This window comes from Erythrolamprus reginae, chromosome 2 (genome assembly GCF_031021105.1).
Source record: "Erythrolamprus reginae isolate rEryReg1 chromosome 2, rEryReg1.hap1, whole genome shotgun sequence".
NCBI lineage: Eukaryota > Metazoa > Chordata > Lepidosauria > Squamata > Dipsadidae > Erythrolamprus > Erythrolamprus reginae.
Genome location: NC_091951.1, coordinates 296,110,376 through 296,398,733, shown reverse-complemented (window position 1 = coordinate 296,398,733; position 288,358 = coordinate 296,110,376). Strand labels below are relative to the sequence as shown.

The window sequence follows — 288,358 nt, the reverse complement described above, 5'->3', positions numbered from 1 at the left end:
TGTGTACGCTGTGTTGTATTATATGTATTGTAGTTGTGTGGTTTTATATTTATATTTAATAAACTTTATATTAAAAAAAAAAAGATACAGCCGTATTACTCCAATGCTACATGAGCTGCACTGGCTACCAGTCAATCTCCGGACGCAATTCAAAATGTTGGTTATCACCTTTAAAGACCTACATGGTTCAAGGCCAGACTACTTACAGGACCGTCTCCTGCATCATACCTCTTAACAGCCAATAAGGTCCACAGGACTGGCCTTCTCAAGGTCCCATCCCACCAAACAGGGCCGCGGGGAAGGGCCTTCTCAGTGGCAGCTCCGAAACTTTGGAATCAACTGCCTCCAGACATCTGTACTATTCCCACCCTACTGGTCTTCCAGAAAGCCATTAAGACTTGGCTTTTCCAACAAGCCTGGAAGTAGGAATGATTGAGCTTTTGAATAGAATAGAATAGAACAGAATTATTTTATTGGCCAAGTGTGATTGGACACACAAGGAATTTGTCTTTGCTGCATATGCTCTCAGGTTACATAAAAAAAATATTGTCAAGAATCATGAGGTACAAAACTTAATGATTGTCATAGGGATCAAATAAGCAATGAAGAAAGAATCATTGATAAAAATCTTAAGGATACAAGCAATAGGAAATAGTATATGGGCAGACTAGATGGACCATGAGGTCTTTTTCTGCCGTCAATCTTCTATGTTTCGATGCCCCCATCTTGGCGCGGCAAGATGAAGGAGAGCAGTCATGCTCTCACTATCCCCCAAGGGTGCAGTAGGAGAACAAAACAAGCGGAGGAGAGGAGAGGAGAGGGAAGGCTGCGTACTTATTAAGACACCTTCCTAAGTGGGAAAGATCGCGTCAATCATTGCAGCATCTTAACAGACCCATCTTGTCCCTGGGCCCGTGGCCTGGAGAAAGGAGGGAGAAAGGCTTCGGAGCCGAGCCAAAGCCACATCTGCTAGCAATCCAAAGAAACGTCCCCTCCAAGGCGAGGCTGGTCCTCCAGAAAAGCCTCCATTCCTCTCCTCTCCCACCACCTACCACCATTAGAGACCTTCGAGGGCCGAATCCCTCCCGCAAGGCCGGCTGGGGAAACGGCGGATGACAAGCGCCAACAACTCACCGAGGGCGACGTAGGACCTGTTAACTCCGGTCTTGCTCTCGATTTTAGCCAGCACATCGGTCAGGCAGTTCTTCTCGTGCAGGAACTTGTCGAACCTCTCCCTCATGGACGCCGTCATTGCCGAAGATTCCCCCTTTGGCGCGGCTGTGGCTCTGGACTCCGGACTCGAGAGCTGATTTTTCCGGCCGGGTCGGGGCTTTTTTTTATGGCTTCGCCTTTCTTAAGCCAAGAGGCCGGCCTCTCTCGTCCGTCTTGTGAGGTGGAAGGCAGAGCGCGAGAGAGAAAGGCAGGAGGGCAACGTCACCGCCCGGGATCCGCGTGCGATGGCGTCAGCGCCGACACACGACCAGCCTAGCCGCCCCCTCCTGCCTCGGAGCTGCGATTTATGCCACACCCGGCAAATAATGCCCTTGCGCAAAAGACCGGCAAGCGGCCGTAAGGGGAACGCCGGGCGAAGCAGCGGCGTCCCTGGCCTGACTGAGGTTTTTGCCTTTTCTTTGCAGGCGCCGTCAGAAATGCCCGCGAGCTTTAGCCTCAGACGCACTCACGCCCTCGGGGGCTCCGGTGTTATGAGGGAGGCTCCTCAGGGCACGGAGGGGCTGGGGCAAAGTTGCTTTTTGTCGATGGAAAACGAGTCGGGTGTGTGTGTATGTGTGTTTACATAAGAACATAAGAAGAGCCATGCTGAATCAGGCCAAAGCCCATCGAGTCCAGCATTCTGTGTCACACAGTTGCCCCACCAATTGTCCATGAGGATCTTGAGGAGAAAGAGAAGGCAAAACCCTCCCTTTCCCTTGACCCCCTCCCCCGCAAGGAAATCCTGCCTGCCTCAACCAACAGAGGGGGCACTTGGACATCCCTTTCATACACTTGGCATCCATGAATCTGTCTAATCCTGCCTTGAAGGCTGACAGCTGTCACGACTTCTTCTGGAAGTGAATTCCATAAAGCAATGACCCTCTGGGTCAGGAGTAGGCAAAGTTGGCTCTTCTATGATATGTAGACTTCAACTCCCAGAATTCCTGAGCCAGCATGATTGGCTCAGGGATTCTGGAAGTTGAAGTCCACAAGTCATAGAGGAGCCAACTTTGCCTATCCCTGCTCTGGGCGAAGAGATATTTCCCTTGATTTGTCCTCGCTTTCTTACCTACGAGCTTTAGGGAGTGCCCCCTCGTCCTAGAATTGTGTGATAGAGAAAATAATTTTTCTCTATACACCTTTTCTATCCCATGCATGATTTTATACACTTCGATCAAATCACTCCTTAAGCGCCATCTTTCAAGGCTGAAGAGACCAAGGCGTTGCAACCTGGTTTCATAAGGTGGGTGCTCCATTTCTTTTATCATTCTTGTTCCCCTTTTTTGCACCTTTTCCAGATTCATTATATCCTTCTTGAGGTGCGGTGACCAGAACTGTACACAGGACTCCAAGGGTGTTTTGTGTATGTGTGTGTGTGAACCTCATTCATACTGTTGGAGAGGCTGGAGCAAAGTTGCTTTTTTTGATAGTAAAAGAATTGTGTGTTTGTGTGTGTGTGTGTGTGAACCTTCTCATTCGTACCATAGGGGCGTGGATCGAAATGTTATCTATCTCTTATTTATTAATTTAATTTATATGCCGCCCAACTCCTGAAGGACTCTGGGCGGCTTACAACAGGAAGCAACATCTAAGAAGGAACAGTTTAAAAACAATTAAAACCCCATTAATAAAATCATGCATCTCTTTTGTGGCTGGATCTAGATGATATCTAGTTTGGTCAATGGCCCCAGGCCTGCCAGCAAAGCCAGGTTTTACACAGCCTTCTGGAAGGGTCTTTTAACACCAGAGTGCAGCACTCTGACATCAGAGTTAATCATTTTTTAAACATCATTTTAACATCATCATCATCATCATTTTAATTCAATTCAATTTATTAGATTTGTATGCCGCCCCTCTCCAAAGACTCAGGGCGGCTCACAACAGTAATAAAACAATATTATAGCGAAACAAATCTAATATTAAAAGAAGCATATAAAACCGTATCATATTAAAAAGCAAACAGCACATACATACCAAACATAAATATAAAAATATTAAAAAGCCTGGGGGAAAAGGTGTCTCAACTCCCCCATGCCTGGCGGTATAGATGGGTCTTGAGTAATTTACGGAAGACAAGAAGGGTGGGGGCAGTTCTAATCTTCACGGGGAGTTGATTCCAGAGGGCCGGGGCCGCCACAGAGAAGGCGCTTCCCCTGGGACCCGCCAAACAACATTGTTTAGTCGACGGGACCCAGAGAAAGCCAACTCTGTGGGACCTTATTGGTCACTGGGATTCGTGCGGTAGCAGGCGGTTCCGAAGGTACTCTGGTACATTTAAAATCAGAGTGTACCAGAGTGCCTTCCGTCCCGTCCTAATATATCTCTTTTACTAGTATCATGTATATAAATAGTGTTATATCTTTGTATATATGTACCAATATGTACTTGACAAAACAAACACATAAATAAAACAAACAAATAAAATAAGGTCAGTATGGTGGGGGCTGTAGCTGGTTTCACAGAGCCAGTGTAGCCATAGAGAAGGCCCTCTCCTGTCGTCCTGCCAACCGACACTGCTTAGCTGACAGAACCGGAGAAGGCCAACCCTGTGGTCCCTTATCGGTCATTGGGAGCTATGTGGTAGATCCTGTCTCTCCTGTATAAAATTCACGCAAGAAAGAATGCAGAAGCAAAACATGTTTGTTGTTGATTTTCAGCAGGGAGCCGTTTTTATTTGGACATTCAAAGGTAGTGGAGGGACCGTTTTCCTTCATCTTTAATTCCACAACATTATCAGAGTCAGCAGATCTAATTTTTCCTTGGGGAGAGGCTATTCAGGGTGCAAAGTACCTTTACCTCCACCCACTTGCTTTTATTTATGTTTATACCCTACCTAATATCTTGTACACATTTTGACAAGTAAGCAAGCAAGTAAAGACTACCTTTTGAAGTAAGCCTATACACAAGACACAAATATTGGAATTGAGCTCTAGCACTGAGTTCTGTTGATCTGTATAGAGACTAAATCACTCTGAACAAGAATAGCAGAGTAAATTATTGCAGAAAGCTGGGCCCTGATGGAAACCTTCTGTTTTGTTACTACAATAGTTGATTCCTAAGAAAGCACCAGAGCATTTGTGCAAAACAGTTTTGAAACAATGAGAGCTGCTACCTGTGTGCTGCCCGCTACCCCTGCGGTGAGAGATGACACCAGAATCTTTATGTCTTGTGCATAGACCTGTTTACTTACTTGTCAATAAAGAACAGGGCAAACAGAGCACCAGCAAACAGCCCCATGTTAGAATTTACCTTGTGACAATAAGGGTGTGTATGAAACATAATTACGTCTAAAAGTAATTATTCCATAAAATAAATAGTAAAGTGCAACACAATCAGTAATAATTATTTACCTAATCTATGAGAATGCTAATGTTTTTAAAGGGCCACATTGTTTGCACATCCTTTCCCCCACTAGTTATAAGAATTAAAAACTTAAGGAGTTAATCAACAATAGAAATATTCAAACAAAAGAGCCGGGGTGGCGCAGCAGGTAGAGTGCTGTACTGCAGGCCACTGAAGCTGACTGTAGATCTGAAGGTCAGTGGTTCAAATCTCATCACCGGCTCAGGGTTGACTCAGCTTTCCATCCTTCCGAGGTGGCTAAAATGAGGACTTGTTAGGATGTGCTGGGGGGGGGGGATCTGATGAGATTGGGGAAGGCTCTGCTCCCCGCGCATGCGTGGCAGAGACCCGAAGACGAGCTGGTTGGTGGGAGGTGCTCGTGCATGCATGGTGGACTGGGCTGGGATGATGGCTGATGTGCCTGCAGACAGGGCTCTGCCTGCCACCTGTGGCACGCATTTCATAGGTTTGCTATCACACATCCAGACTGCTCTAACTTCTTAGAGATTCGAAACTTTAATCAGAGGCTTGAAAAGTTTTTATTTATTTTGTCCAATACACAATGAGGGTTTTAGTGGATGTATATCTATATACACATAGTAAAATACATGATGAAGGTTATAGAGGAGATACTCATAGTAAAATATATTTAAGAGATAATAGAAAAGAAGATATAGTAATAGAACATATCAATGTCTGCGGAGAGGGGCAGCATATAAATCCAATAAATCTAAATCTAATCTAATCAATTAAAGAATAGAAGAGATATAGGAATAGAAGTCTTAAACTTCATTCCTTTTCATTCTAAGCCTAACAATTTTTGCCAGAATACTCTATCCAATTTTAAAAGCTTCAATCTATTTTTATCCCTATTCCATACTTTGTCATATACCAACATTACTGTTGTCAGGATGCATATTCTTTGTCAAGCTGGTAGCCTGCTGTACTGTGAATGTCTCTGGAGCAGGCACATTCACAAGTGTTCAATTGCTGAATTGTGCCAAACTATTTGCAACCCCATGGACCATAGCACGCCAGACTCTTCTTGTCTTCCACTGCCCTCAAAATTTATGTTCATTGCCCTCAGTAACACCATCTAAATGTCCTCTGCTCTCCCCTTCTTTTGCTTTCAATCTTTCCCAATATCAGGGACTTTTCCAATGAGTCCTCCCTCATTAGGTAGCCAAAGTATTTGAACCTCAGCTTGAGTATCTATTCTTCCAGAGTCAGGGTTGATTTCCTTTAGGATTGACTGAACTCCCGGCAGTCCAATGGATTGCATTTGAATTGTGGTCCTAGAGAAGACTCTTGAATCTTCTCTAGGACCACAATTCAAATGTATCTATTTTTCAATGCTCAGCTTTCCTTATGACCAAATTCTAACAGCCGTATACACTGCTCAAAAAATAAAGGGAACACTTAAACAACACAATATAACTCCAAATAAATCAAACTCCTGTGAAATCCAACTGTTCACTTAGGAAGCAACACTGATTGACAATCAATTTCATATTTATTTATTTATTTATTTATTTATTTATTATTTATTCATTTGTCCAATACACAAATACATAGGAAGAAAAATAGACATGTAGTAATATACAGTATATAAGGGTAAAGTGAACTTAGAGGAGAGGATATATGAAAGAAAGAAAATATATATGATAAGTGAGAGAAAGGAAAGACAATTGGACAGGGGACGAAAGGCACACCAGTGCACTTATGTACGCCCCTTACTGGCCTCTTAGGAACCTGGAGAGGTCAATCGTGGAGATTCTAAGGGAGAAATGTTGTGGGTTAGGGGTTGACACAATTGAGTCCGGCAATGAGTTCCACGCTTCGATAACTCGACTTTACACAAAGTATTCAATGAGAATATTTCATTTATTCAGATCTGGGATGTGTTTTAAAGATTTAATGGAAGCCTTTATGGCACAATTATAGTTAGACAACCTATCCTTATATCTATAATGTGCACAAACATCAGGGAGTAATTATTAGTTAACATTTCCAGACACTGGCTGATACAAAATTGTCTTGCTTGGCTTCCCATTTTTGAATTGAATTATGCAAAAGTAAAACTTCAAATTAATGACAGCATGGTTCTCAGACACAGAGGATTCAGTTTTGTTTGCAATTTACGAATTGTTAAACAGATGCTTAAATGTGAGAACACAAAAGCAATTTATATTTATATAAGGGACAGAATTATGAGCAGATAGTATACATATACATGGCCACAGTTCCTGACAGGTAAATACCAAGGACAGGACAGATGACAACAGTTCACCAACTAGTTCTTTTAAGTTTTTTCTCTTTATTGAGTGATTATATGTCTAATTATATTACCCACATGCATCTTTTTTCTGCTTTATTCACTTTAATGTAATAAACAGAATAGCAAAACAGAAACAGTAACAACAGTAAACTTATTGGACCAAACAATAAGAAATAAAATATTAATACAAGAGGGGAAAAAGTAAAATTTTCCCATAGCAAAATTTAATAAATAACAATGCCAAGGGGATTAAAGTTAAGGTTGAATTATTTATAGTGACTATTTTACATAAAATACTACGTAATACTATATTGTAATCAGATAGGGGGAAAAAAGAAAACTAATATCTAGTGCCACTCTATTATTGCAAAATATCGTAACATCTTTCCCAAAGATATATTGTTGCTTTACTATTCTAAAGTTCTAAAAACAGAGATGCATGAATCATGGTTCAAATAAGCATAATCACCCACGAAGTTCATGGGACCTTATTTTCTCGTAAATGGATCTAGAATTTCCATTTTAGATTGCAAATCTATTTGCACCTATCTTGTTTCCACTGAACAGGACAGGACTCAGTGATACATTTACAATTTGTACAGTCCTTTTCTGAAAATCCCATATGATTACTCATCCAATTAGTGACATGTGGAACAAGTTTCTAACCTCTTAAAGTAGCTCAAAGGTAGAAACTCCTTTGTGTAGCTAATAAAAAAACCTACTGGTAGCAGATATATTTTTATTGCCTAATGCATATACATAGTTTATTAAAAAGAGCTAGAGAAACTATAATTATAAATAAAAGAATAAGAACCGGGGTGGTGCAGTGGTTAGAGTGCAGCACTGCAGGCTACTTTAGCTAACTCCTAGCTGTAGTTCAGCAGTTCAAATCTCCCAAGCTCTGCGTTCTATCCTTTCAACCTTCCGAGGTGGATAAAATGTGGACCCAGATGGGGTGCGTGTGTGTGTATGTAATACAGTGTTCCCTCGATTTTCGCAGGGGATGCGTTCCAAGACTGCCTTACAGAAAGTCGAATTTCCGCAAAGTAGAGATGCGGAAGTAAATACACCATTTTTGGCTATGAACATCACAAGCTATCCCTTACCACTTTAAACCCCTAAATTACCATTGCCCATTCCCTTAACAACCATTTACTCACCATTATTACTGGTACTCACATTGAATAAGACACTTAGTGATCCTGATATTTATAAACATAATTATTTATTAACAATAATTTTTTTTTTGTTATTTATTTGGAAAAATTATTAGTTTGGCGATGACATATGATGTCATCGGGTAGGAAAAACCATGGTATAGGAAAAAAACGCAAAGTATTTTTTAATTAATATTTTTTGAAAAAAACGTGGTATAGGCTATTCGCGAAGTTCGGACCCGCAAAAATCGAGGGAACACTGTATGCTGATTCTGTAAGCCACTTAGAAAGGGCTGTAAAAGCACCATGAAGCAGTATATAAATCTAAATGCTATTGTTAAATTATATTTATATAAATTAGATTAAAAAATTAAATTATAAATTCTATAAATTAAATCATAATTCAGCATCCTTTCTCATCCTAGAATGGGCCAGCGCTTGGATCAGCTATGCCCATTGACTAGTTTCAGGGGAGACGCCAAACTAGAAATAAGCCAACCACGTTGTAGCCAAGTGTCCAGAAACCTGGATTAAGCATGGGTGTTTTATAATGAACACAATCACTGAAAAGAATCAGCAGGATCACTTTGAAGCCGGGACCTCATGAATCCATCTTTAAATCACAATCTACAGTACTAGGGAATTAACTGGCTAACCAGGAATCTTTCTGGCTTTGCTGCAGCCTAGGGTGCAAAGCATGCGCAAAGCCGGTGGCCAGACCACGGGGAAAGAACTGCGCCGTAAAAACTGCAAGAGGTTTTAATCCGTAATATTTTCTTTAAGGACGCGGGATCGCGCGTCCAACACCCCCGTCCCCTCTAGAAAGGCTCCTTCTCAATCGCTTCCTCACGGCAGCGCCGCTTGCGGCAATGAACCGCCTTCCCTCCCGGATCGCTTGTTTCATAGCAGAGAGCGTTTTCTCGGTTGCGTCACGGTGATTGGTCGCAATTTCCTGTCGACCCGCCCCCTTCGAACGTCGGAAGATCCGATTGGATCTTCCCGAAAGACCCCCTCTTTCCTATGGGATGGCGTCGGCGAGGTCCCTCCTTCTTTCTTTTCGCCCGGTTTGGTTTTGCCCCTCCGGCCTGTGTCTTGCGCTCTTTGGGCCTCGCTGCGTCGGGATGAGCTGCGCTCTTTCTCCATGGAGACCAAGCGCCCTGAGATTCCCGGCAGCGTCTTGGACGACCTGTGCAGGTAAACGCTTCCGCCCAGAACCCCCCCCCCCCAGCGGGACTGCCCCCTGCCGTCCTCCCCCCGCCAAAAAAAAATGCCTGCCGCCCCCTCCTCCTCGGTGTAGTAGCAAGCGGTCCTCCACAGCGCCTCTGTTTCAGTGAAATGGTTTTAAATTAAAGTGCTAGGACGGAGAGGTGTTCGGTATTGATCATCCCCTGTGGTGAGATCCATCCATTAGCTGTGATTCGGGAATTATTAAAGAAACTTCAGTTGGACTGGTATTTCCACGCCAGGTTAAGCTTATAAACCATGGTTTGTCTGTAACAATGACTGGGTGCCTGCAACCCGTTATAAACCAAAGATATTGTGGCTTTGTGCAGTCTCAACTTCCAATAAAACCCACGGATCTAAGTCTGTAAAATGAGTTTTGGTCTTTAATTCCTCCCCCTATCAAAACATTTTTGCAGTTCAATTGAGTTGTTCAGATTTATTTATTTTTATTTATTTGTTTGTTTTGTCAAGTACATATTGGAAGTATGTAAAGATATAATAATATTCATATACATGATATTAGTAACAAGAAAAAATAAGAAGAAACATTAGATATATTAATATTCATATGCATGATGCTAGTAAAAAGATAAAAGAAATATTAGGATGCGAGGGAAGGCACGCTGGTGCATTAATTTAATTCTGAAATTGTTTTAAAAAGTGTCAGTTAACACCCCCCCCCCCAATAGAATAGAATAGAATTTTTTTTTATTGGCCAAATTGTGATTGGACACACAAGGAATTTGTCTTTGGTGCATATGCTCTCAGTGTACATAAAAATCTATTTAAAAAGTTACGTTCTTGTAAAAATGGGAAACATTCTAAACACCAACTTTAATTAAGAAACTGATCAAAAGCATTCACATTTATTGTGGAAGAGAACCAACAGAGGTGAAATACCCATTAAACTTATGTATCTTAAATGCAGGATAAAACAATAAAAGGCCTGAGGCTGGATTGGATATTTTGGCTCAATTCTGACTTAACTGATTATAAAAATATTGATTGGATTTAAGTAGTGGCCAGAATAAGCTCCCAGCTCTTTGTAATTAATTATGTGAGTACAAAGCTTTTAGTAAGTGGATATTCACAATTATATATAGTGTGCTGTTAACAGCTACCAGACTTTAGATACTTAAGTTATTTAATTAAACTGAGCCACATTTCACAAGACCAACTTGTAATAAAACTCCAAGAAAAGGCAACTGTTTTGCTTTAGTTGGGCAGGATGTTTCTTTAAAACTCAGGGATGGAAAATGTAAAATAGCCTTTGTCAAAGTTAAATGTTATTAAATAAGTGTGATAGATTGGATTGCAAATTTATTAAAGTCAGTATTGCTAGCTGGTAGCCATCATTGCTTTATGGAATTGCTTTATGATAGAGAAAAGTTGAGATGCCTCTTGGGCTGGTCTTACTCAGATACAAATATATAATCTACAAATAAATTAAGTCTCCATTAAATAATTGCTTGTAAAAATGTAATTATAGAAAATCCATTTAATTAATGAAGCTGTAATCAAAAAAGGTAACAGCCCATTTAGAACTGTTTCAAGAGTTTTTTTTTTAAAAAAACCTGGGGGACTCTAGGAGATTTAGTGAGATATAAATGGAATACATACATGCCCTAATTTCACATAATTGTGACTGAATGTCTAGTTAACTGTTGGTTACAATGAAAATGGCTCCTGACTGGTAATAACTTTTTTAAAAACTATATTATAATTATAAGCAGTACAGTGATACCTCGTCTTACAAACGCCTCGTCATACAAGCTTTTCAAGATACAAACCCAGGGTTTAAGATTTTTTTGCCTCTTCTTACAAACTATTTTCACCTTACAAACCCACCACCGCCGCTGGGATGCCCTGCCTCTGGACTTCCATTGCCAGTGAAGCACCCATTTTTGCGCTGCTGGGATTCCCCTGAGGCTCCCCTCGATGGGAAACACCACCTCCGGATTTCCGTGTTTTTGTGATGCTGCAGGGGAATACCAGCATGGGAATACCAGCAGCGCAAAAATGGGCACTTCGCTGGCAACAAAAGTCTGGAGCTGGGGTTTTCCTGCGAGGGGAGCTTCAGTGAAATCGCAGCATCGCAAAAACACAGAGGTCCAGAGGTGGGGTTTCGAGGACTTCTGTGTTTTTGCGATGCTGCAATTTCACTGATGCTCCCTTCACTGGGAAACCCCACCTCCAAACTTCCATTGCCAGCAAAGCGCTCATTTTTGTGATGCTGGGATTCCCCTGCTGGGATTTCCCTGCAGCATCACAAAAACATGGAAGTCCGGAGGTGGGGTTTCCCATGGAGGGGAGCCTCAGGGGAATCCCAGCAGAGCAAAAACGGGTGCTTTGGCTGGTAAAAGGGGTGAATTTTGGGCTTGCACGCATTAATCACTTTTCCATTGATTCCTATGGGAAACATTGTTTCGTCTTACAAACTTTTCACCTTAAGAACCTCGTCCCAAATTAAGTTTGTAAGACGAGGTATCACTGTATTGTGCAGACTACAGATATGAATTGTTAGTAAACTCCTGAATTTTTCCCAGTTGATGGAATATGCAATATATTAATTTGATTATTTGTTCTGATAGTTTAACAATTACATTCATATTGGTCATTCTGTAGTTACAGTGATAATTTTATAAATATTACACAACATTATGAATGTTAAGCTCAAAGATAGCCTGTTACAGTAAATTATTCAAAATGTTGTTACAACATATCCTTATTGAAGAGTTATATTATTTGTCCAATGGAAAACACTTGTATGGGCCACATCCCAGTAAGTACCATAGGTGAGGCAAGGCAAAGTAAAATTCTGAAGCAGTGTAGCTTTAACTTAATTTTTAAAATTAAAATTACATATTAAAATAAGGAGCCAGTGCGGTACAGAAGTTAAAGTGCTGGCCTGGAAATCAGAAGATTGTAAACTTTAGACTTCCCTCAAAAGGCTCTGAAGATATGTGTTTGTTAGTGGCCTGGGAACCCAGGTTGATATGGAGTGTATCACTTAGCTGGTTTGATTATTATTGCCAAGGGATTATTGGGGTTTATAGTTGGTGTTTTATTTTTCTAAGCCACCTGGAATCGCAATGAGTTAGATGACCATATAAAATGGATGGATGGATGAAAGCTAGGTGACTTTGAAGCAGTTACACTCTCTTGGCTCAACCCATCTCTCAGGGGTTTTTTTGTGGGGTAAATAGAAGGCAGTACTGTAGTATTAAAAATGTTGGTTTGAATTGACTAGGTATAGGTGTGTGGAGATGGAATGAAGAAATATAATAATATAAATTTAATTAATAGGAAAGTGAACACAAGAACAAGGGGACACAATCTGAAGTTAGTTGGGGGAAAGATCAAAGGCAACATGAGAAAATATTATTTTACTGAAAGAGTAGTAGATCCTTGGAACAAACTTCCAGCAGACGTGGTTGGTAAATCCACAGTAACTGAATTTAAACATGCCTGGGATAAACATATATCCATTGTAATATAAAATACAGGAAATAGTATAAGGACAGACTAGATGGACCATGAGGTCTTTTTCTGCCGTCAGTCTTCTATGTTTCTATAACAGTTATTTTATTTTCCTCCGATGTCACTTTGTGCCCCTGGATTTAAGGGTCTTATAGGATATACCAAAGAACATGTGGAGCTGCAGGTTGTGTACTATTGTCCTAAAGAAATTGAATCTTCAGATTTCATCTTGGTGTTAGTGATGTATTAATTCTTATACCATTCAAATTTTGGAATGCCTCACGAATAGATCTTAGTCTCTCAGCCATTGCCATTTGTCCAGAATTAGTATAGTCTCCAGATGCCTCAAACTTGTTTTAAAATCTTTTTGCAGCTTGAACTTGTTTCATAAAAGTATTGAATTCATTTATGTTATATTTTAACCACAGGAATAACAATATACTTATTTCTTACATTTATGTTTTACTTTTGACAGTCGATTTATTTTGCACATCCCAAGCGAAGAACGAGACAATGCAATTCGAGTCTGTTTTCAGATTGAGCTTGCCCATTGGTTTTACCTGGATTTCTACATGCAGAACACACCAGGATTACCTCAGTGTGGGATAAGAGATTTTGCTAAAGCTGATATCCTTTCATGTGTTTGTTTAACATACAAATGATATTCAAACATAGGTAGGAAAAAGGTTGCATTGGAAAATATATGGAAATCACCCAGAATAGCTGGGAATCACTCAGTTTATAAATTTAACACTAACAACAATAACAATAAATTATACTTGCACTACAGAAATAGAAGCAGGGGCTTACACCAAGATAAATAAATGGTTAAGGAAGAAAAACAAGCATTAGCTGATTATGTAAAAAGTAGCCAATAACAAATTAAAAATTGGAACTTAATGTACAGGAAACAAAATATCAAAATAATTTCATAAAAACATGAACTGAATGCTGGCAAAGAAAAATATTACATGGCCAATTTCTACAAAAGATCAAGGAGAAAGTGGATAAAGATAAAAACAGATGTCTTACAAATTTAACATTTAAAAAAGAAACCGAAGGCTTGATTTTTGGCTGCTCAAAAGCAATCTATCAAATCAAGACCAGAATTGAAAAATCACCAAATGATTTAAAGTGCAGAGTGTGCAAAGAAGTAGAAAAATAGTAAGTCAGGTATTCTGCTCCTGCAAGAAAGTTGCACAAACTACTATATTTTTCAGAGTATAAGATGTAGCTTTCCCTCCCAAAAAAGAGGGTAAAAAACTGGGCGCATCTTATACCCTGAATGTAGCCCCACCCACATGCTGTATTTTCGGATGGTTCCAGGCAGCGGGGATCCTCATTTCAACGTGGAGCCTATTCCCAAAGCGTTCTGAGAAAGAGTGTTGAAAGCCGGGTTTTCTCTCAGAAAGGTCCGAAAGAGAGGCAGCACATCAGTCCTCTGGATCTGCCATTTCGTAAGCATGCTACCTGGCCCTCCAGCAAGTCCCTGCATATTTGCTATCTCAGTCAGAGCCTGACTCCCGAAGCAGCCCAGAGAACTGCATTGAAAGCCTTTTAAACTAAAGGTGGCAGATCCCCCCCCCCCCCCCTGATTGCAAAAAGGGTGCCTGAAATGCAGGGATCGTAGAGGAAAGAGTTTCCAGCTGGCAGATTCCCTTCTGTTTTTTGGAAACCTTGATAGCAGTTACATATGCCCCATCTATTAACCAGTATTTTTCAATAACCTTCACAAAAAACTAATAGAAATACAATGGGGAAAGCTATTAATAATAGGGGACGTTAACACTATCGTTGATAGAAAAAAAGATTATAAAGGTGCCACAAAAGAAAAAGCAAGAAAATTTTTACTGACAACTTTTGATTGGATGACAACAGAATTTAACCTAAGAGATAGGTGGCGGTATTATAATCATAATGCTACGCAATATACCTTTTTTCATTTCCAGACAGATCATGGTCAAGGATCGATACGGTCTGGACAAATGTAGATTTTGTGAACGACTTGATTGATATTGAAATTCTACCAAATGGCTGGGCCGATCATAATCCTCTTTGGTTAAAATAGAAGGAACCAATTATTAAAATAAAATCAAGATGGGTGTTAAACCAAATAATAATTAAGGAAAAAGACTATATCAAATTAACGGACAAAGAATTGGATATCTTTCTCCAAATTAATAATAACGAAAATACTACCTTAAGAAACTTATAGGACACCATGAAGGCATATATAAGAAGACTATGGCTTATTTGGCCAAACATAATAAACAAAGGAAAACGAAATATTAACAACAGAATTGCATAACTTAGAAAACCTTTACAAAAAGACCCCAAGGATTCTAAAATATTAGGAGATTTAAACAAAATTAGGCACAAAATAAATTTCATAACACAGGAGGAATTGGCTAGAAAATTAATAATTGCTAAACAGAATTATTTTGAATTGGCTAACAAACTAGGGAGGTGGCTTGCCCATAAATTGGCAAAGGAAAAAGCAGATAGAGCTATAGAAGCTCTACAAGACCAAAAGGGAGAAATACAGACAAAGATTATAGGAAAAATATATAATTCAAACTTTCTATATGGAACTTTACAAATAGGGAGAACTAAAACAAGAAGTAATCAAAGAATATCATAATGGAATTAATTCGCCAGTTGTCCCAGAGGAGGACAGGGGAATGGTAAATGGTAAAATAACACTAATTGAACTGAGAAATGTCATAGGAAAACAAAAGAATAATAAAACTCCAGGACCGGATGGTATCCCGTTTGAAATTTATAAAAATTTACAAGGCCCTCTAGAATCAATAATGTTCAATCTATTTAATGAAATACTAGAAAAACGGTCCTGGAAAGAAGCTTATATAACTCTGATTCCCAAGAAGATTCAAATAGACAGCAAATCCAAAACGATAGACCAGTTTCCCTTCTTAAACACTGATTACAAAATATATGCAATGATTATGGCTGAAATCTTTAAAAAAATTTCAATCAGGTCATTCACTCAGATCAAAATGGTTTTCTGCCTCATAGAAACATAAGAAATAACAGTAGTATAATATTGAATATACTAGAATATTACGACACACACATAAACAATTAGCATTAATCTTCATCGATGCCCAAAAAGCTTTCGACAATCTCTATTGGCAATATTCCATAATACAATTAAAAATTATGCAGTTCGATGGAAAATTCATAGGAATAATCAGCTATATATCATGAGCAAACCGCAAAAATAATAATAAGCAATGACATGACAGAAAATAGACATACAGAAAGGAGTATGCCAGGGTTGCCCATTAGTCCCTATAATTTTTATATTAGCCCTGAAAAGCCTCCTTAGAAAAATAAGAAGTATACAGGAAATAAAGGGATTGAAAACCAGGAAGAAGGAATACAAACTCCAAGCTTTCACGGATGATATGTTATTTATCCTTGAAGATACATTAGACATTGGTCCGATTCTAATCAAGAAAGTCGAGGAATTTGAAAATGAAGCAGGGCTAAAAATCAATCAGGAAAAAAACAAAAATAATGACACTGAAAGAAAATACTCGATTAGAGGAACTAGTAGGTATGAAGATTATTAAAAAAAAATAAGATACTGTATTTAGGGTTGTTTGTCTTTTTTATGTATATAAAGACTTAAAAAAAAATCAGTGGAAGGGAGGACCCCACTAATCGTGATGGTGGTAGAATTCTACCTCTCGGGGCAGAGGTAGAATTCTTTTTTTCTTGTTTTCCTTCCCCAAAATTAAGGTGCGTCTTATATTCCGGTGTATTTTATACTCCGAAAAATATGGTAACTATAAACAGTGGCAATATAGTCATCAAAATGATTCACTGGAACATCTGTAAAAATTATGTGCTGGGTATGAAAAATTGCTGAGAATATATAGTTGTAAAAGTAGTTAAAAATGAGCAGATGAAAATATTGTGGGATTTCCAAATGCAAATTGATTAATTCTTGATGTATATTACGTCAGATTTAGCTATGGTTGAAATAAAACTGAATAATTGCTGTGGAAATTCCAGGGGATTAGTAGAATAGAAGACAGTTGGGAAGATCACAAAGAATCAGGGTCTGAAAATTGAAGTTGAAAGATTATGCCATAAACTGGCAATAATTGACACACTGAATGCCATTCCAAAAAGCCTTGGACAACACTTAGAAAATCTGCCATTGATTTATTTTCCATCTATGAATTACAAAATGCTATACTGATTGGATCTGCACTAAAACCAGCCTAATACATTAAACATCCTGGGTTCTTGAGAAGAACACTATGAAAGCCAACACCAGCTAAAGAACTGTCAACTGTGATTTCACTTTGTTGTATATATACACGGTAATAATAATAATAATAGCAACTCCCTTCAGGTATAGAGCAGCTATAAACAAAGTGTGACCTCCAGGCTGAAAGTAATTACTCATTCCTGCCATAAATTATGGATCAACATTTCAAAAGGCTGAGTTTATATATCAAAATAAACAATCACAGTATATTGAACTGAACTATTGTTAAAGAAGATAGATTGCCTCGTCACTGAACTGAATCTGGAAATTTATTTTGTGGAAGCTTCAAGTGTATGTTAAAGCTCTGGATTAAATGTACTTGTAACTAATTGTGGTCAATTTCTCTTACATATCTGAATTAGAGAATGCTAATTAGACAATAATGTGTTTTTGGCTTCTTTGCAATTTAAAATTACGTAAGTCATGTTTCTAACTTCCCTGACCATAGGGTTGGACTTCATCTTGTTGCACATCAGTTTTCAGACAGATTTATCTGTATAATAATTTATTTGCAGTAATATTTGGAAATATAAAATAGAATGAAAGGTATTTGCAGATATCTAACATCCAGATAATATAAATTGAAAGAAGTAAATCAGATTCAAGACAATCAACACTCTAAAGCTTTGGCATGAAATGTAATGACTTTTTGAAGGGAAAGGAGATGAGTATGTATCCCAAGGCTACTGAAAACCTGTTATCCTGCTAAGTGTTAAATTAATGCTTTACATAGCACAGTGTTATCTTGCTGGAAGAAAGAAAAGAAATCTTTCCTGAATTCTTAAAATGTAGTTGTCTTATAACTTGAAAATTCAGAAACTGCATATTAATTTGAGGTCAAGCTAATAGTCAATACATATGTTTTAGGGCAGAATTCTTCAACCTTTTTGGCTTTGTGGATTAGTGAGGGGGGGGAAAGGGGATGGTTCTCCATGTGCGGTGGGGCAAGTCTGCCACATGAATCCCACAGAGTTGGCCTTCTCCGGGTCCCGTCGACTAAACAATGTCGTTTGGCGGGACCCAGGGGAAGAGCCTTCTCTGTGGCATCCCCGACCCTCTGGAACCAGCTCTCCCCGGAGATTAGAACTGCCCCCACCCTCCTTGCCTTTTGTAAACTCTTTAAAATCCACCTCTGCCGTCAGGCATGGGGGAATTGAGACATCCCCCCGGGCCTATACAGTTTATGCATGGTATGTTTGTGTGTCTGTTTGCTTTTAATAATGGGGTTTTTAGTGTTTTTAAATTATTAGATTTGTCATACATTGTTTTATTGTTGCTGTGAGCCGCCCCGAGTCTACTGAGAGGGACGGCATACAAATCTAATAAATAAATAAATAAATAAATAAAATAAAATAAAATAAAATAAAATGTGTCTCTGCAACTCCATTTGATCCCCTCAAAGGTTGGGGAACATTTGAGTGGGGATGTGCATGCCTATTTGCCCACCAGTTCTGCAGCCCTGTTTGAAAAGGCTCAAGGCCTGGTAGTGGGCCATGGGTCATGGGGATATACAATTCCATCAAACTTTTCTGTGACCTGGTCTCTTACATTTATTTCCCCTTGGAATACATTTCAAAATGAGAGAAACTGCAGTTGTAATTATTGTAAAGTGGCTGCTATGAGATAGGCCAGTGATGGCGAACCTTTTTCTGCTTGGGTGGCAAAACGTTGCACGCACACGTGATGGTCCGTGCCCACGCCTATAATGCAATGGCCTCCCCTCATGCATGCAAACAGCCCTCCCCTTCACTGCTCCCATGTTTCTGAACTTCCGTTGGCCTGTTGGGCCATTTTTTGCCATCCACAGGCTCCAGAAACTTTCCTGAAGCCTGGGGAGGGCAAAAAACAGCCCAACGGGTGAAAATGGCCTCCCCCTACCCTCCAGAATACCAAAAATCAACTGGCAAGCATGCACAAGTACACTGGAGTTGACATAGGACAAAACGTCCTGTGCCTTCAGATATGGTTCCACCCGTGCCATAGGTTCATCATCACTGAGATAGGCTGTTAAAAAAATGTGTCCCCACACTGTAGGAGAATCCAGTCATTTCGTGCTCTCTTAAAGAAATTTTGAAGAAAAAAATCATGTAGAGTTCTTTAAAAAAAAAAAAAAGAATAGAAAGAGAACAGAAATTACAGTTGCGGTAAACTCAGTAAACTGAATAAAAGGGCTGATAAATGCAAGGGGCTTCTGAGGATGTAGCTGGAAGTATTTGGGCCATGGGCAATAATAAGGAAGTAAGACGTAAAGGAAATTGCAACTTGTGCTAGGGCAATTGACTCCACAGCCAGACAGATTTCCTAAATTGTTTTTAATTATCATAGACATTAAATCCTAGCCAGTAAACGACTCAGCAAAAAAGTATCATTCATTCATTCATTCATTCATTCATTCATTTATTGGATTTGTATGCCGCCCCTCTCTGAAGACTCGGGGCGGCTAACAGCAACAATAAAACAGTGTACAATAGTAATCTAATACTAAAAACGATTAAAAACCCATTAATATAAAAACCAAACATACATACATACATACATACCATCCATAGAATTGTAAAGGCCTAGGGGGAAAGAGGATCTCAATATCTCAATTATCTCAATATTTTCATTATTATTTTCATTATTATTTTCATTATTATTATTATTATTATTATTATTAATTTTACTAAAGTCAGGGTGCTAACAGGAAGAAAAAAGCAATAGAAATGTGGTTTAAGTTTTGAGATGTGTTTTGGTCAATGAGTTTCCTTGACTCCAGGTACTTTTCAGCCATTGCCCTTTTTTACTTCCTCAAGGCGAAGATGTGCAGAAGGTTTTAGACGAATGGAAAGAGTACAAAATGGGTGTGCCAACTTATGGTGCTATCATTCTTGATGAGACCCTTGAAAATGTAAGGCGTTTTCCTTTTAGCTTTGTTGAATCTGTAAACGCAGATCTTCCATATATATTTCCCTACTGTAATAGAAATAGTATGTATCTTATTGGTTTTGTTTTTTATTTTTTTTACCTTAAATCAGGTTTTAGTATCTAACTCTTGTGTATTTTAAGCTGTGTGTCTATTTACCATGAGTTGATTTTTTCCTCTCTTGCAATCTTTTAATTATGATTGAATATTTATGTTTTGCAGGTGCTACTAGTTCAGGGTTATTTAGCAAAATCTGGCTGGGGTTTTCCAAAAGGAAAAGTGAATAAAGAAGAAGCTCCACATGACTGCGCCGCCAGAGAGGTGATTCTGTTTATTACATTGTTTGACATATTCCTGTCAGAGGATTGGAAATGGATAAGAACTTATCCAGACAAACATGCATTATTATTCTCCAAATTGAATCTTTATAAATACCGGTAATAACAACATACATATAGAGATGTACACAATAGTTTGTTAGCTTCACAAACATACAGTTCCTTGCAGTTCCTCATCTATTTCGCCTGTCCGTTCCCTTATTCATATACTTAATAATTCCTTTATTATAGCAATAGCATTTAGACTTATATGCTGCTTCACAGTACTTTACAGCCCTCTCTAAGCGGTTTACAGAATCAGCATATTGCCCCTAATAATCTGGGTACTCATTTTACCGACCACGGAAAGATGGAAGGGTGAGTCAACCTTGAACCGATGGTGAGATTGGAACTGATGAACTACAGTTAGTAGTTAGCTGAAGTAGCCTGCAGTGCTGCACTCTAAGCATTGCGCCACCCTGGCTCTTACATTGAGTCTTTTGTCATATGTCTTATTTTGACTCTTTTTCACATCTCAAACAGGGCTTTTACTTTTACTGCTTAGCTTTTTCTACAGCATATTGGAGGTACAGTGATCCCTCGATTAGCACGGTCTCGATTAGCGCGAAACGCTGCAACGCGGTTTTTCAAAAAATATTAATTAAAAAATAAGTCTGCGCTAGTTCTCTCTCTCTTTCTCTCCCTGTTGCCGGCGTGGTATATGAGAGAGAAAGAGAGAGGCAGAGGTCGGGCGCATTACCGGGAGGTGGAGGCGGCGTGGGGACGCTGGGTGCCGGGGACACCGAGGAGGGGGTGGACGTGGCCTCTCAGCTGCAGAGCCGAACAAGGGCGGAGGCAACGGCGGAGTCCGGCGCTGGGGCCATGCGGGGCCGCTCATCCAGGGGGGCGTGGACTGGCAAGTCGCCCTCCTTTCTCTTTCTTTCTCTCTCTTATACCACACCGGTAACAGGGAGAGAAAGAGAGAGAGCGGAGGGCACCTTGCCGGTCCACGCCCCCCTAGATGAGCGGCTCCGCATGGCCCCAGCGCCGCCCAGGCAAAGGGGAAACCCCAAGATCGCTTGCCGCTTGCTGTATTGCAGCGAAGGAGGCGAAGCAAGGCTCCAAGCTGCAATACGGCAAGCGGCAAGCGATCTTGGGGTTTCCCCTTTGCCTGGGCGGCGGGAAGACCAAGGGAAGGTTCCTTCAGCCGCCCAACACCTGATCCGCTCCGCAGCGCGGCAGCAGCGAGGAGTCGAAGATGGGGTTTCCCCTTTGCCTTTACCCCATCTTCGGCTCCGCGCTGCGGAGCAGATCAGCTGTTGGGCGGCTGAAGGAACCTTCCCTTGGTCTTCCCCGCCGCCCACACGCAAACTCCACCATCTGCGCATGTGCGGCCATGAAAAAAATGGCGCGCATGCGTAGATGGTGTTTTTTACTTCCGCACCACTATAACGCGGAAATCGATTAGCGCGGGAGGTCTTGGAACGTAACCCCCGCGCTAATCGAGAGATCACTGTATAAAGAGGGGAAAATAACTTGAACCTCTTGGAAGGCAGCTCCTTTAGTCACCATTATCTGCACTAATCCTTGGTCTGTCTTTTCCCATTCATCTTCAGTCCTTTTTGCCAGCCAATCAGCTTTATGGATCTCACTGATTCTGCAGGCATCTCTTGGACCCTCAATTCTACATTCCCCACTTTCTCCAAGGATCCTTTCTCCAACACTCTACCTTTCCTCCAGCAGCTTCAGTTCTTGCTTCTTAATACACATGGTCCCACACAACCACACTAACCAACAAACCAACCAACAATCTCCTTTCTTAGCAGCTCTGCCCCTTATAAATTTTCACTGGAAGGCAAGCATATGTGCTTATGCATGTCTCCATTAGTCTGAGAATATTCTTGCTGTCTGTGTGGTTCTTGTTATGTAATTGACCAACTAGCAAAACTTCAGCCTTGGGGCCAAGTTACAACTCAGTTTCAGTCTTGGCAATTCATCCTGCTAATATCCAAGCATTTTTAATTGAAAATATTTTTAGAATACATATAAAATATCAAGTTGAGGTTGTCTTAGAAAGCACATGAATACTGTATATTTTCTTAGGAATAGAACATGCATATTGTATATTTACATGCAAGATACTTACAGTAGAACCCCGACTTACGAGACTAATTGGTTCCGGAAGGAGGCTCGTAAGTCAGAACGCTCGTATGACGAAACATTGTTTCCCATAGGAAACAATGTAAAGTCAATTAATCCGTGCAACAACAAAAAAACCCGCTGCCACCGAACGCGGAAGTTAGCGTTCAGAGACAGCTGCAAAGCGGTGCGCGTGTTTTAAAACGTCAGAGCCGGCCTGGGGGGCTCGGGGGGAAGCCCCCAAGCCCCCCAGGCCGGCTCTGACGTTTTAAAACACGCGCGCTGCTTCGCAGCTCTCTGCTGAATCCGGAACGCTAACTTCCGCGTTCGGATTCAGCAGACAGCTGCAAAGCGGCGCGCGTGTTTTAAAACGTCAGAGCCGGCCTGGGCGGCTCGGGGGCTTCCCTCCGAGCCCCCCAGGCCGGCTCTGACGTTTTAAAACACGCGCGCTGCTTCGCAGCTCTCTGCTGAATCCGGAACGCTAACTTCCGCGTTCGGATTCAGCAGAGAGCTGCGAAGCAGCGCGCGTGTTTTAAAACGTCAGAGCCGGCCTGGGCGGCTCGGGGGCTTCCCTCCGAGCCCCCCAGGCCGGCTCTGACGTTTTAAAACACGCGCACCGCTTTGCAGCTGTCTCTGAACGCTTCAGAAGACAGCTGCGAAGTGGCGCGCGTGTTTTAAAACGTCAGAGCCGGCCTGGGGGGCTCGGGGGGAAGCCCCCAAACCCCCCAGGCCGGCTCTGACGTTTTAAAACACGCGCGCTGCTTCGCAGCTGTCTGCTGAATCCGAACGCGGAAGTTAGCGTTCCGGATTCAGCAGAGAGCTGCGAAGCGGCGCGCGTGTTTTAAAAGGTTGCAGCCGGCCTGGGGGGCTTGCCAGCACCCCCCCAGCCCCCCAGGCCGGCTGCAACCTTTTAAAACACGCGGGATACGAGCGCCAAGGAGCTGTCTCCTGAAGCCGAAAGCGGAAGTTAGTGTTCGGCTTCAGGAGACAGCTCCTTGGCGCTCGTATCCCGAATGTGAGCTTGGGAGGCGAACAAAAATGTCGCTCCCCTCCCAGCTCTTATCTCGAGTAGCTCGTAAGTAGAGCTGCTCGTATGTCGAGGTTCCACTGTACTGTGTACAATTTTCTACATTGAATAGATACTGGTGCCTTTATTTGAGTTGTGATTTATCTGTGTTTCAAATTTCATTATTGCAAGTGATTTCCAAACTTACCAAGACTTTTAGGATATTTGTTTATTACAGTTATCCCATTCTAGTTAATTAAAATTTCCTGAGCATACTATATGTTAAGTCCATGTAGGGTTAAGCAATATGAATGAGTGAGTGGTAGTGCATAATCAGAGGCAGTGGTATTTCCCTTCTCTAGAAGCCATCACTGAACACGAGAGTTTGGACAAAGTGGTAGTTCTGCATATACAGTATCGTTTTTGCTTTCTTAAAGCTGTAGGAAAGAGTTAAAATTTTAGTCAGATAACGTCATAATCAAGCCAGATTTTTATAGCAAAAGTCTGAATCAGATTTCTTATTTTTTCAACCTATAAAATAATAGGTTGCTTTATTCCTATCCTGTGTGCATAATTTTTATTCTCACCTTATCCTTTTTCAGGTATTTGAAGAAACTGGTTTCGATATAAAAGATTTTATTAATAAAGATGATTATATTGAATTAAAAATCAATGATCAGCTTGCACGATTGTATATCATCCCAGGCATTCCAAAGGACACAAAATTTAATCCTAAAACAAGAAGAGAGATTCGGGTAAATCTTACCTTTCAACTATAATTGAATTCTCAGATACTAAGAAGTTAATGATATTGTAAGATTATTGATGAATGTCATGAATTTTGATATAAGCGTTCATGATATTTCCTTTATATTAGGTCTGCTAAAACTAAGCTGTAGAAATCTGGATGACCATTAGATGCCAGCAAAGAGTTGTGGTAGTCAGAGTTTTTACAATCTAAGTTTTTCCCTATGTAAAATTATTCTTTCCTTAGGCAGAAGACTACAAGGTGAACTGTTTCCAAAGCCCTGCTACCCACAAGTAACTAGAGCAGGAGATAAGAAAGATTAGCCTTGTTTTTAATCTTTGTCCTTGCTATTTTCTTTTCTTTTTGTCACATTGTTACCTTTGGGAGAGAACTGAAATCTGCTAACTTTAAACTAGAGTAATGAAATGTGCTGATTTGGGAGTGTGCTAGTAGACCAAAGAATCATATCTTTGATCTATTCCTGATATAATTAAACTGCCTCTGTCATCAACAAAGGATACCACTACCAGTATTTTATATCCATGGAGCTTCCTAAAGTATATTAAGATGGTCCTTGATGAATATAGTGGCAATGCTTTCCACTTATGAGACTTGCGTCTCATCCAATTCCAAGATTCACTGAAATAAATCTTTACTTGTTTATCCGGTGCAATATTTATTTATTAAACAAATTGGTATAGCTATCCATGTCAGCCAAAGCAATTCTGGGTGGCAATTGAGTAAAACAACACATTTATTTTTTTAACATGGAATTTTATATATATGCAAACCTTGGATAGAGAATGGCCAACTCAACAATGCAGCCATCAAATCATTTCTCTGGGTTCCCTGGGAGCCCCAAGCCTGATAACAGTTCCAGACCTTGAGGGACTTCCAAAGTGTCAAAATGGATGGAGCTAATCCAATTTTGCGGGGGGGGGGGGGGGTGTTCCATGGCAGAGAAGGCACTTCTCCTGGGACCCACCCAATGTAAGTCCCTAGCTGATGCCCACGCCTCTGCATTCTGCATTAGCTGAAGCCTCTGGATATTCTTCTAAGGCAAATCCATGTAGAATGCATTTCAACATTCCAGTCTGGAGGTGACCATTCCTTTATGTTCATAAAGCCAAGGCTTATTAGAGAAAGAAAATTGTTGTAGCAGCACCCATCTTATTTTGTAAACAGTAGCTAAGAGAACATCAGGAAGAGACGAGAATGCTTGAATTCTAGATGTTTGTGAAATCATTTTGTAGTAGCCTTTTATTTACATTACAGGTAGTCCTTGTTCAGTGACCCCTCAAAGTTACAATAGTGCTGAACGAGGAAACTTACAACTAGTCCTGAAAGTTGTAGCTCTCACAGTGTCCCCGTGATCATATGATTATGATTCAGGTGCTTGGCAACTGTTGCACAATTATGATGGTCAGTGTCCCTTGGTCACATGCCTGCCATTTGCAGTCTTTAACTGCTGGCTTCTGATAATCACAGTCAGTGGGAAAGCTGTGAGGAAGTCACCAGTTGAAGTCACATTATGTGTTTAATAATGATGCATGATTCGCTTAACAGCTGCAACTGAAACCGACTTCTCTCGTAACTTGGTGTGGCCATGTGATTTTTTTTCACTTTATAACCGCATTGCTTAGTAATGGAGTTGCCATTCCCAGTTATCAGTTGTTAACGGAAGACTACCTGTATTTACAATACTTGCACTTTTAGTATAAAGAATTCAAAATACTTTTTGGTGATAGGAAAACTTCCTAAAGATATGCTTCATTTCTTGGTTAGAAGGTTAATGGGAGTTACTATTTCTATCTTATTGTATCTGTAAAATGTTAAGTAATCTTTTTTCTGCGTTTCAGAACATTGAGTGGTTTTCCATTGATAAATTGCCTTGCCACAGAAATGACATGACACCGAAGTCAAAACTAGGTTTGGCACCTAACAAGTTTTTTATGACCATTCCCTTCATCAGGTTTGTTCAAAATGAGAGAAGAAAATAAACCTGTTATGTTCCATTTTTGTACTGAAGATTTTAAGGGTGGGATTTTGAAACCCTACTTCAAAAACCTGAATATTGCTGTTCTAATGTTAACCCTTTACAGACCCTTAAGAGACTGGCTTTCTCGACGGTATGGAGATTCTTCAGATAGTGACAATGGGTTCTCATCCACCAGTAGCAGCACACCACCTAAATCCAGTATAGAAAAACAGAAGTAAGTGATTGTAAAACTTGCTAATTGCTTTCAAATCAAGTATTTTTTTCCCTGTAAATCAAATGAATATTAATAGTTTAAGACATGATTTACCTGATGAGTTCTTCCAGTAGAGGTGATGACAGCTGTCAGCCTGGATAGATTCAAAGGCAGGATTAGACAGATTCATGGATGCCAAGTGTATCTGTGGTTATTGAAACGGATGTCCATGTGCCGCCTCTATGTTGGTTGAGGCAGGCAGGATTCCCTTGAGTACCATTTGTTGGGGGGCAAGGGAAAGGGAGGGCTTTGCCTTCTCTTTCTGCTTAAGATAGAGTCACTTTGAGAAAGGTGGCATAGAAATCCAATAGACAGACAGACAGACAAATAAATAAATATATTTGGCCCGATTCAGCATGTCTCTTCTTATGATCTTATGTCATTTATCAGCTTTCCCAATGCAGATGCCTTTTGGATATGTTGCATTTTCAGATTGCTATAATTGATCATGCTTACCAAATACTGTTAATAATAATAATCAAGATTCCCTCACGTGGCATATTTACTATGCTGATGAGAAATTTGTGGAGTTTCTCTAACAACATTAGAAAGTATTATCATTCCTATTCCATTCTTAAATTAAGGATAGAAAAATTGGATGGATGGAAGTCCACAAATTTATCTAATTCTATTATTTATCAGCATCTTTTAATACTCAAGCCAATGTCAATGAAAGGTTAACTAAGCATTTATAATGTCAAGATTTATTCTTTTGGCTAATGTGCTGAAGTATGTATGTATTACTATATTACAGCATGTAAAATAATAATGATCTGGTAGAATAGGTCAAAATGAAAGAGCTTTTGGATTAATTCAGATTTGGCTGATTGACCATATTTGGATAATAATAAAATTTATATTCAGTTGGAAAATTCAACTCAATTCAGTTCAATTATTTATTGTTACTGCACAACATATGTGCAATGAGATTGGCTGAGTTCCCTCAATGCATCTTCCCAACACAATACAACTTACAGTGAAGACAGAAAATCCCTTACCCAATAACACATATTAACAATACCCAGTCCTATTGCACCAGTGTGAACATGCTACATGTTACGCCGGCCCTACAAGTACAAGTACACTATCAAGTATAATAAAATAAAAATAATATTAGTAAAATATAAATAAAAAGTATAATATAAGTATCACAGTCTTATCACCTAAAAGTTCAATTACTGCAATGCTCTCTACCTGGGGTTGCCTTCGAAGAGTGTTCAGAGACTGCAAATTGTGCAGAATGCAGCCGCGTGAGCTATTGTGGGGCTCCCAAGATCTTCCCACATCTCAACATCACTCAGTGAGCTGCGCTGGTTGCCAATTGGTCTCCGGACACAATTCAAAGTGCTGGTTGGTGTTGTGGCTGGCTCTGGGTCAGCTCCTGCTCTGAGGACCGTGGATGTTGGTTTGGGAGAATCCTCAAGTTCTCAGAGACTGGTTTTACTGCCAACAGCTTCGGACAGTGAAGATTCTGTGTCAAGGGGAGACTCTGGGAGTGAAGCAGAATCAGATGGTCAGGTAGATGCAGGCAGCCCATTAGCTAATGACCCCATAAGTGAGTCATCATCATCAGACTCAGAGAAAGATGGATTAATAGATTCTTGCAGGTGCAGGTTTATGATGAGAAGGGAACAACTGCGCAAGTATTTTAGAAGATAAGGGAGAACACCTGTGGCTGGGGCAATTAGGCTAATTGGGTTGCTGATAAATTGCCAGCGTCGCTGAGAACATGCATGGGAGATTATCTGTTTGGAGAAGGATGAGTGTTGTTTGATTTGGACTGTTCCAGGATTTACAAAGACTTTTTGGATATAAGGCAGTTAAATACATTTTGTGGACTCTTGAAGGGGGGTGGCTGTGATGCCTTCACAGCTGCCTTTATCTGCTCTGTATTGTTTTTGTTTTTCGCAGCATTCAAGGCTTGTGGTTTGTGGGAGAGCACTTTGGCTGTTTAATGTGTGCGTACAATACTTTTGTTTTGATAAACTGACTCTCTGTTTACTTTACAACAGCGTGTGTGTTTGAATTAACATTTCTCACTTAATTGGGGATCGTAACGTGAAGCCCGGCATAACAAAGCCCTACATGGCTTAGGGCCAGATTACCTACGGGACTATCTCCTGCCTCATGCATTCCAGCAACTGGTTAGGTCCCACAGAGTTGGCCTTCTCCAGGTCCTGTTGGCCAGACAATGTCATCTGGCGGGGCCTAGGGGAAGAGCCTTCTTTGTGGTGACCTCGGCCTTCTGGAACAAACTCCCTCCGAAGATAGAGGGCATGGGGGCCATGAGAGACGAGATTGTCTCCGCCCAATGTTGTGAATGATAGAATTGAACAAACGGGAATGGCTGCATGCGGGGGGGTTTATGATATTTTTTAATAATAGTTAGATTTCTTTGTATATATTTTTCATTATGTTGTACGCCATCCCGAGTCACTTTGAGAAGGGTGGCATAAAAATCTAACAAAAAAACAAACAAGCAAACAAACAAATATAATTGCAAGTACAAGTACACTATCAAGTAGAAAGCCTCAGAACAATGTGTTGGGTCCTTGCTGTTCAGCATTGTTCTTAATTACCTGGTTGGAGTCATTGAGAGAAAGATCATCAAGCTATAGCTCATACAAAGCTAGGAGCAGCTACTTCTTTAGAAAAGAAATAGAAGATTCAAAAACACATATGTTGTAAAGTGCGCCAAAAAGAACGATGAAATTTTAACAAGGAAAAAGGCATCTAGAAAGAAAAATCGAAAGGCATTAGTATAGGCCAGTGATGGCGAACCTATAGCACGGGTGCCACAGGTGGCACACGAAGCCATATCTGCTAGCATGCGAGCCGTTGCCCTAGCTCAGCTCCAACGTGCATGTGTGTTCCAGCCAGCTGATTTTTGGCTCACACAGAGGCTCTGGGAGGGGGTTTTTGGCTTCCAGAGAGCCACCAAGGGGATGGAGGAGAGCGTTTCTACCCTCCCAGGATCCAGGGAAGCTTTTGGAGCCTGGGAAGGGTGAAACACGAGCCTACTGGGCCCACCAAAAGTTGGGAAACAGGCTGTTTCTGGTCTCCAGGGGGTGGAGGAAGCTGCTTTCCCCAGGCATTGAATTATGGGTGTGGGTACTTGTGCATGCACAATAGCACAGGCCCACGCTCTTTTGGCACCTGAGGGAAAAAAGGTTTGCCATCACTGGTATAGGCTCTGGGACACTTGACTTGCAGTAGTACACGTGAAAAGGATTTTGGTGTTTTAGTAGATTATGAGTTGAGTATGAGCCAGCAATGTGACATAGCTGCTAAGAAAGCAAATATCATTTTGAAACATATCAAGAAGCACAGAGTCTAGATTTTGGAAAATTATTTTCTCAATCTAGTCTATTATGGTCAGCTCTCACTTGGAATACATACTGTGTCTGGATATTGGCTGTTTTCCAATTTTTCACTACCTTTGGGACAAAGCAATAATGCCCTAAAAAGAAATTTAACACACTGTTAAATAACTATTTGATAGAATACTCTGATTAACGCAGTTGTGTTGCATGATTATAATTGTCACCTGAACTTTTGTAAAAAGATTTTTTCTTTTTATGAATCAGATCCAAACTCCATTATAGTCAGCAGGCGTTTACAGATACACCCGTGGGAGACCAATCAACAAGGCAGAGGCAATTACAGCAACAAAAGCCATATAACAATCATTTGGATATGCCTGAAGCTTTAAAACTAAAAGTGAGTTTCTATTAAAAATTGTTATTATTAGGTCAGGTTTGATGAAAATTGAATTCTTTGTTTTAAACATACACGGGGTGGACACAAAAATGGAAACAGCTTGCAGCTCTTCTGTGGAATCCAGATTTGTGAAGCTCCCTTCGAACAGTTTTTATGGAAAGTGGATTCTGTACGTGTCTATTGAGTTCTGCAGTGATTTTAGGAGCTGCGGTCTTGCGATCCACTCTAACAATTCGCTTTAGAGTCTGATGGTCCCTCTCGGACAACTTCGACTTTCGACCAGACCTGTGCTTGGCTGAGGATGTTTTCCCTTCTCTTTCAAAAGCAGTCATTACTTTTGAGACATGATCTCTTGAAACGCAAAACATTCGGGCATTTTCTGTTACACTAGCGCCTGCCATTCGAGCACCAATAATTTGGCCTCTTTGAAAGTCTGAGAGGTTTGCCATTTCTAGAAGGTTATAACCAATTTCCTTAAATTTCTGTAAAAAAAAAAAGGTTGTTTAAAAATACATATCAAATAACAAAATTTTAAAAAAACATTAAAATGTGTCAAGTTTTGATTGATTTGAACTCAGATCTGTCATTGCTACCCCCCTGACTGATTTGTTTAACCAATCCCTGTTAACAGGAGATGTTCCTGAGGATTGGAGAATGGCCAGTGTTGTGCCTATTCACAAGAAGGGCAGTAGAGAAGAAGCTGGAAACTACAGGCCAGTTAGCTTGACATCAGTTGTAGTTAAAATGATGGAGACTCTACTCAAAAAGAGGATAAATCAGCATCTAAAAAACAATAACTTATTGGACCCAAATCAGCATGGCTTTACTGAAGGCAAATCGTGTCAGACTAATCTCATAGAGTTCTTTGACTATGTCACAAAGGTGTTGGATCAAGGTGGTGCCGTGGATATTGCCTATCTGGACTTCAGCAAAGCCTTTGATACGGTTCCACATAAAGAGCTGATAGATAAATTAGTGAAGATTGGACTTAATCCCTGGATAGTTCAGTGGATTTCAAGCTGGCTGAAGCATAGACATCAGAGAGTTATTGTTAATGGCGAGTATTCTGAGCAGAGACAGGTTACAAGCGGTGTGCCACAAGGGTCTGTTCTGGGTCCTATTCTTTTTAATATGTTTGTGAGTGACATAGGGGAAGGTTTGGTAGGGAAGGTTTGCCTATTTGCCGATGACTCTAAAGTGTGCAATAGGGTTGATATTCCTGGAGGGGTCTGTAATATGGTAAATGATTTAGCGTTACTAGATAAATGGTCAAAGCAATGGAAACTGCAGTTTAATGTTTCCAAATGTAAAATAATGCACTTGGGGAAAAGGAATCCTAAATCTGAGTATTGCATTGGCAGTTCTGTGTTAGCAAAAACTTCAGAAGAGAAGGATTTAGGGGTAGTGATTTCTGACAGTCTCAAAATGGGTGAGCAGTGTGGTCGGGCAGTAGGAAAGGCAAGTAGGATGCTTGGCTGCATAGCTAGAGGTATAACAAGCAGGAAGAGGGAGATTGTGATCCCCTTATATAGAGCGCTGGTGAGACCACATTTGGAGTACTGTGTTCAGTTCTGGAGACCTCACCTACAAAAAGATATTGACAAAATTGAACGGGTCCAAAGACGGGCTACAAGAATGGTGGAAGGTCTGAAGTATAAAACGTATCAGGAAAGACTTAATGAACTCAATCTGTATAGTCTGGAGGACAGAAGGAAAAGGGGGGACATGATCGAAACATTTAAATATGTTAAAGGGTTAAATAGGGTTCAGGAGGGAAGTGTTTTTAACAGGAAAGTGAACACAAGAACAAGGGGACACAATCTGAAGTTAGTTGGGGGAAAGATCAAAGGCAACATGAGAAAGTATTATTTTACTGAAAGAGTAGTAGATCCTTGGAACAAACTTCCAGCAGACGTGGTTGGTAAATCCACAGTAACCGAATTTAAACATGCCTGGGATAAACATATATCCATTGTAAGATAAAATACAGGAAATAGTAAAAGGGCAGACTAGATGGACCATGGGGTCTTTTTCTGCCGTCAGTCTTCTATGTTTCTATGTTTCTATGTTTCTAACATGTTCAAACATGATGCCAAAAAGTCAAGTGTTTCCATTTTTTTGTCCACCCCCTGTACTTTTTTAACTTCTTGAACTTCTCAGATCATTGCCTTTTAAATGGAGCAAGATACTTTTACAATAAACTAAACACATTCATTGGTGAACAACTGACAACACTTGGGCTAGACGGGTTGCTGCCCCGTTTATTGGTTGTCAATTTTGGGTGGGATGTTTTGGGGTTTACTGGGCTTATCATCTTGCCTTTTTGTCCAAGTTTGATTCTGTTATTTCCCGATGTCTGTTATACTGTTTTGGTGTATTGTTAGCTGCTCAGGCTCATTTAGAGTTGGGCAGCATCAAATCATTTAATGAAAGTAAATAAATACACTTTGTTAAATTAGATGTATTTTGTTATAAATATAAAGATATTTTAAAATTAAATGCTTTCAATTGAATGCTATCCTTAGTTCATTTGTTGTTGTGGTTGCACTATTTGCTTAGAATGCACGCGGCAATGGCAAAAAGCAGTATCAAGATATTCCTAATCAAAAAAAGAGAACAAATGGAGTTCAGAATCAGCCAGCCAAACAGAACCAAACTTTGGTAAGATGTACAAAGGTAAATGTAAATGGGAAAGCACTTTAAATAGGAATTTGGAATAATTTTTGTGTTAAGCGGTGGCTCTGGAAATGTTTTTTTCAGTGCTTTACTGAGATGGCTTATGACCTAACAAACCTGTGTATTCAGCTCTTTATGTGTGCAAACGAGTTTTTTTGCGCTCAAGAAGCAGCTTTTGGGTATTTCTACTCTTGAGGACTACCCCACCTTTTATCTGGGATTTATAGGAAAAATGGGAAATGTGCTCTGTCAATATTATCTGGCTAGTGTCCTTAGTCTGGTCAGCTTCAGCACATTATTTTATCCCCTGGTTAAGGGCTTAATTTTTTTTTTTATTCTGAGAGAGTAACAAGTAACAAGCAACAAGCTTGCAAGCCAGTAAGAGCTGGGAACATCATTAGCACCTGGGAAAGAAATAGTTTGAGCAAGTAGAGCAATGGAAAAAACCCTCCAAAGACTTAGGGCTTAGAAAACATTCTTCTTTGCAGAGAGTAACAGTGAAAGAGCTTGCAAGCCAGTAAGAGCTGTGAACATTGTTAGCATCTGGTTAGGGCTGGAAAGAAACTTACTCAGAGCAAGTAAGAGCAATGAAAAAAACCCTGCAAAGACTTAGGGCTTGGAAAATATTCTTTGCAGAGAGAAACAATGAAAGAGCCTGCAAGGTAAGAACTGGGAAGATTGTTAGCAGCTAGTTAGGGCTGAAAAAAAAGTTACATTCAGAGTATAAGACACACCCAAATTATCAACCTCTTAGGGAGGAAAAAGGTGCGTTTTATACACTGAAAAATACGGTAATTGAGAGAGAGACTGGCCCAAAGTCATACAGCTGACTTTCATGGCTAAAGTAGGACATGAATTTTCTGCTTTCTAGCCTGGTGCCTTAACCACTAGACAAAACTAGCTCCTTTTTTTCTTTCTTAGTTTTATCTGTTTAAAAGCACTTTGTTAGAAGGTGCATAATATAGAGAATTTGGAGATATGGATAATAAAGTGTATAATCCAGTTAAATTTAAGCAAATGCTTCATTTTTAAAAAATGATCCCCTATTTATGAATGAAAATGTTTATATTTTTTGGTTGGGTCACAAAATTTCAGTTTCCCCAAAAATGTTTAATGTGATTATCTTCTTAACTAGAAATGTGAAAAGAAGCATCCAAGGAAGCTTCAAGATAATTTTGAAACAGGTATGTGTGATTATTTTACTTTAGGCAATATAAAATGTAAAAATAAAAGTATTTAGCATTTATATTTCAATAATACTTATTTGTTAATCAGTAAATAACTTTGTACTTTAGTTTAAATGTCTGAAATTAGAGCTCTATAATTTACGGTGCCCAACCTAGCAAAATCATTGTTGAGTCAGAGTTTCCTATTACAATTGAATAGGTAAAACTAAATCTCTCCTCTCATCAACATTATAGTCATATATTAATTTCCTAAAGGAAGATTGAACAACAGTTTAAACAATTTTGTTATGAGAGCACTAAAGCCGAGTACGAAAAGTATGTGAAGGGCCATGGTTTGTTTTTAAAGTACATTATAGTACCAAACCCAATTTTATTAGCTGGAAGTGGTTTTTGAATAAAGTACTGTATTTCAGTACAGTAGTACCTCATGATACGAACCCCTTGTCATACTAACTTTTCGAGATACAAACCCAGGGTTTGGAATTTTTTTGCCTCTTCTTATGAACTTTTTTCGCCTTACGAACCCGCTGCCGCCACTGGGATGCCCCACTTCCATTGCAAGCAAAGTGCCCGTTTTTGCGATCCTGGGATTCCCCTGAGGCTCCCCTCCATGGGAAACCCCACCTCCCAGGATCGCAAAAATGGGCGCTCCACTGGGCGCCGCCGCCCAGCTGTCACCTTCCGAAACAGCCATGGTGCTTCTCGGCGTTCTCATGAACGGCAAACCCAGAAGTTCGGGAAAAGTTCGGGTTCAGGAGAACGCTGAGAAGCACCGCCGCCCGTCTGTCACCTTCCGAAACAGTCAAGGGGCTTCTTGGTGTTCTCCCGAATGCTGAACCCGGAGGTTCGGCAAAAGTTCGGGTTCGGGAGAACGCTGAGAAGTGTCGCCGCACGACTGTCACCTTCGCAGAAGAGCCGTGGAGTTGTTGGCCAGTCGGGAGGCTCAAACGGAGGTGGGGAATCCCAATAGGGAATTCCAGGGACAGAGCTTTGACGTCACAAAGACGTCCTTCCTGGAGTCCACGTTTTGGCCGGCCAGGAAGGATGTCTCCATGACGTCAAAGCTCCACCCCTGGAATTCCCTATTGGGATTCCCAACCTCTTTTTGAGCCTTCCGACCGGCCGACAGCTCCACGGCTCTTCTGCGAAGGTGACAGCCTGGCGGTGGTGCTTCTTGGCGTTCTCCTGAACGCCGAACCCGAACTTTTGCCAAACTTCTGGGTTTGGCATTCAGGAGAACGCCGAGAAGCCCCCTGTCTGTTTCGGAAGGTGACAGATGGGCATCGGCGCATCTCGGGGTTCTCCCGAACCCGAACTTTTGCTGAACTTCCGGGTTCGGCGTTCAGGAGAACGCCGAGAAGTGCCCCGGCTGTTTCGGAAGGTGACAGCCGGGTGGCGGCACCCAGCGGAGCGCCGTTTTTGCGATTTTTTGGGGGGGGACTTACACGCATTAATCGGTTTTCCATTGTTTCCTATGGGAAACATTGTTTTGTCTTACGAACTTTTCACCTTACAAACCTCCTCCTGGAACCTATTAAGTTCGTAAGACAAGGTATCACTGTATTATAATTTCTTTTTAAAAACAATTTATAGCTTTCCAAAGTAAAAATTCCAAGGAAAGCTGTAAAGTTTAACATTATTTTAGTGGTGCTTGTGTTCCTTTATTCTGCAAGCTACTATTATGAGAAAATGACTGTTGTAGCAGTGTACTTTAAATGTTATTGATCAAAGTCTTACTAAAGATGTTGCAAACCTATAGTGGTGTCATAAGTGTTAAGTTGGAAGATATGGATTTAAAGGAGGTACAAGATATAATCTTGGGACAAAGGCCATTGTCATTTAGAACAAATTTGTTTTATTAGTTTATAAAACTATATAACTATAATTGAATTATAATTCTCATGCTGTCTAATTTTTAAATAAGCAAATGTCTACGAAATATGTACTGCATATTTGAAGTTTTCTTAAAGTGTTGTATGAGATTATTTTGATTCTTATTTGTCACTCACTGCTAAATTCTTTATTTTTTTAATGTAGAAACAGCATGCGATTTGTGCTGTCTCAGCGAAGACCAGCAACTAGAACGTGGACAATCAGCGTCATGCAATGGTCATTGCAAATTCTCTTTCTCCTCACGTGCTTTTCTGAGCTTCAAGTTTGACCATGATGCGATCATGAAAAATTTTGATCTCTGAAGCTTGGTTATTTGCACAAGCTGGCTAGAGTCCTGGCATATAGCAATTGAGTGGGTTTTTAAAATCCAACTTTTACATTTTCTCAGGTTTTAAAGCAATGCAGGGACCTAATGATGGACTGGAAGGTTTTGTTCTCATTGTAATATGGGAGTAGCACCATATAGTGTTGCACTTTAAATGCAGTCTAGCTTTTACCTGCAAAAATGCTTTCCAGTATATCATTTAGTAGTTCCTAGCTATGCATTAGTGGGCATTTTTAACTCACATGTTGTCTGTCTAGATTTTGGAGGGGTATTTTACCCTTGTCCGTGTTAATCTTTGACACATTTAAATTGCTCTGATGTATGATAATGGTTTTATTTGTGATACTTTGCGGTGCAGCTCCTGAAAACACACATTTTCTGCCGAGAACAATATTCTGTACTGAGCAAGGTACTAGGTATTTTATGATTCAGAATGTTGAAAAGCAACCTTTTGTTCTGAGAGAATCGTTCTGCCTGGGATCTTATATCATTTAAATCAATTTATTTTCTACATCTTCATTGTTGCACTGTATTGGAATTTTTTGAAAATATAGGCATGATTTAAAATTGTATTACTAGTGTGATATTTTTATCTTACTTTCTGTTCATTAGTTCCGTTGTTTCAGTTCCAGTGAGAAGATGGTGATGTTGGAATGTGTCTAATATAACTTTTACTGTTCCCCTTGTGTGAAATGTCTGAACTGTTTCCAACCAGAATTACAGGTATTTTGTAAAATAAAATATGAAAATGTATGTTTAGGGAGATAATTGTAGCAGATAGAATAAATTAGTTTTGGGAGTAGTACAAAGAAAAAAAAACCATTATATGTAAGTAGCTATATGGCTAATAGCTTCCTTGGGATCCAAACTAAGGAAAAAATACTCTAGCTCAAGTTTGTCAAACTCGCCGGATGCGACTTGTGGGGTACTTAGGGTCAAACACAATCCTGATGCGGCCTTCAATGAAATTGAGTTTAACACTTCCACTGTAGCCGAACTCAAAGCCCTTTTAGTTATGCTGCCTATGGCAGAAGTTTCATGGAAGGTCTGAGGAGGCTTTCTAATCTAATGGAGATATAGAGTTTAAAATCTCCTCCTAAAAGTAGTATGAGAGATAATTAACTATACCAGCTTCAGATTGGCGGAAGAGCCAACCTGAATCAAGAAAATGGAGCATCATTGAATCCATTTTATCCAAAGCTGGTTCTCCCCCTTCCCCCCCAAACACCATATGTTGAGACTGTGCCATTTATTGCTTGCAAAAACACCAGCAGTTGGCTTAGAAGGGTTTCCATAGTAAAGGAATTGTTGGCAAAAGGACACCTCCACCCAGGGCTAATCTCGTTCTTAAAACAGTAAGGGCTTTTTTTGTGTACTGGTCACTAGGTTTCTATCATTTTATTTCAGTATTTTGGTCTGACTTAAAATTGAGTTTGATATCAGAGTAGTAGCTCAAAAATGCTTTGTGCTACTTCAGTGAAAATATGGAAGGGAATAGCAACAGGCAATAAAACCTGAACTTATAGCCCTAGCCCAAAATGCACTGATGGAAGGTGTGTACATACAGATTATATAAAAATGGCTACTGAATTTTGTTTCTTCAGTGCTCTAGCCTTACTGTGACAATTTGGATTCACAGTATTTACTGAGGTTTCTGAAATTTAACTAGCATAGGCTTGAAAGTTAAGCATAGTCCATTTGCTTGCAAAATTCCTGCAATATAGTTTCCTTTGTTAAAGGATCATACAGTGAAATTGACATATAACTCTCCTATCGTAAGCCTCTTCATAACAGCAAAATAGATGCAGATTAATTCCCAAGTAAGTTCAGTTTTCTTTATTGATCATTTTGCAAAAAATTGAATTACAGACTAACCTAGTGGCTATATGCCTGCTTACTGCATCTAGCATTCAGAACATGGAGTTAATTGGATTTGCGTATCTGCTTAAAAGTAAGATAATTGAAGAACTGGTGACGAAGAGGCCATATTCTTTTGTTTAATCTTAATCTGTGAATATCTTTTTTTGGTCAGTATTCAATGCAGGTTGACTCTTGTAATAAAAGTGCCTAACTTCTCAATCACTGAAAATTGGATTTTCAGGCTGCTAGTGCCAATATATTTCTGATGTGTACCTTGACTTCCAGGAATGTTACTGTTTTATGCTGCTTCCTTTGTGTGATGCCATTAATAAGGAACTTTGGCACAGTTACATGTATTTTGAATATGAAGTGCTTAAGTGAAATACTAGCAATGTGAGATTAATTTTCCTAGTAAAGTAATTTATAGGGCACACATTCTTTCCTTTTGAATACAGAAAATGTTTTCTGTTTTGCAGAGAATAATTTCTTAAGAAAATCCAGTGTCTGACTACTACTTTATTGAGGGCTTCCCAGGGACTCTTAAGACTAATTTTGTTTATTAACCTAGCCTTAATACAAGTGGTAAATTAACATACATGTGCAATAATTATCACTTTTACCAGATATTGTGCATGGCTGTATTCCTTAATTTGACCTTATCATGTCTTAAAGTATGGAAAAGAATATATAATAGTTTCTGGGTGCCCTGCACTGTGAACCTTTCAGATTGTTTACCTCTTCAGTTTAGCAATTATGTTTTTATTTTCTGCAAAGAGCTTAAATATTATACTCACATATTCTAAAATGCAGGCATAGGGTTTTCTTAGGTTTCTATATATCAATGAGGAAAAGAATTCATTGGCGGTACCTGATTCTTGTTTCTTTAATGGGGCATTTTAAAGGATGAAAAACAAATGATCTGTGAATGAATCTGAACTCATCTCCATTAAGAAAAAAATACTATTTGACTTGGATTCTGCACTGCTGTTTAGCAGAGGGCATGGCAATTAAGTAATTTTCCTTACTTAATTGAATTATTAAGTATGTCCACTTGAATCTCTTAAGATCAAGTTAAGTCTGCTATAAAAACATAGACTGTAAAACCATCTTTGGGGAGTGTTTCTATGTGTATTCTTAGTAAAGGTTTTGTTTTGTTTTTAACCTTTATTCTGTATGGGATATATTTTGTGTGGCATGAAGTTTCATATCTGTCTTTAGATGCTTTTGAAATGTTCAGAGAAAACAGATTGAAATAAATATTCCAGTTTCAATTGTTCTTCTTTCCCCATTCCCTGGATTTATAGGTTGAATTTAAGCAGAATTTTAATAGATTTGTTTTACAATTGTGCGTGTTTGTTTCAGTTTAAACTTAGATTTTGTTTCCAAGGCTGTACAATATATAATGTATGTATCACAGTCAAGCGATGTATTACTATAACCTTTTACCCAGTTTTTGGTTATTATCACAAAGTAGCAAGTGCCGAATGAGTTAATGAATATAAAGCAGCTTTTGACATTTTTAATCTAGAGGTGATGCTTAGCGTAAGTGCTTCTCTTGTTTTATCATTGCTGCCTGCCTGAAATTGATCAATGGCGTTCTTTCTGTCTGGTAGCAGTGTTGCCTCAGATGCTATTTCAGATCAAACATTTTGTGAGCTTTTCCTGCTTAGATGTGTAGACTTTTGATTTTCCTATGCTAGATCAAGTATGTGGAACACGGATATTTTTGTAGCTATTAGTCATGAAGCACTCAGTTCAGGTGTTCTGCCCCTGCTTTCTTATATTTGAATTCTTATATGTTCTTATATAATCATGTGCACTGTGAAGGCTTCCTTATAGGAGAGCTGCCTATTACTAAAATTGAAATGGGGTATTCTTTTTCAAGAAGCAGGAATTTCACTTACTGCTACTGCATGCTGAAAACACTGATGGATGCAAAATGTCCCCAATGCTTATATTCAGTATACATTTCATTTGTTCTTCAAAGTATGTTTGTCAGAAACAATGCAAGATCCCATTTTTCTTACCTGGTTCTTTTAAAAAATCTGGTTTTTTATGGGTTTTGAAGTACACCTTCAGCTTTTAGTATCACCAGAGAATCCGTCCTTTGTTTCTGAGATCAGAATTCATCAATCAAACTTGTTCCATTTGTTCAAGAAGAGTTTGGACTTTCCTTAAGCAACAGTATTGCATATTAGATGGCAGCATTTTTTTTTTTTAAAAACCAAGGGATGTTTCCAAAGTAATTTTGTATGTGAAAAAAAGTTTCTAATGCAGTTTTGTATGTCTTGGGGTGGGGTGGGAGTGGAGGTAGATGAAAATACCGCTGGACACATACAAGCTTTTTGGGTGTGATAAAAGTAATTATAATTTGATTAAGAAATATCATAAATATTAGAAAACTAAAATGAACCTGTACTTTTAGAAAAATAAACTGCATTTTGGGGTCCTGTTTTGAAATGAGTTTTTCTGAAGTTGTGTTGTTAATGTAATTTAATGTTTTGTAAAAAAATAGCTATGGATATGTAAACATGATTTTCTGACCAAAGCTGTTCCAAAATAACAAGAAATCTCTCTGGGTTGAGAAGAACCCTCTATGTTCAGAAGCCTCCTCTCAGTCAGCTCATGTTTATTTTTATAGCAAACTTCTTCTGTACACAATTACAAAGATTGACTTACCCCAAAGATAACTAACCAGTAACAAGTTAATATCTAAGGAAACCTCTGATTTATTCAGACAGACATGTCAAATATATAAGTGAGTGTCAAATATATTGTTGAGCACCTGATTGCTAGTTTAATCTTTTCCTTAAATGGAACAGAGACCCGAATAAATAATCTTCACCTTAAACAGGACAGAGAGCTGAGTAAATAATCTTTACATTAAGCAGAATGGTTCAGTCAATACAGTAGTACCTCTAGATACGAGCTGCTCCACATGCGAGTATTCCAAGTTACAAGCCGCGATGCGAGCGAAATTTCTGTTCGACACCCGAGCTCAAATTCGGGATACGAGCCGAGCTTCCACTAGGTGGCGCAAGAATCTCCTTGCTTCCAGTTATCTTTGCGCGAAAAACAAAGTCTAAAGGCATTCATTCGAGATACGAGTTGATCGACTTACGAGCTCGGGTCTGGAACGAATTAAACTCGTATGTCGAGATACCACTGTATTAACCAAGACAGGCATTCCACACCCTTGGCAATGATTGATGATAACCTACATTTTACTCTCCTGTTTTATTTAAGGTAATATCCTCAAATTCAGATTGATAATCATTTAATTGCTCATATTGTTATAGTTGTTGATATAATACATGAGCCTGAGTTATATGTATAGTTTTTCACTTACAATAAGAAATAATGGAAGGGAAACATTGCATAAAACAGCAAAAGCAAATAAGTATAACAAAAATACCAAGAGCATACTGAATAACAACTCCATCCAGTTGGAAGCCAGGACCATAAACCATCCCACCAAGAAGGTAATATATCCTCTTGAATCTTAGAAGCCAATTCTTTCAAGGTATCTAATTGATGTTTTACAATCTGAGATTTATTAGAAATATCAGAACAACATATATTTTTTACAGATTCACAACCCAAGTATTGTATTAACAGTAAAAAAATCTATAGCAGATCAATTGTCCAGAATTGCATGTCGAACTTCAAACTGTTCTTGATTTAATGCTGCAATAGCTAAAAATATAGCACTGATAGTTTTGGCAATGTGGTGAGCAATTTGTTGATTGAGAATTGCTAAAGCATGCACACCAACTATGGATACAGTGGGGGAAATGTACTCAGCCTTATTGAGAAGACGGGTTACCTGACCAAAATTGTACTACTGGTTCTGCATACCTGACCATACCTGTAGGAGCCCATCACTACCCCACTACCCCCAAAAGAAATCCAGGTTTTGTTTTGTTTTTACAAAAAACAGCAAAGGACATGAAGGTAAACTGTAAGAAAGAAGATTGAATGCCTTTTCAGAATTAATTTTTTATTCAGAATATAAGAACATTTATAAAAGTGTTATAAATGTCTCTGTATAAATAACTACAGTTTGTACAATTCTGTATCAGACACAAATGGCTATTTTACAGCATCTAAAAAAACATGATGAGAAAAACCAATGTTATGGTGGTTTTTCAACAAAAATTGACAATATAAACAGGAACAATACTGAAATTTAATTGAAAAATGTGCTTGCTCTGTTTTGTAAATAATACATTCAAGCTGGTGTAAAAATCATGCCTTGAAAAAGTAACAACATTCTGCACAATATGTCAGATGCATCAATTTCTAGAAGCCCGTTTTAACAGAGTAACATATCATGAAACAAACTTTTGCTTAATAGACGGAATGGATATTAACTGTATTATGATGGTGAATCTATCCTAGCGTGTCTGCCAGCTTTAGCAAAACCAAGATACTGGATACATCTGAAAGATTTTGCTCAGGTAACACCACTGATGGAATGCTGGAGAAGGTGCAGATTTCACTTATCTCATTTTGGCAACTGCAGGAAGAAAATGGCAAGATTGCTGCTTTCTTTTCATTTGGCATGATGCTCTGCTGTCTTTAGAGCCATCAATTCAAGGAATCCAATTTGAATAAATTTAAATTAGGGCTCTCCTGTCCACCTAGCAGGTCAAAAGCATGCAAATGTGAGTAGATTAATAGGTACCACTTTGGTGGGAAAGTAACAGCGTTCCGTATGTCTTTGGTGTATAGCCATACTGGCCACAAGACCACAGAAAATGTCTTAGGACAACACTGGCTTTCTTGGCCAAGAAGTGGAGGTGAGCCCCGCGCCCTAGAATTGGACATGACTGCACAGAGAAACTACCTTTAGCGTAGGGCTACCATATCTCTAGCAAAAATCCAGACAACTAGATGGCAGTTAAGCTTTCTGTATCTCAGTTAGTCATGTGGATTGTTCCAATCTAGATGCAATGCTTCCAGTTGATCCAACTTGTGATTATTATTTTTTTTAAAAAATACTAAATATAATTCAGTTATTTCTTACTCAGAGCCAATAACATGATCATACCAAGTATGTCAAAGCACTGAATCTATAGACTGGGTAGATAACTCAAAAGCCTTTTTATGCTTGTTGAATCAATGCTGCCATAGCCAAATTTGGAATGAAATACCATGAAGGCTTGTAGTGAACTTTTAAATTAACATTCTTTCATAACTCTACAGGGATATGGAGTAACAGTTTTATTTTATATGTGCTGACAATCACTTGCCTGTAGGGACAGAGAGGCTAGTCAGTATATTATATCTATGTATGTCCTGATCAAATGATTTGTCAGCAACATAAGGCTGACTGGTTTTCTGAGCAAGACTAAGGAAACTAATGCCAAATTAGATTAGGATAATTCATGCCATTGGCCTTTATGTTATCATTTCCAAATTAATCAGCATTCTTCTATAAACCTACAGCATTCCTCTATAATCTTTGCATGTACATTATCTTCTATAATGTACATGCAAACTAAAACTAGTTTGTTTTACTGACATTCTCATATTTGGTTACTATAGACTTTTTTTTGTAATAGCCACCCAGATTCTATTCTGAAATGAAAATTGTAAAAAAAAAATGTAGCCAAAGATCTAATGCAGGAACTATATGTAATGAACTATATTTTCTCACCTGAGTAGGTTCACCTAAAAATATTTTTTGGGGTACTAAATCTATTAATTTATCTTGGGCTAAAAATGATTGGTTTGTTTAAGGATGTTGTCTCTTGAAGTTGCGAATGCATATTTTGCATTTATGCTGGCTGCACTAAAAAATGCAAAGTGGTTTCTTACGCTTAATGATTAGCGGGGGTCATCAATCCTTGGCATGTAATATTTAAAACAAGATTATGCACCCCTTCAGTCAATCTACATCAGGGATCCCCAAACGTGGCAAGTTTAAGACTTGTAGACTTCAACTCCGAGAATTCTCCAGCCAGCATAGATCTACATAACGTGGTCTATCCAGCTAGCAAGAGAACAGAGAAAAAGCAGTTAGCTCTTGTAGCAGATGTTGGAATCAAAAGAATCTGACACCAACAACTCTGGATTTTAAAAAAAGCTAGATAAGGCGGTTAGAAAAATGCTACAACTGGTATCAAAAGCAGGAAATTCCAGAAGAACCTGCCAGAGCATTCTATTATCCATGTCAAAGGATGACAATAGCCCTACAGCAGAGAAGGCCATTAGAGAGAGAAAAATAAATGCATGCCCGCGCAAGAAATGAACAACACAATAAAAAAGAGAGTCTGCTGGAAGATGTTATTGGTATACGAAAGCGCTCTAATATCTACAGGAGCTCTCAGTGGTTAACGTTCAAACATGCAATTATAGCTATGCTGATCAAGGACTAGCTTCCTGACTAATTTGCTTAGTTTGGCAGAAAGTTTTGAAGCGGTAACGTTGGGAAATGAAGGCCACATCAGTTGATCGGTATATTCCTGTTATTCTGATAGTGCATTTGCTGTAAAGCTTTGCTGAGATTCATCTGAACTCCAATAGAATCCCAAAGGACCTTGTATAGATCTTCTAGTCCAACCCCGTGCTAAAACACAGTAAGCTGAACATAGGAATGTACATAAAATTCATTTCTCTCATCCTATATTCATGTTTCTACCTAGTTCTTCACATATTCATTAGGAAAATGTGCAGGATTTCAAATACTGAATTGTATTAATTGCATTGAAGGCAGATGTAGGGAAGCTCTAAGGCAGTGATGGCGAACCTATGTCACGCTTGTCACAAGTGGCATGCAGAGCCATATTGGTGGGCACGTTGAGTTCAGGCCAGTTGATTTTTGGGCCTTCTGTGCCCACTGGGAGTCGGGAAACCGGCTGTTTCCAACCTCCAGAGTGGGTGTGGCACATTTTTTGCTCTCCTCAGGCTTCAGAGCCTTTCTAGGAGCCTGAGGAGGTGAAAATGCCTTTTCCTATCTCCCAGAGGCCCTCTGGAGGTCCAAAATGGCCCATTTCAAGTAAGGAAACGGGCTATTTCTGGCCTCCGGGAGGTGGGGTCGAGGTCGAGGAAGGCCGTTTTTGCCCATCCCAATTTCCTAGAAAGACTATGAAGCCTGGGGAGAGCAAAAAAAAAAAAAGGCCCTTCCAATCTAAACGGAACTTGGCAAATGGACTGTTTCCAGCCTCCAAAGGACCTCTGGAGGGGTGGGGAAGGCAGTTTTCACCGTCCCCAGATTCCTAGAAAGGTTCTGAAGCCTAGGGGGAGTGAAAAGCGGGTGTGCCATTGCAAGCTGCAAGCAGTGGGGGGGGGGGGTGTATGCGCAGGTGAGACACATGGAATTATGGGTGTGGGCACACTTGCGCACAAACCCATGTTCCCCCCTTTGGCATGCTAACCAAAAAATGAAGAGTTATGTGCAGGCCAAGACATTCCAATCATTATTTATTTGCAATCAGTTTGTTATTTCTTCTTAGCTGACATACATGCAAACTGTTTCCAAGCTTGTCTACATTACTGTAGTGTTTAGTGTGCTTGGCAATATCGAGGACAGAAAGGGTAAAGGATTCTGTGAAGTTGGATAACTAAAGCTCCTTTTGTTTCTCTTTCATTGGCTGAAAAATTACTTAATGATTTCTAAAGAATGGAAGTGAAAAAGTACCAAGTTACACATTTACTCCTTTTTCATAGATGAAGCTGACTTGATGTGAGCTGTAGCTATTATTTGTCTTCAATTTAAACATTATACTCAACATACAAATTCAGCTTCCTTAAATATAGTTTGATGTGGTACACAAGCTGAAAATAGAGAATTTTGAAAAAAAAATATTTTGAAAGGCTTGATGTATGTCTCTCGCTGCTTTGTGGTTCATCTTTTGTGAATTTGTTACTTCACGGGTTTTCAAAGGGGGCTTAAATCCATTAAAAATTTTAAATCCATTAAAAATTCATAAAATTCTTCTACAGTACTACTGTACTCTATTAAAGAAACTGGTAGGATATCACATGTAGTTCCAGCTGAGAAACATGATAGAATGACTGTTTAATGCAAAGGGTGGGTTTTAAAAGTCCAAATACTCGTTAAATACATTAAAAAAATATCCTCTACTTCACGGAAATTCATTTTTCACGGGTGGTCTTGGAATGCATCCCCCACGAAAAACGAGGGATCACTGTATTTAGTATCCATTTCTACAGGTTTACATGATTAAGCTGCATCAAGCCATTCTCCATAGTGGCAGTAGAACCCTCAGATTTCAGATTTGTATTGCCTTGTTACAAGTCTCGCATTTTAAAAAGTGTTTTGAACCATACCTTATGGAAAAAACAGCTGAATATGGGCATGTCAGTTAAAATAGGTTAAGAATTATAAGTAAAATATGGAATGTATAATGTAGTTCACAGTACAATTCTGAAGATTTCTAATGGTAGAAAGAAAAAAAGAGTGAATCAAATAACTTCCTTCCATGTACCAGAAGTAGGTATTCTTCAAATTAGCAATAAACCTTTACATGATTCTTATTTTGGACAACTTCAAGTTAAGATAATTTAATGTTTCTAAGGAATCTTAATAAAACAATGCAGGTTAGATCAAGCTAACTTGGTTCATTTGAAAACATGGTTAGGTGAACCGTTGAACTTACCTGAATGCTCTTCTCGATGCACTGCAAGGAAGAGTCCAACATGGGTAATACTTCAGCCTTATTGGCAGGGACTGAGTTAAAAATTAGCATATAAAACAGGTCCCGCCCCCTTAGCTGCCCCCAGAGGGCCAGTCAATAAAAAACGAAGGGGTAGTGTAATGAACAAAGAATAATTTATTAACCACAAGTATGCAAGGCAAAAAATTGAACTGCAGAAATAGAAAAATAGAAACAAACCAATACCCTGCACCCCTGAGCCTCAAGAAACAGCCGGGCAGGTTTGGATTCTCCTTGCAGTGCATAGAGAAGACAGTTCAGGTAAGTTCAACGATTCTTCTCCATTGCACTGCTGTGGAGAGTCCAACATGGGATATACCCAAGCACATTAAACTAGGGCGGGAGAAGGCTGTACCAGGGGCGCAGAATTAACACACAACCTTTGCAGCACTCTACGTCTGAAGGCGGCTTCAGCCAAAGCGTAAGAGTCAAGCCCGTAATGTTTTATGAAAGTGGTAGGGGTGGCCCAAGTGGCTGCACGACAAATTTCTTCAAGAGGGGCCTGTGTAGCCCATGCAGCCGTGGTGGCCCTGCTCCTGGTGGTGTGAGCTGTGACCCCCCCAGGTAGGGGGGTAGACTGACTCATATGCTGTAACTATGCAGCAGCGAATCCATCTGGTAATAGTCTTGGATGAAACTTTGGACCCCAGAGATGAAGGGAGGAAAGAAACAAACAGATTCCGTTGTCCTGAATGGCTTTATACCGTGGACATACACCTTTAGGGCTCTATGTTTGTGCCATCTCAACTCCGAAGGATAGGATCCATGAGTACAAAAGTCCAGTAAGATTATTTCTTGGGCACAATGAAAAGTCGTATTAACGTTAGTCAGAAAGATTGGATCACCCTGTCAGGGTGGAAGACACATGGGTCAGGTCTCATGGATAAGGCAGAGAGCTCAGATACTCTCTTGGCCGATGTGATGACCACTAAGAAGGCCATTTTAAAGAACAGGAGCCTTAGAGAAATATGGCATAATGGCTTGAATGGCGGGCTTGTAAGTGCCTGTAGAACTAACTTCCCAGGTAGGAAAACGATGGATGGTAGGAGGACGGAGGTTAGATGCTCCTCTGAGAAAGTCCTTGACCCATGGGTGATGGGAGATAGGTTGAAGGTTATAGCTGCAACCTGCCTGTGCAGTGTATACAGCGCCAATCCCTTGTCTAGGCCAGCTTCTAGGAAGGATAGTAGGTGGGCTACCGAAGAAGACTGAGGGTCAAAGTTTTGTGTTTTGCAGAAGGAGCAATAAGCTGCCCAGGTGGCCTGATAGATGCGTGTCATAGACGGTCTGCACGACGCTTGGATCGTGGAAATGACCTTATCTGGTAAGTGTTCTCTTCTCATGCAGTCCCCCTCAAGTGCCACACAGCAAGTTTCCACCACTGGGAGTCTGGATGTAGTATGGGCCCCTGGCTGAGGGAGACCTGGTGGCCAGGAATCCGCCATGGACTCGATACCGACAGGTCCATGAGGTCAGTGAACCAAGGGTGTCTGGGCTAATAAGGGGCCACCAGTAAGACTTCTGCTCGTTCCCTCAGGATCTTGGTTACCACTCTGGGAATGAGGCATGTCCAAATGGAAGGCATACAGGAGGCCCTCCGGCCAAGGGGAGTATAGTGCGTTGATTTGCTCTCCTCCCGGAGATGGGAAGTGAGAGAAGAATCTCGGTAGTTGGTTGTTGAGGTGTGTCATGAACAGGTCCACCTCCGGTGTTCTGAATTTGGAGACAATGTCCTGGAATAATTCTGGATTCAGATTCCACTCTGCTGGCTCCAGTGTTGTACAGCTTAGCCAGTCTGCCTGCACGTTGGACACGCCCGAGATATGCTCGGCTTGATTAGAAATTAGACGAGGTTCTGCCCATTTGAATAGACTCTGGGCTTCCTGCACCAATCTGCTGACCTCGTTCGTCCCTGGTAGTTGATGTGGGAATGAGTGGCCACATTGTTGGTCAGGATGAGGACGTGGCGGCCCTCCACAAGGAGTTCTAGTAGTTTGATGTTGACCTCCAAGAGGTCCTCTGGTGTCCAGAGCCCTTGGGCCACTTGAGAATCTGTGTGTGCACCCCCTCCAAGAAGGCTCGCATCGGTGATGATTGTCACCCCCGTTGTGTAGTAGAAAGGAGGAACCTTGTTGCAGGGTCCCGGATCTCCACCAGGGGAGGGAATGCCTGACTTCTGTGGTGATCAGGACGGTCACCACAGTGGTCTAATGTGCAGCCGGGCCCAGGGGATGATGTCTATACCAGAGACATCCTTGTTGAAGGAGTCCTGGGAAGATTGTGTAGGAGGTGGGGCTGCCCACATATCTCTGCGCTCTGGTTTGAATGGGGTGGGCATAGCATATTGCTGTACCCCAGCAGCAATGCCTTGCGACTAGGCTGTGGCTATCATCTGAATGGCTGGAGACATACTGTAGCTTGCCAGGCCTCCTGAGGGGTGCATAAGCCCGCTGCCGTGGGGGTGAAAGTGGCAGACGGTACCCTGGATCTCTGGGTGGCTTGAGGTTGAGGCCAGGTCTGGGCAGGCAGGCCTAGGTCAGCTCTTGGTACGTCAGCATGAGGTGGCAGGATGTCCTGTTTTTCAGGTGACCAGTCTCTATCACGTGCAGGTGTGGTTACTTCTGGAATGACTGGTGAAGCCGTTGAAGATAAAAGGCCCAAATGCTGCCCTGAGGAGAGGTTAATTGGGAAGGGGACTGAGGCCTGTTTTTGTGCGGCTTTCAGTTGTCCCTCCAGGGCTTTGATTCTTTTTTCTGTCTCTTTGAGGGCTAAGGAAAATGAGGAGCCCTTACATTTGGCTCCCTGACTTTTGTCTTTGGCTTTAGACCTCGTTGTATTGGAGGAAGCTCCCTACCCAGAACTGGTTTGAGGCTGATCAGCCATGATAATATATAGTACTCAAACACCACAGAAATTATCAGGCTGCTTAGCCAGATCATCACGGTAAATTGCAGCAGAAAAAAAATGGTGGTCGTGAGTGCGCCCTTGAACGTGTCTTTGCTCTTGTCCAATGAGGTTTCTGCAAATACAGGAAGAGGCCCTGGCCTATTGGGTGTCATATCCTGCCCAGAAATGGCGGGCGTTCTGTCACCCCGCCCCAAAATGTCAGGCGGGACTCTCTAGGAGGAGAAGAAACCAGTGAGAGCAAGAAAACAAAGGCCTGAACGGCATCTAGCCTGCACTTCACCCCATCGGATTCCTTGTTCCAAGAACAATTATGTGTCATTAGTAGTTCAGCTGTTCAGTGCTCGGCTTTTCCTGCTCCTTTGGCTCTCCCGCTGTGACTTAAAACTGTCGATCTGGGAGGAGGGGGGGCGGCGATGAGGCACGCGTCGCACCGTGGAGGCCTAGGGAAGAGCTCATTTCTCCTTCAATGGTCTTTCCAGGTGTGCCCCGCAGGGCAGACCCCAGACGATTTCCTGGCCTCAGGGCGATGCTCCAGAGAGCAGAGGCCCCCAACAGAAAGGCAGCCATTTTCCAGGTAAGCAGGAGGGAGTGGAGGGGGGGAGGAGGCGATGCCCCGCAGGGTACAGGCCCCAGAGAAACCCCACTTACTTCCACTCCTTGCAGTAACTTCATTCTGTGAGAGAAGGAGACCAAAAGGAGATAAACAGGTTTATTATATTACAGAAATTAAGGAGAGAAGAACTCAGCATCCCTACACTACGACTGAGTTTTTAAGACTGGCCCACTGGGGCAGCTAAGGGAGAGGGAATTGTTTTATATGCTAATTTATAACTCAGTCTCTGCCAATAAGGCTAAAGTATTACCCATGTTGGACTCTCCATAGCAGTGCAGTGGAGAAGCTGGTCTTCACTATGAAAGAGAGAAGAAAAAGAAAAATTTCAGTTGATTGCCTACAAAGATTAAATGTAAAAGAACACTCAAAAGACTAAAAAGAGATTGATAGGACTTGTTCTTAGTGTAGTCTTTCCAAGAATCAGTACAAGGAGAAACCATTCTAAAAGGAAGGCACATCTCCCACGACTGAGGATTACTCTTAAAAGATTAATGTCTAATGACATCTATACAGCAGACTAAAGAAAAAAGAATTATTGCTGCGCTCATGCTATATCACAAAAGAAAAATAGAATATAAAGACATTTCAATTTTAAAAGGTTTAAAATTTAAGGGACATAATGCATTTTCTAATTCTAATTGATACAGTTTACTGAGCTAAGAGGACAATATTTGCATCATAACTGATCACCTCTGGAAATGAATGCTCCCAAAACATTTCTTTAGAAGTACATTTACATTAATTTACTCAGGCACATTCCTTAACATTTTATGCTGGTTTCAAACAGAAAATAAAAAAGTAAAATGAGCAAATATTTTGCAACACCCATGTAATTTATATACAGAGTGCGAAGGATTAGATATTGTCCAGCAATATACTACTTCGTCTCTCTTATAAATGCCTAACTGCTACAAACCACCTCTTATTTGTGATGGATAGCAGCAGTGAAATACCACATTTTTCAGAGGATAAGACTCACCGTAATTTTTGGGGAGGAAAATAGGGAAAAGAATCTGCTTACCAGACATTCATCTGGCTAGCATCCTTAGTCTGGTCAGCTTCAGCACATTATTTTATCCCCTGGTTAGGGTTTAAAAAAACCTTTTTCGGAGAGAGTAACAATGAAAGAGCTTGCATGCCAGTCAGAGCTGGGAACATCATTAGTACCTGGTTAGGGCTGGAAAGAAACATTCGGAGCAAGTAGAGCAATGAAAAAAACCTGCAAAGACTTAGGGCTTGGAAAACATTCTTCCCAGAGAGTAACAATGAAAGAACCTGCAAGGGAGCTGGGAAGATTGTTAGTACCTAGTTAGGGCAGAGAAAAAAAGCTTTGAAAAAAGCTGCAGAGTATAAGGTGCACCCAAATTTTCAGCCTCTTTTAGGGGCAAAAAAGCTGTGTCTTATACTCTGAAAAATATGGTAGCTTATCTTTAGATGATAGTGCTTGCCAAACTGATGAATTCTGGGAGATGAAGTCCATGCATTTTACAATTGCCATATTTGAAAAATACTGTACTAGAGGGTTAGTCTCAGTATTATCGTGGATTCTATTCCCATGATTGACTGATAGAGCAGACTGCAGGTTTACCAAATAATGCAGCAGGATAATTCTGGGGTATTTTCAGTGGGCACATCTTAAACATTGCTCTATAGCAGTGTTTTTCAACCAGTGTGCCGCGGCACACTAGTGTGCCGTGAGACATGGTCAGGTGTGCCGCGAAGCTCAGAGGGAAAGAAGGCAAGAGAGAGAGAAAGCAAGAGAGAGAAAGAGAACAAGAGAGAGAGAGAAAGAGAATAAGAGAAAGAGAGAAAGAGAGAGAGCGAGAGAAAGAAAGCAAGAGAGAGAGAAAGAGAGGGAGGGAAGGAGAGAGAAAGACATAGAGGGAGGAAGGGAGAGAAAGTGGGAGGGAGAAAGAAATAGAGCGAAGGGGAGGAATAGAAAGAGAGATAATTTTTTTGTCCAAACTTTTTTTAGCCCCCCCCCCCCCCGGCTCAATGTGCCCCAGGGTTTCGTAAATGTAAAAAATGTGCCGCGGCTCAAAAAAGGTTGAAAATCACTGCTCTATAGTATCAGATCGAAAAATAGTTTTAGAGTGAAAGAAGTTATTTCAGTTGGTTTGACATAAAAATTCTTCCATTGCCCATATTCTTACTGCTATTTAATGAGAAGCAAAAAAACTAGAACTAATTTATTCTTCAAAAGCCCAATTTAAAATCACCTTTCCACTACATCTTCCTTTTGATTTGAGTTACAATAACTATTTAGCAACTTACACCTTCATCACTGCAATAACTATATATGTGCATTAGTCATTGTGATTTCCCTTCACTTGAAAAAACAAGAGTAAAGTCCAGTTGTCCGCTAAGGCTTGATCTGCTGTGTGCCTAGAGGCTGGCTATGGATACCTGCTTCACATTGTAAGGGGGAATGCAGAATGAACGACAAAAGAAAAAGGGGAAAAGAAATGCTATTATCCAAATGATAGCTATGAGTGCACTGGTATTCCAGCATGGCTTCACCGTTACGGTAGACTCCAAAGAGAGCGTTCAACAATTAAGAGCAGAGGAATATACTGTACTCATACAAATTTGAAATTTATAAGAGAATCTGTAATAATATCAGTAAAACTATTACACTGGAAATGTGATAAACTGATACATTTACCATCAGGCACTGAGTATGCTCAATTATATAAAAAACATTAGTTTGGGGGCTCCTGCCCATGGCTGTGTATTGTTGAAGTTACAATCTCACTATGAGGTATTGATCTCCAACTTTGCCTGGTTTGTATCAATTCACAACTCTACTGTCTCAATGAGTCTTGTAAAGAATCTTTTTTTTTTGTAATGGCACATTGATTTAAAGAAAACTAATCTCTCTTAAAGGGATGTTTCATTGGTATGGGGCCTTGAGTTCTCTTCTTCCAACAAAGCAATTCTTTGTTTGAGCATCCTGACTTGAGTCTCATGTCTTTCCACCATTGCCATCATCTGGGATTCCAGTTTCTTCAGCTTGTTTTGGTGCTTCTTCTTTGCTTTCTCATAGGCAGCCACAAGGTTACTATGAAAACACACAGAAAACATGGGTCAAGGTAGTCATACCTACACATCCATTCTGATCGGCAGCATCTTAAATGGTTATTGACTTGTTGATATACTGGGTCGAATCCTCACACCAATCCCAGCTGGCTACACAGCTCTGCTCTGCCCTGTATTTTAAGTCCAACACATTGCTAATGCATTTATGGCCATATATGTAACAAAAATGTGAATTTAGCTCAGCATACAGTATGTTGCCATTGACTGGAAAAAAATGTTACCTGTTTGCTCTTTTCAAGTCATTAACAAACTCTGCAGATTGCTGATGCCGAATTTCGCTGCTCTTAGTTAGTCTTTCCAAGGCACTCACCAACTCCTGCACTCTGCCTTTCATCTTCTTTTCTCTGGAAAGTACAAAGCAAATGATGTACTCAGGGCAAATAAGTTGAACAAAATCTTATTTATCATCTGCAACCTGAGTGACATGGATTATTCTGACAGCATGAAAGCCACAGCAACACTGATGGTGTTCTTATGTCAATTACCTTATTGACTAAGGTTTGCAGATGCATAAAGAGGTGACAGCATGAACCATTTTCCTGTGATGCAGATCTTAATACTATTATATAGCAACAATAATATTGTTGCAAATGACTATACTGCTGGAGGGTTGCCTATACTGAGTCCAACTGATATTTGCAAGCAGGACTCTAATGAGTCACTCCAAGGCTGTTTCAGTATGGAAGATGCTACTGCTATTACATACTATTACTAATTGCCAACACAACTGCTTTTCTATTAACTAGTAAAACTGGCTGTAAAAGTATGCCCTTATTTTAGAAAAATTAATAAGGTTTATCTGTATGTGGCTGCCCACGTATGTAGCACAGTTTATAAACAATTCATGTAAAAGCCAGCAACCCCCCAAAGCAATACAACTCTCACATCCAACAAACAATCTTTCTTGGCTCAGACCACACAATACCCCAAAGGCTTGTGGAAGAATCCAGGTCTACAAGGCTTTTCAGAAGACTAGTGGAGAGGAAGGCACCTGCTGAATATCAGAAGTGGGGGATCTAAATATATTTTGTATTTATGTATTCAATTTATGTATCATCTTTTTATTCAAGAGCTCAAGATGGACAGTGTTGTACATACTCTTGATCAGTTGGAGGATGGTGAAGATATTGAGGACTCAGATTCAGATAGTGTTTATGAAGTAGTGGGGGGTCCGGGGTTACAGGTTGTAGAACAGGTGGGAGGCCAGCCACAGGATGGGGCTATGAGTTCAGGATATAGCGAGGGAGAATCAGCCGCGCGCTGGGTTAACCCTAAATTCAGAAGGATTCAGAAACGTAGAGAGCAAAGGTCTGGAAGAAGATATTAAGGAGAGGAATGGGTTAAATATTGTAGTGAGGTATTTGGCACATCAGGGGGCTAGTGGAGAAGAAGGGTGGAGTTTCAACGTTGCTGAACAGAAATATGGAGGGGTTTTTCGCCACGCTAAATTAAGCCAAAGTATTTTATATTGTATTTAGTCAGTGCTGCTGTTTTTTATAGCTATGTAGTTAGGAAAATCTTGTCTAAGTGAAGCAGGAAAAGGAAAGTGAGGAATGCGGCTAGAAGAGAGATAACGGACCGATTGATGTCTGAAATGTGTTGAAGTACAAGAGAGCAGAGAAATAAATGGAATTGCTTTATTCATGAAATGATGCATTTAATGAGAGTTATTTGTAATTACTAAACTTTTACCAGAAATCAGAACAGACAGCCCTGTGAGCCAAATTGGGCTAGGAGAGAATGACTTACCTAAAGGCAATGAATGGGCTACTGGGATAAAGGTAGCATTTATCTCACTGCCAGTTCTGCATCTTAACCCGTACATCACACTGGCTCTCAATGCCTTATATTATGGCGTTTGTTGAACAGCAATTCCAAAATGGCCAACCATTTCTTATGAAACTGTAAGCAAGTCAGTCTTGATCAGTACATATCTAGTTTTCCATCTCTTGCTAAGAGGTGCTTCACAAAGTGCGGGAGGGCAAGCAGGCCCCTCTTTAAAGCAATTGCATTTTGCATTTGACTTCCATACAGATCTGAAAAATGACATGGCTTTCGGCAGTCCTGGGGACCATGAACTTTACATCTTTCATGGCCAAATTGTATTGAATGGTATGTATGTGTTGGTTGGATTGTTGAGTCGTGGGTTTTAACTGGGGTTATTGTTTTAATTTATATTTGACTTCTTTTTGTTGTAAATTGTATTTTTATATTGTTGTAAGCCTCCCTGAGTCCTCCGGGATTGGGCAGCATAGAAGTTGAAAATAATAATAATAATAATAATAATAATGATGATGATGATGATGATGATGATGATGCAATGACTCTGGCATAAGCCAGTGAAAGTGGTCTCAGTGGTCCTTGGCACGCTGGGCGCAAAGGATCTCAGCGGACATTTGAAAACCATCAGAATTGACAAAATCTCCATCTATCAATTGCAAAAGGCCGCTTTACTGGGATCGGCATACATAATTCGCTGCTACATCACGCAGCCCTAGGTGCTTGGGAAGCACCCGCCTGGTGATGAAATATGAAATCCAGCATAGTGATCTCGTTTGCTGTGTTGTATTGATGATGATGATGATGATAATAATAATAATAATAATAATAATAATACAGAGAAGTTGGCCTGTCTTCTGTCACACGCTAATAATTGTATCTGAATCATCAACAGCCACAGTACAAATGCCAGCATGGAGTTAGAAGTTCTACTCCAGTTCTGAAGAGTTTCAAATATATTCCTTGTTCAAGATGTATACAAATCCTTGCCCTAAAAATACCTCTTGTGAAAGGTGAAAATGGCCATTAAGAATAACAACACTGTCCAGTTTCCATGAAAATGCCAAAAAATATAGCTTCTTTGTCAAAATAAATAAAAGTTTGATGCTAACTTATTAAAAGGTAGCATTCATATTACTTTCTTACTGTCATCTTTTTTGTTCTTTGATAACTTTGATCTGTAGCAATGAATGGCTACAACAGACAGCAGAGCAACAATTCTGGGGGGGGAATCAATGAACCCCCCATTACTTTCAAAGAGCCAATACAATTTACTGTTTGTACAATATTATCCGTTATTTTTTTTATTTACAACTGTAGCCTTAGTCTGGCCTCCGGGTGGCACTGTCTACAATGCAAAAAACCAAGCATGCTGCCCTTTCTAATAAATTTCAGTTGAGCAATAGATACTTTGAAGGAATGCTTCTTCAACAATGTTGTCCTCACTAGTCAACCAGTAAAGCAAGTTTTGAACCTCTATTAAGGAAATTAGAGAGAACGAGGCAGACTAAAAACACTCTCTATCTTATCTGAGTCAGACTGACCTAATTTAACTGACGGGCAGGGTTTAATCCATGGCTCAATAGCACATATGGCAGATTTGGAAGAATAGCAGGAGAGCTACTTCTAAGGAGTGGCTTTTGTCCATATTACTAAAGGATATAATGCTTTCAAGAATCCAACAAAGAGGATGAAGGATTCTGTGCTTGGATGGATCAAAACCAAATACAGTGGTACCTCGTGATACGAACCCCTCGTGATACGAACCCGGGATTCGGAAATTTTTTGCCTCTTACGAACTTTTTTCGGCTTACGAACCCACCGCAGATCGCAAAATGGTGCTCCGTTGGGGGGCGCCGCCTGGCTGTCACCTTTTAAAACAGCCGGGGGGCTTCTCGGCGTTCTCCCAAACCCGAACCTGAACTTTTCGGGTTCGGGAGGCCGCCGAGAAGTGCCGCAGCCCGGCTGTCACCTTCTGAAACTTTGCGATCGGCGGCGGCGTTTTCGGCCGATCAGGAGGCTGGAAAGGAGGTGGAGAATCCCAATAGGGAATTCCATGGGCGGAGCTTTGACGTCACGAAGACGTCAAAGCGATTAATGCGTGCAAAAAGAAAAAAAATTGCAAAATGGTGCTCCGCTGGGCGCCGCCGCCCGGCTGTCACCTTTTAAAACAGCCGGGAGCTTCTCGGCGGCATCTGGAACCCGAACCCAAGCCTGAACTTCCGGGTTCGGCGTTCAGGAGAACGCCGAGAAGCCCCCCCGGCTGTTTCAGAAGGTGACAACTGGGTGGTGGCACTTCTCGGCAGCCTCCCGAACTCAAAAAGTTCGGGTTTGGGAGAACGCCAAGAAGCCCCCCGGCTGTTTTAAAAGGTGACAGCTGGGCGACGGCACCCAGCAGAGCGCCATTTTGCAATTTTTTGTCTTTTTGCACGCATTAATCGCTTTTACATTGTTTACTATGGGAAACAATGTTTCGTCTTACGAACTTTTCGCCTTACGAACCTACTTCCGGAACCAATTAAGTTTGTAAGACGAGGTATTACTGTACAGTATTAATGGAATCTGGTACCTTGCTTCATTCGGCAAGAAATGCCAAGACCTTTTAGGACTATTCAAGCCAACATAAATACAGTGGTACATCTCTCTACAAATGCCTCTACTTACAAACTTTTCTAGATAAGAATTGGGTGTTCAATATTTTTTTGACTCTTCCCAAGAACCATTTTCCATTTACAAACTCGACCATCTGAAACTGTAACCGGAAAAGGCAGGGAGAAGCCTCCGTGGGTCCTCTCTAGGAATCTCCTGTGAGGAAACAGAGCCGGAAAAGGCGGGGAATAGCCTCTGTAGGGCCTCTTTAGGAATCTCCTGGAAAGAAACAGGGCGGGAAAAGGTGGGGAGAAGCCTCTGTGGGGCCCCTCTAGGAATCTCCTGCGAGGAAACAGGACCTCCACCCTCTCTGTGGTTTCCCCAATCGCACACATCATTTGCTTTTACATTGATTCCTATGGGAAAAATGGCTTCTTCTTACAAACTTTTATACTTAAGAAGCTGATCATGGAATGAATTAAGTTCGTCAGTAGAGGTACCACTGTATAACTCTTCTCCATAAATCCTATCTAAACACATGGAGGTCAGAAAAAGTACATAGAGCTGTACTAGCTGTTTGTTTGTTCAAATCAATATCTGAAGAAATTATCTATACTCACACTGAACAGAGAAACTGCACTAAACTGAAACAGGTCCATTCGAGCTCAGAGTCACCACAGTAGGCAGCATCTCTCTAGCTCAATGTTTCTCAATTATTTTATGTCCCCCCCCCCCCAAGGATGAAATAAGCATTTTGTGCCCCCCACAACTCTCTGCTGGGACGATTGTTTGCAATATTCAGCATGTTTTCACTGAAAAAACTCAAGCGGCTTATCAGCGTAATTGGGGTGTTATGTGTTTAAGTCAGTGTTTCCCAATCTTGGCAACTTGAGGATATTTGGACTTCAACTCCCAGAATTCCCCAGCCAGCGAATGGGAATTGAAGTCCAAATATCTTCAAGTTGCCAAGGTTGGGAAACACTGGTTTAAGTGACTACTTAATTTATTTGGCTTCATGCTGTCCGCTGCCAACATTTTTAAACACAGTAAACATACGGGTCTTTCCTTGTCTCCTACCATAATCACAGTGAAGCCAAGCAATACATGTGCTTCATCATATTTCCTCATTTTAGCTTTCGGGAGACTTAGGTTTGTCTCATTATCTCCATCTTTCTCCTCCTTTCTTTTCATCCCTATTAAATCTTTTTCCATGTTGCCTTTTAAGGGTTTGTTATCTGCTCTTCATATCTCCTCCTCTGTGCTGTGTGCTATTGTTCGGTGCAAAAATCCCCTACTCCCTGAGGCAAAAAAAGCATATTCCCCAGGGTCACTATTGCTCCACTATTTGAGAAACACTGCTCTAGGCTAATAGACAGCTTTCCCATCACTCCCTCAAAATGCTAGAAATTAAAGATATCTGGAAATAACCTGGCCAGGATCCCCTTCCAAGCCCTGACAAGTAGCAGTTAACCAAAATGATAAAAGGAATTTAAAAAGTAATACTAATATTAATCTTAATGGGAATTTGCATGTAACTACGAGGAGCATCATTTCCATTAATGACATTCTTTTTTTATATTTCTTGGGAATCAGTCTATGGTCCAAAAACAATATAAATATTAAATTTTCTATTTTATACATTCTTCATGCGTACCTTACAATTATTCTTAGGAAAGGAATGCCAGATTATTTCAATTTTTGACCTACCTTTCTACATAATGCTTTTTATCGTTTTATACTTCATTACACTTTTTATTTATTTGCTGCTTCTACTGGAATTTAGTTCTTAGTCTTCACTAATGAGCAGAGATTTCTGTTAATGTTTCACAACTGGAATCAAAGTTTTCATGTTATAAAAAAAACATATACTGTTCAATTTCTGAAAGGCACCAAAATATTTGTATGATATGAAAGTGATATATATGCCAACGGCCGATAAGGTCCCACAGAGTTGGCCTTCTCCGGGTCCCGTCTACTAAACAATGTCATCTGGTGGGCCCCAGGGGAAGAGCCTTCTCTGTGGTGGCCCCGGCCCTCTGGAATCAACTCCCCCCGGAGATTAGAACTTCTCCCACCCTCCTTGTCTTCCGTAAACTACTTAAGACCCACCTATACCGCCAGGCATGGGGGATTTGAGACACCTTTCCCTCAGGCTTATTATAATTTATATTTGGTATGTATGTGCTGTTTGGTTTTTAATTATGATAGGGCTTTTAGTTTTTTTAATATTAGATTTGTGCCAGTATAATACTGTTTTTATCGTTGTTGTGAGCCGCCCCGAGTCTTCGGAGAGGGGCGACATACAAATCTAATAAATTGTTGTTGTTGTTGTTGTTGTTGTTGTTATTATTATTATTATTATTATTATTATTATTATTATTATTATTATTATTATTATTATATACAGGTAGTCCTTGTTCAGCAATCATAACTGGAGCCTGTAACTCAATTGCTAATTGAACATGACTGTGCATGTCATTTTACTTCAACTTTGTTTTGCTTTACAGAGATGTATAGGTCACAAATGTGATGTTTTCTGTCCTTCATTTTTCATCACCGTATTAATTGCACACAGTCACTGTATGAGGCAGTTGTTAAACATTAACTCCCTGTAAGCTGACATCAGAATTCATCAGTAAGTCACATCTTTCCTTTCAGTGGAGAATTAAAAGCTGCTCAACATAATTTTATTTACAATTATCTTGTAGTTGAAAAAAAAAATTTGTGAAGTAGCTCTAAATTTCATCCCTTCAGTTTTTTGTTGTGAAGTAGCTCTAAATTTCATCCCTTCAGTTTTTTGTTGTGGCCAATGTCAAACTAATATTAACAAAAGCCCTTGAGCTGCCCCTCCCCATCTCTCCTTCCCCCATATTTGCCTTTTTGGCATCCTGCATAGCATTTTCACAGATGAAGAAGCTGGAGGACTCTGCTACCACTGCCAGCTGACCTTCCACATCATCTTTGCCTTCTTCCCTGCCTGATCCAACCTCAGCCTGGTCTGGGAGATGCAAAAACTCTGCAAAGTCCTGGCCAGTTTAGCCAAACTGCAACAGGGACACTGAAGAGTCGCAGTGCTTCCTTCCCCTGGCGAGACCCATCCCACAGAGCTGCTTTGCAGGCAGGTCCCAGAGCAGAGTCCATGGTCCACCCCAAGACCAGAGAGGGAATGGAACTGCAGCTGTGATTACGCCAAAAGTTTCTCCACATGTCCTGCAGCTGCCCAGTTACCACTTGACTCCATATTGCAGAGACCAGAGAGCTGCTTTAAAGCAGCAATGAGCCTTGGCAGAAAGACTTGCAGATTGCTGGTGGAGGTTCAATTACTGCAACACTCTCTACATGGGGCTACCTTTGAAAAGTGTTCGGAAACTTCAGATCGTGCAGAACGCGGCTGCGAGAGCCATTGTGGGGCTTCCCAGATTCACCCACATGTCTACAACACTCCATGGCCTGCATTGGCTGCCGATCAATTTCCGGTCACAATTCAAAGTGTTGGTTATGACCTTTAAAGCCCTACATGGCATTGGACCAGAGTACCTCCGGAACCGCCTGCTACCGCACGAATCCCAGCGACCGATAAGGTCCCACAGAGTTGGCCTTCTTCGGGTCCTGTCGACTAAACAATGTCGTCTGGTGGGCCCCAGGGGAAGAGCCTTCTCTGTGGTGGCCCCGGCCCTCTGGAATCAACTCCCCCCCGGAGATTAGAACTGCTCCCACCCTCCTTGTCTTTCATAAACTACTCAAGACTCACCTATACCGCCAGGCATGGGGGATTTGAGACATCTTTCCCCCAGGCTCCTTATAATTTATGTTTGGTATGTATGTGTTGTTTGGTTTTAATATGATAGGGTTTTAGTTATTTCTTTTAATATTAGATTTGTGCCACTATAGTATTATGAGCTGCCTTGAGTCTTCGGAGAGGGGTGGCATACAAATCTAATAAATTATTATTATTATTATTATTATTATTATTATTATTATTATTATTATTATTATTATTATCAAAACCAGGACAAGTAGAAGCTTCTGTGGGCGGCAGTTTGCAGCAGAACTTTTGCACCAGGGTGCCAAGTAGGTCCAGGGCGAGTTGACACAAACCTTTTCATGCATGGAAGGCAAGTTAGCATGATCCCTGGCTGGCCGCAAGGTGAGATTGCTAAAGTAGGGCCACCATATTTTCAGATTTGATTCAGGATTTCAATTGCTTTGGTTTTTCTGTACAAGAGCATGCTAGTTAAATACTTTTTTTTTTTTTTGCATTCTGAGATCTGACCTGCAGAACTAAAATTGAAAACTATTGTACTGCATATGTGGTTGCTAAATTATTCAATTGTAGTACTGAGTAGCTTTTTAAAATGATACATATTGTCTCATGCACAACTCTGTGTAACATGGATAGAGAGGTCCTTTAGTCTTATTTGTTTCAAAGGTTTTAAATCCATTCCTTGCTCTCATGCATTTTTAATAAGAATCCTAGAAATATGATACAATAAACCTTTTCCCTTCCTAACGCCCCCTCCCCCCAATTAGATCATTTTATTCTCCATTCTAGCTATGTATGATTGTTCCCTATTGGATATTTCGCTCATTCCTCTTCCCTGTGGAATAACTGCTTTTCTGTGCGCCTGACCTGTTAGTGAATTTATAAAGCCCAATATATAAAGAAGGGCCAAAACCTGCATCTCTCCATCTAAAGACTGCAGAAGAAAGCCTACTAAAGCCTACTTTAACACGCTAAAACATACTATTATTTTAGGATAGGCAAGTGATACTATCAATTATTTTACAAAGCACCTATTCTCAAATTTGGGGATGTTGTGATCTAGTATAGGTGGTTTGGAGTTGCAGAATCTTACAATTTAATGTCTAAATACCTATCATGAGAGAAGCTGTTTAAGAGTACTATTTAGATAAGCACAAACACACTGCAGCAACACTGAACATCAGAAAAGGGAAATAGATCATCCATGTAACATCTTCCGACAAAATGAACATCCACATTAGGATGAGTTAGAATATGTATATTGCTATAACTATAATGTTTTCTTTGCTTGAAAGGAAAGCAGGTCTTGGGAAAGCAGGAGATTTCCAACAGTCTTCCCTAATTCCTGAAGAACCTGCATGGCCCTCCATTGCAAATACCAAAGACACCCCAACAGAAGTTCAAAGTGCCACTGAATTAGACTGATCTCAGCTCTTCCAAGAATATTCCAGTAGTTTCTGATCTTCTCCATCCATCTTAACTGTTGGCTTCTTCTCCTACTTCCTATAACCTTGTCAAGCATAGCAGTGTTGTTTTTTTTAATCTATCTATCATATTAGGAGTTCCATGGCTACAAAGAAAGACTCAGTTTTGGTCTAAGACTTAATTAATTAATTAATTGATTGATTGATTGATTGATTGATTAATTAATTAATTAGATTTGTATGCCACTCCTCTCTGTAGACTCGGGGCGGCTCACAGCAATAATAAAGACAATGTACAAACCAATCTAATCATTTAAAAAACACTAAAAACCCCATTATTAAAAGCAAACATACACACAAACATACCATGTATAAACTGTATAGGCCCAGGGGAGATGTCTCAGTTCCCCCATGCTTGATGGCAGAGGTGGGTTTTAAGAAGTTTACGAAAGGCAAGGAGGGTGGGGAAAGTTCTAATCTCCGGGGGGAACGGCTTCCAGAGGGTCGGGGCCACCACAGAGAAGGCTCTTCCCCTGGGTCCTGCCAAATGACATTGTTTAGTCAATGGGACCCGAGAAGGCCAACTCTGTGGGACCTAATTGCTCGCTGGGATTCGTGCAGCAGAAGGCGGTCCTGGAGATATAAATGGTTGATTCTTCTTGCAGACCATGGTACAAGGGAATCATTAAGCTTGCTGACTGATATTGTGTGTGTCTTCTTATTCACCCAATAATTTTAGTTTCTATTTTTATTTCCATAAGGCTAACGGTGGTGTCATCTACATATTCAAATTCTGTAATGTCTCAGCCTATTTTGACTCCAGGTGGCGTCTCTTCTAATCCTACTTCTTCTTTTATCATCTTCAACCTAAACTAAGGTTATACAGAAAGTATAGAAGGGGCTGAAATGATTTGATGGGATAGCAGAAGTCAGCAAAAGAAAAACTGAAATAAAATATGAAGCCTATAGAGAAAATAAATCCAGGGAAACCGCTCCCCCCCCCCCAATCTCTCTATGGGAGAGAGGCAGCTTGAAATGCTGCTGATTGTTCCATTCTAAGCTCCTCCCTTCAGGTTTCATGGCCAGACAGGATCTGAATGAGTTCTTCCCTACCTAATCCCAGCAACCAGTTAGGTCCCACAGAGTGGGCCTTCTCCGGGTCCCGTCAACTAAACAATGTCGTTTGGCGGGACCCAGGGGAAGAGCCTTCTCTGTGGCGGCCCCGGCCCTTTGGAACCAACTCCCCCCTGAGATTAGAATTGCCCCCCCTCCTTGCCTTTCGTAAGCTTCTTAAAGCCCACCTCTGCCACCAGGCATGGGGGGACTGAGATATTATTTCCCCCTAGGCCTTACAATTTACGCATGGTATGTTTGTATGTAATATTTGGTTTTATAATAATGGGTTTTTTAGTTGTGTAGTATTGGATTGTTACATGCTGTTTTTTATCACTGTTGTTAGCCGCCCAGAGTCTGCGGAGAGGGGCGGCATACAAATCCAACGAATAAATAAATAAACTGACAGGTAGATAGATGTTCCTGCAAGGAGACAATAATTGAATAAGGTAGCTACTAAACAAGGACTACCTACAATAACAATACAGTTGTCAAAATACAGGAGTTGCATGGCATACCAATATTAGCATGAGCATATCAGCAACTACTTTCTCGCCCTTCTAGCTGCAACATACAAAGTTATCAGCATGACAGTTAAAATAATCAAACTGCTGGCAAGTAGTTCTTTTATGCTCTTAAGGGTAATAAAATGGTTGACTGGATTGCCTGCTATAATGCACAGCGTAGTAAGATAATTAAATTGTTTCGCTCTGGCCAGAATTAGAAAGCAATTTAGGAGAACTGTCAAGATTTGCGTAATAGGAAGTACTGCTGATATTCTCTTTTTTTCATTTAGTTACTTTCAGTATAACTGTTAATATAAATATATAACTTGGCAGTTTATTCTTATGGGGGAATCTAAACTAACAGAGATAATTCTGGAATGCCATTTCTAAATTTGCCATGTCTCTCTCGCGATTTTTGATTAGCATAGTCACCTACTCTGTCCTCTAGAGTTTTCATGTACGTTGTGAGAATTAACAGCAATAATTAATCTGCTGGTTTGTAGATATTGTGAATACCTGAGGGACATGTAAATGAGCATTTCAGAATATGAAATGAGAAAATGGATACTTCAAAAACGACATAATTGCAGAACAGTGAGAACATCTGAGTAATTTAAAGTCCGCTATAAACTCATAGATTTATTAACACCTTTCTGTTCAGGAAAGTGGCTGGGGGGGAGGGAGAACACATCTCGCTTACCGTCTGAGGGCATTTGCCAATTCTGTAGTCACCTCACTGTCATTGTAAGATTTGAACTCAGTTAGTGTTAATGATGCTGATGTGCCATCTGTGCACTCCTGCAAATTAAACCAAGACTAGGTAGGGTTACCTTGCATAAATCCAAGCACATTTTAAAGTTTATACTATAACCATAAAATATATATCTTTATCATAAGGGTATCAGTCACTCGGCTCCATTTGAACCTCTATCAAGGACATAAGTCTTTCCAAATAAAAACAGCATAACACATAAGGAAAAAACATCTAATAAAACAATAAGAGATACAAACAGCTTTCAAAATACCTATCCACAAATGCCATTAAAAGACAACACAAATGGATTTAAATCCTCTTAAGAGTGTGCACAAAATCCTCTATATACTATAGGAAAGGAATATCACAGAATAAGGACTAGTAACAAAAAGCTCCTATTGTTATTACTCAGCTTTATGTATCTTGGAAGTAAATCAGTCACCAAACTTGCAATGTTGATCTGAAAAGTATACATAGCTGCATATGGATATAGGTAGTTCCCCATACTAAAAGAACAAAGATACAACTTTAAACTGATCCATAATGAATTATTAAATGAGTTCTGCCCCATTTTATGACCCTTCTTGTACGACAGTCGTTAATCAAATTACTGACGTTATTAAGTGAATCATACAATTGTAAAGCAAATTTGGCTTTCCCATTGATGTTGCTTGTTGGAAGCCAATTGGGAAGAAATGGTGATCCCAGGACAATGCAACTGTCATAAATACATGCCAGTTGCCAACTGCCCAAATTTTGATCATGTGACCATGGAGTCGCTGCAATGGTTGTAAGCAGGGGTGGGCTGCTAGCCGGAATCGCCTAATTGGTCTTGCCTCCACGGCTCTGGAGGTACCATGAGTTCGAGCGGAATTATTCTTCTGCGCCTGTGCATGTGCGGAAGCAAAAAGAACTCACTGGAACAGAGGCATACCTTTGTCGTCATGCATGATTTTGCTACCTGCATAGGTGCAGAAGCAAAATTCCGCTCGAACTCATGGTACCTCCAGAGCCATGGAGGCGAGCCCAATTAAGCGTTCCGGCTAGTAGCCCAACCCTGGTTTAAGTGTGACAAACAATCATCAATTCCTTTTTTCAATGCTGCTGTAGCTTCGATTAGTCACTAAACAAATAATTTAAACTCAAGTACTACCCACATGGCAGTAACTCACCTTACTTAACTTGTCTTTGCTGCTGCTACTGGTTGAGCTGATAGATCTCATTCTCTGTTCTTTTTGCTCTTCCACTTCTGATTTTAGGTGCTCAATGTGGACCAAATATGCTTGTTCCTGAGCTTCTCGACTGCTCAGCTTCAACTCGAGAGCTTTCTTCTCTTTTTCTAGCAAGTACAGCTGTGCTTTCAGTTCTGCCATTTCTTCCTGTTGGGAGAAGACAGCAAAATATCATCATAGTAAGTAGATCAGATCAAAAGAATTATCTGCATAGCTACCGTGCAGTATTCTGTATCTGATAAGACGTGGTCTTCTTAATCTTAGGTACAAAAATATGTCTATTTGTGTTGTATAGTTCACTGCTGTTTTGGGTTGAATTGTTGTTTAAAAATAAATTGATTTTACATAAATATATTGCAGCTATATATTAAAGTTATTAAAGAAAAGACCTGGCCATGGCTTACAAGTGGAACACTCAAAAAGGAGACAGAAGGACTAATACTGGCGGCACAAGAACAGGCCATTAGAACAAATGCTATCAAATCCAGAATTGAAAATATCAAGATTGCCTTGCCTGATACATCATTACATAAAATACCTTCATTGCCATGAGCTCCTGCATAAGTACAGCGTTTTCTAGATCCAATCTTTGGTTGTCTCCACGAGGCTTGACATCATAACTGAGGGGGTCAATATGGATGCTCTCCAGCTCCAGCATGGTTAATTTAATAGCTGCTCTATCATTTTTTAGCTGTTGAATGTAGTCCTTCAATCTCTGTTCATCCTCCTTGGTGAACTCTGTATCACAGCTGCTTGCTGTTGAACTAGTAGTACTTAGGGAAAAAAGAGGGAGGGGGACACATTAAGGAAAGATGTGCCTAAATAGTCCTTGTGTGCATAAAAGAAATAAAAACATGTCTCAGTGTACTTTAGATATTGATGAATTGCTTTTTGAGTAAAACAGTGCTAAAAGCCAATGAACAACGTAATTGATAGATAAGACTTATCTTTGGAAAGATAAGTTAGATCAGTGGTCCCCAACGTTTTTTCCACCAGGGACCAGTTTCAGCAAGGCAATTTTTCTATGGCCCGGTGGGGGCGGAAAGGGGTGTGGTTGGGGGCGGGATTAAGCATGGGGGTGCTGGTCCTTCCCGCCCCTCTTTCCCGCCATCGCCCTGTGGCCGGCAGAACCTGCCTCCTAAACCCTCTTGCCCGGCGGCAGGTGAAGCGCTGGAGGGAGGGGGTCAGGCCGGCCCTCCTGCCTCCTCCCCCAGCCAAAAACGCAAAGGCGTGCCACGGCAGAAGCCAAAAGAGGCTTGAGCCTCCCGGTCCTTCCCGCCCCTCTGTCCCGTCCATCGCCCTGTGGCCGGCAGAACCTGCCTCCCGAGGCCTCTTTCCCAGCGGGAGATGAAGCACTGGAGGGAGGGGCGGTGGCAGGAGGACTGGCAGCTGCTGACTCCACGGACCGGTGCAACATGCCCCGCGGCCCGGTACTGGTCCGCGGCCCGGTGGTTGGGGACCCCTGAGTTAGATTACACAAAAGTGGGCTTGATGGAATATTTGCCAAAAGAGAAGCCAAGCAGTTTATCTCTTTATCATCTTTAACTACATGCTATAATTAGTATGGCCTGTACTTTGATAGGCTCTAAAGCCAGAAATATTTGGTTTCACATTTTATCATTGTAATTTATTATTTTATTTATATACAGTGGTATCTCATCTTACGAACGCCTCTTCTAACGAACTTTTCAAGATACGAACCCGGTGTTTAAGATTTTTTTGCCTCTTCTTCCGAACTATTTTCACCTTAGGAACCCAAGCAGCTGCTGCTGGGATGAAGGGGTTTCTTTTTTTCCCCTTTTTTGAAGAAAGAAAAGGGAGGGGCAGCTTGGAGGAGTAAAGATTTTGCATGCTTGCAAAGGCACTGAAACAGTGTCTTTTGAAGAAAGAAAAGGGAGGGGCGCCCCCCTTGCCTTTCTTCCTTCCCACTCACCCTTTAGCCAAGCCTTGCTTCTTCCACCCGCCCCCTTTAGCTGCTCCTCCCTGCCCTCTGTTCGCCTCCCTTCTAAAGTTTGGGATTTTCCTGAAGGATTTGCACGCATTATTTGCTTTTACATTGATTCCTATGGGAAACATTGTTTCATCTTACGAACATAAGCCCACTGTCAATTTTTATGTAATATTATTATCTCAAATTAGAACACACAGGCAATCCAAAGCTGATTGTACATGTTATGTTTTCAAATAAATGTTTACACGGTGCAAAATTTCTAGATAACTAAGCTATTACTCAGTTATTTGCAATTCTAGTTATCCAAGGAAAAAGATTTGTCGAGATTAATTGTGATTCTTCTATTCATTCCTTAGCATTTTCTACAACCTTGTGCAGAAACTATGTTGTCTCCCGAGAACCTGTAATCAGCTGATGTGTAAGGGTTAAGTCATCCATTAGCTAGGCCTGTCTGGAATTCTGGATGATCTCAGTTATCAGCAAGGGAATAAATCATTTTCTGCACTGGATTGCAATATTTTTCCATCCATTTTAGACAAAGAGAAGGAAGACAGACATACAACATTAATACTTTCTGTAGCCATACTTAACATGGTTTTACAATTAAACCTTTTTTTATTCTATTAAATGTAAAACTGTCTTTATATTTTAAAGGCGTTATGAAATAAACAGCTGGCCAGTCTTCTAAAGATTTCCAAGCATGCTTTTCCTAGACATTACAGAAAATATTGGCAAAGTACACAGATCTCTATTCTTTTCATGTAGTATTATGTCCTCCAAATTTCACCAGTGAGCCTCTTAACTTTTCTAGGTGGTAAGAAGAATGCTTTGAAGCAGCAGTTAACAAGTCACTTTATTTATTTATTTTAAATCCCCTTTGCCTATGTTAAGAAAGGTGTAAATTGTTCTGTTTGGGCCTACTGGGATTGGAACAAAGGGAGGGAGAATCCATAGGCAGATGCATATCTATGGAGATTCTCAGCCATCCAAATCATGGTTGTCCCAAAGGTGTGTTTTCAAAAGGCAACTGGATTTTCATTGTTTTTCCCTGAAGACAGTTTTACTCCTCATCCAAGAAGCTTTTTCAAGGTTTAGTGTATTTTCAGTGCTTTTTGAAAAGCACCTTTGGGTATAAATAATGCACTTGTATGCAAAATTTTAGGCTCCTATATATTTCAATCAATCTCGAGGTGAATACAAGCTGATATAACTACAGTACAAAGTTAACATCAACTTTCTGTAAGTTCACTGTTTATGTACTATTGTCTACAGCAGTGATTTTCAACATTTTTTACATATACAAAATCATGGGGCACATTGAGCAAGGGGGAGGGGGGGCTAAAAAAGTTTGGACAAAAACATTCTCTCTCTCTCTTCCTCCCTTTCGCTCTATTTCTCTCCCTCTTTCTCTCCCTTCCTTCCTCTGTCTCTCTCCATCCCTCTTTCTTTCTCTCTTCCTTCCTTCCTCTCTTTTTTTCTCTCTTTCTATCTCTCCCTCCTTCCCTGCCTCTCTTTCTCTCTCTTTCTCTTTCTCTCTTGCTTTCTTTCTCTCTCTTGCTGAGCTTCGCGGCACACCTGACCATGTCTCGCGGCACACTAGTGTGCCACGGCACACTGGTTGAAAAACACTGGTCTACAGAATCAAGCTAAGAAATCTATGATTATGGTATGCAGAAATTCAGACCTTTCTGTCAATACTTTTTAACATCTTTAACTAGAAATAATGTCAACTAAATACAAAGGTATGTGTATTAAATTCTCAGTAGAGTGTTTGAACCCTATTGAATAATAACTGGCTCAGGAAGTAATTGAAATGTACCAATTGATCAGGAGTATCTATAGTTTTGCTTATCACGCTTTGCTTTTGGTCTTTGGGAGGAGACAGTCCTGTAAATGGTCTGGTCTTAAGCCATGTAAGGCTTGTAAGCCACTCAGAATCACTTATATGGATGGGACATTAATTTGATCAATCAAACCTATTTATGTCCTAGACCAGTGATGGCGAACTATGGCACAGGTGACACAGGTGGCATATGGAGCCATATCTGCTGGCACACAAGCAGTTGCCCTAACTCTGCTCTAATGTGCAATTGCCATAACTCCGCTCTAATATGCAATTGTGTGCTGGCCAGATGATTGTTATATCTATGTTTAAATGCACACGTTTAACATCCCATAGTTGAATTTTAATCCCAGGAGCAGACCTGGTGATGGGAAGAAGTTGATTCAATCATTATCTGTTGAGATATTAATTTCAGAATAGGGGTCTTCCTATTTCTTGCATTTTTAAAATCCATATAGTATATACAGTATAGAAAATACTATAATATTACTAAATATATTTCATAGTAGAAGAATGTGACTGTCCTCTTATGGGGTTAAGTACATCAGGGTGCTTCTATGTTCATTTCTTTCCAGAACAGACTACAGATCAGAGCTTATAATGTGATTAAAAAAAAAAAAGACAGGCCATATAACTTCAGTGATTTTGGATTGTGCAACTTTAAGTATTTCCTATTAATGATTCTTAATCTCCTATATTGTTGCTGCTCTAGTCACTGCAATTCAACTGGCTTCCCTTCAAGTGGTAAAGTTTACAGATTTTATCTACAGAACACCTATAGACTGCTCTAATTCAAGCCAGTTAGGTTAATTCAATAAATGTAGCTTGAAATTGCCCAAGATTAGCATACACTGCACGTATTTTCCATCTCTTAAATAGTGAGAAATATAGCAAACTTCTAAATATATCACCATGCTTCTAATCTAATACTGTATATCATAGTGCATATATCAGAGCTAAAGAATGTCTGTTCAGGCTTTAAAAATCAATACAAGGTTGCATTTGTATCCTAACCATCAGCAAAGGATAGATTCAGATTTTCATTCTACTCTGAACTCCATAGATTCTTGAGTCAGAAGAAAATATATTCACAGATGTTTTCAACATGTTTTACGAATATAAATTCTAAATAGGGCTTTAATTGACTCAAATCCACATTTTAAATTTGGATTAGTCTATTAATAAATTATACTTTATGCTTATTTCCATACTTGCTAAAGCAGCCTCGTGCTTTTATAGGAGAGATGTAATGGAGACAACTCCAAATTTAAAAATGAGTTTAATAAGACATAAGAGGCTGAATGGCTCCATATTTATAAAACAAATGTAAAAAAAACCCCCCCACTGGCTACAGTTGTAAAAACACAGTGACGTAAAACAATATTTTGGTCATATGACTCTTTCCATATTCTAGAGCATACTGTAAATATGCTTTGGGATATGAATATATTATATTCCTTAAATTAATAAGCTTTGCTAGATATCTAGTCTAATGTTGACCATAAGAGTGACTAGTAAATATGAAGTTTGGAAGTGATATCATTCTGTCCTTAGACTTCATGAAAGAGCATATTGCTGTGGATAAGTATGGTCAGGAAAAATCATTACAATTTTTGTGAATGGTCATGTACTTATGCGGGTATATTTTCGGATATCTAACTATTTGAGTACACCAATATACAGCGGTAATGCTGTATAAGAATGAGCTTTCTGGAGTCCTTTTTCTGATGGCTCTTTTAAGGCTTTTCTACATTTATACCTAAATGCCATCTCATGTATGAATGGTACTTATAAAATATGTAAACATTCACTTTATAGCTATTTATTCCCCCTTTTCAGCAGTTGTTCAAGGTATTTAAATCTCTTCACTTTATTCACACAGTAAATGTGTAAGATTGGTTCAACTGAGAAAGAATAACTTGTCCCCCACAAGATGCTGAAGTTGAGAATCAACTTGAATTACAGTGAGAGCATGCGCACCAAGACAAATTCCTTGTGTGTCCAATCACACTTGGCCAATAAAAAATTATGTTCTGTTCTGTTCTATTCCATTCTATTTTACATGAGTGGCACAAAAGGTATTAGAAGGCCACTCTTCTAATAAATTAAATATATCTCAGGCCTGAAGATTGCAGGGCCTAGCATGCAGAAGACTCACTTCCTCTTTATGAAATGAGATACTGTAAATCAATTCTTTTTTAGCAGAAGGATTAGGTTGTAATTACTATTCTAATATTATATATCTAGCAATATCCAAGGGATGGTTGTAATAATCTCTAGGAAGAAATATTTCAAGCAGATTTAATAGAATATTAACGAGAGATAATATGGATTATAATCCATATTTATCTGACCAAGTAACCTCTGGTCCCTGAAAGTTCATGCTACAAAAAGACTTTAATGTCCTGATACTATTGTGTTTACATATCAAATAACCCTTTCCCTCTAATGTATTATTTTTCCTCCAAGTTCAATTGTGCATCTTAGAAACATGCTTTAAAATGATTATTACTTCTTCATCCACCAGAGATGTATTTCTCTTTTCACAAAGGAATAGGCAGTCTGACTGGGAGGCTGCAAATTGAAATTCTAGCTATTAATTTTATTTACTGCCTAGTAAGAGCAGCCCGTGTGCTGCTTTTTCCCTTTTTATTGCAAATGCTCCCTTTTATCGCCTTTAACCTCCTTGTCCCTAGTGGTTGCCTGGGCATTTGTTCCCAGTAATGTGCTAGGCAATCTGACATTCAGCAACTCATTTTTGATGCCAAAGTTAAGCCCAGGTCAACACTTCAATTACAAACCCCGTTTTAAGGGGTCTCAAACAGCAGAAGAAATTATTCATATTGACATGAAAAGTCTTTTCCAAGGAGAAAGGCTTCCCCCATTTCCTTCACAGAGTTTGCAAAATAATTATGCCGAACATTTGGAGTATCACTGGACACTGTTTGTCACAAAGAATCTATGAGCTTCAATCTTTTACACTAGCAAATCTTTTTTTTCTCGGGTGCCAAAATTGCATGCTCACGCTTGCTATTGTGCACATGCGAGTGCTCACACCCATAATTAAATGCCCCCCCGCTGCTACGCCGCCATGTATGCATGCATGATCCACCCCGCTTCCCAACTTTGAGTGGGCTCAGTAGGCCCGTTTTTCATCCTCCCAGGCTCCAAATACCTTCTTGGAGCCTGGGGAGGGCGAAAGGAACTTCCCCTGCCACCCGGAGGCCCTCCAGAGGCTGGAAATGGCCCGTTTCCAATATTTTGTCGCCCCGGCAGCCCATTTTTCACTCTCCTCGGGTTCCAGAGGCTTCCGTTGCGTGCCAGCAGATATGGCTCCTGTGCCACCTGTGGCAGGCATGCCATAGGTTTGCCATCACTGTTTTATACAGTTCTATGGCTGCACAGTTCAACTCCTATAATTGTACTGTGTTTTAGCAGGAGATCATCAAAAGGGACCTATGAAAGTTGCCAAACATTTCTAAGGAAGGTGCAGAGATGTAATAGCTAAATAAAATGATGATTATATCCTCCTGACATATCCAAGCTCATTAATCCACACTGTAATAAAATGTTCTCTAGGTGCAGAGGATTAGCAAATACGTTATATTTGTATATTCAATTCCAAATGTCAAACTGACTCCACACAGTGCATTCATTTTTTTTAACATCAAATGGAATTATATTGAATGGCTTTTTTAATGTAGTTAATAAGGATCTTGGAGAAATCAAATTCTTACTCATTGAAGTTCTGCAACGACTTTATATAATACAATTAAACTAGCAATACATACTTTAAGTTTCAGTGGGAAAAAAAAAAGAAATAGCAGAGAAATTATAACAATAAATTATACTGTACGAAATATATTAGATTTCAAATAAAATAAATCTCCACAAATATTTAAAACAGCCTACTAAAAATTGGAACAGAATCCAGTAACAGATTAATATCGCCCTGTAATAATTTATTAGGGACACCAATATCATTGGACAGGTTGTAAGAAGATAGCTAGCTAATGCAAAAAAACCTCCCAAAACAATCTCTAATTCATTCATAAAACCAAATGACTGGAGATCAACCATGCAAATGTGCCATAATTACCTGGTATGACTGTTGGAAGAAAGACTCTCCCAGGGCTGTACACTACAGCCAGTAACTGCATAGGCTCCCCCACAGCTTCCGTCCAATTTCATCAACAGGGCTTTGGCTGCATTCTCAGCTGTCTTCCTACAGTCATGGGCTCTTTTAAGCATCTGGGTGATGCTTTCATCCCCTGTTTGATCCCCTGTTCACAAGCAAATGATCAGAACAACATAATACTGGAGCAGTTCAGAAGCATTAATGTGAGTTGATGTTCTTTTGAAGCAAACGTCTGTGTTCCAATGAGGATATTAGCATGTAATGGACTTCAAAAATAATTGGGCTGAGAAAGAGGTGAAATTGGCAGGGGTACAAGGATGAACTCTCTACACACAGCTTACACAGAGTAAGTCTTTCATCCTCTGTTCTTTCTCCCCATGTGACATCTTTATAGGAATACAGTGTTCCCTTGATTTTCGCGGGTTTGAACTTCGCGAAAAGTCTATACCACGGTTTTTCAAAAATATTAATTAAAAAATACTTTGCGGTTCCCCCCCCTATAACAAGGTTTTTCCCGCCCGATGACGTCATATGTCATCACCAAACTTTCATCCGCCTTTAATAAATATTTTTTAAAATAAACTTTAATAAATAAACATGGTGAGTAATAATCTAAATGGTTGCTAAGGGAATGGGAAATTGCAGTTTAGGGGTTTAAAGTGTTAAGGGAAGGCTTGTGATACTGTTCATAGCCAAAAATAGTACAGTGATCTCTCAATTATCGCGAGGGTTACGTTCCAAGACCTCTCGCGATAATCGATTTTTCGCGATATAGTGGAAACACCATCTGCGCATGCGTGCCCTTTTTTCCCCATGGCCGCGCATGCGCAGATGGTGGAGCCGGTGGCTGGGGAGGTGGATTCGCCGCCCCCACCAGCCCTTCCTGCTCTGGGTCAGAGCCGCGGAAACCTTTGGCTCGCCGAGGCTGCGTCTGACCCCCTTGAAGCAAGGCTCCAAGCTCGCCTGCCGCCGCTACGCCTCCGCCGCCTCAGCCACGCCTCCGCCGCCTCAGCCACCCCCTCTGCTCTGCAGGGACCTCGCATGCCACGATCTCCCTCTCTCGCCCTCCCCGCGCTTCTCCTCGGCGGCGGCCAAGCAGCAGGTTTACAGTAATGGGAGACCAAAGGCGAAAAAAGAAAAGAAAAAAAAATCCCCAAAAGAGAGGGACAAGAGGCAGGCACAAAGCGAGGGCACAAGGGGAGCTGCCCGGCAGAGGTTGCTTTTTTTCTTCTCGTGGGCAAGTGGAGGGGGGGAGAGAGAAGGAAAGAGAGAGAGAGAACCGCGGATGTATTTTTAATTTATTATTTTTTTAAAAATCGCGGTATAGCGTTTCGCGAAGATTGAGATCGCGAAAATCAAGAGATCACTGTATATTTACTTCCGCATCTCTACTTTGCGGAAATTCGACTTTCGCGGGCGGTCTTGGAACACATCCCCCCGCGAAAACTGAGGGAACACTGTAATAAGATCTGAAGAGCAACTAAAGCCGTATCATGAATTGAATGGGATTCTATAGGAACCAAATAACAGCCATAAAGGCTCCCTACCTCTATCCAAAACCTAATTTTTTTTGTACTACCCGAAATAGAATATTCATACAAATTGTTTCATAGGTTCCACTCATTATTACTTCGTATTCTGCTATTGAGAACTGTTGTGGTTAATCATTTTACTGTTTTTATTCTATGTATTTAAAAGTTTGTACTATGTTCTAAAAGGACGTCACTGCACAATTTAAAATAAAATAATATCTATGGATTTAATTGGAGAAATAGTGACAGATACTTTTTTATTTTAAAAGCCTGTTATTTCATGTGAAATGTACATTTTATGTAACCTGTGCATTAAATAGTACAAAGATGAATATAAAAAACCTGAAGCTGAATGTTTGGCTATTTCAACAAGACAACAATCTGAAGCATACTTCCAAATCCACTCAGAAGGGCTTATAAGAAAGAAAGATGAAAGGTTTGGAAATAGCTTTTGCAGGCCCAATACTGACAATAAATTCCAATGAGTGCTTTTGGTAGTGGAGAGAGCCCTTATCCCCTGCTTTATCATCCCATATGGCTCTATATTAGGGCATCTCCAATCTTGGCAATTTTAAAACTTGTGCACTGCAACTGATTAATTATTCTGTCAGGATATTTCTCCTTAGTTGTTGATTGGTTTTCTACTTGATTAGAAAGTTACTATTGTTCAGTCCTTTTTAATTTTTTTAAATATATTTTTATTGATTTTGTAGATATGGTTACATAAAACAAACATAAAATAGTGCACAGTGCGTGTGCCCATCACCCGACTGACAATAACCATCACCACCACCACCAATTGTGGGGGGTTCAAATATTTACTAGTTTATATATATATACAGTGATCCCTCGATTAGTGCGGGGGTTACGTTCCAAGACCTCCCGCACTAATCGATTTTCCGCGGTATAGTGGTGCGGAAGTAAAAACGCCATCTGCGCATGCGCGCCCTTTTTCCATGACCGCGCATGCGCAGATGGTGGAGCCGGGGAGCAACGAAAGTGCGGAAGCCGACAAAGATTGCTTTGAATGTCGGCTGCCCCCACCCCCCCAACCCCCGCCCGCCGTTCACCCGCCCGCCCGCCGTTCACCCGCCCGGCCGCTCGCTCGCCCGTTCACCCGCCCGGCCGCTCGCTGGCTCGCCGCTCGAGAGCAAGAGGGGGAGAGATAGAGAAAGAGAGAGAAGGAAAGAAAGAGATGAGAGAGGGAGGGAGGAAGAGAGTGTGAGAGGAAGAAGCAAGATATAGAAAGAGAGAGAGAAAGAAAGATGAGAAAGGAAGGAAGAGAGTGAGAGAGAGGAAGAAAGAGAGAGAGAAGAGTGGAAGGAAGAGAGAGAGAAATGATAGAAAAAAGGGGAGAAAAAAAGAGAAATGAGAAAATGATTGAAGCAGAGAATGACAGGAAAGAAAGAGAAAGAGACAGAGAAGTGACTCTTGGTGATGACGTATGACGTCATCGGGTGGGAAAAACCGTGGTATAGCAAAAAAAAGGGGAGTATTTTTTAATTAATATTTTTTGAAAAACCGTGGTATAGCGTTTCGCACTAATCGAGACCGCACTAATCGAGGGATCACTGTATTTCCTTGGCTCTACTTTGCATTTGTTATTATTGAAAGAGTGATTGGAGTTTATTTTTCACATTTGCGTCACAGGTTCTACTCAGCACATAATCTTTCACCTTATTCCATCGTGCCATCAGCTTCTCCAGTTTATTTTCATCAAAGTTGTTTAATCTTATTTCCATGATTTCAAAATGAATGTGATCCATCATGTACCAGTACCAGTTCTGTAGTGTCCATTTTATAGACTCTTTCGAACCCAATACCACTACCGCTTGAGCGCTTTCCAGTGCTGCAGTTTTTATTTCTTTAAAATCTCTTAGTTCTCTTTGTTTAATTAATATCGCTATTTCTTTTGTAATTATCCAATTAATATTTAACACTTTATTTATTTCGTTCTGCACTTTTGTTCAGTTCTGATTTTCTACGAGTAAGGAATAATATTTTCTATTTGAACATGTTATAGTTTGTATAGTTTTTATTACATAAATCAGAAAGGCTATAATTTTTATTTCTTTTTAGTAGCTTTCATCAAAACTATTTTGCATTTTATAAGAAATAAGAATACAATTAATTTTGGTTTCTTAAAGCTATTGTTCTAAATAGATTTTAAAATAAATATGTTATTTTCTAAGGGAAGTTGTTTTCAATTTAGAAGAAAAGATTCATACTGGAACTCTCCACAGTGACTGTGAATAATTAACTTCAATATGCTAAAACAAAGGACAGAAATCTGTCTTGTAACACTGAAACCAGATTATTATTTGATCTTTAAAAACTTCCATACAACATGTTGTTGACTGTGGAGATGCCAATACAATGGCAACATGCTGTTTCCATACTCTGAAATACTCCAGTAGATTTCTAATTTTGAGAAACAAATTGGATGAAAAATAGCATTTTAACATTACTAGTCACATAGTAGATAAAATATTTAACCTCCTCAGTCAATTGTTGATGTGGTTGTTTATGGATTTCCATCTTATAACTCTATATCAAGATGAGTTATTTGTCTGAAGTGGTGTAGGGTTTCCTGCCTGGGCAGAGGGTTGGGCTAGAAGACCTCCAAAGTCCCTTCCAATTCTGTTATATTAAAGAAGTGTTAATTCTATTGTTCAAAGCACTTTTTCTTGCATTCTGTATTTAGCTTCAAATTGAATCATTTGTTATGACTGTACTTGGTTGTTGTAACAAGCACACAGGTAGTCATGCGATAATTCATTATTGTAATGTTCCCTTTAGGGGGGATGCATAGCAAAGAAAGTACAAATTGGGTTATTAGAGGGAAAATGATTCAACGAATACTTACCAACAGAACCAACACCTGCAGCTCTGAATTGTCCAAGAATGAGAGACTGTTCACTTTCAGCTAATGCTAGCAAAAGCTCATAGGCTTCAATGCACTGTTCACTGAGGAGAGAAAGAGACTAAATCAGTGCATGTATATTTGGTGGGGGAAATTAATCTACTTAAACCTCCACTCTGTTGAGTGAAAAAACTAGCAAGTATGATCACTGATGGTCTCTATGTTCCTAAATAACAGCTTGAATAGTGCCCTTCCAAGTCTATCATATGAAGTCTATTGACTTGAAATGGAAAATGATCTATTTCTGGTTATCTCTATAAATTCACTAGAAAATATTAACAGTAATACCAACAGGTATGAAATTAAGTAATATAAAGATAAAACACAATACTTTGGCCTGGTCCTTAAAACTTTTTATAATACAACTAATCCTCGACTTACAACATTTATTATTCAAAGTAACAACAGCACTGAAAAAAGGGACTTATCATTGTTTTTTATAATTATGACCACTGCAGCATCCGCATAATCACATGATCAAAATTCAGATGCTTGGCAAACTGGTATGTATTCATGATGGTTGCACTGTTCCAGGACTGTGTGGTTACCATTTGTAACATTTCCAGCCAGCTTCTGACAATTAAGTCAATGGGGGAAGCCAGATTTGTTTAACAACCACATGATTCATTTAACAACTGCAGTGATTAGCTTAACAACTGTAGGAAAAAGCTCACAAAATGGGACAAAACTCACTTAACTGTCTTAGCAATAGAAATTTTGAGTTCAATTGTGATCGTAAGTCAAGTACTACCTGTAACTCAAACAATGTAAAAACATGTATTAGTTCGTTTATTTCTTTCTCTTATATTCTCTATTGTTATACCTGTATTGTAAGGCCAGCCTGAGGGCTGTGGCATTGGATTCATATTTTCCAACCAACATGCTCATCCTTTCAGCATTGTTCTTACACTCCTCCAGAGTTATTGTCAATAAATCATTCTGAGATTTTAAGTGCTCGATGCGACTGTGGAAAAGAAAATCGTCTTAGTTTTCATGGAGAGGTTGCTGCCATCCTATCTGTGTTAGGAGTTCTACAGCTTATACAGACAAGCTTTAAGTTGAGGAAAACTAATATAAACGGTCTATGCTTTCCTTGGAACCTATCAAGGGCCTTAACTGGATAAAGCGTCAGCCCCTAGAGCTAAAATGGAGACAACGACCCAATTAAGATCGCAGCAGCCTTCGCTTTTCACAGCGGGTGCTGCTTCAATACCCTAACTGGCTGGAGCTGTATGCTCTTATGAATTTGTATGAGGCTGTGGGGTGTAATCCTCTCCCATGGTGGCCTGATTTGGCAATTCCTTTTTATCACTTCCCTCACTCTGATCTACCCAAATCACTCTTAAAGATTTCATACCACATTTCTCTGGAGACGACATCAGCTACTGTTATGACTTACAGAGCAATATGGAAATCTTAACAAATCCCTTTATGACATAATACTGATGACTACATTATCTTATTGAAAGAAAGACAATGATTAGGACTGTCCTCTTTTCATTATCATAAATTTCCATATTGCTATCCAGCTGATATAAGCTTAATTCCCAAAAATCAAAATAAAGAAGTTAATAAATCAATTAACTGAAAGAAATTACGTTTGTTCTCTCCCTCATTCTATTTATTTATTTGTTTGTTTGTTTATTTATTTATTGGATTTGTATGCCGCCCCTCTCCGGAGACTCGGGGAGGCTAACAGCAACAATAAAACAGTGTACAATAGTAATCTAATACTAAAAACGATTAAAAACCCATTAATATAAAAACCAAACATACGTACGTACATACATACCATGCATAGAATTGTAAAGGCCTAGGGGGAAAGGGGATCTCAATTCCCCCATGCCTGATGGCAGAGGTGGGTTTTAAGTAGCTTACGAAAGGTAAGGAGGGTGGGGGCAATTCTAATCTCTGGGGGGAGTTGGTTCCAGAGGGCCGGGGCCGCCACAGAGAAGGCTCTTCCCCTGGGTCCCGCCAAGCGACATTGTTTAGTTGATGGGACCCGGAGAAGAACCACTCTGTGGGACCTAACTGGTCGCTGGGATTCGTGCAGCAGAAGGCGGTCCCTGAGATAATCTGGTCCGGTGCCATGAAGGGCTTTATAGGTCATAACCAACACTTTGAATTGTGACTGGAAACTGATCGGCAACCAATGCAGACTGCGGAGTGTTGGTATAACATGGGCATATTTGGGAAAGCCCATGATTGCTCTCGCAGCTGCATTATGCACGATCTGAATAAATAAATATATATAAAGATTTTTTGATAAATATAAAATCTACTTAATATTTGTACACTGATAATGAGTTTGCATATATAGTTGTCCTTCAATTTTATTTCACAATATATTTTCCTATGCAGATAACTTCATGGTTCAATGATTTAATCACTGTACTAAACAAATAATTCCCTCAACACTGTCAGACTTTCTACTAAATCTGCACTTCTATTCTACTAGTTTTTCTCATCATTCCTATCACCCTTTTCCTCCCATGTTGACTGTATGACTGTAAATTGTTGCGTATATCCTAAGATTTTTATTAATATTGCTTCTTCATTGCTTATTTGACCCCTATGACAATCATTAAGTGTTGTACCACATGATTCTTGACAAATGTATATTTTATTTTATGTACGTTGAGAGCATATGCACCGACAAATTCCTTGTGTGTCCAATCACACTTGGCCAATAAAAATTCTATTCTATTCTATTCTATTCTAAAAAAAAGGCTTTGTATATAAAAATGACATCTTACCTGTTCAGCCGTTCTGTTTCTACTTCAAATTCTCTAATTTTGCTTTCAGAAATAGCAGATCCATGTGAGTAGAGCGTTTGGAAAATCTCTTGAATATTGGAACAGTCTTGAAGAGAATGTGCCAAGTGTTCTGCCACACTACTGGATACCTGTACACAGGTTTTGAGAAAACTATCATGAGTATTATTTGGATATTGTTTTATACCTTGTTGTATAGATCAGTGTTTGCCAACCTTGACAACTTGTAGATATTTGGACTTCAACTCCCAGAATTCCCCAGCCAGCATTCGCTGGCTGGGGGATTCTGGGAGTTGAAGTCCAAATATCTTCAAGTTGCCAAGGTTGGCAAACACTGGTATAGATAACAGGAATAGTCATTAAAATAATTTTATCTTCTGGAGATTGAGCCACTACTCAACTCAGATTAAAATATGTTGGAATAACAAAGGAATGGTGTGTGTGTGTGTGTGTGGGGGGGGAATAGAAGCACAGAAGAGTTTTCCTAGAATTTTTTTTCATATTTGCCTTGAAACTAAAAGCAATGAACAAAACAAGTAAACAAAATTCCCGTGTAGATGTCCACATTATGGCTGGATCAGCCAGCAACTTCTAGACTGAATGGCCAAGTAGAAAAAATATAAAGTGCCTGAAAAAACAAACCTCAGAAGAAATAGCTGTTTTTCATGCTTCTCTAGTTATGTAATTAAGTCCATTTCTAATAATTTTATCACCTCCTAAGAAATGATTAGGCCATTCATTACATGAAACTTGTATACTAATTTTGTCAACTCTATTGAACTGAGTCTGGGAAAACTGAACATTTTATTTATTTATTTATTTATTTATTTATTTATTTATTTATTTACTTACTTACTTACTTACTTACTTACTTACTTACTTACTTACTTACTTATTATATTTCTATGCCGCCCTTCTCGAGGCGACTCAGGGTGGCGTACAACATTAAATATAACAATATATAAGAAATCTAATAACTATAGAAATATTAAAATTTGCTAAAACATTTTAAAAGACCCATGTACACTCACACACGTTCATCCAATCCAATCATATCTCATATCAGCCGGAGACAGTCTCATCACTCATGGCCCTCATGCCCGCCGGCAAATGTAGGTTTTTAAAGCTTTAGGAAAGACCAGGGGGGAGGGGCGGTACGTATCTTCAGACGGAGTTCGTTCCAGAGGGGCTGCCACAGAGAAGGCTCTTCCCCTAGGCCCCGCCAGTTGACATTGTCTGGCCGAAGGGACCTGGAGAAGGCTGACTCTGTGGGACATCACTGGCCGCTGGGATACATGAGGCAGAAGACGGTCCCAAGGATAATCTGGTCCTAAGCCATGTAGGACTTTGTAGGTCATAACCAGCACTTTGAATTGGGTACGGAGACCAATTGGCAACCAGTGCAGCTCAAGGAGTGATGTTGAAATGTGGGCAGAACTTGGCAGTCCCACTATAGCTCGTGCAGCTGCATTTTGCACAATTTGTAGTCTCCGAACAGTGACTCCTTGTCCAGATAGGGCCGCAACTGGCACACAAGGGGTACCTGTGCGAACGCCCCCCTCGCATAGCCGAGAGATGGTCTTCTAAGCTCAGCTATGGATCGAGAAGGACGTCCAAGTTGTGGACCCTCTCTGAGGGGGGAAAAGACGCCCCCCCCCCAGGATAATGAACGGACAGTTGGTATTGTTTCTGGAAGGCAAAACCCACAGCCACTCCGTCTTGTCGGGGTTGAGTCTTAAAAAAATATTTTCAAAATATTCTATCAGAGAAAGAAAAGGAAATGTTGATGGGAAGAGGAATGATAAAGATTCCATATTCAGTTCATATGAGTGATTTGTAGCCTGAATTGTCTCTATTATTGGTCATATAACTTTTAACAGAGCCACATAAAAAACATAAACCCTGAGTATGCATTTTAAAGGTGCTCCGTTTGAATGCTTGCCCTCTCTAAAAACAGCTGCAGGGAATTCAGCCCTCACTGTAGATGTTTACTGCAGAATCTAAATGCATGATTGTGTACATTTTATATCTTTATCCTGAAGGATAAAAGAAATTTAACTTTCAGAGAAGTACCAAGAACATAAACCTTTAAATTATAAAATGTAAAGCCCAGGGGAACTTGCTTGGTTTAGGATGAGTACTGCTTTTATTTTGTGACTTTCATACAATCCTGATCTCTCGGCTGTCAACTAAGTTGCTAAATATGCACTTTATGTAAATATTATACTTACTCCTATGCTGCTGATTTCTGATCCCAGGACAGGACGATCAGATGCTGAAGATTCTGACCTCGTCTTTGAAAGCTTCACTCTCTCCGCAATCTAGAAATAGTCAAGGCAGGATAGGAAACCAATCACAAAAATGAGTTTTTAATGTATCTTCTAAGATTCTCCTCATTTTATTCAGGTACTATTTTCAGAAACTCAATTTTAAAATACAGATATAAACTAGAATATTTTTTAATTTATTTATTTATTGTTAAAGTTGAAAGGGACCATGAAGGCCATCGAGTTCAACCCCCTGCCCAAGCAGGAACCCTATAGTACACCAGTCAAGTGGCAGTTCAATCTTCTCTTAAAAATGTCCAGAGTGTTGGAGTTCACAACGTCCGCTGGTAGGTTGTTCCATTGGTTGATCGCTCTGACCGTCAGGAAGTTCCTCCTTATCTCCATGTTGAATCTCTCCTTGGTCAGCTTCCAGCCATTGTTCCTCGTCCGGCCCTCTGGTGCCCTGGAGAATAAAGTGATCCCCTCCTCTCTGCGACATCCCCTCATATACTTGTAGACTGCTATCATGTCCGCTCTGGCCCTCCTTTTCTCTAGGTTATCCATGCCCAGTTCCCTCAGTCTCTCTTCGTAAGTCTTGGTTTCCAATCCCTTAATCATCTTGGTTGCTCTTTTTTGCACCTTCTCCAGAGTTTCAATGTCTCTTTTGAAGTGTGGTGACCAGAACTGAATACAGTACTCCAGGTGTGGGTGGACCAGGGCGTAGTACAGTGGTATTAAGACTTCCCTGATCTTGGAGTGTATTCCCCTGTTGATGCAGCTTAGGATTGTGTTGGATTTTTTAGCTGCTGCTGCACATTGTTGGCTCATGTTTAGTTGATTGTCCACCAAGACTCCGAGGTCTCTTTCGCAGTCGCTACTGCTAAGAGGGGTTTCTCCCAGGTTGTATGTGTGTCCAGGGTTTTTTCTGCCTAGGTGAAGGACTTTGCTCTTGTCGATGTTAAACATCATTTTGTTGGTGTGGGCCCACTGTGTTGGTCTGTCTAGGTCTTTCTGTAATTTGAGCCTATCTTCTAGGGTATTGGCTACCCCCGCCAGCTTGTTGTCGTCTGCGAATTTGATCAGTTGCCCTTCTATTTCCTCGTCCAAGTCGTTGATGAAAATGTTGAAGAGCACAGGGCCCAAGACTGAACCCTGTGGTACCCCACTGCCTACGTTCTTCCGTGTGGATTTGGAACCGCTGAGGACAACTCGTTGGGCGCGGTTGGTCAGCCAGCTATTGATCCATCTGCATGTGTTGTAGTCTACTCTGCTTTTTTCTAATTTGTTGATTAGGAGATAGTGGTCGACTTTGTTGAAAGCTTTGCTGAAGTCTAAGTATTATTACCAAACAGGGCTGAAATTTCTTACAAAGTTATCTCTCTTGCTGGTTTGGAAACATAGAATAGTACTACAGCGAAAGTAAGCAGTTATGTCCTAGGACTCACCTTAGCAATGGGGATGTCATTACTACTGCTGCTGGTGCTTAATTCTCCAGTACTAGGATTAATGGGACGGTTTGCAGAAGTGAGGCGACCTGGACTTGATGGACCTGTTGCCTGGACACTCTGTAACCGGGTCTGTAGTTCTCTGACCTACAAAAATATAATTATGTAAATAAATACTATTACTCTTGCTTCTTTAACTTGTTTTGGTAATATAAGAGAAACTGAGTTCTGTTTCAGGTTGGGATAATTGATAATAACAAACGTTTAATATTTTTGACTCAAAAGCTTTCCTTTGACTCTTGATATCACAAAAGGATACTTATTTTTATAACATTTTACCTAACATAATCATATATTAAAACATTTTATGTCTTATATTAAAGATGCAATCAATGGATTTCTAGCAAGAAATATAAAAGGTGTAGGGCATAGATAACTGTCTTACAGAACTTTATATAGAATTACATTTTTTTTGGGGGGGGGGGACATAGCTGGCAAAAACAATAAGGAAACATATAGTTCCAAATTGATCAAAATATTGTGTCTGCCCATAATACACATTTCCAAAGAACCATTGAAATAACTAAATTTAAATACATTAATTTTAAATGACAATGCAATATTTTAAAGTGATTTTCTTCAAGTATAAAGAAAGGTACATAAGAAATCTCTTTATGTGCTTTTTTAGTTTTCTATCTAGAAAATAAAATAATAAAATAAAAAGGTCAATTTTTCACTAGCAAAAAGATAAATAATTCACTTCACTAGAGAATTGGGAATAGTGAAAATTCAGTGGTGAGAAAAATTGGATTACAGTCAATGGACAAAAATATGCAAAAGGGTTAAGGAGTTTCTAAGATGAATTTGAAATGAACTATAGATATCGATGATTCCCTAAAAGCAATTCTTGAAAACCTAAGTTGGTTCTGGAAAAGTCAGACCTAAACTAGCAAAGATTATAACTAATCAGCATTAGATTAAAGATTAAATAAAGTCTAACATATGTTTTAGTATTAGGAGATTCATTGTAGTTACTAGGATAGATTAATATCCACAGTAATTGGTATCCTTTATGAGCTGTTGTCATCATCTTTAATTGAACATGATTTATGAATCTGGAAACAAGCCATTAATCTGTGGTGCTCTTTCCTAGTTCCTTTCACATAAGATAGATTTTAATCATTGTATAAACTAAAATTTGCAGAAAAATTCCTGTTAAAATACTATTTCTGATTTCTGGCTAAAGAAGGTGGGAAAAGGAGAGATTAATAATGGGTTTGAAGAAACAAGCTTGCATTAAGGTTTTCCTCGGTTATTAGATTATGAAGTTGAGAAAACATCCTAATATTTTCAGTTAACTTGTTATCAAAACAAGTGGGTCCTTATCAGATTTTGAAAAATCAGCTTTAGAGGATTCTTATTTTAGGATTTATGTTGTACTGTTTCCCTTTCTAGTACCCTGTAATCCCTTAATTCTTTTAGAAATAGTACGGGCTATTTCAAACAAAACTCATGTTTTTAACTATTGAGCAGTCAAGATAGCTCAGAGTAAAAGGAAAACAAAATCCAGAGTCTACCTCAAAAGACTTAGTTGAAGATGGTCTTTCCTAAATGTGAAAGGAGTGGAAGGATAGGACTATCTCCAACGAAGGGCATTCCATAATACCACTCTGCTATTTATCAAAGCAGACACATATTTTTTCAGACTCATTCAGAAATTTGGGGGAAAATAGCTTTATTAAAAGGCAGAGAGATGCTTAGCTTTCGCAAGTTCTGAAACATTTCAAAGTAGTCGCAGCAATGAAAAAATTCTGATCTTAAAACACTGCAATATCACTCTCAAATAACATTTCAGAAATTTATGTTGAGTAAAAAAGAATGTGAATGTGAATTCAAAAATGAATGTGAGTTATCGATTTTAGTTTTATTCACCAGAATGGTGTTAAGCCACAGGAGGTTTTATGTCTCCCTTTCTTAATTATTAACATTTTATGGTAAGAGCATTCAATTATTACTTTGAGTCAGGGGAGATATATAATATTGATTATGAAGCCATAAGTTAGAAAAATATGACATGTTGATGAGGTATGCCAGTCTTGAAGTTTGCCAAGTTTGAAGACCTCTATTCTACCTATTCAATTTAACTTTCTTTTTCTGGCCATTATGCCAAGCATAATACCAAAATAAAATCTCCACTTATGTTTTACCCCTTAAAAATGTCTCTGCAGTGTGGCATTTAAGAGTATGAGGTACACAATAAATAACCAGGTGCCAATACAGAATATAATTGGATATGTATTGAAGAACAAGTGGTAGTTAACTTAATACAAAGAAAAAATGTATTGGTCATGACAACAATAATCAAAACAGGTCCCCCAGAGTCGGCCTTCTCCAGGTCCCGTCAACTAGACAATGTCGCTTGGTGGGATCTAGGGGGAAGAGCTTTCTCTGTGGGGGGGCCAGCCCTTTGGAATCAGCTGCCCCCCCGGAGATTCATACTGCCTCAACCCTCCTTGCCTTTCATAAGAACTTGAAAAGTTATTTATGCCGCCAGGCTTGGAGTCATTAGATCTCAGCCTCTAGCCAGTGAATGCTTAGTATCCTTGGTTTGTGTTTGAGTGAATGATGTTTTTATATTTAACTTTTATAATGTTTTAGATTAACTATTTAATTAATTGGATCCAATTGTTTTTTGTATACTGTTTTTATTGTTGATGTGAGCCGCGCAGAGTCCACGGAGAGGGGTGGCATACAAATCCAATAAATAAATAAATAATAAATAAATAAATAAAATAAGACGGAGTGGCTGTGGGTTTTGCTTCCCAAGGACAATTCCATCTGTCCGTCCATTACCCTGTGGGGGGGGATCACTAACCCCCTCAGAGAGGGTCCGCAACTTGGGAGTCCTCCTCGATCCACAGCTCACATTAGAGAAACATCTTTCAGCTGTGGCGAGGGGGGCGTTTGCCCAGGTTCGCCTGGTGCACCAGTTGCGACCCTATTTGGACAGGGAGTCACTGCTCACAGTCACTCATGCCCTCATCACCTCGAGGCTCGACTACTGTAATGCTTTCTACATGGGGCTACCTTTGAAAAATGTTCGGAAACTTCAGATCGTGCAGAATGCAGCTGCGAGAGCTATAATGGGCTTTCTTAAATATGCCCATGTCACACCAACACTCCGCAGTCTGCATTGGTTGCCGATCAGTTTCCGGTCACAATTCAAAGTGTTGGTTATGACCTATAAAGCCCTTCAAGGCACCGGACCAGAATATCTCCGGGACCGCCTTCTGCCGTCAACTAAACAATGTCGTTTGGCGGGACCCAGGGGAAGAGCCTTCTCTGTGGCAGCCCCGACCCTTTGGAACCAACTCCCCCCAGATATCAGAGTTGCCCCCACCCTCCTAGCCTTTCGTAAGCTCCTTAAAACCCACCTCTGTCGTCAGGCATGGGGGAATTGATACTTTCTCTCCCCCTAGGCTTATAAAATTTATGCATGGTATGCTAGTATGTATGATTGGTTTCTAAATTGGGGTTTTGAATTAACTTAAATATTAGATTTGTTTAAATTGTATTGTTATTGCTGTGAGCCTCCCCGAGTCTGCGGAGAGGGGCGGCATACAAATCTGATTAATAAATAAATAAATAAAAAATAAATAAATAAATAAGTTCAATATAATTACTAATACTTCAGGATCATAAAGTCAAGTAACATAAGATACATAACACATTAGTGAATGGCTGAACATTGTTTCTAGTTTTCCAGAAGTGGAAAGAGCTGGTATATTACCAGGAGGTTTATTTTCCTGATTGTTTAACTTTTCCAGTTTTCAGGGATTTCATATTTTTTTAAAAAATAAAATAGATGATTTTATCTCCAATATGTTTACTAGTAACATCGATATGAATGATTTGCACCTTTGATCTAGAACAGATGTTCAACATGTTTATTTATCCAAGTTTATTTTAAACTGAGGATATTGTGTATTTACAAATATACATGCAGTACTGCAGATCAAAGCAGGGGCAGATCTGTTTAGAAATTGCTCACATATTTCCATGAACTTATACAGATGAATAGGAACCACACAGGTATACAACATCAGCCTGATTTTTTTTAAATGTAACCAAGAGGTACATATTTTTAAAAATGCACCACTAACATATATGAATTTGCAAATATTTTGCAAAACATTGTACTGCATCAATATATAATGCAATATTACAAATTAATATATTAATATAAATCAATTTATAAACAGAATTACTAAGCAATATACACATTTCAGAACAAATGTTTTTTACAAACATCTGCTCTTTTTTATATGATTACTCTGCAAAGAAGTAAAGCTATATTATGTGCACCATTAAAAAATTAAGTAATTGCCTCATTTGCAAATGACCTTGAAGAAGTACATGTTGTCATTTCTTAGTTGTTATACTCAAAAATAGAACAAACTGTTGGCTGAATACATTAAATATCTAAATTAATTAACCCTCTAACAAGCCTCCCAAACCCAACTGAGAGCACTTTGTTTGATTACAGATATTGGACTAAAGTAACAGCCCTATTGATTTCTTAAGCTTCAACTTCTTTTATTTACGCAAGTTAATGTGTACAGAGGAAAAACTAAATTTAAGTAAGGGTTTCTTTCTCATTCCCTAGGGAAGTAATATGAAGTCCTGTTTGGTTAGAGTTGCATATATAAAATATTTAACAGGTCACAGAAAACATTAATTTGTCTGGCAGCTCTAGTCTGTATTACAAATGCAAATAAGATCCCTGGTGCACACCATTACATCATGTGGCTGACATGGACATTTGTTACAGACAGATTTCTCCAGGGAGAAATAAACTGTTAAACAAATTAGCATTAGTTTAGAGTACAAGGCTTCCCTAATTTTCAATATGAAAGGAGGAGGAAATGAAGAATCAAAGCCTATGCTTCAATTTTTATGCTAAATCTCGCTGGGACACCCGCGCATGCACATCGGTGACCTGAACCTGCGCATGCAGCGCACCAGTATTGGCGGTAAGTAGCAACTCCCGCCTGGTGGCCTATCTATATAAAGAAGAGCCTGAATTAAACTTAAGTCATTTCATTTAAAAACATCATAGTTCAAAACTAAGGTTGATTACTTTTTCATTTCAATCTAGTCATTTCGGCTATGGCTTTCTTACAGCTACCCTATTTACTAAACTCATGGTTAAAAAAACAACTGAATTTCATTCCTAAGTAGAAGGGAGACAATATATCCTATTAAGACCAGCTGTTGCAGTTCAAGACAAACAAAGCAACCTAAGGAGTCACTGGGAAAGAAAAGAATTTGTAACGTGGGGAGAGGGCTTAAATGCTGAACCTCAGAAAAAATTGCACACTTTCCAGTCGTGCAATTAAATCTAACTGTTTCAAAGGTTGGAACAAAACACTTTTTGATTGCTTCACATTTAGATAAAACCAGCTATGTTACCAAGTTTCCCTTTTCTGGATAAACTAAGTTCACATGTTGTACATCATGTTAACTGATATAAAAATCAGCACAGAATTCTTCTGTGTGATAAATAAAATGCATTCTATTATCACTGAACTGTTTTAGTTTTTGTTTAAACTAAAAAAAAACCCAACAACCCCATAATTTTCAATGATAAAATTTCTCACAAGGTAGAGTGTAAGAAAATCAGAAGAGATCAAAATGAATTTTACAATGGAGCTATTTATTTTTAGCCAAAAATAATATTTGACTGCTAAGATGAACTAATAGATGAGCAACATTTGAAAGCTGGAGAATGGAATAAAGTGACCAGGAAAAATTTAGGCCATCTGGTACTTTAAGTCTATTTTCTACAATTTAGCATTCTGCAGCTATGTTAGGCTAATAGATCTGGAAGATATGAAGACAAGGGAAGCTGTTTTAAAAAGCCTTCAATATCAGGTGGTAGAAAAATCTGACAGCTATGGTATACAGTGATCCCCCGCTCGTTGCGAGGGTTCCGTTCCAGGACCCCCCGCAACGAGCGGGTTTTCGCGAAGTAGCGCTGCGGAAGTAAAAACACCATCTGCGCATGTGCAGATGGTGTTTTTACTCCCGCAGCGCTAGCGAGGAGTCGAAGATTGGGGGTGGCGCGGCTGTTTTAAAACATCGCCGCCGGCATGGGGGGCTTCCTAGCAGCCCCCCAAGCCGGCGGCGACATTTTAAAACAGCCGCGCCGCCCCAATCTTCGGCTCCTCGCTAGTGGGCAGGCAGGCGGCGGACAAGCCGTTCGCTGGCGCTGGCTCTCGGCGCTTTCGAGCTGAGTCCTGGAGCGAATTCGCTTCAGGACTCAGCTCAAAAGCGCCGAGAGCCAGCGCCAGCGAACGGCTTGTCCCCGCTGGCTCTCGGCGCTTTCGAGCTGAGTCCTGGAGCGAATTCGCTTCAGGACTCAGCTCAAAAGCGCCGAGAGCCAGCGCCAGCGAACGGCTTGTCCCCGCTGGCTCTCGGCGCTTTCGAGCTGAGTCCTGGAGCGAATTCGCTTCAGGACTCAGCTCAAAAGCGCCGAGAGCCAGCGCCAGCGAACGGCTTGTCCCCGCTGGCTCTCGGCGCTTTCGAGCTGAGTCCTGGAACGAATTCGCTTCAGGACTCAGCTCGAAAGCGGCGAGAATGAATGGCGTGGGCGGGCGAAGGGCGGGCGGCAGCGAGGAGTTTGCGTGGGCGGTGGAGAAACTCCTTGCTGATGCCCGCTGCTCGCCCTCCCGCCAGCAAGAGGGGGAAGACCCAGGGAAGCCGCCCAGCAGCTGATCTGCCGGGCCCCATCTACGCATGCGTGCCCATAGAAAAAAAGGGCACGCATGCGTAGATGGTGTTTTGACTTCCGGGTTCAAAAATCGCAAATTACCCTGTTCGCAATGGTTGGGGACGCAATAACCGGGGGATCACTGTATATGCCCTTTTTCTAAAATGGGAACAAAGGAAAGTCCAGCTTTATACCTTATCTTTAACCTGTTTGTAATTTAAAAAAAAGATACAAACACTAAGTTTCCCTTTTTTTCTGTGATGGACTGATTGGATCCCTTCAGCTCAGAATTGCTGCTTTAGTAAGTACAATGACAAGAGAACAACTTTCAAACAATTGCATATTCCCGATCTATGCACTTTTAAAAGGTTTCTGCTCCACTGCTCTAATTATACCATACACTTGATTAGATATGCAATATGTTTCTGGGGCTGAAAGACACATTAAATTGTGCTGAGTAGAAGTTTTGATAGTGAGATTATTTGTATAGCAGAACAGCATAAAAATAACAATGAGAGAATAAGGAAAGAAAAAGAAATGCATTCAGAAATTACTATTTTATTGCAAGGTCCTCAGGTGAGAAGGAAAATTATAAAAGTATGCCGATGTTAATTCCCATATCCAATTTATGTGAAAAATGAAGTTTCAGTGAGAAGTAAATATATAGCTACCGTGTTCCCCTGAAAATACGACATATCCTAAAAATAAGGCCAAGTCTGATTTTTGGGGTGGGCGTAAATATATTCCCTCTCCCAAAAATAAAACCTAGTGAAGGAATGGGTATGACCAGCACAGGAGGCAGCCCTTCCCTTCCCCCGGTCAGATAATGGCAGCTATGCCTCTTAATCAGGACCCGCGGATCAACTGATCTGATCTGGACCTGCCTCTCTGTTCTATCTTTCCCCAGTTTCCCATCCATCTATCCATCCCAATTGCCTACAAACTCCCACCCCACTCGCAAGAGAACAGCTGCTTGACACCTCTTTTCACAGTGCCCACCCAGAGGACAACTCCCCTCTAGCCGACCACAGCACCTCAACTTGATTGGGCAATAAGAGACCAGTTGGGCCAGCTGTCTGATGCTGAGTCTTCTGGGAGCGGCCACTCTAGGAGTGTGTTTCCTGCTCTATGGTTCCAGCTCCATGTAGGACTGTGGCTCCCATCGCTGTCTCCCTGCCCGGCTGCCAGAAGACACGGCAGCAGGCAGCTGCCCTGACCATCCTCTTCTCTACTTCCAGTGGTTTCCAGTTGGGGTTTACATCTTGTGGCTCAGCCTGCCCCATTCCCCGGCCCACCTGCCACCCCCAAACTGCATCCCACAAGATACGCATCTTACTGGAGTCTTGGCAGCTCTTTCGCGTCTCTCAGCTGGTCTGTGCTCCGTATGCCTGTCTGTGCAGGCATACGGTGTTAAGTTGTTACTTGCTCACACTCACGAGAAGTTTTTCTTTATTGTGCAAGATGTTTCCCTGCACAGACTGGCCAAGACACGTGGCAGAGCTGTCAAACTCTGGTAAGATGCATGTTTCACACCCCACCTCGCCCCATGCCCTGCCCCCCCGATAATAAGGCCAATTTCGGGGGTCAAAAGAAAATAGCACCTTGTCTTATTTTCATGGAAACACAGTATATGTATTTGTATAAAAATATTCAATACATTCAATATTCACCACACATATTAAACATCCTGCTTCCAAAAAGTCCCTGCCCCACATATGACTTAAGTACACTTTTCAAAATATCAATAAAACCTGATTCAGCCCTTCCTTAACACTAGGAAGACAGAATTAATCTTCTGCATTCTTATAAGTCTCTTCCATATAATCCATTAGATACAATCGCGTAACTGTACAACACTAGTCAGCTGTATCAGACTGCTAGGACTATAACTTCAGCTGGAAGATATTTTTTTAAAAAAATTGTTGATTAGATCCTTAAAGGCAGAATTGTTTGTTTAATTGGAGAAAGCGCTAGTCTCCTAAAAGATGCTAGTGTTTTCTTATCTTTTATATTAAACTAGAAGGCCCTAAGGCAAATCAGATGTTCTATTTCAAGCCATCCTCTCTACAATTAACTTTGAACATGTTTGGAAAGCTATTTCCCCCCTCCCCCCAAAATATAATATATATCATTTACTTTGATACTCTCAATTGTTTGTATGTGTTATTGTTGCCTTCCTGTTGTCTTCTTTATGTAGAGTGTTTTGGCTTCACTTATTTAAAAATAGAATTTCTGATTAAGGATTTCCCAGGCACTAGACTACACATTAATTGTGTTTCTAGGAGACTCACAAGAATTTGCTAAATTCTGTATTTTTGGATTTGGGGAAGGAAGATAGAAAGTACCTTCCTTTATATTTCTTAGAACTGAGGTAATAATCAATATGGAAGTGCTAAGAATTCTCCATTTGGACCGATCGGGATTACTTTATGTAATTATCTTTTACTGGCAATTCTAGCATCACTAGGAAAAAGAAGGATCAGACAAATTATTAACCTCCTCCAACTGATGACTGAGAAGGTAAAGTGTGAGAGCGAGAGCGATGAAACAGATTGTTATTGTAGCAAATTCATTTTTCTCACAAAATTAGATGTCAATCAAGAAACCTCACCCTTCTTCGTAATCTGTCTCGTTCTTCGCGGATAGCATTCATGGTGGCCTTAGTTCTGTTCAATTCTTCCTCTTTGCTGCATAGCATAGCCGTTAAGCTTTCATTCTCTTCCCTCAAACCTGCCAGTTCCTTCTCCCATCGGGACCTTTCTTCTGCCAAATTTGGGTACAAATCTCGGCCAAGCACACCTTCAATCTCCTCAACTGTCTGAAAAACATAGTAAATTAAACTTTTAGAGGAGTATATCACGAGGAATCACTGAATATACACATTCATATGAATTCATTGCTGTTTAGTAGCTAATTTTTGTTTAAAAACTATCATTTTTGATAATTTATACTACCATTTTAGTCCTTTGTCAATAGATAAGTTCAAGCATAATGGGAAAAAATATACTAAAAACAAACTTGCTATTCCACATCCTTGCCCCAATTTATTTGGCTCCATTTGAATTAGAATATAACATATCATTGAATTTTTCCTAACCTTTTATGAAAATTAGTTTTTTTACTACAATGCCTTTTAGGTCTCTCTCTCTCTCTACACACACACACACACACACACACACACAGTATACACAAACACACACCTAGTATATGCCGCCCCGAGTCTATGGAGAGGGGCGGCATACAAATCTAAATAATAATAATAATAATAATAATAATAATAATAATAATAATAATAATATGTGTTATACTGGCTATACAGTGATACCTTGTCTTACAAACTTAATTGGTTCCGGGACGAGGCTCTTAAGGTGAAAAGTTTGTAAGACGAAACAGTGTTTCCCATAGGAATCAATGGAAAAGCGATTAATGCGTGCAACGCCAAAATTCACCCCTTTTGCCAGCCGAAGTGCCCATTTTTACACTGCTGGGATTCCCCTGAGCCTCCCCTCCATGGGAAACCCCATCTCCTGACTTCTGTGTTTTTGCGATGCTGCAGGGGAATCCCAGCATCGCAAAAATGAGCGCTTCACTGGCAACGGAAGTCCGGAGGTGGGGTTTCCCATGGAGGGGAGCCTCAGGGGAATTCCAGCAGCACAAAAACGGGTGCTTCGCTGGCAACGGAAGTCCGGAGGTGGGCCATCCCAGCGGCGGCGGTGGGTTTGTAAGGTGAAAATAGTTTGTAAAAAGAGGCAAAAAAATCTTGAACCCCGGGTTTGTATCTCGAAAAGTTTGTATGACGAGGCGTTTGTAAGACGAGGTATCACTGTATATTGATACAGCCAGAATAAAAAACCCAAAGTAAAACAAAAAATATATTTTTTCTAAACCAGAATTAAACTTCTTGATTTCACAAGCATGTCATCTTACACAGAAAAAATATACAATATAAAACATACCAAGTCAAACAACAACAATCACAAAACTCAGTAATGCCACAATGTAAAGTAAAGGAATAAAGAAATTGACATTAAATTGCAGTTCAGGGCAAGGGTGTCAAACTTGATATCACTGAGGGCTGCATGAAGGTTGCGCTTGACCTTGGAGGATGAGATGGGAGTGGCCAGGTTGATGCCACTCATGTTGGAGGTGTCAGTGGTAGCCTGAGCGCTCTTCCAGTAAAAACTGGCTCCAGAGCTCATTTGCAGCTGCAACAGCCTCCTGCCACCCTCTGCCAGTGAAAATGGAGCTCAGGGTGTGTTTGTGTGTGAAAGCTCCATTTTCACTGGCAGAGGATGGCAGGAGGTTGTCACAACTGAAAAAGGAGCCTGGGCCCTCCGTTGGCAGAGGCACAGTGGGCTGGTCCTTTGCTGTTTCTAGGGTGGCCTTACAGGACAGATCTAAGCATCCCGCAGCCAGATCCAGCCCTTGAATTTGACACCCCTGGTTTAGGGTACCCAAAAGAGTTTAATTTTCAACCCTTTCAAAAGACCAGCAAAAATGGAGCCAACCAGAAGCTATCAATAAATATTGTGCAAACAGAGTGTTATTTGCTCCCAACACAGAGACCAAAATTCTCTCTTTTCCTCCCAAACAATTTTGTGGATGTTTATTAAATTAATTAATTAACTCAGAAATGGACAAAAATTATTTTAGGGCTGGCAAAGGAAAGAAATAAGAGAATCCAAAATATATGCAGATATATATACACACACACCGCCCAAAGACAGCTAAACATAAGGGACATTTTCCTGGTTTTTTTGGAAGAATATGTTGAAGCATTTCTCTCAAATGTATCTGTTTAACTAAGCTAAATCTGAACAGTAAAAGCCCAGCTACTGTTGAAAAACTAAAAATAACTTTAAAGTAAGATAAAGGATACTATGCAAATCTCTAGGTATTTCTTTTTCCAGATATGCCCATGTTTCGTCATCACTCCGCAGCCTGCACTGGCTGCCGATCAGTTTCCGGTCACAATTCAAAGTGTTGGTTATGACCTATAAAGCCCTATATGGCATTGGACCAGAATACCTCCGGAACCGCCTGCTGCCGCACAAATCCCAGCAACTGATTAGGTCCCACAGAGTTGGCCTTCTCCGGGTCCCGTTGACGAAACAATGCCGTCTGGCGGGACCTAGGGGAAGAACCTTCTCTGTGGCAGCCCCGGCCCTCTGGAATCAGCTCCCCCCAGAGATTAGGACTGCCCCCACCCTTCTTGCCTTTTGCAAACTTTTGCAAACTCAACTATGTCGCCAGGCATGGAGGAATTGATATATCCTTAGCTGCCTTTGATTTTATGGATGGTGTGTTTGGGCTGTATGACTGTTTTTAATAGGGGTTTTTTAAATATTGGATTTGTATATGATGTTTTATTGTTGTGAGCAGCTCCGAGTCCTCGGAGAGGGGCGGCATACAAATCTAATAAATTATTATTATTATTATTATTATTATTATTATTATTATTATTATTAGGAGCTAAAGAAATTATGAGTATTTCTATGAGAGTTGTTGACACAGATTACTTACAACTATGTTTGTATTACAATACTTGTTACAACTTATTTACAGTAGTATTAGATTCATAACAGCAGCTAGAATTCACAGGCTGTTATTATAAGTGCTATGGATTTTATATTGTCATGTATTCACTTCTTTGAAATAACAGTGATTTACTTGAAAAGAAAACATAACTCAAAATTGCTTAAAATTTGTAACTGTGATATTCTCAACTACATTCTATATCATTTATGTAACTTTCCTGGGCTGCGCTTGCCTCCAAACCAAATACATACAGCTATATTTGAGACTCAGTTAAGAGGAAATTGTACTTTTTAAAGATAAAAGGGTCTGTTTCATTCACATCTTGTTATGCTAATGTAAGCAATGCTAAACCATTGACATTTGTAGAGTATATTTGCTCAGTAGGCAATAAAGTACATGAAACATTATAATTAAATTCTAAAATGGGTAGCAAAGTGCATTCCACTTAATCAGTCGATATATTAAGTGGACTTACTGCTGCTTTCATTAACTAATTAAGAAAAAAAGTTACTGTTAACTGAATGAACTACCATTTGCTAATGCAAACAGTACAGGTTCCTTATCTGGAATAGACCCAGTCTAAAAAGTCTTTTGTACAACCGTTCAAATAGCAGTGACTTATGGCTGTTTCAATTTGAATAAATTTGATGTGTTTTACTGACTACTTTATCTGCTATGAAATAAGATGATCCAAAGGAATTTGGACTAGCAATCTGGAATTCAGGGTACTCTCCTTCGTTTACCACTCTTTTCCTCTCTTTCCAGGAATAAAACCAAGACTGAGCTGCTCATCTCAGCTCTCTTAGGAAGCTGCATGCATGCAGCCAGACAGCTTATCAATGTCTGGGAACAGCAGCACGGGAAATGTTGGAGACCTGGTTTTCTTTGCAAAAGCCAAGTTTTAAAAGAAATGGCTCTTCCACTTTAGTATTGTGTCACCAATCAATTGACAGCTGGCTTCTTTTGAAAAGAGTTGTTACTGCAAAAACTTTGAAGTTCTGAAGAGCACTAAAACTGCTGTCTCTGAGCAGATAATGCCTGGAGCAGTTGAGTAATAAAGCAATAAGCAGTGCCATGTACATCTTTTCTCCCCTTCCCAATTGAACTGGAGCGTGAAAACCATTAGTATGAGAGGTGCAGGGAGCATATTCCTTGGTTCTCTGTAAAGACAGACAGAACTTGTGATCTGTCTTCTCCTTTTATATTTAGTTGTCATATGTATCATGTGTAGCTATGCATGTATTTTTCTCCTTTACTCTGACTTCAAAGCTACAGCTGGCTATGAAGCAATAAAGGCACGGTTATTATTCCTAATCCAATAAATATCCTAGCCATGGGTTTAGCAAAAACCACTCACTTCTTGCCTTTTTATCTTTCTTCTCAATGTGTAGGAACAAAGGAAAGAATTCGTGTAGAATTGAAAAGACGAAATCTCTAGAAAATTTTCTGGTTTTTAAAGTATATTTACACACTTTGGGACAGAGGTTGGCAGCATATGTATAGTTCAAAACAGTTTTATCATAATGCATTTTGCCTGATATCAAATCCTAGTCCATCTCTACATTTTGTCAGGTGAGGAAGTCTCAGTTGGTAACAAACCAAAACAGGGATTAGCAATTGTAGCAGAAAATGTTTTGCTGCTTTAGTTTTTTATTTATTTATTTATTTATTTATTTATTATTTAGATTTGTATGCCGCCCCTCTCCGCGAACTCGGGGCAGCTCACAACAAAAATATAAACAATCGTACAAATCCAAATAGATTAAATAAATTTAAGTATTTAAAATAGTTTTAAAAAGAACCCCACTATATTAACAAGCACACACACAAACATACCATACATAAATTGTACGTGGCCGGGGGAGGTGTTTCAGTTCCCCCATGCCTGACGACAAAGGTGGGTTTTAAGAACTTTACGGAAGGCAGGGAGAGTAGGGGCAGTTCTAATCTCCGGGGGGAGTTGGTTCCAGAGAGCCGGGGCCGCCACAGAGAAGGCTCTTCCCCTGGGGCCCGCCAACCGACATTGTTTAGTTGACGGGACCCGGAGAAGGCCCACTCTGTGGGACCTAATCGGTCGCTGGGATTCGTGCGGCAGAAGGCGGTCTCGGAGATATTCTGGTCCAATGCCATGAAGGGCTTTAAAGGTCATAACCAACACTTTGAATTGTGACCATAAATTGATCGGCAGCCAATGCAGACTGCAGAATGATGGTGAAACATGGGCATACCTACCTACCTTTTTTGTGGGCTCAAGAATTAATAAGAAAAGAAAGACGGGACATAGGAATAACTGAGCATGAGACATAAATCTGTGGCCAAAGTTTTCCAAGATAGAGAATTCCAAAACTGCCCAAGGATATGGATAACACTGCTAGTCCTCAACTTATTACCACAATTGAGCTCAAGCTTTCTGTTAAATTAGACATTTGTTAAGAGAATTTTGTCCTATTTTATGACCTTTCTTGCCTCAGTTGCAGTCAATTTATTAGTAATCCAATTGTTAAGTGAATTGGGCTGCCCCACTGACTTTATTGTCAGAAGGTTGCAATAGGTGATCATATGACCTTGGGACATAGCAACAGTCATAAATATGAATCAACTGCCAAGTATCTGAATTTTGATCACATGATTATGGGGAGGCTGCAAAGGTTACTGAAAAAAATGGTCATAAGTCACTTCTTTTCAATTCCATTGTAATGATCACTAAGTGAACTGTTATAAGTTGAGGAGTACATGTATTGCATTTGCTATAGTCATAGCAAAAGTGATTTCTATGACTAAGATCATGCTTATGTTATGCCATGGCTATTCACAAGCCCCACTCACATGAAATGGCAGAAGGAAGATTTAGTACTTTTCTTTGAGAAAAGGTGAATATATGACCAAAATGAAATCCTCCCACTTAATTACTACAATACTTAGTGATGGAAGTTCTGGTCCCAATTGTGGTCATAAGTTGAGGACTACCTGTAAAGTTACTTGCATATAAAAAAATGGTACATAGTAATCAACACGTTTGGTCACTAATGAAACTCAAGCATGCATGTGATTAGCATTTAAAAATTAGTATGAATCAAGATGTATAAATTCAGCCACAATTTGTGCAATTTTAATACCACTTATTCCAGTTAAAATGTATGTACTGTAGTTGAAATATATTATTTCTTATTAAAAGTGTACACTATGCTACAGTTCAACTATGATAATTCAATTCTGAATATATGTATAAAAGTGGCAGGAGTATTGATTAACTAATAACTAATTGACTGTTTGAAGGAAGACATGTTATTTTAATGGTAGGCTCATACACCAAAGACAAATTCCTTGTGTGTCCAATTATACTTGGTCAATAAAGAATTCTCTTCCCTTCTCGCTTCTCTTCTCTATTCTCTTACTATTTTGAAAATTTTTCTAAATATTTTTCAAATAGTTTGACCAACATGTTACTTCCCTTTAAGTATCTTTTAAATGTATCATTAGAATTCTATCTCTTAAAATACTGTAGTTTAGAAAGTGTACAAATTTCAAAAAATATATAAAACGATATATAGGATGCATATCAGGCCAAAATACAGTAATACCTCATCTAACGAACTTAATTGGTTCCGGAAGTTTCAGCCTCCAGGAAGGATGTCTTCGTGACGTCAAAGCTCCACCCATGGAATTCCCTATTGGGATTCCCCACCTCCTTTCCAGCCTCCAGATCGGCCGAAAACACCGCCGTTGATTGCAAAAACGGCGCTCCGCTGGGTGCTGCCGCCTGGCTGTAACCTTCTGAAACAGCCAGGTGCTTCTCGGCGGCCTCTGGGACCCGAACCCGAACTTCCGGGTTCGGCGTTTGGGAGAACGCCGAGAACCCCCCCGGCTGTTTCAGAAGGTGACAGCTGGGCGGCGGCGCCCAGTGGAGCGCCATTTTGCGATCTGCGGTAGGTTCATAAGCCGAAAAAAGTTCGTAAGAAGAGGCAAAACATTTATTTATTTATTTTATTTATTTATTTATTACTTAGATTTGTATGCCGCCCCTCTCTGAAGACTCGGGGCGGCTCACAACACGTGGAAACAAATCATAAATAATCTAAATTTTAAATTTTAAAGATTTAAAAAGACCCCATATACTAACAGACATAGACACAAGCATACCATATATAAATTAAACATGCCCAGGGGAAGATGTTTCAGTTCCCCCATGCCTGACGACAAAGGTGGGTTTTAAGGAGTTTACGGAAGGCAGGAAGAGTAGGGGCAGTTCTAATCTCCGGGGGGAGTTGGTTCCAGAGGGCCGGTGCCGCCACAGAGAAGGCTCTTCCCCTGGGGCCCGCCAACCGACATTGTTTAGTTGACGGGACCCGGAGAAGGCCCACTCTGTGGGACCTAATCGGTCGCTGGGATTCGTGCGGCAGAAGGCGGTCTCGGAGATATTCTGGTCCAATGCCATGAAGGGCTTTAAAGGTCATAACCAACACTTTGAATTGTGACTGGAAACTGATCGGCAGCCAATGCAGACTGCGGAGTGATGGTGAAACATGGGCATACCTAGGTAAGCCCATGACTGCTCTCGCAGCTGCATTCTGCACGATCTGAAGTTTCCGAACACTTTTCAAAGGTAGCCCCATGTAGAGAGCATTACAGTAGTCGAACCTCGAGGTGATGAGGGCATGAGTGACTGTGAGCAATGAGTCCCGGTCCAGATAGGGCCGCAACTGGTGCACCAGGCGAACCTGGGCAAACGCCCCCCTCGCCACAGCTGAAAGATGTTTTTCTAATGTGAGCTGTGGATCGAGGAGGACGCCCAAGTTGTGGACCCTCTCTGAGGGGGTCAATAATTCCCCCCCCAGGGTAATGGACGGACAGATGGGATTGTCCTTGGGAGGCAAAACCCACAGCCACTCCGTCTTATCCGGGTTGAGCTTGAGTCTGTTGACACCCATCCAGGCCCCAACAGCCTCCAGGCACTGGCACATCACTTCCACCGCTTCGTTGACTGGGCATGGGGTGGAGATGTAAAGCTGGGTATCATCTGCATATTGATGATACCTCACCCCATGTCCATCACGAGGGGTTCGTATCACGAGGTACCACTATATGCAACAGAAATAGCACATTGCTCTTTCTGATGATCTCTAGACTTGACTTTATAGCACTGACCATGGTATCCATCTGGAATGGCTCTGGGTTGGAGTGGGAGGACACTGCATTATGCTGATCCACTTCTGTTCTGGGACCATTCTCAGTTGATATTGATTGGGGGAAAGAGGCCTGAACCCTTGATTTGAGGCGTCTGTACTTTTTCTGTTCCTGTTTAACATCTGGGGGAGGCCATCTATCTCTCCTTGGGATAAGATATAGATATTTTGATGATATTTGGACGTACATCTCTGATCCTGGTGAGTTAACCAATGCTACAACCACCCTCTCTTGGTGCCTGAAGGGTGTTGAGGTCTGGATGAGGAGCAACAAACTAAAACAAAATCCTGTGATGAAGTGATTATGGGTTAGGCCTCTTTGGCTTTTGTAGAATTACTCTCACTGGTCATGGATAAGGTTGCACTATCCCAGACCAATTCAGTGAATAATTATAAACAAGTCTCCTCATCATATTGCTTTTTAAAAAGGCCCTAAAATCATGGCTTTGTCAGCGGACAGGGACCATAAATGGAGATGAAGCCCAACAAGTGACTGACTGGATTGTGTGGTTGCTGCCATGAGGTGGTATATCGTGTGTGTGTGTAGGATGGGAAGGGTTATAGGTTTTATCTGGTGGGTTTTTAAATAAGCTATCTGGACACAGAAATTTATTAACCAAACAAATAAAAAATGTTTTTATCTAATAAATGATATATCTGGACCAATTACATTATTGGTTGGTTGGTTGGTTGGTTGGTTGGTTGGTTGGTTGGTTGGTTGGTTGGTTGGTTGATTTATTTATTTATTCATTGATTGATTGGATTTGTATGCCACCCCTCTCCGTGGACTCAGGGCGGCTAACAACAGTGGCAAAAAACAGAATGTAAAAATCCAATACTACAACAGCTAAAAACCTTTGTTATAAAACCAATCATACATACAAACATACCATGCATAAATTGTAGAAGCCTAGGGGGAAAGATTATCTTAATTCCCACATGCCTGATGGCAGAGGTGGGTTTTGATGAGCTTATGAAAGGCAAGGAGGGTGGGGGCAATTCTAATCTCTGGGGGGAGTTGGTTCCAGAGGGTCGGGGCCACCACAGAGAAGGCTCTTCCCCTGGGCCCCGCCAACCGACATTGTTTAGTTGACGGGACCCGGAGAAGGCCCACTCTGTGGGACCTAATCGGTCGCTGGGATTCGTGCGGCAGGAGGCGGTCTCGGAGATATTCTGGTCCAATGCCATGAAGGGCTTTAAAGGTCATAACCAACACTTTGAATTGTGACCGGAAACTGATCGGCAACCAATGCAGACTGCAGAGTGTTTATAAACAGTTACGATTAACATTAATATTACCACACCTTAATGGCTAAGTCACAGTGTTCACTGGCAGTAGTGAGCTGTTCAATATGCCTGTCAACATCTGCTACAGACAAACTACAGCTGCTCTTCTTCCTCCCACAGACAACATTCTCCAGTCCTGTCAGCACTCTCTGCAATTCAGAGTTCAAGTCACTGCAGGTATCTGAAATAAAACAGAACGTGTCAGATTAGCATTGCAAAAGAAACTACATCTTCATCTTTCTAATGGGATTAGGGATAAAGAAGAAGGAGGGTGCAGACAAACAGATTAAACATTTCCTTGAAAATACTAACATCCTAGTCTCGTAACTTACCAATGATCATCTGACAACTAAGTTAAAAAATAGGTTCAAATACAATATTATTTAAGTACTCCTTAATATTGCTTGATTTCTATGTAAGGGAAATCAAGGCAGGTTTCCCCCTCTTCCCCCTCAGAATAATACAAATGGAGGTTGGTTGCCATTATCTTTTGGCTTATTTTTTTTACTCTCAACTCTGGGACTTCCTGATAATCTTCTATACAGTGTTCCCTCGATTTTCGCGGGTTCGAACTTTGCGGAACGTCTATACCACGGTTTTGCAAAAATATTAATTAAAAAATACTTCGCGGTTTCCCCCGCTATACCATGGTTTTTCCCGCCCAATGACGTTACATGTCATTGCCAAACTTTCGTCTGCCTTTAAAAAACATTTTTTTAAAATAAACTTTAATAAATAAACATGGTGAGTAATAATCTAAATGGTTGCTAGGGGAATGGGAAATTGTAATTTAGGGGTTTAAAGTGTTAAGGGAAGACTTGGGATACTGTTCATAGCCAAAAATAGTGTATTTACTTCCGCATCTCTACTTCGCGGAAATTCAACTTTCGCGGGCGGTCTCGGAACGCATCCCCCGTGAAAATCGAGGGAACATTGTACAAGTATTAATCAGATCTGGCTTTGTTTAGATTTTTTTGAGACCTGCCAATCAGCCTAAAAGTTGGGAGACTGATTTTCTACAACACAAGAAAACCATTAACTTGGGGACCTCAATGGTAAGGTCACTTTGCCAAAAATGTGAATCACAGTATCACTGAAGCCAACAAATAAGGCAAACCAGAAATCTTCAGCGTTAAGTAATTATATTTTACTAAGCAATCTTTAGCATGGCTCACTTATGTTTATAATATCTTACAAGTGTCTGTAATGCCAGAGCACTATATCCTCATTACTATTTGTTGGAAAAAAGTGAGATGATTTCTGTTTTTGCTTGCACTGCATTCCTGATTACATTTATTAAATTGAATGGTCAGACGATGAATTGGTATGGCCCACCCACATAATGGTGGTGGTAAGGAATAAATTTAATGGCATTCAACAATATACAGTGGTACCTCTACTTAAGAACGCCTCTACTTAAGAACTTTTCTAGATAAGAACCAGGTTTTCAAGATTTTTTTGCCTCTACTTAAGAACCATTTTGTACTTAAGAACCTGAGCCCAGAAAGATTTCCCAGGAAATTTGAGAGCAGCACAAAGGCCCGGCCAGTTTCCTGCCATTTCCCCTTTAATCCTAGCCATCTCGGGCTTTTCTGGGCTGCCAGAGGAGCCTTTCGGTGGCGCTTAAGGAGGCTTTGGCAGTCTAGAGCGACCAAAGCATTTTCCTTTCTCTGGCCACTTGGAGGGGGAATAAACCTCTGCCAGCGCCCAGAGAAAAGAAATGCTCCCTTTGCTCTGGGCAGCCCAAAGTGAACGGAGCATTTTCCTTTCTCTGGGCACTGCCTCAGAGTCCCTCTTTTTTTTTTTAATCCTTAAAGTTTTGGATTTTTTTTATTTCCCTCACCTCACCTTCTTCCTTCAGCAGTGACTGTCCTCCTCCTTTCTTCTTCCTCCTCCTTCCACCCAAATTCCGAGCTTTTATTTCTTTCCTAATGGGTTTGCATGCATTATTTGCTTTTACGTTGATTCCTATGGGAAAAATTGCTTCTACTTAAGAATGTTTCTACTTAAGAGCCTGGTCATGGAGCGAATTAAGTTCTTAAGTAGAGGTTCCACTGTACTTATCTTTTATAGCTGACAACAACAAGGTGAGAGGCAAGCAATATATATTCCTACTGAATTTACTAGGTGATGTTTATAAAATCTAAAATCCTTTCACTCATCTTATTTATGATCATAGACCAAAATGAAAGTAATACAAAAGTTATCAACCAATAAAACATAATGAACAATTACCATACAAAAGGGATAAAAGATAATGAGAAATATTAAATGTTGTCAAACCTTCCACATAAGACAAATTTATAGAATCTCTCAAACTTTTGTATCCCTGAAGAATATATTAGAAGTATTTTCTATTTAAGAATTCTACTAAGAAAATCAGCAAAATTTATCATTTTTAATATTTCAATGGATTGAGCCATTTGTAAAAATTGCACAACTTCCATTTTAGGTCCACTCAATCCTTTAGTTACAAGAGAAAATATTAATTCAAAGTGCCAAGTATAAGAAGTAGTGTAGCATGGCAAGACAGATGGAACGTCTTGATGGCCTCATGTGAATGTGGACAGAGGTGCTTTGAACATGGGATCTCACTGAATTTTCCTTCATCATCCTGGTTCATTCAAGGTAAAACAATGAATCTTGCAATGTAAATGTCCACCCTGCCTTTTATAGGACAGAGATAGAAGTGGTCTATTGTAAAATCTCCCATTAAAATTATTTGAAACTTTGCAGAACTTCTGTCCTTTTATAGATCTGAGTCAGGGACTCTGGCTACCATTGGGACTGGACTAAAGGGCCGTAGTAAGATCATTTCAAGGTCATGTATTTTTCTTAAGAAGAGATAAACTTGTCGTCGAGGACTAAATGAACAAATGATCCACTCTGTAAAATTAAACTTGGCTGATATTTCTAACTAGTATTAGAACTAGGAAAATTAATTATAGCATTGAAAGATTTTGGCCATACAATAACAGCTTTTCAAGCCATTTGTTAATCCTAAACAGCTGTAGATTCAAAATCAATTCCAAGATATTTAAAAATCTTGGTCTATTCAGCTGGGATATCATTGATTCTCTGATCATATTTATTACTTAGTAAAGAAAGCCATTTAAAAAAATCAATTTGATTCATCAAAGTAATGTGTTTCTATAATTCTGTTGAAAAGTAACCTGAGTCTGAAAGAGAATTACAACAAAAATGATTATTGCCTAATCTGGAGATCAAAATTAAATCTTTACTTTCTCTGGATTAATTTATTAAAAATGTTCATATTGTAAAATATTTAAACATATAACTTAATAGTTTTTAATTAATGTAATTCAAATTCCTCAATCACAATATGTACATATTGCTATATTTTCTGTCTTCGTAGGATACCTTCAATGAGCAACTGAACACTACATAACTGTTCTCAAAACATAAAATTTGTTAACACAGATAATACATTCTGATATGAAACAATTCCACTGGCAGAATTAATTTATGTAGTCTTAAATGCTTTCTTGTGCTTGGTTGTTTGCTTTCAGCTGTTTTACTACTTGACTAGGTAACATTATCAGTACTAATGTGGGATTTGGCTCTCGATTTTGTACGGTAGCATGTTTTGCTGTATGTTACAGTATACAGTACACAGAATAAGTACAGTCATTATATAGGGCAGACAGGCAGAAGATTAGCAAAGAATATCCATAAAAACCAACCAGAAATCAGAAGACTTAATGAAAACTCCTTAATTTCACAAGACATAGACAAACTCAACCATAGTTTCAATGGAAAACTCTGAATATCACAGAACAAGCTAAATATAAAAATATTAGGAAATTCTTGGAAAGTTCTAATTCAGACGAATCAACTACTAATTGACAAAGAAATAAACCATATTTACACACCATTCAAAAAAGACAATATAAAGCTAAGAAGGGAAAAAAATCGGAACATATCCTCTCCAACAACAAACATCCAGATAAATAGGGATAAACACTAAATAAAAAATTATAAAAATAATACCCTAATTAGAGAATTACCAAGGAGGAAATATTGGCATAGCAAGCAACAGGGAGGAAACCCCACATCCACTAGTACTGATATTACTACCTAACTGGATAAATGAAGTAGTTGCAAGCAACCGGCTTAGAGCACTAAACCTCCAAACTTGAACGCTGAGCTATGTATATTCTCTTCTATTGGGAAGAATATATATCTTATATGGTAATTATACAAATATAATGCAAGAGAAGAGGAAAATATATGGCTATAAAATTAGTCTTATGATTAAATAAATGTTAATATATATTTAATATACAAATACAATTTGTTGATTTCAAAGCCATCAAGGGTAGGGAAACATTCTCAACACAAACACTGAGATCTGAACTATGGTTACTGCATTTTCTCTACCTGAAAGTTAAACAGAAATGGCATTCTTTCACTGAATTGAGCTCCATGGAGAAAAGAAATTACAGTATAGTGGAAAGGGAGCACAAAAAAATGAAGAATCCTAACTTTATTAATTTTTTTTTAGATATTTTATTTGAAACTCCACTGACATACTAAATGAGAAAGATGAAGCTGAAATTGTATATCAAAGATTTTGACATATTGGGATAAATGATTAAGCGTTCTATTGCTTTTTCTATGGGCTAATTTATAAACATCTTTTCCATAACTGTGTTTTATATAGCAGGATATGAAATTTGTACTTGGCTTATTGCACAAATCAGCCCACTTGCATCAAATATTTCCACATCGATGTTACAATTCTTTTAGAGCTGATATTTCAAGCAACTGGAAAGGGTGACATAGTAAGCACAATATAACTATGCAACCACTTCAGTAAGAGTTGATTACTGTAGGAATTCATTCCAACAATGTTGGGAGGAAAGAAATCTATACATCATATGTGAATGATAGTTTATGCAGCAATTTCCTGTTTGATGTGCATGAAGAAAATATATTTCTGTTATTTGCCAATACTTGACTATCACAGTAATTAATTTATAAAGCTGTCCTAAGGAAACAGAAGAGAAGAATTAACACTTACTCATTTCAAACTGCTTTAAAATACAGACTGTTTTCAATAAAAGGATGAGCACACAATAAAAATGGGCAAAGTATAGACATTGCATAGCCTCTGAGCATCCCTGGAAATAAGCCTTAAAATTGGTTAAAAGGCCACAAAAGAAAATCAATGTCAATGTGAATTGACCATCTCAGGGATATACGTTTGAACTCTGTTTGTTTGCAAAAGATAAACTGTAATAAACCCTTCATGGCACCGGACCAGATTATCTCAGGGACCGCCTTCTGCTGCACGAATCCCAGAGACTAGTTAGGTCCCACAGAGTGGGTCTTCTCCAGGTCCCGTCAACTAAACAATGTTGCTTGGCGGGACCCAGGGGAAGAGCCTTCTCCGTGGTGTCCCCGGCCCTCTGGAACCAACTCCCCCCAGAGATTAGAATTTTCCCCACCCTCCTTGCCTTTCATAAGCTACTTAAAACCCACCTCTGCCGCCAGGCATGGGGGAACTTGAGACACTCTTTCCCCCTAGGCCTCTACAATTTTATGCATGGTATGTCTGTACGTATGTTTGGTTTTATAATAAGGGTTTTTAACTGTTTTAGTATTGGATTATTATTATATGCTGTTTTATTGCTGTTGTTAGCCGCCCCGATTCTGCGGAGAGGGGCGACATACAAATCCAATAAATAAATGAATGAATGAATGAATGAATGAATAAATAAATAAATAAATAAAATAAAAGCTTTAATATAGCTCTAAGAAAGCTATTTGTCTACAATTAAAATCATAGTTTTGCATTAACTATGTATTTATTTTATAATAAGCATGTTTCAGACAAACATGCAACAATGAAATTGCTGAATTGATATAATTATTCTCCAATTATTCATATACAATAATTGTAGTTTAAGGATTATCAAGAACCCAAAGTTATTTCTCCTATATTTCAAACCACCATAATAATCTGTATACATTTTGTCATACTATACATAACAGTGTTTTCCTCATTCTTACATTTTACATTGTGGCCTTCAGGCAATTTTATTTATTTATTTATTTATTTATTTATTAATTACTTAGATTTGTATGCCGCCCCTCTCCAAAGACTCGGGGCGACTCACAACACATGGAACAAATCATAAATAATCTGACAAATTTAAAATATTTAAAGATTTAAAAAAGACCCCATATACTAACAGACACAAGCATACCATATACTAACAGACACAAGCATACCATATATAAATTAAACATGCCCAGGGGGAGATGTTTCAGTTCCCCCATGCCTGACGGCAAAGGTGGGTTTTAAGGAGTTTACGGAAGGCAGGAAGAGTAGGGGCAGTTCTAATCTCCGGGGGGAGTTGGTTCCAGAGGGCCGGGGCTGCCACAGAGAAGGCTCTTCTCCTGGGGCCCGCCAACCGACATTGTTTAGTTGACGGGACCCGGAGAAGGCCCACTCTGTGGGACCTAATCGGTCGCTGGGATTCGTGCGGCAGGAGGCGGTCTCGGAGATATTCTGGTCCAATGCCATGAAGGGCTTTAAAGGTCATAACCAACACTTTGAATTGTGACCGGAAACTGATCGGCAGCCAATGCAGACTGCGGAGTGATGGTGAAACATGGGCATACCTAGGTAAGCCCATGACTGCTCTCGCAGATGCATTCTGCACGATCTGAAGTTTCCGAACACTTTTCAAAGGTAGCCCCATGTAGAGAGCATTACAGTAGTCGAACCTCGAGGTGATGAGGGCATGAGTGACTGTGAGTAATGAGTCCCAGTCCAGATAGGGCCGCAACTGGTGCACCAGGCGAACCTGGGCAAACGCCCCCCTCGCCACAGCTGAGAGATGTTTTTCTAATGTGAGCTGTGGATCGAGGAGGACCCTCTCTTCGGGGGTCAATAATTCCCCCCGCCAGGGTGATGGACAGATGGGATTGTCCTTGGGAGGCAAAACCCACAGCCACTCCGTCTTATCCGGGTTGAGCTTGAGTCTGTTGACACCCATCCAGGCCCCAACAGCCTCCAGGCACCGGCACATCACTTCCGCCTCTTCGTTGACTGGACATGGGGTGGAGATGTAAAGCTGGGTATCATCCACATATTGATGATATCTCACCCCATGTCCTTGGATGATCTCGCCCAGTGGTTTCATGTAGATGTTGAATAGCAGGGGGGAGAGGACCGACCCCTGAGGCACCCCACAAGGGAGAAACCTAGGAGTCGACCTCTGACCCCCCACTAACACAGACTGCGACCGGCCAGAGAGGTAGGAGGAGAACCACTGAAGAACAGTGCCTCCCACCCCCAACCCCTCCAGCCGGTGCAGAAGGATACCATGGTCGATGGTATCGAAAGCCGCTGAGAGGTCAAGGAGCACCAGGACAGAGGATAAACCCCTGTCCCGGGCCCGCCAGAGATCATCCATCAACGTGACCAAAGCGGTTTCCGTGCTGTAACCGGGCCTGAAACCCGACTGCTGGGGACCTAGATAATCGGCTTCTTCCAAGGACCGCTGGAGCGCCACCACCTTCTCAACAACCTTCCCCATAAAGGGAAGGTTGGAGACTGGATGATAGTTATTAAGCACAGCTGGGTCCAGGGAGGGCTTCTTGAGGAGGGGGCGCACGAGCGCTTCTTTATAGAGTGATGGAAAAACTCCCCTCCCCAAGGAAGCGTTGGTAATCTCCTGGGCCCAGCTCCATGTCACCTCCCTGCTGGCCGAAACCAACCAGGAGGGACACGGATCCAGTAAACAGGTGGCGGAACTCACAGCTCCAATGGCCTTGTCCACTTCATCAGGTGTCACCAGATCAAACTCTTCCCAGACAGGTGGACAAGTACGTGCCCCAGTCACCTCGACTGACTCGTTGTCAGTCGACTCTGTTTTACAATTGGAGTCGAGGTCGGCCCGGATCTGAGCGACTTTATCAGCGAAAAACGTGTTAAAATCCTCGGCACTACTCTGCAAGGGCTCCCCAACTCCCCCCTGGTTAAGAAGGGAGCGGGTCACCCTAAACAGAGTGGCCGGGCGGGATTCCGCTGATGCAATCAAGGCGGCATGGTACGCGCATCTTGCCGCCTTGAGCGCCACTTTGTAAGTCTTAATAAAAGCTCTTACAAGTGTTCGATCGGATTCAGACCTACTCTTCCTCCATCGCTTCTCTAGACATCTCTTTTGGCGTTTCAACTCCCGGAGCTCCTCGTTGAACCATGGGGCTCTACGGGGTCTAATGCCACGGAGAGGTCGCAAAGGCGCAATCCGGTCAAGAGCCTCCGCCGCAGCCCTGTTCCAGGCCTCCGCGAGAGACTCCGCCGAACTGTGGATGAGTGCCTGTGGAATAACCCCAAGCGCCGTCTGAAAGCCCTCTGGGTCCATCAGGCATCTGGGGCGGAACATCTTCAGTGGTTCTGCCTCCCTGCGGGGGAGGATTGGAGCCAGGAAGTCAAGCCGTAGTAGAAAATGGTCTGACCATGACAAAGGCAACACTTCTAAGCCCCTTAGTCTCAGACCATTACTCAATTGCTCGGAAAGGAATACCATGTCAGGTGCGTGCCCTCCCTCGTGAGTCGGACCCTGTACTACTTGAGTCAGGTCCACGGCTGTCATGGTGGCCATGAACTCCTGTGCCAACCCAGAGGTTTCGCCGAGTGACGGCAGGTTGAAGTCCCCCAGGACAATGAGTCCGGGGAACTCCACCGCCAACCCGGCTACCTCCTTGAGTAGCACAGGCAGGGCTTGTGACACGCAGCTGGGAGGCAGGTACGTGAGAAATAAGCCCACCTGAACCCCTAAGTCCAACTTCATCAAGAGAGACTCGCAACCCGCAATTTCCGGAGCAATGAGTCTACGCAGGCAAAGGCTCTCCCTGGCTACAATAGCCACTCCTCCCCCCCTTCCCTGGGGTCGAGGTTGATGCCATATCTGAAACCCGGCTGGGCAAATTTCAGAGAGAGGAACACCTCCCTCCGGGCCCAGCCAGGTTTCAGTAATACATGCCAGGTCGGCCTCCTCATCCAGGATCAAATCCCGGATGAAGAGAGCTTTATTTACTACCGACCTGGCATTCAGCAGCAGCAACCTGAGCCCAGGGCCAGAGTTACACTCACCACCAGTACCCAAGATTGGGCTCACAGAGCCAGAACAAGGGACCGTTATTAAGCAACGATCCCTCGTTCCCCTGGAACGGCTAACTCTGTGGCCCCCGCCATATCTGCCTCTCCCCAGCAACACAGGGATATTCCGACCCCCTGCACCCCCAGAGATCGGTGCCCCTTCCTCTCCTGTCTCCCGAGCGTCAGGTGGGCCAAAACTATCATTCACACTACTATCAATAAACTCATCCATACCATAACCCCCCCACCCCCACCCACCCAATCATACCAATCATTCCATTCATAACCACAAGTATAATTATCCCAGTCATCCATTACTTTAGAACCCCAATTACGTTAAAAATCAATTAAATTAATAATAGTATAAAATGGCAGTTAATAACAATTTAAAAACACTAAAAGATTAAAATATAAATATGTAAAATATACGCTAAAATTATAAGTTAATATAAATTGATTTCGTTGATGGTATAAAACAGATCTTAAAATATTCTTCAATCATCAGTAATCAGTCAGTCCAGGCATGATGTTCTTCTGGTCTTCAAAGGTCTTAGGTCTTAGTCTAATTTAAAAAGTCTTGTTCTTAATTTTCCTTCAGGAAAATAAGACTAAAAAACAAAAGTGGTCTTACATCCTGAGAAGAAAGCAGATTACAAAGGATAGTGATGCCCAAACTGGAATGTAGTGCATGGCAGAGCGCCAAAAACCTGAAGGAGCGCGTGCCCACAGAGAGGGCTCTGTGTGCCCCCTCTGGGCATGAGTGCCATAGGTTTGCCATCATGGACATAAGATGTACAATATGTGCCCAATTAGGATATTTTTTAGTTATTGGTGTGGGGGTTTTTTTTGTCTATAGCAACACAGAGGCATATTTGCTTTACAAATATATTAACCAATTTTTAAAAAGTGAAGTTATAAGAAAAGAACAAAAAATGCACACAAATGAAAACAGATATGCTATTTACTTTCTGACTGGTAAAGGTTCAACTTTAAGATATACTAGATTAAAAGGAAAATAGGTGTCAAAGGAAGGGCAGCCTGGCAGCTTTGAATCAGTATTAATTATCAACAAACAATACCCACAGATAAATTTTAGTTGAATTGAATTTATTTAACTTTTAAGCCCCCCAAATCCTTGCGGATTCTGAGTAGCGTACAGTCATAAATAATGTAGTAAAATACAAAATAAACAAAAATAAACAACATAATAAAGCAGTAATAATATAAAACAGTTAAAAGAACCCCAAAATACAACATTCATTCAACAAGCATTCATATCTCTTGAGCTGGGCTAGTTGTTCAGCAGCCTCCAGGCCTGCCGGCAAAGCGATGTTTTCACAGCCTTTCAGAAGACCAGGTGGGTGGGAGAAGTACAAGTCTCTGGGGTAGTTGGTTCCATATAGCCAGAGACACCACAGAGAAAGCCCTCCTACATGGCCCCACCAATCAGCACTGTTTGTCCGATGGGACCTGGAAAAGACTGACTATGTGGGTTCTAGTCGGTCGCTAGGCTGGAAGAAGACAGTCCCGTAAATAGTTTGGTCCGATGCCATGAAGGGCTTTATAGGCAATAACCAATGCCTTAAATTGTGTCCGGAGACCAACCGGTAGCTAATACAGTTCACAGAGTGTTGGAGTTATGTGGGTGTATCTAGGCACACTTGCAACAGCTTACGCGGCTGCATTCTGAACTAGTTGTAGTCTCCAAACACCTTTTAAGGGTAGCTCTATGCAGTGAAGGGCTGCCAAAATTTTTACTACCACACTGTAGGCATGGCTTAGGCAGGACGCCCTGCATTTTCTTTCAACATCTCTCAGTGCAAATTTGGTGCTCTGGGGTGGAGCTCCACTGTGTTCCTCCCTGTCCAGGCAGTAGCCCACCCCTGGCTCTATGCAAAGCGCATTGCAATAATTGAGCCGTCAGGTGATAACGGCATGAGTGACTGTGAGAAGAGCATCCTGATCCATTTAGAGCCGCAACTGGTGCACTAGGTGGAGCTATGCAAACATGCACACCCCCAGCCACAGCCGAGAAATGTTATTCTAACCTCAGCTGTGGATCTAGAAGGACCCTCGAGTTGCGGACCAACTCCAAGGGGGTTAATGTCCCCACCCCCCAGAATCAAGGATGGATGGAAGGAACAGTTCTTGGGAGGTAATATCCACAGCCATTCAGTCTTGTCGGGGTTCAGTTTGAGCCTGCTAACTCCCATTCAGATCCTTACAGTCTCCAGGCACTGGCACATTACATCCACTGCTTCACTATATTGACACAGGGTGGAAATATAAAGCTGAGTATCATCACCATATTGTTGGAACATCACCCCGTGCCATCGATGATCTCACCCAGTGGTTTCATATAAATGTTAGATAGGAGGGCGGAGAGGACTGACCCCTGAGGCACTCCACAACGAAGGAGCCTAGGGGAAGACCTCTGTCCCCCTACCACCACTGACTGTGAGCGACCGGAGAAGTAGGAGTTTGGGGGGCTTAAAAGTTAAATAAATTCAATTCAACTATTTATTTGATTTTTATGCCGCCCTTCTCCTTAGACTCAGGGTGGCTTACAACATGTTAGCAATATCACTTTTTTAACAGAGCAAGGCTATTGCCCCCACAATCAAGTCAATCTTGAGCCGGTGATGAGATTTGAGCCGCTGACCTTCAGATCTACAAGTCAGCTTCAGTGGCCTGCAGTGCAGCACTCTACCTGCTGCGCCACCCCGGCTCATCAGCTGTGGACTTTTGCTTTTGTTTTAAAATCTTACAGTAATTGCATCACTATTTTTTCCATGTGAAGCATGCTTACTTTATTGATGGTACATATATTCTATTCTGTGGTTTATTTTGCTCTGAAAATATTATAGAAATACAGGGATTATTATAATTTATTTATTTATTTACTAGATTTGTATGCCGCCCCTCTCCGTAGACTCGGGGCGGCTCACAGCAACATAATATAGGGTTAAAAATATACATAATACCAGTACATACAAACATACATACATACGTTTAAAAACATTTCAAATATTTTAAATATCCACATTCAATATTTCTATCCAGAATGACTCTATTTGGAAAATCACTGTTTATAGTTTGTAAATGGTGAGTAAATTTGAATAAAATTATCTTCGATTGAAGTGTTTCAATGTTCAATGTTTTTTGCCATTGCAATTTTCTACATTTTGCAGATCCAATGAAACATTTACTTTTCAAATATTTATTTATTAATTATTAGTTAATTAGATTTGTATCTCGCCCAACTCCCAAAGGACTGTTTTGCAAAAATATTTGCATAATAGTAATTTGCATAATAGTAATTTAATAAACTTCTTAGCAACACAATTTATATGTCATAAGAAACACAGATATATACATATATACTGAGGAAAATTTGAGAGAGACACTTCACAAAATAGTCTTACCAATAAATTATTAGTAGGTTTGGAAGACCTGAAAATGACTATAGAATTGAAATTGTGTTATCTTTCTAACTAAACATCACAATCCAGAATTTTTTAAAGGTGGTTTAATATACTGACTCTTTTTGTCACAAGTTATTTCTACATAGCACATTGGCTATAGGCCCAGGCAATGGAACCACAAAACCTGCTGGAGCTTGACAAAACCCATGATTACTAGAGTCATTCTGATGCAACCAAATGTCCCTAACACTTCCCAGCTCAGCCAAATGTTATTTGAAACCTGCCATCTGTATAAAAATTACACAGCTTTGTGAAAGATACAAGCCTTGGAAGAACACAGCTTTTCATTTCCTTTGTTATTTGATGTAATATTATTAGCAATCTATGAATTTACACAGTTAATTGCAGAAGAAGAAAAGTAAAACCTAATAATTTGATATTGAAGAAAATGTTATATTTAAATTAATATATTTCAGAATATTTTTTTAAGTAAATGGACAAATGAGAATGATTTACTTCAGCACTTTCACAAACATTTAAAAAAAGGATTATCTCCAATGTTGTTTCTGATTATTTTACTGCAACTAAATTTAAAACTTGTTGCTGAAATTAAGAATTTACAGTGGTACCTCATCTTACGAACGCCTCTTCTAATGAACTTTTCGAGATACGAACCCGGTGTTTAAGATTTTTTTGCCTCTTCTTCTGAACTATTTTCACCTTACGAACCCAAGCCGCTGCTGCTGGGATGAAGGGGTTTCTTTTTTTCCCCTTTTTTGAAGAAAGATAAGGGAGGGGTGGCTTGGAGGGGGAAAGAGTTTGCATTTTAAAAAGTAGCAGAACAGCGTGCTTGCACAGGCACTGAAAGGGTGTCTTTTGAAGAAAGAAAAGGGAGGGGCGGCTTGGAGGGGGAAAGAGTTTGCATTTTAAAAAGTAGGAGAACAGCATGCTTGTACAGGGACTGAAAGGGTGTCTTTTGAAGAAAGAAAAGGGAGGGGCGCCCCCCTTGCCTTTCTTCCTTGCCACTCACCCTTTAGCCTAGCCTTGCTTCTTCCACCCGCCCCCTTTAGCTGCTCCTCCCTGCCCTCTGTTTGCTTCCCTTCTAAAGTTTGGGATTTTCCTGAAGGATTTGCACGCATTATTTGCTTTTACATTGATTCCTATGGGAAACATTGTTTCGTCTTACGAACTTTTCACCTTACGAACCTCCTTCTGGAACCAATTAAGTTCGTATCATGAGGTACCACTATATTTCTATTTTTGGGTATTGATATTTTATGCGTATTTTAAGAACTTATATTATCAACAAATAATGTTTGATACTTTTACTTTCCTTTCAACATCTGTGATGACATTTTTTTCCTTCAAAGAGGCTAGAAAATATTGGATTACCATTAAATGCAGCTCTTTACATTTTAAAAGATTAGGAAGATTTGCTAGTTATTTAAATTTATTGAAATAGGGCACTATATGCTTTATGAAAAATAATCAATCTTTTAAAATTATAAATATATTCAAAATACCAATGTCAGCTGTGACCATAGTTGACTGGTTTTCTTGAAGAGAAGCAGTGGTCTGATCTTGGTCCTGTGAATCATCATTGACTTCATGTTGACTCTGACTAAGTTCTGATCGCAGTTCAGAATATTCATCTTCTTCTCTGAGGAATGAAACGTAAAATATTCAGAATACCTAGATGTAGTTTAATGATTTCAAATGATCAAAAATGCCTTTCATAGATATTCTACATTACATTCAGTAATATCTACGAGTCTACAGAGAGGGGCGGCATACAAATCTAATAAATAAAAATAAAATAAATAAATCTAAGATGTTTGTAAGATCTATGACATTAATGCAATGGCCAATGAAGGGAACATAAAGCTCACAAAATTAATCAGCTATAGTATAAATTTACTGAATTTACTATAGTATAAAGCTATAGTAAATTCAGTGCAGTTTACCACTGATTCAGTTATTTAAACACTACTTTCAAATTGTTATTTTATTCTTTTACCATTTTTAACTTCCAGGTTTTCAGAATCGCCCAGAAATGAGCAGAAATACAAGGCTTATGTAATTCCACTTCATGGCTGAATTTCAACCCAATTCCATCTGATCTATTCTCAAGGATCACCCACATTTTTCTTTCATTATTTCTTTGCTAGTGTGTGTGTATTTTACTTTTAAGAAATTCATTATTTTACAATATTAATTGGGAATACAGTAGAGTATTGGTTATCTGTCCTTCTGATATCCAACACTCTGGATTATCCGACGTTATGGCTGCTTGCGGGCATGGCTGTAGGCATTTCCGCAATCCCAAGACACGCCCCTAAACGTGACAGCCACGACGAGGAAGTAAGCTTGGAGGAGGGAAGCAAGCTAGAGAGAGAGAGAGAGAGAGAGAGAGAGACGGGGATGGAAACAGGCGAGAGAGAGACGGAAGCGGGTGAGCGAGTGAGAGAGCAAGAGACGGGGACGGAAGCGGGTGAGTGAGAGAGAAGGCCAAGGAGAGAAGCAAGAGAGAGAGAGAGAGAGAGAGAGAGAGAGAGAGGTATATATATACAGTAGAGTCTGGATTATCCGACATTTCAGCTATCCGACTATCAGCCCGCCCTTTTATGTCGGATAATTGAGACTCTACTGTATATAAATGATCAGAAAATATACCAAGTTGGAAAAATTAGCCTATTGCTAGGAATCACTTTCAGTAGCATATCTCTTTAGGCATGCTAAAATAAATACAAGTACCTAGTTGTCTTTGATTTATGATGACCACAATTGAGCCCAAAATTTATTGCTAAGTAAAACATATTCTGTGAATTTTGTCCCATATAATAATAATAATAATAATAATAATAATAATAATAATAATAATAATAATTTATTAGATTTGTATGCCGCCTCTCTCTGGAGACTCGGAGCGGGGGCCTGGGCATGGACGTAATGTTCCCGGCACTGCTGCTCCTCGAAGGGAAGCCGCCGGAGCTATCTCAGCAGTTGGTGGCGGCGGCAGCACCAACTGCTTAGGCGGCTCCAACGGCTTCCCTTCGAGGAACAGCAGCGCCGGGAACATCACGTCCATGTCCAGGCCAGTGACGCCACTGTCCTCGAAGAGAGGCTGCCACTGCCACCGCCACTGTCCTCAAAGTGAAGCCACCACCAGGGCCAGCAAACTCATGCCTGCCTTGTCATAGCCAAAGCGTCCCTTTGCTGCTCCCCTGGTAAGGAGACGAAGGCAAGAGGTAAAGAGGTAAGGGGAGGGGGAGTGAGGGACAATGAAAGTAACATTTTGAATAACAACCAAAAATTTCTGTTTGGTATCAGAATTTTTGTTTGGTATGCAAAGTTTTAACAAAATTTTTGGTTGTTATTCGAAATGTTTGCTATCCAAGGTGTTCGTTAACCAAGGTTCCACTGTAATTCACTTAACACTGTCAAAGTATTTACTAAGACTGCACTACTATTACTACTAGTTTTTTCTCATCGTTCTTATCACCTATCTTCTCCCACATATGACTGTATGACTGTAACTTGGTGCTTGTATCCTTAAGATTTTTATTAAAATTGATTGTTTCCTGATTGCTTATTCAACCCCTATGACAATCAGAACAGAACAGAACAGAATTCTTTATTGGCCAAGTGTGGACACACAAGGAATTTGTCTTTGGTGCATATGCTCTCATTGTACATAAAATAAAATATACATTTGTCAAGTATCATGATTAATGACAATCATTGTGTTGTACCTCATGATTCTTGACAAATGTATATATTGTAAAATGTATATTTTCTTTTATGTACACTGAGAGCATATGCACCAAAGACAAATTCCTTCTGTGTCCAATTACACTTGGCCAATAAAAAATTCCATTCCGTTCTATTCTAGCTGTTTATGATCAAAGGAAAACATATTATTATTACTTGCTCTTCAGGTAACTGCACAACTATTCAAACTATTAAAACTAAATTTAAATTATAAGTATTAGTTTATTAAGAGAACCAAGAAATATTCCAAACATGGCAGAAGCTTGTTTAAGCTTAAGGTATATATTTATTAAAGAAGAGAACTAAATTTTAAATAGCACAATAACTGGCACACAAATTAAAATACATGATAATGAAATATGAATATTTCTATGAATATGTTAATTACTGGGAACGTTACATTCCAACAATAATTAGCCTTAAGCAAAAAAAAAAAATACAATGATGTTGAAGACATGTCTTTTTTGGTTAGAAGGATAATTTGTTTGCTTGCTTAGTCAACTCTCTGCAATTAGTCATTCATTTCAAATCCTGAATTACTTCTTTCCTGGTGAATAAGCTTTTCACCATATTAAAACTGAACACACAAGATGCAAGGAATCTCAAATTTATTCTGTTTAGCCAAATTGGGTTAAATTCAAACTAGGAGGTTATGTTAGCTTTTTTTGTGTGAAAGCAAACATTGCATACTTGTTATACGCAGCAGAGCCAATTTTGAGGGCATCTCTTATACATGCAATTTCTTTCATTTAAAGGAAAGACTGATCAGTGTTCTTTAATTTTCATCTTACAGAATTAATTTAAGGAATATATTTTTTAAAATTAATTTAGTTTTGAAAGAAATCTGTCTAATTTAACATATTTCAGCTTAATATGCTCCCTTTCTTTATAACACATGCAGGCTAATACCCCACATCATGTTAATATTAGTATTTCTGAGTTAAGTATGACTTCATGGCACACAACTTATGTTTCCAACAAGCCTCTTATTCTGTGCATTTTTTCTTCTTACATATTTTATTTAGAAACATAGAAACATAGAAGTCTGACGGCAGACAAAGACCTCATGGTCCATCTAGTCTGCCCTTATCCTATTTTCTGTATTTTATCTTACAATGGATATATGTTTATCCCAGGCATGTTTAAATTCAGTTACTGTGCATTTACCAACCACGTCTGCTGGAAGTTTGTTCCAAGGATCTACTATTCTTTCAATAAAATAATATTTTCTCATGTTGCTTTTGATCTTTCCCCCAACTAACTTCAGATTGTGTCTCCTTGTTCTTGTGTTCACTTTCCTATTAAAAACACTTCCCTCCTGGACTTTATTTAACCCTTTAACATATTTAAATGTTTCGATCATGTCCCCCCTTTTCCTTCTGTCCTCCAGACTATACAGATTGAGTTCATTAAGTCTTTCCTGATACGTTTTATGCTTAAGACCTTCCACCATTCTTGTAGCCCGTCTTTGAACCCGTTCAATTTTGTCAATATCTTTTTGTAGGTGAGGTCTCCAGAACTGAACACAGTATTCCAAATGTGGTCTCACCAGCGCTCTATATAGCGGGATCACAATCTCCCTCTTCCTGCTTGTTATACCTCTAGCTATGCAGCCAAGCATCCTACTTGCTTTCCCTACCGCCTGACTGCACTGTTTCTTAGTAAATAAATACCCCATCTTCCCTAGATATCACATTTATTAAAATATACAAAATTAAATGATACTTATATGAATTATACTTACCGGTATATGAAGAAAGTAAGTACTTTCTTTAAAAAAAAGTATTGTACCATCTCTTCTATTTGAGGTATCACAATGTTTGTTTGTTTTTGGTGTCTTTTAGGTCCCTAGTCCCTAACCTTTCTGGCAGTAGGAATTGGTTTCACGGAAGACAATTTTTGCATGGACTGCAGGGTGACGGTTTATGTACAACCTAGACCCTGCATATTCAGAGAAGCTTTGCATGCTCGCCCATAATTTGTGTGGCCCAGTTCCTAACAGGTTGGGGCCCCTTGCTCTAGATGTATTGGTTGTACTGAATGAGAATTGTGAAGTTCAACACATCTGGAATACTCTGCTATGGAAAGCTGCATTACAGCAAATACAGTATAACTCCAGACTGAAAGCTATTTATGTAAGACTATTTAATGAGTGTATGCCATATGCAAACATTTCAAGTCAAATATGCTACAGAAATTATAACTGCTCATTTTCTTTCAAAGTATTACCTACCTAACCAAAGAGTATTCTTAATACATATTTTTGGAATAAGCCTCTTTTTAAGAAGATTGCAATTTTTCTCAGAGTTTTAAAATTTTGCATTTTTCTGCTTAACTTTGCATTTTGATACTTTAATAAAGTTTTTGTTTGCTTTATGCTTATTATTGTTGTTTTAATTGAAAGGATAATTGATAATTAAAATAATTATCAAACACTTTAACAGAGAAGGAAGGCTAATACTTTCAAATCACAAATGCCTTCTTATGATAGGTCATATTTGTCTGTCATAGGTGATAGGTCATATCTGTCATCAGGCATGGGGAAATTGATTCGCCTGGGCCGTTTCCGCTTTATGTATGGTTTGTATGAGATGTATGATTGTTTTTATATTAATGGATTTTAAATTGTTTCAATTTTGGATTTGTACTGTTTCTGTTATTGTGAGCTGCCTCGAGTCTTCGGAGAGGGGCGGCATACAAATCAAATAATAATAATAATAATAATAATAATAATAATAATAATAATAATAATAATATTGCAATCGACATCGCAATCCTATGAGACAGCAGAATTGAGGAGAAGCAGCTAGAGAAATTAGTGAAATACGAAGATCTAAAAATTGTGCTGCAATGACTCTGGCATAAGCCAGTGAAAGTGGTCCCAGTGGTACTTGACACGTTGGATGCAGTGCCAAAGGATCTCAGCGGACATTTGAAAACCATCGGAATTGACAAAATCTCCATCTGTCAGTTGCAAAAGGCCGCTTTACCGGGATCGGCAAACATAATTTGGCGCTACATCACGCAGTCCTAGGTGCTTGGGAAGCGCCCGACTGGTGATGAAATACGAAATCCAGCAAAGTGATCTCGTTTGCTGAGTTGTATTGACATAATAATAATATTTTCAGAAGATATCATTACATAAAATTTTCAGTGATCTAATACATTGTCCTAATGAGAGCATATTAAAGTCTGCATGAGAACTAATGTTTCAATCAGGTTTTTGGGTTTTTTTCAGCATCGAACCAGGATAGATTCTTAAAATAAATGTAATGTTTTGGTCATTTTTTTTCTTTGCTATATGTATGTTTTTTCCCCCCCTGTTTGGTATTTTATTCCTATTGACAAAACATAATATATACATTAAAAAAAAGAAATATCATATAAGTGACTTTCTGGGCATAGCTAATTGCTATGCTATTTAAGTTTATTTTTGAGAACTATTAAGTATACATAATAATAGTATTTTGAAATATGTTAAGTTAATCTACAAAAATCTAGTTTTCTAGTTATTAATTTAGCCATTGTTGACTTTCAATCACATCACAATCCTATTTTAACTCACAGTTATTACTTATCCTTCTAATAACAGATCAGATAAGTTTGCTTTTCTCATTATGCAAAATGTAAGAAATTATACAAATTACACAAAATTTTACTCCCCATACACTCCTTTGCTAAGGAATTAATTTGGGATGCTAACAATGTGTGTACACAGTAATTCTTTCATGGTTTCAGACACAATCTAAACTTTGGCTTTTTTCCAACTTTCATTCTGTTTTAATCAGTGCTGCCACAATACCTTGATATCTATGGTATGAAATCTTCTCTAAATAAAAGAGTTATTATAATTTAAGTTATGTTAATATTTGTGTTACATCTTCTCACTTAGTTCTTTCATATGAACACTGATTAAGAATTCTTCATTTTTTTCTGACCGTTTGGTAATCTGAATGGGTGACTTTATTCCCTTGTACAAGAAATCAACTTTTCATTCGTAGAAAATTAAGAAACAATAAGAAATCTTCCATCTAAGAAATTTAAAGTATAAAATAAATATGCAGTATAAAAGCATAGAATTATTTGCTTTCAAGATAAGCTTTCACAGAATTCTAAATAACAGTGTATAGGAGTGATGGCAAACCTTTTTTTCCTTGGGTGCCGAAAGAGTGTGGGTGTGCACATGTGTGAGTGCCCACACCCATAATTCAACGCTTGGAGATGGCACAAACCTTCCCCCCACCCCCCGGAGACCCTCTGGAGGCTGGAAATGGCATGTTTCCCAACTTCTGGTGGGCCCACTAGGCTCGTGTTTCGCCCTCCCCAGGCTCCAAAGGCTTCCCTGGAGCCAGGGAGGGTAAAAACACCCTCTCGCATCCCCCAGAGGCTCTCTGGAAGCCAAAAACACCCTCCCAGTGCCCCTGTGAGGGCAAAAAATCTGTGGCCAGCATACACATGCATGTTGGAGTTGAGCTAGGGCAACAGATTGCGTGCCAGCAGATATGGCTCCGCGTGCCATATTATTATTTGCCATCACTGGTGTATAGGGTATGTCACATACCAGTTAAGATCTAAGCAGAAGCTAAACACTTCTACAGTCACTAGTTAAGCATTCCTAAAATTAAGAAGAGTCAGTCAAATACAGTTTGTTTTTTTCCGAGTCTTTATTTCAGGTACTTCCAAAAGTGGCAAGAAAAAACTGGTCTAAAATAATTACATAATACATAACTTAATAAATGAATGTAGAAATGTTATTTTACTTAAGCTAAATGAGAAACAAGGCTTTATTATTATTATTATTATTATTATTATTATTATTATTATTATTTCAATACAACATAGCAAACGAGATCACTATGCTGGATTTCGTATTTCATCACCAGTCGGGCGCTTCCCAAGCACGTAGGACTGCGTGATGTAGCGGCAAATTATGTTTGCCGATCCCAGTAAAGCGGCCTTTTGCAATTGACAGATGGTGATTTTGTCAATTCCGATGGTTTTAAAATGTTCTCTGAGATCCTTTGGCACTGCGCCCAGCGTGCCAAGTACCACTGGGACAATTTTCACTGGCTTATGCCAGAGTCGTTGCAGCTCAATTTTTAGATCTTCGTATTTCACTAATTTCTCTAGCTGCTTCTCATTTCTGCTGTCCCCTGGGATTGCGATATCGATGATCCATACTTTCTTTTTCTCCACAATCAGGATGTCTGGTGTGTTATGCTTCAGAATTCGGTCAGTCTGAAGTCGGAAGTCCCAAAGTAGTTTGGCTTGCTCATTTTCCACCACTTTTTCGGGCTTATGATCCCACCAGTTCTTTGCCACTGGTAAATGGTACAAGTTCCAGTGGATCATCTGTGCCACAGCGTCATGTCTATGCTTGTAGTCAGTCTGTGTGATCTTTTTGCAGCAGCTGAGTATGTGATCGATATTTATTTATTTATTTATTTATTTATTTATTTATTTATTTATTAGATTTGTATGCCGCCCCTCTCCGGAGACTCTATTACCCTATTGCTTATAAAAATCATATATTTTTAACTAATATCTATTTGATGAATTATATAAACACACAACACTTGACACAAAATAAAGAAAAAATAGTAAGCAGCAATTATATTTTCCCTTTTAGTTCAATTTTTCAATAGGAAAATAATGATTTCAACTGGTGAAAATTGTCAATACTCCTTTGTTTGCATTAATGAATTTTAGAGCAATGCCTATATTTTTAATAGAATAATTAGATATTTTGATACAAACTTTATAGCATATTAAAGATTCAACAATGCAGGGCTTAGCTATCTTTTTCTTTAAATCATTCATAAATAACTATGATGTAAAAAAATCCAGAAGGAAAAATGGTGAACTATTTTCATAGCCCTGGGGGAAAAAACTAGTACGGATGCAAAGAACAGGGTTCAATTTAACTCTAGGTCTTATTTACATTTCTAAGATACCCCATAGTTATCATTATAACTTTCATCACTCATGTTTTTAAAAAATCATTCCACTATTACCTCTTAAAAACTTATAAAAAATGGAATTATTTGCAAATTTTACTTTTATACGTATAATTACCATTACAATAAATAATTCAATAGAAAATATTAGCTAGGAGCAGCGGTCACCAAACTACGGCCCATGGGCCACATGCGGCCCACTGAGGCCATTTATCCGGCCTGCGGATGAGTGACAGGAGCACAGGATGCATGCGCATCCTGTGCTCCTGGCCACTGTTCTCTCTAGCCAAAAACAAACTCCGCACAGGTTTTTCAAACCCCGCGTGGTAGAGCCGGCGCCATTTCTCCCGCCTGACAGCTGATCTGCTGTCGGCCAGGAAAAAACCCCGTGGGCTCTGAGCCTCGCCCGGCCTGTCCGTCTGTGTCTGGGGACCACGCCCCACCCACTCCTGCTGATATTCTTTCCGCCGTCGGGAAGAGACAGGAAGCAAAAAAGGAGGGAAGGAAAGAAGGAGAAATGGAGGGAACAAGGAAGAAAGGAAGGAAGGAAGAATGAAATGAATGGAGAGACAGAGGAAGGAAGGACTGGGTTTTTTGGGGGGGGTAATTTTTTTTATTTATTTTTCTCTTACACAGTGTACCATCTAATTTTCCATGAATAAAATGCGATATTTTGTTAGTAACTAATATCAATCATCAAAAAAGTTGCAAGTTTTTTTTCTAATTTTGTCATCCAGTTACATTCATTTTCTTTTAATTAAATTCCCTCCTTAATGTTCCTTCAAAAAGTATAACACCAATTATATTTCTAACTTATTAACCATTATGCCAAAGTGCTTCCTTCTTTCTTTATACATTTTTCTATAAGCCAAGAAAACTTTATATAGCCAATCAGATGTTAACAAAAGAAAATTAAAAACAAAACATAAACATATATGAATTTCAGACTTCTTCCCCCACTCTAAATAGTACGTTCCAATTTTGTTTTTTACTTTAAAATAAGGTATGTGCAGTGTGCATAGGGATTTGTTCATAGTTTTTTTTATAGTCTGGCCCTCCAAGAGTCCGAGGGACAGTGAACTGGCCCCCCATGTAAAAAGTTTAGGCACCCCTGGCTAGGAGTATTAAACTTTAAGTTATTAGCAGATTATTGTCTTCATCCTTCCTGCCTTTCCCAGCTATCTTTCCTAACATTTAGCTGTGCTGCTCCCTTCCCATTTTAATCTCAATAGGGGTGTGAGTCTAATTATAGGCAAATTTCTTTAGCAATGTAGAAGAGCTCAAAAGGTTCATAAGGCTATGACTACATAGGGAATCCTTAATGAGCCAAGATATTTTAATTTCCTCATCTATATTTGAGCCGATAAGGTTAAGGATTATGCGTGCATGGAGAATAAATTGTAAGCAAGGACAATTTGTGACAATGTATAATGTTATTATTAATCACATGCTATATCTATTAAAGCATCAGTGCTAGCTTCCAATTTCCTAAGTCAGCCACATGGGATATTCTTAATGTTGACCTTATTCTGGCAGAAAAATACAGCATGAATGGCACCACAAGAATATCCTATAATAGGAGCTTATCATTTCATACTGAACAGAGCCTTCAAATAGTTATTAAACAACAATAATTGCAAAAAAAAATATTGTCTAACTGGAAAAAGTTTTTCACATCATTTTAAAAATCATAACATAACAAAACAAAATAATGAATCATAACATTAAAAAGTGAATTGTAATTTACAGTATCTTTCCACTATTATGATATTTTGGAAAAAAAATCAGTATTTTTAAAAAACGGATAAATACAATGTATGGAAATACATTGAGCTACAACTGGTTCAGTTATCTAGTAGGTGATTATAATTTCAAAACCATGTCACTTAAAAAGAGATAATAAAGCTTAATTATTTCTGTTATTTTCTTCACTGCTTTGGTAATATTATAGTTTTATTTGCCATATAAGCAGGAAATTAACCTGATCTATCACAACTGCTGCCTAATATTTTCCTTACTGGAAATCAAGATTACAGTTTTCTGTACACTTGTTATTAATTTTTTTAATTAAGAATTACATTTTAAAACATTGACCAATCAACTATGTAATATTTGATAGTATTCGTATTTTTATTAATGATGTAATTTGCAAATTTATCTTTTACCATTTGTTAACCAAACTATATTTTATACAATTAATTTTTATAATGTCCTCTGAAAAATCTCAGATTAACCTTCTCTTCTGTGGCAACCTATAGATCTATTGACTGTTCAATTGGGCCTTTATAATTTTTTTCTGCTGCAATGGATTTTATATTGTTTGCATATATATTTTATTAGGTTTTTTATTTTGTTAGCTGCCCACCATCGTGAATATAAGTCCACTAAATGAATAAGAAAGACTATCAAATGGAATTGCATTAAGAGCTTATTGTTGTAATTTGGTATGGCTCTTACTTTGCTTTGCAAAGCATTACATACATAAATGATACTGAATAAAAAACTATTAGCCTTCATTACTAAAATGAAGTATATTTTGTATATATATACAAAGTATATCCATATATTTTTCATACTTTGCACCAATGGTGGGTTCCTACTGGTGCAATAGGTGACTCTGCACCAGTAGTGGCTGTCACATTTTTTTCACTTTTTGCTTTCTGCGCATGCACAGAAGCAAAATCTCATGAGGAATTCTTGCATGTGTGAGATTTTGGCATTTTTTTTCTTCTGCATATTTGCGCGGAAGCAAAAGATCACCAAAATCGTGACACAATTTTGGCACATCTTTGCTTGCGCATGCGTGAAAAAAATTGTGGAAGGGACATGGGCGTGCCCTGAATAGAGGATGTGCATGCAGTGCATCGGTTTGCAGGTACGTGCAATCTGCCGTGGCTCTGCACATGTAGTTTTACCATCTATTGATAAAAGCTTATGATTTGCATAACAAATCTATGTAACACTAAAGAGTTTTCTTGTATAAAAGCAATGGATCAAAGTAGTTAATAGAATTAATACGGACTACTCATTTATAGTCAAGAGTGTGTGATGCTTTTATGTTTCAAGGATAGACAGCTCTGGAAGATGTAAGAAGCTGAAGAAAGATATTAAGAATCATCTAATGCTAAAAATGATCAGCAAAGTCCTACGGGATTGGGCAGCTTAGAAGTCGAATAAATTAAATTAAATTAAAGCACAATATCATGTTCCTTGGCAAAATCTGGGCACTGCCAATTTACTAATGGCTCTATAGAGTATTTTTGGAAATGTAATCTTGTTAGAGAGTAAAATATCTTTTTCTCTATCATTACAGGGCTCCTGATCTACTATGGGGCAGAGTTTTATCTACGAATCCTGATGCAACCTCATCTCCAGCATTGGCATGGAAATGACTGAAATGAGTGTTATAGCTTCTCAATCTTTCTGATTATTGCAAACAAAACATGTTTTGTTGTGTTATCAATAAAATAATCTTCTCCAGTGACCAGAAGAACGTTGACAGACTGTCAAGGCCTCAAGTTTCTTATTCCTATTATAGTTATGCTTTAAGGGTTTTTAAAATGAACTATTAATTTTGTGTTATTTTATATGTATTAAATGCTAAGGATTTAGAAAGAATGTCTAATGCTTATAGGTGACTTGCAGTTATACCTAAGATATTCAGAAATGATTTGAATATTGGGCAAGAGGTTTTATGAAATGTCCAGGATATGAACAGGGGAAACAGAACATAGAATTCAGTCATTACTGTTACAAATTAAACCCTGGAAGAATGTATATTTAGAAATTGTTTTCATGAAAGCTGTTAAGACCTGGCTTTTCCGGAAGGCTTGGAATTAGAACCAGAGTGATAGTAATGTATGCATGGTTTTTTAATGATATTATCGCTTTTATCATACTGCTGATTTTATTGTTGTATTTTTACTGGGTTTTAAACTACTCTTGTATTTATTTTATTTTATTTATTTATTTATTTATTTATTTAGATTTGTATGCCGCCCCTCTCCGCAGACTCGAGGCGGCTCACAGCATAACATAACAGTTTGTAACAAATCCAAATATAATTTAAAACATTTAAAAGAACCCCATTTTGTTAACAAGCATACACTCAAACATCCCATACATAAAATGTGCATGCCCGGGGGAGGTGTTTCAGTTCCCCCATGCCTGACGACAGAGGTGGGTTTTAAGAAGTTTACGGAAGGCAGGGAGAGTAGGGGCAGTTCTAATCTCTGGGGGGAGTTGGTTCCAGAGAGTCCGGGCCGCCACAGAGAAGGCTCTTCCCCTGGGGCCCGCCAACCGACATTGTTTAGTTGACGGGACCCGGAGAAGGCCCACTCTGTGGGACCTAATTGGTCGCTGGGATTCGTGCGGTAGAAGGCGGTCTCGGAGATATTCTGGTCCAGTGCCATGAAGGGCTTTAAAGGTCATGACCAACACTTTGAATTGTGACCGGAAATTGATCGGCAGCCAATGCAAGCTGCGGAGTGATGTTGAAACATGGGCATACCTAGGTAGGCCCATGACTGCTCTCGCAGCTGCATTCTGCACGATCTGAAGTTTCCGAACACTTTTCAAAGATAGCCCCATGTAGAGAGCATTACAGTAGTCGAACCTCGAGGTGATGAGGGCATGAGTGACTGTGAGCAATGAGTCCCGGTCCAGATAGGGCCGCAACTGGTGCACCAGGCGAACCTGGGCAAACGCCCCCCTCGCCACAGCTGAAAGATGGTTCTCTAATGTGAGCTGTGGATCGAGGAGGACGCCCAAGTTGCGGACCCTCTCCGAGGGGGTCAAGGATTCCCCCCCCAGGGTAATGGACGGACAGATGGAATTGTCCTTGGGAGGCAAAACCCACAGCCACTCCGTCTTATCCGGGTTGAGTTTGAGTCTGTTGACACCCATCCAGGCCCCAACAGCCTCCAGACACCGGCACATCACTTCCACTGCTTCATTGACTGGACATGGGGTGGAGATGTAAAGGTGGGTATCATCAGCGTACTGATGATACCTCACCCCATGCCCTTGGATGATCTCACCCAGCGGTTTCATGTAGATATTAAATAGCAGGGGGGAGAGGACCGACCCCTGAGGCACCCCACAAGGGAGAAACCTCGGAGTCGACCTCTGACCCCCCACTAACACCGACTGTGACCGACCGGAGAGGTAGGAGGAGAACCACTGGAGAACAGTGCCTCCCACCCCCAACCCCTCCAGCCGGTGCAGAAGGATACCATGGTCGATGGTATCGAAAGCCGCTGAGAGGTCAAGAAGCACCAGGACAGAGGATAAACCGCTGTCCCGGGCCCGCCAGAGATCATCCATCAACGCGACCAAAGCAGTTTCTGTGCTGTAACCGGGCCTGAAACCCGACTGCTGGGGACCTAGATAATCAGCTTCTTCCAAGGACCGTTGGAGCTGGAGTGCCACCACCTTCTCGACAACCTTCCCCATAAAGGGAAGGTTGGAGACTGGACGATAGTTGTTAAGTACGGCTGGGTCCAGGGAAGGCTTCTTGAGGAGGGGACGCACGAGCGCTTCTTTATAGAGTGATGGAAAAACTCCCCTCCCCAAGGAAGCGTTGGTAATCTCCTGGACCCAGCTCCGTGTCACCTCCCTGCTGGCCGAGATCAGCCAGGAGGGACACGGATCCAGTAAACAGGTGGCGGAACTCACAGCTCCAATGGCCTTGTCCACTTCATCAGGTGTCACCAGATCAAACTCTTCCCAGACAGGTGGACAAGTACGTGCCCCAGTCACCTCGACTGACTCGTTGTCAGTCAACTCTGTTTTCCAATTGGAGTCGAGGTCAGCCCGGATCTGGGCGATTTTATCAGCGAAAAACGTGTTAAAATCCTCGGCACTGCTCTGCAAGGGCTCCCCAACTCCCCCCTGGTTAAGAAGGAAGCGGGTCACCCTAAACAGAGCGGCCGGGCGGGATTCCGCTGATGCAATCAAGGCGGCATGGTACGCGCATCTTGCCGCCTTGAGCGCCATTTTGTAAGTCTTAATAAAAGCTCTTACAAGTGTTCGAGTGTTCGAACACTTGTAAGAGTGTTATAATTGTTGTCAGCCGCTCTGAGTCTGCTTCGGAATGAGCGGCATATAAATACAATAAATAATAAATAAAATAAATGAAACTCAAGAAGTATGTTCACAGTAGCACTTTGCTAATAAATACATTTAGCATTGTACCTTATAGTAGTTCCTTGCAGTCGATCTATTTTCTTATTTAGCTCTGCAATAATGCTATGAAGCTCTGTGATCCGTTCCTCATAACGAAGCGTTGTACGCTCTTGCACATCTTCATGCTCTCTCATTAGGTGAGATTGCTCACACTAAACAATGTAAAAAAAACATTTAGAGGTCATATGGAAGCAATATGAAACATGAGGCATGTTGTTATTTAACAATCTGCCATCTTCCCAAACAAAGAGTTGGCCTTCTCCGGGTCCCGTCGACTAAGCCATGTCGTTTGGCGGGACCCAGGAGAAGAGCCTTCTCCGTGGCGGCCCCGGCCCTCTGGAGCCAGCTCCCCCCGGATATCAGAGTTGCCCCCACCCTCCTTGCCTTTTGCAAGCTCCTTAAAACCCACCTCTGTCGTCAGGCATGGGGGAATTGAAATTTCCCTTCCCCCTAGGCTTATGGAATTTATACATGATATGCTTGTATGTATGAGTGGTTCTTTAAATTTGGGTTTTTTAGATTATTTTTAATATTAGATTTGTTTACATTGTCTTTTTATATTGTTGTTAGCCGCCCCGAGTCTTCGGAGAGGGGCGGCATACAAATCTAATAAATAAATAAATAAATAAACAAACAAACAAATAAACAAACAAACTGATAATTAGGTTTAGATTAGTTAAACGATTTTACAAAAAAAATACCTTCAAGGATTAATATAAGCCATAGTAATACTAATTTTTGTGGGAATCTTTTATGAAATTATTCATCTTAGTAACAATAAAAAACACCAAATAAAAGATATTGCAAACCCTGTTCTGTCCACAGGCTCCTGGGGCAAAATGAGAAAAGTTCCAAACTGGTCGGATATTTTATTTCTGATTGCCATTTAATTGTTTAAGTTTCCTTTTGTGGAAAGCTAAATTTTTATTTAGTTTTTTATTTTGTATTTTTATTTAATTATTTTTGTATCATATACAGTGATACCTTGTCTTACAAACTTAATTGGTTCCAGGATGAGGTTCTTAAGGTGAAAAGTTTGTAAGACGAAACAATGTTTCCCATAGGAATCAATGGAAAAGCGATTAATGCATGCAAGCCCAAAATTCACCCCTTTTGCCAACTGAAGTGCCCATTTTTGCACTGCTGGGATTCCCCTAAGGCTCCCCTCCATGGGAAACCCCACCTCTGGACTTCTGTGCTTTTGCATTGCTGCAGGGGAATCCCAGCATTGCAAAAATGAGTGCTTTGCTGGCAACGGACGTCCGGAGGTGGGGTTTCCCAGCGAAGGGAACATCAGTAAAATCGCAGCATCGCAAAAACACCAAAGTCCTTGAAACCCCACCTCCAGACTTCCGTTGCCAGCGAAGCGCCCGTTTTTACACTGCTGGGATTCCCCTGCAGCATCACAAAAACACGGAAGTCCGGAGGTGGGGTTTCCCATGGAGGGGAGCCTCAGGGGAATCCCAGCAGTGCAAAAACGGGTGCTTCACTGGCAACAGAAGTCCGGAAGCGGGGCATCCCAGCAGCGGTGGTGGGTTTGTAAGGTGAAAATAGTTTGTAAGAAGAGGCAAAAAAATCTTAAACCCCGGGTTTGTATCTTTAAAAGTTTGTATGATGAGGCGTTTGTAAGATGAGGTATCACTGTAGTTTGATTTGAGTTATATAAATGTACTAACTAAACAAAACAAAGTTAATTCACTGCACAGTCACAGCACAGGGATAATGTATTCTCATTACCACAATATAATTTTTGCTAGGTAACTGAAACTATAAACCTTAAAATGCTGTTGAACTACAATTTTCAGAATTTTTGGATCACACTTTACTTCCTACACAGTACTGGTTTCAAACAACCTCCTGCTATAATATCATGTTTCAGGAAGCAGTAAAAAGGTTGATTTCTGAACGGTTTGGATCTGCAAAAAAGAAAAAAGTGGTGGCAATGACATCTGGATGTCATTCCCACCAGAAAGAAAAGCATTTTTGCTAAAAAGAAGTGTCCCAACTGAAGAGATGGGTCACACTGAAATTATTTTTGGCTATATACCAATCTTAAACCTAATATTAAATAAGAGGAAGACTCCTACCAAAAACACTGATCTGGAACATTCCTGATGGCAAACATATGCAAAGCATTATATACATGAATCACATAACTTGGAATGAAAACCCTATCAATTTAGGATATTGATACAACAACTTAATGGGTCCATTTATTTTAGATATAAAACCTTACAGTAACTTAATGTAGCTTCATTACAATGTAGACTCACCTAATTATGAGGCTAAATTTAAATTTTAAGTGATGAAAGTTCCATAGAAAGACTGGATCATTAAATTACTCAATGCATTTATCAAATTATTCATGATAATTTACAAAGTGTGTGTCATATTGAAGAAAAAGAGGAGGCTAGTTTTTCAGTTAAGTCATTTAGAGTAGGAGCAAAGCAGGAAGTAGGAGCAAAACTGGATATGAAAACTTTTCCTCTTTACAGAAGCTGGGATAATGCTTTAATGACAGTGGGTTGATGAGAATGATTAATAATCCTGACATGGGGATAATCTTTATATATCTGTTGGGTTTAACTGAATGCGGTAAAGCAACCACTACCTGAAAACTAGACCAGAAATCTAAGCTAGAAAACTGTGCAATCAATCCTTGACATACTGTAACTATCCCATTAACTTCATTGGAAAACAATTCATGGTTTTTTATGGAACTGTCAACCTAAATCATTTAAAGAAGTTACTACATGCTACTTTCTCACTCTTTTATCACAGCAGCAAATATTTCAGACACAAATTTCACAATATAACATTTTAATCAATTGAACAATTATTTTTAATACTTGGAAATAATCAAAATTTAGAAAACGGATATTAGTTATCTTGTATATTAAAATAGTCACAGCCACATACCAGTTATTTTTTTTAATGATAGTATCACAAATCATTAAAAACCTTGCATTACTAGCACATTGAAGATTATGAAATGATTTTTTTCTTTATCTGTTTTTATCAAAGAGTATTTAATATAGGTCAAGTGTCTTCTCCTTCCAGGAGGTGGATGGTCACATCCCCTCTATGCTACTCTTGCAATTCTTCATAATTCAGAGAAATCCTATTATGAATATGGTTACTGTAGGTGCTGCTTTGTGATATCTTACTTCTTTTCTGTTGTTCCTTCTAAGTTCATTATACAGAGATGCATCTATGATACAAATATTTAAGTTTTTGATGGTCATTATGAACCTTTCCCCCACCCTCTGCCATCTCTAGAACTTCTAAGCTTAGATCTTTTGTTACTCCAAGGGATTCTCAAGATTCTCCTTAAAATCATATTCCAAAGGCTTTCAGACTGTTCTTAGTCTCCTTGGACATTCTCTACGTTTCACAATTATAAAGGAGAATTTACCAAATACAGGTTCTGATCATCTTAGTTCTTCATTTTAAATCTATTTTCCTTGAGATGAGAATATTTTTAATTTCTAAAACAGTATTCCTTGCAAATTTATTTGCCTCTTTACAGCACCAGTTTTTCCTCATCTTCTAAGTTTAAGTTTCCAAAATTGTCATTTTTGTCTTGGTAAAGAAAGGCACAGTATATATAGTTATGTATTGTTTTTATTTAACATTTCACTTTGGAAGTTTTCTATTAAAATGTGATCTACATTTTCACTATGCTTGGGCTCTTTAATCCCCCTACTATTCTGCTATGAGAATAATATAAAGTGACCAGAGTTTCAGATTGGGAAAGAGTGGCACCATCCAGCCGGCGGGAGGGTGGGGGTGGGGTGCCTAAAAAAAGTTTAGCCCCCCAAAATTTCTCTCTTTCTCTTCCTCACTCCCTTTCTCTCTATTTCTCTTTCTCCCCCTCCCTCTTTCTCTCCCCCCTTCCTCTCTCTCTTTTCTCTTTCTCTCACCCTCCTTCCCTCCCTCTCTCTCTCTTCCTTTTTCTCCTTTTTTCTCTCTTCCTTCCTCCCTTTCTCTCTCTTTCTCTCCCCCCACTCTTTCTCTCTCTCTCTCCCTCTCTCTCCCCCACTCTTGCTCACTCTTTCTCTCTCCCCCTCTCTCTCTTTCTCTCTTTCTGTCTTTCTCTCTCTCTTGCTTTCTTTCTCTCTTTCTCTTGCTCTCTCCCCCTCTCTTTCTCTCTCTCTTGATCTCTTTCTTTCTCCCTCCCTCCCTCCCTTTCTTTCTTCCTCTCTCTTCCTTTCTTCACTCTCCATTTCTTTCTCTCTTCCTCTCTCTTCCTTCCTTCTCTCTCTCTCTCTTTCTCTCTCCCTCTCTGTCAATGGCAGGCACCTGCGCTGCCTCTCTCATCTGCTTCCGAGGCAATGTCAGCCCAGAGGCAGAAGCAGAATGCGCTCAGTCGCCTCATTGGCAGTGCCAGGGCAAAGGTCTGTCGGGGAGGAAAAGCACCGGGACAGAGCCATCTCTATTCGCCACTCCATCTGTCTGCCCCCAAGCACAGGCTGTTGGAGGAGGGGGGTGAACCCCTCGGCCGTGCTTCCCTTTCCTTTTCCTCCCCTTTGCTGTTGCTGGCCATGCTGGGGCCACGGGAGAGGCACAGGTGGCGCCGGGACGCCGGACAGCGCAGCAGACACACTGGCCACTGCCACTGCTCCAGGCACTGCGCTTGCAATGAGTGTGCCTGCAGTGCAGAGTCAACGGCTCATGGAGGAGGTACAGGCATGAAGAGCAGCCCAGCCAACAAGTTGCTGATTGGACATTGCTGGACCTCCGCATTGGTCGATTTTGAGCAGTGTGGAAGCTGAGCTTCCTTCTTTGTAAAGCTGACTTTTAAAAAATGCCCCTGTACGCGGGAAAAATTGCTCAAAAGTGGGAATGTCCCACGGAAAGCAAGACGTCTGGTCACCTTAGCATAGTACCACCATAGTATATCTTAAATTATATATTATTTATTGATGATCAGGGTGAAGGTCTTCATTCATCAAATATTTTTCAGTATAGACACTGAAAAGGGGAGGTGACCAAATAAGCCTCTTCCTTCTGGATTAAAAACTTCTTTGAAAACTTTCCTTTAGTCTCAAAACAAAATTGTTGCCAGTGTATTTTATTTCTTCCTTGGAATTTATAATTATAGCTAGCATGTGATTTCCAAAGAATAATTATCTGGTGATCTTACTGTACACTTGCCTGCTTTATATTGTAGTTTTCCCATATTAACTCTCCACCCCAGATTTCATACTGATAGGAGTGAAGTAATCTGTAACACCATAGATATACTAGGACTAGATTAACAAACTACAATGGAAATGTCATTAATGTAATAATTTGTGATTATTAAATTATATTAATACTAATCAATGGATACACAATTCTGGTGTATGTATTAACTCCTGTCCAAACTGAGCAAGGATTTCTTTTTTGATCTTCCTGCTATTATTTTTAGCAGAGAGTCAGTCTTCAATAACTTGAAACAAAGCCCTAGATTAGAAACCAAGTCCCATCTTAAATATGGAATCTGGCTGGGTGACTTTGGGCCAGTGACTCTCTCTCAGCCCAAATCACCACACCAGCTTGTCGTTATCGGGGAAAATACAAAGAGGAAGGAGTAATAAGTATGTCTTAATACCTAAGTAGCAAGTAGAAGCAAATTGCAATGCACAGTGCGTTACTCAACCCAACAGTCAAGCTTTGTCCATAGCAACGTTCAATGTAGATTTTGGCTCATAAACTGGTTAGCAGAGAATGAAGCTTATGAAAAAGAAATCATTCTTTAATTTTGTGAGCAAGCTTGTCAAGTGAGGAAGAGCCAAGGCCAGAACATTACAATTACACTTTGCTTGTATTAGACTACAGAGTATGGCCCCCAGCAGCAGAAAACCTGTCATTGGAGGAAAGAAACTCAAGCCAAAATTGCAACCTACAATTCCAACTGAGAACAGTCACAAGTTTCTGCTATAGGACAATAAATCACTGCCACAGATGACAAGAGAGAAGCCTAGTCAGTTAGACAGCAACTCAGGTATTAGTGCTGAGCAATGGAGGAAACCAAGATCTCTCTAAATCAAGTAGTGATAGAAAACCATTTAAAAGATATAGAAAAAAGTTAGGGGAAAAGAGGGAACTCTGCAAGGTTCATGGACAAGAAGAATTTAAATGGCAAGTTAGTCCCAAATATATAGACAAAACAAAGAAAGGTATAAAAGAGGCGAAGCAAAATTTTAGTTTCTCAAATTAATAATTTGATAAATTATTTACCTTTTCTTACATAGTCTGGGAAAGCAATCAGAGGAGCAGTGAAGGGGGGAATTATTTACATAATCAAAAGAAGACGAGGTCGAACCCTTTGAATGCTGTTGAACCTACCTAGTTTTACCCAGGAGCAGAAGAGCGTTAAAATAATAAACTAAAACCTTTATGTTTTATTATTTGCATCTGACATTATCAATTCAGAGATAAATAGGTAGTGGATGAACAATTCCTAAAAAGAAGCTAAAAGTTAAAATTTATTTTCTTCAAACCTTTGTAGCATTAAAGAAAAAATTCACTAGCAATCACGAGTATTTCCTGAATATTTTGTACCATTCTAAATCTATAACAGGGAATATTTGTTCTACACTCTTATCGATATAGCGCAAGTTTGCATTTGAGTGTTATTTTAACAATGCATCACATTGCTACTCACCGTTTTTTTCATAACTTATTACCAAGCCAGGTATTCCTATCCTTTACTTATGGTTTCATTTAGTTTCCTAAGTGAAGAATTTTGTATTTATCTTTACTGAATTCATTATGTTATCTTTCAGCCATTTCTCTAATCTCTCATTACTGTTTTGAATTTTACTTCTGTCTTCTTTGATATTAACTGTCCTACTCTACTTTGTATCATCTGACATTTGTTTCCTTCTACCGATTCATCTAAGTCAGAGGTCCCCAACCGCCGGTCCGCGGACCGGGACCGGGCCGTTGGAGCTTTTCAGCCGGTCCGCGGCGCCAGGGCCCCCCTCGGCCTTTCCGCATCACCAGCGGCGCTCCCCCCGCCAGCCAGCCAAGCCCCGCGCCCGCCGGAACCGGCTCCTCGCTCTCCCCCCGCCGCCCGCCGCGTTTGCAGGAGGTGGGGAGGGTTGGGCGGCCCGCCAAGGCCAGGAGGGACGCCGCTGCCCCCCCCCTCCTTCCCTCTCTCCGCCCGCCGCTGCGCCTCCTTGACAACGAGAGGAAATGCCGGCAAAGGCTTTCCTCAGCGGAGGCCGGCGAAGGTGATATTGAATGTCGGGGGAGAACGGGTATTTGCACGCGCTCCCTATCTCCCTGCTAGCCCACTCGGAATATTCAAAATAAGAAAAACCTTTGCCGGCGAAGGCTTTTCTTATTTTGAATATTCCGAGTGGGCTAGCAGGGGGATAGGGAGCGCTTGCAGCCGCCCGTTCTCCCCCGACATTCAATATCACCTTCGCCGGCCCCGCCTCTCCTCCAAACCCCCTTGCTGAGAGCCCGGGGCGAAAGTGCTCTCGCAAAGGTGAGGCGGGCAGGGCGTGCGCGCGTCATCGCTGAGAAGAATGGAGAGAGAACGAGAGTGAGTGAGAGCAACAGACAGCAAGATAGAGAGAAAGTGAGAAAGAGAGAGTGAGAAAGGGGGGGGGAGAGAAAGAGATAGCAAGAGAGAGAACAAGAGAGAGAAAGAGCGTGAGAAAGAAAACAAGAAAGAGTGAGAGAGAGAGAAAGCAAAAGAGACAGAAAGAAAACAAGAGAGAGAAAGTGAGAAGAAGAGAGAGAAAGAGGGGGAGAGAGAGAGAAAGAGAGAGGGGGGAGAGAGAGAAAGAGAGGGAGAGGGAGAAAGAGAGAGGGAGAGGGGGGAGAGATAGCAAGAGAGGGAGAGAGGGAAAGGGGGAGAGAGGGGGAGAGAAAGAGAGAGGGAGAGAGAGAGGAGATAAAGGAAGAGGAGAGAGAGAAAGGAAGAGAAAGAAAGAAAGAGGGATAGAAAGAGAGAGAGAGTGAGAGATGCTCAGTGAGCCTTTCTTTGAAGTTGCCTTTCTTTCTTTCTCTTTCTTGCTTTCTTTCTTGCTCTTTTTCTTTCTCTCTTTTACCTTCCCTTCCTCTATTTCTTCTTTTCTTTCTCCTTCCTACCTTCTTCCCTTACTCTCCCCTTTCATAAGTTTCCTTGCTTCCTTCCTTCCTCTGTTCCTGTCCCTTCCCCCTTTCTTTCTTTCTTTCTTTCTTTCTTTCCTTCCTTTCCTCCCTCCATTTCTTGCTTTCCTTTTCCTTCCTCCCTTCCTTCCTCCCTCATTCCCTTCTTTCACTCCTTCCTCTCTTACTCTCCCCTTTCACACCTTTCCTTGCTTCCTTTGCACCCTTCTTTTGTTCCTGTCCCTTCCCTCTTTCCTTCCTTCCTTCCCACCCTCCGTCCATTCATTCACCCATTCCTCTCTTGATCGCCCCTTTTACGGCGCCGCTGACAGCTAGCTCTCTCCCCCCCCCCCCCCCCCCCCCCACCGGGCCATGGAAAACTGGTCTAGCTGAAAGCCGGTCCCTGGTGCAAAAAAGGTTGGGGACCTCTGATCTAAGTTATCACAAGACTGTTTTAGGAGTCTACGTTCAGGTCCCAGTCTTGTGGCATCAAACCCAGTATCACTCCAATATGATGAAGTTGTCAGTAGTTAATATTCTTCAAGTGCAATTTTGAGACTGTTACTGTATGCATCAACTTGTCATGTCATGTCATCTCATCCAGCCTTGCCTAGTCTGCTAATCAAATATTTTCTGTCCTTTTATCAAATGTTTTGCTAAAGTAAAGGTATAGTATATATATATTGCCTCCCAAGGACAATTCCATATTGCCTCCCAAGGACAATTCCATCTGTCCATCACCCTTTGGGGGGGGAATCATTGACCCCCTCGGAGAGGGTCCACAATTTGGGCGTCCTCCTCGATCCACAGCTCACATTAGAGAAACATCTTTCAGCTGTGGCGAGAGGGGCGTTTGCCCAGGTTCGCCTGGTGCACCAGTTGTGGCCCTATTTGGACCGGGAGTCACTGCTCATAGTCACTCATGCCCTCATCACCTCGAGGCTCGACTACTGTAATGCCCTCTACATGGGGCTACCTTTGAAAAGTGTTCGGAAACTTCAGATCGTGCAGAATGCAGCTGTGAGAGCAATCATGGGCTTTCCCAAAAATGCCCATGTAACACCAACACTCCGCAGTCTGCATTGGTTGCCGATCAGTTTCCGGTCACAATTCTAAGTGTTGGTCATCACCTATAAAGCCCTTCATGGCACCGGCCCTGGGTATCTACGAGACCGCCTTCTGCCGCACTAAGCTCAGCGACTGGTTAGGTCCCAAAGAGTGGGCCTTCTCCGGGTCCTGTCAACAAAACGATGTCGTTTGGCGGGGCCCAGGGGAAGAGCCTTCTCTGTGGCGGCCCCGGCCCTCTGGAACCAACTCCCCCCAGAGATTAGAATTGCCCCCACCCTCCTCACCTTTCATAAGCTCCTTAAAATCCACCTTTGTCGTCAGGCATGGGGGAACTGAGATATTTTCCCCCCCTAGGCCTTTACAATTTATGCATGGTATGTTTGTTTGTATGTATGTATGTTTGGTTTTACAATAAGGGTTTTTTAGTTGGTTTAGTATTAGATTTACATGCTGTTTTTACTACTGTTGTTAGCCGCCCCGAGTCTATGGAGAGGGGTGGCATACAAATCCAATAAATAAATAAATAAATAATATATTGTCGCAACCTATTAAGAAAGCTTAATATCAGAAATTAAAACACAACTAGTCTAGCAAAACACTGCAGAAGATGGGGATTTTTCAAAAATCCATGCTGAATCCTGATAACTGTTTTCAACTTATAAATCTATTATTTTTTTCTACAAACAGAAAGTTTGCTTCAATTGGTGAGAAGCTCAATAAATATGCATACCCTTTTCAACTGAATGCACCACTTCCATGGTATGAAAATTTTTGGTCACATTTGCAGGAAATTTGTTTTTCATAAACTCTTTAAATAGGGCAATAACTTGATTATGTATTATTTATTTATTCAATTTTTTAATGCTGCTCTTTTCTTTGGACTCAGGGCGGCTTACAACATGTTAGCAATAGCACTTTTTAACAGAGCCAGCATATTGTCTCCACAATCTCGGTCCTCACTATATTCTTTTGCTTAGAAAAATAAGCCAATTTTGTTCCCTAATGCCCTTAGTATCAAGAAACGACTCTGATAGACTTTATTATTTTCATGTATGAAAAGTCACATTTCATGCCTTTGATGTAACAACAATTCTTTTGATTAGTTTAAATGCTTAAGGTATTGAGCCAAGGCTATTTTAATAAGTTGAATAATGACTAACCTGGGCTTTTGCCAATTTCTTTTCCAACAAATCTCTCTCTCGTTCTGTTTGCTGTAAGCGTTTATTAAGATCAACGATGTCGCCTTTCAAAGATGCCAGGGCTGCTAAGTGGAACTGTAACATATAAACAAAATAGAGCTAAAATTAAATACCTTCAATAAAACATGTCCTGGTTGAGACAATGCAACTGGTATAATTCAAATATAAATTTTCATAATTTGGAATTTCAAATGAATAAATAGAACAAATAATTTCACATTATTTAAATAATTCTACTATGTATATTTCTAGCATTAATATTTAATACATTTTCTTTTTTAAATTGTATAATTCATTTATTAACCAAATGTCTACTCTGCCACAATTTAGGGACTTTTGAAAGCTGATATTGGTTACCAAAAGCAAGTAAAACATTCATTGATAATATGTTAAATGTTAAAGCAGCACCACCCAAACACAAAACACAATTTTTAAAAAAAGTAAATATGATGGCAAAACAAAATTAGGGAAAGTCTTTTGAGTAAGTCCATCTTTAAAAGCTTCTATAACATCAATGAGAAGGGTTAATTAAAACTAGGAGGCCAATACACAGAATTGGTTCCACTAAAGCAGTGTTTCTTAAATAGTGGGGCACCCGCCGGGTGGTGGCTCAGAGTGATGACAGGGGGAGTGTACAATCCGTGGGCGCCACCATCTTTTTTGGGGATTTTTGGGTGATTTTTCTGTGTTTGGGTGGCTTTCTTCTTCCACAGCTTGATAAAGAGCCCTTAGCTGTGTTTCTGGTTGAGTCCTGCTACTGAGCATGCCCGGAAGTGAAATTGCATGGGGGGAGGAACGTGTGCAAAATGTTGCAATGTTTTGATGGCTGGAGCTGAATGTCCAGAGCCTGCAATGTAAAGATGGGAGCCACGTCTGTTTTTTCTCTATTGCAGGAGGTGATGTTTCGGACTTTTCTTGGCTTTGTTTTGGGATTTGGATAGAAAGTCCCCAAAGACAATATTCTGCCTTTTGCCACCGTGCCTCCCTTGTCCCCATCTCCTGTTCAGAAAGTCCTCAGTGCTAATTGGCTCTTCAGAAAAGCTGTCCTGGATTTTCCCAGCACAAGGAGACCTGCATTTGGGTAGCTGATAAATGGTTCTGGTCCCAAAGAAGCTCTGATTGATTGATTGATTTGATTGATTGATTGATTGATTGAGTAACTGAATTATTGCAATTATGTGCCACCCATCTGAGATGACTCTGGATTCCTTACAAACATTAAAACTAGTACACATTAATTAAAAAAAATAAGAACAATAAAATATTTGAGGACTATGTTAAGAATTGCTCCTAGGTTCACAATCAGGGGCTCAGGGATTCATACACCTCTACCCTGCTTTGCCTTGCTCTACCCTGCCCACCCTATGTATCATTTACAATTAGAAGAATGTAAGGTGAATGTAAGATGCTTGACAAAAGCAACTTCTAATGATTGAAATGTTAACATTAAATAGTAGCTAGCATTTGATATTAGCCAAATGTTAGTGGAGAAGGTACAAAATAGGTACAAGTAATGTTTGTACTAGACATGTGATGGATTTAACTTGAATTAGTTGCTGTAAAATTAGTCTCATATTGAGTCAGGACAGCAAAATGCTTTGGATAATGAAAAGGATCTTATAACAATTTTATAGACAAATGATACTATTTACAGTCGTGGTGGAGAGTTGGGGTGTGTGAAGTGTTTACTTCTTCCTGGGGTGGGCGGTGTAACAGAAAATAATTGAGAAGCACTAGAGAAACTAGAGAAAGGTAGCATTTCTAACTAGAGAAAGTAGCATTTCTAACTTTAGTTAAAATCACAGCCTTTATTGTTGTTGTACATTGTGTATATAACGAAATTGGTCCAGCCATTCAAAAAATGTGGGATCAGTAATAGTTATCTCTACTTGAGCTAAGTGATGGAGCCAGTGATCGCTAGAGCAGACTTAACTGTACCTAGGCAGCAAGCCATAAAGGGCTTGAAAGGTTAAAACCAACACCTTAAACTGTACCAGGAAACCAACCCAAACAAACAAACACTCAAGTTCTTGACCATCGAGGAACAACTTGATGCAGCAGAAAACCCTGATATACCCACAGCAGCTCAGATTTACTAGGTTTCACCTTCAGCTGTTTTTTCCAGCAAGACCAAAGGTAGCTTTCGGGCACCAGAAAAGAATATCAACATGTTCTGCCGGCATGTTTCAACCGCCCGTAATTACAGGATAATTAGTCCAGGAAGACACACACCACACGATAAAAGGAAAACCCAAACGTTTTTATAAACAGAAAAACAGTAACAGCTCCCTTTTTAAATGTCAAAGGGATTTGCTGGTACACACAAGGCACAGGTTAAATGCAATCCAATTGCTCACCCAATAACTGGGAAATTGAGTCCAATTCTAAAGTCTAGAGAGTCCACACACAATCTTGAACAGCACAAAAACCACGATCTTGACGAAACAATGAATCAGATAAACTGCCACAAGGCTAAACCAGCACGCTGTTCTTTTTATCTGTAGCACTAATTACAGCAGCCCCACCCAACCATAGGTGGCCTCATTTTCTCTTGTAATAATCCTTAAGTTGTTGTCTCCTATGCATCACTCTACGCATGCGTGGATGTGTCATTAATTCTTGTTCAGAATCCAAGGATGATACCGATGATTGATCTCCTCCTGGGCTGTCTGCCAAACTCCCCTCTTCCCTGTCACTCACGCTTCCTTGGTCAGAGGAGGCTTCGTCGGCAGATTCCATCGGGAGCAAAACAGGCCTGCGGCATGTGGATGTTTCTCCCACCTCCACCTCCACATTCCTTGGGGCAGGTGCTGGGCCAGAGCTAACCACAACATCAACAACAGCGATGTACAACTGGGTATCATCAGCAGTCTCATGATATATTACCCCATTGGATAACATCAAGCAGTTAATATCCACTCAGAGGCTACTTAGGCAATCATTATTTCCTCAATGTTACAGATTGGAACTAACCACTCAAGAAGGAGTAGGACCATTATAGGCCATCATCCGTTATATCCAACCTCTGCATACAATCCAAAAGGATACCATGACTCATTGTATAAAAAGCTACTGGAAAGTTTAGTCTAGAAAAGGTTCGCTATACTGATCCAGGTCTCCAAGCCTGGACCTGATCAATCTACTTTCTCCAAAATGTTGTGAAATCAGCTCACTACTACCAGTCCAACAACCTTTCCAATAAAATCCAGTAAAATCAATGGAAATATGCTCCTCTTATATAGTATCTAGCGGAAATCACCTAAATCATGAAGATTAGTTTATGAATCATAAAGATGAATCATACATATTACTAGTTCAGTCCCAATCTCAAAGTAAAAGCAATGATCCAAATGGAAAAGAATGTGCAATTCAATTGATACCAATTAAATCCTCAATCTAAAAGTCTGAGAATTATTTAAAATGGCAAGATGTAATTATTTTTTTGTGGATTTGTATTTTTAATGCTTAGGTTACTGCTATATTGGCAGGTGAACTATCATTGAACTAACATTTACAAATCCTTCATTATTAGGTTAGTTGATTTCCAGATTATTCTGGGCAGGTTACATCCAAGGAAAATATTTGCCCATCAAGAAACAGAAAATCCTGATATATCCACAGCAGGTCAGCTTGATTGTTATTATTATTCAGTATTAAAGGAATAAAACAATTTCACTATAAAATGCCTTTCTTTCTCAATAATATGTTATTAAGAAATTTAATTAACATACATATTAAGAAACAGCCAGCTTGGTTTACTGGCTAAAACAACTGGCATACAAATCCAATTATGGTAAATAAATAAAACACCATGTTAGAAACTGGGTAACTGTGAGTTCTAGTCTTGCTGTAGCCATAAAATCACCTGGGTAATCTTGAGCCAGTCACACTCTCTCACTCCTAGGAAGGAGAGGCAAACTACCTGAGAAAAACTTTGTCACGATAACTGCAGGAATCTATCTAGGCCAGCTCAAGGGGTCAAATACTGTCTGAAGGCATACCACCCTCCAACACACATATTTTCAATATGAATGATTGATTGATTGATTGTTTGTTCGTTTGTTTATTTATTGGATTGCCCCCACGTTCCCTGTCTTTTGTAAACTACTCAAGACTCATTTATACCGCCAGGCATGGGGGAGTTGAGATATTCCTTCCCCCTAGGCCATTACAAGTTATGCATGGTATGTCTGTGTGTATGTTTGGTTTTATAATAAGGGTTTTTAGTTGTTTTATTATTGGATTGTCACATGCTGTTTTTATCATTATTGTTAGCCGCCCCCAGTCTGTGGAGAGGGGTGGCATACAAATCCAATAAATTATTATTATTATATTATTATTATTTGTATGCCGCCCCTCTCCACAGACTGGGGGCGGCTAACAACAGTAATAAAACAGCATATAATAATAATCCAATACTAAAAACAGTTATAGATGGGATGTTCTCATAAGGACTCTACGGAAAAACAAATACTTCAATAGTGTACGTCTTCTCAGAACTAAACTCAACTTAATTAACTGAATTGGAGTATAACTTATTAACATAACAGCAAATGTCACAAAGCTTTACGGAAAAAAACCTGTTATCTCTTAACTGGAAAAAAATGAGCTATTTCCCCCCCTAAAATTGAACAAATACAATTTTGTGCCAAGCATTGGTGCAAAACAGATATTAAAGATATTAAAACCGCCCCGAGTCTTCGGAGAGGGGCGGCATACAAATCTAAGTAATAAATAAATAAATAAATAAATATTTATGCTACTCCCAGCATGTATTCTTTACAACAACAAAATTTACAGGAACAAAATTCTTTAGACATTTTAGATACACCAATCCTCTCTCTGCAGCAGCCACATGCTTGACTGGAGCACTTTCTACAAAAAGCTGCCAGGAAGAGATTTCTAAAAATAAAATACAGAACTTGTGCCTAGGCAAAGTTTACTTGGACATGGACATATGTCCATTCTCATTTTTTGATATTTAGCAGAAATAAAAGTGAAAGTAGCATCATTGAAAGTGATGCATTTATCTCATCTTTCCACAATAAATTGGCTCACCATTTCTAAGCTATTAAAGAAGGAAAGGAAAGGAAAGATTTTTGCCACTTAACTGCCAGCTTCCCACAAGGAAACTAAATGGGTAAGTTGGAAGTTGTCCCACTCCCACTGATTTTTACTCACTATTGTAATTCTCTGTTTAGGTAAGGAAACATTCTTGAAACAGTGATCCAAAGCTGCTGTTAAGCTGTTGCTTAAGCTGTAGCAAAATAATTTAAAAGTCATAGCTAAAACATCTGTAAAATATGCAGAAACAATCACTCCTGGATTGATAGCTTATTTTCCTAATGTTATTAAGGAAGTTTAGTAAAAAATGTACTAATGTAGCTATAGAATAGAATAAATGGAATTCTTTATTGGCCAAGTGTGATTGGACAAACAAGGAATTTGCCTTTGGTACATATGCTTTCAATTGTACATAAAAGAAAAGATACGTTAATCAAGAATCACAGCGTACATCCTTAATGATAGTCAGGGTACAAATAAACAATCAGATCATATTAGGAAACAGTCAATATAAATCTTAAGGAAACAAAGTTACAGTCATGCAGCCATTAATAGGTGATTAGGTGAATAGGTCATTAGTGGAAAAAGATGGACGATAGGAACAATGAGATTAATAGTCATGCAGACTTAATAAATAGTTTGAAATTGTTGAGGGAGTTATTTGTTTAGCAGAGTGATGGCAATTCTTGTGTGTAGTTATTCTGGTTTGCAGTGCTCTATAGCGTCATTTTGAGGGTAGGAGATGAAACAGTGAGTCCAGGATTTGAGGGGTCTGTAAATATTTTCAGAACCCTCTTTTTGATTCCAGCAATATACAGGTCCTCAATGGAAGGCAGGTTGGTAGTAATTGTTTTTCTCTGCAGTTCTAATTATCGTCTGAAGCCTGTGTCTGTCAGGCTTGCAGAGATGTCTTCAAAAATATTCCAGTCAGTGCAATCAAAGCAAGCCTGTAGCTTTAGCTTTGGCTCCTCAGTCCAAGTCTTCACTGATTTAATTGTTGGTTTTGTGGTCTTTGCCTGTAAGCAGGTACAAGGCGAATAGGCGTTGATTGCTTACCTGAACGCCTCTTCTCGTACGGTGAGCGGGTACAGCAGTCACATGGGTTGCTCATGTCCAATCCGGTGGAACTGAGCCTAGTATTAAAAAAGCTTGCCGGATCCGCCCCTTCCCCAGAATTCGCGAATCCATAGACTAGGCTCAGTTGTGAAGCTCTGTAGTGTTCAACTCTCATTGTTAGAGGAAAAAGGATTATAGAAAGGTGAAGAAGACACATACAAGGGCGGGAAGTGACTGCTGTACCCGCTCACCGTACGAGAAGAGGCGTTCAGGTAAGCAATCAACGCCTATTCTCCGTACTGAAGGAGCGGGTCCAGCAGTCACATGGGACATACCCAATAGATGGTCCCTAGGGTGGGATTAGATTGCTATCGTGTGAGATAACGGATTGGAGTACCCTTCTGCCGAAGGCAGCGTCCGCTGAAGCGTAAGAATCAATCTTGTAGTGCCTGATGAAGGAATTTGGCGAGGCCCAAGTGGCTGCTTTGCAGACCTCCTCCAACGGGGCTTGAGTCGCCCAAGCGGCCGAGGTGGCTGCGCTCCTGGTGGAATGCGCTGTGATGTTCCTTGGAACTGAGAGGGAGGCCGACTCATAGGCCTTAGATATAGTCCCTCTGATCCAACGGCCTATTACTGTTGAAGACACTTTGGCCCCCATGACTCTGGGATGATAGGCTACAAAAAGTGCTTCTGACCTCCGAAAGGGTCCTGTGCGTTGGATATAAATTCTCAGCGCTCTGGTGAGATCCAGGGTGTGCCATCTAATTGCCAAGGGATGGTCTCGTTGGAGGCAGAAGGAAGGTAGGACAATATCCTGAGATCTGTGGAACATGGAACTGACCTTGGGTAAGAAGGTGGGGTCCAGTCGCAAGACTACCTTGTCCTGATGGAATTGACAAAGGTCCTGCCTGATTGAGAGGGCAGCCAGCTCCGAAATGCGTCGGGCAGAGGTAATAGCCACCAGGAATGCTACCTTAAAGGATAGGTACCTGAGGGACGCCGATTTTAGGGGTTCGTATGGTGCCTGCGTGAGGGAATGGAGAACCCGTGGCAAATCCCAGGATGGGTACCTGTGGACCTTGGAAGGTCTGAGGTTGGCTATGCCCTTGAGGAATTCCTGAACTTCAGGGAAGGATCGGAGAGGTTGTCTGCGGGGACCCCCTAGGACAGATGAAATGGCTGCCAGATGACGCCGGAGGGTGCTGGTGGAAAGTCCTTTATGGAAGCCTTGCAGAAGGAAGGAAATTATTCTGTGTATGGGGATGCACAGAGGGGAGAGACCTTCCTGTAGACACCACTGGTGAAACTTGGACCACGTGTGGTCGTAGATTCGATTGGTCGAACCCCTTCTGGCCTTTAAAATGACCTCCACTGAATCGGGGTCATGACCACGCAGTTCTAAATCTCTCCTGATAACAGCCAGGCGGTGAGGTGGAACCACTCCGGGTCTGGATGGAAAGAGGCCCCCTGCCGCAGCATATCCCCCGAAACGGGGAGTCGCCAAGGGTCCTGGACGGACAGCTGTTGGAGATCCGCGAACCAGGGCCGGCGGGGCCAGTGAGGGGCGATTAGGATTACTCGGGCCCTCTCGGTGAGGACCTTGTGAATCACGTCCGGGAGGATTGGAATTGGAGGAAATGCGTAGAGTAGGCCTGGAGGCCATGGACTCCGGAGGGCATTGATTGCTTCCGCTCCCGGGGATGGAAATCTGGAATAGAAGCGAGGGAGTTGGGCGTTCGCATTGGTCGCGAAGAGATCCAGGATTGGTAGGCCGAATCTGAGGGTGATTTGATGGAACAGGTCCTGATGGAGGTTCCACTCTCCTGGGTCTATCGTTGCTCGAGATAGCCAGTCCGCCTGGACGTTGAGGCTCCCCGAGATGTGATCGGCTAGGAGCGACCGAAGATGTTTTTCCGCCCAAAGGCCTAACTTGAGGGCCTCCCTCATGAGAGCTTTGGATCTCGTGCCCCCCTGTCTGCAGATATGGCTTTTTGTGGCAATGTTGTCGGTGAGAATGAGAACGTGCCGGTTGGGAATGCGAGGAGAGAAATGCTTCAGAGCCAGGGAAACGGCTCTTAACTCTAGCCAATTGATTGGCCTGGAAGCTTCCTCCGGGGACCACGTGCCCTGGGCTATCATCCCCTGGGCGTGGGCGCCCCATCCCGATAGACTGGCATCTGTGGTGATGACAAATTGATCCGGGCATCTGAACGGGGATCCTTTGTCCATGGCCGGAGACTTCCACCACTTGAAGGATCTGCGAACACTTGGTGGGATGACAATGCGCCGATTTGAGTTGCTGTGCCCCGATCTCTGAAAGGGTAATAGGAGCCACAGGAGTTCCCTAGCATGAAGGCGAGCCCAGGGAATGATGCCTATGCATGACACCATCTTCCCCAAAAGGGAAGACAGAGTGACTATGGATACTGAAGAATTAGATAAAATGTTAGAAATTAACTCCCCTATACTGAGTTTTCTCTCGGGAGAGAGAAAAACCTGGGAAGATTCTGAATTGATAATGGAACCCAGGTGAGAAATGGATGTGGAAGGTTGGAGGTGACTTTTTTCAAAGTTGATGGAAAAACCATGGTCCTGAAGGACTGACATGGTGACAGAAAGGTCTGTTTTCACTTTCTCTAGGGAGTTCCCATGAATCAAAATATCATCAAGATAACATAAAATGTGAATGGGAGACGCCCGGATATAGGCCGCTAGGGACCCCAAGAGCTTTGTAAAGACCCGAGGGGCCGAGGAAAGGCCAAATGGCATCGCCCTATACTGGAAATGCCTGCCTTGAAAGGAAAAACGTAAAAACTTCCTGTGGCATTTGGCTATAGGAATGTGAAGGTAGGCCTCAGTGAGGTCTAAGGAGACCATGAAATCTCCGGAGTGAATGGCGGCCAAAATAGAAGATAAGGAGTGCATTTTAAACTTCCTATATTTGATGAATAGGTTTAGTTTCTTTAAATCCAAAATAGCTCTCCAACCTCCAGAGGATTTTGGAACCATAAATAAAATGGAGTAAAAACCTAGGCCCTTCTGACCGGAAGGAACCGGTTGAATGGCTCTGATGGACAATAGATGAGAAATGGCCTCTTCCATACGGTTACAATCTGAGGAGGACCTGGGAGAAGGGCAGGAAATAAAACGTTTGGGGGGAGGAGAAATAAATTCTAACAGAAGGCCAGTTTGAACAGTGTCAATGACCCAGGGGTCCTTGGAGGTGAGACGCCAATTTGAGGCGAAATGGACTAGGCGACCCCCTATGGGAATAGAGGGAAAATTACCATCTAGGTTTTTTTGAGGCCCTGTTAGAAGAAGCTCCCCTTTGGAAGCGAAAACCTCTACCCCTGGAGTTCCTACTTTGGGAACGAAAGCGGGGGGAATACTGACCTGGAGATCTCTGATAGGAAGCCGCTTGATCTTGCTGGCGCCCCGGGCGACGAAAGGACTGCGTTTTGGTAGCCTTTTTTGTGGTTGGACCCAAAACTTTCTTCTTATCCGTGGTTTCCGTGAGGAGTGGATCCAGAAGATCACCGAAAAGAAGGTCGCGCTTTAAGGGTCCCTGGGATAACTGCCACTTCTGGCGTACTCCCGCTTGCCAAGGGCGAATCCAGAGGAGTCTCCTTGCCGTTGTGGAAGCTGCAATAGACTTAGCAGAAAATCTGGTAGATTGCAAGGTGGCATCAGCCACGTACTGGGCAGCTGCAAAGACCTTGTTGAAGTCTTGTTGACCTCTCAAGTCATCGGGAGGAATATGCTGTTGAAGTTGGCGAAGCCACAGCAGCATGGCTCTGGAGAAAAAGGAGGCTGCTGCAGAACTTTTAATGGCCCAGGAATCTGCCGTGAATCCTCTTTTGAGCATTTGTTCAATGCGCTTGTCCTCTGGGCGGAGGACTTCCTCCGCCTCTCCCGGCACAGCCGCTGCCGAATGAAGGATCTTGACAGGTTCATCCGGTTTGGGAAAGGATAGAAGCTCTTCATAGGAAGAGGAAAGTTTGTACAACTTCCTGTCTTTAGTTGAGGGATTAAGACTAGAGGCTGGGAAATCCCACTGTTTGAGCAAGGCATCTTTAAATAATTTAGGCATAGGAATTACCTCGTTATCCTCCTGTTCCTCAGTGAAATAAGGTAAATTCTCCTCCGGGGGATCAGTGGAAGTGGAGGCTTGTTTCTCCTGGGCCGCTAATCCCGTAGAAATTCTAGCTTTGAGGAGGAGAGATTTGAATAATTGAGAAGGGAAAATGGTAATTGGAGAAGGAACCTTTATCTGGGATTCCTCATCATCTGATAGCCCTTGGAAAGGGTCCTCATCATCCTCCATATCCTCATATTCGTCCTGAGAGGAATCTGAATCATCCTGAATAGGAGCCCTAACCGCTGGGGAAGAACCCAAGGGGCGGGAGGGACGAGGAGGAGGAGGAGGTAAAGGAGGCTCATTGATGGAAGAGAGTTTGGCATCAATGGCCTTAGACAACACAGCAAAAATAGATTGGAACTCAGGAGGTAGATTAGAAATATCAGCAGGAATGGCAGAAGAATCCCTAAAGGCCTGGGAGGATCCTGGCTGGGAGGGATCTTCAATAATATCTGGTTCCTCTGGCCCTATGCCCCATAGGTTAGGTTGGGGTCTGTCTAGGTTAGGCTCATCCAGAGATAACACAGGGACCCCAGAAGGAGGTAGACTAGAAGCCTCTGGGGGGTCTTGACTACTGAGTACTTGGGCCTGCACTTTTAAACGTTTTGCTGATTTGTCATGGATTCTTTGTAGGGCTAGGTCCCTTCTCTTCTCGGCCCTGGTGACCTTAGTCGAGGGGCGGGCCCCAGGAGAAGAGGAGGAAGAGGCCTGGGGGATACTAGTAATCTCATCGCCTGTAGGCCTGGCCTCTCTGGGACCTTTAGTTGTGCCTCTCTTGGGAAAGGAAGCCATAGTCTGAAAATTAACAGAAGACAAGGCTGAGCCAATAACTGAATAGAAAAGGAGAAGAATTTTAAGGACTTCCCAAGAGGAATGGATCCTGCTTCGAGGCCTCGAAGCTGCTGAGACGTGAGGACAATCTGGGCAAACCCAGAGTTCGTGCCCCCAAATCCAGCGGGGCCAGCCTCCCTAAACTTTTCAATTAAGTAAACCAAGGCACTCTGGTTGGAGGCTTAGCCGGTGGAGAATTTAGCCTGGGACCCCCAAGGCCCGCTCCGGGATCCACGCGGTGGACTGAGGCCTACGCGGCTGGCAGGAGGCCAACACGAGAGGCCTAGATTTAAAAAGGGCGCGAAGGCCTTCGCGCCGAAAAATCGCTCCGAAAATGCCTTAAAGGGGAAGCGATCGACTAAGTCCAGGAGACTAGAAAGCCGTCTCACTCCGCAGGAGGTATATTTTAAGCCCTTTAATATATATGCAATAGAGAATCAATAAGGCAATCAATTAATACTTGCACTAGAACCTCCAGGCCAAAGGATTAAAAGAATCCACAAGCGGCCGCGGGGATCGTACACGGCAAAACCGCCGGGGGAAAACGAAACCGCAACTTCTCCAAGGGAAAAAAAGCCGAGCCGCAAACGGCTGGCGCTATTAGTGCAAGTAAAACCAATAAGGATAAACAGTCTTACTATTTTTGAAGGAAAAGATCGAAGGGAAGGTGTTAGAATGTTGAACGAATGTTGAACGAGCTATCACAATACAACCGCAGGATATGCGAACTGAGCGAATTCTGGGGAAGGGGCGGATCCGGCAAGCTTTTTTAATACTAGGCTCAGTTCCACCGGATTGGACATGAGCAACCCATGTGACTGCTGGACCCGCTCCTTCAGTACAGAGAATCATGTAATGATCAGTCTATCTCACAGCTGCTCATGGTAAAGACTAATAAGCATCTTTTAGTGTTGTGTAACAATGGTCTAAAGTATTCTTACCTCTAGAGTAGTCCTTCTCAAATAGTGGGTGCCCCCTTGGGAGGACCACGGAGTGATGCCGAGGGGTGCGTGGGATCCCAGGGAACATGTGTGGTCCCTCTCAATTAATTCCCCAGAATGGGAAGTGTTTTCCCAGTTGCTCTGAGCCTGCTCTGAGCCTGGAAGAGAAGGAAGCCAGGTGGGCCAGGGTAGTTAAATGGGTTTTTGCTGTTTTCGTTATGGTAGCCATGAACTGCATAGTGAACCTGTTGCTGGACAAGGAGGAGCATCCTCCTTCGCTGGGCGAAAGCTTTGAATGGCACCCTAAAGCCTCCTTCCACACCATTCACTGTGAGTTCATGGCAGAGGCGGTGCTTATGGGCCAGACCGACGACTCCAAAACATTGGCTTGATTAAGCTGGCCTGGCCCTGTGTCAAAAGGAGGTCTGACTACGGTAGCCTATGCCTCCTAACGAAAACAGGTTACACTGAGTTCAGTGTGGCTTATTCCCAGATAAGTGGGTAGAGCAGCCTTCACCAGTCAATAGTTTGTTTGCAGCTTATAATAAGTAAATCAATAAATATTAACACTAAAATTCCATTGGAGCCCAGATCAGAGAGTTGGGGGGGGGGGGGTGAGCAAATTGTTTACTTCTCCCGGGGGGGGGGGGGGGATGGCAGAAAATAATTGAGAAGTACTGCTCTAGTGAGGCAATTGACATACTGAAATATTTTTGTAGCTCTTTGCTTAAGTTTGTCTTGTTCTGATCTCCCAAAATACTAGCCAGTGAATTGGGGTATTTGGCTTCAGCTTTCATGATTTGATCTGCTAAATAATGTCTTGTTTATGGAGGGACATACACAGCAATTAATAGAAATGAGGAGAACTCGTGTGGAGTTCTCTAAGACTCTAGGTTTTCATCATTTAAATATGTTAAAGGGTTAAATAAGGTTCAGGAGGGAAGTGTTTTTAATAGGAAAGTGAACACAAGAACAAGGGGACACAATCTGAAGTTAGTTGGGGGAAAGATCAAAAGCAACATGAGAAAATATTATTTTACTGAAAGAGTAGCATATCCTTGGAACAAACTTCCAGCAGACATGGTTGGTAAATCCACAGTAACTGGATTTAAACATGCCTGGGATAAACATATATCCATCCTAAGATAAAAATACAGGAAATAGTATAAGGGCAGACTAGATGGATCATGAGGTCTTTTTCTGCCATCAGTCTTCTAGGTTTCTATGTTTCTATTACAGAATTTATATATTATAGTTATTGTTCTATCCCAAGCCTACACAGCTTCAAAACAAAGCGGAATCCACACATTGATATTTTCAAAATAGTATTTTTATATATAAAGTCCCATTTTTATGAACCAAATTCATGCATCTTGGCAAGTTTCTCAGTGAAGGTAATTAAAAGATATCGGTTCCGCGGCTGGGCTGCTGCCAAAGATCAAAGCTACTGGTGCATTCTTTCATGAGATAAGAAGTCTCTAGTTTCACAGACTTACTAATTACAGCTTCCCAGCATCTCAGCAGACAGGGCACATTTTTTCCAAGGATTTTTAGCAGGAAAATCACAGGTGGCTAGCGTAACCTGACTGAGACCTCAAATCATCATCCGACTCCATTGTAAAATGTTGTAATTCTACCCTGAATTACCCATACACCATCCTTAAACACCTGTAGGAAGCGATCACAATTCCCTAGAGTTACAAATTACAGACTACAGTGATACCTCGTATTACGAACTTAATTGGTTCCGGGACGAGGTTTGTAAGGTGAAAAGTTTGTAAGACCAAACAATGTTTCCCATAGGAATCAATGGAAAAGCGATTATTGCGTGCAAGCCCAAAACTCACTGTACTTCCTTTTTCCATACAAGTATTCTTGTCTTTTTCTTAATCTTCTAAAGCGGGCATCTAGCAAAGACTCCTGACCTTCCTTATCATCTAAGTCAGACCCTACTGTCATTGGCCTATCTGCCACCTCTGGTGGTCTGTCAGTTTCATCCAGGTCTATTTCTCCCTCACTCTCTCTCTCTGCATCAGCTGGCAACACCACTGGCCCAGGGTACCATCTATCATTACCAGAGTTGGACGAGGAGCATTCACAACAGTTATATCCTGAGATCAGCTATTGTTGATATATAAACATAAACCTCCTCCCTTCTTTTTACCTGATGATTCTGCAATTCTGCCTGCCCTATGTATCTGAAACCCTGGAATTTACTATCATTAATATCCTCATGTAGCCAGATTTCAATAAAGCACAGGGCAGCTGCGTTGTGAAAATCAAAATTGCATCTGATTAAAAGGAGTATTTCATCCATCTTATTAGCAAGTGAGCATAAGCTGGTTAGAAAGGTTGAAGGCAAAGGGATTTTATTTTTTCCTATTCCTGAGCTTGTAATCTTTAATATGAAAGGCCTGCAATTTCCAACTTCGATCTACATAAAACTTTGTATTACTTTTTTTGTTTATTGGATAGAAGACTCAATAAGTTGTTAAATAGAGATTCACAATCTTTCACTCAATCAACTTAATGGTTTCTAGGCAGCCCGCTTCTCCAATAGATAAGTAGCAATATCACACACAGAATATATAATATCCTAAAGCAAGAACTATTGTATCTCAGTCAAATAAGAAACCAATCATTCTTAGTACAAGTTTTAAATATCTAAACTGTGACTTTTGGTTGGGGATACAAATGTACAAGAAGCAGAAAATATATATCACTAAAAAGTAATGTACTTTTCACCTTTTTCAATTACATTTTTAATTCAAATTTAGCAGCCTTTTGGTGTAATTTTGCTTTTGACTATTTTCTTTGTACTTTCAATTTTTTAGCAATAAACACACAGATTAAAAAGAAAAAACATATATACTATGCTTAACAAATCCTACTCATAAGCAGTGGCCCAGATGTCTTGACTATAGCTCCCTCGGTGACAGCAATCCTGGCATCTGAGATGAAGGGCAATGAAGGCCAACACACTTGGCATGGAAAGACTAGGCAAATGGAGACCATAAAATCTTTTCTCAACAAAACATTTTTGTATGCTGAATTGGAATGATGTTCCATTCAAGAGCATCACAAATACAAAGAAAAATTCTGAATTAAACAAAACTCAGATTAAAAAACTCTTCTTTGTTGTTGTTCATTTTTAAGGCATGTTATGCCCTACGGGGAGCTAAGAGGTTTGCACCAGTTCAATATGGAAGCAAGAGAAATGCTGGGTTCGTAGAAGTTACTGGTGCCCGGAGCAAGTTTCATTGTAGAACAAACTAGAGATTTTCCTTAAGGTTCAAAACCACAGAATTGGAAAGAGAGCAATAGCTAAATTAAAAAAGGCCTAGCCTATAGTAGGTACAGAAGTAAAATTATCCACATCGGCAAAAAGAATCCGAACCTCATATATAAACTGAATAAACAAAATATCACAGCCAACCCCCACTCAGTAAAAGACCTTGGAATACTAATATCAAATGATCTAAGTGCCAAAGCCCATTGCAACAATATCGCCAAAAAGGCTTCTAGAGTTGTTAACCTGATCCTACGTAGCTTCTTCTCTGGCAATCTCATACTACTCACCAGAGCCTACAAAACTTTTGCCAGACCCATCCTTGAATACAGTTCATCTGTCTGGAACCCATACCACATCTCGAACATCAACACACTTGAAAATGTCCAAAGATACTTCACCAGAAGAGCCCTTCACTCCTCCACTCAAAACAGAATACCCTACGAAAGCAGACTATCAATCCTTGGTCTTGAAAGCTTAGAACTACGACGCCTAAAACACGATCTAAGTATTGCACACAAGATCATATGCTGCAACGTTCTACCTGTCAATGACTACTTCAGCTTCAATTGCAACAACACAAGAGCACGCAACAGATTCAAACTTAATATTAACCGCTCCAAACTTGACTGTAAAAAATATGACTTCAGCAACCAAGTTGTCGAAGCGTGGAACTCATTACCTGACTCAGTAGTGTCAACCCCTAACTCCGAACATTTTTCCCTTAGACTATTCCACGATTGACCTCTCCAGGTTTGTTAGAGGTCAGTAAGGGGCGTGCATAAGTGCACCAGTGTGCCTTCCGTCCCCTGTCCAATTGTCTCTCCTTATCTCATTTATCTTTTCTTCCTTTCAAATTTGTTCACCTATACTTTTATATATTTTCTTCTATTTGTTTCTTTAGTTATATTACTACATATATATTTTCTTCAATGTGTATTATGTATTGGACTAAATAAATAAATAAATAAATAAAATAAAATTTCTGAACATCTCTCACACCTCTTTGAAACTCTTTCAAATCCAATCTAAACTGCTATTTGATGGAGTATGGCATTGGAGTGGACTTAACTTAATGATAGGAATTATTGTGGTTTCTTTTTCCATTCTTACCATTAACATATGAGCATGAGAGAAGAGAGGTAACATAATCTTTTTTTTAAAAAAAAATCTTGTCCCTTTGAATGATGTTATCAGATCCTCAGATGACTTCTTGTGGTATCTTAGAGACTTGAGTTGTGACTTTCAGCACCTCAAACATTGCCCATATTTCCTATGAATCTGTTTACAGGATTCAACTTGGGAGTTTGTTTTGGTTCGTGTGTTGCATTTATAGTGCCTGTTGTAAATGGCTTTTTAGGTGTCGATTGGAATGTGTTGATGGCTGGCTTTTGAGTTGACTTGAGTTGAATCTGTTTTCAACTCAAGGACGAAAGATATAGTGAAACAACTGTCCCTATCTTATACTTCCAATTTGTAATCCTACAGAAATTGCTCTAAGACAGTGATGGCGGACATTTTTTTCCTCAGGTGCCAAAAAAAATGTGCGTGCACGCTATCGCACATGCATGAGTACCCAGACCCACAATTCAATGCCTGGGGAGGGCAAAAACAACTTACCCTAACCCCTGGAGGCCCTCTGGAGACTGGAAACAGATTGTTTCCCAACTTCTGCTGTGCCCAGTAGGGTCATGTTTCACCCTCCCTAGGCTCCAAAGGCTTCCCTGGAGCCAGGGGAGGGTAAAAACGTCCCCTATTCCCCGGAGGCTCTCTGGATGCCAAAAATACCCTCCGAGAGCCTCTGTGTGAGCCAAAAATCAGCTGGTCGGCACACATGTGCATGTTGGAGCTAAACTAGGGCAACAGCTCATGTGCCAGCAGATATGGGTCCATGTGCCATAGGCTCGCCATCACTGCTCTAAATTATGGTACACTTATAGTTGTATTTCAAATGCTACGGGATGTTTATAGTATCTTTTAAAAATTTATCTTAGTATCCAAACTTCTTTCATATAAATCACAGCTCTATTCCAGCTCCTACTCTGCTGGCATTCAGGAGGTGTGACAAGACCTGGCTCTGCCAACTTCATAGGAATCTAAGAGGGACACGCAACACTTGGGTTAAAGACGTTCCCTCTGCCTTTTAAACTTGTTTTTACTTCTGTGTCTAACTTATATTTACCTATGTCTCCAAATAGTTATATGGCTTTCATTTGTAAACCGCTCAGTTACTTAAGTTTTGATAAATGAATAAAATAAACAGAATCAAAAGCAGTAACAATATAAAGTAGCTAAATTTAATATCCACAGTCATGTAAAAAAGAAAGTACAGTGATCCCTCGAGTATCGCGAGGGTTACGTTCCAAGACCCCTCGCGATACTCGATTTTTCGCAATATAGTGGTGCGGAAGTAAAAACACCATCTGCGCATGCGCGCCCTTTTTTTCCATGGCCGCGCATGCGCAGATGGTGTTTTTACTTCCGCACCTGGCCCAGGGAAGGTTCCTTCCGACGCCCAGCATCTGATCTGCTCGGCAGCGCCGCAAAGGGGAAACCCCGATCTTTGGCTCCTCGCTGCTGCCGCGCCGGCCGCTTGTCCGCCGGCCGCTTGTCCGCCGGCCGCTTGTCCGCCCGCTGAACTTCCACATTTGGCTTCAGGACTCAGCTGGGAAGCGGCGCGGCTGTTTTAAAAGGTCGCAGCCGGCCTGGGGGGCTTCCCAGCACCCCCCGAACCCGGGTTGGGGGTTCGGGGGGGGTGCTGGGAAGCCCCCCAGGCCGGCTGCGACCTTTTAAAACAGCCACGCCGCTTCCCAGCTGACTCCCGAAGCCAAACCCGGAAGTGGTTTTTTAAAAAAATTAATATTTTTTTAAAAATCGCGATATAGCGTTTCGCGAAGATCGAGATCGCGAAACTTGAGGGATCACTGTACACCCTCTTTGAATTCTATGGTTTAATGTATCAGGACATAAGTAAAAACCACCTGGTCCTTAGCAGTTCTTAAAAATAGATAAATACAGCCTCGGATTAATATGTAACAACACATGACATATTATACCATGTCAACATTTATTTTCGAAAAAGAAACCAAAATGGAGAAGCCATGTGTGAAAAACTAAGTACAGGCTTACTGCTTTCATAGGTCTGAAAAGTCTAAGTAGCAGCCAGATGCTGCTACTCAAGTGCCTTTGATAAATTGATCATCAGCAAGTGTGACAACCTCTATAAAAGGTGAAGTTTTAAGAGTTTGCTGACATTTGTATATGTACGTACTGTTAATACAATACCAAAGAGGAAAGACATCAGTAATGATCTTAGAGAAGCAATTGTTGCTGCCCATCATACTGAAAAAGAATGTAAGGCCATTTCCTAACAATTTAAAATCCATCATTCTACAGTGATGATGATGATTCACAAGTGTAAAACATTCAATATAGTTTCCAATCTTCCTAGGAGTGGATGTTCTGGCAAATTCACCCCAAAATCAGACCGCACAAAGTTCACAAAAATTGCAAAAAATCCAAGAGTTACATCTTAGATTCTGAAGGCCTCAGTTAACACGTTAAAAACCAGCTGTTGTGTTCACATTTACTATACATTTGTACTGTTTTGGGTGTAACGAAATGTAATAATCAGAGTGTAGCAAAAAGTAAACAAAACAAGAAAAAAACCCACACTCATAGTAAAAAAAACCCAAATGAGGAAAAGTCTGCATTGGTTGCCGATCAATTTCCGGTCACAATTCAAAGTGTTGGTTATGACCTTTAAAGCCCTTCATGGCATCGGACCAGAATATCTCCAAGACCGCCTTCTGCCGCACGAATCCCAGCGACTGATTAGGTTCCACAGAGTGGGCCTTCTCCGGGTCCCGTCAACTAAACAATGTCGGTTGGCGGGCCCCAGGGGAAGAGCCTTCTCTGTGGCGGCCCCGACTCTCTGGAACCAGCTCCCTCCAGAGATTAGAACTGCCCCTACCCTCCTTGCCTTTTGTAAACTCCTTAAAACCCACCTTTGTCATCAGGCATGGGGGAACTGAGACATCTCCCCCGGACCTATTAAATTCAATTTATGTATGGTATGCTTGTATGTACGTTTGCTTAAATAATGGGGTTTTTAATATTTTTAAATTGTAAATTATTAGATTTGTCACCCCGAGTCTATTAAATTAAAAAACATGGCAGCATTGCTTACATTTACATTTGAGCAAACTATAAGACTTCTGGAATACTGTCCTTTGGACACATGAGACCATGTTTGGCAAAAACCAAACACACATATCAGCACAAACAGTTAATACAAGCCATCAATCATAGTGGTTTAAAGATGATTATTTTGGCTTGTTTTGCACTTGGGCTTGATTTGGGCATTTTTAAGTCATTGAGTTGATCACCAATTCTTCTGTATACCAAACTATTCTAGACTCATATGTGAGACCATCTGTCCAACATCTAAAGTTTGGCGAACACTAGGTCATGCAACAGGACAATGATCCCAAGCCCATCAGCAGATCTAGACCAGAATAGTTGAAAAAGGAAAGAATCAAGGTATAGCAATGATCCCATCAAAGTCCAGACCACAACCTGACTGAAATGCTGTGGCGGGATGTTAAGAGAGCTGTATCTAAATAAATGCCCAAAAATGTTAATTAACTGAAGTAATGTTATAAAGAATAGCCCAAAATTTCTCTACAACCATGTTAGATTTAAACAATGATTACTTTAGGTTATTGCTGCTAAAGGTGGTTCTACAAACTATAGAATCATAAGGTGTACTTAGTTTTTCACATTTTTCTCCATTTTGTCTTTTTGAAAATAAATGATGACATGATGTAATATGTTGTTAATCTGAGATTGTATTCACCTACTTTTAAGAACTGATAAGAACCAGATGATTCATTTGCTGTCCTGATATGTAAAACCATAGAACTCAACAAGGGTGTATTTTTTCACATGGCTTTATACATGGGTATGTGTATAAATATGAGGAATTAGGCAGCTATTTTTTCCATGTTTCATTAAATAGATTACTTTTGCATTCAGGAGATCTGAGGGCTTTAATAAAATTAAAAACATGCCAGGAATTAGAAAATGGCAAAATACAAATTAAATTTTGTGAACACATAGGAATACAATCAATACTATGTCTATGGCAATCCATTATAATCCTCAATTGCAACTGTACATTTGTAACGTTGCTGATACACATTATAATTTACTCCACGGTCATCAATCTTACTGTAGACCTATGTGCTAAACTTTATGGGAATTTTTTTTTATGAAACTAGTTAACAAAGAGGTTAACTGTAGAAAATAGAAAATCTTAGGAATAAACACACAGTATATACTTTATAACACCCAGGATTAAAAAGAAGATTCTAAGAATCAGATTTGCTTTTTACATATTTCTCCCAGTAACATGTATTCATAAATCCTATATAGAGTCATAAATCTTTCATAGCTGCTATGCTTTCAGTGAAGAAACTCTTAAATAATTTTGAGCCTAGAATAGCCTTACTGTAGGACAAAAACCATGTATAATATTTTTTAATAGCTTAGTAAAAGAAAGAGGACCAATTGTAGATTTTTGGCAAATGTTTCTCTGCATTTGTAAAGAAATAAATGGATCGCTCACAGAGATTGTCTATTCTGTTCCCTAACTACTACACATTTCATTCTCTTACTAAAACATTTATATTTATGAATATTCACACTAACCTCAGAAGAATATCAGAGTTCCAAAGGTTTTAATTCTGCCTCAAAGACTGTCTGAACAGCCAATGCTTTGCTTCTAACCTTGAGCAAGGCTCTACCCCACCCAACTCAGTGACGATTAGGTAGAAACACAGATGTGCTCATGTATTTTTCTCACCAAACTGGTTTTCAACCAATGAATAGCAAAGCCATTCAAACAAAATTAACCTGGTAGAAATACACCATACTCAAATGCTTACATTTCTGAGCAGGAAATTATTATTTTTTTAAGTCCCATGTCTTCAGTATTGTTAAAACCACATTGCTTTGTACTTTCACAAAAGACTATCAATACAAAGCAAAAGTGCCCGAGATAGAATTCTAGGTAATTTTTTTTAGAAGTGAAAAAAAATGGTCTGGTATTTGAGAAAGTGCATAAATTGCTAACGTGATAAAATAAAAATATTGGAAAAAAGTAAATAATTGGTTGTGTCAAATAACAAATACAAAAATAAAATATACGCCAGAGTTTTTTCTACTGGGCATTATGAGAGGTACCTATTCTAAAAATGTAAAATATCTAAGCTTGCATATTACAATAGCTGCAAGGATTGTATTTGCACAGAACTGGAAAAATCTGCAAATACCTGAAGACAATGAGATCATCAAGAAAATATACGACTGTGCAGAGATGGACAGATTGACAATGGAACTTAATAATCGAAAAGAATCGGACTATTATGAAACCTGGACAAAATGGTACCAATGGACAAAAAAAAGAAACTCAAAAGAAACATCGAAATAAAATATCAAGAAATCTAAAAGTAATTAGAAGACAATGTCGATAGGAATGTATATATGATGTAGATTCATCTGTAAATATGATTATGTATTTTTTTTTTAAAAAAAATGGAAAAATTTAATAAATACATATTGGAAAAAAATATTATTTTCTGTGAAACCCCCTATATTTTGCTATTTTAAATGAACAAGTATCCTTAAATCCTGGAAAATGTTATATTTCAAATAACTGATTCATATACTGTAATAATTTTTTAAAAAAGGATTGCTGATTGGGGTAGATTGTAGTAGTGTAATATACTTAACAAATTAAGGGCATTTTGTTTCTTTTTAAAACTCTAACTGATAATTCAGAAAGAAGTCATATAGAAGTAATTATATATACCTGATTTGCCTTTCTCTGCATCTTGAGCAGAAATTAGCTGGATGGAATGAACTGCAATTAATTCCAAGATGAAGCTGCTTTGCAGAATACTAAAGAAAGACACATTTAGCTGGATTCACCTCTTTTCACATACATACACAATGTCTCTCACACACAAGTGTGTGGGAGCGAGAGTAGCACAGGTAACTAAGTATAATGGAATATATTATATTTATACATGTGACAGAAATACGAAAATACATATATGATATTGATTAATGTTCCTTTATGAAGCTTTTGAAACAGGAGTATGTTAAATCCCATATTTTATGGGAAGTGCAGATATTCCCATAAAGGCGATTTTTATTAGTCAATTCTCTACTGCAATGTTGCAACAGAGGGAGTTGTACAGAACAGGTCTTCCTTCTAATCTCTTAGAATTACAATATAGGACACAAAGAGGCTGCTGTAAAGCAGCTGCAATTTTGTAATACTGTACATTCGTTTATAGTCTTGGTACTGCACAATCACTATGGAACATGTTCTAATATGTCATCCATATCAAATTAAGTATTCAAAATAATTGACGTTTGCGAGTTAAGAAGTGTAACACTGGAGAATGACTAGTCTGAGCATTCAAACAGATAATATAATCAAAGAAATGAATGTTAAAAATCACTGTCTGGTTCTTGTATGTTCACTGGAGGGCACAGTTAATTAACTTCCTTTAAACAAACATCCTTGCTTCCTCATTTAAAAAAGCAAGCAGAAATTCTGCCCAAGTATACAGTATCTTATAGCAGTGATTAGTAATTAATTTTCTCTGCGACTGTAAATAAGATTGCATGTGTGTGCTAGGATGTGTGTGCTGCTTATACAGCCAACTTTATAAAATTTATGGAGGCATAAGATGAGGGAAGTTACATTTTTCCAATAAGAAAAGTACACGGTCTGGGTTAATTGAGTGCATTGTGCTTTTAAATAGATTTATCGCTCATATTGCTAGGTTCAACTCGAGCATCTCCAAATCAATAAAAGCATCTGCATTTCAGTAACTGAACATTCTTTTCATTCTTACAACAACAGTAAAGGTAATGTAAATGCAAAGGTAAAAATACAAACTAGGTTTACACACATCAGTGTTTAACCCATGATTTAATTTATTTTGCAGGATCCATATGAATGAATGAACGAACTAACAGCTGCAATCTATATTGTGAACTCAACTGCAATAATGCCTAGTTAAGTTTCGTATGTCTCAGTGAAGATAATGACTATTGCTTTGTTATTTCTGGGCTCACCTTAATGAAGTGGCAAGGCTGTGACTGTCTCTGGAACAAGATACCTTGGCGACCGAAGTCTTACTCTCATTGCCTTGTAGTCTTTAAAACTATCTGGCAATTGTGATGCAGAATGCACTGGCCTTCACTGAAAGTCTTTTTGATATGAAATCTGTAGGCTTGAAAATTGATTCTAATACATTTCAAAATACAAGGTTTTTAAACCAAGGATTACCATAGGAGTGGCATGCAGGGAATTGCAATCCAAATAATCACATACAGTGGTACCTCTACTTACGAACTTAATTCGTTCTGTGACCAGGTTCTTACGTAGAAAAGTTTGTAAGAAGAAGCAATTTTTCCCATAGGAATCAATGTAAAAGCAAATAATGTGTGCGACTGGGAAAACCACAGGGAGGGTGGAGGCCCTGTTTCCTCCCAGGAGATACCTAGAGAGGCCCCACAGAGGCTTCTCCCTACCTTTTTCAGTCCTGTTTCGTCACAGGAGATTTCTAGAGAGGCCCCATGGAGGCTTCTCCCTGCCTTTTCCAGTTACAGTTTCGGAGGTTCGGGTTTGTAAGTAAAAAAATTGTTCTTGAGAAGAGGCAAAATTTTTTTTTACTGATTTTTATAATATGAAATACACACAACACAAAACAGTGCATGGTGGATTGTGCACCCGCTACCCAACAACATACATACATTCAGTCCCTCCACCAAATAAGGGTGTACCATTTTATATTTTTTTACAACCAGGAACATCAAAGTGTAGAGTGATTCCAATTTGTTCTTTATAGCTTGGTCTCAAATTCTACTAGCCACAAAACCTCTGACCCTGTCCCATCTTCCCATCAGTTTTTCCACTTTATTTTCATCAATCATATTCATTTTATTTCCATAATTTCAAATTAAATATGTTCCACCATGTAGTGATACCAATTTTGTAACATCCATTTTGTTGTATCCTTCCAACCTAAAACTATGACCACTTGGGCGCTTTCTATAGCTGCTTCTTTAATTTCTTTAAACTCGCCCATATTCCTCCTTGTTATCAGTAATGCCATTTCCTTTGTAATCACCCATTTTATATTCAGCATCCTATTAATCTCATCTTGCATCTCTTTCCAAAATTTCTGTACTACTGGACACTCCCAAAACATATGCATAAACAACCCTCTCTCCTGACATCCATGCCAACAGAGTGCCTTAGCATTCTTAGAGATATGCACAAGTTGTATAGGTGTATAACACCACTTACGTCATATTTTCCTTCTCATTTCTCTGACCCTTGTATTCTTAATTTTCCTTTTACTCTCCACGAGGCAAAAAAATCTTGAACACCCGGTTCTTATCTAGAAAAGTTCATAAGTAGAAGCGTTTGTAGGTAAGGGTACCCCTGTATAAAACTTCTGGGGAAAATCTTTTTTATATAAATCTTTTGACTCTTTTTCTTTTTACCAAATTTAAAAAATATATTTGGTTGCCTTTGATTTATTCTAATCTATTAATTTCGACCTTGATCAATGCCCTGTGCTGAATATGATTGCTACTAGTAGAGAAAACACAGCCAACAGAACAGTGTTCAACTCTCATTGAGGATGTATGTATGTATGTATGTATGTATGTATGTATGTATGTATGTATGTATGTATGGATTGATTGATTGATTGATTGATTGGATTTGTATGCCGCCCCTCTCCGTGGATTTCCTGAGGATTTCTAAGACTGGTAATCAAATGGCAGTTCTATCTTTTCCTCCTTAATAGAACAAACATTTTCTGATACATTTCCAAATTTTCTGATACAGCAGCCAACTCAAGGACATATTTGTATGCCACCCCGAGTCTATGGAGAGGGGCAGCATACAAATCTAATAAATAAATAAATAAATAAATAAATAACATATTTTCTAAAAGATCAACAATTTAATATAACAGAAATTACTGGATTGCTATTATCTGAGTTTTTTAAAATTTCAATAAATAGTGGTGTCAATACAGTGTTTCCCAACCTTTTTTGAGCCGCGGCACATTATTCGTATTTTCAAAATCCTGGGGAACACTGAAAGGGGGGGGGGGGCTAAAGAAAAGTTTGGACAAAAAAACCCTCTCTCTTCCTCCCTTTCGCTCTATTTCTCCCTCTTTCTCTCTTTTCCTTCCTTCCCTTCATTCTCTCTCTCCATCCCTCTTTCTTTCTTTCTTCCTCTCTTTTTTGCTCTCTTTCTCTCTCCCTCCTTCCCTTCCTCTATGTCTTTCTCTCTCCCTTGCTCTCTCTCTCTGTCTCTCTTGCTATCTCTTTCTTGCTTTTTTCTCTCTCTCTTGCTCTCTCTCTCTCTTTCACTGTCTTGCTATATGTCTCTTTCTTTCTCTTTGCCTCTCTTGCTATCTCTCTTTCTCTCTCTGTCTCTCTTGCTATGTCTCTTTCTTTTTCTCTCTCTCTGCCTCTCTTGCTATGTCTCTCTTTCTCTCTCTCTTTCTCTATCTCTCTTTCTCTGCCTCTCTTGCTGTCTCTCTCTCTTTCTTGCTCTGTCTCTCTTTCTCTGCCTCTCTTGCTATGTCTATCTTTCTCTCTCTCTCTGCCTCTTATATGTCTCTCTTTCTCTCTCTCTCTCAGCTGACTGCAAGCGGGAGCCCTGACGGCGGCAGTTGGACGTGGTGCTGGACACCGTATATGCCAGGCACGCAGCGCCAGCATGTACGACGTCCAGCAGAACGTCCAACCGCCACCGTCAGGGCTCCCACTTGCAGTCAGCTGAGAGCGAGCGAGCGATCCCTCTCGCCGCCGCCATCTCCCCCGACTGCCTGCGGCCGCTGCGGCCACACTCCCCCCCCCGCTCCCATCGGACACTTGCCGTCGACGAAAGAGGAGCTCCAGCTGGGCGGGGCGCTGCCGGTACTTCCGTCCTGGGGCTCCTGCTCGCAGCTGTTTCCCGCCTCCTGCTCGATGCCGCGGTTTTCGGCGCTCTCCTGCTGGGCCCCAAAGAAAGAAGGCGGGAAAAAGGTGCGAAGAATGGAGCTCTCCTTCTTCCTGCCTTCCTTCTTTGGGGCCCAGCAGGAGAGCGCCGAAAACCGCGGCATCGAGCAGGAGACAGCTGCGAGCGGGAGCCCCAGGACGGAAGTACCGGCAGTGCCCCGCCCAGCTGAAGCTTGGCGGCACACCTGGCCATGTCTCGCGGCACACCAGTGTGCCGTGGCACACCGGTTGGGAAACGCTGTGTCAATAGTAGAATGATGCTCACTCCATGTGACGTCTTACATTTTTATTCTTATATTTCATCTTTTACATTCAGTTTCCCTAATACAGTATATATAGTATTACAAAGCCTTTTTCAGCCCAATATGGATATAAAAATTTCACTAAAACGTTTAATGGTCAAACTAATAAAAGTATGAAAATGTCCAGGGTTAGTGTAAGCTGCTACTTGTAATTTATAGGTGAAATGATGTATGTTGTGCTTCTCTAGATTTCAGTGTTTGCTTACTCTCAGTACATTAAGGGAGCAGGGTTTTGTACTTACTACCTCTGACATGGCTGTAAATCTAAGTAATGTTACAAGAACATAAACCTTGAATTTTTCAGGCTTCCAATATATAGCCATCACATACTGACCACCTTTAAAGTTTTTTTACTTGGCTGAACTATACCAATAAAACTAAAAAGCATGATAAATCAGACAATTGAGTATGTTATTATCTTCTCTTTGCCTTATGTCTCTCCCCCTAAAATCCTATTATTAGCAGGTATGTTAGTTTTAAAACCTTTGGACTGTCTGCCCAATCAGATCCTCCAAGATAAATATCCAGAAAAAATGATTTATAAGGTTATTGAAACCTTATTGATTTATCCAAATTCTATTGTTACTCAAAAAGAGCTCAATATTGAATAAATAGAACACCCCCACCCCAATTTCCCCTCATAGCAATATTGTAACATTAACCTGAGACAGCGTGAGACCCTCCAGAACAGGGGTAAAATGCTTCCAGTTCGGACTGGTTCTTGCGTACCATTAGCGATGTGAGCTCACTCACCCTACAAGTGGATGTGGGCTGCTACACATGCGCACTACAATGCTGGCATTCCCTCACTATATCAGGCTGGGCTGGCCCTGTCATAAGGGAGCACCAACACTGCAACATGCATGTGTAGCAGCCCATTGACATCTGCTTGCTGCAGCAAGGTAAGGCCAACAATGGCGGTCGGAAGGGGAGGAAGACCTGCTGTGCTCTTCCCCAGCGAAGTTCCGGGATGCTAGAGAGCTTGCTTGTTTGGGCTCTCCGAACCAACTTCTGCCACCATCACTGCTCTGTCAAGCAAGCTCTCTGCCACTCCAAAACTGCATTGTTGCAGAAGCAGGTAAGGCCAATGCTGGTTTGGGGAAAGACCTGCTGCCCTCTTCCCTGGCATGGCAAAGTTCTGGGATGGCATTCTGCCACTGGCTTTCCAAAGCAAGCGCTTCGCCACTCCAGAACTGTGCAGCACCAGAAAATGTGTTGAAGGCACAATAGGTTGCGCTGTCTCGGCCCCACTCAATCATACTTCTTCTAACCCATCCACCCCACGTTTTGAAAGAGACAATCGGGTGCACCTTCCCACCTGCACCTGTGGTTCTACCCTGACTAGTTTCACCCGCTGCCACTACCCAAGAGACAGCCGGAGCAAGGGACAGGCAGGAGCACACATGGACCCAGTCGGTGCTCGGCTTACCTTTCTGGCGAGGCTCAGAACCCGCCCGGCACACCCCATCCACCGGTCCAGTGTTCATTGCTCAAGCAGCACTCTTGTGGAGTTGCGCATGCCTGCACATGACAGAGAATGTGCTGCTGCTGGGCTGCCCGCCCTCCCAGAGCACTTTCTTCCTTCTCCCACCACCGAAAGAGAAAGAGGAAGGGAGGGAGGAAGAGACAAAGCGAGAGAGAGAGAGAGAAAAGAAAGAAAGGAAGAAAGGAAGGAAGAAAGGAGTAAAGGAAAGGAGGGAAAAGAAGGAAGGGAAAGGAAATTAGAGGAAAGGAAATGAAGGAAGAAAGATTTCACCACTGCTCCAGAGTTTCTACTGTTGAAGGTAGGCTGGTATCTCAGTCTCTTTAATCCTAGTCTACATAATTGGTTTATGTTTATTCAGTTAAGTAAAGTGGGAAAAAGAAATACAAATTCAAATTTCAGCATAGCAATCTGTGATAATATATTTCACACTTCTTTCACAAACCTTTTAACTTTCTGATTCACCTTTCTATCTTCTAGCAATAAAATTTATTATTAACATGGAAATATAAAACAGATTTACATTTCACTTCAAATCATCTCTACTTACACTTTTCAAAAATGTATCTCCTTGTAAAACAATATTTCTAGATTATGTCAGCTCATTCTAGAAATGTTGCAGGGAAATACATAAACATCTTTAGTTACAATCGCTTGCTCCATCCCATTGAGTTAATTAAAATTGAGACTTTTAAAGAGATTAAGTTTTTCCTCAGGTTGGGTGGGGGAATGGGTAATGTAATAATCTACAGGGAATTCTAGAAGCCATAGCTAGCTACTACACATTTACCAAGTAATTGAAAATCACCAGAGCAGTTGCCCTCTTATACATATCATCAGAATTTCTTTCAGAGAAGAGATATAATGGATTAAAAGAAGCAAATGCTTCAATCCTATGCAATTAACTAAATCCTGGCAAAAGTATAGGTGGGAAATAGGTTAATAAAGAAAGAATGGACGTGGCAAAATAATAATAATAATAATAATAATAATAATAATAATAATAATAATTAAGAAATATAGCAGCACTGTGGTAGGTTGTCATACCATGAAAGTTCTCTATTTTTTTGTTAAAAGTAACCTCGTTTTCATAGCTGACAATATAACATTTGGAAAGCAATCTGCCCAAAAAAGGTTAAAAAATATAAAAGAAATGAACAAAAGAAGCAATGGAGCTGTTACAGCTTAGTAAACTGTTGCAATAAGACTTATGTTTATCATCAGCACTTTTTTAAAAAAGTAAGCGATGGATGAATTCATACACCAGTATACTGTATATAGAAGATATCAGTTAAAAAGTATTTCTTGTGGCAAAGTATTAATTTTCAAATCTGAATATATTCATGAATGCATAATTGTAAAAAAAACTACAATGGCTAGATTCTATAGGATTTGAGATTCCCTCACCCATTTCTAGAAATTTTATCTAACGCATAATTAGAACTATTAGAATAAAAATAAACATAATTTTAAAAATAAAGGTTTAAATTAATTATTTCTCAATTGACAGTAATGCATTTTGCATCAATAATATTGCTCTGAAAATATACTCAGCAATTTATTACAATGAGCTAACCAGATTTTTTAAAATGAGAGAACTGCATAATACTTATATTTATATAAACAAAAAACTAGATACTACGGTATTAAATCAAGGATACATGAACATTTCTGAGTGATGCAGAGTAAGCCAACCTATAAAGCAGCTTAAGGTTCCACTATTCAAGATAGATTATACAAATGGTTAATATTATTCATAATCAAGGTAGGTATGTCAATGGGAATTAAATATGGGCACACCTTCTATTGGTTCCATCTGGTTCATTTTATGGAAGCCTTGGGGTCATGTCAGAACAACCTGTTTTCTTTTATAAATTAATCATAAGAACAGCATGCCCTCTTGTCGGATATCATAGAGTTGCCTGCTGCCTGACAAACTAAGGTCCTATCATTTTAGAACAAAAGAAAATCAGTTCATCTCTCAAATAAGAGGAGAAAACCCCCCTTTTTAAAAAGTAATAATAATATACCCAAAGTATTTGAATTCTGTTAAGCATTTCTAGGAATAGAATACATATATTTAATAATCATGAAAAATATGTTTTACTTTCCTCTCTGTTGCTAATTAATGTAATGGAATCCATGGTTAGGTAAGCTACCGTATTCTTCGGACTATAAAATGCATCGGTATATACGATGCACCAAGATTTCAAAGAGGTAAGTAAGAAAAAAAGGTTTTTGTCCTGCCTGGCCCCCAAGGAGCACTCTGCAGGCCTCCCAAACCCTCTATGTGCCCCGTTTTTCTGCAGAGTGCTTCTGGAGGCTGGCAAAAACATTCCTGTTTTTGGGAAAAACACCCATTTTTGAAAAAAGACAGGGGTGTTTTTACCTTCCCCCAGCCCCTAGAAGCACTCTGCAGACTTCCCAAACCCTCTGCGCATCCAGTTTTTTGCAAAAATGGCCCAGTTTTTTTGCCAAAAAATGGGATGTATGAGCAGGGCTTCAGGAGGCCAAAAAAATGGCTGTATTCGGTATATAAGATGCACCAACATTTCCAGCGTCTTTTTTTTGGGGGGGGGTATGCATCTTATGCTTCAAAAAATATGGTAAGCGATAAATAAATACTCCTGGTTTTCTAGTAAGAATGGTGTTTTAAAAATTAACTTGTGGCCCTATAATACAATACCTATATTAGCTATTAGTATGCTACATAGAAATAAAACACATATGGTTTGGGAGATCTTAATAACTTAATAAAACAGATATGGTTTGGGAGATCTTAATAATAATAACAATTCTTTTGCATGAATGTTGCAACCCCTTACTTTCAGAAGTCTCTTTCTGCATACCATATGTTAATTCTGCACAGTATATGAAACTCTGAAAAACCATATGAATCAGATATTTCAGGCTGGCTGGAGATATAATAAAAAAACAGAAATTATTTTCTTGGCATGTACTGACATAAATAAAAGATATGGGTGAAACTAAAAGGAAAATTAGGCTGAAAACATGTAGGCTCCTCAAAAATCAAACTGGAAGAGATTGTGCAAGTTTTTAATGATCAAAGTAGTATGTACAGTACATGAAATAGGAAACAAATGTTATGGTTCAAGGGAAATGGGAATGAAAAGAGTAATTTTGTTTTAGTGCTTATCCAACACATCATCCAATTCAATATACTTTAATCTTGAGTGTTGTCTGTATACAATTTTAGCTTTGTACTGCCTTTTAAATATAACAATAGTTTACGGAACTGTGGTATAACAGTGGTTAGAATGAAGTACTGCAGGCAACTTCTGCTGACTGCCAGTTCGATTCTGACAAGCTCACAGTTGACTCAGCATTCCATCCTTCCAATGTCGATAAAATTAGAACCCAGATTGGTGGGAGCAATATTTCTAGCAATGAAGGAATTTTCAGTGTTTTTCCAGGCTTCTTTGGAAAGGTCTTTTCAATACTTAGTGGCGATCCAGGAATTTCTTGTTTAGCTTAACATATGCAGACCTTTCCGACAAGAAAAAAATGTTTTGACCATCTTGGTTAACTAACAATTTGGTATTATTTTTTAACTCATTTGTATTTATTGATTAAAGTGAGGGAATCAGACTCTCAAGGGAGCGAAAGCTGTCTTGCATAATGTGACAAAAATAGTTCAAAATTCTCTTTTGACTTATCTGCAAAGTCAATTAATTTATAGAACTATAAATACCCCCACCCACCCCAATGCTTGAGATTTCCAGCTCAACCATGGGCCAGTCCCATATTCCAGAGCTGTGATATTCACAGGACTGGCCCTTTTGGTCATCCAAGAACAGCTCTTCCAGCCGGGTGCAGGAAAAGGGAAAGGTCAGGAAAGAAGACAAGGGGATGAAAGAATGAAGGAAAGGAAAGGAAAGAAGAAGAAAAGGAAAGGAAGGAGAGGAAAAGGAAGAAACCGGGTAAAGAAGGAGAGGAAAGAAGAGGAGGAAAGAAGGAAAGAGAAGGAAAGGAAAGAAAGAAAAAAAGGAAAGAAGGAAGAAAAGGCAAGGAAAGGGGGGAAGGGAGGAAAGGGGAGGGGAGGGACTACAGCTACACCTCTGGAATATAGGCCTGACTTTCCTAACAACATTAGCAAGCCACCATCAAATAAGCTTCAATTATTTTGTAATAATTGCACTAACTTTAAAAAAAATTGTTACAATTAAAACAACCTTTAAAGATTTTATTATGATTAAATAAGCATTTATGATTTTGTTATAATTAAATAAGCATTTATAATTTTCTTATACAGAATTAAATAGGTGCACTTCATATGGTAAAATGTGGTAAAGCCACACTTGGAATACTGCATTCAGCTTTGGTCGCCATGATGGAAAAAGGATATTGAGACTCTAGAAAAAGTGCAGAGAAGAGCAACAAAGATTAGGGGACTGGAGGCTAAAACATATGAAGAACGGTTGCAGGAACTGGGCATAGCTAGTTTAATGAAAAGGAGAAATTTAACTAAGGAGAAATTTCCTGACAGTCGGAACAGTAAATCATTGGAACAGTTTGACTCCAGAAGTTGTGAATGCCCCAACACTGGAAGTTTTTAAGCAGATGTTTATTTATTGTTTATTTATTAATTGGACTTATATTCCACCCCTCTCCTTGGACGCCGTGGATAACCATCTGTCTGAAGTAGTGAAGGGTTTCCTGCCTAAGCAGTGGTTGGACTAGAAGATCTCCAAGGTCCCTTCCAACTCTGTTGTTGTTGTTGTTATTTTACAAATGTATTTATCTTTTAAAAAAAATTATATTAATGATTTGCGGGACTTAAAATTATGAATTAGGGTCTGTGGGATTTAAAATTATGACCTTGATGGTCCCTGAGGTCCAAAAGATTGGGGACCCCTGATCTAGTTGACTGCCGGCCAGTCATTCCCTCTCAGCCTTAAGAAACCAAGAAATGACAAACTATTTCCAAATTCTTGCCCAGAAAACTGCAAAGAGTCGTCTAGCAGTTTCCAAGAGTCAATATTTATCTGTAGGCATATTTTACATACACAAGGCTAAAAGCAGCAGTTACTGTATATGCCAAGTACTTCAGTAAAATCTGTTAGGAAATATAAAACATAATAAAAACAATAACACAACAAAACAAAACATATTGAAATGAAGACTGAAATGGAGCTGGCCTCTAGTACTGCAATTATTATTATTTAATTCTGTGGCATTACATTGGCCACTCTCCAGATGGAATCTGCATCAATGGCATGTCATTCAATTGTCTTCATAAAGACAGTTAGAAAATCAACATTTAAAGATATTTGCCATTCTCCAAGACCACTTGCATGGTTTTTTTTAGAATTCATCTGGAAATATTTTGCTGTTTCCCCCAACCCCAGAAAATATTTCCAACAGAAAAAGAAATGACACAAAGACAATAGCTCTAAAATTAATTCTAGTTTTAAAACACTTTTTTCCTCCTTTACAAGACTGACAGTATATAGTCAATGACATGGTAAGTCTTTTAATGAAACAGAAAACTAAGTACAGTGATCCCTCTATTATCGCGAGGGTTCCGTTCCAAGACCCCTCGCGATAATCGATTTTTCGCGATGTAGGGTTGCGGAAGTAAAAACACCATCTGCGCATGCGCGCCCTTTTTTTCTATGGCCGCGCATGCGTAGATGGTGGAGTTTGCGTTCCCCGCCGCCCACGCAAAGGGGAAACCCCGATTCGGCTCCTTGCTGCTGCTGCGCTACCGAGCAGATCAGCTGCTGGGCGGCCGAAGGAACCTTCCCTGGGTCTTCCCCCTCTTCCTGGCGGGCGGGTGAGCGGCGGGCATCAGCGAGGAGCCGGGGTTTCCCCTTTGCGTGGGCGGCCGGGAAGACCCAGGTTCGGGGTTCGGGGGGGTGCTGGGAAGCCCCCCAGGCCGGCTGCGACCTTTTAAAACAGCCGCGCTGCTTCCCAGCTGAGTCCTGAAGCCAAACGCGGAAGTTCGCCTTTGGCGTTTGGCTTCAGGACTCAGCTGGGAAGCGGCGCGGCTGTTTTAAAGGGTCGCAGCCGGCCTGGGGGGCTTCCCAGCACCCCCCAAACCCGGGTTGGGGGTTCGGGGGGGTGCTGGGAAGCCCCCCAGGCCGGCTGCGACCTTTTAAAACAGCCGCGCCGCTTCCCAGCTGACTCCCGAAGCCAAACGCGGAAGTGTTTTTTTTTTAATTAATATTTTTTTAAAAATCGCGATATAGCGTTTCGCGAAGATCGAGATCGCGAAACTCGAGGGATCACTGTACTTTTAAAAGAATACAGTGATCCCTCGTTTTTCGCGGGGGATGCATCCCAAAACCCGCGAAAAACGAAAAACCGTGAGGTAGAGACACTATATTTACAACATAAATGTAACATTTAAAAACTTAAAAAGCATGGTACCCCCCCCGATGCTGCTCGCCCCTCCGCTACCTGCCCCTCGCCCAGCACTGCTTTTTAACCCGTGCCTTAAAGGACAAGGGGAGGAGACGTATGTGTGAGATAGAAAGGCTTTGGGCAGCTAGTGGCGGCGCTCCATCCAGCTCCATCCTTGCATTCCTGAGCCAGGCTCTCCTCCTCTGGAGCGATGACAGATCTTCCACCAGCACTGTGTAAATGACATTGCCGGGCTCAGGCAGAAAGGCGGTGGAAGTTTAGTTAGTTTAGTTTAATTTATTTAGATTTGTATGCCGCCCCTCTCCGAAGACTCGGGGCGGCTAACAACAATAAAAAACAATGTAACAAATCTAATATTAAAAAGTAATCTAAAAAACCCCAATTTAAGAGACCAATCATACCAACAAACATACCATGTATAAATTCTATAAGCCTAGGGGGAAGGGAGAAAATTTTTTCAATTCCCCCATGCCTGACGACAGAGGTGGGTTTTAAGGAGCTTGTGAAAGGCAAGGAGGGTGGGGGCAACTCTGATATCTGGGGGGAGCTGGTTCCAGAGGGTCGGGGCCGCCACAGAGAAGGCTCTTCTCCTGGGTCCCGCCAAATGACATTGTTTAGTCGACGGGACCCGGAGAAGGCCAACTCTGTGGGACCTAACCGGTCGCTGGGATTCATGCGGCAGAGAAGAGGAGGAGGCTGCGGCGAATGTGAGGCTTGAAAGTGGCTGCCCCCCCCCATGGCACAAGGCAGTTGCGGCAGTCGGGGGGCTGCTGTCAAGTCCAGCAGCAGCGAGCAAAGCCGCCCACCTAGAGAAGTGCCGCATTTGAAAAGCTGCGGCTTGGGCACGGGAAGAGGGTGGCTTGGGGTTCCTCTCTCTCTCCTGCCCCCCCCCCGCTGTCGCCTCTCCTTCTGTGGATTGTTTCCCCCTGGCAACCCACAGAAAAAACTGTGGTGTTTAAAAAAAACCGCAGAGTATTTTTTCCATTAATATTTTTTGAAAACCCGTGGTATAGCCTTTCCACGAAAGTCGGACCAGCGAATGTCAAGGGACCGCTGTAAACTGTAATTGTACAAAATGTAGAGATTACAAAAACACATATGCATTTTCCCCTCTGTGTATTCTTCCACGAAACGCTATTTTCACACAGACCAAACTTCAGGTCCCTGTATATGGTAAACACATCATTTACTCTAGTTTGCGACGGATAGTGGATCCCTGGGGTGGAGGGGGTGTTTCAGAGGAGTAAAACCTTAATCCAGATAACATGTGTCAGTGTTTATAGAATCAGTGGTGGGTTCCTACCGGTATAGTCCGCCACTCATCTAGCGACCCATCGATTGTGCAATTCTGGCATGACGGCTCTGGTCTGTCTTTGCCAGTCCGTGCACGCTGCAGTCTTTTAAAAATAATTTTCCATGATTTTTAGCTCTCTGAGCATTCACTGAAGGAAAACCGTCCTTCTGCGCATGGGCAGAAGCAAAATTGCAGGGGGACGCACGTGCAAAGCATTGCAATGTGCACGCAGCACACCAGTAGGAAAAGGTAAGCAACCTGCCCCTGCACAGAGTGCATCATAGATGCAAATAGTAAAGTATCCAGACTGACAAGATTTTGTCTATAGGTGTAGATCAATAAAGAACTCCGTTTGGAATAATCGCCACATGGCGTTCTTGATTTCAGGCCTGACAATATGCATTTAAATTTAGGGAGGAGAGACCTGTTATTTATACAAAAAGAAGGCACTGTGTTTAATGTACACACAACAGTCTCACTTCTCCAGCTTATTCCCAAAATAATGCTGTTATGCATAAAAAACCTGACTGTAAAAATGAGCCACACACATATACGTGCCCCCCTACAACTACTACTTACTACTAGTACTACTACTATACTAAAAAAAGATCAGCATTATAGAAGAGTAAGAGCCTTTTTATTTTAAAGCTAATAGATCATTGCCATTTCAAATTATTCCAAATTCAAGTTGGAATATTTAAGTCTGGAACACCACAAACCACTTCCTGTTCTTGAAAAAATAGTGCCAGAAAAATATGAGCCAGATCCATCAAGAGGGATACAACCTTCCAGAATCATATTACATTCACACCCAACATTTTGTGTACAAATGCTGAAGACTTTTTCTAATGCCAAGCTCTAAAGTAAAAGTAAAAAACGATAAGTCCCTTAGCATAATGCTGCAAAACTGACCAAATGTGACTGTACACTTGGGAAGAGTGACCAAATTTGGGAACAGTTACCATAGTAGGTTTATGTGAAAGGGGAAAGGAAGGGAAGTCTCTTCAGAAACAAAGAGCAGAGTAAAATGAAAGAATGTGACTAACTAATAACAGATATTTCTTAGGGATTTTTCACATTGCTTCCATTCCATTCCAATTCTTTCATGGCAGTTTGAAGTTATCTGCTTTCAAAACCAATAAATTAATCAACATATTCTCCGAATTATTTATGGAAATCTCAAAATGGGAAAAATGCTGAATTAGTGCTACCGCAACCACATTTTTGTTTTAAGATATTTTCATTGGGTTTTTTTTAAAAAAAAAAAACCTCTAAAAGCTTCTCTATCTAGATCTTATTTTTTCTATGCCAAGGAGATCTTGGGAAGAAACTACGTGAGGGGTTCAGGGCTTTTGTCTATCAGCAGGGTAAGCCTACAAAATTGCAAGGTAAGGGGGCCAAAAGTCAGAAAAAGATAGATAAATGTTCAAAAATGATTCAGCTCATCAGAATAAAAGGCGGGGGGGGGGATCCAGAAAATGTTTCCCAAAGCTTCCATGTGAGAGAGTCTGGTAGGTAGTTGCTCAAAATCAGTAATGGGTTCTAAATGCCATCGCTATGGGTTGGCGAGTGCAACACTTTTGCATTGCACACATGGGTGGCTGGAGCATCCCACCACCGCTTCGCTGAATGGGGCCGAAAGGGAAGCAACCCACCGCTGTTCAAAACGCTACTCAAATTTTATGGCTTTCTACTACTAGTCACATGACATGGGACATGGCTGATATTAAGGAGGTTGGAAAGAATTCCAGAAGTCATGTTCTGTTTAGTTTCCATATGTTGTGGTTAGCTCTGGCCCAGCTCCTGCCCCAAGGACTGTGGATGTGGGGGAGACTCCACATGCTGCAGGCCTGTTTTGCCCCTGGTGGAATCTGATGATGAAGGCTCCTCTGACCAAGAAGACATGAGTGACAGGGAGGAGGAGAGTGTGGCAGACAGCTCAGAAGGAGATCAATTATCTAGCTCCTCCTTGGATTCAGAACAAGAGTTAATGATACAGCCACACATGCGGAGAGCAATGCATAGGCAACAACAACTGAGAGATTATTATCAAAGAAAATGAGGCCACCTGTGGTTGGGTGGGGCTGTGGTAATTAGTGAGGCTTCTATAAAGAGCAGCCTGTGGGTTTGGCCATTGTGGAGGATTATCTGATGGTTGTGTTTCGTGACTGCTTTACTGACTTTGACTTTTTGTGTGCTGATTTTTCCCCGCTTTGAAACTAAACCAGAGCAAAGTGTGTTTCACTTTGTGAAAGAAGAAGGACTGTGAATTGCCTCGCAGCTGCAAGCTAAGTATCACAGAACTGATAAGGGACTTGCATAAATTACCAGTTTGTTTGGAGACGAGTGCTCTTTGCTATACCAAAAGAGGGCTTAGGTTAAGTGAATTTTCATTATAAAGAACATTGTTTTGAATTTTCAAACATGTGTGTGTCTGAAATTTGTACCTGTGAATTTTTGGGAGGATTCTACCAGAGAGCCTGACAGAACACCATATCTTGTTTAAATGCACATTATCTCAACTTCAGGAGTAAAACAAATAACTCACTCAAGACTTCCAAACTCTCAAGGACCATGAAGTCAAGTAAGCATAATTAATATCTGTGGCTCAATCATCCAAGCCACGGTTTCCCAGAGGTACCTTTCCAGAAAGACAACTGGAATTTCTTGATTTTTTCCCCTTGAAAACATTTCACTTCTCATTCAAGAAGCTTTCTCTGAACTGAAGAAGCTTCTTGGATGACAAGTGACACATTTTCAAGGAAAAAACCTCAAGAAATTCCAGTTGCCTTTCTGGAAAAGCACCTTTGAAGCCTCCTTAATACTTTGCTTAGTCATTTGCAGATGCTGGCTCATGAATTATCTTTAAAGTTTAGATGGAAAAGTTTAGATGGAAACAAGGAAGTAACTAACCACAAAAGCTGATTTCTGCAGACATACTTTATTAATTACATATTATCACTGTAAGCATAAAATCTAATCCATGTTATCAAAAATAGTATGATTACAATGTGACATCATTACTGGCTAGCATTTTATATATACCACACAAAGTTTCTCTTGTATCCTTGGGTGAACAAAACCTTGCATTCTGTCTGACTGTTGTTTAAAGAAACCTGATTCAGGCAGATCATGTGGTCTCCATTGTAAATCGGATGATGGGTAATTTACCTCTTCAATTAGAGACTCACATGGGATTGAATGGAGAGCTGGGGGAGACTCCAACCCACTTCTAAGTATGCTTGCACAAGCCAAGTGGGGGTTAACCAAAAGGCGGTGTTTGTGACCCACTGCTTCCTTGTTTTATCTCAGGTTCAGAGGGATGCTTGCACTCCTCCCCGTCTTTGCACTGGTTATGGCAGACCCAGGTTCATGTTCCAAGATACTGAGTTAATGGGGTAGAGGTCTAGGGAAAGATTATCTGCAGCAGCTTCACTTTCATAAGAAGATAACTGAGGGAGGATTGAATGCAAGAGCCCAGAAGCAAAGAAATGAAAGAGTTCCTGTGAATGGAAAACTTATCTATAAGAGATTCCAGAATTTCAGATATGCAAAACATAAATGACTTAAGTGTGATTGGAAGTAAATCAAAACGTAGCTGAAAATAAATAATCTTATCTGATAAACACAAATAATGGTATGAAAATGAACAGATGTGTACTTCATATGGAAGACATCTGATTTAGACTCTGAAGGATATTTAACACTTGGGAGATTGTTTTCAAAACAGCAGCTGATCAATTAAGGGAAATCTAGATAAAGGGGTTTTTTAATTTAATATTTTATATTAATGAAGGGGAGATAGTGAAGTTACCACAAAGGAATTTTAAGACTTCTTTTGATACGAAGATTTTTAAAATAGTAATACAAGATGTATGTAAGTCTATTTTCAATGCTCTAAAGTGGATACTAACGTTTTTATAGACATTTTTAAGGAAGGAAAAAAATAAAATACTATCCAATCCAATTACAAATCAAATAGTACCAAACATAGATGCTATGAATATTGTCTGTCCTAACTGAATCCCCAAAGACAAATATTCATATTTTACCTGTTGAGATGTAACAGAATATCTATAATACAGTATATAGAACATTATTGTAAGTGTCAAAATAATATTGTTTCTACACAAGCTCTAATTAACATTTCTCTGAAATGTATCTCATTTACACACTGAAAAGTATTGCACTTCAAAGATTCTTCTTCTCCATATTCACATTCAGCAATAGAATATAATTCTTTATTGGCCAAATGTGATTAGGCATAAAAGGAATTTGTCTTTGGTGCATATGTTCTCAGTGTACAAAAAACAAAAAGATACATTTGAGAGATTTAACCTGGAAATAAGGATGAACTTTCTGATGGTGAGGGTGATCAGCCAATGGAATAGCCTGCCAGCAGAGGTTGTGAATACCCCAACACTTGACATATTCAAAAAGAGATTGGACTGCCATCTCACTGGGATGGTGTATCGTCTCCTGCTTGAGCAGGGGGTTGGACTAGATGACCTGCAAGTTCCCTTTCAACTCTGATAAATAAATAAATTTGTCAAGAAACATGAGCTACAAGTTCAACAATGATTATCATAGGGTAAAAATAAGCAATCAGGAAATAATATTAATATAAATTGTAAGGATATAAGCAACAAGTGGATACAAGCAACTAGCAAAAAGAAATTTTTTGAAAAGCTTTGTCTCAAAGCCTGGGAATGGTGTACTGGGTAGGAGGAATTAATTCCTCTGATCCTTTTATTGTTAGCAAATTAACTATTATAGGTGAGTAATATGTGAAACATTAACTCAGACCAAAAGGAATGCTTAAGAGAAGAGTTTTTTAAACCAGAAGTTATGAAGTACTGTGCAAAAATTCAGTGTCATTAGTTCAGACAAAACAAAAACTATAAATAAGGAAACCTTGGGCTTCTTGCTCTGCAAGCTTTCATTTTTCATATTTAGTGGCTGATTTTGCCATAACAATAGTTTTCTGACTCAATCAGTGAGATCAAACAAGATGACAACTACTCTCCAAACTTATGGTTTACAGAATTTATGAAAAATGTTTCAATATTGTTTGTCCAATATTATAATTATTTTTCTGTAATCTATATAATTGAGTTTCCTATGCTTAGGCTCTCAGTAAAATAAGCATTTACAGAAATTATTTTGGCAAATTTTAATGTCACATGCATAAATATAAAACAGTCCAACAGGGTTTCCACCCCCATTTTATACCATTAACTTTTGAATGAATGGTATAAAATGGCAACACAACAGTCTCACACAAAGTGACTTAGAAAACTCACTTTGCTAATTTAAGTTAATTTTTATCTTGCTTCTATTATTTATACCAACAAGCCAAGGTGGCAAACATATCCAACAAGACTTCCTGATCATATTTTTACCACTAAATCATTAATTGTTGGGCAGAATGTGACTAGTCCAAATTGTTAGGGGGGGGGGGTTGGTGGAGTGTGACTAGCCCTAAGTCACCCAGCTTCCTTTCATGACTAAAGAAACTCATGGTCACATGCTTTGTAAACTGGAGTCTTAACCACTAGATCAAATTGGCTCCCAAAAGAAAAAAAACAAGAACCAAAAACAACAACAACCCCAAAGTAAAGTTGTATTCTCTGGACTATGTTTATTTGTTTGTTTGTTTGACTTCTATGCCGCCCAATCCCATGGGACTCGGGGCGGCTGTTATAAAGGTTTTGTTAAGATTCTACATTAGAATCTCAAATGTAAGAATCTGTGCAATAAGAGGAAAATAATTGAAATTTGGAGAAAATATTTACATACCAGAGTATTGGAGAAGATACATTTGCTATGTTGTTACACGGGGCTCCTTGTGTGAAATTTACAATGACAGGGCAGTGAAAGAGAATAATTTGTTAGGTATGTGAGTAGGATTAAAATGAATCTCTTAATACACTGTTGAAGGCTTTAAAAACTGAACTAGCTTGACCAGGTACAGGATATGAAAAATAACTATAGCTCTGTAAAGAGTTAGACAATACTATTATAACAACCTGAGATAAAACTTTAGAGCAGCAGTGCCCAATCTTTCTGGCTTTGAGGACTGGGGTTGTGGGGGTGGAGGGAGATGGGATGGTTTTGTGCAAGTTGCGTGTATGTGCACACATGCCCTCACTTGCTGCTTCTGGGGCCTGCTGCTTCTTGGGCCACAGCCAGGAGGTGGGAACCCTGCTTTAGAGATAGTCCATGACTTATGACCATTCATTCAGCAATCCTTCAAAGATAGAATGATGCTGAATGGTGGCTACCAATCAGTTCTCGGAGTTCTGACTGTCTCAGCATAGGTTGTGGTCACACGATTACAATCTGGGTGCTTAACTTGGATACTTATGATCAATTGCAGATCTCTGCAATCATGTGACCACAATTGTGACTTTTTCTGACTGCTTCCCAAGAAAGTCAATGGGTAACCCAGCAGAGAAAGTTCCAAACCTCTGGTGTAAGTTTCCCCCATCACAAACTCATCCCCAGCCCTACTATGCTCATACTGGCCACTCACACATTCCCTTACACCTTGCCTCCCTCGAATATCCCAATCCATGCCTTCCCTGACCCTTACTATGCCTCTCAACACTGCACCTCATGTGCATCCTCGCATTCTTCTGTCCCCAACAGCAACTATTCACCTACTTCCTGGCCTATTTGTAAGCGGCATGTGACCTGCAACTTCCTGCTGCCTTTCCCACTGACTACGTCAGAAAGATGTCTCCCCTAATGACCATGATGTGAGAGATTGAATTGCTGTGACCTGACCACTGGATGGGCAGAAGGAGCCATTTAAGGACCTGGAATGAAGTCAAGCCCAAGGCAGTATGACAAGGCACAATATCATTTTGCCTAACAGCTGGGAAAGAAGTAGTAGAGGCACCAAACTAATGATATCACCTGTTTTACCATCTCTTTTATGCTATCCCTGCATTCCTGCGAGAGGAAAACCTGTAAGGACAGGGTCTCGATTACTGCCCCTAAATGGGTCAATCTTGTGGACAGAGTACATTGACTTGAATCATGATTCCGCAGGGTTTGGATGGTGAACTGGAGATCCTGCTCCACCTGCTCCAAAGACAATGCCTGGATTAATACATTGTCCAGATAACATTTTGTCTTTCAATTTGTCACAGAGTTCTTTATGCAGCCATGCTGGTTTCTATTATTTTTCTTCTTCATTGGTTTTGTGCTAGACTGGGCTTTTATATTTTCACTTTTCAAAATTTCCCAAGCTTCTTGAGTTGTTTTCCCCTTGAGAATTCTTGTCCATGGAATCCTTCCCTACCCTCTCTAAGTTTATTGAATTAGCTCTCTTAAAGTCCAAGACTCTAGTTTGACTTTGTTCTACTGCTTGTATTTGCATAGTGTTGAATTCCAATATTGTATGATCACTTGCCCTCAAGGTTCCTGTAGTTTCAACACCATCTATCATTTCATGTGTTAGTGAGAATTAAGTCCAATTTGGCTGATTCCCTTATTTTCTTTTCTAATTTTTGGGTAAAAACATAGAAACATAGAAGATTGACGGCAGAAAAAGACCTCATGGTCCATCTAGTCTGCCCTTATACTATTTCCTATATTTTATCTTAGGATGGATATAGGTTTACCCCAAATTCAGTTACTATGGATTTACCAACCACGTCTGCTGGAAGTTTGTTCCAAGGATCTACTACTCTTTCAGTAAAATAATATTTTCTCATGTTGCTTCTCTTCTTTCCCCCAACTAACCTAAGATTGTGCCCCCTTGTTCTTGTGTTCACTTTCCTATTAAAAACACTTCCCTCCTGAATCTTATTTAACCCTTTAACATATTTAAATGTTTCGATCATGTCCCCCCCTTTCCTTCTGTCCTCCAGACTATACAGATTGAGTTCTTTAAGTCTTTCTTGATAAGTTTTATCCTTTAAGACCTTCCACCATTCTTGTAGCCCGTCTTTGAACCCGTTCAATTTTGTCAATATCCTTTTGTAGGTGAGGTCTCCAGAACCGAACACAGTATTCCAAATGTGGTCTCTATGTTTGTTAGGAACCTGTTGGATCTTCCACTTAGTGCAGTATTTTTCTCAGTTGTTGTCAGGATAGTTAAAATCCCTCATTATTATTGTGAGCTGCTTCCTATATACCTTAGTTAGCTGACTAGCAAAAAGTTCATATACTCCCATGTGATATTACAACAACCATAGCATCAAACTATAATTCTGAGTTCCACCAAGAAAATGCCTGCAAGGAAAGAATACAATCACACAATACATGAAACCCCTAATCTCAAGATCAAGAAACTTTGGCTTGAAAAACCAGCAGACCTTAAGTTGTTATTTCAAATAATCTAGGCAGCTGCATAATTGACCCCAAAACAATTGCAATTATATCAATAGAAATTTTGGAGCTTGATAGATACCATCTGTCCTAGAACTATGTTTAAAAGAAGTGTTTATTACATAGAAAAGCAAGCTGTTAGCCTCATCTCTAGAAAAGAAATAGTATTCAATTAGTACATCTAAGCTTTTAGGGATCCTGGTATTGTTCTTCTTGTATGTATTTGCACATTTGAGTACAAAGATTGAGTAGTACTTTGATGGACTGACAAACCATATCTTTACAATTAGAGCAAGTTCTTATATGAAATATTATTTTTGGAAAATAGCCAGTCATGTCTCTCTTGCTGTCTCATGTTATTTTACAGTGGCCTTGGCTCAACTAAGATATACTGTGTCCAAAACCTGAAAGTATTTATTGAAATTTAGCATTCTGGTCATCTGCATTCCCTATAGTGAAGCTTCTGGCAATTCTAGTCTATTCACATATAATTTTGCATCTGTTGTATGTATCCAATATCATAAAACACAGTAGATGATAATTATTGCTGAGACTTTAGTTACATTAGTTAAGGATTTTTTTTGTTATTATCTCCCTTCAGTGTATTCAAAGAACACCCTGCTGATGGCAAAAACAAACAACTAGTTCATGTTTAGAGATGTGTCTCTTTCAATTGTTTCTTCAACAATGCTGAAATAGAAGTCAGATGATTTTTCAACAGTACAGTAACTTCCACTATTTTTTAAACAATAATTTAACAAGGAAAGAAAATCTTTCAAACCTGCTTGTAAGGGTAAAATCTATTTTAATTAACTTCCAGGTTTTAATTAACTTTCAAGGTGTAACAAACCTTAATTTAATTCAAGCAGCAAAAGAACAGGTGTTTACTTTTCACATTCTTGGCTTGTATGCTATGCAACTCTATTGCATTTCAGCTTTCCTTATAATTAACATTTGTCATGAATGTATATGATTGTATCTTCACCACCAACATTCATTTTGTATCAGTAAGACCTTTAATAGGCCCAGAATAAAATTATTCTATATCCTAATATGGCCTACATGACCTTCATTGGAAACTGCAGCATTGTCATTAAATTCCCAGGAAATCTACTAGAATTATCATTTTGGCAGTCATGAAACCTAGCAACAGCAAATTACTTTTATATATTGAGTGAAAGAAAAAGAAACCTATTACTAGTAAATATTTTTTTAAAGATGCTTATATATATTTAAAATATTTTACATGTACATATTACATTTTTTTATCCCATCCTATCTCTGAATTGTTCATGATGCTATGTGCACAAACACAAACATACAATACCTTTTTTGCTGCTACAATTTTATCAACATGTCACTTTTTTATTATTTAGAATTGTCATCAAATGACAAGAGCATCTAGAATATTTATATTTTTACTCTGAATGTATATATTCAAAATATATCTGTGTATGCATGGACAGTGGTGGCTTTTTTGCCAGGTTTATTCTATTTATTATTAAACATCTAGATCACTTATCTTGCCAAGGTGATATTTTAAATTGCAAGAAAGCAAGCTAATGATTTGCCACCAAAAACAAGCAAGTAGAACCAAAATATACATTGTCCTTTTAAAATTGGCATTTTTAAAAAGAAACTGGCAGTATTTATGTTTATATGCAACACAAGCTCTTGCAATATAATAGCTCCAAAGAATTTACTACTTAAAATGGAATGTACAAAAAAAATCCACACAGAATGATATATTTCGGTTTAACAAACAGTTAGGAAAGGGCTAGCATCTATTTAAAAGAAAAAAGCTTTTGAAAGCAGAATAGTTTAATTTCTAATGAAAAGATGGATCATATTCTGCACATGTAAAACATTAGTTCTTCAATTATTGCTTGAATTTAGGTAACGAAACCATCACTTTCAAAAGTTTCCCTCACTTTTCTTCACAAAGTTACTTGGTCATGTTATGTGACTATTACAATTAAACCAGTGTTTCCCAACCTTGTCAACTTGAAGATATCTGGACTTCAACTCCCAGAATTCCCCAGCCAGCATTCGCTGGCTGGGGAATTCTGGGAGTTGAAGTCCAAATATCTTCAAGTTGACAAGGTTGGGGAACACTGAATTAAACATATATAATATTGGTCTTGTTTGAGAGAAAGAGAAAAAAGGAAAGCATGAAGGTCAATTTCTGATCCATAAATCTGAAAACAAGATAATATGCACTGCATGCAAATGCTGATGCAATTGGATTTCTTCGAAAATACTCCATCACAATTTAATGTTAATGTGAAAGCTAAGTATAGTTATTAAAACTGTTTCCAAATCCTCAGAAATGCTGCTTATAGCCTGCAGCTGGCTGAATTTACTGTACAGCCATCACAGATGCTGCTTAATTCTGATTAGGAAAAGTTCTTTCCCAGCTACTCACAAATAAAAAGAAATGCCAATTAGCCAAAACAGTTTGGTTTAAAGTCGTAACTGAGCCTTTATTGATAAAGTCTGAGCCAGTTGATAAAATCTGAAGCAAAGGCACAAAGTTATCACTTTGCAGTGTTTTCACAACATTCAACATTCAAATGTCTTCTAGGACTGTTTCTCTATGGAGTTAAAACCAAGATAAGTAACTTTATTTTAATTTTTTGGTATCACAATATACTAACAAACCTGTTTTCCTTTTAAGATCCACCTTATTAGTGTCCATGGCACAAAAATTCTGGCAGGATCACATCAGCATTCAGAATTCTCAGCAGATATATGTATTGTCTCTGCCCCCCATCTTCAGCTACCAGATGCAACATATTTAACATTGTGACTTCCTATAAACATCTGTCTGCTGAAACCTGGCTCAGTAATGCTGACAACATCCAACTGTCAGTTTTTCTACCTGCTTTGCTTAGAAAAATGCAGCGGCTCTTGGTATGTACGCACCACATCCAGAGTTTGCCAACTCTTAACAGAAGAAGAAGTCATTATGGAACGCAGACTTAAATGCAGAACAGCTACTTCTAGAGCTCCAATGAGCCGCAGTTACCAACAAAGAGGTAACCAACCCAGAAGAACTGATTTTCAACGCACTCAATCTGCTGATTCTCAACGCTCTCAATATCCTGCCCGTCCCAGAGGAACAGATCCCAGAGGCGGCAGACGCAGAAGCTCCAGCAACTACAGACCGGCTCAACGAGGTTCAAGAGGAGAGTCCTACGGGAGCAGCAATGGTTGCCGATTTGCTTTAAGGTGCAATTCAGGGTGCTGGTTGTCACCTTTAAAACCCTTTATGGCTCAAGACCAAGTTATCTGAGGGACTGTGTCTTGCTGGTGATTCTACCCAACCCGCTAAAGACGGGAGGCAAAGAATGTTACGGGTCCCATCCCCTCGGGCCATGATGGCAAACCTATCGTATGCGTGCCACAGATGTCATATGGATCCATATGGGAAGACCTGCAAGATTTTTCCATTTTTCAGCTCCAGTGTGTATCTGTGCGCTGGCCAGCTGATTTTCAGCCTTGGGAAAGGCCTTTCGTCCTCCTGACACTTCAGAGAAGCTTTCCTGAAACCCCAGAGGCAGAAAAATTCCCCAACAGACAAACCAGAAGTTCGGAAAAATGCTTGGGCATTTTTTTCATCTACCAGTAGTGGTGAAATACTGGTATACCAGTGTGGTTCGGAGTGCCACATCGGTAGGAACCCACTAATGCAAATTTTTGGCGATTTTTTTTCTGGCGTCTTTTGAGAAGGAGCTTCTCAGCTGTGCTTTGGACGAGGGCGGGCCAGAGGGCTTCTTCTGTCACGGAGACGTTGGAAAAAATTGCCGAAAATTTCATTCAGTGGGTTCCTACCGGTGCAGCACTCCAGACCAAACCAGTATGAACCCACCAGTGCTTGCCAGGATTCAGAAAGGCCTGTGCCCATGCATCTAGGGAAGCGTAGGAGGATGCGCATACATGGGTGGGGAGGGAAAGGGAGTGGGCATGTGCACACATGCTAGCACATTGATCCACACCCCCTTTGGCCCGCACACCAAAAAGTTCGCCATCACTACCCTAGGGGGATACACCTGGTGGGACCCAGAGGGGCCTTCTCCATAGTCTCTATTTTTAAAAAAGTGGATGAAAAGGATTACACAAGAAGCCTCCAGGAGAATTGATGGAATTAAAGATAAAGATAAATTGGAATGAAAGTAAATCACGGTGGAAGTAAATTACAGATTTATAAAGGAATAAAAGTGATAGCAAAAAGTAGAACTGAAACAAAGCATACAAATCCAATAAATAAAAACAAATAAATATAAATGTCCAAGAAAAAGTAAATGAAAAAGAAAAGCAATAAATCACGTGAGAAAGCATTAAACTGATAAAGCTGCAGTCTAAATGGTGTAATAGGAAAAATGTTAAAATACAAATAAGATTTGTTTGTGGAGGAAAAAACAATCAGTTAATGTGCTGTGAATCTACGCCCTAAGAATTAAAGGATTTTAGTATAGGCCAGTGATGGCGAACCTTTTTTCCCTTGGGTGCTGAAAGTGTGTGCGCACATGCGAATGCCCACGCCCATAATTTAATGCCTGGGGAGGGTGAAAACAGCCTCCCCTGCCACTGCAGAGGCTCTCTAAAGCTGGAAACAGCCCATTTCCCAACTTCCGGTGGGCCTGGGAGTCCCATTTTTCGCACTCCCCAGACTCCAGAGACTTCTCCCCCCCCCAAGGAAGAAGCCGAAAACGTCAGCCCAGAGCCTTTGTGTGAGCTGAAAACCAGCTGGCTGCATGCACATGTGCGCCAGAGCTGAGCTAGGGCAGGTATGGCATGCAGCAGATATGGCTCCACATGCCAACTGTGGCCCGCGTGCATAGGTTTGCCATCACTGGTATAGGCGGTCCCTGGGTTAATAATGCGTGCTCCTAAATCTTATATTTAAAACTTAAGTTTGTAGGTAAGTTTGGAAATTGCATTTATGAATGGATTACCTATTACTACAAATGGCAAACAATTTTCTCCTTTCTCAAGCTGTTAAATCCTGAAGCCATGCTATCTTTCCACGAACTGCTGAAAACAGGCTCTACATTAAAAATGGGTAGTTTCAGCAATTTATGGAAGCATTGCATGAGTTTAACAGTTCTTTATCTGAAGGATGAAGAACTTCATCTGTGCCATTTTAGCAGTAGGTAGCCCATCTAAAAATATGAGTTGTCTATAACTCGAGTATCCTTAACCCATGAACAGCCTATATAAGTGATGGCGAACCTTTTTCCCCTCAGGTGCCAAAAGAGTGTGTGCGCGCCCTATTGCGTATGTGCAAGTGCCCACACCCATAATGTCTAGGGAGGGTGAAAATAGCTTTCCCAGCCCTCCCCAGAGGCCCCCTGGCCTATTTCCCAACTTCTGATAGGCCCAGTAAGCTCACGTTTTGCCCTTCCCAGGCTCCAAAGGCTGCCCTGGAGCTTGGGAAATGTAACAATGTCCTCCCCCTCACCCTGGAGGCTCTCTGGAAGGTAAAACCACCCTTCCAGAGCCTCCATGTGAGCTGAAAATCAGGTGGCCGGCACACATATGCACATTGGAGTTGAGTTAGGGCACTGGCTCGCATGCCAGCAGATATGGCTCCATGTGCCACTTGACAACTTCGCCATCACTGGCCTATATTGTTTCCCTATATAAATAGAATTACAGCAAGAGTAAGTACAAAAATTTGAAGTAAACTTTTTGTTTAATAATAATAATAATAATAATAATAATAATAATAATAATTATTATTATTTATTAGATTTGTATGCCGCCCCTCTCCGAAGACTCGGGGCGGCTCACAACAGTAATAAAAATAATATAGTAGTAGAACAAATCTAATATTAAAAAACATATAAAACCCTATCATTATTTTTTTTTTTTTTAAAAACCAAACAGCACATTCATACAAAACATAAAAAAGCCTGGGGGAAAGGTGTCTCAACTCCCCCATGCCTGGCAGTATAAGTAAGTCTTGAGTAGTTTACGAAAGACAGGGAGGGTGGGGGCAGTTCTAATCTCCGGGGGGAGTTGGTTCCAGAGGGCCGGGGCCACTACAGAGAAGGCTCTTCCCCTGGGGCCCGCCAAACGACATTGTTTAGTTGACGGGACCCGGAGAAGGCCAACTCTGTGGGACCTTATCGGTCGCTGGGATTCGTGTGGTAGCAGGCGGTTTCAGAGGTACTCTGGTCCAATGCCATGTAGGGCTTTAAAGATCATGACCAACACTTTGAATTGTGACCGGAAACTGATCGGCATCCAATACAAGCCATGGAGTGTTGAAGAAATGTGGGCGAATTTTGGAAGCCCCATGATGGCTCTCGCAGCTGCGTTCTGCACGACCTGAAGTTTCCGAACACTTTTCAAAGGTAGCCCCATGTAGAGAGCGTTGCAGTAATCGAACCTCGAGGTGATGAGGGCATGAGCGACTGTGAGCAATGACTCCCTGTCCATAAATGCTGTGTTTCCTCCAAAATAAGACCCTGTCTTATATTTTTTGAACCCTGAAATAAGCACTTGGCCTTATTGTCATGCACTCAAAAGACTGATTGGGATTATTATCAGAGGATGTCTTATTTTGGGGGAAATAGGGTACATATGGGGAAATGTTTCACATAATTCTGGTCAGAAAGGATATAAAATATGGAAAAGAGCAAAATCTTAGGCTGGACCAATGTTGGACCAATAAGCTCTGAAAAATGGAAACTGTATCTATATAGATAGTCCTTAACAATGATAATAGGGATCAGAACTCCACTGCCAAATGATGAGGTTATAGAGTGACATCATATAATTGTATCCACCTACAGCAGCAATTGCAACAGCTTTAGTTGTTATTGTTAAACAAGTGCTGCATAGTTACAGTGTTCCATAGTCATCATATGGTTGCTATTTGTGACCTCCTACTGGTTTTGTCATTAACTCTGCTTTGTGGAAGACTGCAAATATTAAGACCACAGGAAAGTACAAATGTCGCAAGAGAGCCATTTGCAAGTGCCCAAATCGTGATCATGTGTTTGCAAGAGGATGCAATTACAAGGAATGTTTATAAGTCCCATCATTCAGCAGTTGTAACTTCAAATGGTTGCTGAACAAGTGGTGACTATCTGTGTAGATGATTTAAAGTAACTGTATAATATATGTAAACCAAGGATAATTTTGGCCTTTTGGAAAGTTTTGCAGAATAATCTCACCCTCCAATATATGACAGATGCCATTTGCTTGCCTTTAAAAAGTAAGCATTAAGGCCTGGCTTTTTCTCCAGTCATACATAACATTCCTTTCAACACCATTGCAACTTTAAATAGTCACTAAATGAGTGATAATTAAGTGAGGACTACCTGTACTTAAAGTCTGCTTAAATCCAAATCAATAAAAGAAACATACACTGGATGCACAGATACTGTTTTTTATAATTTAATCAATTAATTAATTCATAGGTAATTCATAGGCAAATTTCTAAAATGTTTGAAACATCACAGAAAAGCAAAAACATGTCTTATATGTTACTAGGGAAAGAAGACAAAGAATAGAAAACAAAAAAAACCCGCTGATAATATTCTCAACTACAGTGAACCCTCGAGTTTCGCGTCCTCGAGCATCGCGAAAGGGCTATTTCGCGAGTTTTCAACCCGGAAGCAAACTCCACCATCTGCGCATGCGTGCCTTTTTTTCTATGGCCACGCATGCGTAGATGGTGGAGTTCCCCAGCTGGGAAGCTGGGCGGCTTCCCTGGGTCTTCCCCCTCTTGCCCCGGTAAGACCCCAGCGGCAGCGCGAGCAACGGCGTGGGCGGGCGGGCGGCACGCGCGGGGACACTCCAGCTCCGCTCCCCAGCTGGGAAGCGGCCCCAGCAACAGCGTGGGCGGGCGGTGCGCGCGCGCTTGGGGACACCCCAGCTCCGCTCCCCAGCTGGGAAGCGGCCCCAGCAACAGCGTGGGCGGGCGGGCGGCACGCGCGCGGGGAAACCCCAGGCGCGAGCAACGGGGCGGGCGGGCGAAGGTGGAAGTAAAAACACATGCGCAGATGGTGTTTTTACTTCCGCACCGCTACTTCGCGAATAATCGATCATCGCTTGGGGTCCTGGAACGGAACCCTTGCGATGATCGAGGGACCACTGTATATTCATTCAGTACTTTTTACAACAGGGCTATTAAACATCCCAGATGCTGATCATGCCCATATCATGTTTAGCCAATGGGGGGGGGAAAAGTACCAATAGGTCATGTGAAGATGAATTTGACACCCATGCTCTACAACTATGTAACTTTACCATTCCTACTTTTCCCACTTAATAGTTTCATAGAACATGCTAAATCAAACATCTTATGGCTCTGAATTATTAACTTTGTTCAATATAATGCTCTACTTCCTATTGCTGCTGTTGCCTGTCTACTACTTCCAGATGCAGAAATTTCAGAATTTTATGCACAGCTTTCTTAACTTTCCCTAGCCAATAAATCTATCATACTATTATGTATAGAAAGTGGTAATTTAGAGCACTAAAGGGACAAAATAAATGAGTTAGGATCCTAAAGAATTTTATTAAATGCCTACCTTCAACTTAGCATAAGCATTTGAGCAGTACTGCTGGATTTTCAAGTGAATTGACTATAGCCTATTGTTTCAAAATGTACAGTTAGCCATAAACAGTAATAACTAAGCTCTCTTCCTTGATGGATAATAGCCAAGAACTCATCAAAGTTCCTGTAAAGATCTGGAGACCTATTTTAGGTCCCTGAAAAACAGGAAACATTTCTTGGCTTTATTCCTCAAAAATGCAGCCTTCTTTTCCAGGTGGTGTAGACAGTTCCCTTTTATCATCATAATTAATCTTGTTCAAGATTACCAAAAATTCATAACCAGAGAGGGAATGTAAATATACCCTTTTGGTAAAAGGAAACAGTCTAACTATATTATATGCTCCTTTAAATAATTGTAATTTCTTACCATGAAATGTTTTCCCTTAAAGCATGTTAGAAAAAGCCGAAAAACACAGCTGAAATATAGTCTTTATTTAATTGTATAAGAATGCAGATCTCTAATATTAAGTATTTTTAAGTGAGGATTTCAAAAGCAGCTCCCAACCTCTATGATTATATTGTCACTGAGTAGTTTTGGTAGTAAACTGATTCAGTTCCATCTGAGTTGTGATGTTTCTATGACTACCAGATCTGGACTGACAGCAGTAAATCGCTGAAGTTTCACTTGTTTCTCTGCTGCTGCTGCTCCTTTGGATTTTGCAGCCCACAACCAATAGGTATAATCCAAGTTATTAAATTAAAGGAGGCGGATGATGACGAGATTACTTTGCAAAAGTGGTGTTTATAGGTGGTCTCTTTTCCATTGGGGAAACTCATCAAATGTCTAGATTCTACCATATCGGGAGATTTAAATTGGACACCTAACATCAAAAAAGCACAACAAAGAATGCTTTTCCTGCGCCAACGCAGAAAACTCAAACTGCCCAAGGAGCTGCTGATACAGTTCTACAGAGAAATTCTAAGAGTCTGTCATCTGCACCTCTATAACTGTCTGGTTTGGTTTTGCAACCCAACAAGACAGACACAGACTTCAGAGGATAATCAGAACTTCAGAAAAAACAATTGCTACCAACCTGCCTTCCATTGAAGACTTGTATACTGCATGAGCCGTGAAAATATTTACAGATACCTCACATCTTGGACACTAACTGTTTCAATTCTTACCTTCAAAATGATGTTAGATTCGCAGTGCTCCCACCCTCCTTGCCTTTTGCAAAAGCCTTAAGACCCATCTATGTCGCCTGGCATGAGGCAGCTACATCATGCCCCCCCCTTTCTGACAATTAAATGTTATATGTGGATATGATTGTACACACAAAGCACAGGTTAAATATAATCCAATTGCTCACCCAATAACTGGGAAATTGAATCCAATTCTAAAGTCCAGAGAGTCCACACACAATCTTGAACAGCACAAAAAACACAATCTTGACGAAACAATGAATCAGATAAACTGCCATGAGGCTAAAACACCAGGCTGCACTTTTATCTGTAGCACTAATTACAGCAGCCCCACCCAACCACAGGTGGCCTCATTTTCTCTTGTAATAATCCTTCAGTTGTTGTCTCCTATGCATCACTCTATGCATGCGTGGATGTGTCATTAATTCTTGTTCAGAATCCAGGGATGATACAGATGTTTGATCTCCTCCTGGGCTGTCTGCCAAACTCCCCTCTTCCCTGTCACTCACACTTCCTTGGTCAGAGGAGGCTTCGTCGTCAAGATTCCATCAAGAGCAAAACAGGCCTGCGGCATGTGGATGTTTTCCCCACATCCACCTACACATTCCTTGGGGCAGGAACTGGGCCAGAGCTAACCACAACATACATGAAAATATAAATAAATCAACCAAATATTAAAATCTCAGGACATAATGGGAGAGTGAGGGCAGAATGGGGGGAAGTTGGGATCTCCTGTTACTCATCAACCCATCTCCACTTTGTTGTTCTCCCATTGGGGCCTCAGGCCAACTTGCAGAGCCAGATCTTTAGGTCCTTATGAAAGGATACAAGGGTTGGGACCAATCTCACATTGGGGGCAAGAAGTTCCAGGGGGCAGGAACAATAGCAGAGAAGGGTCTCCTTTTTATACCTAAAGGCTGGACCTCATTGTTTACTGATACAACTTCTGATTAAAATGCTCCTTCTATGCAAGATTTGTTACGTAACTATCCTTATGTTTCAAGACTATCACAAAGAATATTTTTTTCTGGCTTAAGAATGTACTTAAGGAACAAGAACAATTAATGATTCTAGAACCAGGCAAGGATGTTCAGCTTGAATGGTAGTAGCCTTAATAGTTTTTCCATTTTAACAATCTGCAATTTATAACAGAGAAAAATGCGGAACTATCTTTACAATAAGTTCCAGTTCTCACAGCCTAGAATGTAGGCATTTTGTTTAAAAGTTATTACCTACTCGCTTCCACTTCAGATTTTTTTAAGTACAAAAGCAGGGACAGCTTGGTAGTCAAGCAGATTCAATTTAGTATAATCAGATTTTATACAAACACACCCCACTGTGTCCTGAAAAAGCACACCAAACATTTCATTTCCTCTACTGTGAAGTTGAAAGGTATTTTTGTGGGGGTGGGTAATTGATTTAAATATGTTATTTGCAGGCTCCCATTGTTCAGCAGGAGGAACTCCCTCATTGTGTTCTCTATGCATTCTCAGGAATCTGACTTCAAGCAGAGTGAATTATTGGATGGTCTTCTTTAATGTGCCTTGAGGAGACTGGAGAGTAGAAAGGAAATGCAAAATATTTGGAAAAATTCAATAGAGGAAAGGGAGAAGTATAAGTGCAGTGTGATTTAGATATAAAGGATCACTTAGTGAAACAAGATTTCTTTACTTGTGTAGTTACCCAACTGTTCATCTAAAATTAATTGATGCAGAAACCTTGGCAGATCCCTATTGGTAAGAAACAAAGTTTAATATTAAATCCAAATTTTATCTTCAAACACAAACTCAAACTTTGAAAGACACATAAAAACGTTAGTTTGCATTAAGGGACATAATAGATAGCTAAGGACAGTACAGTGGTACCTCTACTTACGAACATAATTGGTTCCATGACCAAGTTCTTAAGTAGAAAAGTATGCAAGAAGATGCAATTTTTCCTGTAGGAATCAATGTAAAAGCAAAGAATGTGTGCGATTGGGGAAACCACAGGGAGGGTTGAGGCCCTGTTTCCTCCCAGGAGATTCCTAGAGAGGTCCCATGGAGGCTTCTCCCTGCCTTTTCCGGCCCTGTTTCCTCCCAGGAGATTCCTAGAGAGGACCCAGAGAAGCTTCTCCCCATCTTTTCCAGCCCTGTTTCCTCCCAGGAGATTCCTAGAGAGGCCCCACGGAGGCTTCTCCCTGCTTTTTCCAGTTACAATTTCGGAGGCTCGGGTCTGTAAGTGGAAAATGGTTCTTGAGAAAAGGCAAAAAAATCTTGAACACCCAGTTCTTATCTAGAAAAGTTTGTAAGTAGAGGCGTTCTTAGGTAGAGGTACCACTGTATTAGTATTCTCATACAGTAACACCAAAATTATAATCTAAATTCTGTATCAATCAAACTTTCAACTGTATTTTTTAAAATTTTATTAAATTTTAAACTAGTGAATACCAAATTACATTTTAATCTCTTGTTGTAAATTCAGGATGGGTATAATTTACAGGACTTTCAACCTTTGAGAAGTGAAAATGCATGCGCCAAAAACCCCTTTACTCCTTAAAATAAGATAATCCTTCATTAACTACAAAGTCTTCAAATATAATATTATTTACCTTCTTTAACACCCAGTTAACTTAGATACAACTCACACTGTGAGAAATAACTTCCTAAAGATTTTCTTTTTATTTCACCTGTTAGGCCAAAGTCATCTATTCCTATTTTGGAAAGCGTTTATAAAAAGTTGTCATGGTAATTTGATGATTTTTTAAAAAGTGGCCATAGATAAGGTTTCCTCTGTCATTTTATACCAGCTCTATTTTCATTGGTCGCAGATTTCAGATAAATAGGTATGGACAAACACAAGTTTCAGTGGTTCTGAGTACCATAGGAATCTTCAAATAGAAGGCTGACTCTTCCTAAGATCCTACTTTCAGGTGCAAAGATAATAGGAGATACTGTTGAATGCTTGTAATTTTAATAATCCCAAACTAAATTACCTAGAAATGCTGCAGGTGCTTCAATCTCCATGATGGTTTGACAAAGAGTAGCATGAGTCATATTTAAGCCTGATCTGAAACTACAAATTTGGGGGAATTTTGTCAAGCAGCTCAGTTTAGCACTCCTTATAATTAGGACTAGCTGCAATAATACAATATTAAGCTTCTGTTATGTGATAAGGAAAGTTGAGTAAATTACCCCATACTTAATTCACTTATACAGATACAGCACACATATTATGTGTTATGTTACTCTAGTTGAAATCTTAGTTGCTATGAAGAGAGAAAAATATTACGAGTTTAAAAAAATAATGGTCATAAATTGCATTTCAATCTGCAACAAGAAATAGGTGTATTTGAAGAAAACTTTGTGTTTTCACAAACTGCTACTAATTAAAAATCATTCTCTCTTATTCCCCTTATAGATTTATATATTTTTTAAAAGAAGTATATAGGAGGTTCCATATGGTTCCACTTAAGTTCTTCTAAAGAAATCAGCTGGCATATGAATTGATCTTTATTAGCTAGGTTGGAAATGATACTATGATATAATTCACATATTGTTTTTATAAGGTTAATGTAAAAGTATCAACTTCAGATTTTCATTTTATTTTTAATTTGCTTAATAGAATACGCAGTACAATCTAATGATGTGAAAATAATTTAAAGTTCCCTAAATAAAAAATATTTAAAATTTAACTAGGATTTATTAGCAAAATTATTTAACTGGTTATTTTTAATCAAAGAGATATTTATATTTTTCATTAATCAAACAGTGCTACAAACCTACACCTTGACAAACACTTTGACGAAGTACTGAACACATATCACCCTAAATCAATTAACATAAAAACAAACATTTGCAGCAGGAGTCAAACTTTTCCAAAGATTTTATTCATTACTGCTGGAATCTTCTTGTATTACAATAATATAACATTGAATAATTCAATCATGTCAAGTTATGTCAAAAACAATGGTGATAAGATGTTCAGATACAGCTACATTTCTCTATGTAAAAAATACATTCAGAAGAACAAAACGTAAAAGTCTCAAATTACCAGTTTTTGTAATATTTAACCTTGCTGTGGTGTTTACATTTACTATACACTTGTACTGTTTCAGGTAACATGAAATGTAACAATCAGCCTGTAGCAAAAAGAAAAAATTAAAAAAACCCACACTCATAGTAAGAATCCCTCAAATGAGGAAAAGTCAATTAATCACACATTTGAGGTCTGCATGACAAATCTACAGGTCTTAAATTTCATTTCAGGTCATATTGACCCAAGCAGAACAGCAAGGTTAACTCCAGAGTCCAGACAATGCATAATTTTACATACCAGTATTCGACACTTGCTGGCCTTTTGCTATATACTTAAACACTGTACCTTCTCATGAGTTGGTTCAACTCCATGACAATTTTATACATACACACCACATACACACACATTGTGCATTACCATTTTTCTGGCAGCTTGTTTTATCACATTTTGAAGTCACCATAAAGCATAATAGAAGCTTTTATTGAAACGTACTGTGTGTATGCTTTTGAATATACACACACTTTAAAAACGGGTAACTATGTTTAATTGTAGTAATATACTTGAAATCAATAAAAATACTAGGGGGGAAAACCCTTCAAAATTAGCAAGAGCCTAGAATTAAGTAGAAGACAGTTAAAATAAATCAGATTCAGATTTAAAGATTTTGGGAGGCTGAATTCCAGAAGTACTGTATGGAAAACAAAGAGTGAAGATACAGAAAAAAACCTGCAATGACCTTAGGAAAATAAGCTTGATTTTTAAAAAAAAGAGTTGAGAAAAAAGAAGAGTCATCTCGAAATTTGAAGAGGGAAAAAAGCCCAAAGAAACAGAACACTATATATTACATGTATTCTGAGGAAATATATTTTAAGAACATTGAGTTATTTCACAGTCCCTATTGTACCGTATATTTATAAATGCTCATGAATTGCCACGGTTTGATATGATTCTCAAAATCTGTCTATATATAAATGACTTTTAAATTAACTGAAAACTGAAGAACATAGGAAAACAAGTTTTAAAAATCAATATTAAAGGCAAACATCAGAATTCAACTAAATAACATACATACCAGTTAAGTTGTACTGAGTCTTCTTCATAAAAGAGCTGAATGAAATGCTAAATATTTTGATTTTTATAAACCTTGTTTTAGTTAACTATTGTAGTGTCTCGTGATGAAAAAAGAATGGTAATTCTCCATGAGTTGATAACATTTAACTCCTAAAGAAACAACCACGAAAACGTATTTTCATTTCACTTTGAAGAGCTTATCAACATATTCGTTCTGTGTTGTGAAATGCAATTTTCCACCTAGCTCTTTGCCAATTTACTTCTTTTCTTAATGTCACACTAGCAAAGTGAAGCCAGATAATGTTCTGTGCTCATGGTCACACTTAGAAAAAATATTCAGAGTAAAAATCTGGATTTATCTGGCCACTTCCTTTTAGGAAATTCAACTCTACTCCACCCAACTTCCAACATAACAGACTACTCTGTGTATATGAGACAAACCAAAAAACAACACATACACAATAGAGACTGAGAGACCTCAAACAAACAGATGATGCACATATGGCATGGTATTATATATTATATGCATAGTAACACTTCTGTTTGCCAAGCAAAAATAAAGTATCAAACTTTTTAATTTATGTGAGCAGAGAATTGCAATCCATTGTCTCAGATGCCTAAACTACCTGACGATGCTATACAGTATATGCACGCAAGCCTTTGTGTGTGGTTCTTATCAGTTCTAATATTCTTTGAGATAAAAATTTTGTGGTTACAGAACAGATTCACTTAACAACTAGTTTATTAACTTAATAACTGCAACAATTCATTTAACAGCTGTGGCAAGAAAAATAATAAAACAGGGCAAAACTTACTTAACAAATGTCTCACTTAGTGATATAAATTTTGGGCCCAATTGTGGTCAAGGATTACCTGTATCCTAGTTAAATGAAAATAGCCCATTGGCTAGACCAGGGATCGGTTCTTTGGGCCCTCTGCCGTAGCTCCCTGTCATGGCAATGGCATGGTTGGAGCCTTAGTGTAGGAGCAAAGCGTCCCTGCACTTGCCTTTGCAAGGCAACAGCATTCTGCCTGATACATTTGCTGTTGTCACCAGCAAAGACTGCTGGGAGAGAACATTGGGGGTAGATTTTGCAGGGTGGGGCCCATCCACTAAGCCTGGCCTTCCTCCTACCTTGTCGAAGAGGGAAGAGTGGGGAAGTGCTCCCCTTCCCTGCCGAGTCCAACAGACCAAGCGGGGGGGGGGGGGTGTCCAGCAGAAGAGCCTCCATTGATGAGTTAGATGCCAGAGAGATGTGGTCTGGCTCTCACTTTCTGTTTCTTTGCTCCCCCTGATCTCTTTCAGCAAGAGCTATATTTCTGTTTGCTTTTGTTTCTCCAGGCAGCTGGAGCCATGGGGGAGAGCAGAGGTTTCAGGGCTGCTCCCCCCCCCTCAGGAAGATGGGCCTGGAGAAGCGCGGACAGGTGCAAGCAAACATGGAGGGTCAGAAGACCCGCTCCATCATCACCCCTACATGCATTTCCAGCATGCACTCCTCTGTCCCCAGGTAGGATTGAGCAGGGAGCACGGGGAATGGAAGGAGAAGCCTGGCTGGCTTTCCTTTGGCAGGGTGCGGAAAAACTCAACATCCCTCCATAGCCTGAAGCAAAAATGTGGTTCACAATGATGGAGACTGCTACAACTGGCCAGGGGCTTGCAAGAGGAGGTGGTGGAAGAGAAGTCTTTGCCGCAGGATCAGGGGTGGGCTACCGCCCAGATGAAAGAGGGAATGCAGTCAATTTGCACTGAAAGATGTTGAAAGAAAATGCAGGGCATCCTGCATAAGCCACACCCACAGTGTGGTAGTAAAAATTTTGGTAGCCCTTCACTGCACAGGATGCTCTCATTTCTTCACCAGCCCAGCTTTCCAAGAGGAAGAAATGAAAACAGCTGGCAAAAAGGCCCGAAAAGAGTATGCAGGGCTGCAAGACTTTCCGAGAAGAGACATAGACATACACACACACGAGAGAGAGAAAGAGACAGACAGACATAGAGAGACAGGGGGAGAAAAAGAAAGAGAAACAGAGAAAAATGAGAGAAAGAAGGATGAGAAGGAGATGGAAAAAGAAAGACAGATGAGAGAAAGAGAAAGATAAGAAAGAGGGAGGGAGATGGGAATAGAGAAAAGGAAAGATGAGAGAGAGAAGGATAGACAGAGAGTGAGAAAGAGATGAGAGGGAGGGAGAGAGACAGAGAGGGAGTTATCTATTTCCTATAGGAAACATGGAACCACAAAACCTGGGTAGGCTGGGGGAGGTCATGTGACTGAATGGGAGTGAGTAACATCGAGTTGGCCATGCCTACCCAGGTTTTGTGGTTTCCAGTGTTATTTGTTTTCTGCAGGAAATGGGCCCAAGTGGCTCTTAGAGTTTAAGATTAAAACATGAACACTGGGATAGACAGTCACAATTGAAAGAAAGAGAACATTATAATCCAAGTGTAGTTGATAAATGAAAATACTCCGAATGACATAGATGACATAAGTAGAATTTCTTTTGTCATAAAGTATCTAAGAGTATATATTAAAAATGATATTAAGTTTTAATGTGTCATACCAACATTCATAACATATTAAATGAACAGTGGTATGACTGACAATTGGCCAGTTGCTTGGAACATTTTTAAAAAGTATGTAAGATTTCTGGGTCAAATTTATTTAGACCATCAGCTAATTCCCAAAGAACAGCAGCACAGTATTTTAGCGAATAGCACAGTATTTTAGCGGTAGCACACACACAGAAGAACATTCATACCAGTGAAGCCCAAGCTGTACTCAGTACTGATAGAGGGAGAATATAATAATATCTCTTACACAGAGCACTTCTGTATTTGCTGAGAAGCTGATGTTGAATCAGCAGAACATTTTATTTTATATAATGTCCCATTTATTGCATTTGATGTGCAGTGTTTATATCTCTTTTTCTCAGCTGATATAATTCACTTCTCACTTGATGACACTTGAACAAAGATCTTCAGGAACTGCTATAGAATTACTGTTGACCTTAAAATTTCTGGACACAATCAGGTGAGGATTGTATCATTATTTCCAATATCTTTACATGCTATCACCAATCCCTCTTTCTTGCGTTTATCGTGCACATTGCTGTTTTTTCTTTTGGGAAGAGGGTTGGGAATACCAATCAGGGCTGAACCTCAGCATTTTCCCAGTTAAAAAAGCAAAATATAATTTTAAATACAATTAAAATGGGGCACTAGATTAATACAGGAAGATGGCAGAGTCTGCTTCTATTTCTTCACTATATGTTTATTTATTTATTTATTCAGGGGTCGACAAAGTTGTTCAGAATCTAGGAGCCAGCCAAAAAATTTAGGAGCCAGAATTTTTTTTAAGCAAACTTGGTTTTTTGCCGAGTCTCCACCTGACATCGCTTTCACCCCCTCCCCCCCGGCGCAGGCCTGGCTCCGCCGAGCCGGCTCTGCTGTACTCCCGTCGGGATCCGAGGGGAGACCGTTAGTCAGAAACCGAAACAGAGAAGAAGGAAAGGGAGACCGGGCCGGGGACGCGGGTGAGGGGGGGAGGAGGGGTTACTGGTCGGAAGTCACCGCGCACGCGGCCGGAGGAGGAATGAACAAAACCTCACGCCGGGAGGGGAGGGGCTTCCGCTTCTCTCCGAAGGCGGGTGAGCGGCCAAGATCGGAGCGTCTGTGTGCGGTGGGGGGGAGTGAAGGGGTTCGAGTAGGAGGCGGAATGGAGGCAAGGGGGGGAGGGAGAGACGCACGCAAGCGCAGGGGACGCTGGGAAAGCAGCTCGCTCCGAGGTTGATGGGCGGAGCTACGGAAGCCAAGATGTACCATTTCTGGGCGTAAACACAAGGCGGGAAAAATATACTGTATACCAGTGATTTTCAACCTTTTTTGAGCCGCGGCACACTTTTTATATTTACAAAATCCTGGGGCACACCACCAACCAAAATGACACAAATCTAATAAATAAATAAATAAATAAATAAATAAATAAATAAATAATAAATAAATACATACATACATACATACATACATACATACATACATAAATAACCCCCTCATATATACAATCCCATGTAACATCCCCTTATAAATACAGTCAATCATCAATCATCCCTCCTGAAATTTATACCACTGTCTCATTTATGGGTACTTCTCCTGTCTTTCCCCCTTTTCTCTCTCATGTTTCTCATTTCTCTCTCTTCCTCCCTTTTTCCCTCATTCCTTCTCCCTCTCACTTCTCCTCTTTTTCCATCCCTGTCTCTCTCCCCCCCTTATGTGTGTGTATGTATACACACTCCAACCATTTCCAAAACCAGTTGAGGGCTGGGTTTTTTTTCTCTTTTATCCTTTTCAAAAACAGGTGTGGGCTGGGGGGGGGTTTCTTATTATTTGGATGCTTTTTACCATATGCTTCAAGAATCACCTCTCTCTCTCTCTCTTTTGTTTCTCTCTCCTCTCATTCTCTGCCTCAATCATTTTATCATTTCTCCTTTTTTCTCCCCTTTTTGTTCTCATTTCTCTCACTCTCCTTTCCTCTCCCTATCTGTCTTGCTTTCTCTCTCTCTTGCTATCTTTTTCTCTCTCTTTTTCTCTTATTTTCTCTCTCTCTCTCTCATGCTTTCTCTCTCTTGTTCTTTCTCTCTCTGTTGCTCTCTCTCTTATTTTCTCTCTCTCTCTCTCTTTCCTTTCTCTCATTCCCTCTTTCTCTCTATCCTTTCTATCTCTCACTCTTTCCTTCTCTCCCTCCCTTTCTCTCTCTTTCCATTCCCTCTTTCTCTCTATCCTTTCTATCTCTCACTCTTTCCTTCTCCCCCTCTCTTTCTCTCTCTTTCCTTTCTCTCATTCCCTTTCTCTCTATCCTTTCTATCTCTCACTTTTTCTTTCTCTCCCTCCCTTTCTCTCTCTTTCCTTTCTCTCATTCCATCTTTGTCTCCTGGGGCTGACTGCGCCGGCCCTGCACCCCCCACCACGGAGGGAAAGCATTTGGCATCGGCACCGCCAACCCCCCCCCCCTCCACAAGCAGCAAAAGCCTCTGCGACTGAGCCGGAAGGCAAACGGTGCACCCCGCCGCTTAGGCTTTTGCTGCTCCTGGGGGGGGGGAGGATTTTCTCCTCCCCGCCCCCCCCGGCAGCCAAACGTCGCTGGTGCAGGAAAGCAGCGTGTTAAAAGGCACGCTGCTTTCACGGAAAACAAACCCAGCTTTCCTGGCAACGGAGGATGACAGGCAGGAAGAAGCGGGGTGGAGCAACGCCAGGCTCAAGCAGGCAGCTTCCGCGCGTTTCTTTCAGCGGAAGAGGAGGAGAGGGAGCGGATCGGGCGGGCGGGGGCAGCGCCTTCTACTGCCGGCGCCTCCCCGCCCCCGCCCAGGCAGGCAGGGGAATGGGAACTGCGCGCCCATGGAAAAGGGCACGCAGGGGGGTATTTTGGGGTGTGCGGGTAGCGGCGGCGGGCAATAGCCGGGGGGCGGCTTCTGCAAGTGGGAGCTCCAGGGCTGAAGCCTCAGCCCTGGAGCTCCCACTTGCAGGAGCCACCTCGCGGCACACCGGTTGAAAAACACTGCTGTATACACATACAGTATAGCAGGCAACATTTTCTAGGCGCCAGACAACATTTTCTAGGCGCCACTGGCGACCAGGCGCCTGGGTTTGTCGAACCTTGTATTTATTTATTGGATTTGTATGCCGCCCCTCTCCGTGGACTCCGGGTGGCTAACAACAGTGGTAAAAACAGCATGTAACAATCCAATACTAAAACAACTAAAAAACCCTTATTTATAAAACCAAACATACATACATACAAACATACCATGCATAAATTGTAGAGGCCTAGGGGAAAGAATATCTCAGTTCCCCCATGCCTGACGGCAGAGGTGGGTTTTAAGGAGCTTACGAAAGGCGAGGAGGGTGGGAGCAATTCTTATCTCTGGGGGGAGTTGGTTCCAGAGGGTGGGGCCGCCACAGAGAAGGCTCTTCCCCGGGGTCCCGCCAAACGACATTGTCCTGTTCCTGTTTACTCAACATTTTCTGGGGCATGGGATTTTTTATCTTTTGCTGATCTAAACTGAAGTATATTGGGGGCTTGGGGGAAATCATGTTATATAATTATTTTTAATTATCCATATGTGTATGTTTTAGTTTACTGTACAGTGTTTAAATAAAATAAATAAACAAATAAAAATATTTAAATAAAATATTTATGATAAAATGTGACAGAACCTACAACCAGATTGCTGGGCAGGGAATTATTAGCTGTTGAAATCCACACATCTTAAAGTTGATAAGGTTAACAAAACACTTAGGGGATGACTTTTAACTCTTTGGTAATATAGGCTCAATACTGACTACAGCAGTTGACTGGTGGAGAACATGTAAAAACAAATGGGAGCTTGGAACAGATTATATATTTTCTAAAAATGTGATATTCAACAAGCAATCAAAAGAGAAAAGAAAGAAGAAAGTTAAAAAATAAATATTAGTTTATAGGATCAAGCTATCATTACACTTTGTGACATTTTCTGGAAACTGATCCTGCCTTTCTTTAAAAATATAATCATTTTCTTAACATAAATGAAGTGCAGACATATTTCAAGATGGAATGCATTATTGAATTTTTATGGAAGGTTTTCTTCCCAAATGTATCTTTTCCAGTGCAGTAAATCTAATCAAATCTATGCAATTATATGAGTGGATGTAACAACAGAATCATCTAGGCCGGACGAAAAAGATGAAAGCAAAACTTTCAAAATATTAAGAAAGATGTGAAATACCATTGTAAGAATTCCACAGAGCTATGAATTGAATTACGTTCTTCAGCAATAACAATAAAACGTAAGCCATCTGGGAGTATAAAACTATACAGTATTTCCTTTACCAATGAATCATAGCGCAAATAATATTGGCTACTAAAGGAAAAACCTATACTAGCTGCATGGACTGGTTATTATGTAAAACATATGAATGAAATAAAGAATAAGTGAGAAGGAAGAGAAAGCTTTCTACCCACGATCTTATGTTTATTGATTTGGGTATAACTAGCATATTTCATTTAGAAATAAAGTAGCAATTTAGCTACATTTTCCTTCCACGTAGGGGTTTCCTAACTGCAGCCTTAGAAAGCAATATTGAGTTTTGTAGTGTGTTAGAATTAATGAGGTATGAACAAATATAGCTAATATACCAAAGTTAGTTAGGTAATGGAATTAGTATAGCAAAAAGGAGAAAGGAAGAGTGATAAAAGCACAGGACAAGCAGCATGGTGTAAATGTTTCACACAATCACAGGATCCATTTCTAGCAGCTTCAATGTGCTTCCCAGTTCCTATCAATGTGACAATAACATTTCTTAGAATACTCATTTATTAAAATGGTAAACTGAATCGTGCCATTAAAAATATTCATGCAACATATCTTCTGCTGCTAGTTTTACCAAGGACTGCAAATCTAATTCAGCCCTCTAGCATAAGCACAGTAATGAAAAACAAGCAATTTAATTCATAAGGTTAATATATCAGCTGTCACCAGAGGAACAGATGGCTCTAAGCTTTGCTCATATTAAAATGAATAATACTATTAATACATTTTCAAAATTAAAAAGGAAAACGCAGATCCGAAAACCAAGAAAAAAAGTTAAGTGAAGCACACTAGGGCAAAATGATACAGCAAGTAAATATTAAGAAAAGAGCCTTTTCAGTTGAAGAGCTCAGTGAAAAAAATTATCCAGAGTGAAATGCTGACAGACACTTACGTTTGGCAACATTTGGATCGCTATGTAATTATGGTTATTTCCCCTCAAAATTGATGTTCTAGAGGTCAGTAAGCTCCAACAGTCAAGAAAATGGTGCATTTTCCTACATGTGGAGGTCAAAGCCTCGGGATAAGGGTAGGCAGCTCTTCAAATTTTTGAATTTCAATTTTCTTCATCTTTAGTCAATAAGGCTGATGGTGATGAAGCCACATGAGTTTTGAAAAATAAATTGAAGAAAAAGAATAACAACAGTTATAAAATTGTGCCTTGCGTGAAAAAATTAGAAAGTTCTACTTTAATCATTTTGTCATATAAACTATGGATTACTCAGTTAAATGGCCTAGCACAGTGATGGCGAACCTATGGCATGTGTGCCATAGTTGTCACATGGAGCTATATCTGAAGCCGTGTGAGGCATTGCCCTATGTCAGCTCCAGCGTGCATGTGCATGCTGGCCAGCTGATTTTCGGCCTTTTCAGCTCTTTTGGATATTTCCAGGCTTCCTGAAATCTGGGGACAGCAAAAAACGGCCCAACCAGAAGTTTGGAAATGACAGCCGAGCGGCCCGGCTTCCCAGCAGCCTCCCGAACCCCATATTTTATCTTTGAGCATTTATATGGCTGTATGTAGGGACAAATCTTAAGAAAAAGCAATTACACAGTCACTGTACTTTATGCAACCATATACTTGACAGACTTCAGGAATGAACAAATCCTCTACCAAAACCACAGTATTAAGATATTCTAAAGTATCAAGTGTCAATTACAAACATCTGCACATTATATAGACCACTCCTACTCACACACATAAGTCTTAAATAGCTATTTCTTCTCCACTTAACAAGAATGGAGGATATGATATAGGACAGTCTTTTCAAAGGACAGCTGTTACAGAACTAATTTATGAATAAATTTGACTAGTCCCTCTTAGCCTACTGTTCAAAAAAAATATCTGCAAGTTAATTTAAATTACAAAATGTTAAATTGAATAAAAATACTTTTTTGCTAATTCATGCTAATTTCAAGGTATACCATGCTCAAATATATTAGCTGAGGAACAGCTTTATCCCTTGTCTCAGAGTGAAGAAAATTCATTAAAAAACCCACTGCCACCTAGAAAGTTTTATTGGTAAGAATGGTGTAAGCAAGCATTTTTTAAATTCAATCTATATTTTCTCACACAGAAGGTGATGTTATGTGTATATGTGCATCCTACTGCTTTCTAATAGTGCTTGGCCAGCCTTTTAGAAGCACTAGACTGGTTTCCTACAGTACACTGTAATAATTGACAGCATTAGTTCTAAAGTATTTTCATAGAAACCAACCTCCCTGCCTAAGGCAAGAATGATGAGACTATCCCTGGCAAATGATTATGAAGCACCAAAAACTAGATCTTATGGCCAGGAAATTACTGAGCCTTGCAGAAGCACAAAGACTTATTATTGCGGTACACTTGTCTGACAGCATTAACGTTTTAAAGTATTTTCATTTTAACTAATTAATTTCACTAGCAATGAAACATCTAAATTTTCCTATTATTTATCCAGGAAAATTTAATGTAACACATATTGCACGGAAGAAAAATACTGGCTTCTTATTCTGTTAATTTTAAATACTTAAGAACTTCCACATAATGCTGTATGAGTTTCAATGGAATTTCTATCAAATCAAATCTTTATTACAGTTATAGACCAACATACAAATCATATAAAACACATTAATGAAGTCTATTTGTATTTAGAAAAACACATTAGATAATAAATGCTACAGCCTTTGTGAAGTAAATAACTGTACTTATTAAGGACTGCTAAAATGATAGGTAGTGTAGCGTTAACTGAAGTTGATGGGAACAGATGCTTTTACTTAAAAATATGACAATTGTGTTAATGTAATTGCAATATATCTCATTAAACTATCTACTGTTTTGTCTCAGTATGATTTAGTAACTTTAAAATTGGTGAGGGTTTTGAGATTGAATTGATTGCAGACGTTAGTAAAATAATATATTACATCTACTAAAAAACAATTATAGTAAATTCAATACTCATTATGATGAAGAATACAATAATATTATCATTGTCCTTGTTTATACAATGCACAATTCGACATAAACTTTATAACACTGTAATTACACATATGCTTTGATAAAGCCATTGATTCAAGGAAAAGAAATGAAAGGAAATATACTGTGTTGCCCCTCAGGTTCAATCAATAAATTCTTATATGCCAGTTAGGAAAACACATGGGTTCACAAATTACATTAAACCATAATTTGGTTTTGAATTAGTCTGTTGTATGAACAGTCTTTGTGACATGTAAGCCGCAGCTAACAATGTAATGCAATAATTAAACCCAGTGATCAAAGGACCTTTGTCTTTTTATTACTTTACAAAAATGCATGTGCAAAACTGCTTCTTAACTAAGATTTCTTAAAACAAATGCTTCTCAAAGTAATTCTCTCCCTTCTATTATATCTAGTTAAATTTTTATAATACTGTACAATCACAACTACCATCATTAAAAATCATTAAAACATTTAAATAGTGCCTTGACTTGGACATTACAACTCTGAGAATAGAGTAGAGTAGAAATAGAATAGAATCTCTATGGTTGTAGACTACCCTATTATACAATATAAAGATAATTTCCAGTTTTCTAAAAAAAACCCAAACATTATAGAAATAGCAATTCTTGTTTTTTATTACAGTCTAATCTGATGATTGCTTTCTAAAAGATAATTGCCAACAAGCATCAGCTAGATGTCAGAATTTAGATTTAATATGGTTGCCTTCTTGTGCACATGCAAATTAAAGAGATTATCTGTCACTTGCTCCAATTACAACCTTCTTGTGGTTCTGCTAGGAAAAGGACAGAAGTTCTTGGGTAAGAGTGGAAACAGGGATGTAATATATGATTCATAATACTGTAGATTAAATTAGTAGCAAAAATAAGAGAGTATTTTAGCTAAGCTTCTTAGAAGCTGAAAATGCATAAGAACGTCTAAAGATATACAGTGGTACTTCGACATACGAGTTTAATTTGTTCCAGACCCGAGCTCCTAAGTCGATCAACTCGCATCTCGAAGGAATGCCTTTAGGCTTTGTTTTTCGCACCGAGATAACTGGAAGCAAGGAGATTCTTGCGCCACCTAGTGGAAGCTCGGCTCGTATCCCGAATTTGAGCTCGGGTGTCGAACAGAAATTTCACTCGTGTCGCGGCTGGTAACTTGGAATACTCGCATGTGGAGCAGCTCGTATCTAGAGGTAGTACTGTATCTATATGTAGGACTTAACATGGTTCATAATTAAAATAAGAAAGGCTTGAAGAATACATTTTATGTGCAAAAAGTATTTGTTTTTTCACTTATTATTTTTCAAGCATCATGATCCAGGGTCATACCTTAGCAACAGTTTTCATAAATGTTTAGTGTAGTCCAATTAATTATTTTGTCAAACATGTATTGTGCAAGGTCTTGGATATGGAGCTTTTTCCTTCTCCCAATGGCCATCAACATGTATTTATCTATACTGTACATACTAGATGCACAAATATTTATCCTTTCCTTAAAAATATAATCTGGCTTTTATGATTCTCTTACATCAATCTGTTAGGTTGAAGCAACTTCCTATAGGAACTTTCATGACAGCAAAGGCAAAAAGAAACATACTAATCCACAAATGCACTTCTCAAAGTGCTTTGACTCCTCAAAGACAAATGTAATCTCCAAAGGTTTTAGATATGCCGAATTCTAGGCACCTCCAGAATTTTTGTAACTATTAATGTAGAAGGAGGGAATTATTAATATCTGATAAACAAATGATCACGTGAATTATAATTTTAATGAAGCATTAATGAATTGAAAGCCAATACAATTTCACCCACCCTTCATCTGTATTCCTAAATATACCATTGACAAATAGTATCCTTAGTTTAAAGGAAGCTGACATTCCTGACAGCTGACATTGTGCTTGCGTGAAGTCATAATGAAGATAAGTTTAATGTTATGTGAACCTACTCAAAATAGAAAAGTATATTAGACACAGAGATTTGAAACCACTGCCGATAATAAGGCTATTTACTTCATAATGATTCTGCATACATCAAGTTGTCAAAAAATTAACAATGGGTGACTTCCTTCACAGCCTCTGGTGTTGAAAATTGAAACTTCTCATATCATAGAATCCTCGCTGCTTCCAGCAAAAGGTGGCGTGGGGTATGATTGTTTGAAATAAAAATGGGATGGGCAGAAATGTTTACAAGCAACTTTTGCAAACATGGTTGAGATACCAAATAAGAAAGAGTGGGAAGGTAAATACTTAAAGCTGTCATTATTTTTAAAACCATTATTTTTAAGTGATACAAATTACCACAGAAGGCAAATCAGAGAGCTATAAATCAGTTTTCTATTTTCTGTCATTTTACTTTTCCCCAAAAAGAAAGCTCTTCATTTTTTAACTTATACATTTCTGACTCCTTATGGACTCCAAGAGGTTTAATGTATATCCCTATCCAAAATCTCAGTTAAAACCATATCATTAAAAAAATAATTATATAGCAAGCAATTACTGTACTCTGGCGAGCAGAACCCAGCCACATTATAAATTTTAATTGTGATTATAAATACAATGTTCTAGAGCAGTGTTTTTCAACCAGTGTGCCGTGGCACACTAGTGTGCCGCGAGACATGGTCAGGTGTGTCGCAAAGCTCAGAGAGAAAGAAAGCAAGAGAGAGAGAAAGCAAGAGAGAGAAAGAAAGCAAGAGAGAGAAAGAGCAAGAGAGAGAGAAAGAGAACAAGAGAGAAAGAAAGCAAGAGAGAGAGAGGGAGGGAAGGAGAGAGAAAGACATAGAGGTACGTAGGGAGGGAGGGAGAAAGAGAGCAAAAAAGAGAGGAAGGAAGGAAGAGAAAAAAGAGGGATGGAGAGAGAGAAAGAAAGAGGAAGGAAGGGAGAGAAAGAGGGAGGGAGAAAGAAATAGAGCGAAAAGGAGGAAGAAAGAGAGAATTTTTTTGTTCAAACTTTTTTTAGCCCCCCCCCCCCCGCTCCATGTGCCCCAGGGTTTCGTAAATGAAAAAAATGTGCCGCGGCTCAAAAAAGGTTGAAAATCACTGTTCTAGAGAACACTTATGTTTTTATGTCTTTCTTGAAAACCATTAAGGAGAAACTGCAGTTTCCACATATTGGCATAAGATAGAAATGGCTCAAGAATTTGTGAAAGGACCTGAATTTATTTGTTGTTAGTCTACATTAAAATTAATGTATATTTTAAAAGGATGCATAAAAATTATAAAGTGTTGTTAAACCATTCCAATAAACCATAGAAGAAAGTAAATGTTCACTTTATTCTTTTATAGTGATATGGAAGCTTTGAAGTCTTCGGAGAGGGGCGGCATACTTGGCGGGACCCAGGGGAAGAGCCTTCTCTGTGGCGGCCCCGGCCCTCTGGAACCAACTCCCCCCAGAGATTAGAATTGTCCCCACCCTCCTTGCCTTTCGTAAGCTACTTAAAACCCACCTCTGCCGCCAGGCATGGGGGAATTGAGATACTCTTTCCCCCTAGGCCTTTACAATTTTATGCATGGTATGTCTGTATGTATGTTTGGTTTTTATATTAATGGGTTTTTAATCGTTTTTATTATTGGATTATTATTGTATGCTGTCTTATTATTGCTGTTAGCCGCCCCGAGTCTCCGGAGAGAGGCGGCATACAAATCCAATAAATAAATAAATAAATGAATGAATGAATGAATGAATAAATAAATAAATAAATACAAATCTAATAAATGTTAAATCTTAATTATCATAATTGGTATTCCTCAAGATGCATAAGATTTACCATAGTAGACTTCTGCTGGATACTATGTCCCTTTGTTCCTCTGCCGAACACAAATTTAGATCAGGTTTCTTATTGGGTGTTGGAATTCAATTTCAGATATCAACCCACTTGCCCTATTATTGTCTTATTTTGAGCAGAAATCCACCAGATTATATGACTTTTATACTACATCCTTTTCAGCTATATGAGTGACAGAAATCTATGATGTCATCAAGAATTATATTAATATATAATAGAGAATTATTCCATATACCGTGTCTTTGAATAATATGCTATACCCGTGATGACGAACTGGTGGCACCTATGTGCCATAGGTGGCATGCAGAGCTCTCTCTATGGGCACATGTGCTGTTACCAGCTGCTCTTCTGGGTTCTGTCACATGCAGAACCTAGCCAGCTGCTCTCTTTTGGCTTTTCCAGCGGGTCTAGGACCATGGATAAATGGCTGAATATTTGAATGTTATTAATAGGGTTTATTGCATTGTTTTTATATTTTATACTGATATTATAATCTTTCATATTGTTTTTTATATGTTGTTAGCTGCTCAGAGCCCACTGGAGTTGGATCTTGTAAACCATTAAACTATTAATGGAGACACTGCAAGACATTGCACAAAGTGGTTTGGGGGAGTGGATTCTAAGGAGAGGCCTGATTATAGGGTATTTAAGACCCAAGGATCCTGAAGACAAGGGTAGTTGCTCAGGAAGACACACAACCTGCTCTCTGCCCCAAGACACTCGCCCAACCTGGCTTCAGCCAATGCTCCACATTGTAATGGGCTCCAGGAGAAGGACGTCATCCCCTCCCAATTGTGAAGCACTCTAAATGTAACCGCCCCGAGTCTACGGAGAGGGGCGGCATACAAATCTAATTAATAATAATAATAATAATAACAACAACAACAACAACTCTGCTGCGCAAGGTGCTACAAAAGCAGCGGGCAGACCATGGAGGCACCAATGGCAGCAACAGAGAGAAAGAGACAGACAGTTTCTCAGGGCAGAGGGGTAGTCCCACATCTCCCTGAACAACTGAGGTGTGTACAGCACCAAAAAGGGCTGGAAGAACACAAGACCCAGCAAATAAAGGAAGTACAGGGGCACTTCCCTCCCTCTCTGGAATATGGATCGAGTCTCCATTCCCCGTTCTTACCTTCTCAGGCCAGGTGAAGTGTGACAGGGAAGGGAGACTGAGAAGTGGGGCCAACTACTGGTGGGTTCAGCCAATAGGGAGCCACAGCAGGAGGATGAAAAAACTGCAGATTGCCAACATCCATTGCTTTGGCCTGTCTTCCTCCCTTGCCGCAACAGCACCATTACCTCATTCTGGCCGGCGAGGACTGCACTACTCCTTGCATGTTGCGTCCAGCCCCACCAAGAATTGCCTAGCCAGCCCCATATTCCAGAGCTCTAGTCATAGAACTGGCCCTTTGGTCATCCCAGAGCAGTTCTTCCACCCGAGTGTACTGTCAATCACCAAAATTTTCTCACTGACCAATGGTCCACGGACCACCAGTTGGTGACCACTGCCTTCGAATTTAGTTCTTACTTACAATACCTGTAGTACTAGAAAATGTCATTAGATCAGATAATTATTAAACTGAAATGCTACAGGAATTGATCTGCAGAAATATTGTAAGCTATATTTTTAAAAAAATCAATAAAAGTTCTGACCAAACTATACTAGAAAATCTGGAGAATGATACAGTGGCCGACAAATTGGAAGGGGGCGCTTATGTACCAATGCCAAAGAAAGGAGACTTAATAGTGCATGTCAACTATCGTACAGTACTCTTATTTTCACATGTCGGCAAAATAATGTTTAAGATTAACTTACACAGTTCAGAACCCAATATAGAAATAAAGTTGGCAGGTGTTTAAGCTGATTTTAGAAAAGTTTGAAAAATAAAGGACATTACTGCGTAATGTCCGTAAGAATAATACCATAATGAAGACAATATGTGCCTCGTGAATTATAGAAAGGTGACCATGTCATGCTGTGGAATTTCCTTAAGAAAATGAGAATCCAAGAATATCTTATTGTGCTCATGGGAAGCCTATATATAAGAATGGAAAAACAGTTAGAGCAGAATATGACAAAACAGATAGATTCTAACTGAACAAAGGAGTAAGAAAAGGCTGTATATTTTTTATTTATTCAATCTAAATGCTTAATATATATATCGACAAAGTGCAACTGGAAATAAATGAACATGATTTAAAAACAGCAATAGTGTACACTACTAATAAAGTAGTTCAATATTTGAAAATTTAAATTAACTGGAAGCTTTAACTATGAAAGTAAGGGATAATACTAAAATATATGTAAAACTAATATTCAAAATTCAATACAATGAATATCAAAGTGATATAAGAGGTATAGCAACCAATCTTAACATTTGGAATGAAGCACTTGATAATCTTTTATGATTAACTAGTAAAGGTAGCAGCAGTCAAAAAATATACCATAGATGAACATTCAGTAGAACATTGAAGATCTTGGAAAAATATTCAAGTATTGTTTTGCATCTACTGTATATCTATACAGATCAGGATAGTGCAGGCAGTGGTTTTCCTTGTAACATTCTATAGAATTTTTAAAGTTCAGCTTTAAAGAACAAAATAGAAAGAATATCTATGCTTTTGAACATTGCTTTTAGGGAAGATTCCTTGAAATACTGTGGATAATCAAGAACACCAACAAATGGATAATAGATAATAGATAATATGTTACAAGTTTGTATTAATTTTGGGGAGCATTTGTGTAACAGAGATAAACAATTTAAGAGCTACAAAAATCAATATGCCCACTATAACATCTCTTGGCGTGAGTCAGATTCCATTTTATTTTTTAAATTCAGAAAATTAAAGGGGTAAGCCAGCATATTACAAAGCAATGTGTCAATTCTAACCTTTTTGTTGTTTTTAAGAAAGATTCTGAGTATGGAACGTTCTTTTTAAAAAATCATTTGGCAACCTCTGCCCAGAAAAGAGGCAAGAATTTGCTTTTAAGCAAATATTTTATATTAAGTTACACAATTTCATTCTACACTTAGACAAATCCTTTTTTTCACTTAAAGCAAATTACTAGTAATTTTGAAAAATAGTACATAGTTTCTGTTTACATTATATCTACCAAACCAATTGAGAGATTTCTTATAACCCTTTATAACTATGCATTATTTGCTCAACTCCAGGAGACCATCTGCAAATAGCATTTATTTTAGAACTAATAATAACTGTAAGAGAACTACAGTTCTGCCAATATGAAGGAAATATCTTCATTTAATATTCAGCCACAGCACTATTCAATTCATGACTGTTTGAAACTCCATTTAGCTTAATGCTTGGCAAAGCAATATTTTTGACAACATAAGAGAGTAATATGGCTAATAACTATTTTTAGCGTCAGCTAAGAGAACGATGGCTGTCCATTAAAATAATGCATTGTATAATTGCAAGTTTCATTTTCTGAAGTGTTTGAGTAAAAATAATAGCAATCAGGAGATTCTGAATTCTACATTTTAAACACTAAGAATTTATTCTATATGGCAACTGCAAAAGAAACATGTTTTATTGAGCATGGTCTTTATATCACTTTATATTAGATTTCACTGATTAAACAAATTAAAAAGAACATTTTAAGGATTTTCGGGCACAAGACATCCAACTAATGACAAAGTACTAAATCACTATAACTAGAATTAGCTGCTATACAATATATCAAGCTGTGAACCTGACAAAACTCTTTCTAGTCTAATTAGAATTTGCTCTTATTGAATGTAAAATAATTATTGTACATTGGGAAAAAGAAAATGAGAAACAGAACAAGATGTCAAGTGGAATCCCCAAGGATTTATAAAGAATATGTGAAAGCATCTGTTCTTTTCTCAGCATTATCCTATAGCAGAGGTAGAAGAAAGTCAAACATTTATTTTAATAAATATGTAAAGTAGACTATTATTCATAGATAGTATGTTTATGATTTTGCCTTATCTGCCTGGACTAAAAGGATTGTTAAAACACTTTATAGTGTTTCAATGATCAATGATATTACAATTCAGACTTTACTCAATAAAGAAATAATTTAGATTAAGAAATTGCGAGATGAACATTCCAAATCTCTAATCTCATTACTTTCAAATTCTGAACATTTGGTTACTATGTCTCCTGGCAGGGATTCTACCTTTCTTGCTGAAATCTATAAAAAGAAATTGCAATGGAGGGGAATGGCAGGCTTGCTTCCTTCCTTGCTTCCTTCCTTGCTTCCTCCCTTCCTTCCCTCCCTCCCTCCCTCCTTGAGTGATAAAGAAGGAGAATCCATTAGCCAGAGGATACCTTATATATATTCCCACATCTTTTCCCTAAATAATAAATAAATTTGATATAAATATTAGCAATTGTTTCAATAGGCATGCCAGAACAAAGATTAAGAAATCAAAGTGCAAACTTTTAGGATTCCATTACTATATAAATACCCATGCAACTGCCCCAGCCTCCCTGTGCTTGTGCTTCACTAGGCCCCCCTTCCTGGGTATCCTCCCAACCTGTACCTCTCGTACACCCCTCCGTTCCTCCCCTGCATCCCACACTCTCCTTTGCACATCTGTACTGCCATCCTAGGATTTGCAACTTCCTGCCCACTTCCTGACTTTGTTTGTGGGAAGCCAACAGGAAGTTGTGTGATTTGCTTAATTGGAGCTGCAGCAATTGCCATCACTTTACAACCATTTATTTTAGTCCCAATTGCGGTTGTAAATTAAGGATTATCTGCAGGACAATTTGTGAATATTTTAATAGTCAGTTTTCAGTAGTCATATTTCAGTTAAAAGCTTTTAAAACCACAATACTATTTTATAACTCACTGTATCATAGTGGATAAATGAAAAAGGAAAGGACAAATCACTGAAATAGTTTCAACTGGTTCCTTTTTCATAATTGCCTTAATTTTCATTTTCAATATTTTGAAAAGCTACCTGGTATTAATTTAATATTCCATTAAACACAACTCTTAATTACATGATTATAAAAAATAATAATTGCTAATATAACAACCATAATGTTAATACAAGTACAGTGGTACCTCTACTTACGAACTTAATTTGTTCTGTGACCAGGTTCTTAAGTAGAAAAGTTTGTAAGAAGAAGCAATTTTTCCCATAGGAATCAATGTAAAAGCAAATAATGTGTGTGATTGGGGAAACCACAGGGAGGGTGGAGGCCCTCTTTCCTCCCAGGGGATTCCTAGAGAGGTCCCATAGAGGCCTCTCCCTGCCTTTTCCGGCCCTGTTTCCTCCCAGGAGATTCCTAGAGAGGCCCCTCAGAGAGTTCTTCCCGCCTTTTCTGTCCCTGTTTCCGTCCAGAAGATTCCTAAAGAGACCCCACAGAGGCTTCTCCCTGCCTTTTTCTGTTACAGTTTCAGAGGCTTGGGTTTGTAAGTGGAAAATGGTTCTTGAGAAGAGGCAAAATAATCTTGAACACCTGGTTCTTATCTAGAAAAGTTTGTAAGTAGAGGCATTGATAGGTAGAGGTACCACTGTATTGTCTTTTTGCCAGCAACACAGAACAAGGGTACAGTATATACGTACTACTCAAATAAAAAGAGGATATGCACTATAATACTGTGGGTTATAAAATAGTATATATCATGGATACTTCAAGACAAACTGAAAATACAAAAGGAATTATTTAATATATTTAATATGAAATCTCTCTGCTTTAATAAATTTGAATAAAACCCGTTATAACTGTTGTATCATATTCTAATTTACCTGTTCTCTAGTTAAAGTTTATTTCTAACTTTATTTTTAAAAGAATTTTATTAGTTTATCAAAATATAAATTACAAGGAAAATAAAAGGTAGGGGAAGGGAAAGGGGGGAAAAAAGTGTGGAGTGAAAGGAGAAAGGAAAAAGAAAAGCATTTACTCCAGACTCTTTTAGCACAGTAAAATCAGATAATGACATACAATCTCTACTTTTTACTTTTATATGGTAATATATACTAGCTGTGTCTAAAAAAACTAACCCATCTAATCAGCAAAACTCAAAATCAAAGTTTCATATTTTTTGCACCTCAAGCACAAAGTCTAGAAGTGGTTTCCTAGTAGAAACAAAATTAGTTGTGTTCTCTTCTTTAATTAAAGCAGTCAATTTAGCCATCTCTGCAACTCCAGCTTTTGCAGCCAATCATCCATTGTGGGAATTAAAGTGTCTTTCCATTTTTATGCAGAGCATTCTTGCTTGCTGTCAGCATATATAACATCAAAGTTCTTTTCCCCCCCAACTTCTTTGTCCATTAGGCCTAAAATAAAAGTGGTTTTGCCACTTTAAGAATTTCCTATAAGACACGAAACTTATTCCAATATTTCTTTGCTTTGTCACAGATAGTTCAAACGTTCCTTATTTAGATTTATATTTACAGCATACCTATGTGCCTCATTTTATTTTTTTAAAAACTTTTAAGTTATAATTTAATGTTTTAAGTTTTAAATCTTTCATCCACATTTTTTTCCATTGTTCAAGCATTATTATATACAGTAATGAAATGGATCGGGTCTATTGAAGCCATGTTCTCTGTTTCTCATCTTGACATACTTTGGGGGAGAAAACAGAGCTTGGAATGTCAGACCAGACATTGACAACTTACTATCTTTGAAGACTGGAAGAGATTGCCAAGGAGACATCAGAGCACCTAACTGGGCAATGTAACCTGTGACAAGGATTCATTACTCGCAACCTTGACGTATATTATATGCAAAATTCTTTGCCCATTGGATCGTACAATGTTTCACATGTTCATTCTCAAACTTCAATTTCAACCAGTTTATAAAATTTAGCAAAAATATATTCATCATGATCACACAATAGAATCAATTCATTTTTTTACAAAGTCAAATCCATAACTTTTAAAATCTAATGTAAACATTTCTTTCAATTGTAAATATGTAAACCAATAAAAGACACATTCTTCTAATTCCAACTTCTCTTTGAAATATTCAAAGTATTGTTTAATTAATAAGTATTGTTTGACAATAAATCATAAATCAGTCTGGCCTTGCCACTATTTCCTTTCTAAAGAAACTTTGTGGTGATAACCAAAGAAGGGTCTTTGAAGAAACTTACTTCATATTTATTCCAAACCCTTAGGATGGAATATCTAGCAAACTGGGTTGTTGAAATCAGTATTTATTTTAATCTTATCATACCATAGGTATGGTATCCACATCTTAATTCATTACCTTCCAGATCAATTAACCTCGTTAGGAGAATTGCCCATGTTTTAAGACATACCCAAAAAAGTACAATTTCAAAATTGGTAAATCCAGACCTCCACTTTATTTAGCACCTTGCAGTCATTTTTATCTAATACTATTCTGTCCCAGCCTTAGCAGAACCAAGAAACCCAACCCCTTGTCCTAAAAAAACCCTTCTTTATTTAACTATTGTGAATTCATGGCATTCACACACAGAAAAGTCCAGGCAAAAATCCTTCCAAGGCTTAACTGAAGTACAGACCTTATCAGTTCTTGGATAATTGCCAGGCCAGGAGCTTCCAGCCACAAAGCTCTAAATTAAACGCTCTCAAACAGTCTATGAGACATGAGAGGATGAGAAAATCTTCCCTTTATCTTCTATTTATTCCCCAGCCAGGGAGGGGCCATTCAGCGTCCACCTGTGTCTTTCTTTTTGAGTCGACTCCTGGTACACACCCGCTTCTGTAACAAGTCCCAGCTGTTATTCTTCCCCACTCATCTCCAACTCTGAAAGATTTGAGAAATGTCAGACAGCCCTGGCTCTAACTCTGCTTCCTACCTAGAGCATCCATCAGAGCCTTCCCCAGACTCCAGAATTGGCCCAAGTTCCTCCCCAACCTCCAAGTCTACTACGGTACCAGTTATGTTGGCTGGCCTTGCCATATGAACTTAGATATGTCATTTTGCCATTGTTTAAATTGAGTATTGGTTTTAAATACAGTGGTACCTCAACATACGAGTCTAATTCGCTCCAGACCCGAGCTCGTATGTCGATCAACTCACATCTCGAACGAATGCCTTTAGACTTTGTTTTTCATGCTGAGATAACTTGAAGCAAGGAATTCTTGTGCCACCTAGTGGAAGCTTGGCTCGTATCCCGAATTTGAGCTCGGATGTCAAACAGAAATTTTGCTCGCGTCTCGGCTCGTAACTTGGAATACTCGCATGCAGGGCCGCCGATAGACCGGTACTACTGGGAGTGGTGTCACGGGCCCGGCGAAATTGAACAATTAGGGGGCCCCGCAGTCAGCAGCTCCTTGCACATGCGCAGACTGTACCCTCCCTCTTTTGCCGGCCGCCTGCCTGAGCCTCACCTCAGCAAAGTAAAAGGCCCGGCCAAATTGATTAGGTGAGGCAAGCGGCCCGGTCGGCAAAAGAGGGAAGGTACAGTCTGCGCATGTGCAAGGAGCTGCTGACTTGGCGCCAGGAGGCTGGCCGGCGGGGGCAGGGCCCCCTAATTGTTCAATTTGGCCGGGCCTTTTACTTTGCTGAGGTGAGGCCCTCACCTCAGCAAAGTAAAAGGCCCAGCCAAATTGAACAATTAGGGGCAGCGGCGCCGGCAACGGATCGATGGAAGAGAAAGAGAATGGGAAGAAGGTGCTTCGGCCTCGGAGTTCGGTGACCACAGCTTGGCTGATCTTCTATAACATCACCATGACGGCCGGAATCCCACCCCCGCGAGGAAAGCCGGAATCCCACTCCCGCCCTGCCCTCCTTCCCCGAGGTGTCCCTTGCCCATCATCCCCTGCCGGGCATGGGGGCTTCCACTGCCGCCGCCTTCCGCAACGCCCCCCAAGGAGCCCCGTGGGTCTCCAGCCTTCTCCTGGTGAGTCACCGCGGCAAGGATGCGGGCGAGGGAGAAAGGGAAGGACCTGGCGCCTCGGGCGCTTCCCTCTTGCGGTAGAGGGGTAGGTGGTTTATGGGGAGCGGGGGAGGGAAGGAGCCGGCATAGTAAAAATCACAATTTCTTTCATTGCTTTTTCTTTCTTTCTCTCTTTTACCTTCCCTTCCTCTATTTCTTCTTTTCTTTCTCCTTCCTACCTTCTTCCCTCCCTCCCTTCCTTCAGTCCTTCCTCTCTTACTCTCCCCTTTCATAAGTTTCCTTCCTTCTTTCCTCTGTTCCTGTCCCTTCCCCCTTTCTTTCTTTCTTTCTTTCTTTCTCTCCATTTCTTGCTTTCCTTCTCCTTCCTCCCTTCTTTCCTCCCTCACACCCTTCTTTCACTCCTTCCTCTCTTACTCTCCCCTTTCACACCTTTCCTTGCTTCCTTTGCACCCTTCCTCTGTTCCTGTCCCTTCCCTCTTTCCTTCCTTCCCACCCTCCGTCCATTCATTCACCCATTCCTCTCTTGATCGCCCCTTTTACCATTCCTTCCTTCCTTCCTTCCACCCTCCCTCCTTCCTTCATAGCTCGCCCTCGCCTTTCTTCCCTTCCTTCCATATGGGAGTGCCCCCTCAAGACACCCGCCCAACTGCTGGTACCCTGCTTTTTCTCTCCCCTCGTCCTTTCCAGCTCCTCGCCGGTGGCTGCCGGGTGTGGGATCCCCCTCCCCCTCCCCTCGCTAGAAAGCACATGGTTTTGTCAACAAGAAGGGAGAAGTGCCAAGGAGCCGTAAATAAGCCTCGCTCTGCCTGACCGATGCCAGGAGGATCTTTCTTTCCCTTGTCACTCCCGCTTCTTTCTTTCTTCTGGACGAGTCCACACAATCGGCTTAACCCAGTTCCTGAAATAGCCTATGGCAGTGCTTCCCAACCTTGACAACTTGAAGATATCTGGACTTCAACTCCCAGAATTCCCCAGCCAGCATTCGCTGGCTGGGGAATTCTGGGAGTTAAAGTCCAGATATCTTCAAGTTGCCAAGGTTGGGAAACACTGGCCTATGGGACCGCCTCGCTTGGCGTGAAGCGGGAAATGATCCCGGGGGATGGAGTGGCTTGGCGACTTAAAATAGTTTTAAAATGGCGGGGGGGCCCAGACACTTAGGCTGTATGGGGCCCCAAAATTCCTGATGGTGGCCCTGCTCGCATGTGGAGCAGCTCGTATCTAGAGGTACTACTGTATTGGTAACGTCTGAAATAGAACTTTGGTAAAACATCTTAATTACAGAGATTCTACCCAATAGTTAGTTCAAATTTATCCCATCTTAATAAGTCTTTTCAAATATCACTCCACAGATTCACAAATATAATTTTATTTATCACATTTATATCCTGCTTTATCATCATTAAAACAAAACTGAAGGTCTGTATTTTCATCAAAATGTATTATTTATCAGTCTATATTGCCAAACATTTCTTGCAGTATTATTGTTGTTAGTTGCGAAATCGTGTTCAACCAGCATCATGTTCATTGTTTTAGAAGATTACCAGTACCAGCTGTTTCACAAAAAGTCCAAAAAGTCCTTGAAATTAAACTTAATTCAAATGAATACCAAAATCAGTTCTTATATATTTTAAAATAGATATTTAATATGGTACCAAATACTTATGCTATGATTTTCCAATGCAACCTCAATTAGCCTTCTCCAAAGTATGCCTGAATGTCAATTGTCTTCTTATGCATATACTATCTGCACAGGGTACTAATGGTACAATGTTATGAAGGAAATATTTGAAACGCATGATGAAACCTGAAGAGTTATTAACCTAAGAATATTACCATATGACATTCTAAATACAGGTTTAACATACTAATTAGAATCAGTTTGCAGCTTTTCATATCATTCAGAGAAAAAATGACATGCTGAAACTTTCCAATAGTACAGAAATACAGGATAATTTCCTAGAATTATGAAAAAGTTCATCCATGAAAGATGATTAGTATATTTCTCTGATACACATTGTATGAGTTTTCTTAGCTGTTAAAAATATCCTCTATCAGCAGCCTTCATGGAATTGAATTTATTAGAATTTATTACATTTGTATGCCGCCCTTCTCTGAAGACTTCATCTGCAAATAAGATAAGTAAAAATACGCAAGTACAGTAATACCTCATGATACGAACTTAATTGGTGCAAGGAGGAGGTTCGTAAGACGAAAGGTTCGTAAGACGAAACATTGTTTCCCATAGGAAACAATGTAAAGTCAATTAATCTGTGCAACCAAACCCCCCCCGCAAAAAAACGGCTTTCGGAGACTGCTGGGAAGCCACGCGGCTGTTTTAAAAGGTGACAGCCGGCCTGGGGGGCTTCCCAGCACCCCCCCGAACCCAGGTTCGGGGTTCGGGGGGTGCTGGGAAGCCCCCCAGGCCGGCTGAGACCTTTTAAAACAGCCGCGTCGCTTCCCAGCTGTCTCCTGAAGCCAAACGCCAAAGCCGAACTTCCGCGTTCGGCTTCGGGAGACAGCTGGGAAGCAGCGCGGCTGTTTTAAAAGGTGACAGCAACCCAGCAACCTCCTGAACCGAACCCGGGGTTCAGAAAAATTTTGCCTCTTCTTATGAACTTTGTTCGAGTTACGAACCGGCGTTCGGGAGGCTTCTGGGAAGCCCCGCCGCCCGGCTGTCACCTTTTAAAGCAGCCGCGCGGCTTCCCAGCAGTCTCCGAACGCCGGTTCGTAACTCGAAAAAAGTTCATAAGAAGAGGCAAAATTTTTCTGAACCCCGGGTTCGTATCACGAGTTGTTCGTAAGACGAGGGGTTCGTATCTTGAGGTACCACTGTATATGGAATAAGCACAAAATAGGTTTTTTTAAACTCAAACTAATAAACCATTTCAGTTGCATCTGATGCTTTCTGCTATATGTCTAAATTGTAAGAAGACTTAAAACGATACAATATGTAATGCAGTGGTACCTCATGATACGAACTTAATTGGTTCCAGGATGAGGTTCGTAAGGTGAAAAGTTCGTAAGAGCAAACAATGTTTCCCATAGGAATCAATGTAAAAGCAAATAATGCGTGCAAATCCTTCAGGAAAATCCCAAACTTTGGAAGGGAGGCGAACAGAGGGCAGGGAGGAGCAGCTAAAGGGGGCGGGTGGAAGAAGCAAGGCTAGGCTAAAGGGTGAATGGGAAGGAAGAAAGGCAAGGGGGGCGCCCCTCCCTTTTCTTTCTTCAAAAGACACTCTTTCAGTGCCTCTGCAAGCACGCTGTTCTCTGCAAAGTCTTTCCCCCTCCAAGCCACCCCTCCCTTTTCTTTCTTCAAAAGACACCCTTTCAGTGCCTGCAAGCACGCTGTTCTCCTACTTTTTTAAATGCAAAGTCTTTCCCCCTCCAAGCCGCCCCTCCCTTTTCTTTCTTCAAAAAAGGGGAAAAAAAGAAACCCCTTCATCCCAGCAGCAGCGGCTTGGGTTCGTAAGGTGAAAATAGTTCAGAAGAAGAGGCAAAAAAATCTTAAACACCGTGTTTGTATCTTGAAAAGTTCGCTAGAAGAGGCGTTTGTAAGATGAGGTACCACTGTATTTTAAAATGATTAATCACCATTAACACTACTGGATGAGGAAACTCTCTCCAGTACAGATAAATAACAAGCTGCATATGCTAGTGATGGCAAACCTATGGCATGCGTGCCACAGGTGGCACGCAGAGCCATATCAGGGGGAACACAAGACATTGCCCTATGTCAGCTCCAGTGTGCATGTGCCCACTGGCCGGCTGATTTTCAGCCTTCCGAAAGCAGGATGGAGTCATTTTCATCTTCCCTAGTCTTTAAAAAAGCCTCCAGAGCCTGTGGATCGCGAAAAATGAACGCAACAGGTCTACCGGAAGTTCAGAAACAAACTTCCGGTTGGACGTTTGCTCACCCAGTCCAGGATTTCTGGGGAGGGTGAAAAATGGCCCAACGGCCCAACTGGACGTTCATTTCCAAAGTTCTGGTTGGGTCGCTGAGTCTATTTTTCACTATTCACATGCTCTGGAAGCTTTCCTGAAGACTGAGGAAGATAAAAATGATTCCCCCCCAGCCCTGGAATTCATTTTTCACCATTCACAGGTTTTGAAAGCTTCAGTGAGCCCTGCGTGTATGTGCGGAAAGGTAGCATGGGGGGATTGTGTGTGCATGTAAGATGGGAAGGCATTACATTATGGGTATGGACACACATACGCGCATTATTGCACATGTGTGGGTCCTTTTGGCACCTGAGCAAAAAAAAAAAAAAAGGTTTGCCATCACTACCCTATGCAATCCAGCATCTTAAGGCTTTCTGGCAGAACCCAGTTCCAATGACCTTATTCAGTTTCAAAAACAATTGTAGTTACTCTAAGCTATATATTTAAACTGAAGAGTCTTTTAAATAGAAAAGTGCATGAAGTGAAAAATCAAAACAACTATTGAACGCTTCTGATTGTCATTACTCTTTGTTCTTATCCCTCCAACAGCTTTCAACTTTTTTTCACCTTTGTTTTATTTTAGTGTACTGAAAAATGGATATTACTGGAGCTCCGAAATCTGGAATGGTTATTTTAAAATGAACTGTATTAAGACAAATCTGCCTTCAGAGAGTGTGGTCATTTCTGCATGCCACCGTCTTCTCACTTATTAAAAATATTAACAAAATGCAGAGGAAAAATAGCACAAAAGATATCCCTGAATAAAAATGTAGTAAGTAGTTGCGCACAACTCTAAACAGCAAGTTATAAGTCAATTTAATAGAGCTAATATACAAAGTAACTATTTAATACAATTGAGCTAACAGTATTAACCATGTCACTTTGGATGCCATTTGCCATCACAATTTCAAAATAGTATCTTATAAGACAGTGGTTCTCAACTTTTCTAATGCTGCGACTCCTTAATACAGTTCCTCATCTTGTGGTGACCCCCAACTATAAGTTTAGCGCCAATTCTTCCAACAGATCTTTAAGCTGATTGGCAAGAGGTCAGAGGGACACCCCCCTGTAAACGCCTGATTGGTTGGATTGTAAAAATATGTTCCAAGATGCCAGAATAGAAGCTTTAGTTGCTAACACCATCGGAAATTTGTCTTTTCCCATGGTCTTAGGCGACCCCTGTGAAATGGTTGTTCGATCCCCAAAGGGGTCCCCACCCCAAGGGTGAGAACCCCTGTTATAAGATATTACATGCAATCCTACCAAAGTAAAATTTACATAGAATAGAGTAGAATAGAGTAGAGTAGAGTAGAATAGAATAGAATTCTTTATTGGCCAACTGTGATAGGTCATACAAGGAATTTGTCTTTTGTGCATATGCTCTCAGTGCACATAAAGAAAGATAAAATACATTAATGAAGAATAATAAGATACAACACAGTGATAGTAATAGGTTACTAATAAGCTATCAATCGTACTAGGAAACAAAACAATATATAGTGATCCCTCGATTTTCGCGGCTTTAAACTTCGCGAAACGCTATACCACGGTTTTTCAAAAAATATTAATTAAAAAATACTCCACGGTTTTTTTGCTATACCACGGTTTTTCCCACCCGATGACGTCATACGTCATCACCAAGAGTCACTTCTCTGTCTCTTTCTCTTTCTTTCCTGTCATTCTCTGCTTCAATCATTTTCTCATTTCTCTTTTTTTCTCCCCTTTTTTCTATCATTTCTCTCTCTCTTCCTTCCACTCTTCTCTCTCTCTCTTTCTTCCTCTCTCACTCTCTTCCTTCCTTTCTCATCTTTCTTTCTCTCTCTCTTTCTCTATCTTGCTTCTTCCTCTCTCACACTCTCTTCCTCCCTCTCTCATCTCTTTCTTTCTTTCTCTCTCTTTATCTATCTCTCTCCCTCTTGCTCTCGAGCGGCGAGCGAGCGGCCGAGCAGGCGGGTGGCCGGGCGAACGGCAGGCGAGCAGCAGGTGCTGGGGGGGCGGGCGAACGGCGGGCGGGCGGGGGCGGGTGCAGCCGACATTCAAAGCAATCTTTGTCGGCTTCCGCACTTTCGTCGCTCCCCGCCTCCACCTGCAAGCCCTTGCGCGGCCATGGAAAAAGGGCGCGCATGCGCAGATGGTGTTTTTACTTCCGTACCACTATACCGCAGAAAATCGATTATCACGGGAGGTCTTGGAATGTAACCCCCGCGATAATCGAGGGATTACTGTAAACTGTAAAGATACAAGCAACATGGTTATACTCATAAATGGGAAGAGATAGATACTAGGAAGGATGGAGATAATAGTGTCTTAGTAAATAATTTGACAGTGTTGTGGGATTTAGCAGAGTGAAGGCATTCAGGAAAAAGCTGTCCTTATGTCTAGCTGTTCTGATGTGCAGTGCCCTATAGTGTCCTTTCGAGGGTAGAAGTTGAAACAATTTATGTACAGGATGTGAAGGTCTGTAGATATTTTCACAGCCTCTTTTTGACCAGTGCAGTATACAGGTCCTCAATGGAAGGCAATTGTTTTTTCTGCAGTTCTAATTATTAGTTGAAGTCTATGTCAGTCTTCTTTGGTTGCAGAGCCAAACTAGACAGTTACAGAGGTGCAGATGACACTCTATAAATTCCTCTGTAGAACTGAATCAGCAACTCCTTGGGCAGTTTGAGCTGAGTTGGTGCAGAAATAACTGGTATTTTTAATTCGTTATACAATCCAGACTATTATTACACTAAGATATTTTGGAAATAAATTGTCTCTTCCAGATTTATAACCTATTTTTTGGGGAGAGGTTTTTCATTGTCTTCTTTCTTGGGAGAAAAGAGTAACTTGACCAAATAATCCAGCTGGCTTCTATCTAAAACAGAATTAGTCTCCTAGTGTCCAGCCCATGGTTTTGGTTTTTCGCTTATACATCTACCTTATATGGATTATTCTAAAATAAGTATATAACTATTATCATTTTAATACATAGCACATTTAATTCAAAAGGAGGCAACTATGAATTTAAGACAACCTCCCAAAACAATAAATATTAAAAATATTGTGCAATGCCCTTTTTCTTTCCTTTTCCATCCAGGTTTCCCAACTTGAGGTGAAACTAATTTTGATATTTCCCATTGAAATATCACCCTCAAACATGACTGCATGTGTGTTTGTATGCGCATGCACCAACTCCAATGTATGTTCAAAATGTAACAAAATATAACAAAAATGTGATCAAATCTGAGCTATTAACTAATGATTAAAATTAACTCTGTGAATATAAAATCAACCAATCTCTCCTTTGCAACCAAAACAGAAAATTAACAATACAAAAATAGGAGGATGTGGTTAATGGTAACTAGATACAAAAAGGCATTGTGGAAAAGCAAACATATCTCTAAAGCAGTTGCTAATATTCAAACTAATCTCTGAAAGTATAAATACTTTTCAGCAGTCATGTCTGTTGCCATTTGCTCCTGCAATCCTCTCTGTTAACACAGTAAGTTACTTTCTACTGGTTAAATATGGTAGATAACCAAGGGTGGGTTCTAATTTACCTCGCTGTCAGAAAAATACCCCCAAAGCCAACACAAAGAACCCTGGAAAAGTTTTGTCAAGTTGGAAACTTGGCTTCTGCGCATGCACAGAAGAAAAAACAAAATTCCACCTCCCGCCCCCCAAATTGTTTTTTAAAAAAGATGGCGGCCTCCACAGACCGACACTGACTGATCCAGTTCCATGACATCATCGTGATGTCACCAGCAGATTGTTACTGGTTCGGGCAAACCAGTCCGAACTAGGAGGAATTCACCTCTGTAGATAACAAATTGAATTGCCATCTAAGATCTTTTGAGACTAATTCTGGTTGCAATTCAGTAGTGGGTTCCGAATTAGTTTGCCAGCGGTTCACATGTACACAAGTGATGCTTCTGTGCATGTGCAGAAGGGTCCTGGGCAGGTGGGCAGAGTCTCCCTCTGCCACTACCGGTTCTAAGAACCGGTCCCAACTGGGAGCAACTTGCCACTGGTGAAATTGGCATATACGTGAAAAAGAAAGTATGTCCTCTTTGAGTTCTATGTATATAGTGTAATATGTCATGTTATTCATCTAAGGTAGAATTTACCTATTTTTAAAAATTGCTAAAGACCAGATGGTGTTTACTATGTTCCGATATGTAAAACTGTAGAATTCAAAGAGGGTGCACTTTCCCCCTCCTGGCTGTATTTTAATGGCAAACAGTAAAAGGATACTATCATCGGGTATCATCAGAGCCACGGTGGCGCAGTGGTTAGAGTGCCGTACTGCAGGCTACTTTTGCTGATCACACACTGCCAGCAGTTTGGCAGACTGAATCTCACCAGGCTCAAGGTTGACTCAGCCTTCCATCCTTCCAAGGTTGGTAAAATGAACACCCAGATTGTTGGAGGCAATGTTCTGACTTAGAGAGGGCTATAAAGCACTATGAAACGGTATATAAGTCTAAGTGCTATTCCTATTGCTATTAGGTAATCTGAAAGCATCCCTTAACTCCTACCCCATGCAATCAAATTATGGAACTCAAGAAAAGCATTAAACCATGGAATGAAATGTAGATGGCCAACCAGCAGCTGATGTTTCCTTGAAAGGCATCAAGTTTGTTAGTATTGACTATTTATACTGTCCTAACTTTTCTTATAAAGGTAGCATGTTTACCATTTAGAGTCAGCCACAATTTAAAAGCAACCAAACGTAGTACAGTGGAACCCCGACATAAGAGCTGCTCTACTTAAGAGCAACTCGAGATAAGAGCTGGGAGGGGAGAGATATTTTTGTTCTACTTACAAGCCCAAATTCGAGATACAAGCGCCAAGGAGCTGTCTCCTGAAGCCAAACGCTAACTTCCGCGTTCGGCTTCAGGAGACAGCTGCGAAGCGGCGCGCATGTTTTAAAAGGTTGCAGCCGGCCTGGGGGGCTCGGGGGGGTGCTTGCAGCTTTCTTTCTTGCTCTTTTTCTTTCTCTCTTTTACCTTCCCTTCCTCTATTTCTTCTTTTCTTTCTCCTTCCCACCTTCTTCCCTCCCTCCCTCCCTTCACTCATTCCTCTCTTACTCTCCCCTTTCATAAGTTTCCTTGCTTCCTTCCTCTGTTCCTGTCCCTTCCCCCTTTCTTTCTTTCTTTCTTTCTTGCTCTTTTTCTTTCTCTCTTTTACCTTCCCTTCCTCTATTTCTTCTTTTCTTTCTCCTTCCCACCTTCTTCCCTCCCTCCCTCCCTTCACTCATTCCTCTCTTACTCTCCCCTTTCATAAGTTTCCTTGCTTCCTTCCTCTGTTCCTGTCCCTTCCCTCTTTCCTTCCTTCCTTCCCACCCTCCGTCCATTCATTCACCCATTCCTCTCTTGATCGCTTAAAGCCGGTCCCTGGTGCAAAAAGGGTTGGGGACCTCTGTCCTACAGGATTGGGTGGCAGAGAAGTTGAACATATGTAAATTTAAAAGTTTAAGAAAGTTTACAAGTTAAGTGAAAGAAACTTCATTATTCATTTATATGTACATGTACATTTCTTCATTAAAAACATGTCTTTCTGCATAATTTAGACTAACTTTGTGAGCTTTTTGAGGGCTGGAACCAATTAAAATTATTTACATTAATTCCTATGGGGAAAAGTCGTTCGAGATAAGAGCTGCTCGACTTAAGAGCCCAGGTCCGGAACAAATTAAACTCGTATCTCGAGGTACCACTGTAAATTGATAAAGTTACATAACGTTTACCATCTTTTTATTAGGAGTTTGGGAATAGAGAATAATCTGCTCTGACATGTACTGGGCAGCGCAGTAATCTATTTATAGTGTTTTAATTTAATTATATGCAAGACTGGAATTCTTTACAACTTTATGAAATTTTATTGGAAGGTATGCTTCCTCTGCTTCTACATATTGTTTTAAAAATCAGAATCGTTTGATTAAATTGGACCATCATAAACGAGGCCAATTTTAAAAGGAATGCTTAATTAACACAGATTTTATTTGAAAACAGCATAAGAGATGAATTAAACTTTGAGTAACAGCAAAAAATAAAATTTAAAATATCAATCAATGAATCAAAGAAGCGTGCCTATCATTTGAAAATATTTATATTTGAACTGTGGAGTTCTTGGTATTGAGTTTGGTTATTAGCTTGCAGATGCTTCATTACCTGAATAGGTAATATCCTCAGTGTTGATATTACAGAGCATGTTATATATACCTATTATTGTGGACTGTTCAGTCCAGAAAAGAATGTAAAACCATGGCTTACTGAAATACAGTGATCCCCCGATCATCGCGAGGGTTCCGTTCCAAGACCCCTCGCGATAATCGATTTTTCGGGATGTAGTGGTGCGGAAGTAAAAACACCATCTGCGCATGCGCACCCCTTTTTCCATGACCGCGCATGCGCAGATGGTGTTTTTACTTCCGCACCTGGGAAGACCCAGCAGCTGAGGAGCCGCCTGCCTGCCCGCTTGTCCACTGCTTTTCCGCCCGCCGCTTGTCCGCTTGTCCGGCCGCCGCTTTTCCGGCCGCCGCTTTTCCGCTTGTCCGGCCGCCGCTTTTCTTGTCCACCCGCCGCTTGTCCGGCCGCTGCTTGTCCGGCCGCTGCTTGTCCGCCGCTTTTCTTGTCCACCCGCCGCTTGTCCGGCCGCCGCTTGTCCGCCGCTCTGGGAGTTGAAGACCCAGGGAAGGTTCCTTCGGCCGCCCACCAGCTGATCTGCTCGGCAGCGCAGTAGCAGCGAGGAGCACGAAGATGGGGTTTCCCTGTTGCCCACGCAAAGGGGAAACCCCATCTTCGGCTCCTCGCTGCTACTGCGCTGCCGAGCAGATCAGCTGGTGGGCGGCCGAAGGAACCTTCCCTGGGTGCCGCCCGCCGCTCGAGAGCAAGAGGGGGAGAGATAGAGAAAGAGAGAGAAGGAAAGAGATGAGAGAGGGAGGAAGAGAGTGTGAGAGAGGAAGAAGCAAGATAGAGAAAGAGAGAGAGAAAGAAAGATGAGAAAGGAAGGGAGTGACGTCATCGGGTGGAAAAATCGCGATATAGCGTTTCGCAAAGCTCGAGATCGCGAAACTCGGGGGATCACTGTATATAAATCTAGTGATAATGATTTTAAGCCAAGGTTAACAATGCTCAGTACTATATAAGGTCAGCTATGGCGATTTAAGCAATGAACTCTGGTTAAACTAAGTTTCACATAAACTGTGAAAAAAAGGAAAGGCCAACATATTATTGACTATTAAAAGAATGACAAACAAGCTCTGCAATTTAAAAGGACAGTGTATTTATGACTTTTAATTTCTATAAAACCTGTTCCTACTTAATGGTTTATAGATCTTTGTTTTTATGCCACATTTTAACAAGTAGAAACATGCCTTGCAAAGTCTTAGAGTACATAATTTATTTTTTCAACCCTGAAGTGCATTTCTCAACTGAAGCTATCTATACAGTCTCCTGACTAATATCTGTTCTGCTTCTTGGCTAATGAAACAAAGTGCTTTTCATGATTTTCACACAATAGGATTACTTAAAGATTGGGTGTTGTCCTACCTATCTTTTCCAGAAATTGGTGGAAATAATAGAAAACAATGTTGCTCTAGTTCAGTGTGTTTGTGTGTACTGTATATAAAAACTTTGGAAATTCTTAGCCTTTTCCATTTATTGGATCGCTAAGATTATTTTTAAATAAGAAGCTTCCATTTCATCTGACTTATTTTTTTTGCTGGTTAAAAATTAACATAAAATGATTCAAATTTTAAGCAGGTTTTTCATATTGTTTCTATTTTTTATTTTTTTTGCTACAAAAAAAGGGAGAAATCACAATGGCTCATATGTTCTAGAAGTATTCAAAATAACAGTTCCATTGGTTTGCTACTGTTCCATTACTATTTGTATGTAAAACAATCAAAAGGAAGAAATTTAAAACAGATACTATTTGAATTCATTATAAACTCCCAGAAGAGCAAATGAAACAAGAAAATAAATGACAATGCCATTCATATGGACAATGAATAAGCAATAAAGAAGAATGAATTACTTAAGCAATAAAGAAGAATTCTTATACAGCACTTAGATTGAAAAAGCAATCCTGAGTATCAGTATCAGTGGTTTTCCCACAGTACTGTAAATAGTGCAAATACAAATTACACTAGTGTAAATACAAATTGCTTGATTTACATATGAGATCCATGTATGCAAATGTTTTTGTCCATTTAGCTTGTGGGGACCAAAAGCCAGAATATGTTTACTCCTGTCTTTTTATATGGCAGTCTGAAGTGTTAATAGGCTACAATCAACAAGTATTTAAATATAGACTTTCTGCATACAGACAAATATTGGTATACAAAGCCAGGAATTGCCCAAATTATACAGTTGAAGTAAAAGGTTGTACAGAAAGAGATAATTGAGCCAGGAATGCTTTGTATCAATTTGTTTCAATTTTTTTTTAATTGTAAAAGATAATTTCCATGAACAGAGACACGCATTTGGAATACTGTAATATGCTGGTTTTCAATATTGCTATGAAATGTATTCAGCTATCTATAGTGAAACATTTTTCTATCAGCATTGTGTCTATGAATTTTTCTGTCTTGCTTAATGTGTAAAAAAAATATTTTTCTGCCCCAGATTTATCCCTCTCTTCTTAAAAGAGTTCATTCTTTAATTTCATTATTATTCTGATTTATTCTAATTCCTGTATCATATTAGTTGCACCAAGAATTATCATCCAGTTAGAAATAGTTAGCCTGATATTTGATATTTATAAAGTAACAATAATGATTTTGATATGCACATTCATTACATTGTTAAAAATGTATTTTCTTCACCAAAGTGCTAACTATAGCCAATTCCTTTAGTTTCCTTTAATAATCATGGGAGTCCTATCTCCCTATGGCCAAGTACACGCAATTAAAAGCTACAAGAAAATGGTACTGGGGGAGGAGAAGAAAAAATAACAGCACAAATTAGCTAAAAGGCAAAAAGAGAAAAGCAGAGGAGAGAGCTCATTACATTTTCTCAAAAACCAGACAAAAATACAAAGATAACATTAGAAAACATTGGCAGATGACTGAAGAATAAACTCTAATGGTTCAGCACTATATATGCCATGAACTCTATTTATTTGTTTTTTAAATCCTTTATTATTCTAGAAATAACTCAAAGCAGTGAAGATACTTATACTCCTTTCTCCTATTTTTCCCAGGAGGAGGGAAGTTGGACCAAGAGAGAGTGACTAGTGCAAAGTCAACCACCCAGCTTTCATGACTAAGGTGGGACTAGAAGTCAGTCTCCTAGTTTCTAGGCCAGCACCTTAACCACCATATGCAATGCAGCAAAGATTTTGACTTCAATCTCCACTCCAGTATTAAAAATATAGCAGAAACCAATCATTGCATATGATGCTAAAAAAAGAGTTTACTCATACCAATGATATGCTGAGTGACTCCAATATAAGATAGGTTGGTTTTGAATTACTGTACCTATTTTACTTAACATAATATGAATAAAATACTATTTCTGCATTGAGCATCAGTATTTTTCTATCTCCAATTTAACATTATTTCTTTAGTTGCAACAAATACTGATAAAAGTAGAAATGGGTTGTTTCTGTACGTACTAGGACTATCCTAAAATGAAGATTTTATTCCAGAAAGGTGCTCAAGCTTGAACATAGCACTTGCCCACAACTCTTAACAGCAATGTGGATAGTCTCGTATGCATATTTTTGTGCTGTCACGTGATCATAGCAGAGAATGCAGACACTTTTATTTCAAGTGATGAGACAGAAACAATATTTATACCACCAAGTAATTACTATTGCATACTATTACTATTCTCATTGTTCCTATCTCCCATCTCCTCCCACTTATGACTGTATGACTGTAACTTGCTTGAATACTTACAATTTATATTGATATTGATTGTTTCCTGATGGCTTATTTGTAGGGTATGAAAATAATTAAATGTTGTATCTCATGATTTTTAACAAATGTATACTTTCTTTTATATACACTGAGAACATTAGGCACCAATGACAAATTCCTTGTGTGTCCAATCACACTTGGCCAGTAAAGAATTCTATTCTATTCTGGAATCAAAACCATAGCATCACAAAATTGTGTGTATTTATTATACATTTTTTCAAAATATGCCAAAACCATCAAATCAAGTCAAACCAATCTTTATTACTATTTCACACCATTAATGAAAAAAATCAACTAACATGATCATCTACTTATAATAGTACTTGCTACTGCTGTAATAATCTTCATTGGTATAAATCCTAATTCTAACATAAATATATAATTAGTTTTGGGACTCAATTCTGAAGCTGAAATAATATCTGTACCAGAATCAATTATACACAATATAGAAGACACAAATCCAACATTTTGTGATACACCATGACACAAACAACTATTAATGCCATCAAAATCATAGTATTGTACTGTGCTGAAGCAAGTAATCTCAGTATGACATACACATTTAGGATTCCACATCAGATGTAACTTCTTATATTAAAGACTACTGACATGATATACAATATGGTTGCAATCAATTTGAATGTTATCTGAAATGAATGTGCACTAAGGCCAATTTTTAGTTTCTAAACTACTTTACATGATATTTTTAAGATATTACAAATCTTTAAAAATGGGAAATACTTTCATGAACTATGAGAGATAGAAAATTATCAAATGACTAATGTAGTATATCAGCAGCAAGAACAAGCAGAAAGGAGTGTTAGCAAGAAATCTGAACCACAATAATCACACTCAGCAAAGTACAGATGATTTAATGCTGACCAGAGAAGTTTGAGAAACTGCCAGGTTTCATTCAAAGCTTACAATTAGTTTTGATTACAAAGTAAAACTTAAATGACAAATGCATGATGTCAAACTATCACTAAATCATCCCCTTTCCTAACACTACTTCTCCTCTTTTTGCTAATTTTGGACAGGATGCCAGTTTATTTCATTGGATTCTTTACAAGTTTGTGCCTTCACAGTTTCCTCTGAACTTAATGAGCACTTCTATCTATAAATCAATCTTCCCCAACCTGGGACTTTATAGATGTGTAAGGATCACAATTTCCAGCTATTAGCACCAATACATCTGGAAGATAGAAAATACCTTCTAATGTGGAATTATTTATTTGTACATACTAGGGGAGGAAAGGAAGATTGCAGATCCAAAACTGATCATTTGAACATTATTTTGAATTTCATCCAGTAGGTATTCTTTGGTATTTTAGTTGGCAGACTAGAAGAGGTAAAACAACACAAGGCCTGATCTATGCAACTTTTACTTGGGAATAGTTGGACTAACTCCTACAAACACATAACTTTAACACTGGTCATAAAACAACCTCGAGCATTCAGAAACTTGACAGGGAACAAAACATACAGCTGTAGTAACTAAAATAAACAGTTCAGTTCTTATCACCAAGAAAGAACCATCCCATGCCAGGACTTAGCCTTTTGGAAAAAGTAAGTCAAGTAAAATGCCTGAATGTACTTTAATATAGCCAGTTGGTAATGAGACTTCTGGGCAGAATATTTGTTTTATACTCTTAAATTAAAACAAAATGCCACCAGCTTGATTTCGCCTAGGATCTCCATCCTTCTTACCTACTGCAGAATGGAATGCTTGCTGTGTGGAAAACGGTGAAGGGGGTGGCTGGGTGGGATTCCTTACAGCAGAGTGCTAAACGGAGAAATCTCCTTGCAGTTGCAACAATTTCCCTTCTAACGCTTAACCCCTTGGCAACTCTTATTTCGGATCACTTCCTGAGTAGCCCTTACACGTCGGGATTAACGTCCGTACGCATCCATTAATTTTTAACTCCAAAGCGGATGCCAAAAAGGAGAGACAACTCTGTTCTGAAAACAAAATCCAAGCAGCGTGAAAAAATTTAAGGACATAAAAGCCTCTTACCTCGCTCAGTTCAGCAGAGTCATTTCCATATTTCATAGCAACTCCAGTATTCATGATTAGACTTTCACCGGGGCTTGACTGCTGTCTGTGGATGTTAAAGGTTTTTGGTTTTTTTTAACGCTCCAGAAAATTCAATACCCCCTTCGCATCAGAGCTTCTTTTTTTTCCCGTCTTGCACTTTTTTTTGCACTAGACAGCCATTTTCGCGGAACATTTAGACCCCCCCCAAGAAATTAATAATGCAGAGTCTGTCTAAACAGAGACAAAAAGAAATCTGCCTGCCGTTCGTGGCTGCAAGACACTCATTAAAAATACTGCAGAGCGCTCCGCCAGACGGGAGTGCAAGCAGGATGGTAAAAAAATAAAATAAATAAAAATCTTCTGGCTGCTAAAATAGCCGCGATTCAGTTTCGTGCCTTCATTCTTTTCCTGCTTCAGTTAGCACCGAAAGAAAGGCAGTTCAAGACACTTGGGAATTGTTTACGGAGCTTCGAACCGACTCTTAGATCCTACTCAGAGGTGAAGGAGAGAGAACAGGGCGCAGACGTAGCGCGCTGCTCCCGCTAAAGTTTCCCCTTCAAGGGAGCCTGGAGTTGTAAGTGGTTTATGATCAAATACAGCTGTCTAGCTGCTGGCTACAGGGTGCCTGGAAGAGGCGGTACTAAAGGGAGGAGGGGTAGTGGGGGGGGGGGGGAGGAAGGAAGCAGAACACATGCTCCGGAGAGCTTACTTTAGAATTGCAGGCATCCTTCCAGAGTTTTTGTGTGCTGTGTGCACCCAAAAATCACGGCGTTCCAAAGTTCAAAGCCACAACAAAAGAGGGGGGGGGACCCCCTTACATAGGTAACTTTGATGACTGACCTTCTCTTTGTTACACCGAACTTTTTCACAAAAGTAACTTTGCATACCACAAAAGTTAAAAAAGCAAATACCTTTTTAAAAAGTCATGCATACCATTACCACTGGTTTTTCAGTACAATTGAAAATTAAAAACATTTCTAAAACGCCGTAAGTTTTAAAAATTAGGGAGCAAGCCAACAGTAAAACAGTGAAGTGTTGGAATTCAAAAACTGTCTTTGTACAAATCAGAATTTTTATAGAAATCTCCCTACTATTTTCTTAACAGAAATTCAGAAAGTTTTTTTCCAAAGGGGAATGTAACAAAAGGATAAAACTACAGAAAAGAAAATTTGAGCAATCAAAAGGAAAAAAAAATCAACGATTAGATCTTTTATGGTTTTAATAAATAGAGCTGTTTAACTTTAAGGCAGTTGTCAAGGACCAACAGCTACAAAATAAAATCAGCATCATACTTTGTTTTAAAAGGAGATTATGACCCACACCCACCTCCTGCTTAATGTAACAGTTCAAAAAGTGTAAACCTGGGTGTGTCCCTAATTTTTGCTGCGGTGTAATAAATATTGCAAAAGACGCTGAAAAGTGCTGCATGAGTTTTCTTCTTGAACAAATAAAGAACAATTTAATTTCCTACATTCTATCACAGATCTCTTCCAAAAAACCAGCAAAAACAAATTAATATGACATTTGTTATCTGCTAAAGTGTTTCTAACTTTGTTACTGGAAGGGTTATTGTTGATCAAAAATTGCTCCTAGGTATCAATTTTCTTAAAAAACCTTAGTATCTTTTGTATATAGCTAAGAAATTATATGGCAGTTTAGAGGTTAATTAGTTTTCAGTCTGATATCACATGGATACAAATCCAATAAATAAATAAATAAATAAATTATTATCTCTTAATAATATAACATTGAGAATGAATATTGAACCATCACCCTTAAGAAACCCTGCTGATATAAAACTCTTGTGCATATCTCTTAACAGAATAATTTATTCCATTTTATAAACAGCACTAGCCCTACTTTTTAAAATAGTTATTATTACCTATATCTTCTTGGGAACAATAAATATTATTTTCAAAACCTAAGGTGCCTGTTACTATTGGTATTATCTTTGCTTACTTTTGTCATAGTTGTTCTACTTCTATTTGCAGTTCTTTGAAGGTTGTGATTTTCTCCAGTTTTCTGTCCAGTTCTTTCATTAGGAATACATAACAGAGGTGCATTCTGCTACAAGTTCTTTCATTCTGAATATATTTTATTTTATTTTATTTATTTGTTTTGTCAAGTGTGTATTTGTGGTATACAAAGATATAGTCATATTTATATACATGATACTAGCAAAAGAGAAACATTAGGACAGGGACGGAAGGCACTCTGGTGCATTTATGCACGCCCCTTACTGACCTCTTATGAATAGGGAGAGCTTAACAGTCTAAAGGTAAAGTTTTGGGGGGTTAGGTGATGATACTACAGAGTCTGGTAGTGAGTTCCATGCATTAACTACTCGGTTACTAAAGTTGTATTTCCTGCAGTCAAGTTTAGAGTGGTTTACTTTAAGTTTGTATCTGTTGTGTGCTCTTGTGTTGTTGTGGTTGAAGCTGAAGCTGAAGTAGTCATTGACAGGAAGGACATTGTAGCATATGATTTTATGGGCTATGCTTAGGTTGTGTTTAAGGCGATGTAGTTCTAAGCTTCCTAAGTCTAGTTGCGTATTGTATTCTGTTGCGAGTGGAGGGCTCTTCTAGTAAAGTATCTCTGGACATTTTCTAGAGTGTTTATGTCTGAAATGCGGTGTGGGTTTCAGACAGCTGAGCTGTATTCAAGGATTGGTCTGGCAAAAGTTTTGTATGCTCTTGTTAGTAGTGTGAGATTACCGGAACAGAAGCTACGTAGGACTAGGTTAGCAACTCTTGAAGCCTTGTTTGGCTATGTTGTTGCATTGGGCTGTAAGGTCTTGTTTATTCAGGGTTGTCTGTAAGGTCTTGTTTATTCAGCTCGTATTTGATGTTCTGATTCTTTTTGCCAATGTGTAGCACAGAGCCTTTTTTGGTTGAGATTGGGAGTTGCCAGATGTTTGACCATTCAGACACAAAGTCAAGGTCTTTCTGGAGAGTAGCTGTGTTATCGGTAGTGTTGAAAAGTTCTACATCGTTGGCGAAGAGAACACAGTTGCTTGTAATGTGATTGCAAAGGTCATTTATAGAGCATGAAGAGTGTTGGTCCAAGTATGATGCCTTGGGGTACGCCACTCTTAACCGGAACAGGATTAGATATGGCGCTCCCTATTTTGACAACTTGTTGTCTGTTTCATAGGAACACAGTTATCCAACAGAGGTCATTCAAGACAAACCAGCCTTTAAGAGAGAAGATATTATATTTCACTCGATTGAACTGTGGAAGTCTTGGTACTTAGTGAGCTTGGTGGTTTGTTTTCAGTCATTTTATTACTTGATTAAGTAATACCTTGAGTGCTTTCTGTTTATATACATTAGTTTGCTTTGTCAGTTCTGCTGGTGTTTTTTCTCCTTGGTAGTTTCTTGATTAGGTTGTTGTTAACTGCTTCACCTACTTCTATAACAGTTAATTGCAAGTGAGGGTTTGCCTTTGTTTCCTTTTAATTTTTTTTATTGTCTCTTTTGAGTGATGTCTCTTCTATTGAAGCATCAATTACCTTTCCTGAAATTAGAACCATTTCTTTGTTTTCCATAGATTTTGAAAAAGTATTTCATCAATATACAAATCTCTGGCAGTAATTTTAATGTCCCCCTGCTCAACAAATGCTACAAGGAAATTAATTAAATTAATTAATAAATAAAAAAGAATCACCATTCCCTAGAAGACTGTTTTTCTCACTTCATCAACAAAATTATGAACAGCATCTGTCTGTTCACAAGCTTTTTAATGACATATTAAACATCAGTGTCTCCTGATGTATTGAATAAATTGCACAACTAATTAATACAGTATATCACTGACACAAATTGCATAATTTGCATAATATATATGACGATGTTATGTTACACGTGGATGCCTATACTGTAGTTATAAAATGAGTTTCTGGAAACATTTTTTGTGTGTGTAATAGTTGTAGAAGCAAAATTCTCACTTACCGGGTTTATTTTGTGAGGTATTTTAATGTGTTGCAGTGCAATTTTTATCTAATCCTATTGAGAGTAAAAGCAATTTTAAAAGAGAACGTGGACAGAATAGATTAAAAAGGCAATTGCTGGAGCAAAAATGCTTTTATGATTTTTGGTTAACTTTTATACAAAGTATATTGGAAATTTCATTTTCTTCTTTGGTTGGAATAAAAATAATAGTCATTTTTTTAGGCCCACATTTACAGTTAACTTTTATACAAAATTTTTAGAAAGAATAATTGCGTTAATACAACTTTCCCCAAGATAAGTAGATTTTTTTAAAATGTAAGTTTATTTATTTATTTAATTTGATTTTTATGCTGCCCTTCTCCTTAGACTCAGGGCAGCTTACAACATGTTAGCAACAGCACTTTTTAACAGAGCCAGCATGTTGCCCCCACAATCCGGATCCTCATTTTACCCACCCAGATGACTCACCTAGATGGAAGGGTGAGTCAACCTTGAGCCGGTGATGAGATTTGAACTGCTGGCCTGCAGATCTACAGTCAGTTTCAGTTGCCTGCAGTACAGCACTCTACCTGCTGCGCCACTCCGGCTCTTATATACATCATTATAGTTACATCAGCTATATCTTTTTTGAAGACTGTTCAGTAAATGCTGGTACAGCGAAGTCAAATTTTATTCAAAAACTTAAGAATTGAACAAAGGTCACCAGTGTGTGTGTGTGTGTGTGTGTGTGTGTGTGTGTGTGTGTGTGTGGCTCTGAGCAGAGAATTTTTTTTTGTAAGCTAAATGTTGTGAGGTCATAGTTTTTATAGCTCCTACGTAGTGGGCAAATAATTATGGGGAAAATTTTGCTGGTTTATTCTTATTATTTGTATTTCCGTTGTTAAGCTTGAATAGTTTACAATCTTTTCTGTTTCCATGCTGTTGCTATTGTTATTATCAATATTTCCATTAGTATCAGCCTAAATTAATGATGGGTAACCTTTTCCCCCTCGGGTGCCAAAAGCATGCGTGTATTCCCCTACCCAGAATGCAATGTCCTGGTGCATGCATGTGTGACCTCTCCGCACTGCCCCACACCTTCTGCATGTGCACATGAACCCTGAACTCCCCCATCCCGCCATGCATGTCCACACAATGCCCCCTTGCCCTGTTTTGGGCCTGACAGGCCTCTCTCAAGTCTCTGGAGGCCAGAAACTGCGTGTTTCCAGACTTCCGGTAGGCTTGTTTTTTGCCCTACCCAGGCTTCAGAGGCTTTCCTGGAGACTGGGGAGGCCAAAAACAGCATCCCCTTCCCCCTGGAGACCAGAAACAGCCCATTTACTGTATGTTTATTTATTTATTGTAAACTAGGCAAAATAAAATACTTACTTTTACTTATTTACAGATATCCCAATTATGAAACATTTGCTTAAAATTAATCAGTTTCAGGTTCTGATGAGTTCCCAGTCAATATATAGGAAATATTATTGAGTGTGATTTTGTATGTGTTGAAAATACACTGGTGTCCTGTATATGAAGAAGGATGTAAGTAATATAATAATGCTGGGTAATTGTTTTAAATAACATGTATCTCTGAAATGTCCAAATGAAGATCAAATATAAAGTTATGTTAACAAATTAAATGTAACATTTACATAACAAATTATATGAAAAAATTAAATGTTGCATTTATGTATGTTAACAATATTAACTAATTAAATGTAACATATGCATAAAATCTCAAGTCGTTTTCATGCATATGTATACCGTAGTCATATTCCGTCTGCTTCCTTGATTATTCTTTTGCAATACTGTTACATCATTTATTGTACTTTCAAGCATTTTTGAGGCACTTTGATACTTCCCAGTTATGTAAAACTGGCAGTCACTGAGCTTGCATATAAGTTTAGTATATTATATTTAGTATACTTTCTTTTTTGCATTTTGGCACATTCTGTAGAGTTGACGAGAAGGAAAAATAGTTTTTAAAATAACAAATTATCCTCATCAACTATAACCATCTTTAATAGCACAAACTGAAGATATTGTGGAAATTGGAAAGTCCATTTGTCACATATAAGGCTACTTACTTAACCTAATCTCCAAAAATCTTATTTACAATATTTTAACAAAAGCTTTATTCATTCACAGACAGAGAGATGGGCAAAGAAAAAATAATTAAAAGGTACAAACAAATGAATTGTTTATTTAAAAAGCAATGTAAACTTTATGTTTAAAAAATATTTATTTATTTAAGAAAATTTATATGTCTACCTAACTCACTGTCTGTGATACAGACCTTTTTTGCAACTTCTACTTTTTAATCTTATTTTGGACCATGAACTTGTTGACTGGGAGCCCTCCAAATCTTAACAACTTGAAACTCAGAGCACTTTCATATTATCAGAGTTAGATAAAGTAGTAATTATGACATAAAATAAGTATGATCATTCTTAAAATAAATAAATTTCCAATTTCACCTCAAATCAAATCTCACAGGATGATAGCAACTTCAGGTTCTTAAAAATTATCAAGTTTAGTCCTTGGTCACAAAAGTGCCCACTACTGTTTTTATAATATTTAATTTATGTAAGAACATTTATTTAGAATTCCAGGCAATCTGTGATTGCTGATAGAAAGTCAAGAGTCACACAGGGACATGGAAATGTCCCTGTGAATGGGCTCACCATTCATAGATATCCCTCTCACAAACAAGAAATAACAATAAAATTGGTGACAGGAAACAAGAAAGCAACAAGAATCTCCAAATTCCAGTGTTTGATCTATAAACTGGTGGTTTCCATTGCAGAAAAAGAAGAATGTAGAATTGCTGGGAAGGAGAGAGAAATCTACTTTAGTTTTCCCATAGTAATTTGGTTCCAGATTGATTTTCTATCGCTATGCCAAAATAAATAAATAAAAACCCTCAAACCTAGTAAAACTAATAATGTTGAATATCACAATAATCAGCAGTCAGAAGCCAGTTATCTGATCTTCTCTAGCTATCAGATTAGATTTATTATCTGGGTGACAAAAACACACACATTACAGTACTATTTCTGGCTGTCATTATCAATGAAAAATTACTATTTGATTTCCACTAGCAAAAAAATAAATAAATCACAATCTACCTGGTTGTTTTAGCTCTCAGATCACACTCTCTGATCAATGATAGCTTTATACACCATTATCTGCCAGCTCATAGATCTATATTTCTGACTGGCAGCAGAATGTAAGATGACCTTTTTCGTTGTCCTGCACAGTATATAATACTGTAATGGCAAGAGTAACCACTGTAAGATCCATTAAGATTTATAACTGCTTTCTTACAAAGACATAATATTTTTTGCTGGTAATTGATTGATTACCATAGTAGGCCTTGCTATAAAGTAATGGTCAGCTTTCATTTTAAAATAATTTTGTGATCTCTTATTGTTAAGTGCTTGGTAGCAGTCGACAATACAACTATGTATAATTTTAATACTGACATTTATCTTAGAAAATCCAATTTCTCTACAAAAGCATTTATTAAGAATTTTTTCTATCTATTTTTCTAATCATCAAAACTGTATATCATAATTTCATTTTTTCAGTTTCACACAAAAGATCAATAAAGGTTTTCCAGTCAGTAATTTACATGGATGTTGACATTTCTCTGATTAAGAAGTCAATCTGGGTATAATTTTTTAAATTTTTCTCCACCTTAAAAATCAAACATACAGAGATACAAAACACATAATCATTGCCTTATAAAATACATATCTAAAACTTTCTTATCTAGTATATCCTAATGAAGCATCTTGTATTCCTATTTTCAATTAAATTTTCATAAATCCCTCTCTCCAACATTCCATAAACTAAACAAACATGAATATTTAAAAAATGAACAAAAACTTCTTTAACACCTAACAATATCTCTAAGTAAATTTTCTTAAAATCTCCTAACACTCCAACTCTTAAACTATTTAACAAATAACATTAAGTTAAATTAAAAAATTCAAATCATATTTACTTTAAGCATGTGTTATATCATTAATTAGTGCTACCACCAAATCTTTTCTCGTCATCTGGATTATTAATAACTAATATCCAATTCTTTTACATCGTTTCCTAAATATAGTTATTTATTTTAACTATTTTTAATTTCCATCAAATCATAAAACTTTCCCCAAATTTTATAATGATCAAATAAGTCAATCTGACAATCTGAGCAAGTTCCACCATCTTCACAATCTATTTCTCCATTGAAGATAAAGTTTAATACTGTATTTTCACTCAATATTCAACAGTCTTAATTGAAGTTGTCATAATGAAAAACAATATTCCATGGTTATATTTCCCACCTACTTAATCACTGGACCCGAAAAGATTCTCAGGTTTCAATTGTATATTGTATGTAATTGAGTCCATTGAGTCCAAAACTTTATCTGAAGAGCCTTTATACATTCTAAACAGATTTCTGGTTATATGTACTGGAAATGACTGCATGTAGAAATACATTATTTTTTAGAAGCTCTGTTTAAGATTATAACATAATGTGAATTATAGGAACTTAGGATGGTGAACTGATGATCAGCAGGCTCGTATTAGAGACCGAGTTGCTGCAGCGGCATGTTGTGAGCTCCTGTCACATGCTCCAGCTCCTGCTGACGTAGCTATTTGAAAGCAGGGAACCACGATGTCAAGCCAAAGCCATAGTTATGAGTTGTAGACTTTGGCTTGCCATAAGTACTGTGGGAATTGGGGAGTGGTGGTTGCATGAAAGGGACAAATACTAGTCACAACAAATTCTTTCCAGAGGTTCAAAGTCATCCTTTGTTCAGCCGCAGTCAGAAGTGGTGGGAGGATCGTGAACGTTGAAAAAACTGGAGTGATTCATATTATGAACTTGTGAACGTGGGGATAAGGGATGAACCTTAACCTGGGTGGAGAACTGTAGTAAAAGTTAGTATCGGGTTGATTACAGTTTGTAACCATCATGGCTCTCCTAATAAATTGGAACTTGGAAGAAGGCCAAGGCTTGGAATCTGATTTATTTCATGGAAGATCATTGGAACGCTGACACATGAATACATAAATGGGTACCACTTTAGTGGGCAACTTAATGGGCACATGAAAGAGTGTACCCAAGGCAATGGTGATGTCATCATTCATCGTTTCAACCTGGAAGTGCTTCAGGGCTCCTGACACAACCGCAGTAGTACTAGTAATGTGAATTTCAATCTTTTTCAGTCACATGTTGTTTCATTGTTCCATTTGTACATTTCATTAAGATTTTTGATAACATGCTAAAGTAGAATAACACTGTTTTATTTAGTTTATGCATCTAAGTGACTTGGTTATGAAACAGGTCAAACAATGGGATAAATAAACATCACCATTTTGACATTGCTGGCAAATGCTCTGTTTCTTCAGTACTTTTCAGTAAAGGAAACTGATTTAATGATTTTTTAAAAAAATAAAAATTAGATTAAAAATGAATTCAACTAAAACCAACCTAAGGTATTAAAAATCAACAGAATCAATGGGTTATATAGATAGTACAAAAGCTTGATCTTATGACTGATGTTGCTATTCAGACAACATGATAATATGCTAAATTTTTTATCTGTCAGGACAATATGTCTCCCAGACAGATAAATACAATTAATTTTAAAATAAGAAAAATATATACAGAGACACATACAAAGGATTTTTGACAGAAGTTAATTTCCAAAAATTTTACCACTTGGAAAGTTCTTTTCCTTCGCATTCAGGAAATTATCCACATGCTTTAATAGGACTATCAAAAAACCCACACACACTGAAAAGAAAGTAATTCACAGCACATGCTCACATAAGAAATGGGTCAGAGTAAATCCAATATGTGTGATATATTTGAATTCAGCATTTTAAAACATGGTAATTCTCTTTTAGTATAGATGAATTTTCTGAAAAAACTGTATGGAGAGTAAAGGCAAAAGTTTGGAACTCTACTAATATAATTTGTGAATATCAGTTTACACATACATGATACAACCCAATTATCACATTTAAAATCTGGAATCATTCAGCAACAATAAAATAAAAATAAAAGTAGTACAGAAAAACTGCACTATAAAAACAGTTTTTAAACATATGTTAGTTTCATCTTGAAAAAATTTAAAGTTATTTGTTTTAAGTAACTATATATATATATATATATATATATATATATATATATATATATATATATATATATATATATATATAACATGCTTTGTTTTAGACTCAGATTGTTGCCATTTATGGTGTTTCAATATTTTACTATTTATTTTCCACTAAACATTCTTTAGAAAATTAAAGCCATTATGGATATGCAGACACACAGAGTTGAGAGCCAATTTTTCAAATATATGTCAAGTTTAATATTCTGTTTTTATGCAAATATTCTCTGCATGTCCCACTGCAAAAGACAATGCAATGCCAGAACAAAATTGGATCCTGATCCAAGTAAACATGTTTTTATTAATTGGTCCCACATAGAAATATTTCTGAATGATCTACTCGTTTTTGAAAACATAAACAAATCCTGATTGATTTTTCACAGTAATTTCTAGGAAAACAAACACAAATCAAATGTCAAGCAGTTTTTTTTAAATGTTATAATCAAGTTGTTGCTTGTATAATTATAGAAGTCAATCATATATCATGGTGAAGGGAACAGACTATTAAAACTTACACAAAAGGTTATTGGCCTTCATGTTTTGTTACTTGCTGTGCTGTCTCTTCTTGGTTGTATCTATCCATACTCTTAGATTTGGTAGGAGAAAATGACCCAGGTCCCCTAAAACACGATGGATTATTATCCAGTAGGACCCATATAGAGAGTATTTTCTATTGTGGCATTCACTCTCTGGAATATCATTCACCAAGAGATCACATTTGGCCATTCCTATTAGTCTTTCAAAAGGCATCAAAACTCTTTTCCCCCCAAAAAAAGTCCTGGGTCCCAGATATCTGACTGACCTGTGTCATGGCTATTTTAATTGTCGTTGCTTGTTTTTTGCTTGGTTGCCACGTGTGTTATTTTGCTATATACAGTCATGTATTTGAGATGACCAGCCACACAAACTGAATAATATACCATGGAAATATAAGAACACTCCTTGCCTACGTTCACAAAATTCACTGAAAATATATTTTCTAGAATTCCCAATCAGCATATGATTGATATTCCCCACACATCTAGAAAGTTGCAGATTGAAGAAAGCTAGAATAAGCTATACAGTTGCCTAGTAATTTATGACAATTACAGTAATTGATTGTATTATTTTTGTTGCCTTCAAGTCAGTCAACATCTACATCTATGTGGGTATTTGCATCTACTGTACCGAGACAAGTTCTTACAGTTTTCATGAAAACATTTTCCAAAAATGGCAGGTCACTGTTTTCTTACTAGGGGACTGAGAAAGAGTGACCAAAGTCATACAGTTAGCTTCCACATTTAAGGCCAGACTACAATTTAGGTTCCCCTGCTTTAACCACTAGATCAAACTGGCATTATTGAAATTACATTCTTTTTTTTTGGGGGGGGGGGAGGGGAGAAATGTAAGTTTAAAAAGTCAACGAACTCTGAAAAAACCACTGTTGATGGGACGTAGCATTTGTATTTAATAGAAATAAATCTTAAATATGTTTATAATGTAATTAAGACCTTATTTAAATATAATATAGAATTTCTAAATTTAAAAATATGAATTTTACAACACGTTTAACATAATAACTCTGGCTTTGCTTGCAGTGAAACGTAACATTAGCAATGGCTTTTTTATACAGCAAGAAAGCAGTAAAACAAGAGGCTTAAATGATACTGCCTATATACACTTATGCCCTCTGCCAGTCACTTAGAAAAATACACTTCATTAAGACAATGAGCATTCAAACAGAAAAAAACCTGAAAAACGTGAAATGAATGAGATTCAACTGAAGCAATTCAAAGGAGTACATCAACGACTCATGTTGTAGTACAGTCTTGTGGAATAATTCTCACAAAAGGCAAGAAGTTTATTATTATTATTAAAGTGTTATTTTTCCTCATTATTAAGCAAAGGAATCTTTCATACATTTCTTCCATTTATTTTCATAATACTTGAAAGAGTTGAAAGGCCACTGTGCAATTATGCAATGAAGTGTGACTGATGTACAATGTACATCAATTGTCAAATTTTATACTCCCGCTTTTATATTAAATAGAAATTATTTGAGATGCATTCCCATAGAAACCATGCAGTAATTTGTAGACATGAAAAGGGGTCCTAATATGAGCATTCCTAAAAATAAACCTCTGGTTACTCTTTTGTTTAAATTAAAGCAATCTCGTAATAATCACTTACACAGCAGTTTTTTGAGGGGAAAAGAAAGGGAAAAAACCAAACATGTAGCCATCTTGACACATGTTGAAACCAATTTGCTACCGGATTCCTTTCTGCAACATTGTGCTGTGTATCCCCACAACAAGACACAACCAAGAGCTCCCTCAATTTCAGATCACATGGGCACTGCTCCAACAGAAATACCTGATGCAGAATGTGACCACTGTCCCATGTCAGGTTTAGGATGATCTGATATAGACCCATGACTGTCATAATAACCATGAAGTCAAGCTACTTCAATTACTAAGAGAGGGAGGTTGTAGTTCCTTAGAAGCATACATCTGGGGAACTCTACTATCAGCCCAAAAATAGAGTCAGTGAGGTTCCTTTGCAGCTGGGATGCTGGTACTACAGCAACAATTCCAACCAATCCCTACTCATAACAATCCCAATGATCCCTACAGAAACAAATGGGACTGCTGAAACTGCCATTGTAATTTAACAAAGTCACACCTTATTACAGAGTTCCCAGCTGTAATTATCATTGGTAACCAAAGCATATCAATATTCAGGAAAGCTCTTCCTTAGATAGACAGATACCAACAACATATGTAGACTCTTCCATGGCCCCCAGGGCTCAATCCGCACGGGGTTAAAACTGGCACCTCAGTTATTCAGAATTTTGATAGAGAAAATATAAGCAAACTGCCAGTTAAATCTAGAAATATGTGTTAACAAAGTTTGTCTGGACAAAGTGAAAATACATGTTTAATACTCCATCTATGCTATACCATTGTTCTATCTATTGTGGTCCCACAACATGATAAGCATAGCCCTAACTAGCAAAATCTAGTCAGAGCTAGGTTTTGTATGTGTATGTGTCATGCACATACACTGATGAGACAACTGCCTTCAGTTCCTAAAAGTGAACTAGAATGAAGGATAGGATGCAAGAAATGCCTTGTTCATGAAATAGTAAGTAAGTGATTAAGTGACGTAATACGCAAAAGAGAGATTGAACAACATTCTAATGTATCTTTTCAGATAGAGTTGCTTTAATGAACTTTGCCCTTTATATGAATTTATATGGTTACCTATGATTAGATTATCATCATTATTTCCATTTATAAGATGATGATAATAATAATAATAATAATAATAATAATAATAATAACAACAACAACAACAACACTTACTCAGCTCTTGAAAACACTTTACCTTGCCTAATGCTATCTTGGGAATTCTGAGAACTGACGTTCACGCATTTTAAAACTGCTGAGATTGAGAATTCTGCCTTACCTGAGATTATAGAATTAACATCTCTTTGACCTCTCTTCTATAAACTGGTTGTAATCTAATAACTCAGTTGGTTTTAACTGATGTTTTGTTGTTAAAAACATCTTTAGAATATATCTCTAGTCACCTATTTCCATTTGTCATATTTAATATTATGTCCTTGACAAAGAAGACACATTCATTCTGTCTTTTTTTATTGTTGCCATTATCAAAACACTGCTAAACAATTGTTCAATCTGCTCATTTCAGGACAAATTTTTTTTTGGCCTAATCTAGTTCTTTGTAGAGAGATTTATTATATTTACATATCGAGCATTTGTAGAGAAAGTAAATAAACACTGATATTTTAAAAGTAAAATGAAATATTAAATAATGGAATGGATTAATTTCTGTATGATGTTCATGCTGCTCCTTCATGCTGGGCATGCTGCCCCGTTTAAATTTATTTTTTTCAAACACCAATGATATAATTATAAAAATAAAATTAAGATTAAATAAAATTAAAATCATATGCATGATAGTATTTAAAGAATTGAATCTGAAAAAGTGGTACTTACAGTGTTGGCAAGTTCTAGATAACTTCCTCCGACTGAATTGCTTAGATTGGTGGCCTGTGTAAGCAATCTTTGAAGGGCAACTTGTTGATTCATACTATTCCCACCATATTCAAATGGCTTTTGTAAAGTTGAACAGCTATACAAATCAGGTCTTTGAAGATCTCTAGCTCCAGAATCATATTCCCAACTCTCTCTAGCTCCAGAGAAGGCACCTGGATAGAAATGTATATTTATTTTTAAAGAGTAATAGATAATTCCATACAAATATCTTCTGATTTTTGTAGTCTTTTTGTACTGGTTCCCCTTTGTCTCCATACGCACAGAGCAACTAGGCATTGATCTGAATGAAGAATAATTTATTCACACCTAGATTTCTAAATTCAAGAGGTTAATACTAGCTATCCTTGATAAATCAGATTATGAGATTTTTAAAAAAACCCATGCTTTAAAAAAAACAAATCTTCAAATACAAGTACACAATTATATAACCAATTCCAGTTGCATATTAAATGCACATCATTCCCTATCTTAAAAATTGGTGAAAAATAAATCAGTGCATAAATGTTGAACTGTTCTACCTTATTAATATTTATTTAAAAGGATCAAGGTTATTTTCAGCAGACTGGTCAGCATAGTAATGAATTCTGGGAATTATAGGTCAGAAACATCTGGAGCGGCACAGGTTTCCAATTTTCCATAATAATAGCTACAAAGCTTTGGCAATCTGTTTTTAGAGACAGCTGAATAGAAAAACATTCCAATTCCCAGATATTTTGAGAAAGATTACTTGACATGATAATCAAATAATCAAGAAAAATATTATGCATTTATTTTGTTTTTTGGCTGCTCTAACCTACAGCTCTGTCACCAGAAAGCTAATGAGCCCTTTGTAACCCCTCCATTGAGATATCTTAGCTCTAGTTATTTATGTATTTACATATACATCTCAGGTCATTTACAAGCTGGCCTTTGAAGGCTGTTCAGAAATTGGGAATGTTCTTTTCTTCCACCTTACATTTCTTCTGGTTGCAAGGATTACCCCTCTGATGCTTTTCTCTGCGCTATTTCATCTTCTGAAAATAGTAAATAGGCTTGTTCAAATCTTTCACAATAATTCACGGAATAACCTATCTATTTTGAAATGGTAAAATAACTATGGTTCTCCCCCCAGCCCTGCAGTGTTGCTTTGGAGACTACTCCTAACTGTCTCTGCAATAGAAGTACAGTGGTACCTCTACTTAAGAACTTAATTCATTCCGTGACTCGGTTCTTAAGTAGAAACGTTTATAAGTAGAAGCAATTTTTCCCATAGGAATCAATGTTAAAAGCAAATAATGTGTGCAAACCCATTAGGAAAGAAATAAAAGCTTGGAATTTGGGTGGGAGGAGGAGGAGGAAGAAAAGGAGGACAGTTGCTGCTGAAGGAAGAAGGTGAGGTGAGAGGAATAAAAAAAATCCAAAACTTTAAGGCTTAAAAAAAAAAAGAGGGACTCTGAGACGGTGAGGAGCACATGTCTCCCATATACCCGGCACAAGGCTGCCTCCCATACACTGTGCCAGAGAGAAATCCAGGTGGGCGAGAGTAGGAACTTCCTGCTCCTTTGTCCGAAAGGCGGCTGCGGTGGCTGCTGCTTCCTTTTCCTTCCCATGCTGAAGGGCTCCCCTCTTCTCTCGCTCCCTCACTTTGTAGCCGGCGCCTTTCCTTCACTGTGGTGATTCCTCGTTTTGGCTGGTGCCAAGTTGATCCAACCAGGGCAAAGCGCCCCCTTTTGCCTTTCCCCACCCAGACGCTCTGGGAGGCAACCTAGCGCTGGGTGTATGGGAGGCAACGCGAGGGAGTCACCACAGCGAAGTGGTTTATTCCCTCTTCAAGCGCCCAGAGAAAGAAAACGCTCCATTCACTCTGGGCTTCCAAAGCCTCCTTAAGCGTCACCGAAAGACTCTTCTGGCAGCCCAGAAAAGCCTGAGATGTCCTGGATTAAAGGGTAAATGGAAAGAAACTGGCCAGGTCTTGGTGCCACTCCCAAATTTCCTGGGAAATTTTTCCGGGCTTGGGTTCTTAAGTAGAAAATGGTTCTTAAGAAGAGGTAAAAAAATCTTGAACACCCGATACTTATCTAGAAAAGTACTTAAGTAGAGCCGTTCTTAGGTAGAGGTACCACTGTACCCTGTTTTCCCCAAAATAAGACATTCCCTGATAATAAGCCTAATCAGGTTTTGAGTGTACGGCAATAAGGCTAAGCATATTTCAGGATTCAAACAAATATAAATCAGGTCTTATTTTCAGGGAAACATGGAAGCTCCCAAAGCAGTTTCTTGAGTCTGGAAAAAGAAATGGCAATTTAACTATTAGAAAGGAGATGCTATGTATGTAGCTCCATATGTTCTCCATACATTCCATCATTTTTGAAGGATAAAATTGTAATTAGATACAATTAGAGCTTCTTCATTATACCACTTGATCTCAGATTTCTAAGTGATGTTGATTTTATTCTTATATTATTTATTTTTTTGTCAAAACATATGCAAGATAATGGGTGGGCTGCTCCCCGGATGGGGAGAAACGCAGTGAGGTAGCAAAAATGGAGCTCCACCCCAGAGCACCCAATTTGCATTGAAAGATGTTGAAAGAAAATGCAGGGCGACATTTTAATATTGTCAGAGAAAAAGTTATGCAAGATTAGGTTAACAACTCTTAGTGCCTTTTTGGCAATGTTGTTACAATGGGTTCTGGCACTTAGGCCATTAGATAGGTGTACTCCAAGGACCTTAACAGAGTGAGGATCATCTGCAAGTTGCATCCTCCAAGTTTGTATTTTGTGTTCCGATTCTTTTTGCCAATGTGTAAGATGGAACATTTATTGGTTGAGATTTGAAGTTGCCAGTTATCAGACCATTGTGATACATGGTCTAGGTCTTTTTGAAGGGTAGAAGTATTGTTGGTGGTGTTGAATAGTTTAACATCATCAGCAAAGAGAATGCAATTACTTATAATATGATCACTAAGGTTGTTTATGTAAAGAATGAATAGTGTTGGTCCTATAACGTTGCCTTAGGGTAGGGACACCACTGTTGATAGGTGCAGGATTTGATAGGGCACTCCCTATTTTAACCATTTGTTGACTGTTTGACCAAAACACAGTTATCCAATCATGAAGGGGACCAGAGATGCCATAGGATTTTAGTTTTCAAAGTAGTTTTTTGTGTACAGTACTACTAAATCAAGGGGTTTACAAAAGTCTATGTAAATTGCATCTATTGATTCACCTTGAGTTGTGAAGTCCATATGTTTTTGCAGTGTAGGAGTTGCAACTTAGTGGATAATTTTTTCTGAAATCAAATTGTTTGTTAGACAGTAGGTTGTTAGTTTCTAGGTGAAGGATGATGGATTGATTTATGATTAGCATTAGCAATAGCATTTAGATTTATATATCACTTCACAGTGCTTTACAGCCCTTTCTAAGTAGCTTACAGAGAGTAAGCATATTGCCCCCAACAATCTGGCTCCTCATTTTACCAACTTTGGAACATGGAAGGCTGATTCAACCTTGAACATACTGAGATTTGATCTGCCAAACTGCTGACAGCTGGTGATCAGCAGAAGTAGCTTGCAGTGCTGCACTTTAACCAGTGCTGCACTTTAACCAGTGCTGCACTTCAGCCTTGATGGTGATCAAGGCTCTTATTGAGTCCATGACTTTGCAGGTGACACAACATAAAGGGATTGGTCTGTAATTTTCAACATGTCTTGAATCTCCTTTTTTGAAGATAGTGATAACCGTGGCTAGTGACCTTAAGTTGGGCCAGAGACTAGTCTGAAGGATTTTTGAAAAATTATGCTTAGAGGTATGGTTGTGGAGAGATTTTCTAAGAAATATGCACTAGACCATCATGTCCAATGGATAGAGATGGTTTTCAGTTACATAATGCTTTTCCAATATTATCTTCTGTAAAATCGATTTGTGTTATATTGTTGCAATTGTTTGGGGTGCGATTAGGAAATATTGGGCATGAGCCATTAATGTTTTCAAAGACGGAGCCGAAGAATGTGTTAAAGAGGTTGGCTTTAACAGCTTCATCATTATATTCTTTACCATTTGGTCCTTTGAGGGGTGGGATGGATCTCCAGTCTTTGAGTTTGTTGTTTACAAAGTTGTCTTTAATTGGTGGCATAGATTTTTGCTTTTAAAGTTACAAACCTAGGGCAGTTTTGTTTTTCATCAAAGAGATCTTTTTTTGGATTGGAGTTTCCTTATCTTTATGGCTGTTGTTTATGCCAGGTGATCATATTTTTATTCATCCAACCCTTTTAATTATGTAAGAGTAAATCAGATTTCAAGCAGTTCTTTTCTAACTGCTTAGCTTTGATTTGCATTATTATACTATTTTAATTTTCAAGCAACTCTCAGTTAACAAACACTTACAGTATATATAGTATATTGCTAAAAACTCATTATTTGAAACTAGGATATAGGATCCAAAATCAATTACTGTATATTTTAATATGCAAAGATGGAAGACAAACATATTTAGTCTTGTTGTAAAATTTTATGCTGCATCTTCTCTACTCATAACTACCATAATACCCATTTAATTACATCGGCATCTGAACAATTGAACAACAGCTGCAGCACATTGAGCTGAAGCAGGAGTTAAAGGCCAAAATCTTTATTGAATTCTATGCATAATGGTTATTTTGCTTCACATAATGTTAATTACTTTCAACTACAGCTGCACTGATGCATCAATAAAATACAATTTACTCAAAGTGTATTCATTGAAAAATATGTAACTGCTGAAAAAGAAACCAACACAATACAAAAGTAAAACTATGGCTACTGTTCTTGATTCTACAAGGACTCTACAAGAAAGTATTAGAAATGTTGGCTTTGTAGTTGCATTGAACCCACACTGTTTCACTGAACATTTCAATGTGCAATTGTTGAAATAAATGAAAGATAGGCTTTCCCAATAACTTAACTATTGCATAAAATAGGAAAAATGTCTCAGATTCATTCAGAATATGGTAATGGAGGTATGTGAGTTTCTTCTGTCTATTCTTCTTTTCTTGGGGCAGTATCATCTTAAATTTACTATAGCTTTACTTTCAGATAAATATTATTTCTATCATATTGGATAAGAAAATAATTCTCTTCAAATTATGAAAAATATCTTCAAAATTATTTATGACGTTATGTAAAATAAAACTAATATTTTACCAGTAAACTTGGCAGCTCTTTCATTTCATCTGTTGTAAAAATATTGCAGAAAGTAAATTATTGGGTGCACATAGATTACATAATGATAAAAGATGAGATAGATTGTTACTTTTTCACAAACAATTTATGAATTATTGTATCAGTTCTCACTATGGACAGAAGCTAGGTATTTACTTTAAGTGCTGGTTACCTATAATTCAGTACTTTCCAGAAAGGTAGAACGTATGTCCAGCCCGAAAAAGAACACTGGTCTTACCCAGGGGTTGGCAACCCGCAGTTCTGGAGCCGCATATGTCTCTTTGAACCCTCTATTGTGGTTCCCTCACTGGCTGGCCCCGCTCCTTGCCCTTCCTCCCTCACCTGGCCTGAGAAGGTAAGGCTGACCGGAATGGAGAAGCAGCCAGGGCTGATTGAGGAATGATTGCCATGCCCGGCGGAGGCTTCTCTTCGGGCAATCGTTCTTCCCCTCGCAACTCCCTGACTGGCTGTGGCGAGGCTAGGAGACTCGCACATGTGAGGAGACTCTCCTCAAGTCTGCGCCAAAGCGCAGCAAAGGAACATACAGAGGGTGGCCGGGCGCTCGCTTAAGGAGGGTCTTAAGGCCATCGCCTTGCCACGTCCACACCCTCCCCCATAACTCTTTGGACAAGCAGGGAGAGCATAAGCTCCAGTCTGAAGTGACAGGAAGCGAAGGTTGTCTTTGCTCCTGCATTAAAACTACAGTGAATCTCCTCCCCCTCCTTCTCCTCCGTTGCAAGGGGGGGCACAGCAAGATGATGCCTGAATCTTTAGGGCAGGAGAGAAGTGGCCCTGTATCTGCCTTCATGCCACATTTACGCGTAAGGCAGCTTTAGCTTCCTGCAGCTTCGGGCTGGAGCTTATGCCTTCCCCACTCGGCTGAAGAGCTGCGGTAGGGGACAGGGCAAGGCGATGGCCAGATCCTTAGGGCAGGAGAGAAGCTGCATCCTTTTGTGTCCTGATAAGTAAAATATGTCATTAATTTCATGCTGCCTCCTTTGTCTCATTTCATCACCCGGTTTACACATACAGTGGTACCTCGTCTTACGAACGCCTCTTCATACAAACTTTTCGAGATATGAACCCGGTGTTTAAAATTTGTTTGCCTCTTCTTAAGAACCATTTTCACCTTACAAACTTGAGCCCGGGTGCGTGGGCTCTCTTACTGCGAGTGCGCTCTCTTACTCCTGCAGGGATTCCCCTGCCTTGTGACTGTCACTGCTGGGATTTCCCATTTGCTTGCCGCCCCGCCGGGATTCCCCGTCTCCTTTTGCTTGCACTGGTAGTCCCGAGGCAGGGAATCCCAGCCATGGCAAGGACCCACGCTTCGGCCTCAGACAAGGCTCCCTGGCTCTCCCTGGGTCGCCCCGTTGCCTTAAAGCAGCGAAGCCCCCCGCTGTCGCTTTTGCTTAGGAGCCGCCTCCTGCTCGCTTCCTCTCGCTTGTTCCACCACGGCTCTTCCCCCCCGCGGAGGACCGGGCAAAAGTGGCAGCGGGGGGCTTCACTGCTTTAAGGCGATGGGGCGACCCAGGGAGAGCCAGGGAGCCTTGTCTGAGGCCAAAGCGCTGGTCTTTTTCTGTTTATGTTTGTAGTTGTATTTATGCATATATGTATATATACATACATATATATAAATATGTATATATAAGTGTATATATATATATATATACTTTTTTCTTTTGTTGTTGTTTTCTTTTTTCTATTTCCTTTAAGTGACAATTTTAAAATTCGAATTCTAGTAAATATCTTTTTTTTAAAGTAAAGGACAGGCTTCAAGTTTAAAATATACTGTATCTGCAAGGTCACTTCTAGGCAATGCCTATACCAAGAGGTAATCTGCTTAAAATTTTTTAAAAATTGCAGCCCACTACTTTGGAAATGCATTTAGCTCAACTATCACACTGATATTTGCTAAAAATTGATAATTATAATTATGATATTGATAACTGCAATGACCACTAAGGCAGTTACTTTTAGAGAGTGCTTATAATGTTTTGAAAACTCCAGATGTGCTTAGTTGTTTCTAATATAGTATGCCTGCAAAAAGTCTGATTCTTAGCAATATGCAAAAGATAGTGTTTTCTCTTCAGAGTTTTAGTGTGTAATTTAGGATTTCAATGTATTGATTGTAGTTTACAACACAGAGTTAGTTTGAATTGAAGTATAATTTAAAGGCAAGCAGCATAATTTGCAATATACGGTAGATAATATTACAAGTATGATGGTAACTATTTCATACTGGACTTTGAACCAGATTTCAAAATATTTGATACTCTGATGGATCTATCAAACTTTTAAAATAAATTAAATGTATAAATATTGTAATTAATCTTCCTAATTGTGTAGAAAATCTAGTAATAGATATAATTAAACCACACTGACCTAAACTGTTATTACTGCTGGTTGGCCATGAAGCTATTCTATCCCTTAATGTTTTCTTTTTACATGGGTCATCCAATTTCACAGAAAGTTCCACTTCTTCCTTCCTGATTTCTCGCACAAGCTGCATACGACACTGTGTGAAATCTTGAAAGGAAATTTTTCCATGTTCATCTGCACCAAGCTGATGCATGATTTCAATCACAGATTCTTCCATGTTCAGTTGGCGACACACCATCAGCAAATCATTCCTAAAGAAAGAAAAAATAAAACACAAAATGAATTTAATTTAATTAAAAAATGCCACTTATTTAAAATATAATCTAGTTAATTAAGGCTATTTTTTTAGTAAGAGATTTTAGAGATAACCAATTTCAATCGGAACAAAGATGTCTGATTAAAGAAACTATTTTATATACTCTAATATTTTTGTTACAATCAAGATTCTGCCTATCCTCTCTTTTTTATTAAAAAGATTTGATGCTTTTTCAAATGAGAAGAAATGATACCATCGCTGAATTTATACGAGAGAAGAATAGGATAGTACAAAGAAGAGAAATATTTTCTGGATAAAAAATGAGTTTATTTCTCCTGCAGCCTCATCCCAGCTTATTAGCTGGAAAAGAAAATACTCCATCAGGATACTGGCCAATAACACCACAAGTATTTATGGTATGGATGATATATATACTGTATATGTGAATTTTTATTTATCTTAAAGTAGGCTGTGAAGTATTTGAAATACATTTCATGCATCCCCTTACAAAAACATTTTGAATATATACAGGACACAAACAAAATGAAAAAGTGTGAACATTAAAAAAAACAGAAAAAACCAGCTATGAAAAGAAAAGAACTCTTTGAACTTATCAAATGGAAGCAATCCAAAATAAGGAAGCGTTCCATTATATTTCAAAGATTTCTACATAAGGAAGCTCAGTGGCAGACTATTATCAGTATTACATGGTCCAAAAGATTGATTCTTGAATGTCTTTTTATATATATTGGACAAATGTTATAGAGAACGCCAAGGATTATGTTTAAGATTGTGGGGGGAGGAAAACAGTTCATAGGTCAGTATAACAGTACCAGCAGCCTTAATAGGTAGGAGGGTAGGAAAGAAAATATAATATTCCCCAGCATTTCTCAAATTTCAGCAATACAGTGTTCCCTCGATTTTCGCGGGTTCGAACTTCGCGAATAGCCTATACCACGTTTTTTAAAAAAATATTAATTAAAAAATACTTCGTGGGTTTTTTTCTATACCACGGTTTTTCCTACCCGATGACATCATACGTCATCGCCAAACTAATATTTTTTGCAAATAAATAACAAAAAAAATTATTGTTAATAAATAATTATGTTTATAAATATCAGGATCACTAAGTGTCTTATTCAACGGTGAGTACCAGTAATAATGATGAGTAAATGATTGTTAAGGGAATGGGAAATGGTAATTTAGGGGTTTAAAGTGTTAAGGGATGGCTTGTGATACTGTCCATAGCCAAAAATGGTGTATTTACTTCCGCATCTCTACTTTGAGGAAATTCAACTTTCGTGGGCAGTCTCGGAACGCATCCCCCGCGGAAATCGAGGGAACACTGTACCTACTAAATCTCATTTGCAGTAAGAAATGCGTATCTTAAAATATGTCCTCCATACACTATATGTCTGTATAAAGTCATGTCACATAACTTGACCTGTACTTTTCTACATTTATGTATTCCTCTCTAGGTCTCTGCATTCTCTACATACCCTTCAACATCATTTCAGTTCTTAGCACTGAACGTTTTGTGGACTGTGTTCTCCTACATCATTTAGTTTGATCTCCTGTAGATCAGTATCTCCCCAAACCATCCTTCCCAATTTCTTGCCAGGGATCTTTCATCTCAGAAATATCTATATAATGGGGCTTTTATTTTCACATCTATAATTTTGTGGAATGAGACTTTCCCTTTATTACTCTTTGAACGCATTTCGAAAATATGCATATCTTTGACATCCTAAAAGATGTTAATATCTAGGTTTCTTATTGAGGACTATTGAATCCAAAATTTTTGTCACCGAAAGACATTTGTTACGTTTTGACTCATTTATGCATCCTTTCTTGCCATGGTTGTTAAGTGAATTACTGCAGTTGTTAAGTTAGTAGCTTGGTTGAAAAGTGAATGTGGCTTTCCCATTGTCTTTACAATTGCAATTGTTTTTTCTGCAATTCTGATTATCCTCTGAAATTTGTATCTGTCTTGTCGGGTTCCAGAACCAAAACAGATAGAGGTGCAGATGACAGACTGAATGATTGCTTTGTAGGACTCTATCAGCAGCTCCTTGGCAGTCTGAGCTTCCTGAGCTGGTGCAGAAAGAACATTCTTAGTTGTGCTTGCTTTTTTGATGGTCACAAGTCTCTTTTTTCTCCAGTGGTGCTGTACCTCTGAACTAAATGAACTGTTGTAAGTCAAGGTCTACCCGTATTAAACAATGTTCTCATATGTGTTAATAGCCAAGGTATCTGAAATACCTTAGCAGCCAAGGTATATTAAAGAGGTACCACATTTTAAGAAAAAACAACAGGTTAATCTTATAAGAAATTAAAAAGTGAAAGTCAGTTATATATTGGGGGGGGGGGGTAACTGAAATTTTCAAGTTTGGAAAATCAATGGGTCTGGATTAAAAAAAACATAAATTTTACTTCTTTAATTCATTTTTAACATTTTTTCTCTTTCTCAAATGGCTTTATGGTTTTAAAATGCAACAATATATTTACAGGTGTTCTAAATGTAATAAGTTAAAGGACTGAATTAATTCTACCTTAATAATAAAGTGATTTTATATGTATTTTTCCTTTTTTTGTTAAGTTTATTTTAGTCATCATCATTGAATATGGATTCTTTCCTCACTATAAAATCATTATTATAATTTTTCTGGATTTTTTGTTTACTCCATTATTAAACATTACATGCACACACATACCGGTATCTATTATGGTTCCCTCAGATGAAATTCCAGTCTCACCTGTCATCCACTGCATGAAAAACATTTTCCACCTGGTATGCATAACAGTCAGGTTCTTTTTTTAAATTCCTTACAAAGAGTTCCTTTTCTATGTCTTCCTTGCCATAAAGTGGTCGTTTTTATTTGTGCAGTCAAAATACAGCAACTGAATAAGTAATCTTGAAAAGCTAGTCAAAGCATTGGAAATTGAAGCAAGATTACCTCTTTTTCAAAGGTGTAAAATATTTGCTACAATTACTATCAAGCTTCTGAAAATTGCCACAACCTTGAATGCAAGATTTTCACAGAAACTTTTAAAATCAGATTTATTGTCACAAGAATTTCAGAACTCGAAATAACGTATGCATGTATACATCTATTTTATTAACTTGTGAATACCCTATAGTTGGAGAAAAACTAACCTATTTTATTAGCTACTTTTTACTAAAATGAGAAAGATAATGTGAAACAAATTTGAAAAATGTATTATTGCTCCATGTTCCAACTTGATGCTCCCATGTATGTGGCAAATATACATATTGTATATGAAGTGATGCATATGCTCTATTAATGTAAACAAGAATCCACTGTATACACAAAAAGTCAAAATAAAATATTGCTGCGTATTATCATTCTAAAAGAACAAAAGAAACATAAATTTTGAATTATTGACATTCTAATTCTTATCAATGTCATTAACAACCTGTAGGGGTTTTTTGAAAATGAGTTATCTAGTATGCACATACATAATTATATATAAAATTCTACTTAAAAATCTGAGAAAACTATTTTAGTAATCTTTGAAAGCAATTACGAAGAAAAAGATGGAAAACTTCAAAACAGCAATGCTGATATGATAATCATACCTTAAAATATAAAGCTGCTTTACAAAAAGTTAAGAACTTCATACTCTGTACACAAGGTCACTCATATTAACATTATAGGAAATTAGCATGCATTACTGGTGCAGCAGGAATACAGTTATATCCTGCATATTTTTGTAGATTTTTAAAAATCAATTTAACACTGCCTTTGATCATTTTATTTTTTTCATCTATATATCTATCTATAAAAACAAAATACCACTAACGCATCATTACAAAATCTCCAGAACCGTAAAGCCTACAAAGTTGAAACTTGGCATGTACAGGTGCTTGGCTTCTAGGTGCTTGCTAAGAAAGGATTTTTCAAAATAACCATCAGATCATTAGTTATTTATTATATTATTATTGACACACTCTGATGTTAAGGAGTTAAACGTCCTACTCCCCCTCCCCACCTGAAAAGAATTGCCAGTGGGTATGGCCAGCAGTGCCACACCCACTGGCAGAGCCAGGGTGGTGCACTGGTTAGAGTGCAGCACTGTAGGCCAGGGGTCGACAAAGTTGTTCAGAATCTAGGAGCCAGCCAAAAAATTTAGGAGCCAGAATTTTTTTTAAGCAAACTTGGTTTTTAATTTAACAAAAAAAACATTACAAACGTTATAAACAACATTTTACTTTTAAAGATAATAAATATTATATTTTGATATTTTAGATTTTAGGCAACATTCTAGTGTTTTTCACTTTGCGTTTTGTGGCCATGAACATGCCTTGTGATTTTAGAGCTGAAGTACCAGTGGTCCACAGCCTTGGCAGGATCAAACGCCTTCACAGATGGCCCATTCATGGTGATCATAAACAAGTCACTTAAACTTTCTTCTTGCATCCTTGATCTGAATTTATTTTTGACCATGTTCATCAAACTAAATCCTCTTTCACAACATGAGGTTGAGACAGGGAGCACCGCTACAATCGACAACAGGTTTCCCAGAACTGGAAATCTCTCGGTGTTGGAGAGTGCCAAATCCAGAAGCTCACACAGTTTCTTTCCTTTTCCAAGGACCTTAAACTCATACCACTCATTGAGGAGTGAGTGAATGCATTGGTCATCACTTTCAGGTGGAGATAGCTGTTTACGAAAATGATGAGCCAATGCAGTAATCTCAACCACACCGTAGTCCGGTGTGGTTGAGATTACTGGCCCGAAGGGAAGGAGCGGTTCGGGTTCCCCGCGCGGCGGAAGGAGAGGCGCCAGAAGACTGACGGGTTTCCCGGCAGGCCAGTCCGGCCGGCCACCCATGCGAGCGCTTTTCGGCGACTGTTCCGGCCCGGGAGGTCCCACAGGACGCACGCCTTCGCCGGGGTTCAGTTGCATCAGGGGGGGAGGCTTGGGCAGCGAGAAGGGCAACGGCTGAGGGGAGGCCGCGGCAGCTGCCGAGTCTCCACCTGACATCGCTTTCACCCCCCTCCCCCCCGGCGCAGGCCTGGCTCCGCCGAGCCGGCTCTGCTGTACTCCCGTCGGGATCCGAGGGGAGACCGTTAGTCAGAAACCGAAACAGAGAAGAAGGAAAGGGAGACCGGGCCGGGGACGCGGGTGAGGGGGGGGGAGGGGGGATTACTGGTCGGAAGTCACCGCGCACGCGGCCGGAGGAGGAATGAACAAAACCTCACGCCGGGAGGGGAGGGGCTTCCGCTTCTCTCCGAAGGCGGGTGAGCGGCCAAGATCGGAGCGTCTGTGTGCGGTGGGGGGGAGTGAAGGGGTTCGAGTAGGAGGCAGAATGGAGGCAAGGGGGGGGAGGGAGAGACGCACGCAAGCGCAGGGGACGCTGGGAAAGCAGCTCGCTCCGAGGTTGATGGGCGGAGCTACGGAAGCCAAGATGTACCATTTCTGGGCGTAAACACAAGGCGGGAAAAATATACTGTATACATACAGTACAGCAGGCAACATTTTCTAGGCGCCAGACAACATTTTCTAGGCGCCACTGGCGACCAGGCGCCTGGGTTTGTCGATCCCAGCTGTAGGCTACTTCAGCTAACTTCTAGCTGCAGTTCAGCAGTTCAAGTCTCACCACTGGCTCATGGTTAACCTTCCATCCTTCCGAGGTGGATAAAATGAGGATCCAGATTGTTAGGGGTAATATGCTGATTCTGTAAACAGCTTAGAGAGTGCTGTAAAAGCACTAAGAAGTGGTATATAAATTTAAATGCTATTGCTATTGCTAGTGACTCATCCGACATGTGGGCTGGGAGTTTAGACATTCTACTGAACATCCTAAGGAGTGCAGTTTCGTAATGAAGCACAGGTATCCAGCTACTAGTTAACATATAAGTCAGAGAAAATGTAAATTTTGCTTTACTTCCAACTACATTATCCCAGTATACCTAGTTTTATTGTCACTAATGTCACAATTAAGAACTTTTATTTACTAACTTGTTTGTTGTAATAGATTACCACCAAGATTACACTTGGAATCACATCATTTAGTTTATAAAAAGCACTAAAATATTTGTTTTTTATAGGCTCTTCTGAAATTTCTTTATAATAAATTATTGCCTAAACTTTGATTATATAGGGCATGGATCTCCAACCTCTGGGCAGAGTTAGGAACCAGGATGCACAGCTGGAGGCAAGTAAACGAAGCTCCATCTGTATTTGCCGCCATTCCCCAATGGCATCACCACCTGAGTTCCACCTCAGATCACCAGGCATTAGATTCACATAGGAGTGTGACAGATAGGAGTTCCACATCTGTGGAAAAATTGTCTTACATGAAACTAGTTGCTGGTGACAAAAGCATTGAAGACTTCTGACATAAGGGATATTATTATATGTCATAATTTATCAGGTCATTTTATATTAGTCAGAAAAATTATAAGTGTTCCAATTGTTCTATATAGTATCTGTTCTATGCTTAGTTGTAATAATACATTATGAATATAATAAATTCTTATTCATTATACTGTAATAAATAAAATCACATTTTTAAAATCTGGTTTAGCAGCTACTATATTCTCTGAAATCTGAGTTTATCACTGAACACTGATCAATTCTAAAATGCTCTATATCCAAACACTAGTTAGCATATTGATGGCCACCAGGGCATTCACCTGAGGACAAGGAAAAGAGTTTAATGTACAGTGGAACCCCGACATAAGAGCTGCTCTACTTAAGAGCAACTCGAGATAAGAGCTGGGAGGGGAGAGATATTTTTGTTCTACTTACAAGCCCAAATTCGAGATACAAGCGCCAAGGAGCTGTCTCCTGAAGCCAAACGCTAACTTCCGCGTTCGGCTTCAGGAGACAGCTGCGAAGCGGCACGCGTTTTAAAAGGTTGCAGCCGGCCTGGGGGGCTTGGGGGGGTGCTTGCAGCTTTATTTCTTGCTCTTTTTCTTTCTCTCTTTTACCTTCCCTTCCTCTATTTCTTCTTTTCTTTCTCCTTCCCACCTTCTTCCCTCCCTCCCTCCCTTCACTCATTCCTCTCTTACTCTCCCCTTTCATAAGTTTCCTTGCTTCCTTCCTCTGTTCCTGTCCCTTCCCCCTTTCTTTCTTTCTTTCTTTCTTGCTCTTTTTCTTTCTCTCTTTTACCTTCCCTTCCTCTATTTCTTCTTTTCTTTCTCCTTCCCACCTTCTTCCCTCCCTCCCTCCCTTCACTCATTCCTCTCTTACTCTCCCCTTTCATAAGTTTCCTTGCTTCCTTCCTCTGTTCCTGTCCCTTCCCCCTTTCTTTCTTTCTTTCTTTCTTTCTTTCTTTCTTTCTTGCTCTTTTTCTTTCTCTCTTTTACCTTCCCTTCCTCTATTTCTTCTTTTCTTTCTCCTTCCCACCTTCTTCCCTCCCTCCCTCCCTTCACTCATTCCTCTCTTACTCTCCCCTTTCATAAGTTTCCTTGCTTCCTTCCTCTGTTCCTGTCCCTTCCCTCTTTCCTTCCTTCCTTCCCACCCTCCGTCCATTCATTCACCCATTCCTCTCTTGATCGCTTAAAGCCGGTCCCTGGTGCAAAAAGGGTTGGGGACCTCTGTCCTACAGGATTGGGTGGCAGAGAAGTTGAAACATATGTAAATTTAAAAGTTTAAGAAAGTTTACAAGTTAAGTGAAAGAAACTTCATTATTCATTTATATGTACATGTACATTTCTTCATTAAAAACATGTCTTTCTGCATAATTTAGACTAACTTTGTGAGTTTTTTGAGGGCTGGAACCAATTAAAATTATTTACATTAATTCCTATGGGGAAAAGTCGTTCGAGATAAGAGCTGCTCGACTTAAGAGCCCAGGTCCGGAACGAATTAAACTCGTATCTCGAGGTACCACTGTATTAACATGGCCTCCATCTTCCTCACTCTCCTAACAGCTGGATTCTCTCTTTCTAGCAAAGATAGACCAGGAGAAGGGCACAAGGAATTAAGTAAAAACAGAGAAAGAATTATATTGCTCAAATTTCATGGTGGCATATACATTAAGTGCCTCTAAAATTAGCAGGAGCTAAGGGGAATGGAGAGGCTACGCAGCATGCACAGAGAGTCCATGGGTTACGTTCCTAGGGTTTAGAAGCTAATCATTAGAGATTTGGGTTTACCTCTGTATATTTCAGCATTTTTAAAACTGTCGTATAAATCTAAATTTCCTTGTTCTAAAATGATTAAAAATATTAATTCTCACTGCCAATTGGACAAATATAAAATGCCAATTTAAATAGGCATTGGTATAGAAATATATATAAATATTCAGAGTTTTCATTATACCTAAATTCTTGTTATTTTATGCTCAGAATTGGAAATTCTTTATTTTGACAACAGTTATTAAAATATTCATTGTATTATAGGGAAATATTTTAAAGCATTAGTTCATTAGCTGAATTTTAAATGACACCCTGTACTGCCAAATGCAATGCCTTTTTAATATCAATCAGCATTTTTTAAATTCACATTTTCAAATGTCACTCTAACTATTCCTGGTATGAAAATTAACTGTTCTCTCTGGAGGTACCTTTTCCCTCCTTATGTAGCTTTTATTACCCAGCTAGTATTCAAAGAGTTTTCAATTTAATGTACCACAAAAGCTTTTCACAGCTGAGACACCATATAACTTCATTAAGTATGCAAATAGCTTGTCTCCAGACAGCAAATTAAGTTGCATAGAATAGGAAAGCACTTGCTTTAGAAAAAGAATAAACACCAGTTCTCCATAAAACTCATGTTTATGAGGGCTTTTAAGACAAGAAACAACTTCATTCACTAATGCACATGGGGAAACAAAAGTATAAAATACATGCAAAAAAAGAAAATATTTTAAAATTTTAATACCCAGAATATAAAGGGTAAATTTCACATGTATAAGAAAATATATTTCTCACTAACTTCAATTTATATTTGCTTTTTTTATTAAAGCAGAGGAAGTCATGTCTCAAAACTTGTTTTTGAAAACAAGGTAGAAGTGATCAGTATTGACAGAGTACAGTGGTACCTTAAGATACGAACTTAATTGGTGCCGGGGGGAGGTTCGTAAGACGAAAGGTTCGTAAGACGAAACATTGTTTCCCATAGGAAACAATGTAAAGTCAATTAATCCGTGCAACAACAACAAAAACCCGCAAAAAAACGCTGCCGCCCGGCTGTCACCATTTAAAACAGCCGTGCGGCAGGAGATAGGCTTTGAGTTTTTGGCTGGGGGGGGGAGAAGTAGGACCTTCCTAACTCCCCCCCCCCCAGCCACAAGGAGCAGCGAACCGGCGAAGTGACGTGGAGGAATGAAGTGACGTCCCGCTCATCGCCCATGTCTGGCAGAAGCTTCTGCCCGAGTGCTCTTGGCCGGCGGGATTCAAAGTGCTGGGGTGGGAGGTGTCCCGACAGCCCCACCCCACCCCAGTGCTTCGCCTCCCGCTGGGCAAGAGCGCTCGGGTGGCAGCTTCTGCCAGACACGGGCAATGAGCGGGACGAGCCGCGCGGAAGCCTCTTGCAGCAGCTGCCATAGCCATCGGCTTCCGCGCCGCTCGTCCGGCTCATTGCCCGTGTCTGGCAGAAGCTGCCACCCGAGCGCTCTTGCCCAGCGGGAGGCGAAGCACTGGGGTGGGGGGCTGTCGGGACACCCCCACCCCAGCACTTTGAATCCCGCAGGCCAAGAGCACTCGGGCAGAAGCTTCCCCCTCATCGCCCGTGTCTGGCAGAAGCTTCTGCCCGAATGCTCTTGGCCGGCGGGATTCAAAGTGCTGGGGTGGGCAGTGTCCCGACAGCCCCACCCCACCCCAGTGCTTCGCCTCCCGCTGGGCAAGAGCGCTCGGGTGGCAGCTTCTGCCAGACACGGGCAATGAGCGGGACGAGCCGCGCGGAAGCCTCTTGCAGCAGCTGCCACAGCCATCGGCTTCCGCGCCGCTCCTCTGCGGTTGGGAGGCTTCTTGGGGAAGGTGGCAGCAGAGGAGGCAGGAAGAACTTTGCGCCACTTCGGAGCCCAGTGCAGCGCTTCGTTGGGAAAACCTTCAAGGAGATAGTGGCAGCAGGAAAGAAACGGGCTCCGAAGCGGCGCAAAGTTATCCTGTCTCTCCACCTCCTCCCCCTGCGGCCGCCTTCCCAAAGGAGCCTTCTGGCTGCCCAGGGGGTGGGGTTAGCTTTGTGCCGGGGGAGCGGGGGCTGCTACCCGAGCGCTCTTGCCCATCGGGAGGCGAAGCACTGGGGTGGGGGTGGGGCTGTCGGGACACCTCCCACCCCAGCACTTTGAATCCCGCCGGCCAAGAGCACTCGGGCAGAAGCTTCTGCCAGACACGGGCGATGAGGGGGAAGCTTCTGCCCGAGTGCTCTTGGCCGGCGGGATTCAAAGTGCTGGGGTGGGGGTGTCCCGACAGCCCCCCACCCCACCCCAGTGCTTCGCCTCCCACTGGGCAAGAGCGCTCGGGTGGCAGCTTCTGCCAGACACGGGCAATGAGCCGGACGAGCGGCGCGGAAGCCGGTGGCCGTGGCACCTCCTCCCCCTGCGGCCGCCTTCCCAAAGGAGCCTTCTGGCTGCCCAGGGGGTGGGGTTAGCTTTGTGCCGGGGGGAGCGGGGGCTGCTACCCGAGCGCTCTTGCCCATCGGGAGGCGAAGCACTGGGGTGGGGGTGGGGCTGTCGGGACACCTCCCACCCCAGCAATTTGAATCCCTCCGGCCAAGAGCACTCGGGCAGAAGCTTCTGCCAGACACGGGCGATGAGGGGGAAGCTTCTGCCCGAGTGCTCTTGGCCGGCGGGATTCAAAGTGCTGGGGTGGGAGGTGTCCCGACAGCCCCACCCCCACCCCAAAGATCTTCCCGTCTGCAGAGGCTGGCTGAGCCGGAAGATCGCAGCGCGCGTTGCCTGCGCTGGCGAGGGAAGCCAAGCCGGGAGCGATCTTCCGGCTCAGCCAGCCTCAGCGGATCAAGCCCGGCCCGGCAGCTGCCTTCCGTCTCTGAGCCTCGCCGGCCGGGAAGATCACAGCGCGCGTTGCCTGCAGCGGCGAGGGAAGCCAAGCCGGGAGGGGCGGCGACGCTGCTCCGGTTGCCTGGTCCTCTCCTGCCTCCCATGCTGATATTCCCCGCTGCGTCGGGCGCCGCCAGCCCCGAGTCAGACGCACCCCCCCCCGCAGCGCCCAGCCGCTGCCCGCCCCGTCCTAGCCGGAGCCTGAGCCGGGTCCGCTCGGTCGCGCCTCCTCGCCCGCTGCCCGCCCAGGATGCAGACCTGCTGCCTCTCCCCGCGCCCGCCGCCGGCCCGATTCTGCGCCTCCTGCTTCCCCCCCCAGCCAAAAATACAAATGCGGTCGCCCGCGGAGCAATGAGAAGCTGAAGCCGCTGGTGGTTTCAGACTCCCGCTGCTCCACGCTGCTCCGCCCTGCCTGTCATGCGGCGGCAGACCCTCTTTGTGTTTTTCGCTGAGGGTGGGCGCAGGAGGACCTTCCTGACTCCCTCCCCCAGCGCCGGACCTCCAGCCAAAAACCCAAAGCGGCCTCCCAACCTGCCGCCGCCGCCGCCCGGCTGTTACCTTTTAAACAGCCTCCTGAAGTCGAACGCCAAACCCGAACTTCCGGGTTCGGCTTCGGGAGGCTGCTGGGAAGCCCCCCAGCTGTTTTAAAAGGTGACAGCCGGGCTGCGGGGCTTCCCAGTAGCCTCCGGAATGCCGAACCCGGAAGTTCGGGTTTGGCGTTCGTAAGACGAAAAAAGTTCGTAAGAAGAGGCAAAAATTTCCTCAACCCCGGGTTCGTATCTCGGGTTGTTCGTAAGACGAGGGGTTCGTATCATGAGGTATTACTGTATATGTATTTATGGTACCTTCCCAGACATTCCATCTTGTGTTGTTGCAGATCCATATAAGAAGCTTCATATACAAGTAAGTAGCTAGCATCTGACTTGTGCTTCATTTGTAAGCTATTGCTCAGGAAGATGATTTACTGAACTTAAACTGTTTCATGGTCAGTTAAAAAGGAAATGGCAATAATACTGATAGAAGCAAGCACAAGGGGCTTCTACATAAAGGTATGAGAAGAAATTATCATTTCTGAATAAAATTGTTTACTAGAGGCAGAGAGAGGGAGAGCTTTATGTTTAGATTTTTTAACCCAGAATCTTAGAAATCTCAATCACTAAACAAAGCTTGTAATAAAACAGTACCTTATCTTAAGACAATCATTAATCAAATGATGCATGAAATTAATAGAACAGTAACATCTTATGTTACTTTTCCCATTAAAGATCATTACTGTTATGTATTTAGCTTGAGAATATTTAAGAATTCTTGCTGAATATCTTTAGGAAAATCTCCAAGTGAACAGATAGATTATCAGAATCAGTCGCAGGATGTTCAGCCTATTAATCCAATCCTAAACTCTTCAGGATAGAGCCAGATTGATGTAGTGGTTAAGGCATCAGTTTTGAAACCAGGAGACTGTGAATTCTAGTTCTACTTTAGGCATGATCGTGTCAGTCACACTCAATTAACTCTAAGAAGCAGGCAGTGGCAAACCTCTTCAAAACCCTTGCCAAGAAAACTGCAGGGCTAGTCAAGGCAGTTGCCAGATGTGAAGAATGACTTAAAGGCTAGTGCGTGCGTACACGCACACACACACACATATACACACGCACACACACATACACACAGAGTGCGTCTGAATGGGTGGAAAATGGCAGATTGATGTGCCTCCTTTTTTTTCTTAGAAATCTATCCTGAATGTATCAACCCCAAATATATCTCTTATGTAGACTATGTCTAAGGATAATCTTTATTCAGTTTTAAGATATTTCAAGACTGGGCTGGTAAGCTGCCATGAAGTGATAAATAACTTTTTAGAGTGCTGGAGGGCAGAATACATTTCAGAGTGAGTGCAGCTAGCATTAAAACAACAATTGGTTTGTTTTAATTGAAAATAAAGTGAGTAATCAAAATAGCATATACAGTATTTGTTTCTCCCAAATATTGTTATATTCAAAATTACAATGTCATTGCAACTTTTGAAAGGATATGAAGATTGAATTCAAGGTTGGGGAGAAGGGGGGGCTGGCTCTGTGAATCCATGCCAAGGTATACATTCTATTCTGCTTACAAAGTATTTACAAGACAATATTAGTATTTTCAGATAGATCCTTAGATATCGTAGCAGAATTTACAACACTCATAATCATTCTAAAGAAAGTTGCTCAAGTAATTTAATGGTAAAGTATATGAATAAAACTAACTATCATTTATAGCAGTAGCAACAACCCAAATCAATCAAAAAGTAAGATCTCTCTTACTTTTCAATGACAGAAATTTGATTGTCATACCAAATAAATGTCATGATGGTACTTTAATAGTATAGAACATCCCCACACAGTTTCCAAACATTTAAAAAACAAAATGAGGCCAGGAATCAGAGAAATGTGAATTAAAGCCATGTAATTCACTGTGAAAAGAATTGAGTTTCACTTCATTTGGAATGAAAAATGCAGGTTTTTCTTGTTATGTACTCTATCGAAACTGGGATTAATTCATTTTTGTTGATAGTGGTATAGAAGTTCAGCCTTTTCTTTTTGTTTCTTCCTACAACAATACAGGTATGATAGTTCTCAACTTAAAACAATAATTCATCCCCAGAAATATGGTTTTAAATTGTGCAATCATTATGTAGGTCATTGTGTCCCTGTATCTGATTTTACGACCTTTGTAATGATTATTAAGTGAATCACAGTACTCATGAAATGAACATGGCCATTATTAAGAAAACCCATTTTCTGCAAAGGGCCATCAGATGACCACAAAACATTCCACATCTCCAACAGTATCTATCAATCTCTATCCCTTTATAAAGTGAAACATGCATATGTAATAAACATAAAACAATACTTTGTTGAATTGTAATTTTAGACGTAGAGGGATTTGGGAAAATGATGTTGAAGGTCTAATATTTGTCAAGGTAGTTGGATTTTAGCATTTCCCCTATTTTAAGCGGTGTCAAATGTTTCAATTCAGTTTGTAAGGACAAAATGTTTATAAAGTAAAACTTGATATTTATTTATCAGTCCAAGGAGGGAAAAACCTGTCTTATAATGTAATTTTTCAGCTGAAGCTTCCAAAAAATTAAAGGAATCTTCCCTAAATAAATCTGTGCATATTTTCAAAAACATTTTTTCAGATTATATATTGAATCAGGGGTAGCTCTATAGATTCTGTAGAGCCGGATGGTTTGGAGGATGTGGCAGGGGAAGAATACTGCAAAATCCTCAATCCCTCCCCACTTCTGGGGCAAAATCTCCATTCCCACCCCACTCTGGGGCCAGCCAGAGGTGGTATTTGCTGGTTCTCCAAGCTACTTAAAATTTACACTACCAGTTCTCCAGAACCTGTCAGAACTTGCTGAATTTTACTTCTCTTTTGAATACACTAAAACATTTTAAAATAATCTTACTCCATCACTTTGAACATTAAATTAATTAAAAATATAAGCAACTGCTTTATTTTTAAAACATTGTATACATCAGTTGTTCACAACAAATGAGAATACCAAACCAAAGAGCACCAAGTATTTCAATATTTCATCAATATGGAGGATAGTTTCATCCTGTGCATAAGTATTCTTCAAGAACTACTTGCAGAAGAGCAAACATCACAGGATTCCATTTTAGGTACAGCGTTCCCTCAATTTCCGTGGGGGATACGTTCCGAGACCGCCCGCGAAAGTCGAATTTCCGCGAAGTAGAGATGCGGAAGTAAATATACCATTTTTGGCTATGGACAGTATCACAAGCCCTCCCTTAACACTTTAAACCCCTAAATTGCAGTTTCTCATTCCCTTAACAACCATTTACTCATCATTATTACTGGTATTCACTGTTGAATAAGACACTTAGTGATCCTGATATTTATAAACATAATTATTTATTAACAATTATTTTTTTTGTTATTTATTTGCAAAAATTATTATTTTGACAATGACATATGATATCATCGGGTGGGGAAAAACCGTGGTATAGGGCAAAAAACCGTGAAGGTTTTTTTAATTAATATTTTTTGAAAAACCGTGGTATAGGCTATTCGCGAAGTTTGAACCAGCGAAAATCGAGGGAACACTGTATTTAGTTTCCATTTACTATGCACTTCTGCTGATTAATAATCCAGTATGTTCAAATTGTTTTCCACAGGTACTGCTTTTAACCATTTATAATTAACAATGTATGTCCCTCTACACACTGATAGAATTCCCTAAGTAATTTACTGCTGTACTTAAAAATGTACCACCAATAACAATGTGATGATTGGACACACAAGTGTGATTGGAGACACAAGGAATTTAACTTTGGTGCATATGCTGTCAGTGTACATAAAAAGACAAGATACATTTGTCAAAAATCATAAGGTACAACACTTAATGGTCTTGTTTGAACACTCTTGTGCCTTTTTATTTCTTAAGTCATATAGGTTTCAAAACCAATTAACAATTTCAAAACCTTTTAAAAATTTACAGTACCTATGAATTCAAATCAGAAAAATATATTTGCCAAAGATGAAACATGATGAAGCTAGATTCTTATGCTAAATTTACAATGCTCCTTTAAATCTTTCTGTTACAAGATGATCTAGATTTTGTGCTTCCTTGTGTTTTTATTTATACTTTTGTTTTTATTTTATTTATATTTGTGTTTTTATTTATACTTTTCAATTTTTTAAGACAATGATTAAGTGTTGTACCTTATGATTTTTGACAAATGTATCTTGTATTTTTATGTACACTGACAGCATATGCACCAAAGTTAAATTCCTTGTGTGTCCAATCACACTTAGCTAATAAAGAATTCTATTTACTTAATTATTGTAGGACAGTATGAAACATGAACATTTCTGGGCTTTTCACATTATTTTGTTATGCTTAAAGGAGCTTTCACTATAAAGAATAATCAATTAATTTTAGATTCTAAATTTAATCATTGAAGGCTAGTATATAATGTATAATTCATACTGTATTAAATCCATCAAGATATGTTGGGGGCTTCCAAGAATACCTTCCCCAAATCACACTTTAGTTTTAAAATCTTAAACTGTGTAGTTTCAATATTTTAATACATTATTTTTCTACTTCTTTTATAACTTGTAAGCTACAGTACCCACAGTCACCTTATAGGGGTGGTAGTGGCATAACATTTTAATATAGTACAGATTGCATTACTTAGTACAAAGCTAAGCTAAGGATATCTAATATCTCTGTGGAACCAACTCTCCCCCATGTCTGTACTGCTGGCCTTCCAAAAGGCTATGAAGACCTGGCTTTGCCAGCAGGCCTGGGGGTCATGAATTGTACATCTTTCATGGCCAAATTGTATTGAATGCTATGCATTTTTTGATTGGATTGCTGAGTTGTGGGTTTTAACTGGGGTTATTGTTTTAATTTGTACTTGACTTCTTTTTATTGTTAACTGTACTTTTTTATATTATTGTAAACCACTCTGAGTCCTTTGGGATTGGGTGTCATATTAATTGAATGAATGAATGAATGAATGAATAATAGGGAAAATGTGATAAGGGAAGCCTGTTTCCTTTTCATCTCCTCCTTCAACTTCTAAACAACTACAGCTCAGCTTAATCTGAAGTAGCTCAACAGGAGTAACAAGGAGAGGAGCTGCTTTAAGGTAACCAGTAAGGCATTTTTTTTACTATCCCAACAAATATTTCCAATCACAGCTTATTTTTAAACTAAAAAAGGGGGAAGAGGGATCGTGTTTCCCCTTTCTGACACCTCAGTCAGATTGCAAATCTTAATACTTTTTAAGAAACGCGGGCAAGAATCTGGGAGAGGCAAAATGGCTTGAAGAAAGGAAGGGCTGGTTCTGAGAACCATTTCGACTCGCTGGGAAAATGCCAGTGCGCCAGTCGCTTCAGTAGTCAGAAGGTGCCCTGGGTCCATTCAGCAGCGTTCTGGGCTATTTATTTATTTTTATTTATTTGCTTTTTTATTTATTTGTTTGTTTTGTCAAGTACGTATTGGTGGTATTATATAATATATTTATACAATATACAATAATATTTATATACATGATACTAGTAAAAGAGAAACATTAGGACAGGGGACAGAAGGCATTTTGGTGCACTTATGCACGCCCCTACCTCACCATTCAGCTCGGGGCAAAAATTCCCCACTCAGAAACTCAACTCAAGAAACTTGGCGAAGAAGTTGACCCGCCACTTTACGGGAATTCAACGAGGCACTTTACATCCCTCTACCTGGATTACCGCTTGCTCGCTAACGAAGCGAAACGTCGCCTCTGCCTTTCCAAAGCTCTTCCCCTCACCTGCTGATAAAGCCGTCGCCGTCCCCGTCGCACGTCTGGAAAAGGCGCCTCATCCTCTCCTCCTCGCCCGTGCTGGAAGTGTCGGAGCTGCTACGGCTCCCGGTGCTGCTCCCGCTCACCTCGACCACCACCGCCGGGCCAGCCGCCGCCGTCGCCATCGTAAGCCTACTGTCTCTCTCTCTCTTCCAAGGAGGAGGAGGTGGTGGACGGCGGACCCGCTCAGACGTCCAAGGTTCCCGGAACCTCCAGCTCGCCAGGGAAATCCACCCGCGCGGGCTCCCCCACTTTCCCAGCTCAGCTGTCGCGCGTACAAAGCACGAGAAGGCGGCACAATGAAAACAAGGAGGGTGGGGGAAGCCCAGGACGCTCCGCCGCTCCTTTCTCGCGCACGAAATTCAGCGCGCGCCGCCTTGGGCGCCAATCAGGCACATCCCTGGGACGGCGTGCGCATTGGCTGGCGCGCGCAAGACCCGCTCTGGCCCTTTTCTTCTTTTGGAACCAAAAGTCTGGGGAGACGGAGTTCTCTCGTAAGAACAACGGGAGAGTTCGAAGGAAGGCGGCGGACGCCAGAGGTGGAAGTTTGCGGGCTTTATCGTTTCGGCTCAGTTCCCTGAGACGTAGGCGAACGAACGGAGGAGTCTTTTTCAGGAGCGAGTGGAAATATATATATATTTTTAACGTCTGCGAAGTGCATATCCGTGGACGACCACCGTAAAAAGTTATGTTTGGGCTTGCTGACGAGTTTAGCCTGGAGCAAAAAATGTTTCTATCGGCGTTTCGTGCCAAACATTCATTATGTATGTCATACGTAAGAAATGTAAAAGTATCATTGGTTAAAAATAGACGGAAATAATTGCATCTGCCCAAAATGTACCTATTTACATTATATACAGTACATATAAATGTATATATAAAGTTTCCCTTTATTTCTTTATCAGTTATTTGCAAGTTTGGAAAGATATACCCTGCTCAAAAAAGGGGGAACACTTAATACAATATAACTCCAAGTAAATCAAACTTCTGTGAAATTAAACTGTCCACTTAGGAAGCAACACTGATTGACAATCAAATTTCACATGCTGTTGTGCACATTCAACTTTGTACAGAAGAAAGTATTCAATGAGAATATTTTATTCATTCAGATTCAGGATGTGTTTATTTGAGTGTTCCCTTTATTTTTTTGAGCACTATCCATCCATCCATACATACATATAGTACTACAGTGGCACCTCGAGATACGAGTTTAATTCGTTCCGGACCTGGGCTCTTAAGTCGAGCAGCTCTTATCTCGAACGACTTTTCCCCATAGGAATTAATGTAAATAATTTTAATTGGTTCCAGCCCTCAAAAAACTCACAAAGTTAGTCTAAATTATGCAGAAAGACATGTTTTTAATGAAGAAATGTACATGTACATATAAATGAATAATGAAGTTTCTTTCACTTAACTTGTAAACTTTCTTAAACTTTTAAATTTACATATGTTCAACTTCTCTGCCACCCAATCCTGTAGGACAGAGGTCCCCAACCCTTTTTGCACCAGGGACCGGCTTTAAGCGATCAAGAGAGGAATGGGTGAATGAATGGACGGAGGGTGGGAAGGAAGGAAGGAAAGAGGGAAGGGACAGGAACAGAGGAAGGAAGCAAGGAAACTTATGAAAGGGGAGAGTAAGAGAGGAATGAGTGAAGGGAGGGAGGGAGGGAAGAAGGTGGGAAGGAGAAAGAAAAGAAGAAATAGAGGAAGGGAAGGTAAAAGAGAGAAAGAAAAAGAGCAAGAAAGAAAGCAAGAAAGAAAGAAAGGGGGAAGGGACAGGAACAGAGGAAGGAAGCAAGGAAATTTATGAAAGGGGAGAGTAAGAGAGGAATGAGTGAAGGGAGGGAGGGAGGGAAGAAGGTGGGAAGGAGAAAGAAAAGAAGAAATAGAGGAAGGGAAGGTAAAAGAGAGAAAGAAAAAGAGCAAGAAAGAAAGCTGCAAGCATCCCCCCGAGCCCCCCAGGCCGGCTGCAACCTTTTAAAACACGCGCGCCGCTTCGCAGCTGTCTCCTGAAGCCGAACGCGGAAGTTAGCGTTTGGCTTCAGGAGACAGCTCCTTGGCGCTTGTATCTCGAATTTGGGCTTGTAAGTAGAACAAAAATATCTCTCCCCTCCCAGCTCTTATCTCGAGTTGCTCTTAAGTAGAGCAGCTCTTATGTCGGGGTTCCACTGTATATATAATGTGTGTGTGTGTGTATTATATAGTACTACATTGTAATCCGTACATTTGCTTTGCCTTAAGTTAAACCTTTCTATGACTGACTGATTTCTCTTGAAGTGATCAATGTTATTGATTAGCAAAATATGAATGTGGCAAATGCTTTGTGAACATGAAATCAAATCTCCAATTTGATATCTAAGTTAATTCAATGTAACTTTACATAATTTTAGCCAATGTGGCAGTTTTTCATTTGTTTTTAGTAGATTTATTTTCTAAATGCTTTTCACCAGCTGCAGCACTGTACTTGAGTTTGTGAATAAATGAAAGTTGAAGTACTACTATGAAATGGTTTATGGAAGTGTTTTTGGTTTGGGTTTTTATTTTTTGATGCAGCACCATCTGTCTTGCTTATAATATTCAAGTGGCATAGTATCTACTACCCAGTTCATTGTTATGGAACTATTTCTCCCCCAGTTTGGAGATGGTATTTTAGATCTTGTTGTTTTTATTTTATTGACCTAAGTAGTTTTATAATATACTTGACCATTCAACATCTCATCCCAACTGCAAATCAAGTCTCTCTAGTCTAGTATCTAATAATAACAACTTATCTAGAGTGGAATTGGTAACTATTAGCTTGGAATATGGAAGTAGGTGTCTGTCAGTCAAATAAACTCTGTCAACTGATGAGATTTCACATTGCATACAGATGTTATGTGACTAATATCTATCATATTTTTTTAAAAATAACCACCTGGCTTAAGCAATAAATCAAAGACCTCCTGACATTTCATTACTTAACCCAACTAATTGCTTTCACTAATCTAAAAATTCATAAGCATATATTTAAGATGCTTTTATAATGGTATAGAAAAGGCAAAAAAACCATTACCTTAATTTTCTATCTTGATAATACTCTTCTATAGTCATACCTTAGTCATTATTTGATCTGTCAACTTTCTTTATATATCAAATAATGACTAGGGTATGACTATGGAAGGGGGGATAAATATAGTATAAGATGCACCTTTTCCCTCCGTAAGGGGGTGGAAATGTCAGTATGTCCTATACACCAAAAACAGTCACTCTTGGCCTGCAGAAGCCCCACCCTCCGCATCCCACCTTTGCAAAAAATTGGTCCAAATAGAAAAATAGGGACCGCTTTGGTGGGAAAGTAACAGTGTTCCATGCACCTTCAGCGTTGAGTCATGCCAGCACATGACCATGGAGATGTCTTTGGACAGCGCTGGCTCTTTGGCTTAGAAATGGAGATGAACACTGCCCCTAGAGCCGGAAATGACTAGAACGCATGTGTGAGGGAAACTACTTTTGTTTTTAAGTATCCATTTGATATACCTAACATTGTTTTCCACAATAGCTAACCAAATAATACACAAATCAGGAAGGAGCAACCCTAGTAATGCTCGTATAGTCATGCTCCCATTACTGGAATAGGGAAATATGTATGATTTAGTGATATCTCTCTCTCTCTCACACACACACACACAAACACACATACATCAGATCTCATGGAGAATTCCATCAGCTATATTATTTTTTCTACATTTCATTACTTAATTTTAAAAGATAAGGACCGGGTACAATTGGCGAACATTTCAAAGTTGGGCAAAGAGTCTTCTGATCATGGCTTCTACCTGCTGATCCAGGAATGCTGATAATCCAGGGGAAGTCCATAGTTGGCACAGTGGACATGAACGTGAGTAAACCCAACCTCACTCTAAAGCAAGGAAGTTTAGCAATGTATAAGGAATTGAAGGAGCAGCAGGAGGGCCAGTGTACCTCAGTATACTTTATATTTTATTTATTTATTCATTCATTCATTCATTTGCCCTATATAAGGGCGAGCAGGCCCTCATTTGTCCAATACACAAATACATAGGAAGAAAAATAGACATGTAGTAATATACAGTATATAAGGGTAAAAGTGAACTTAGAGGAGAGGATATATGAAAGAAAGAAAATATATATGATAAGTGAGAGAAAGGAAAGACAATTGGACAGGGGTCGAAAGGCACACCAGTGCACCTATGTACGCCTCTTACTGGCCTCTTAGGAACCTGGAGAGGTCAATCGTGGAGAGTCTAAGGGAGAAATGTTGGGGGTTAGGGGTTGACACAATTGAGTCCGGTAATGAGTTCCACGCTTTGATAACTCGATTGTTGAAATCATATTTTTTACAGTCACGTTTGGAGCGGTTCGTATTAAGTTTGAATCTGTTGCGTGCTCTTGTGTTGTTGCGGTTGACGCCAAAGTAGTCATTGACCGGTAGGATGTTGCAGCATATGATCTTGTGGGCAATACTCAAATCGTGTTTTAGGTGCCGTAGTTGTAAGCTTTCTAGGCCCAGGATTGTTAGTCTATTTTCGTAGGATATCCTGTTTCGAGTGGAGGAGTGAAGGGCTCTTCTGGTGAAATATCTTTGGACATTTTCAAGGGTGTTGATGTCTGAGATGTGGTATGTGTTTCAGATAGATGACAAGTAGTCTAGGTTGGGTCTGGCAAAAGTTTTGTAGGCTCTTGTGAGTAGTGTGAAATTGCCTGAGCAGAAGCTGCGTAGGATCAGGTTAACAATTCTAGAAGCTTTATGTGTGCATATTGTGTCATGAAGGAGTAGGGTGCTAAAAAGAGAGAGAGGAATAGCAATTATTTCTGTAAGAGGTATTTCCCAGGCCTTTCCCTCAATTGTTATCAATTTCGCTTGAGTTGCTGGGATGTCTAGAGAGATTGCAGGGTAGATTAATTTGGAGGTAGAAATTAATTCAGAGATCCAAGTCTCAAATGATATTGCATTTTACAGAACAGATTAACTGTTTAAATTGTACATATGACTGATTAGGACAAGCCAGTTAAATACCAGAGAGAGATAGTTTCAATTAAAACGTTCCTGGAATTGAAAATTTAAATAAATAGCATAATAATATAAGAAACATAAACATATTAAATAAAAAAAATCAAATGTTGTATACCTGTTAGCTCAAGCCCTGCTGGGTCATAGTTTCAGAGATTTCATTAACTAGACAGAGAAACAAAATTACCACAAATGAACAATAAAACAGTGAGATCAGGAACAATTTCCAACTTCTGCACTGAATTTCCTTATGCAGATAGCATCCAAAATCTTCCTTCCTCCCTCCCTCACATTCCTGAAAAAATTCCCATTAAGTTTGTTTGTGGGGAAACTTTCAAGAAAAAAGTCAGTGGGGAAGCCAGCAGGAAATAGCAAGTCCAAGACCAGCAGGGGTAAAAATGGCTGCTATTCGATATGCCAGTTCCAGCAACCCAGGCCGCCAAGTTACTATTGATTCTATAGAACCAGTCAGAACTGGGTTGAACCCATCTCTGGGATGAGCAGAAAGTGCTGAGTGGGTCAAGGCAGGCACATGAGGCGTAGGTTGGGTCAGAAAAGGCATGTAGGGAGCATGTAGATACCTGGGCTGGGAAGAGTGCATGGGTGTTCGTCACCGTTCCCTGTAGGCTGCGCGTGTGAGCGCGCGCGCACCCCAAAATACCACCCCGCGCGCCCTTTTCCATGGGCGCGCAGTCCCCATCCCCGCCAGCCCGCAGGGGATGGGGGCGGGGAGGCGCCGACAGTAGAAGGCGCTGCCCCCGCCCGATCCGCTCCCTCTCCTCCTTTTCCAACGAAAGAAACGCGCGGAAGCTGCTTGCTTTTTGTGAAAGCAGCGCGCCTTTTAAACACGCTGCTTTCCTGCACCTCTTTCCTGGGGGGGGGAAGTGGCCTCCCCCCCCCCCAGGAAAGAGTTGCAATAAAGCAGCGTGTTTAAAAGACGCGCTGCTTTCACAGAAAACAAACCCGGCTTTCCTGGCCGGCACAAGGCTTTCCTGTCGCTCTCCCCCAAAAACACAACGGAGGTCCAGGATGACAGGCGAAGCGAGGTGGAGCAACGCGAGGCTCAAGCTGGTGGCGGAAGACCTCCGTTGTGTTTTCGGCTGGGGGGGGGGCAGGAGGACCTTCCTGGCTTTCCCGGGCAGCTGGCTCTAGCCTTGTGCCGGTCAGCAAAGCCGGAGACGTGGAGAGAAAGGAAAGAGAGGGAGGGAAAGAGGAGAGGAAAGAAGGAGGGAGGGAGGGAAGGGAGAGAAAAGTGAACGAGAGGGAGAGAGAAAGGGAGGAAGAGAGGAAGGGGAAGAGGGGAAGGAAGGAAAAGAGAGAGAGAAAGAGAAAAAAGTGGAAGGAAGAGAGAAGGAAAGAAAGGGAGAAAGAAAGAAAGAGAGAGAGAGAAGATAGGAAGGAAGAGAGAGAGAGGGAAAGAAAGAAAGAGTGAGAGAGGAGAGAGGAAGGAAGAGTGAGAGAGAGTGAGAGAGAGGAAGAAAGCAAAAGAGAGAGAGGAGTGGAAGGAAGAGAGAGGGAGAGAAATGATAGAAAAAAAGGGGGAAGAGAAATGAGAAAATGATTGAGGCAGAGAATTACAGGAAAGAGAGAGAAATAGAGAGAGAAGTGATTCTTGATTTAAAGCATATGGTAAAAGCACTTAAATAATAACAGAGAAAAAAACCCCCAGCCCTCACCTGTTTTTATTAATAGTTATGTTTTTGGATTTGTTGGTTATTTTAGTTTTAATAGTAATAGAGTTTTGTTTTGTTTTATTATTAATTTATTTTAATAAAAAAGTAGGGATTTTATTTATTTATTTATTTGTACTTCTATGCCGCCCAGTCCCAAGGGGACTGCCGCTCAGACACTATACTTTTCCGCCCACCCCCAAAAAAAATTAGAGGGAACATAGGTGTTCGTTTCTGTTTCTTCCTCTTTCTCTCCCCTTCCAGCAGGCAAATGGCTGGTACTGATTCAGGAAGGGAGTGAGGGATTGCAAGAGTGGTTGGGAAACTGTCACAAAACATTACAAATGAAGATGGTGAGACGGAGCTGCATCCCAGCAGCAGCCTGTACCACTGAAGCAGCCACAATGTTCCCAAATTTCATAAAACATTAGTTGTGTATCTGGTAGGCTAACCCATTTCAGGTACAGTGGTACCTCAAGATACGAACCCCTCGTCTTACGAACAACTCGTGATACGAACCCGGGGTTCAGAAAAATTTTGCCTCTTCTTACGAACTTTTTTCGAGTTACGAACCGGCGTTCGGAGACTGCTGGGAAGCCGCGCGGCTGTTTTAAAAGGTCACAGCCGGGCGGCGGGGCTTCCCAGAAGCCTCCCAAACGCCAGTTCGTAACTCGAACAAAGTTCGTAAGAAGAGGCAAAATTTTTCTGAACCCCGGGTTCGGTTCGGGAGGTTGCTGGGAAGCCCCCCAGCCCGGCTGCGACCTTTTAAAACAGCCGCGCGGCTTCCCAGCTGTCTCCTGAAGCCGAACGCCAAAGCCGAACTTCCGCGTTCGGCTTCGGGAGACAGCTGGGAAGCCACGCGGCTGTTTTAAAAGGTCGCAGCCGGCCTGGGGGGCTTCCCAGCACCCCCCCGAACCCCGAACGGGTTCGGGGAGGTGCTGGGAAGCCCCCCAGGCCGGCTGTCACCTTTTAAAACAGCCGCGTGGCTTCCCAGCAGTCGCCGAAAGCCATTTTTTTGCGGGGGTTTTTTTGGTTGCACGGATTAATTGACTTTACATTGTTTCCTATGGGAAACAATGTTTCGTCTTACGAACCTTTCGTCTTACGAACCTCCTCCTTGCACCAATTAAGTTCGTATCATGAGGTATTACTGTATCTTGGTTGAAAAATGGTTGCCTTATAGTTCACCATGTTACCTATTTCAAGATGATAACAATGTTACTTATTTCAAGATGATAACAAGAGTTTTAGTAGCATATAAATCTGATTTTGAGTTTATAGCAATAACATTTTCAAACATTGTAGTACAGTGGTCTCTCGATTTTCGCAGGTTCGAACTTCGCGAAACGTCTATACCACGGTTTTTCAAAAATATTAATTAAAAAATACTTCGTGGGTTTCCCCCCTATACCACGGTTTTTCCCGCACGATGATGTCATACTCATTGCCAAACTTTTGTCCGCCTTTAATAAATATTTTTTTTAATAAACTTTAATAAATAAACATGGTGAGTAATAATCTAAATGGTTGCTAAGGGAATGGGAAATTGCAGTTTAGGGGTTTAAAGTGTTAAGGGAAGGCTTGTGATACTGTTCATAGCCCAAAATAGTGTATTTACTTCCGCATCTCTTTTTGCGGAAATTCTACTTTCGTGGGTGGTCTCGGAACGCATCCCCCGCGAAAATCGAGGGAACACTGTATTCTTTTGGTAGACTGTAAATTCAAAACTATATTGACTGTTAGGTCATGGCCATGATGGGTAAGAATAGAAGGAACATTTATTTAGTACTCATCCACACTCCTCCTTACCTGTCAACTATTTAAGGATGGACATGGGTTTAGTACTCTTCCACATTAGACAGAACAATGCAATAGTCAGTACAAGAGAAAATAAAAATGCTTTCTTTCCAGAAAGCTTCCATGTTTAGCTGGATAGTAGGATCTCTGAATTGAAGCAGATACCCAGTGATGCAAGTCAGAACTTGCCTCCTGTAGATACAATTAAAAATGTACTAAAATAT

The 288,358-nt window shown here is 39.8% G+C and overlaps 3 protein-coding genes across 6 annotated transcripts in view; 1 reads left to right on the top strand and 2 right to left on the bottom strand.

Moving 5' to 3' along the window:
* REEP5 (receptor accessory protein 5) overlaps positions 1 to 1,686 on the bottom strand; it is a 15,201-nt gene extending 13,515 nt beyond the window's left edge. Inside the window, exon 1 of the mRNA XM_070742899.1 lies at positions 1,135 to 1,686. Within this exon, the coding sequence (XP_070599000.1) occupies positions 1,135 to 1,252 (118 nt within the window). The 5' untranslated portion in view covers positions 1,253 to 1,686. The remainder of the gene's footprint in view (positions 1 to 1,134) is intronic.
* A 7,341-nt stretch (positions 1,687 to 9,027) lies between these two features.
* On the top strand, positions 9,028 to 36,736 carry DCP2 (decapping mRNA 2). 3 transcript variants are annotated; one of them, XM_070742897.1, is made up of 11 exons: positions 9,028 to 9,183; positions 13,169 to 13,320; positions 19,759 to 19,886; positions 20,124 to 20,222; positions 23,966 to 24,118; positions 25,971 to 26,083; positions 26,214 to 26,324; positions 29,951 to 30,083; positions 32,643 to 32,744; positions 33,895 to 33,943; positions 35,984 to 36,736. In XM_070742897.1, exons 1-11 carry the CDS (start codon positions 9,131 to 9,133, stop codon positions 36,139 to 36,141), a joined length of 1,251 nt encoding a protein of 416 aa, XP_070598998.1. In that variant the 5' UTR covers positions 9,028 to 9,130; the 3' UTR covers positions 36,142 to 36,736. The 3 variants fall into 3 exon arrangements, with proteins under 3 accessions (XP_070598998.1, XP_070598996.1, XP_070598997.1); XM_070742895.1 differs by lacking the exons at positions 9,028 to 9,183; positions 13,169 to 13,320 and adding an exon at positions 15,167 to 16,273 and having other exon boundaries at positions 19,792 to 19,886; XM_070742896.1 differs by lacking the exons at positions 9,028 to 9,183; positions 13,169 to 13,320 and adding an exon at positions 16,021 to 16,269 and having other exon boundaries at positions 19,792 to 19,886.
* Positions 36,737 to 52,799: 16,063 nt separating this feature from the next.
* Positions 52,800 to 280,015, bottom strand: MCC (MCC regulator of WNT signaling pathway). Of its 2 annotated transcripts, XM_070742893.1 has the most exons (19): positions 279,606 to 280,015; positions 262,047 to 262,294; positions 254,428 to 254,639; positions 142,935 to 143,048; positions 132,625 to 132,767; positions 118,225 to 118,361; positions 104,158 to 104,321; positions 94,744 to 94,950; positions 85,361 to 85,507; positions 83,880 to 83,969; positions 81,631 to 81,779; positions 79,698 to 79,838; positions 78,818 to 78,918; positions 74,381 to 74,564; positions 67,026 to 67,260; positions 66,428 to 66,634; positions 65,202 to 65,299; positions 53,549 to 53,671; positions 52,800 to 53,289 (listed from the first exon to the last, which is right to left on the bottom strand). In XM_070742893.1, exons 1-19 carry the CDS (start codon positions 279,761 to 279,763, stop codon positions 53,109 to 53,111), a joined length of 3,039 nt encoding a protein of 1,012 aa, XP_070598994.1. In that variant the 5' UTR covers positions 279,764 to 280,015; the 3' UTR covers positions 52,800 to 53,108. The 2 variants fall into 2 exon arrangements, with proteins under 2 accessions (XP_070598994.1, XP_070598995.1); XM_070742894.1 differs by lacking the exons at positions 254,428 to 254,639; positions 262,047 to 262,294; positions 279,606 to 280,015 and adding an exon at positions 240,292 to 240,879.
* Positions 280,016 to 288,358: the final 8,343 nt, after the last annotated feature.

Bases quoted from the DNA above. Each gene is read 5' to 3' on its own strand.
- DCP2 (XM_070742897.1), top strand. From the start codon at position 9,131: ATGGAGACCAAGCGCCCTGAGATTCCCGGCAGCGTCTTGGACGACCTG. The intron at 9,184-13,168 runs GTAAACGCTTCC...TACTTTTGACAG, and splicing joins GTCTTGGACGACCTGTGCAG to TCGATTTATTTTGCACATCC. The intron at 20,223-23,965 runs GTGATTCTGTTT...ATCCTTTTTCAG, and splicing joins ATGACTGCGCCGCCAGAGAG to GTATTTGAAGAAACTGGTTT.
- MCC (XM_070742893.1), bottom strand. From the start codon at position 279,763: ATGGCGACGGCGGCGGCTGGCCCGGCGGTGGTGGTCGAGGTGAGCGGG. The intron at 143,049-254,427 runs GTAAGTACCACT...TATATGTTACAG, and splicing joins ATCTAGAACTTGCCAACACT to TTCCACTTAGCAGCCCTGGC. The intron at 78,919-79,697 runs GTATAACAATAG...TTCTCTCCTCAG, and splicing joins AGGCTGGCCTTACAATACAG to TGAACAGTGCATTGAAGCCT.